Here is a 253,627-nt window from a genome sequence, read left to right on the forward strand (position 1 = left end):
AGGGTTTTTTTTTTTTCAGTTTTAGTTTTATAGTTTTATAATTTTTCATTTTATATTTGATCCATGGCATCATATCCAAATGAAAAGCATGGCATGCTTTTTGTATTTTTATAGTTTTGCTAGAACACATGAACCCGAGCCTCCTTGGACTCCTTGTCAGCTGTGCATGGCCGTGAGCTATCCTCCAGCATCACATCACTGATCTGCTTGTATTAGTAACAGCCAGGTAACAGCAGCGTTTACCTTAGCCTTGTCACTGTTGTGAAATTAAAACATTTTATATCAACACAGCCAGTCAAACATAAGTAAAAATAGACAGGCGTTAGGTTCTAAAAAAGCAAGCTACTCTGATTTAAAACATACAGTTGAAGCTCATCAGTGTCTTTGAATTACATGATCGTTCTACACAAATGTCAGAAACTCTCCTCAATCTATCCAGATACCACGGAGACATTTTCTGTACATAATATTGATTTGTCAACATTTTCATTCATTAAAGGCAAAGTCAGAAATGTTTTTAAATTAATATGAAGTCACAAGTACACACAGTGTTGAATGAAAACAAAGTCCACACATCCTTGTGATGTGGATGCAAATGAACCAAGTCGCAAGAAAGAGCTTTCTCTCTAAGTGGACAGTTGAAAAAAAAAAACCTCGCGGTTTGTGTGTGAGTCCATGAGAAATGTCATGAGTGGGTGACCTACTGACCTACGGCTGAGAAAGAACAACAGCGACTGTCTGTGATTATGTAGCCAGTTTGTGCGCGATATCCTGAGCAGCTCAAGTAATTTGTGTACTGCCTGCACACGTAGACAGTTTTAGACAACAGTTTTGTCTATTTAATAGAAAAAGAATGTTGTACTCATAAATATGTATTAATTAGTGTGAAATTACATGTTATGACAAACATGCACTTTCATAAACTTAATTGTGGAAGCCAACATATTGCCCGTGCATCCTGAGTACAGTGGGCAACACGGACATCGCTATTGTGCCTAATCCTGTTTTATGTATTTGACTAGACACCAGCCACATATGTAGTATGCCAAAGGCTCATAGGTGTTCATATAAACATGTTCAAATATACTGTGTACAAAAAGGTTTTTATACACAAACAGTAGAAAAACCATAACCATAAATTTTATGTCTATCATGAATGCCATTTCAGCCCAGACTCTTTGTTGTTAATACTGAATTATTAATACTGACTTTGATGAGGGAAGTGAGCTCTGACGTTCTTTAATTGTTGTTCTGGTTTCCTTTATGATTCGCTGGATGAGTCGTTGATGCACTCTTGGAGTGATTGTGGTCAGCCGGCCACTCCTGGTCCAGGTTTTCTCCATTTGTGTGTAATGGCACTCACAATAATTCACTGGAGTCCCAAAGCCTTAAAAATGACTGTAGACATCAATAAACAAGAGGAGCCTGTAGAGAATTAGCAGAGCTGATGTTGGAAAAGCTGTGTGTTTGGTACAACATCTTAATAGATGAAATCATCATTTAAAACGTGCATTTTGTGTGTACTTCTTATCTTTGTCTAATAATACAATTTGTTGGATGGTCTGAAACATTTGTGCAAAAAAACTAAGAAATCAAACACTTTTTCATCTCGCAGTAAGTAAATTGAAATAAAGATTTCCCTTCTGAGGCTGCTGTCATGTGCTCCATCTTTGAATACAGTCTATAGCTGTGAAAATGGGAGGTTAACTAACTGAAAGCAAGCTAACTATGTCTACATACTCTTTTTATCTGGTAGCATGAGACTAGGTTTTCATTATATCAGCTAGCTCTTCTTTTATCTTTTGCTCATCATTGGGCTTATGCCTAAATTTACACACTATTTTCTGCCTATTGAGGCTTAATTATGTCTCCAGATCACTGGAAAAAAGAAAATCTGCATACTATCATCTGGCAAAGCTTTTGTTATTGTAAATCGTCATTTAATTTAGAAAATCATTCCTCAGCTGTGTGAATTAACAACATGCTGGGCTAATTTGTTTGAAAGCTGTTGTTCGGTGGCAGTTGCTTTAAAACTAAGGGTGCCCGATATTTACTGTACTTGCTGCAGGATTGGTTGCAGTAATGTATAATTAAATGTGACTATTTTTGGATTGTCCTTTCAGTTGTCCTGTCGTTTACATAACTTGCACAGTCAGGGGCAGACTCTTCCTATGAATAAAACAGGATTTATGATGCGGAGAGAGACGGCATTCAAGCCAGTCAGACGAGTGATTGACAGATACAACAGCGTGACAACAGGAAAGGGGGGCGGGGGCCGATTCAAGATGGGAGTTGAGACTTGAATGTCATGCTGAGTGCAATCTATGACAGCAGCTTTTAAAAGACAACAAGTATGATTATTTTGTACAATTGCACAAATGTGATAATGGTTCCAGGGAAGATAATCCAAGATTTACATTTACAATCCCCAGAACAAACGCCTGAGATGGGTCGTCCAACTGATTTCAAAGTCCTGTCTTTCCTCTTTGTTGGCTACTAATAACATCTGAAGCAATCAAAGTGATCCCATTTAAAATGACATCCTGCTTGATGCATCGTCCTTGTTTCCAAATTGCTCATTGTGTGTGAACAGATGGAAGAACATGCAATCAAAGTTGATAAAGCATGACAATTTAATTCTGGAATAGAGCCTATTAAACAACTTGCTATCACCACATCAGTGTCTTAAAAGTGATTTGTCATTGAGTAAGCCCATCACTTGGTTTTCACTCAAATCACCGAGCATGACATTGATTAAGCCTCCAAAAGTAATTTTGTTTGAGAACAATGTAATATCCAATAGCGCACAGTGCTATCAAGTATCCCTGCTTTTCACTGCCCCTCCTTAAACATGAGCGCTCCTGTGTTGCTATCTAGTCCAAACAATCAAAGGTGCTTTCATCCTGTGAACATATAAGCTTGTTTGCCTGCAATTACTTTGGTGTGAACCAACTTAATTAACGTGGCTCAGTGGTTTCGCCTCTCTTTTCTTTCCGACAGATCTCTTGATCCATGGTGTGTGCATTAATTAACCATCAATGATTAGCTTCTCAACTGAAGTGGAGAACACCAGTTAGCTGGAAAGCTGCTGGACTAAATGTGCTTCAAGGACCTTTAAATGGATCTGCAATAAACCACTGACTCATAATCCAGCTCTTCTTAGATAAACTTGATGTCAGCTGTTCCACTGTAGTTAACTTTGCCCTTGTAAAATCAGATAGGTGGTAATAACACTAGAGAGGTGAGAGTTTGTAATGAATATCTTGATTGGTTGTTCCCAGCACAACATCTTTGGCCTTCTGGCTTTAGGCGTTTGTGTTGAACGGCATCAAACACAAACAGCCTCTTGTGAAGAGAGTGCAGAGCATGAAAATGAAGCACTCGATTTACCAGCCTGTCTGTGTTTACACCGTCACCTGTGGGCACGAGTTGTGTGTAATGACCTAAAGTAGAAGAATGCAAATTCAGGTGGAGGAAATGACATTCCTCTGAGTAGTGACTGTGCCCAGCATTGGTCACTTTGATTATGACTCTTGGCTGGCTTGGGAACTCCTTTGTGGCACCCTGGAAAAGTTGAAGGAGTAAATTTGGGCTCTTAATGATTTCCTTGGACTGTTTGTTTCCCAGGATGGAATGATTGTACTTCATATGTCTGTGTAGGTTCTCAGTCATCCATGTCATTCCAAGATCCTTAGATTGTACCGCATATATCTTTAATATCTTCAGAAAACAAGAAGTGGGAGCATACAGGTGAATTTATTTAGGATTTTCTGTAATCCACACAGGATTCAATGTGTACATATAATTATGTGGTTAGCAAGTTGCACGTCTGACAGACACTTTTGATCATTTACAGGCTCCTGGCATAATTTTGGATGTTTGACCACTCTTCTTGGTGGAATTAGCAGGATTTACTAATATTAGCTGGTTTCCTGGCAGGGACCTGGCTCTTAAACATAGTCCACAAATTTTCAATAGGGTTGAGGTCGGTGCTTTGGGAAGGCCATTCCAGAAACTTAATGGACCATTTCTAAACAACTGGAAATTCCAGAATTATCCATTTAAAAAAGTGAACATGAGGAAGATAATATTCAGATTATTTCACCAGTTTGCTGAGATCTGGAAGAAGACCCAAACTGCCCCCTCAGATGACAGATGACTGGTTAGGATGTTCAGGAACAACCCAGGAATCACTAAGGATTAAGCCTGCCATGAGCTGCAAACAGCTGGAACACCAGCGTCAAAAAGTTTCACTTGACCACAGACTGTGAGGGTGCCAACCAAGAAAGAAGCCCCTGCTCCAAAACGGACACCTTTAAGCTTGACTTAAAGTTGCAGCAGCTCACAGATAAGCCGAATGTGTTCTGGAGACAGGTTTCATGGTCAGACCAAATGAACATTTCTGATCGGTGGTTTGTAGCTGTTTTAGAAGGAAAAGATTAAGAATGTTTTTGTGCTTATGAGAACATCAAACAAGACAAAGTTATCTTGTTTAATGTGTATTCATTTGTTGAGGCCAATAGTTGTTTTCCACCCCAGCTCCCCATGTCACTCAGGCCGGGACTCTATCTGGCTGCTGTTGTGTAGCCTCGCGCTGAGGTCTTATTGACCTGTGAGGTAAGCAGCTTTAAAATATCAGAACAGTGTCATGTAAAGTTGGTAGACTGAGCAAAGCCCAAATAGGAAACATGATTTACTTGAGTTTTTGGGGTTTTTTTTAAAATACAAAATAATAAAATTTGATATTACTCTGCAAATCTGAGGGCAGATATAGAACAAATCCTTGTAGCCTCTAATTTAGCATGGATTGCATGTGTTACAGCCCCTCAATCCTCCATGTCTCCAGTGTTCAGAAGTAGACTGGAGTTCATGCATTTTTTAAAATCTCTGCACTCCTTTGCATTTGACACTTCACTGCCAGGTGGTCCTATTTTCTCCAAAGCCATACCAGTCAATAAATAATATTTTTCTATGACAATAACAAGATTCTGCAAAAAAGTCTTTGGTTTGAAAAGTGGCAGAGCAGAAAATCTACTCCTGTACAAATGATCTCCATTCTTATTAAACGGAATGACTATTATTCCTTGGTGCCAAAGGGAAAGGAACATCAACATATCATCACAGTGTAGAGGCTGGAAGCATCATTAGATTAACCTTCTGGGTGTCCTGTGGTGAAATATGATCACTGGGCCTCTAATGACGGTCGCAATGAATAGCAGATCTATTACTTCCCCAAGCATCAACCGATACTGAAGCGATTAGATGACAAATCCACTGACAGAATATCAATCAGGAAATATTTCATGACAGATTATGAACTGTCAGCGCGCTTCTAGCTTCTAATATTTTACTATTACACTATTCATACCATTACTATTCTGACGGGTTGTTTTTGTTTTTTAACGGTTACAAAAAGATAAGAGATGAAGTCTGTTTGTTCTTCTTTATTTTTATTTGACATGCACATTTTTATGCACTAAACGGTCAGTTAAAGAAAATAGGTGGTAGATCGAAATAATTTTATGAAGCCTCAAAATGTTCATTATGTCGATTTGTAAAATGATTTTGTCTCTTTAACTCCTTCATGGTGTCCCACGGGTCCACATATCAAGTCCTTTTTATCTTGGAGAAACTGGGCTTGACAAGCACAGCATGAGAAACACAACCTGCGCTGTCTCTTCTCCAGGTGTCTCCGTGTGAGCTGGGTTAATTCTCAGCGGACGCTGACGCGCACAAGGTCTCTCTCGCTCTCCCTCCCTCCCTCCCGCTCTCTCTCTTTCTCTCTCCCTCCCGAGGCTCCCTCCTCTATCCCGTTTCCCCTCCTCTGCACCTGCTCCTCCCCTCCTGCCTTATTATCCTCAGACTCGGAGCAGCGCTCCTTCGTCCTCGCCAAGTGATGCTCCTCGTCTGCCCGCATCACCTACATCACTTGTTTATCACAGCCCTGCTCCGGCTCGTTTTGTTTTTTCTTTTCTCTACTGAAAACAAGCACTGAAGAACGAGTGATGGGAATTTAACCAGGCTTCCGTGAGAGAGCAAGAGAGCTGGAGGAGGGTAGGAGGACGAAGAAGCACGCAAGTCCCATCAGAGAGAAGAGGAGGGGGAAGAGGAGGAGTAGTGGGGCACCGGAGAGACGGTCCCGCCGGGACAGGGGGGAGAGCGGCGGAGGATTGTGTGCTTTACATAGTTTGCAATGGACTCAGCACGCTGCTGTGTGCGGGCGGGTTGTTGGGAATCAGCTCAGTGGATGTAAGGGAAGAGCTTCTTGGAGTTGCGGTCGGCCGTTCTTCGCCTTTCCGTTTGCGATGGAGTGAGAAAGACCGCGCGCACGGCAACTTCATACCAGCCATGAAATCTGTGTTTTTCAGCCGTTTCTTCATCCTGCTGCCCTGGGTCCTCATCGTCATCATTATGATTGATATCGACAGTAAAAGAACGATCCGGGCTCCAGCAGCCGGTCGGACTGGCAAGACGCAGCGAGCCGTCCGAAACGGCGCACCGGGGATTGGTGGCTCTCAGAACCAGTCCGCCCTGCCGATTATCTACGCCATCACTCCCACTTACAACCGTCCTGTGCAGAAAGCGGAGCTCACCCGACTGTCCCACGCCTTCCGTCAGGTGCCCCGCTTCCACTGGATCGTAGTGGAGGACTCGACTGCGCGCACGGAGCTGGTTGCGCGGTTCTTGGCCCGGTGCGGGGTGCCGTATACCCACCTACATGTGTTCACTCCCCGGAGGTTCAAGCGCGCCGGGATGCCACGCGCCACCGAACAGAGGAATGCGGCTCTGACTTGGCTCCGGCAGCACCGGAGCAGGCGGGACTCCGGTGTGGTTTTCTTCGCGGATGATGACAACACGTACAGCCTGGAGCTGTTTGAGGAGGTAATGCCTTGCCTTTGTTGTCACTTTGCGTCATAGTTATCTTTCATCACAAGAGTATCGTGAGTGTGGAGTGGGTCTGCAGAAGTGTGGAGCAGCATCTCTGACTTTTCTCCACTAAAATCTGTCGTTTTACGTTTGCGCATGGCAACAACATCCACACAGGTCTATCTCCGTAATATAAACTTTTAAATACTACGTAACTACTGCGTTGCTTTGCCACCTGATATCTGTGTATTACCTAGGTTTGATGTGAGCTCCTTTACTCAGTACATCTTCACTCTGAGGGTAAAAATCCGACTGTCTTTGCGCCAAGCCCTGAAAGGTCACAGGAATTCCCCCTAGTGGTGTTACTGCAAAGAAATTCAATCCTTCACAAATAGAAGTCCCCCAGTTGTCTGTGTAGGTTCTCAGTCATCCTTGGAAAGAAAAGCAACTTCAGTGAAGAAGCTTCTCGGATGAGAGGTGAAACACCTTCAGGAAACTTAAAGAAGTCCAGTCGCTTTTCTTTCCAAGCTCTTTCAATCCTCCAGTTCTTCATGTTGACAGGATCCCACTGGTAAACACCCTGCCTGGGCTTCAGACCTCAGCCTTCCTCAGTCTTAGATAAAATGGTAAAACTGCTCTGGTTTTAAGCGATTGTGTCCAAAATGAGAGAGACTTTACCAAATGATGAAAATGAACAAAATGAAAAGAAAGGAGTTAAGACAAGGATGGGAAGACGGAGAGTTGAGAAGAATGAATGGAGACTGTGGTGCTGCAGTCTTCTGTCTGTTAGCCCTGAATTAATTTAGTTAGCACTGGATTTTCTGGAGCTCTTTCAGAGTTATTTTGAATTTCAGGAAGGTGTACTTTTATAATTACTTAGACGGATATCAACATTAAATATTTCATATAATCTCATGTAAAATGCTCTGAGGCAATATTTCCCCTAATAAGAGGCACTGAAAATCAAACTGCACTGACTAGATGTGGACTGCGAAGCAGACCTAATGATATGCCAGTATTGACCTTCTCGACTAGTAAAGTGACACCTCCATACAGAACAACATCTACATCCCAGAGTGTGCAGATGCATGACTGTTGTTTGTATCTTTGGGAGTTTCTTTTAACAGGCATGCTTAAAGTGAAGCCTGGGTGTATTCCTTTAGCAAAGTGCGTAGGTAATGAAGACAAAAACAACAGAAGCATAATAAGCAACAAAACAGTCCTCTCATAAATGAGAGTCTGGAAGAATGCCTCTAATTGCCCCTCTCGCTGATTACTGCCCATCACTGATAACTGACTGCAAATCTAAAATTACTTTAGTTTGTACCAGTAATGAAATTTTAGAAGGCAGAGCATTGTGAAGTAAATTCAGAATAGTGCAACTCTATATACACATATGTGTTTGTATATTGATTTTCTCTATCTGAACATTTCCTGGCACGCTGCAGAATTAAAAAAATAAATGTATGTTTACTTAGAAAGCCTTTTCCTGTATCCATCACTACCACTGCCCGTCACAATTTCCTAAAGCCCTTCATGTAGTTCTAAATTGCTTTTTTCTGTGGCAAACAGTCCAAGCTCCAAAAGCATACAATTTGCAATGATGTAAAATCTATTAAAAACAAACAAATATTCACATTTCAGATCCAAGCAACAGTTAATTTTTGCTCAATAAATTACTTAGTGAAGGTTAATAAATTAGTAAAAAATATTTGTAATTTTTTTTTGTACAGTAATTTTCTGTAATTTGTGCTCATTATTTACACCATACAGAATTTAAATAAAATAAATAAACAGAAAAAAAACCTAGAACTGCAAACACGTTGAGAAATATTCTCATTTCTAAACAATATATTGTTATAAGTGCAGAAGTCAGTCCTATTTAATTGAAATTTGAACCTGACCAATACCGATGCCAAAATATGGTGATTTAAAAATCCAATGTGCCATATATATATGTGTGTGTGTGTGTGTGTGTGTGTGTGTTCTTTCATAGACAGGAAACAAACAGATTATTTGTTATGTATACTTATTCACTTGCTCACTTGCTCTGCCCATCTCTCTTGGAACAACTGATTGTTGTCTGTGGGAATCCAACTGTGTTTTCCGAACAGGGACGTGGTAGAGTGTCCCCTAGTGGACAGAATATGCAATGTTTCTTCTTCATTATTAATTTTTTAATCTTTATTTATTGAAATCGTTCAAATGCCGATACAGTAGAGCAGCTGACATCTGTAAATCAGAAGTTACAGTTAAACTACTGATTCAAAGTGCACATATTTGCATACAGAGCAGCACTGAAAAAGCTGAAAGGCTAACATTGTAGATTAGAGGAACAAGGACAAGAGTGAGTGGTTGACTTATTGATCTAGTGGATCGTACCTGAAACACTTACAGTACCAACACAGTCTTCAAACTGATGGACCTAACCAGCAGGTATGCAAAGGTTCAGGTACAGACTTATTTCAGAAGAGCAGTGATGTGATTAGGCTTCCTTCTTTAGACGATTGTCCAAATAAGTTCACCATCCAAGACATAAACATAAAACACTAAACATAAACATTGTTTGAATGTTCAAAGGGCCAATAAATCCAATATAGCAGAAGTAATTATTTACATCACTTAAGAGCATAGAAATTCTAATATAACAACAATAACATGGTGACTTTAGAAAGCACTCCCCTCTGTTGCTGACTCAATGGTGCACTTGGGCAAAAATCCACACCATCCTGAGCCCAGAGTACCAAAGTACAGCCTCCTCTGAGTCTCAGTGCTGTATTTGCTGACTTTGGCAGAGTGTAAAGGCCGTCCATTTGATTTGTTGATAGCACATTGTCTTCTCTCTGTCCTCCTTCCTGTTTCATTTCCCAGTCCTCTGTGCAGTTAATGGCCTGTCATAGAGAGATAATAGGCTGTCATACAGCAGTAATAACCTGCAGAAACTGTCCGCAGCTTTAGACTGATGACAGTAACTTTGCTCAGTGGGTGGCAATTTCACATTAGGAAACCTTACATCATTTCAAGAACAAAAATGATTCATGAAACTAAAAAACATTATTTTACTATAAAACTTCAGAAAAATATATCCACTGTGAGATTTTAATATCATGGCAGGCATGCCTTTGTAAATCTAGGTATTAAAGGGTGAGTTTAGATGGTCTTAAGCCTTTCATTATACAAGACAACCTTATGGCTAGAAAGCAATGTCTTCGTAGTGTGACTACACAAAAGTTATAGTCTTCATCTTGTTTTATTTCCCCCACAGTTATGTATGCTAATACTAAAACTGGATCCTTGATCACTCATCATCATCAATAGTTAATTTCACACACCTGCCTCATAGGGATAGATAGAAAATGGGCAGTCAGGGTGTATCTTGTAGTGTTAGAGGTACAGCTGCTTGTCACTGGGCCCTAATGTACAGCTGCTGTATCCTTTGCAATTTTCTACAATTTAGAAAATGCTGTAAATAGTTTCTGATGTGTGCCATTCGTCAGAACGTAGGTGAACAACACAAAAACAAAAATGGTATGTTCTGACAGCAAAGTGTTAGGGGCATCAGCAATGATGACTAACACCTCACAAGGTTAAAAATGTGCTAAATTAGATACAGGGTGCCTATTGACGTATTGTATATCATTATTTATTCACACAGTTGGAAATGAACTGTTTCAAATCTCTATCTGTCCTCACTGGTAACAGAAGGAAAGGACAATTTAAACCCATCCTTTGCTGTGAGACATTGGGACTAACTTCTGTTTCCAACTTTCAAAAGGTTTTTTGGTAACAACTGGTCCTTTTTATTTTATCCCTACTTCCAAGCGTGTCTATGCTACATTTTTCATTGTTGTTGGTCAAATATTATCAAGACATACACATTGATTAGGACGTCACTTTATGTTATGTTTATCTTTCCTGGAGGACAAACTATGTAATGGGCACATGTCTGGAATAAGCTAATATTTGGCCTGACGAATATAGGCGATTTATTAGCTGAGCTACTTAACAGCAGTGGCTGAGTGATTACAGTGAGCAGTTACCTCTCATTATAGATAAGTAAATATTATAGATAAGCAATGGAATTAATGTACTATACTTAGAGTGAAGAAAATCCAAACTTAATGCATTTTTGAATGAACAAAACTAGACTGAAAAGTGAGAAAAAAAGTAAAAGTATTGCTGTTCTCGTGTCTTTCTTTAAGAATTCAAATTTAACAGCCTCTGCTAAAAATGACATTTTAAAAGCAAATAATGATTTTCATTGTATGACTTTGTGTATTAACCCACCCACTTATGCACCAGCTCCACAGAGTAGAGGTAATTTTAACATGGAGATGAAATCCTTCAAGCTGGTGTAAGCTGCAGTACAATTATGTAACTGATCATTTATATAATTTATGGTTACTGCTGGATATATTCAGGCTGAATATATAAACCTCATTCAGTATTTTGAGATTAGCCTCTAAACCTGACCATTTTGCATGTGGCTAAAACAAACCCCCCAAACCTCCTTAAACTTTCCATGCTAGCTCTTTAGAGCAGCGGCACATCGGCGTGCCATAAGGAAATGATCAGGTGTGCCATGGAGGATTATCTGGTTCCACCTGATTAGTACTCTAAGCACCTGGCGTGAGTAACGGGCAGAACAATTACATTCTCTTCCACTAGAGGGCAGTACAACTACTTGCTCTAATTAAATGGGTTGCCAACTGCCAGTAAAACAGAAGAAGAAGAAGAAAAAGCAGCGAGATAATAGTCACGATGAAGCGCCTAATAGCAATAGATAAATATCTGAAAAGAAAAAGTAGTCAGTCTGAAAAATCCAACCCAGATGAAGGCCCTAGCATGAGTAGTGCTCAAAAAATGTTTTGTTTGGTGGTGTGCCACGTGATTTTTCTAAAGTGAAGTATGTGCCGTGGCTCCAAAAGGTTGGGCAACACTGAAACAGACATACAAACACAAAATTAGATATTCACATAATCAAGGTTCAGGCCATTACGCACTGAATGTGTTGCGTAAAAACGCCATGAAATTCAGAATTTTCCAGATGTGAACATGCCAGGTAACCTACACTGAATAATTGCGAAAAATTTGTCCCTCAAAAACACACTGAACAAAATGGAGTCGATATCAAGCGATGGTGAGCTAGTCCTGATTTTACTAAACCAAAAACGGGAGAAACTGAGATTCTGGGTTCATCCCGTTCTGAATAGAAGACAGCTGCAGGGAGAATTTCATGGTTTAATCCAGGAGTTGAAGCTGTATCACGGCTGCTTTCGTACATATTTGAGAATGTCGGTACGGCAGTTTGAGTGCTTGTTGAAAGAGTTGGGACCACATCTGAGGAAGAGAGAAATCATTTCAGAGAGGCGATTGTGACACAACAAATGTTCTTCCATGCTGAACTCTGTGGTTATTTCACCACTAGACAGCGTTGTGGTTGAGGAGATGTGCTTATACACACCTGAAACATCTACAAAATCAACTTGATCAAAAAAAAAAAAAATGGCGCAAATTCTTCCTCCTTATTCTGCTTAATCCCCACAAAATATTTGCATGGATTTTATGCCTCTGGTCTATAAATGTGTAAATATGAATTAAGAGTTAGTGTTGGGGTTGTCACTGATGACAACTTGATTTAAGAGGCAAAAAGTACGGCATTTCCTGACCTACAGTTGTGCAGTGAACAACTGCTGGGGGGAAATCAGCCTCATTGGGTGCTGATTACATGAAAATAACGTCCAGGCTGTTATCCTAAAAAAAGCAGGCTACAAACTGTTGCAGAGTAATGAGCAAAATGTGTTACCCCAAACCTGTTCTCCTCCCCCCTTATGAAAAATACATTGGTACCAAGCAAATGTTTAACAGGCCTCCAAAGTGTTTCCCATCTTTCTCCGGCATCACAGTCAAAGCAACAAGTCAGGTGGAAAAGCATACCATTAAGTCAAGAGCTAAAGGGTGTATTCTTCATTTCTGCACATTAGTCAGGCCTCAGTTTGGCACGGTTTATTATTGCACATGACACGTTCCGGCTCAGTCGCCTCCCAGCACTCAATAGACTGGCAGAAAATGCAAGACTCTGCATTTAATGCCTCCCATACAATTATGGCTTGATTGGCCCTTAACACAGAAGCCTGTTGGTTTCTTCAGGTGATTTTGTATTTTTAGAAATCAGTGTGCTGTCGTCATGGGAACGTCCTCTTTCCAGACCATATTTCTTTAGTTTGAATCGCACCGATTTTTGTCTTTAAAAATATCAGAACTTTCAGGTAACTTCTCGTGAGGACAGACAAGCTTGTAAATTGCACATAAACTTCATTTATACCCACCGTAATGGAATTGTTACAGGGTCAGAAAATCTGTAAGGGGCAGTAAATGAGGATTTGTTGATGGTTTGGGAATTATTTTAGGAAACTAGTATGTCCAATTGCACAATGGTAGGATCTCTCTGGTTGAGGGAAAATCAAGAGGGGCCAAGGGGATTTTAATTTGGCTATCCATTAATGTACTGCACTCAACAAATTGATATGTGAGATCTGGGATGGCACTGACATTGCTAAAAGGATGTCCAATCATAGAATCAGCTTGGTTTTAAGTCCTACGTTGTTCTTTGGAAATCTCTTCTTGACTCATAAAGTAATCAGTTTAATGTTAAATGTTTCCACTGCGAAAGGCTTTCTGCGTTTTGCAGGATTTTTCTAGAGCTTTGGAAATAAAACTGGCAGAGGCACAGGCCAGAAATCAAGCTAATATGATCAAGTCTTGTTGATGATATAAACCCAAACCCTGTGTTTTAGTCGACAACAGAAAGAACTTTAGTTTTAAAAAGGTGTTGAGGTTGACCAAATCTGTATTATCCTTTAAAAGCATGCTCATAATATTAATATGTAAATTGTTTATTTAAACATACTCACTAATAAATCCAGTATTTCAAGCCTAACCCCTTCTTTCTCTGGGTGAGTTTCTTGGCGCACAGACCGTCAGCATTAGCTGCGTAACAAGCAATCAGGAAAATTAAGCTGTGCCATTTATTTTTTTCCCTCCACTCTCCATTCCTGAAAAGCTGACTCTGGGGATGGAGGCTTTTTCAGCTGACGGCAGTATGGCAGAGCTGTTTGATTCAGCTGCAGCAACCTGTCAGCCAAGCAAGACTTTCGTCAGACCTGTTTTGAATAATTGAACTCCCCCGGCCCCGAGAGCTCCATAGCATTCACAGCAACTATTTTCTGGAGCAGCTACTGTAGGAAACAGTGCTGAAGTGTGACTCAGGAACACCTTTCATGGATGGTTCCATACCCGGGTTTAGTAGTTCTGTGGATGGAAGATTTTTTGAATTTTGAATCAGATGGTTCATTCTCTAAATACTTTTAATTTATTTGAAAACTCATCTTTAAATGATTCCAGATTGTCTTTATACTTTAATGTGGTATTTGTTTTTCCTTCTCGCACACGTTTTACATCCCACTGGGGAGTCAGTTTGATGGTCAGTAATGATGTTTTCACTGGAAACATCCCAAAGACACACATATATAAACATCCAATCTGATCACACAGCAGACTCCAGCCTGAGAGCGGCAAGCTGATGAGGAGGCAGCACAAAGAGAAACTAGTGGGATAAAGGAACCAGAGGGAAATGGGAAATTCAATTTCCTCTAACCCATATGAGCAATTATCATAATTACATAGTGTAGTGGGAGAAGCGAGGGGTGGCAGGGTTGTAATGTCAGGGAAGTGAAGCAGAAAGGAGACAAACCCTGCAGAGAGAAATTGTCCGTGGTAGGGTCGGTGAGAGGATAAGGAGGGTGGAGGGAGGAAGGTGGTGGAAAAGCTGAAGGCTTTTAAGGGCCAATGTAAGTGTAAAAAAAGTGTTATGCACCAGCTCTCTGCTTATTTCCACTGCCTTTTTTATCTGAATTGTCAGTTTGACGAAACACCCTCCCCGTGCTCTCTACTCCCTCATCAAATCTCCTGCATTCTCTTATTCACCAGGGTGTGTAACAATGACTGGGATGCATCCACGCTGAACAGAAGCTGTTTTATTTGGAGATAAATATTTTTCTATGATTCATAGTTTCATCATAATTTAGAATATATCTACTGGTAATATTGTATAATGTCACAGAAATATTTAATTTTGGTTAGCAAAGACTGATGTGATTTTTTTTTAGCACCTGTATGTGAGGATGTTGGTGGGATGTTTGATGATGCGTTGCATTGTTGCAGTCATGGAGGTTCGTGGATAATTTTATCTGCTAATTCAACATATTGATCAGTGGCTGGTGTCCTTCCCTCAGGATGTGTTCAACATTAGAAGGAGCGTTGAAGGACATAGTCCAAGCTTTTGGAAAGTAGGCTTATTTGCATTCTTTCAGAGAAACATCCGTCTGATTTATTTGTGTTAACACCAGTGTTGGGACTAACGTGTTATTAAGTAACGCGTTACAGTAACTACGTTATTATTGTGGTAACGAGCACGGTAACTAGTTATTATGCCAAAATCAGGAACGCGTTAGTCGTTACTGGGATTTAGATAGGCTCGTTACTCGTTACTTCGTGTGGTGGCTATCGCGGAGCTTCCACAGATTCAGTAACATTAGCAAGTGGTGGAGGCAGCAGGTGGGGAGGGAAAGGGGAGTCAGGAGGAGGAGAGACCCGAGGCGGCTGCTGGTCCGAGTGTCAGGTGAACTGAACTTCAAGTACGAAGTTATGACCTGCAGTCTATCTGGGTCAGATATAAACCAAGTTTAGGTGGAGTTTATTTTCGTTATGCTGACTTTTTCCGTACTGCGTGCTAGCTAGCATGACGGAGTTTCTATACAGCTGGGTGGGTGCTATGATGTTACTGATGTTGAACTTTATTTTGTTCATAAGGTTAATTATTAGAGTTTCCAACCGTCCCGTAAAAAACGGAATCGTCTCGTATTCAGAGAAAACATTACGCGTTTCGTATTGAGGTGAAAAGGAACACAGTTTGTCCCGTACATTGTAACAGCAGTCTGGCGAGGAAGGAGCGGCTAGCAGGTCCAGCGGGCATGTGGTGTGGAGGTTAGCCGGATAACTCGAAGCCAGTCAGTTAAATTAAACAACAGACCTTTATTCATTATCAGCAACATAAGACCATACAAGCCAGGTCTCCACGGCTCTACTCTGTCCGTACATACATGTGCGGGGTTCGGTAGTCACCGGCGCCAGGCCGTTACAACAGTAAGGTATTTCCTCGGACATGAGCAGCATGGAATGGCTGCCACTAACAACACACACCCACTAGGAGACCCCTATAGCTACTACAATAGTTGGGCAACCCCCCCTAGTGGTGCTATAACCCAAAAGGGTTGTTACAACATCAGCTACAATGAAAAAGACACAAAGCTGGCGTTATTCTACGTCTTTACGCCGCAGCTGCCTCTTCTTCTTTCATTCTCCCCCTCCCTCTCCTGTTTCTACTTCAATCATGAAACTGATCAATGATCAGCTGATTGGCTTTTCTCTCTTGTTTATTTATCGCCCACTTTGCGCCAGAAAGAGGAAACCAGCCGATGTCGCGCTAAACAACAGCAGCACGTTTAAGCTTGATCAGCTGTTGTTAGAATTTATTTAATATTAATTTCTAGTATCAGCTGATGTTTGCTGGAGCCACAGCTGTAAAAGCTGCTGGTCATGATGTCGGTTTGGTTATCTGGTGAGAGGGAAACATGAAGATGAAACCAGGAGATGTCCTTACTGAATCATCAGAGCTGAGCAGGTGATGGAGAAACAGGTTTACCTTTTAGGTGACATAAATTAGTTGAAGGGAAGTTCTGAACTGTTTCTGAGAGACAAATAACACCAGGATCCTTTTCTAAGTAGCTGACAGCTGGTAATTGTGCAGGGGCGGGTCTAGGAAAGTTTTGCCAGGGGGGCCGATAGGGCATTAACAGGGAGAGGGGGGCACAAGGAAACACTTTTCTTTCTTATTCTCATTTAAAATGTCTGGCTTTTAAAAAATAATTATCTGAATCTTACAACAAACGATTGATAGATTGATACATATTTACCATCAAAACCGTGTACATCACTGTCACACCAGCGTTTGTTTTCATTCAAAGGCTTTATGATTTTTCCTATAATGGCGGGCCAGTCTCTAGAGTTCTGAGTACAATCAAAAGCACCACAATCTTTTACATCCAGTTTTTGTGTTGGATGTAAAAAGCGCACCTGACGCTGTGACGTCATGGCGCCGGTCAACGACTGTCCAGGCGTGGGATTTCTCTCGTGGAAATATGCACATTATTTTTTCCTTTCTATTGGTAGGTGGCACGGTGCACTTGTGGCAAGTAAGCAAGCTAGAAGACTGGCAATCTCACTGGGTATCCAGCTACGGAAGCAACACATTAACAAGAGAATTCTGAGTAAAGGATGAGCTTATTGACGCTGTTTGACGGCAGCTGGAGTTGTGTGTTCAACTTTGGTTTTCTATAGAGACGGAAAAAAGAGGGAAAGAATGCAAAATTGTAGGAATTCAAATGAAGTTGTGAAAATATATTCTTGTAACTTTGGTTACTTTTGTTTCCGTCTGTTGGTTGAACTGTTTGCTCTGAACAAGGGGCAAATATTTGTTGTTTCCAATGCAAGTAACAAGGTGAAACACACCATTAGTCACTAATTGTTGACTTAAGGCTTAACAAACGACTACGTATAAGGTGTTAGAGATTCCTGTTACCTCCTGTGTTACATGGTTAACTTATGTGAACACTGTCACAGAGATTGCCTTCCAGTAGGGCTGTTCGATATAACGATATATATCGGATGACGATATAAAAACATGTATTGTTTCATTTTACGCTATCATTTGTTTCGTGGTGTTGCAAAATAAACTGTTTACAGCAATTTTTTTTATGGTTTTGATGGACACTGTAGTGGCTAAATTAATTTCTTAAAGTTCTCTCTTTCTCTTATATTTAATATAACCACACTATGGACGGACAACTGCCTGTTTTTATGCGTTGTGGTTAGCAACAACGACGGTAACAGCATCGCGTGTCCGCTTGTTTATGTTCCACATAAACCTTTCACAATAAAGCTCAAGATCCTGTTGAGGCTTTTCAAAATAAACTGAATCACGTGAAAGAGCAGATTATTTACGGATGAGAAGTCAAAAAGAGCCGCCAGGTGCTAAAAAATAAACCTTAGAACAGGCTTTTCCCCGCAGCACGCCGTGTAATAAATACTCACAAAGAAAACGGCGGCCGTTACAACTTATGTCTAAAAATGTATAGTTTCATGCATCGGTTAAAGCACTCGACTCCAGCTACATGACGCGCAGCTGGAAACACTTCACGCAAGTCGAGCTGCCCGAGATTCACAGAATTTACAGAAAATGTTACATTTTTGTGATTTATATCATGATCTGGACGATAGAATTCTTATATCGGGATATGAGATTTTGGTCATATCGGTCATACCTTCCAGTGTTAACGACATGGTGTAATTTCACTAGTGTGTTTATCCATTAGCCAGGCAGCTCAAAATGCCTTTTGTAGAATGAGAAATGATGGCTTTGAGAGTCCCAAACAGGAGGTAACATATCTTTGTTTCTTACACTCTGACAAGTGAGAATATTTTCTGTCTTTCATTTTATTATAGAATAATATTAAAGGTAGAGTAAGTAAACTTTAGGTTATTTAATAGAAGAAATTACAATGATTAGTGTGTAATTCTGTTAATTCTGTTACCATCTTGGACATTGCTGTCCTACCTAATCATGTTTTACGTATGTGGCTAGAGACCGGCCACATACGTACTATACCTTATAAGTTACTTGTAATTTAAAGATCACAAATACCACTTCCAACTGTATATGACCGTTTAACATTTGTACATGTATATTTTCTTGATCATATTCTCATTATGGGTTTTTCCTCCACCACTGCTCTCTTTCCTCCCTAACGTCCACCTCATCCTCGTCCTCCTCACCTCAAGCCTCATCTCTCAAAATGAAGTCAGGTCTCTCACACTTGCAAACGTGCACAAACATGCTTATCCCCAATATTGTTGTAGGTACTTATCATCAGCAGATTAAACTGATAAAACATGCGACCCCTCTGGACAGCTGAGACAATGAGACAGCTAAACAACAACAACAGCTGGTTATAAGGTTACATTACACCAGATAATATTAGGCTCGGCTGTCTGAGTGTATGAGAGTTAATTTGCTAAGGATCCGAGTCCTGCAATGTTAGATCCGCTTCAAAAAAAAAAAGTTCTCATTCAGGGACAAAATGGTCTTAAAAACATAAATAGTTTTTGTTGTGTGGGCTGATAATTTTGTCTTTGTTTCTGGATGGATTTAACCAGGATGAACAATTTCATAAAAACAAATATTCCGTTCATTACAGATGTGACGGATTGTTAACTGAACATTAACTGGGAGGGACAGGATGATCCAGAAAGTCAATGAGATATAATGCAGATTAGGAAACAGGAAGCATTCAAGGACTTACTGGTATTCACAGTCAACTGAGGAGGAAGCTTTGTCCCACCTGTAGATTAATTATAAACAATTGCTAAGTTATATCAATATAAATTAAAACAAGTACACTCAAAGAGCTCAATACTTTACTACAACATGCTACGTCAGCCTGTTATAGCATCAGTGTAACATCGTAGGACATCATATAGAAAAAAGGGTCTTGTACCTCTGAGCTCTTTCGTATGATATATTGCTCGATATAGTTTCTTGGAATTTTTTTTCCTGTCAGCTTTGACCTTGGGTGCTAACAATGAAGGTCAAGGTCAGATACACACATATTTGGTGTGATCTGGACCAGAATTTCACCTAAATTAAATCAGCTCGAGCTGTTATTGGTATCTACTATCATACAAAATTTGAAAATGATATCTTGAATCCTGTGGATGCTAGACTGCTAACAGACAAACCAACAAGCAAACAGCATTGATGACATAGTTCCTCCCTTTGGGGGAGAATAAAACCACTGGATTTACCATATTTTCCTTGCACACAGAATTATGATTTGCATACAGTAAATATACACTTACACTGATGCATTCGCATTTGACAGCAGATGTAGAGAGGTGCGAATATTCTCCTTTACGCGCACGCACCTTCAGCTCATCAGTTTTTGCCACATAAACCCATAAAGCCTTGAACCTGCACACATATCATGCACCATTGCATCAGTTTCATAGCCCATACTCAGTCCCTCTAATTCGAGTCATTCATTTTCTCCTACCTCATTTCTCCCCCTCCCTTTTCTCCGGTTGCCTCTGCCGTGCATATTAATAACACACAGATAAAAATACGCTTGATTAAAATCGCAGCCGGCCCAGCCACCCCGGCACTCGTCGCTGCGCGTAAACAACACAATGATGGCTGGCTCCCTCCGGGCCAGGAGGCAGGAAACGAGAACATCCATAATGGATTTCATATACTTCATCATCCAGAGTCTCTTTGTGTGTACACACAATTCACTTCTCACCTATTTGTTTGCAGCAAGGGGAGTCAGAGTTGATTACCCAACCAAGCTCCGCTGCTCCCAGACAGAGTGTCCTGGCTGCAAGTCAAATGAAATGTGATTCTTCTCAGCACTGGATGTTTTACCCCCAGCTTTTCTTTTGTTTACTTGTAAATAGCATGCGTTTACTGACTGAGCTGGCGTCGCTGTAATTTGTCAGGACTTACAGGTTGTCGAGCGCTCGGCTGCATCTGAAATTATTTTTCATGTGATGAATTATTTGTTATCCCAGCGCGGCGTCTGCTCTCTGGTGAAGATATTCATGTTGATAATGAGATGGGAGCTTTCTTAACACATGACAGTGTCCGCCTGCGGGCTCCACTATACGGCCTGAACTGATGCAGGATATAGAACGAAGGCCTTCACAGATCTATCAGTGAAGCAAAGAGAGTGTGGAGAGTCAGAGCTTGTCACCAAGTGTTATCAGATGGAGGGGACGAAATGTCATTTTCCTTGAGTCATTTGCTTTTTTTCTCAATTCTACGCCCATATCTGTATTTGTACACCTAGATTTATTTTTCTCCATTAGAGCATTAGATTGCACACCTGCAGGCCTGAACTAAAAGTCAGGTGACAACCAACTCAATAATAATACCAGCCATTCATGGCTGGACCCACTTGACCCTTGATTTCCATGCGGGGCTGAGGTCTAGAATCCCAAACACAATGGTTATTTATCCTGAGGGCTTGTTGATTGTGGGGTAGTCTTATCACTTTGTTTCTGCTTAGAGTCAAAATTGGTCCAGAAAGACAACTGCACCTCAAAGAAAGTGTGTGTCAAGAAACTGGAAGTATTCCAGCAGTGGCTGCTTTCCACAGTCAGCTGAGGAAGAAACCCTTTGGTGCATTTAGCCAGACAATATTTCTCAAGAATCAACCAACCAAGGCAACCGACCTCTCTAGGATTAGATTTAGAACTTGGGTTATCTTACCCATCCATTTCTTATCCATTTGAGGTCCGAGTAATCATTGACCCAACCATAACCCCATAACCCAGATACTAGGCAGTCAGAATAAGTCAATTTTTAAAAACTAGATTTTTCCCCAAGTCATGAAAATCAGGGAACAAGGAAGAGAAGACCATTTACCTTTTATTCTAAAACCAAACTTTTGGTTGGTGTCTTTTTATTCTTTTTAATCTTCTTGGAACAGCAAATGGAAAAAAAAAAACCCTTTAAGAGAAAACTTATGATACTGAAAAGGACTTCATTTCAAAAGTGACTACCACACACATACTGAACATACTAAAACCAAGAAAGCATTCATCCATCCATCCATCCATCCATCCGTTCGTTCTCTTCTGCTTATCTAATTTAAGGTTGCTAAAAGCATCTGATCTAATGTTGCTTGCACTTTTTGTTTTACATCACCGGTAATAATGTATTTGAGATGAAGATGATTTCTGTAAATCCCCATGCACATTTAGGGAACCTCATGCATATATGTGTGCTGGTTCAGTGAAGAAGATGTCAAATGTGGAAAGCTGTTTAGCAGTAGAAAAAAATAGCTTAAAGATTACAGGATGCATGCGGGCTGCATTACATTATATTCCATTCAAAGTTTTAAATAACTTTTTGTTTAATTCTTGTGTGAAGATGTGCTGCACCTCTCAATTGTTTATAAAAAATATTTTGTGACTTTTATCCCCATATAATAGCTTGCAAGGCAGTGGCATACACTATTAAAGCAGAAAATATAGTTAGACAGACTTTATTTCACAGGACAAATCCATCTATCCAGCATTTCTTGTTTGTTTTTTATAAAGTGAGTTCCCCCTTCTCTTCTTAGTCCGTGCTCACCTGTCAGCTTTGACAGAAACATCTGTATTTGCAACCAGTTCTCATTTCCACAGGTCAAATGTTCCTGTTTTGTCAGAGCCACTGTCTCTCAGGGATACACACAACCTCCCCTTTAGGCTGCTGGAATAGCTCCAGTTTCCTGACCTGCTTTTGAACGTAGGTCGTGTCCAAATTCATGGGCTGCATCCTTCTGAGGCCGCATTTGTAGACCGATTACATCACAGCGACGCGCCGAAGGCTGTCCAAATTCGTAGACTCCTCCAAATGCAGCCGACAAATGCGTCCTCCTTTTCCCCGAATTTGAAGGATGGGTCGGGTGTGTCCTTCGTGGCCTACCATATCCCAGAATTCATAGCGCGGCCCAGCCAAACTCCAGTTTCCAATAATGGCGGACGCTACTAAGTTTTAAAATTACTCTTACTAATCTTTCTGGGTAACAAAATAAACTTTTAACATATTTTCAGGCGAGAAAGTAGCTGTGTAAACATCAAATATCTGCTCGGTTTATCAAGATATCGCATATTTGCAAAAGTGCTTCGACGTTTTCTTTTTTTTTTTTTTTTTTTGCCTGTCCCATTTGGTTCTTTAGCCGTCAGAATTGTTGTCTGAAGACCAACAAGGATACCCAATGGATTTATTTTGCCAAATGGATCATCATGGCATTGCCGTATTGGTCCATTTGATCGACCTTTGTTTTTATTATTTATTTTATTTTATTTTCAGTTGTTACAGACGGGACAGACATGAGTGAGGGATAGGAAAGGGAGAAAGAAAGAGGAAGGAAAAGAAAAACAGAAGGGGAGAGGGACAGTGAGAAAGGGGGGAAAAAAATATCTCCGGGATCGCCTGTTGAGAGAAAAAGAATAGAAAACAAGCAAAAAAAAAACAAAACAAAACAAAGCAACATACTATACACAACACCATCGCATTAATCTAGCTAAGTGTAAACAGCAGTAAATACTAAATATTGAATGTTGTTGTGCAGCACGCAGGACAGACAGCGCACAATGTGCTTTGAAGTAGCAGCCAAGAAAGGTGTGATTTAAGTCTACAAACAGTGAACACCTGTGTGCACACCTGTGTGGATCGGCGCGCTTGTATTCAAATGGTTTCCCCATGTAATGGTCTGCAAGAGGATGTAGAGAGCCATAGCCCTGTCCCCCAGGGCATGAAGCAGGCATGGAGGAGATCCAGGCCCCAGACATCCAGAGGTCCCAGAGTGCAAGAGCCCAAGGAGGACCACCGGAGGGGCATCCGTGCCACCTTCATGGGAAGGGCTGAGGATACCCAGGCGAGGGGTCACCCAGTAGCCACCGGGCAGAAACTAGAGGGGGCTGCACCGGCGTGCCTGCCGGCTCCGCCGGCAGCCAGCTGTGCCAGAGTGAACCGAGCCGCAGGCACAGAGGCCGGAGGCCCGAGGGCCCTCCGCGCCCCGGAAGAGGCCTGACTGAGCAGCAGGCGCCAGGCCCCGCCAAGTAGCCACCGGGAGTGAGCTGGCGCATGACCTGAGCGCCCAGCCCCGGACACCAAGAACCAACAATGCACCGACCCCTGAGGGCATCAGTCACCGGCAGGGAGTGTGGTGAGGGGTGATAGGCCTCCACACTTGGAGGGCCTGGGAGTTCCCAGAGAGGTGGAGTCTAAGACCCGACCTGACATATAGACACAGACAAACAGGCACACACAGACACAGACATGCATTCCCATCCTCATGCACACATATACAAACACTCAGCACTCACCCAACGTAGGAATAAACGTAAATGGACATGTACACACAATCACACTCCCCAAACATACTCTATACCCCGGGTCCAGGTATCCTCGCCCCCAGAGGGGGAAACGGCACCCAGACCCAAGAGATGTTACCCTTCCCTCCGGGGTGGAGGCTAGCAGACCGCCCCAGGCTCCGCAGCAGCAGGGAGGCCAATCGGACAGCCAGCATCTCTTCCCAGCCCCCCCGCCCCGATGGCTAGCAGAGAACGGGGGTGTGTTAAGACCCCATACCCTCCTCCTCCCGCTCAAGTGTAGTGTTGCTGCGTGTTGCTCTAAAGTGTTTTTAAAACAAGGGAGAGCATGGTGCTGCTGCCAGAGAGCAGCAGGTGTTAGCACGGCCCCTCCCGAGAACCCTCAATGTCTACATGGATTTAAAATTGAGAGGTGGGCACCGGCGCCAGAAGTAGGTCTGAATACACAGACCGTCTACTGGACGCCGTTAACGTGCCCACCCTCAAGGCCCTATATATATATATGTGTGTGTGTGTTATGAGAGTGTAAGTAATGTGGATGTCTAAGTTGTGAGATAAAATTGAGGCACAGGTGGCCAGAAGAGGACAGAGTGGGGGGGATGTCTCCCCTGCACCCTGGTGACACACCCGCACCCCAAAGCCCTACCTGTGTGGGTGGGTGTGGTGGAGCGGGAAGAGGGAGGCAGCCGGGGATGGGGAGGAAAAGAAGGGAGGGGAGGGTGTCCCTCCCTAGGGCCAGCTCCCCCGCTGACCCCAATAGGCACCCCCGTCCTCTGGTATCCACCAAGGCAAGGGAGCCCAGGCCCATCCAGACCGGGGCCTACGGCAGCAGCACCGCCAAGCCCCACAGGACCCGGGGCAGCCCACCCCACCCCACCGCAGAGGAAACTGTACCCACCCCAACATTCAATCATCTCCCAGACTACACAAGACACAGACACCCAGGTTAAGTTTATTCTCCACCTCTCCTATGTCTCTCCCCCACCTGCAGAGTGGACTCCTGCAAAGATGGAACAACCTCCCTGCCAGTTGAAGAGCCCCCCGGTTAGGCCGATGCACAAGAGGCCCCCTGCGCCAGGGCTGAGCCCCCGTGCACCCACCCGCCCACAACCTCGGCGACACACCGACGAGGACCGAAACCCCCAAGGCCCAGCCAGAGCCCCAGCACGGAGGCGAAGCGCCCCCGAACCCCAAACCCCCACGCCCGCCCCGGATCCACTCAGGGGCAGCCAGGCCACCAGGCCAGTAACCTACGTCCGCCAGCACAGACCATCCTCCAGCCCCGCTGCACGCGGCCACGAGGAGAACAACCTCTGAGAGCGACCAGAGCCACTAACCAGGTTATGAACACAACCCCCGGGTTAAGCCCTCCAGGGATAACGTCTCTAGGGGTCCTCCAGGTGCCCTAAGCCCATCCCAACCTCCACATCAACCACAATAGCCAAGGCGGGACCAAACCACGACCCCCCAACCCCGCTAGGTGATGGAGCCGATCAAAGGAGCCCAGAGGGATTGATCTAATGTGGTGGCAGAGGCTATATCGAGACTAATGTGATCTATTAGATAGTTTCTATATTGGCTAGAATTAAGATTATTTTTATTTTTCCAGTTCATGAGGACCGTTTTCTTGGCGATGCATAGGGCAGTAAAAACCATGTGGACTGTATTAGTTTCTGTAGTGACATCATCCAAATTTCCCAACAAGCATACTAAAGGGGAGGTTGGAATTTTACATTTCAGACACTTTGATAAATCTTCACATATCTCGTGCCAAAACTTCTGCACTGGTGGACAAAACCAAAGAGCGTGGATGTAATTGTCTGGTGTATTGCCTTGACAGTGTGAGCAGTTGTTGGCGGATGTAAAGCCCATCTTGAACATTCGATGACCTGTATAGTGCACTCTATACAGTATTTTGTATTGTATTAATTGCAGATTGGGATTTTTAATCAATTTAAAGGTTTTTAAGCACATCTGAGACCAGACGTTTTGGTCTAAGCTGACTGATAAATCTGCTTCCCACTTTGCAATAGGAAGGGATATTGATTCATCTATTTTAGAAAGTGTTCTGTATATTTTAGATAATAGTTTGGGGGATTTAAGAGTAAGAAATTGAACCACACTTGGTGGTGTTTGTAATTCAACTTGACTGAGGTTAAATTTCTTTTTTACTATGGATTTAATTTGTTGATATTCTAAAAATCTTTTCTTGTTGATCCCATATTGTGTAACTAGTCTGTCAAATGGAATAAATTCTGTTCCCTCTAATATATGTTCTAAGTATTTAATTCCTTTACAACTCCATTCTGGGAAATTAATCTTATTATTGTTTTGTAATATGTCAGGGTTATTCCAGATAGGTGTACATTTGCATGGGATTAATGAAGACTCCGTTATTTTTAGAAACTCCCACCATGCTGTCAGAGAAAAGCTGATGTTGATGCTTTTAAAGCATTCATGTCTTTTGATGTTTGAGCTAATAAATGGTAGGTCTGAAATCTCTAGATCATTGCATAGTGCCTGTTCAACATCTAGCCAGGGCTCATCTAAGAGGGTACATTTTAACCATTCTGAGATGAACTGAAGCCTGTTGGCTAAGAAGTATTGGTGAAAATTAGGCAGATCTAATCCTCCTCTATCCTTGGTTCTTTGTAGTGTTTTTAAGCTGATACGCGGGGGTTTATCTTTCCAAAGGAATTTAGAAATATGTGAATCCAGAGATCTGAACCAATCTTGTGATGGTTTGTTGGGGATCATTAAAAATAAGTAATTTATTTTTGGCAAGATCATCATTTTTATAGTGGCGACCCTTCCCATGAGTGATATGGGTAGAGATTTCCATCTAGTCAGATCGCCTTCTACTTTCTTTAGAAGTGGGATGTGGTTTAATTTAATTAAGTCTGAAAGCTTAGGAGAAACATTAATACCTAAATATTTAATATTTCCAGATTGTAGTGGGGCAGAAGATGAATTATGGAAGGAGCAGTTAATGGGAAGAACTGTAGATTTTGGCCAATTAATTGAATAATCTGAAACTCTTGAAAACCAGTTTATTAGAGTAATTACCTCAGAGAGGTTGATTTGTGAGTTTTGCAGAAAAAGCAACACATCATCCGCATAGAGACTGATTTTATGTTCTACGTTCTTACATTTTATGCCCTTAATTGTTGTAGCCTGTCTAAATGCTGCTGCTAGAGGTTCGATAAAAATTGCAAAAAGTGAAGGGGAGAGTGGGCATCCCTGTCTGGTGCCCCTCATGAGACAAAAGCTGGAGGATGTCTGGTCATTTGTTCTGATACGAGCTGTTGGGGAATTGTATAATATTCTTATCCAATTTATGAAAGAGTTTCCAAAACCAAATTTGTGTAAAGTTGCAAATAAAAATTTCCAGTTAACTCTGTCAAATGCTTTTTCTGCATCTAGAGATAATATTATGGTTTCAATGTTTTTATTGTATGAGTAGTCTATTAAATTAAGTAATCTACGAGTGTTTGTTGAGGAGTGCCGACCTTTTATGAAACCAGTTTGGTCAGGATGAATTAAGAGGGGGGTTATTTTCTCTAATCTCTTTGAGAGAGCTTTGCAGATTATTTTAAGGTCTACATTTATAAGGGATATTGGACGATAACTTGAGGGAAATAAAGGGTCTTTTCCTGGTTTTAGCAGGAGATTAATGTTGGCAGAATTCATATTTGGTGGTAGTCTGCCATTTTTCTTGATTTCCTGCAACAATCTATGGAATACTGGTGCCAAAATTGTCCAGAATTCTTTGTAGAATTCTGCAGGAAAGCCGTCTGGACCTGGAGCCTTGTTATTGGGCATACTTATCAGGGCTTCCTGGAGTTCACCTGGCGTCAGTGGCGAATCCAGTGCCATTGCTTGACTGTCTAGTAATTTTGGAAGAGTTACGTTGTCAAGAAACAAATCAATTTTATTTTTAGACGGGTTTATTTGTGGTGAATATAAAGTTTCATAGAAATCCCTAAAAATGTTGTTTATTCTTCCAGGGTCATATATTGTGTTCCCCGATAAATCTTTAGTAGCACATATAGTTGTTTTTTCTTTATTTATTTTTAACTGGTTTGCTAGAAATCGACCTGATTTGTTACTGTGTTCAAAATTCTGCAAGCGAAGTCTTTGTACAAGGAATTGTGTTTTTCTATTAATAATTTCATTTAATTCTAGTTTTGTTTTGCATATTTTGTTCATTATTTCTTGATCTTGGTGGAACGCGTAGGCTTCTTCTAAGGATTTGATGGTTTTTTCTAATTCCTGAATATTTTTGTTTTCTTCTTTCTTTTTGTGTGATGAGAAAGAAATTATTTTACCTCTCATCACAGCTTTTCCTGCTTCCCATAGAACAGAAGCAGATGTTCCGGGAGTGTCATTAAAGTCTAAATATGAAATCCATTCCTTTTTAAAATATTTAATAAAGTCTTCATCTTTAAGTAGTGATGTGTTAAATCTCCAGTTTTTACTTGGCGTAGTATTATTCTTGTGCATTAGTGTTAAAGATACAGGAGCATGATCGCTGACAGCTATAGGGTGAATCTCAGTGTCTGAAATGTCACTCAGCAGTGAGCTGCTGACCAAAAAATAATCCAGACGAGAGTAGGAGTGATGAACATGTGAGAAGAAAGTATATTCCTTACTGTTGGGGTGAAGGGAGCGCCATGCATTGCAAAGGCCATAGTCGCTCATATACTGTTTGATTATATTTGTGGATTGCCAATTGCGCTGAGTTCCTGTTGTGTTGAGCCTATCCATTTCTTCATTTAGTCCAAGGTTGAGGTCGCCTCCAAGAATGAGTGTGCAATCAAGGTGTTCAGAGAGTGCACTAAAAAATCCGTGGAAGAATGAGGGTTCATCAACATTTGGACCATATATACTTACAATACATAGTTTTTTGTTCAATATTGATAGTTTAATAATTAGAAATCTACCCTCTGGATCTATAACTGTATCGAGTACTGTAAAATTAACAGTTTTATGTATTAAAATTGCTACTCCTCTTTGTCTAGAATTATAACAAGCTGCAAACACATTAGGAAACTCAGGTGTTTTAAGTTCGTTTAAACCTGTAACAGGTCTGTGAGTTTCTTGTAATAAAACAACATCTGCCTGTAGTTTTTTAAGCTGGTTAAATATCTTTAACCTCTTTCCTCTGGTGCCAGCCCCATTTACATTCCATGTGACAAACCTCAGCATGCCCATAATTGTGTGTGTATGTCTAATGATGTAAGCTGGGTGTTTCGTTTAGATGGGTGGAGAGAATGTGGAAACATCAATTGTTTGTAAATAGAAAGAGAAAAAAGTGTGGTGATAGGCTCCATAAGTCTGACTATGTGTGTGACTATTCACTAATATGAACAAGCGTGGCTTGTGTATGTGTCCTGTAAGTCTGTGCTTGTTGTGAGGCTGTTGTAAATGTGCTGCCGTTGAGCGCATGTGTTTGCGTGATCGTGGTGTGAAAATATGGAGAAATAGAGGGTGTTGTTTGTAGGTGAGTGGGGAAGTAGGTGATCACAGCAGTGAAAGACAAGAGAAAGAAAGAAACCACATAAACTGTAAGCGACAACAAAAAAAAGAAAAGAAACGGAAACATTCCAATTAAAGTTGGGGTGGCTGTAGCTCAGGAGGTAGAGCAGGTCACCTACTGATCGGAAGGTTGGAGGTTCGATCCCAGGCTCCTCCAGTCTGCATGCCAAGTATCCTTGGGCAAGATACTAACCCCAAGTTGCTCTCCGATGCATCCATCGGAGTATGAATGTGTGTGAGTGTAGTTAGAAAGCACTCAGTATAGAGCTAGTGCTTGTGAGAATGGGTGTGACTGGGTGAATGTGGCATGTTGTATAGAGCGCTTTGAGTACTCCGGGAGAGTAGAAAAGCGCTATATAAGAATCAGTCCATTTACCATTTACCAGTCCAAAGTAAAGACGGAGGGTGACGGTGTTATATCTGCTATGACATCATACTGATATTACTAGGTTAAACCCATGTTAAAGGAGAAAGTGTGAATGAATAAGAAAAGAATGTAGCGGGTTCTTATCTGGAGTGCAGTCAATATAACCACGGTGTGGTGCCGGGGTCGCGGTAGAGCTGTCCGTCCACGTAGAGCCGGTCCACGGCGATGACAGCACGGGAGCCTTTCAGGATGAAGCTACGTCGGACTGGGAACAGGACCTTGCGTCGTTCCAGGATCTCTTTGGGGAACTGGTCGTTCACGCTGAAGTCCGTTCCTTTCAGTTCCCTGCCGCGACTCTTCACCTGTTCCTTCTGTTTGAAATGACCAAATTTGGCCACAATAGGACGTGGTCTCCAGGTCCGCGACCTCACGCCCCCCAAGCGATGCACTCTATCGAAGGCGATGTTCTTTACGGTGTCCTCCGGCAGCTTCAGGTGGATTTTAATGAAGCTTTTCACCGTTGCCTCCGCGTCCTCTCCGGTAGATTCTGGAATACCAGAAAAAACAAGATTATCTCTCATGCTACGGGCTTGTAGATCGATAACGGACTCTTTTATTTTTTTATTTTCAGTGTTTAGCTGGGTCACGTTATCAGCGAGAGATTTGACCGACTCCCGTAGCGTGGCATTTTCAGCGGCAAGCGTTTCCACCTGCTGCTGGCTGAATTCCAGGGATTCTCTCAGAGATTTAAATTCCCGGTGTAAAATCTCCACCAGGGACAGCCTCGCATCGAAACTGGACAATCGCTTGTCGATTGACTCCAGGATATCTGCGATGTCTTTGCCGGCAGGTGATGTTGTGCCGGGGGAGTCTGCCGGGCGACATCTCTTCGATGACGGCGTCTCGGTTTTGGCCGGGGAAGATGCACTCTGGGCCTTCTTCATTACTAAATCTTGGAAGCAGCGGTCGATGTATTCTTGGAGAGCGTCTAAACTCTCCCCGTTGTCCTCCAGGGTGTTAGAGATGATAAGACAGATGTTGTTAGTTATATGACAGTTGGTTAGTTTATTTGGCAGTACTGAAGCTTAAGGAAACTTTGTTAAACTCTACGCTACCATTCGCTTTTTTTTTTCCGCCAAATCTCCGGCGTCTGACGTCACCTACAACATGGGTCGCTTACCTTACCCGTCACTTCCGTCACTTACCTGCTTCGACGTTTTCAGAGACGTCTGCCACCCACCAGCTCGATAGCAAGCCGGGAGCTCAAGGGTTACTGATGCGGCCGAGAACGGCACAACTCCCGGCACATCATTTTCAGATCACCTTGGAGTTTCGCTACTCAGGTTAAACGTAATATATAAGTCACTTAGACAACCTAAAAATGTTATTGTTGGAATTTTTTCAGTGTTTTGTTTGTTCGTGAGTAAATCGGTTTTGCTGAGATTAAAGTTATTAGATTAGATTAGATAAACTAAAACTTTATTAATCCCGGGTTCCTCCGGGATTTTCACACAGCTGAATAAACGTCAAACAGAAAACTGATTAAACAGAAGTGTGAGACGGTCGAGAATTTACGCCAGTGTCCTGTTATATTTTAGATAGCAAGGAGCAGACGGCCGAGTTTATTAAACTTCACTGAGACAGCGGTGATGCTAATCAGAAGGCTAGACCGTCCAATTTCCCCAGCTGTTTACTTCGAGCCTACCCGACCTTCTGAGGACCCGGCCCACGTAGACCGCGAAGACTGGGTCCTCAGGAGGATGCAGCCCATGAATTTGGACACAACCTTTGTCTTCCTTAAGAAAAGCCTCTTTAAATATGCCACAGAAGCCAACAACACATAAAATATAAAAATGAAGAAAGAAAAAGCGTCTGTCCGAGAGCTGTGAGAAATCTGTTGCCTTATTCCTGCTTGTTATTTTCAAGTCAAGCCAAAGTGACCTTCATGTCACTGGGAAATGAACCACTGCTCACAGTGGGCAACTGTTAACATGTTACTGCCTCCTCCACTGGCAGTTACAGCGTCTCAATGTACATTTTCAGCTGTGAGCCTTCCTGTCAATCCGTGAGCCTTCCATGGTGCTGAAACCCAAACTGTGTTTTTCATTCCTCTGGGAACTTCCATTACAGATCCAGAAAAGTTGATGTCGTTATGAAACACCAACTCAAAATGATTTGTTTGTGTTTGTGAGGTGGAAGTGTTCAATGCCATCGTAGAGGTGAGAGAATTCCTGGCAAATAAAGGAGATTATTGTGGTTGAATGGATTTGAAATGGAGCCTCCTTTAGGGCTGGTGCAAAGCTGTTGAACAAGGATGATACATACAGCTGAATTCCCTCAGTAAGGTTCAAAAATTGTTCTGATAGGTTTTAGGAAAAACATGGATGTTTTTCAGTGTGTACTGTCTCAAGACCGGCTGAAACAATAACACAGGGAGGAGATTTGACTCCATCTAAGGTCACTCTGTTCACACAAACCAACACACGGCTAAATTTGTGTGTTATTTAGGATTGTCACAAAATGAGATTTTCACTGTGCAGTGTTTAAGGTGATCGTTGACTCGGTCTAAAGTTGACTAAAATGAAGACTGTAAAAGTTTGAGAGTTGCTTCACACGGTTTAGAATCAAAACACAAGAATCACAGCTTTTATGGCGTTTTCATGAGAAACAGGGAGCATGGGAGCATGTCTAACTAAGCTCGTCCCCCTTTCAGCACAACTTAAATAGTTCTGATTGGACCTCGTCTTCTCGGCCAGAAAGAAAAGTAATACAAAATCTGTACAATAAGTACAATGACATCTTTTTTTAGGATGTTAGATGTTTTGCTTTAAATACTTTAATTGTTAATTGTCATAGTTTTCTTCATTGGTAGGAGGCATTTAGGAACCTCCAAAAGACAAACTGTGTTTGCCATGTTGGACTAAGGTGAAATCACCCAGAATATAAATGCCACAAATTTGGAACCAGCGGTCAGTTGTACCTAATCTGAGCTCCCCACAGTGAGATTACCCCTCTTGACAGAGAATGAGTGAGACAGCAAAGGTATCAAATACAAACAATACAAACTGGCAAACAAGTGTTTGTGTTTTTGATTGAATTGCTCCTTGGCTCCACTTCTTTTTCAGCATTTCACTCATCTTTATTCTCACCCTCTCCTCCACCTTTCCTTCCATCATCCTTTGCCTCATACTAATGTAGAGAAGCAGAGAGACGCTGTTAGACACGACTGTTGAACGCGTGACTCGTCAGGGCCAAAGATGTTCCCAGAGCGTTCAAATGTAAAGCAAAGGAATCTTGACCAAGCACATCGATGTTTGGCGCTGGTGCAGAGATTGGCCTCACATTTCATTATTACAGAAGACAGCAAGGTGTCTATTATTCAGACTGGATGGTCCTGGGAGACACTTTTTTATTCATATACAAGCTTGTGATTTTTAAAAGGCTTTGATAATGTGTGCTGGCTTGGTGTACAAATATACAGTATCAACATCAATATTCAATATAGTGTGCTAAACTATACTGTACTATACTGGGATCCCCCATTATTTAAAATCTGTTCAGGTGAAAGAAAGTGATTTGCCCAGCATTGGAAAGAAAAACTCTTAGTCTGCTTTCTTTAAACAGTACAGTTGTTTCATCTACACAAGGAAGCTGAGTACAGGTGTGGACAGAGAGCATGTACAGTCCACACAGAGACGTTTCAGCTGAAGGTTTGCCGTTCTAATCTAGAAAAAAATTATTTTGTGTCCACAAGCTCCGCTGCATGCTCTTGTAGCAAACTTGTTTTCCTTTTCATTGTTTTCCTTCCCCTCTTCAGTCCCTGTGGGGGACGTGTGGAGCTTGTTCGAGATTTCAAACCTGATCATAAGGGTGAGGTCTGCGGTTTCTGGCTTTCTGACAGAGTTGTTTGTGTTCTCCAGTTCTCACAGGATAGCTCACTCTGGGAGTGACACAGTACAAGACTAAAACCAGCCTTTGTAATTCTTCTGTTTGTTGTCATCCTTTATCCAACATCATCATTTTGCTGTGGTCTGCTGTAATGAATAGACTTTATTGATTTTATAAAGCCGAATGCCAGAACGTGTGTATTCTTTCCTTCCTAGTGTACAAACTATTTGCACATTGCTTTGACAATATGGATTTACTCACCTTCCAGTGGAAAACACACATTAAAAAGCATGCGCACTCACTCATATACGCATTCTCTACATTCCCTAAAATAGAAGCCTTCTGTGCAGAGGATTACATTCAGTGTTTTATAGATATTTTTCTTTGAGTCAATGCTCTCAAAGGATTGCTGCACTGTTGGTGAGTCTTTAAGCCGTTGAGTGAAACAGGACTTCAGCACAAGAATTTTCCCAGATAAATATATGATATCTCTGAACAATAAGAGCTTGAAATAGGAACAAAGTGCTTTTGTTAGTATTAAAAATTAAGAGAGGACAGAAAACTGTTTCATAAAAGATGGAATGAGCTTTCTCTGGTTTACTCCTAAATTGGCAGTAAGCTTGATGCATTTAGGCAATAAAGGACTGAATGCAGAGCTGCAGTTAGAGCTGCCAAGTGAGACACCTAAGAAGTTCCTGTATGACAGTCTGTATATGAAGTCTAACAGTTGTTCATCGTTAATTTCAGAAGATGTGGTCAGATGTGTTGAAGGCACACTGGACTGCCCCATATCGAACCTGCTAACACTTTTTCTGTGCCCAAACGTCTGCTGCATCGGCTGCTGTGTATGTTTTTTGTTCACTGTGCTGCACTTTGGCCAGAGGGGCCGATGGCGCGATATGGCAGCCTCGCTTCTGTCAGTCTGCCCCAGGCCAGCTGTGGCTACAACTGTAGATGCCTCCACCAGTGTGTGAATGTGAGAGTGAATGAATAGTGGTATTGTAAAGCGCTTTGATGCAATCCATTATTATTATTATTATTACTGCTGTGTGTCTTGATGTTTCAGTACTCCACATCAGAGTTAAAAAAATACTCACTTTTCGTTCTTGTCATTTCGATTTTGTTATGGAAAATGACCACATAAGCATACAAGTGCTGACTGCAAATAAACTACTGGCTTGGTGTTTTGTCATAACAGATGCATAGTTGCGTGCAATTTTGTGTTTTTCCATCCATATGGCAGGATTTGTCTTTGCCAATGGGGCACTTGCAGGTGCTTTAGTTTACTGACTGACCATCAACAAGGTCCAGCTCGTTCTCCAGCCCGCTGTCTCCCTGGAGCGTCAATTAGCGCCGTCAAATCTGCTGCTGTGGCTCATTTACAGACACACTTTCCTTTGACATCTGGTTTCTGACGCACTGATTCTTAGCACTAGTGCTGTCCACGAAGGGTGGCTGGCCTCTCCCTTAGAGATAGGGTGAGAAGTTCGGCCATCCGGGAGGGGCTCAGAGTAGAGCCGCTGCTACTCCACATCGAAAGGAGCCAGCTGAGGTGGTTCGGACATCTGACAAGGATGCCTCCTGGGCGCCGCCTGGGTGAGGTGTTCCAGGCATGTCCCACCGGTAGGTGGCCCCGCGGCAGACCCAGGACACGCTGGAGAGATTATATCTCTCGGCTGGCCTGGGAACGCCTTGGTGTTCCCCCGGATAAGCTGGAGGAAGTGGCTGGGGAGAGGGAGGTCTGGGCCTCTCTGCTTAGGCTGCTGCCCCCGCGACCCGGCCTCGGATAAAGCGGATGAAGATGGATGGATGGATGCTGTCCACGAGCAGAGCAACTGCTGACAAGAAGCACATTAACCCAGAAAAACCACATCTTCATAAACCTAACCAAGTAGTTTTGAATCTAACCAAGAATGTTTCAGCAACTAAATCAAACTGAGTAGTGATTTAAATTGAAAGTAAAAAATACTGAGCTATCCCTCAGCCTCCTAGCACATACACGCATTTATCAAATCCTACTCTTATATCGGCAACTCACATTAAGAAAGAAATCAACCTGGAGCAAATAGTTGAAATATTCAATAATTGTCAATAATGTACTGTTCAGTGTATGATATCAGGATGGTCCTAAAAATAGTTTTAATATAGACTATTCTAAAAGTAAGATGGCCTTGCAGTCACATTGAGCCCAGTCTAATGGTCGAGGTTGAACAAGTACACAAGTACTGCTGATACTACTGCTGCTCAAAGAGTATTTGTAATGTTGCTAAAACTTTTAAAAGACCGCAGACTCACGGCATCAGTTTAGTTTGCTGACTGTTGCTAATGTAAGCACGGCCAGCACCAGCAGTCTGTTTCCCTGCAGATTATTGTGCACACCTGTGCACAATGTATTCATGCATTATGAAAATATGCATTTAACCAATATTTCTGATGCTAACCAGTGGGAGCAGCAGTGTTTACTCTTCTAGTACAGCGGTCCCCAACCTTTTTTGCGCCAAGGACCGGTTTATGCCCGACAATATTTTCACGGACCGGCCTTTAAGGTGTCGCGGATAAATACAACAAAATAAAACTAGTACCGATACCGAAAAAAGAAGATTTATTCATAACACACGTGAAAAGACCCAGGAAAACCGAGTTAACGATAAAAACGATAACAAAATAATGCTGAAAACCAATAAGAACCCGGAAAAACAATCAATTCACACCTGAGCCTCAACTCTCGCGGCCCGGTACCAAACGACTCACGGACCGGTACCGGTCCGAGGCCCGGGGGTTGGGGACCACTGCTCTAATAGACAGCAACAGAAAGGAGGAAGCAGTTTAGGTACACACTAATAATGATCTTCCTCTTGACTTACTGTAGATGTGAAGAGGTGATGGAAGTCAAAGAGATTAATTTGGTCAATCGTGATGATGTATTGTAACGGACCTGGATGGTTTTTGTTACAATAACTTACATGATCTATGCAAGACACCCTGACTTGTGTAGCACGCCAGGACCACTTCTCATAATTATTTGACCTAACTAATCTGATGAGTGCATCAAGTTCTTAAATAACTGGAATTTGCATCTTACACAATATAAGATATTAAATTTACATTTAGAGGGGTGATGTGCTTTATACCATGTGCTTCAGGCCATTAAATTACACTTATTAAATTACAAGTATCCTTTAATGCCATGCATCAAATTGTTTCCTTATGCTGTTCCAAAAATCCAGCAACGCAGATTATAGTAATTTGCATATTTGCACTGTGACAGGGTCACACACACACTAAAAAGTTTGCTTTTGCATTTGCGGTTAGAATTCAGCTTTTCTTTGAGATGTGAAAAGAGAATTATTTTTGGAGGTCACCATAGACATGCTGCTGCCTCTGCTTTTATTCTTTCCTTTCATTCTGCTTTTTGGTTCATTACCGGAGATGTAAGGCACCGTTTGTATCTGTCTGAAAAGGCCTTGTCGGGGAAATGTCATCTCTATTTTACATAGTGATGGAACTCTGGTGAACTTGATTGATGCTTTAGAAAAAACTGCTTTTAATTCACTCAATTTCAGTTTCAACTCAGTTTTATTTATTTACAGTAGCCTAAATTCACAACAACACAATCCTATCATATTATAGAGAAAAGCCCTACATTTAGATGATCCCCTATGAGCAGCACTTGGCGACAGTGGGAAGGAAGAACTCCCTTTTAAGAGGAAAAAGCCTCTGGCAGAAGCAGGCTCAGGCATATGCAGCCATCTGCTGAGACTAGTCAGGGGTACGCTGGGAAACAGAAAAGAAACTTCACTTTGCAAGTGGACGTGTGCAGTGACCTGAAAGTTCACGTTAAGCTCAAAACACCAGACTCGTGTTGTACCTGCCTTTTTCTAAGCCTCCCTTCTGTTTGCTATTCTGTTTGTGCCTGTTTTTGTCACATTATTTGATTCATCTGCCGAAAGGGCATCGGGGAATGACAGTGTGTCCTGTGCTCTCAGCCAGCCTTCTCTGTGTAAATAAAGGTTTAAGTTTGTGCTGCAAACTTTTTTCCATGGCAGCAGCAGTCTGCAGACGATGGCATGAAAACCCAGCATGCGCTAAAGCAGTTTCCACTGAGCAGAATAATGTACCATCTGTTGAAACACTGTCACCCCACAGCTTTGTTTGGCTCCCAGCAAACATTTTGACATTGAACTGTTGTTGATAGGAAGCACTGCGCCGTGTTAAAAATGAAAATTGAGACAGCATCTGTACTTGGCTGTTTCCTTCGCCAGAACCAAAATACTGCATTTCAGGGATCCAGAGCTGCTTTGATCTTTTTTATCACATATAATATTATGTAAAAACCTGATTTTGATTCCTGCTTGAGATCTTGAAGGTCACGTGTTTATTCATCAATATTGAATCAATTCAATTCAAAATCAATTCAATTTATTCATTGAATCAATTCATTATGCCCCTCTAGATCAACAGATTCCCTGTAACACGCAGGTCCACAGTCTGGACACGGTTCCACTTCGACCTGACGAATGAAAGCTATAAACCGACATCAAGAACATTTACTTCTGTATGCAGAGGTTCAACCAGCATTCATATTAGACAGATGTATTTTAACTAGGCTGTATAATAGATTATTGACTTCTTACTCAATTCAATTCAATTCAATTCAATTTTATTTATATAGCGCCAAATCACAACAAATGTCGCCTCAAGGCGCTTCATAGATACAGAGAAAAGCCCAACAATCATATGACCCCCTATGAGCAAGCACTTTGGCGACAGTGGGAAGGAAAAACTCCCTTTTAACAGGAAGAAACCTCCGGCAGAACCAGGCTCAGGGAGGGGCGGCCATCTGCTGCGACCGGTTGGGGTGAGAGAAGGAAGACAGGATAAAGACATGCTGTGGAAGAGAGACAGAGATTAATAACAGATACGATTCAATACAGAGAGGTCTGTTAATACATAGTGAGTGAGAAAGGTGACTGGAAAGGAAAAACTCAATGCATCATGGGAATCCCCCGGCAGCCTACATCTATTGCAGCATAACTAAGGGAGGATTCAGGGTCACCTGGTCCAGCCCTAACTATATGCTTTAGCAAAAAGGAAGGTTTTAAGCCTAATCTTAAAAGTAGAGATAGTGTCTGTCTCCTGAATCCAAACTGGAAGCTGGTTCCACAGAAGAGGGGCCTGAAAACTGAAGGCTCTCCCTCCCATTCTACTTTTAAATACTCTAGGAACAACAAGTAGGCCTGCAGAGCGAGAGCGAAGTGCTCTAATAGGGTGATATGGTACTACAAGGTCATTAAGATAAGATGGGGCCTGATTATTTAAGACCTTGTATGTGAGGAGCAGGATTTTGAATTCAATTCTGGATTTAACAGGAAGCCAATGAAGGGAAGCCAAAACAGGAGAAATATGCTCTCTCTTTCTAGTCCCTGTCAGTACTCTTGCTGCAGCATTTTGGATTAACTGAAGGCTTTTCAGTGAGTTTTTTGGACATCCTGATAATAATGAATTGCAGTAGTCTAGCCTGGAAGTAATAAATGCATGAACTAGTTTTTCAGCGTCACTCTGAGACAGGATATTTCTAATTTTAGAGATGTTGCGCAAATGGAAGAACGCAGTCTTACATATTTGTTTAATATGTGCGTTGAAGGACATATCCTGGTCAAAAATGACTCCAAGGTTCCTCACAGTGTTACTGGAGGCCAAGGTAATGCCATCCAGAGTAAGAATCTGGTTAGATACCATATTTCTAAGCTTTTCAGCGCCGAGTACAATGACCTCAGTTTTATCTGAGTTAAGAAGCAGAAAGTTAGTGGCCATCCAAGTCTTTATGTCTTTAAGACATTCCTGCAGTTTAACTAATTGGTGTGTGTTATCTGGCTTCATGGACAGATAGAGCTGGGTGTCATCTGCATAGCAGTGAAAATGTATGCTATGTCTTCTAATGATGCTGCCTAGGGGAAGCATGTATAATGTAAACAGAATTGGTCCTAGCACCGAACCCTGTGGAACTCCATAATTAACCTCAGTGTGTGAAGAGGACTCTCCATTTACATGCACAAATTGGAGTCTATTAGATAGATATGATACAAACCACTGCAGTGCAATACCTGTAATACCTACAGCATGTTCTAATCGCTCTAATAGAATATTATGGTCAACAGTATCGAATGCTGCACTAAGGTCAAGAAGGACAAGCACAGAGATGAGTCCACTGTCAGAGGCCATAAGAAGATCATTTGTAACCTTCAATAAAGCTGTTTCTGTGCTGTGATGAACTCTGAAACCTGACTGAAACTCTTCAAATAAACCATTCCTCTGCAGATGATCTGTTAGCTGTTTGACAACTACTCTTTCAAGGATTTTTGATATGAAAGGGAGGTTGGAGATTGGCCTATAATTAGCTAAGACTGCTGGGTCTAGAGATGGCTTTTTGAGTAAAGGTTTAACTGCAGCCACCTTGAAGGCCTGTGGTACATAGCCGATTATTAGAGATAGGTTGATCATATATAAGATCGAAGAATTAATCAATGGCAGGACTTCTTTGAGCAGTTTTGTAGGAATGGGGTCTAAAAGACACGTTGATGGTTTGGAGGAAGTAATTATTGAAGTTAACTCAGAAAGATCGATTGGAAAAAAAGAGTCTAACTTAACATCAATGGAACTAAGAGTAGCTGTAGATAATATTACATCTGTGGGATGATTATTGGTAATTTTTTCTCTAATGATAAAAATTTTATTTGTGAAGAAGTTCATGAAGTCATCACTAGTTAACGTTAAAGGGATGGTTGGCTCAAAAGAGCTCTGACTTTTTGTCAGCCTGGCTACAGTGCTGAAGAGAAACCTGGGGTTGTTCTTATTTTCTTCAATCAGTGATGAGTAGTAAGCTGTTCTGGCTTTGCGGAGGGCTTTCTTATAAAGCAACAAACTATTTCTCCAGGCTAAATGATGATCCTCTAAATTTGTGACACGCCATTTCCTCTCCAGATTACGAGTCATCTGCTTTAGGGTACGTGTTTGAGAATTATACCACGGGGTCAGGTACTTCTGATTAGAGACCTTAGTTTTCACTGGAGCTACAGTATCCAGAGTCGTACGTAGTGAGGAGGTGAAATTATTAACAAGATAATCGACCTCTGTTGGGGTAGCGTTCAGATAGCTGCTCTGCTCTGTGTTGGTACAGGGCATTGACGATGATAACAGTGGCTGGATTATATTCTTAAACTTAGTTACAGCGCTTTCAGAAAGACATCTACTTTGATAAAGTCCACTCTCCACTGCTGCGTAATCAATTATTGTAAAAGTAAATGTTATCAAGAAATGATCAGACAGGAGAGGGTTTTCAGGAAACACTGTTAAATGTTCAGTTTCTATGCCATATGTTAAAACAAGATCTAGAGTGTGATTAAAGTGGTGGGTGGGTTCTTTTACATTTTGAGAGAAACCAATTGAGTCTAACAACAGATTAAATGCCATGTTGAGGCTGTCATTTTTAGCATCTACATGGATGTTAAAATCACCCACAATAATTATTTTATCTGAGCTCAGAACTAAATTAGATATAAAGTCTGAGAAATCAGACAGAAACTCTGTGTAAGGCCCAGGTGGACGATAGATGATAACAAGTAAGACTGGTTTCTGAGTTTCACAGCTGGGGTGGACAATGTTAAGCATCAGGCTTTCAAATGAATTAAAAGTCTGTCTTGGTCTTTCATTAATTAATAGACTGGTGTGAAAAATTGCTGCCACACCGCCCCCTCGACCTGTGCTTCGAGATTTCTGGTAGTTAGAATGACTCGGGGGTGTTGATTCATTTAAACTAACATAATCATCCTGCTGCAACCAGGTTTCTGTAAGGCAGAGTAAATCAATTTGTTGATCAATTATTAAGTCATGTACTAACAGAGACTTGGAGGAGAGAGACCTAATATTTAATAATCCACATTTCACTGTTTTACTCTTTGGTTCAGATGTGGATACTGTATTGTTCTTTCTTTGTGATTGTTTAAGTTGTTTGTTGCTGGTTTTTAGTTTGTTTTTTGTCTTTTTGGAAGCAGACACAGTCTCTATGGAGATGGGTTTTTGGGGGGGTAGCAGGAGGAGAGAAGCTGCAGAGAGGCGTGTAAGACTGCAACTCTGCTTCCTGGTCCCAACTCTGGATAGTCATGTTTTGAGGGGTTTAATAAATTTGTCGATATTTCTAGAAATGAGAGCTGCTCCATCCAAAGTGGGATGGATGCCATCTCTCCTAACAAGACCAGGTTTCCTCCAGAAGGTTTGCCAATTATCTATGAAGCCCACATCGTTTCTGGGACACCACTCAGACAGCCAGCAATTTAAGGAGAACATGCGGCTAAACATGTCACTCCTGGTCTGATTGGGGAGGGGACCAGAGAAAACTACAGAGTCCGACATTGTTTTGGCAAAGTTGCACACCGATTCAATATTGATTTTAGTGACCTCCGATTGGCGTAACCGGGTGTCATTACTGCCGACGTGAATTATGATTTTATTGAATTTACGTTTACCCTTAGCCAGCAGTTTTAAATTTCCTTCAATGTCGCCTGCTCTGGCCCCTGGAAGACAATTGACTATGGTTGCCGGTGTCTCTAGCTTCACATGTCTGAGAACAGAATCACCAATTACCAGAGTTTGACCCCCGGCGGGTGTGTCACCGAGTGGGGAAAAACGGTTAGACACATGAACGGGTTGGTGGTGTACCTGGGGCTTCTGTTTAGGACTACGCTTCCTCCTCACCGTTACCCAGCCTTTCCCCAGCTGCTTGGGGTCTGCCGGGGAACAGCTAGCGGGGCCTACGCTATCTTCGGCTGCACCAGCTACAGGGGCCTGGCTAGCTAAGGGTGAGAGCAGGGTGCAAAGCCGAGTCTCCAATTCAGTAATCCTGGCCTCCAGAGCTGCAAATATGCTACATTTGTTACAGATATCATTACTGCTAAAGGAGGCCGAGGAGTAACTAAACATCTGACACAATGAGCAAGAAAGTGCAGAAGGGACAGGTGAAGTAGCCATGGTGCTAACGGGTCGGCTACGAGCTAAGCTAGCGAAACAGTACAGAGACAGTGAGTGAATACTATAAATTAGGTAGTGAGTACACAGAAAGTGTGCTTCGGATGAAGCACGTGAAGATTATACTGTGAAAAAAGAATGTATTTAAAAGTTGTTAATTAAACTGCTAAGCAAATAAGCTACTCAGAAACACCACTGTGTTTGAGCAGGAACAGGAAGCGATACTATACCACAGAGCGAGCGAGCGAACACCAAGTGACAGCGCCACCGACAGGAGACCGACAAAGGATGGTCTCCTGTTGGATACTCCTTTTTATCCAACATCAATATGAACTTGGTCATACTCATATTTCGCTCAGCTGTTGAATTTTTGACTAAACAACCAGCAGATGTGAAATGATTTCCTCTAAACCAACACAGACACTTTTAAATTAATTTTAGGCAAAATTGACAATTTAATAACAAAATTCTGCAGAACAGAGGTGTTAGGGTGAGTGCAAAGCATTTTTTTCCTGTTCCAATATGATGAGGAAACCCTGGCATCTGGGATCTACAAATATCGAGTACCGATCTGATGCTGGTGTTTGAATTTATGAAATTCTGCAATGTTCAGTAATGTTTTAACATGCTTAAAGATATAAATTTATACAGCCAAGTACATTTTTGGTATTAATTTAGAACAATTCCACCATGCACGTATAATAATAACATAAGTATGATGTAATGTGTATTTTGGTTTCAGCGATCCACTGAAGATTTGTTTGTTTGTGTTTCAAATCAAACGAGCCTTCTGCTCGACCATCTCTGATTTCCATAAAAATGATATGCTAGAAAATGTGAACATTTATAATGATTACTGTAAAATTTTAGCTTCATGTATCAAATACTTTTCAAGGCAGATTTTTTTGAAAAATGCCCAGCTGAGCCACCTTCAGGCCTTTTTGTTGCACGTTAAAATCTGAGGCAATGTTTTGATCTCAAAGTCTATTAAATATAAAAGCCTGAAATTTTCACTGATTTTTCTTATCAAAATAAATCAGACTCTGTCATTTGGGACAGATAAATAACATCAAAAAAATATCAGAGTATTGATGGATTAAAATGTGAAAGAAAAAACATCCAGCACTCCTGAAAAGCCTCATATGTGAGCACACATTCATTAAAAACATGCAGATTGTATTTTGTTGGCATATTTTTCATTTTGACACCACTACAAACTCAAATTCTAGAAGTTCAAGAAGTCCGCGCTGAAGTAGTCGACACTGGAGTTGGACTTCATCTGATCGCTAGACTAGTGATCTTCTACAGAAGCAGCTTGATGCTGTCAAAGAACATGAAAACAGTGACCTGATCAACTAGCCAATAGGGCAAAATGAGACTGTAAGTACCAGAGAAGTTGGTAGCAGCCTCTGAAGATTTGCATACTGATTCATTTTAAAAAAAAAGATGTAAAATATGCTTGAACAGCCATTATTCTGCACAGGCAGACTGCCCAAGTAAAGTCTGTGTGTGGGAGACAATGCCTTGGTCTGTGACTGGCTGAAAACACGTTCTGAGTGAACCCAGTAGGTGTGTGTTGTATCACATGTAGTGACTGAGAAACTCACTAATCAAACGATGGGTAAACACATTTATCGTGCAGAAATGCCGACTGATTGAATGTTTGACAATGAATTGTGCCAAGGACATAGACAGTCCATGGCAAAATTTACTGTAGGGCTGAAACTGGTTTGCTATCATATAAGGTTAGGTTTAATACAGTTTTCTACTATAGTGATTTCTAACCTTTCTATTTATATGGGCAATCGTGGCTCAAGAGTTGGGTGTTCGTCTTGTAATCGGAAGGTTGCCGGTTCCGGCTCGGACAGTCTCGGTCGTTGTGTCCTTGGGCAAGACACTTCACCTACCGCCTACTGGTGATGGCCAGAGGGGCCGATGGCACAATATGGCAGCCTCACTTCTGTCAGTCTGCCCCAGGGCAGCTGTGGCTACAACTGTAGCTTGCCTCCACCAGTGTATGAATGTGAGAGTGAATAAATAGTGGTATTGTAAAGCGCTTTGAGGGGTCCCGAAAAGCGCTATATAAATGCAATCTATTATTATTATTACTATTATTATTATTATTATTATTATTATTATTATTATTATTATTATTATTATTATTATTATTATTGTTATTATTATTATTATTATTATTATTTGTAGCTCTGTTCCAGCTGGTGTGATAAATATTCATTAGAAAGTTACAGTTTGGGGAAATTCTTCTGATATGGAGCATTGCATAGATTTTCTTTGGGAGCTGTTTCTCACGCAGAAATATTAATCTAGGAGACGTGACCTTTCTTGAGGACACAAATGAAGCGGTTTTGTGTTTTTCTCCACGACATTTGAATGATACTTACAAAAACAGCAAGAAGCTTGTAAAAAAAACAATCAGAATGCACTTTGAAAGTGTCTGAACATGACTGATTGTGACTTGTAAAGCCTGCTGTGAACAGTTAAAGACCTAAAAATAGAAAAGAGACTTGTGTGTTCGTGCAAGAAATAAGAAGTGTTCTTATCATTTTGTGGTGGAAATCTGGTTTGTGAAGGCAGGCTAAAGCTAAACGTGTGTTCTAAAAGAAAATCAAATGTTGGTCTTCAAAGTGTTATTGTTAGAAGAAAAAACACTGGGCTTGCTGTAAATCCAGCTGCAGATTCTAAATATGTTTGCATGAAGTTCAATCCAGCGCTCTCTAATAATGTGTCAAACTGTACTGAGCTTTGAAGTGCTGCATTCAAAACCAGGAGATCCTTAACAGTCAAACTGGGATTTAACTGCTAAGCCATATTAACGATCGTACTCCAGGAACTATCTGGGAACGACGAACACACCGAGCCTGCCTCGCTCTCTACCTCCTCTCCTTTTCTTTTCATCTGTGTTTTCACAAAGCAGAGGAGCTGAGTCTTTGAAAAATGACCTGAGAGAGAAAGGCAGACAGCAGCAAAAGAGGAACAAGGGGGAAGGGTTTTAGCGTCGCACACGCAAACTCAAGGGGCCACAGTATTAATGGGGAAAGGGCTTCAAAGCTGTTGGTGATGCACAGGGGCCCCAAGCAGGAGATGAGGTGTTAGGGTGCGGGGTGGAAAAAGATGGAAAGAAGAGAAATGAAAGGGAAGGAAGAGGAAGGGAAGCGAGAAGATGCTTTTCTCTTTTCTGTCAGAGTGAGGTCAGCCACTAACTAAATGTTCAGCTTATCATCTTCCTCTCATGCTGTGGAATCTTAGGTCTAGGCGTGCTTACTGGAAGAAGAATAAGGTACACTTATTATCTTTGACACTACTGTATAACTAAATGTCACATTCCATGTTTTCTGCTTCTGTTGCTATGCTGGAACACAACAAAGATTTCCAGCCCATTAAAACTTTTGTTCTTGCTGCTCTGAAATCTTTGAGTGGATCACTGGAAGTTTGCATTAGACAGCAGGTAACAGATGGACGTGGCTGCCCTGACTGAACAAGCTTATAATAGTCTTTTCACTCACTATGTGTCTACACAGCACTCTGCATTTAATCATTAGTTATTATTAATCTCTGGCTCTCTTCCACAGTGTTTCTTTTGTCCTGTCTTTCTCCCATCTTCCCCAACAAATTGTGACAGGCAGCTGCCCCTGCTTGAGCCTGGTTCTGGCCAAGGGAGTTTTTCCTTCCCACTGTGGCTGAGTGCTTGCCTGTAAGAGGTCATCTGGGGCTTTCTCTGTATTATTGTAGGGTCTCTACCTTACATCATAAAGCATCTTGAGGTGACTGTTGTTGTGATTTGGGCTATATAAATAAAATAAAATTGAATTAGTGTTTTAGGTGCTGTGTTGTTGTTGTTGTTTTGTTTTGTTTTTTTGGAGCAGAGGATAAAGTGCTAAGATACAGTCCCGATCAAAAGTTTAAGACCACTTGAAAAATGGCAAAAAATCATATTTTGCATGGTCACCATTTTTTTCCTCTTATTTCAAATTAAGAGGTGTTTCCAGTCCCTTTGCAAAAGGTGTATCAAATCAAGACCTAGTGATTCAGTCTGCTTTTACAAACATTTGGGAAAGGAAGGGTTGTTGTAAAGAGCTCACTGAATTCGAGTGTGGTGCTGTAATACGATGCCATCGATACAAGTCAGTTGAGGTTATATTATATATATACGTAGTGATATGTATGAAGTGATAAAGCTACATGAAAATGAATGCTGTCTTTGTTACTGTAGATGTCATGCCTTGTGTATACTCTTTGTTTGCTTGATTGAGATTTGTAATTTATTGAACTGCTCAGGTTGCTAGTTGTTTGAACTTGCAAATCCACTGAAACTTAATTAAAATGGGCTTTTAGTTTGAAGTGGTTAACTTATTTCATTAGTGAATTTAATACAAAGCTTCATCACCTTTTATTATTGTGCACACATGCAGCAGGACTTATCTTTCTATGTATTAAACACAAAAAACACATACAGAAACACACACACCTGTTTATTTTTGTTAAAGAAGAGTGCCTCAAACAGTGCATGCTGGGACGTCTGTTACTATGCTAGTTATGCAAGGTTAATTTAATGGGTTGAATGAACCCTGAGATCTGAGCAGAAATATCAGTTTTGTGATAAACTGACTTTAATATTACAACATTTACATGCATAACATTTGAGAACTGTGCTAAAATCTTATCTAACATTTTATGGTGTCATCAGTAGCAGCTTACAGTTTGTTCAGTTCATTCAATTTCAGAACTCCAGTCAGTGAGCTCAATATGTGTTTTGCCTGAGGAGGACATTCTTTAATTAGGCTGTCAGTAGCAGATTGACAGCCCCTCCACCCCTCAACTAAAACATCAATATTAACTGTTAACACAAATTTAATAGGCTGTCAGTTAGTTTTACTTGTGCTGATTCACCTCCATCCATCAGGTGAGTAGTGACCAGTATGGGCTTAGTACCAGGGACAGGTACAAAGAATTTTTCCTTCTGTGGAACTCCATGGAAAATCTCTAAGTGTGAAACCGTCACTGGTGATGACCCCACCAACCGTAACCCTAAATTTAAGCAAGTAGGAAATATAATTTAGTTTTTATGCAATTGTTCTCCCAACTCCTAGTAACTGGGGAACAAAGAAAATAATCATTTATAATAAGTAGGTTCCCCACTTCTCCAAATGTTAGGATTATGGTTACTACCTATGATGACCTCAGAAGGTTAAAACAAGGTAGAAATATTCACTTTATTCAGAATTATTCTATATGAAATACCTTAGTGAACATGAACTTTTCAGAGTATTTTTATTTGTCTACTGCCCATACGCTCTCAGCAATTCTTTGCACAGTGCCAAGTCTCCTCCTGCTTAGAAGTTTGCAAAGAGCTGTAAATCTTCTCTATATTGTGCTATATATACACTTGGCCTCCCGTGGCTTTAAAAGCTAGAACTCTGTGTGATGTCTGGCTGCAGTAATGCAGTGCTGCTTACTGATTTGGTTTTGTTCTGTTGCTTTCTCATGAGCGACTGGCTGGAGGCTGTTTGGGTGAGCGATGAGGAGCGCTGTCTCAATGAACGGCTTCAGGGTGGCCAGGGGTGGAAAATGGAATGTCACGCAGACACATATGCATCCATACACAAAGACAAGACACAGATGTTTCATACTTGAACACAAAAACTCAGTGGTCCTTGCACAGTCCAACCTCTCCCCCACCACACACACACACACACACACACACACACACATCGCCAGTCTTTTATCTCACTCTCTCTCCTCGTCTCATTTCGTGTTGCACTGCTTCGGGCTGTGTGCAAATTCATTCACTGTGAAAATGGAAGGCAGCTCTGCGCTGCACACTTTCATTTAGTCTCATTCAGTTAGCCACAGACTCTCTGCATGCTGCTCTCACCCACATTTCAGTTGAAATTAAAGATGTCTAATCGCTTACGCAAACTGACACAAAAGTAATTAATTTCAGAGTCAACACCACACGCCCAGTCTCTAATTTTCTGGGGCCTTTGACGTCTCCTCAGGGTGGATGTCACCTGTAGGCTCCGACATTGTGTCTGATTTCCTATTGCAGAACAAGTATTGTGATTAGCAAGGAAAGCGATTGTGCAGATAAAAAAATGTGGTCTTCTATGGGGTCAGAGTCGTTACAACTACATTAAATGGACTTTTAACATTGGAGCGTTGCTCCTGCTGTTTTTAAATAACTCTCAAATAGTTACATTTCACACATTCTGTGATAATGGTCGCATGCAGGAAGTCATCACTAATCCCATTCCCTTCTCTTTTTTTTGCAGATGCGTAGTACTCGAGGTGTATCCATTTGGCCTGTGGGATTTGTGGGTGGCAGAGCATATGAGCGCCCCCTGGTGACTGGGGGTAAAGTTGTGGGCTGGTACACTGGCTGGAGGCCAGACCGACCTTTTGCCACCGACATGGCAGGTAAGAGGCAATCTGTACATCAGCTAAAGTGCAAGGATTACTTGGTCGGACATAAATATAACAAGCTTCTACCATCCATGTCCCCATATCCAGAGAGATATATGGATCCGGATTAGTGTTTTATATTTTTTTTAAAGAAAAGTAGCTAAAGGTTTAGATCTATTTAATGCATGAATAAGTTGGTTTAAGATCAAATGATCCAAAGGGAGGACGCAGACAGCTCAAGTTCCAAAATCTAAAAGACGAATTGTTAAACTGAACGTGTCCTGTGTGGACAGTCAGCTGACATGGCAAAGAGTTCAAGTAGACATTTCACAATAAAAATCTAACACATTTTATTATATTAACCAAATGTCTGTGGCTCCCTTATTACTAGCAAAATGTCTGGCCATTAAAGTAAGATGCTGTACTTAAAACTATAGAAAGAAATCAAGGATCTCTTTTGAGCTACACAGATATGCAGACAGGTTCATATGTCTTCTCTGTCAGTGACTTCTTTATAGGGGGCAGGGGGGGGGGGCGGTTGAAAAGAAAGATTATAAGTTATATAATTAAAAAAATGTTATTCTTATGTTCAAACTTTAAAGTTGTTGGGATCAGTTTTTCCCAGATCTTTGGTGTTTAGATTTGCGTTTCTTATGGGCATTTTCTAGTTTTTGTGTTGCCGAGAACAGTATCAGCATTCTTGTTTATTAAACTCTTAGTAAAACCAGTGTTCCTGTGGCTGTGCGGTGTATGCCTGTGGCTGTGCGGTGTATGGGGCACATGGAAGGTCCTTGTCACTCAATAGAAAACATTCATACTGAGCATAATTATTCCAAAATTTATACAAAGCATCTAAACATTCATAGTGACATTTTGTGAGGTTGCTTAACATTTATAACATTTCTCCTTTGGTATATTACATTAAGTTCATGTGACTTAGCCTAAGCACCGTAGTGCAGATAACAGGTATAACCCACTTCTCTTGTGCTGACTTCACTTAATTTTCTTAAGGCAATAATGTTGCATACATATTACATATATGTGGTTTATTCAGTAAGGTTGCTTGTAGCTAGCCAGTATGTTTGTCATTAATTTATCCAGATTTATAAAATTTTATTACTGACTCACTATTACTCGAACCACAGATTTACTTGCTGCCAGCGAGTAGAACTTGCACGACTTTTTCCAAATGACCTGTCGCAACTAATCGGTGTATATGTCAGGCAATCAGTAACAAGAAATTGCAGTGTAGAAAAGCTCAATCATGTTTGCAGCCAGTCTGACTCAGCATTACTTTTACAGTGTGACCAATGGAGAGAAGTAGATTGTGCAAGTGATAGATGTCTCATTCTGTCTGTATCTCAGTCATAGTTTTAAAAGAGATCTGCACCGGGCGTGATCATCAAGCGCTTTAAAATCAGATCAGCTGGTTAAATGTATCATTAGTGTGTGAATGGGGGAGTGAATGAATAGTGGCATTGTAAAGCGCTTTGGGTGCCTTGAAAAGCGCTATATAAATCCAATCCATTATTACAGTTGATAGATACTGTATCAGTCACAGGCTTTAGAATTCAGGTCACGTGTCATCCATCTGTTGGTTTAATTCTGACCACTCGTTGCCAAATTGTGGATTACACAGCAGAGTTATTTGAATAGGAAATTGGCCATTACATGTGGGGCTATGAAATTGTAAAACAGGTTTGCAGAAATGCCACCGCACTCACTCTGAATCTGTGGGTGTGCTGAGTCAGGTAATAGAGGTGACTATGCAACTTTGGTTGCTTTTTTAACTTCTTTCTGGAAGCTTCAAAAGGTTTTATTGACGAGTTCATTGATTACAAAACAGTTAAAGCCAGTTGGAGTGTTTCGGCCTGCTGGCTTTCATCAAAGCAGGAAACCAAACAGAAAACATTACTCCGTGTTCCTTGTGTCCTGAACTTACCTGCTTAGATCAGACAGCTTTTTTGTTGAGCTTCTGTTTTTTCATGGATTAATTTGCCGTAAAATGAGATCCGATCCTTCCAATTTAATGTTCTGATTGTAAGACCTCCACATAGGACCTGCTGTGCTACTTTGGCTGATTGTTTGTTCCGGAGAAATCACCACATGGGATTTTAGAGCGCTGTAAAACAGTGCTGAACAGCAACAGACTGGGAGGAATTTGGATTTAAAGAAGCCAGAGGGGTGAAAAAAAAAAGTCGGAGGCATCAGGAAACTCGGCAGCTGATGTATTTTAAATTAAGCAGATTCTAGAAACACTCCTCAGATGACAGCTGCTGGTTACACCTACCTGTGCCGGCACACCTATCAGTCAAAGCAGCCGCTGCTGCCATCTACACATTACACCTACAGAATAGAAACCCATGCCCTGAAGCTCCCTGTGCACAGTTTTTGTGCTGATGTTAATGCCAGAGGAGGTTTGGAACTGCAGTTACTCAGTCAGCTGAGCACTGGTGACTTTTACACACTGTGCACCTCAATAGTTGGCATCCCCACTTTCCCCACTTCATGGCTGAATTTCTCTGGTTCCTGAGCACTTACAGCTGATCATGGAATATCTGGGAAGAAAGCAATTTCACAAGCTCACTTGTTGCAATCATGGCACACGACACTCGAATACAGTGAGCTCTTTACAACAACTCATCTTTTCCAAAATGTTTGTAAAAACAGACTGCATGAATAGGTGCTCGATTTTATGCACCTGTGGCATAAATAAAAAAGAATAAACCTGTGGAATTCAAAGATCAAGACGTGTGGCCCTTTTGGGACCCTTATTTTTGTCTATGTAGTGTATAAATAAATAGATGTCTGAATTCATTCATTGCACAAACCAGTTTAGTGATTGACTATGTTATGCAGGCCTACCTTACTATGACTTCTATTATATTTTTCCAAAGAATAAATAGCAGCCTGAGTGCCCAATCTAACTGCTGAGCTCATTTTGGAGGAATTCAACACTTACAAGGACAAAAGGTTAAATGTCTGTGAAGGTTCTCAGTCATCCAGGTCATTGTAGTCAAAGGAGCTTGCAAAGAAAAGCATCTGGACGCTTTTCTTTGCAAGCTCCTTTGACGACAAAAGGTTAAGAGTGTAATAATAATAATAATATTAATTATTATTATTATTATTAGTAGTAGTAGTAGTAGTAGTAGTAGTATTATACAGGATGTATAATATACAGGATGTTTTCTGGCATAAATACAGTATTTATGCCAGAATATGTTTTAATGGCAGACTGCACTAATATGTGCTTGAATTTATACACTGTGGCAATGGAACTGAAAACCCTTGAATCCAAAGGTTAAAAGGTGTTGCCCAGTGTGTCCCATGTACAGCCAGCATAAAAGTATCCAAATGTACATCTATTGTACATTTGGATATTTTAACATCTGTGGGGACTGACTTGCTATTGGCCTCAAATGACCATTGTAGAAAATGTGTTTTTGGCCCTTGCTTTGGTTTTATTGATTTAACACTTAAGGTGTCCGCTTTAAACAAAAACTAAAGCCACTGTGTCTGACCCCAAACTGGTCATTTTCATTTGATCTTAAGAGAATTATCAGACTTCTTGGCTTGTCTGCAGATTTTTTAGTGTCTTTTAGCTTGTTGAAGTCTACTTACTTAGTTCATTCTCATCATTCTGCTTGACTTGCAGCAGGCAGTTGCTGTCAGAGGTGAAAAAGTCCAATTAACAACTGCAACACCTGCCAGCAATAAACATCAAGTAAACATTTACATACTGAAACTAGTGGAGCATTTCTCTCATGAGTCTCTCGAAACCAAAGCAAAGCTAAAAGGAAGCTGATTTTTGGACCTATACAGTCAGGTGGACACATACATGACCCCATACAGCAGGGGTGTCGAACTCCAGGCCTCGAGGGCCGGTGTCCTGCAGGTTTTAGATCTCACTCTGGCTCAACACACCTGAATCAAGTGATCAGTTCATTACCAGCCTCTGGAGAACTTCAAGACATGTTGAGGAGGTAATTTAGCCATTTAAATCACCTGTGTTGGATCAAGGACACATCTAAAACCTGCAGGACACCGGCCCTCGAGGCCTGGAGTTCGACATCTGTGCCATACAGGATGTTTCAATAAGAAACTGTTTGCTAAAGTTTTCAGTTTGAATGTTTTGACTTGTTTACAATATTTACAGCCGGCTCCACTGCCCCCTAGTTGCAGCTCTAATGGAGGTTTGAACAAACAGTCTTATTTAAGGCGGAGTATGGAAAGCTCAATGTTCAAGTGTCACGTGATCATATTGTAATTGGATAGTTCAAAAAATGGGAAACAAAAAATAGAGAATGGGAATAAGGAGCTTTGGCATCTAATTGATTTAATGAGAATATTAGCTATACTAGCCTAACAAGCAGCACTGATGTTAGCTGTAGTAGTACACTTGGTTCAAAAGTAATGTTCTTCAAAGATAATGTTCACTCTGCAGTAATAATCCACAGCTGCATAGCTGCCAGATACTTTCTGGATTGGCTTTAATTCTCAGACAGGAAGCTACTTCCATGGTTTTCTATTATTAATATATGAAATCAGCGTTAAATCCTAAACTGTAGCAGGATTTTTGGTTTTAGGGATTTCAGATTGTCATAACTGGAGCAGACAGTTACTGGCAATGACAGGTGTCCTGTTTATGTCATCAGGTTTATTGGTTTCATTGATCACTTCATGCTGTTGATGCAACACACATTAACCTTGTTTTGTCAACTTTGTGTTGGCAACAGAAAGAAAGCCTCTAAGTCGTGACCAAACTTTAACACAGAGTGAACCGATGTTACTCCACAACTTTGACGGCATTAGTGAAAAAGCGTGTGCGAGGTGTGTGAGTTCTGAAGAGAGCACTTCATTCCAAATTGGTCCTTATATTTATAATCCACTTAATGGAGAGCAAAGCAGACATCCCCATCAATCTGTTTACATCTTCATATCTCCTGTGTAAAAATCCAATCAGACTAGTGATCAGCCTCCGAGCTCCATTTGACCCGAGAGCAAATAATTCATCACACTGACCAAATAATACCACCCTGCCAGTCCCCAGTTATTATCTCACTTCACCCGCGCATACACTGTATTTAGACCCTCTGTGGCAAGATGCTGTTTGTAAAATGTTTAGAGAAAGTAGCACAATAGCAGGCTATAGCGATTGCAGGCTTGTATCGTTCCAAACCCCAATGAGGACACACACAGCACACGTGCGCAGGTCGGCCCCTGGGATTGGTTTTAATTAAATCACGATAACAGGAGTGGGCCAAGATCTCATCCCACCATTCTCCCTCAAACCATCACCTAATCACACACAGCACATACACTGACACACACACACACACACACACTGTAATTATCAGCCCTACTTTTACACCACACTATATAATTACGCTGTCAATTTGCAACGCTAAGATTTACTGCCGAGCCCTGAACACAAAGCATTTTTTTTGCTTTAAATTCTGTAAGGACAACAATGGCTGAGCCGGGAGAGCGAACCAAACTTTGTTCACTCTTAAATTATTATTCATGGGATTTACAATAGGGTGTCTGCAGAGTGCTGAGTGAGTGCCGGTGCGTGTCCTAATAGTATTGTGTTATACAGTGCTGTATTGTTAGCAGACCACTAAAGCTTCCCATCTACTGCTCGGTCTCATTTAGCCAGACACAATGGATCCTGGACAATGATGGCGTGGAGTACTATTCACCTCAGCATGTGTGTGTGTGAATATGCACATGTGCACACAGACACACAGATACGATTACATCATGTGTCTATTGGGGAAAAAACACAGGCAAACACACACCTGCAGGCACTTGAATTGATACAAGTAGACAAGCGTTCATGTTCCATGGCACGCACATATTCATGCATGCAATTTTCCTAAAGTGCATCACAGCTGCGAAACAGAGCAAATGCGTTCATACGGGCTCACAGAGCAAATGCAGAAACACAAGCACGCACAGATATGGCAACACAAAGACAGTCTCTCGGTTGTTCAAGTGATGCTTACGCTTTGGGAGTGCTTCTTGAGAAATGAAAATGTTTAACCCCCTAATAACCCCAGTGCACCCGAGTAAGAAGCTGAACTCAACAGACAATAAAATTTGTGGCACACGAGGAAAATATAGTGTAACAGACGGAAAGTGCTTGGGGACACATATACATATCAATTTGGACAGGTTCAAATTTAATGTAAAAGTAAAATCCATTTTAATTTGGCAGTATGGCTCTGCTAATGTGGCGCTCGGGAGCAAGTCTGACAAGTAACACAATTTGTGTAATTTTGCCACTGTATACCACCATAGTGCATTTTAAATCCAATAGTCAGGACCGAAGTGCACACTTTCAGATTTAAATAGCCAGTGATAAAGGTGTCAGAACCAGAGAATCAGGCCATCCTAATCAATATACGATCGTGGCTCAAGCGTTGGAAGTTTGCCTTGTAATCGGAAGGTTGCCGGTTCGAGCCCTGGCTCGGACAGTCTCGGTCACTGTGTCCTTGGGCAAGACACTTCACCCGTTGCCTACTGGTGGTGGTCAGAGGGCCCGGTGGCGCCAGTGTCCGGCAGCCTCGCCTCTGTCAGTGCGCCCCAGGGTGGCTGTGGCTACAATGTAGCTGCCATCACCTGTGTGTGTGTGAATGGGTGGATGACTGAATGTGTAAAGCGCTATACAAATACAGGCCATTTACCATTTTACCACTGCTGATAACTTATTGCTTATTGCTTACGCTGTAATTCAGTTCAGCTCAAAAATGGAGAAGGAAATGAACAAATCCTCTGGCTCAGTTTGCTAATCTGTGGGGGGTTCGGTTTTTTTTGTTTTTTTTGTTTTTTTTAATTTTGTCCTGGAATCCAGATTTACTTGCTCCTAAATTATGCGTAAGTATAAACACAAGTAAAGGTAGTCTGAGTTTGTCTATTAAAAGTTCAGGAAAAAACACATGAGTACTTTTTGATAAAAAGAAAGAGAATTTCTATGTGAAAATTATTACCCAGCTTTCAGCTGCCTTTCAGCCAAGCAAACGCACATGAAAATAATCATACTTCAAAGCAAAGATGCAATAATTAGTCACACTTGCTGATGAGTAGGATGTAATGTGCTAAGGTTGTCTTGAGAAGTTTGGACTTACAGTACAGTACACAGTTTCTTGAACTCAACACCTGGCATTGGATTGCCTTTGTTTCTCACTTCTTTCTGTCTGATTTTGTCTGTTGCTCATTGTCAGGTGCTTGTAATCCCACTTGCCACTTGTGAGTCACATGGTGTGGTGGAATTTGACACCTTTCTCCTTGGATGTTCTGTTGTTCTTGTCATTATTCAAAATAATTTTTAAAAAAAACTTATCTCTCTGCTACACACACCACAAACTGTTTACTTGAGATCTGAAGCAGATCTAAGAGGAACACTGTTGTGGTATATGAAAGGGTGACAGAGGTTCCTGAAGGTCATTCGTTTTTAGCTTATGATTTCAGTGTCACAGTACTTTGTTCTTATGTCTGTTTTTACCCTGGATAAACTCTTTTGCACTTTCTGTCGACGTCTTAACTGGAACTAAATCAAAGAGCAATGGGCCGAAGAGATGAATAAAGTGAGAAATCAAAACTGAAAACTGTGTGCACACATTGCATGCTAACCTATAGCATAACAGTGTGCTCACACAGTTCCCTCAGGCTATCAAAGCCTCACATTACACCATGCTAATATTAATCAATAAAGTCCATAAGGCTGTGCCAGACATTGCTCTCGTTTTCATTTTACGTTCTATTCACATTTCAACTTGCTTTCTATTTCCTCATTTTACTTAGTTATGTGTGTGCTCTCTGCTGTAGCAGGCAATTGTACTGCACAGTGAAACAGAATGATAGCTAACTACAAAGATGAATTTACTTACTGGGTCACAATAACCTAGTAACCATAGTAAGCTAACAGCTAAATCCATGCCTGTAGGTGAGAAAAGTTAATTACATACCTAAAGACTCAGACTGGCAGCAAGCTATAAAGCTAAGGATACAAAAAGAAGGTTTAAACCACAGCTAAAATCACAGAAAGATGCTACACAGTTCAGACAGCTCGAAAGTCATAGTAAGACAGCTAAAATGAAGCCGTTTGGGGTTGTTGGTGTGTACAGATTTTAGTTTTAATTCTAAGAACCTTATCTTTTAAGATAAAAAGCAGGCTTTAAAAAAGATGCAGTCCCTATTTAATTCCCTGTGTTTGATAAGTACATATATAACCTCCACGTGATGCGCTCCTTTGTCCTCTTAATGTTTCTGCATCATGCTGTTAGCACAAAATCAGTGCTTCATTTCTCAAGAAGGATTTTATTGTGAAGCATATTTTGTAAAGGTGCTCTGGAAAACTCACATTGTGACAGTACACATGTCCTCCTATCATGTCTCAGTTGGGTCATCCATGGACAGAACGTGCGCTCATTTAACTGAAGACTCATTCTCCCCTCTCACCGTCAAAGACTGCAATCTGCTCCAGACATCAGAAGGATTTTAAATGTGTTTTGCCTCATCATGCAATATTTCTACTACTGTTATTATAAAGGTCAGCCCAGCTATAACCATAGCATGTACAGCTAAACTTATAGCTAGTGATGAAGAACAGCATATAATATAAAACTGTTAGTAAAGGAAACTGTCTAGCTTTGATACTAGATGGTGAGACTGACTAACATATCAAAAGGCACCCTGTCATGGTCCTGGGTTTTTGAACCCCTGAATTTAATGTTTTTAGACATTGAATTCTTGCTATTAATAATTTATATCAATAATTATTAATACTTTTTTGTGTGGTCGTGTTGTTTGGACTTGCCTCCTTTATTATTAAATGTTAAAACATTTGAGGTTACTAGGTCACTACTATACTACACTACTAATAATCTGTTGGTCGTTTAGTCAGAGGGACCTGTCCCAGACTCTGTGAAGTAAAATGGGCCTCATTCACTAATATTTGTGTAGAACAGGGTCTTAATTCGAGCAAAAGAGGAATCGACGTGGAGACTCAGAGTTCATGACACATGTGCACTGGCAAATTTTGTTTTTACCACTGTATGTTGGTAAATCTACACACAGCCACACCCTCATTTCTCCATGTAAGCCAACACATTTGCCTTTGTTTGCATTCAGTTCAACTCAGTTTTATTGATATAGCGCCAAATCACAACGACAGTCGCCTGAAGGCGCTTTATATTGTAAAGTAGACCCAACAATATTACATGCAGACAACAACCTAACAAGTATATGACCCCTATGAGAAAGCACTTCGGTGACAGTGGGAAGGAAAAACTCCCTTTTAACAGGAAGAAACCTCCAACAGAACCAGGCTCAGGGCAGGGGAGGGAAGACAGGACAAAAGACATGCTGTGGAAGAGAGACAGAGATTATTAACAAATATGATCCAATGCAGAGAGGTCTGTTAACACATAGTGAGTGAGAATGCATGGAGTAAGTGGTAAAGTTTGAGAGAGCTAAGGCAATAATAATTTTACTGCTGAAGAAATTCAAGCCATTTCCAAGGTGGAAGTTGGAGAAACACTTTTCAAAAGTGTTTCCTCAGGAGTAACAACAGTAGAGAAAAATGATGCGTAGGCTGCAATAAGCCATGTGGTTACTGTTGTATCCCCTGCAGCACTGACTGCAGGTAAAAAGGAAATGATTCGACAATAAAGTCGAGGCAATAAGAGAATAATGGACCGGAAGAAAAAGGAATCGAATGGAAGACATGGACCACTTTATCTGTCAGCCGAAGCTGTGAGACATGGCAATTATTTGGAAAACATCTCTAAGAGTGATATTACCCAAATATTCAATCACTACACATTTTATTCAAGAGAAAAAAAACATGCATTCCATTTATACAGCGCCAACAATGGTGATCTCAAGGCCTTTCAAAGTGGTCTGCATACCCACGTCCTGCATACCCGAATGGCCAGGTTATCCACAACCGGCTGGTTCAGCTGGATGCAGTGAATGACAGCAACAAGCATAAGACTTGGTAACATGAAGGACAAGCCACTTGTTGAGGAGTACTTGGTGAGGGCTAGTTCTTTTAGGTTCAGCAGCTAACAAGATGGTGTATCGGTCAGGATACAGGAAGGAGGACAACAGGCTTCCACTTTGCTGGATTATCACCGCCAGCTGTTTTATTGCCACCTAGATGCTCAGTGTTGCCAGCAGTCTGTAGTAACAAACAAGTTGCCATGAGTATATAAATATATACAGCAAAGCTTCACTAAGATAAACACAAAGAATTAAATGAAATAAACCAACACGTCCATCTGAATATACACATAACACAACATATATGATTTGAACTATGCCAATCTTACATCTCTTGCTCCAAACACAGAAAGGACACAATAAACACAGTGAGAATGTCATACATAGCCGAAACATCCACTCTAACTGTAAACAAAGGGACTTTGGCGCCATCGTGTGGCCGAATAAAATTACTACACAATGGCGGCGGCCAGCGGCACATGCCTTTAGTCGCGAGATGAAAAATGCGGTGCTACAACGCGGTAGAATGTAACTAAAGCCGCGGCCAACATCAGAATCGGAAAATAAACATATTTAAGGAAACTTACTTCCAGTCATGAACTTAACACTCGGAGCATCACCGTGAAGGATGGCAACCAGGAACACAGCTTACAAGGTAAACAGAACTAACACGGAAAACAATCTCTCCTTCCCGAGTAGCATCGCGTTACACCTACGTCATTTCCTACGACTCCACCCCACACAATATTGCAGAACATAGACATAAATCCCAGAGCCTTTTATACAGCCGCCCCCAAATGTGGTTACACATTTGCTCCCCAAAAAAAGGCTCCCTAATCAGTTCCAGGAGGCGACTTGCTATTCTTCTCAGTATCGCTGTCTTCCGATGGCACGGCAGGTAAAACTACCAACCGAGCAACTGGTCTGGTGTAAACACGTATTGGCCACAAGGCTCGAGGCAGCTGCGGATCTGCAACCATAACAACTGCCTTTTCCAGAAGTTCAGGAGGAGTTGACTGCCACTTCTGCCTCGCCTGTAAGCCAGGCAGGTATTCCTTGATGAATCTTGCCCAGAACTGATCAGCAAGAATCTGTGAATGCCTCCAACGTCGCCGACTGAGGTTCTCTGTCTCTGAGTAGACCACCTGGGGTAGTGATCCATCAGGCCGCCCCATGAGGAGACTATTGGGTGTCACAGGGTCCACATCGGCTACGTCAGTGGAAACGTAGCCTAAGGGCTTTGCGTTAAGGATCAATTCTACCTCCAGCAGAACTGTACGGAGTACCTCCTCGTGAAGAGGTTGGGAACCCACACAGGTGCGTAGAGCTGTCTTCACTGAACGGATTTCCCTCTCCCATACACCTCCAAAATGTGGGGCTGCCGGGGGGTTGAACTGGAATCTGATCATCTGACGGGCGAGCTTCCCCTGCAATGTCTCTGACATGTTGGCAAAGGCTTCTCTGAGTTCTCGTTCTCCCCCTTTGAAATTGGTCCCACAGTCAGACCATAACTCTGCCGGTGTCCCTCTTCTGGCTATGAATCGCCTCAGGGCCATTAGGAACGCATCCGCGTCTAAGCTACTTAGGAGATCCAGATGTACCGCCCTCGTCGTCATACACTTGAAAATGATTCCCCAGCGTTTCTCGTGACGTCTTCCTACCTTCACATAGGCCCAAAACAGTCAACACCAGTTGAGTAAAAGGCTGGTTTGTACAGTCTAAGCCGAGCAGCAGGAAGGTCAGCCATCTTGGGAACAGAGGGTTTTGCCCTCCAACGGTGACACTCAGGACAGGTTCGCTGGTGCTTGCGAATTGCCTCTCTTCCACGCAGTATCCAGTAAGACCTCCGCAGCTCCGCGAAGACCCGTTCGGGGCCTGGATGATGCAGATCAACATCATATTTCTGGATAAGCAGACGTGTGAAAGGGTGTGAAGGATCCAGGACAATCGGATGCAATATAGGTCCGCCAAGACCTTCTAGGCGTCGCAACCGACCCCCTACTCTGATGAGTCCCGCTGAGGTATCCAGTTCAGGTGCCAGGGTAAGCAAGCGGCTTCTGGATGAGACAGGTTTCCTTTCTGAAAGCAATCTGCACTCCTCGGGAAATGACTCCTGTTGAGCCTGCCGAAGGATGGCCTGTTCAGCATTCTGATAGTCCTCGGCACTAGATGGCGCAGTCGAGAGTCCCTGACCACAAAGCTCTTTGACAGTAACATCCAAGAGCTCCTGCCAAGTCTTGCACGCCATTCCATCCTGACAGGTAGGTGTGGAGGTGATAGAGGTTCCACAGAAGACTGTCTTCCGGAGCTCAAGGTCGTCATTACTGGGCTCGGAGCTCGGGTTCTCTGGCCATGTGTCAGGACTGTTGAGCAGAAAGGGGGGTCCATTCGACCACCGATTAGGCACTTTGAGCTCGGCCAGGGCCTTCCCTCTCGTCAGGTCATCCGCTGGATTACTCTCTGAGTCTATGTAGCGCCAGGTACAGTGTTCCGTCAACTCCTGTATCTCAGCTACCCTGGCTCCTACAAAAACCTTGTAGCGGCAGGACTGTGAGCTCAACCAGGTAAGAACAGTGGTCGAATCAGACCACAGGACTGTTCTTTCAATCACTGAGGTGAGTTCCCTTTTCAGGGAACTGGCCAGCTGCGCTGCCAGCAAAGCTCCACAGAGCTCGAGGCGGGGAATAGAGAGAGCTCGTTTGGGGGCTACCTGGGAGCGAGCTAGGATGAAGGTGAGGTGAACTTGCCCATCCTGTTCTACAGTCCTCATATAGGACACCACTCCATAAGCTTTCTCAGAAGCATCCCCAAAAATGTGCACCTCACGGATGGCCCCCTTTGAGTTAGCACTGGCAGGAACATAGGCACGTGGGAAGGTAAGGTGAGGTAAAAACTGAAGCTCCTCCTCCCAGTCAGACCAAGCTTGCAGGAGGGTGGAGGGGAGATTCGAGTCGTCCCAACCATGCTTCTTATCCCATAGCTGCCTGAGGAGGAGCTTGGCCCGAGTGGTGAAGGGTAACAGATAGCCCAAAGGGTCGTACTGTGAGGCTAGGACTCTATAGATGTTTCTGAGGGTTGGCATCTCATAGAACACGGGCCTGTGCTTATAACCCAAGGAGTCGGTATTCCAGTCCCAGCTGAGCCCGAGCGTGGTCTCTAGCGGGTTGGATTTGTCCTCGGCTAGCCACAGATCCAAACTCTGTGATCTAGCTTCTGGAGGCAAATGGCTCAGGACACTTTGATCATTACAAGCCCACTGACGTAGCTCGAAGCCAGCTGATTTCAGCAACTCTCTTAGCCGATCCACCAGATCTCTAGCTTCTTCTGGTGAGCCAACACTCTGTAGGCAGTTGTCTACGTAAAAACACCTCTCGATGGAGAATCTCAGGCTGTCGTCAGGCTGTGTGTGCTCCATCACATGACGCTGCAGGGCAGATGTGGCGCAGCAGGGGCTTGAAGTTGTCCCAAATGGCAGGACCTGCCACTCGAAGATTTTAGGAGGTTCATTCACCTTTAAGTCTCGCCAAAGGAACTTCAACAGAGGCCGGTCTTCAGGGAGGAGCAGTACCTGATGGAACATCCCTTTGATGTCTCCACTCACAGCTATGGGGTGTTCACGAAACCTGACCAGCACCCCCAGCAGGGAAGCTCCAAGAGTAGGGCCAGGCAACAGGAACTGGTTCAGGGACTGTCCAAGGTATTTATGGGAACAGTTAAACACCAGGCGATTCTTTCCGTTATGACTGACAAGATGATGCGGTATGTACCAGTTCTCCTTGGGCGAAGTCTCATGCGTAACTTCCTTCACGGCTCCTGATTGGATCAGCTTCTGCATTTCTGCCCTGTAGGCATCAGCCCAACTGAGATCCTTTAGCAGGCGCCTTTCTGTGCTTCGAAGCATGGGCATGACTGATTCCTTTGGTGCATTCAGTGGCGGCATCTGTGGGTGACGGAGTAGAGGTGTAGCATACCTGAAGACTCCATCGACCATCCTGCGAGTTGTTCTTGCCTCAAGCAGGGCCACAGCCTGCTGATCCTGTTTCGACCGAGTGACCTCTTTCTCGGATCGGTAAGGCACCACGTCCACCTGCCAGAGCCGCTCCACATGCTTGAGCAACTCGTCTGATTGGGCGGATGTATACAGGGATAGGACAGGCTGGGTCTGCCGCCCCATGAAAAGACTTGGCCCTTGAAGGGTCCAGCCAAGCCGGGTGTGGACTGCTGCTGGGCCTCCAGGTGGGCCGAGGCGGACTGGTTCTATGGGGGTGATCAGGTGTGGCTGGTCTGAACCAATGAGGAGCAGAGGCTTGGCTTCCTTCAGGGCAGGGACCGGGATCCCATGCAGGTATTTGTACTTCCTTCTCAGCTGGTCGATAGGATAGGTATGGTGAGCTAAGTTGAGACGATCAGCTGTAAACGCTCCATCAATCTTGTAGTAGGATCCAGGATTGGTAACAGCAGAGACGCTGAAGGATACGGTATGTCCATGAAGCATCTGAATATCTTGGCGGACGGTTTGTAATGGCAGGTCCTCCGGGATGCCTGCCAGACCAAGAGTCTTTGCAGCAGCAGGGAGCAGCATGGTCCTCTCTGAACCGTCATCAAGTATAGCAAAGGTGTCTAGAGTCCGCTCTCCATGGCTCAAAAGCACAGGTACAATCTTCAGCATGACACGATTGCCAGCCCCATGGCGATCAAGGTAGAGTGAGCCCGAAGCTGAACTGGTTAGGCAGCTTTCCTCCTTTGCAGCCATGTCAGCGTTGTTTCCTTCTGTCCTGGCATTTACCTCGTGAAGAGCCAGCAGATGTTTACCCTGGCAGTGGCTGCAGGGTTTCTTTAGCGTGCACTGAGCAGCTAAATGAGTTCGGACACAGCGCCAGCATCGTTTGTTGACCTGTATCCAGTCCTTTATTTCCTCTTTGGAGAGCTTGGCTACATCATCACATTGGCTAAAATAGTGTTCTGTGCTCTCACAGTAGGCACAGTAGGCTTTGCTCTTGACCTTCCCTCTAGCTCGACTCTCCTTCACTGGTGGAAACGTGTGTTCTGATGGCCCCTTTAGGTTATGTAGGACTGTCACGGTTTGTCGGCCTGGACGGGCCTCGGCCTTTACACTGGTCCTTTCTCTACTGCTTCTTACACCTGCTTGGCCGTCAAATCCTTGACACCAGGACTCCTGACGAAGCCATGCAGATAGGTCGTACAGAGTGTAGGTGCTCCCGGGCTGCTTAAACTGGTGTCGACGAAAATCAGCCCTCTGTTCAGCAGGAAGCTTACTTATTAGTCGGGCAACGTGGGACCCACAGTTCAACTCCACTTCTCCTTCCAGTCCTAATGTTTGTAACAGCCCAACTAGTGACTGCACCTGAAGGGAGAACCTTTGGAAGGCTACTGTGTCACCTCGCCTTATTTCAGGACCATCCAGGACACTTGCTATCTTTCTCAAGGCGAGCTGATGAGGTTGTCCAAATTTGTCGTGGAGGGCTGCCATGGTGTCAGTATAAGGCTTGGGTGAGTTCAGGTAAGCATCGGCGATAAGTCGAGCTTCATCTAGTTTGAGGTGGTCCACAAGTATCTGATACTTGAAGAGCTCAGTAGCATTAGGAGGGAGTAGGTTCTCTAAAGCCATGCGGAGCCTAGCAAACTCAGAGAGATCAGAATGAATGAACCTTGGAATGGTTGGTTTGGGCCCCCTGTACACTAGCTCAGCCGAAAGAGGAGCAGATGGGTTATTGCAGTGCCCACTGGTTACTCCAGTGACAAGAGAGGGGGAACTGGCTGGAACAGGCTTTGTTGGGAGATAACCTGTCTTACTTGGTTCCCAGCAGGGGGGTGGCACAGAGGGTTGTGGAGGCGCATGAAACGTGTTTCCATCTTTAACCACAGGGTCCTGATATGGGGTGCAGCGATGACTTGGCAGCGAAGGCTCACCAGCGAAATATGCTGTGCGGGGTAGAGGGTGGTACTGTACACCATTATCAGAGTATTGTTCATCAACCTTCATTTGGGAGAATCCTGTGTGCAACTCTTCCACCGGTTCAGGCCATGGTGGTGGGTCGGGCCACACCTCCTCATCCTCCTCCTGTGACATTGTCTCAGGGGTTGTGTATATCTCTCCTGAACTGCGCTTGGGGGGATGATTGGTGCTATGCTGTGAGGCAGTCAGCTGAGCCATATCCTTCCTCAGCAGGTGAGCCACTTCAATCAGCTCTCTGAGGTCACTCTTTGCTTCCTTCAGTTCTCTGAGGCCCTCCTGTAAAACTTGCTGTGATTGGAGTAGCTGCTCTCTTTCGGCCTGCAAGGCTCTGAATTCTGTATGAAATGTGTGTATTGAAGACCCTGGCCAATTGGAAGGTGCAAATTCAGGTGAGTGGCTTCTATTAAGGTCCACATCCTGTTCACTTCTTCCCAGTGGAGGGGGTGTGTTGTAATAGGCCCCATCCCTGTCGCTGTAGAGGGGTGGCGTATGACTATACTGAGGCTGAACTCTCCCGCTTCTTGTGTGAGGCTGTGGGGTATCCCACTGCAGCATTTCCCTAAAGGGGTGGCCTGTATAGTTAACATCAAAGTCCTCAAACCGGCTTGGTCGACGTGTATGGCGTTTAGGCCTTACATCAGGACATGTCGCTCCATCTGGCTCCATCTTGATAACTGTATCCGGCTCGAAGGACCAATGTTGAGGAGTACTTGGTGAGGGCTAGTTCTTTTAGGTTCAGCAGCTAACAAGATGGTGTATCGGTCAGGATACAGGAAGGAGGACAACAGGCTTCCACTTTGCTGGATTATCACCGCCAGCTGTTTTATTGCCACCTAGATGCTCAGTGTTGCCAGCAGTCTGTAGTAACAAACAAGTTGCCATGAGTATATAAATATATACAGCAAAGCTTCACTAAGATAAACACAAAGAATTAAATGAAATAAACCAACACGTCCATCTGAATATACACATAACACAACATATATGATTTGAACTATGCCAATCTTACATCTCTTGCTCCAAACACAGAAAGGACACAATAAACACAGTGAGAATGTCATACATAGCCGAAACATCCACTCTAACTGTAAACAAAGGGACTTTGGCGCCATCGTGTGGCCGAATAAAATTACTACACAATGGCGGCGGCCAGCGGCACATGCCTTTAGTCGCGAGATGAAAAATGCGGTGCTACAACGCGGTAGAATGTAACTAAAGCCGCGGCCAACATCAGAATCGGAAAATAAACATATTTAAGGAAACTTACTTCCAGTCATGAACTTAACACTCGGAGCATCACCGTGAAGGATGGCAACCAGGAACACAGCTTACGAGGTAAACAGAACTAACACGGAAAACAATCTCCCCTTCCCGAGTAGCATCGCGTTACACCTACGTCATTTCCTACGACTCCACCCCACACAATATTGCAGAACATAGACATAAATCCCAGAGCCTTTTATACACCACTATCATTACCAAAAGGAAAACAATAACAATAACTGGCCACAAAACAAAAGTCTAGGACAGGGTACCAGGTAGCTCCCACAAGCTTTGGGAGTCCGCTTGCCTAATTTCTGTCTATTTTAACATACTTATCTTCAGCATGTGGCTTTTATTCCTGCTGTGAAGCACTTTGTAACTCTGTGTTTTGAAAAGTGCTTTACAAATAAAGTTTTTATTCTTAGTATTCATTATATCTGTAGTCACCTAAAATGTTATGAAATATGTTACCACAAACAAAACCAAGTGTTTAGATCTAAGAACTTAAATATCCCAAAAGACTCAGCAACGAGCCATCTGCTTCTCACAGCTCCTGCCTCCAAACACTTTCCTACTGTGCTGTTAGTTAAAATGAACAAGCTGTGGGTTCCTCCTGTCCACAGCACTGAATATGTGGCAGTTGGAATGACAGATTATTTAAACGTTGGTGAAATGGAAATTTTTACACTTTATGCATTGAATGAAATCAGTAGATGGAGCTTTGAGTGCAGCGCGTTGCTCCATTAGTGTTTGGCAGTGTTTGTATTGCCAGCATTGCCTCTTTGTGGGACTCAGAAATAGATTGTCACAAGAGTATTAGCCTGATGATACTATTTAATACTTTGGGACTGGCACGGCTGAGAAACCTTGGCCTGACCTGCTGTTTCTCTCTGAAATGTCCCTGTAGTGAGGAAAGAGATGGTGGAGAAAACTTGAATCCATTGGATCCCCAAAAAATCCATTGGTGGATTTTTTTTTCCTTTTAAATGAAATCATTGCTGTGGTCATGCTCTAATGCTCCTTTTTGAACAAGAAGTCCCAAATACAAAGGTGCAAGTGAAGCTGAATTAGGAATTAATTATTTTTGCAATTTTCTATAAAAAGACAATTTTTAATAAAAGTTCAAACAAAGAGTGATTGTGTATCACACAAAGGAAACAATGGAAACATAAGAAACACCAGTCGCTGTGTTATTTTTTGTATGTAGTGTGGTCTGACTATGATGAATAGATGTAATAAATGAATGCACAGGAGACTCACAGACGTACCCTCCTTCACTGTCTCCAGAATAAGTTTGTATGTAACCACAATAAATCAAACAGCAAATGTTCTTTTTTCTTGTTTACTTTTTCTTGTTCATGAGCTTTCTTGGTAGCTCCCCTGTCTGCTGCGTGCTGATGCATTCTTTGTCTTCTGCTTTTTAGGCTCATCAGGTGGCTGAGTATGTAATTTTGTTGTTAAAGGTACCCTGTGGAGATTTATTGTAAAGAATGAATGCTTGTTTACTCACCAGGCTGCATTTTGTGCATCCTTAAAAGGTCGGGTGATCACCTGACAGAATCAGTGAGACCTTTTCTTCAACATGATTGGGAAACCCAGTTTTTACATTTTAAATTTTTTTGTTTACCCACTTGTGTTCTTCCTCATCACAAGATCAAGCAAAACATAACAAATGTTCAAATACAGCAGGGTACCTGAGACAAGTCAACATTATAAGGAATATCGATCCTAGTGGCTCCGAGTGCTACAGTGTGAGTGCAGTTGTACAAAGGTTTTGTGAAACTGTTTGACCAGCGAGTGATGTTCAGCACTGCTACTAGAATTCTGCCTCAAGAGCTCCTGAGAAGTCAGAAAGTACAACCCCAACAGGGGAGTTGGGCCGAAGGCCTAAATTTAGACTCTTGATCCTTCAGTAAAAACAAATATAATGTCTTTAAAAGCTTACGCTGAGCAAAAAAAAATGTCTATACATGCAAAAGAAAACAGTTCTAACTTGCTTTATATGCAGGGCCCAAATAATGATGAACTACAGTCAACATTTTTCTCTCTCCAAACACGCTTATATACCCTTTGCTGATGGGCTTTACTTGCAATAGATACACAGTCATATAGGTCAGCTGGAGTGGGTCAGGTATAAAGTGGGACAAAGTTAGCACAGAGTCTGGACAACCTCCTCTCGGGCAAAAATGGCTCAGATAAGCTGTGATGTCCAGTGGCTGGCAGCAGGTTTAGGAGATGCCTATCATGTAATAGCTCTAATAGCTTATCTACTCCACCATTTATCTCTGTGATTAGCCTGCAGTATTGCACATGGAGCAGTAATGAGCCTGACACCAACATAACCTAATAACTGTGGAGGCGTTGCAGCACTTTCCTGTGTGTGCCTTTGTGTAGCTAATTTGAAAAAGGGAATTTGCCTGTGGCTTTAGAGTGATAAGTCGTCTGAGTGTTAAAGATGAGTTTTGTTTTACTTCAGTCTTTTTTTTAATTAGAAAATGTTACATTTCAGTTTTTCTGCTAAAATCTTCTTTTTCATTTGTGTGTTCCACAGAGGCACCAACTTGATAAAAAGGGGTCGCCATTAAGTCGTTAACCCTAACCTCCGATGGTTTCTCAATTAACTAGTGGATGTCCAAAGGTTGAACATCATAAAAAGAAAAGACTGTCAAATAAAATGACTTTTATTGCTTTCAGCATTTCAATTCAGTTTTATTTATATAGCACCAAATCCCAATTACAGTCACCTCAAGGTGCTTTATATTGTAAGGTAAAGACCCTACAGTAATACAGAGAGAAACCCTTTGGGCAAGCATTTGGCGATAGTGGGAAGGGAAAACGCCTTTTTAACAGGAAGGAACCTCAAGCAGAGCCAGGCTGAGGGAGAGGCAGCTATCTGGGAGATGGATGTGGGTAAGGGAGGCATGAAAAAGGACTAATGAAAGCTAATGATTAAATGCAAAGTCGTGTGTAAACACATAGTTTAGAGGAGAGTGAAGACGAAACACTCATTGCATCATGGGAAGCCCCCAGCAGCCAAGACCCATTGCAGGATTCATGGTGACCTGATCTAGCCCAAACTATAAACATTGTCAAAAAGAAAAGTTTGAAGCCTAAACTTAAAAGTAGAGCGGGTGTCTGTCTCTCAATTTCAAACTCCCTGGTTCAACAGAAAGTTGAAGGTTCTGCCTTCCATTCTACTTTTATATATCCCAGCAAGCACAAGTAAATCAGCAGTCCGAGAGCAAAGTGCTCTATTGTGGTGATAAGGCACTATGAGGTTATTAAGATAAGATGGGGCCTTGATTATTGAAGACCTTGTATGTGAGAAGGATTTTAAACTTGATTCTGGATTTATCAGGGATCCAATAAAAATAAGCCAGTATGGGAGAAATATGCTCTCTTTATACTATATGCTATATAAGTCCTGTATCGATACATTTATCTAACTGTGTACATCCGTGTGGATGTGCTTTCACTTGGTCTAAAGTACACTAAACTTACAGAGAGATAATACATACCAAACTCATTTGCATGTCTGCTGTTTCTTTCTCTGTGTGACCCACTCTGACACTAACTTACCTCAGAGGACTGCTGTCTTGTCTGCTGGCCATGTATCACCGCGTCTGGATAACTGCAGCCTAGAATATTCTGTTCAGCTAGAGGTGGCGAATGTGAGGGGAAAATAGAGGCGAGGATGGTGAATTACCAGGGGCAAATTGCCACACTGATTGCAAAGGCGTGCCACCCACTGATGATTTCCATAAAATAAATATTCAGTAATTATGTTGAGACCTTGTGCACAGAAGAAGTTTCTGCAAATATCCTCCTGTCACACGTAGAACTAGAAGCCTCTGTGTGAGAAATGCTTAAAACATAACCCACACTCGAGCTCTTTCCTGTCCTGACAGGCATTTAAGGATGGCTATAAATTACTTTAAACTGTACCACAGTGTTTAGATTTTTTTTTCATTGTGTTTTCCTTCACTTTCTGAGTCTTTTTACTTCACACTACACCTGTAAAAAGTAAAGCCATAAAATATTTACAAGGCTTCTGGCTCACCTCAGGCGTCAGCGCGAAGATCTAACATCTGAAACCTGTGAACGTCTGTTTTCTTTTCCAGTAATAAAAAGAAATGCTATGTTTTGGTATTTTTCAAAGTCAGATGAATAATTTGCCAAATTCATGTTATTACTCGTGATTTACAGCAAACTGATGACACGCCAAAAAAGAGTGCTGGGAGTAAAATAAACCAGTAAAGATGTGGGCTGGAAAACAGGCTAAACAAGGATAGGTTTTAACATTGTGGCTGATGTTGGTGATCAGGTGTTTTCTTTCTTCAGTAAGGAAACGTGGCACACAGGAATGTGTACATACAGGTGCACAAAATATGGAGAACACCCTACCTAACTGCCCCACCCCAGTCACAGAGTCACTAAAAGCTTTATGGTGATAATGAATGGAAATTGAAGCAGCCAGAGCCTTTCGTATGTTTTTTATGAAGATAAAACAGACACCTGTTGTTCCCTGACGATCTCCTCCTCTCCTCCTGTCAGCGCCTCTCGTCAGCACCACTTCTCTCCCTCTAGCCGTTCAGTAACAGTTCCCAGATGAGTACTGAAGCAATAATTAATGCTCAGAGAACTCTTCTCACAATCACACACACATCGGGGAAAAGAATAAAGTTTTTTCTTTGATATAACAAAATAAATAAATAAAACAATGCAGACAAAGCGGCAATATTCTCTATGGAGAGTGAATGTGAGTTTCATATGAAATTTCATAGAGAATATTGCCACTTTGTCTGCATTGTTTTATTTATTTATTTTATTTTGTTATATATATATATATATATATATATATATATATATATATATATATATATATATATATATATATACTGTACATCAATCACTACAGCTGTCCTCCTCTGCTTGTCCAGCACAACTCTGTGCAATTGGTTATTGGTTATTAATATGGCAATCCCATTTCGACCTTGGAATTTCTAGACCATAATCAGCACGGATGTTCTGGCAGCCACTTGGTTATGGCATTCCATGTGTGCCCTGTCTACTAGCATCAGTCTGGCTTCTCTATTTAGCTCCAACAGATCTTCTGCTTGTTTATTTCATTTTGGAGATACTGCGTCTGTGATAAGTGAGTTTGGGAGAGAGTATTTGGCTCAGCAGTGAGGGGACATAGGGGCAGGTGAACTAATCTAAAGTTCAAGAGTATTCTGGAGCAAGTCAATGTAAACTTAATTCAGTTAAAAGCAAAAATAGAGTTGAGTTAATACTAAAACTGGGGCAGGAATGGTGCTCTGATCGCCATAGTTCTATAGATATAGAATAGGTAGGACATATTCATGTGGCTGAGGACACGTATAGTTAGATCTATACGTAAACACTGATAGAATCTTTGTAAATTTTACCTCTGTACATCACCACAGTGTATTTTAATTATACAGCCTTTCAGCATCAAATGAAGGGGTTTATGAAAATTACGATGAACTGTTTAGAAATTACAGACATTTCACCTATTTTTAGAGTTTCAAACTCTAACATGCTAAACATAATTTTTAAGACTTGGATGAAAATCCTTTGTGATCAATGACTGCATGAAGTCAGAACTGCTGAGTTTCCTCTGTTGAGATGCCCTGCCGGGCCTTTACTGCAGGCGCCTTCAGCTGCTGCATGTTTGTGGGTCTCTCTGCCTTCAGTTTTGCACCTTGCTGTAAACCCTTATTGCTAAAGGCATCTCTTGATTGTGGATGATGGCACACCTACCTCGTTGAGAGTATTCTTTACCTGGTTAGATGTTAAGCACTGAGGTACTATTGCTATCTTGCAGTTTGTTGTTTGTTTTATTCGCTCCAGTGTCCAGTTACGGTCGCAGCAGATGGCCCCGCCCCTCCCTGAGCCTGGTTCTGCGGGAGGTTTCTTCCTGTTAAAAGGAGTTTTTCCTTCCCACTGTCACCAAAGTGCTTGTTCATAGGGGGTCATATGATTGTTGGGTTTTTTTTCTCAATATATCAATGTATGTGTGTGAATGGGTGGATGACTGGATGTGTAAAGTGCTTTGGGGTCCTTAGGGACTAGTAAAGCGCTATACAAATACAGGCCATTTACCATTTATGTATTATTGTAGGGTCTACCTTACAATATAAAGCACCTTGAGGCAACTGAATTGAATTGAATTGAGCAAATGTCAGTGTGTTATACATCCTTAGTTCATCTTCATGGAGTAAATGAGTTAGGAAGTGGCAGTGGACGGGCAATCAAGCCATTAATGTCTCTTTAACTTGTATGTTCATAGTAAGTAATGAATTTTAAAACAGGCTCCTATTTTCATGTCCGCATGTGTAAGTAAACAACTTTAGCTTAGTCACTCAGTCTTCTATTGCTGTTTCTGTCTGCTACAACAGATAGAAAGAAAATGATTTTTTTAACCAGCACAGTAGAGGTAGCTTTAGGCTGCACGGTGGCATCGTAAAGGGAAATAACATCGAAGACAGGAAGTAGTAGAACGCATTCGTCTTCTGTGGAAAGTTAAGAAAGCATTTGCCAGAAGCAACACACAGCTTAGAAAATTAGATTGAAATTGAGACCATACTACTTGCATTATAGGATTTCATCTGGGAATTAATATTCAGTATTTACAGCACTCACAACAACAGAGTGGTGTGCATGTGTTATGTGTACAAACAGCTAATCCACTCCTTTGGACCAGACCCAATCACTGAATTAAACTGTAGCACAGAGGTCAGTTTTGGTCCTGTGTTTTTGTCCATTTAATACATAACCATAGATATTCCGAGCTTACTGACAGACTTATTAGGTCAAGATTAAATGAAGGTGTAAATATCTTATGTCATTGTCTAGTGACACACCTAGCCCTGAAGAGGAGGACAAACTCCTGCATTAAAATGAAATACTGAGCTGAGGGCCAAATACCAGCGTTCTGTAACTTTGGCGTAGATCTGTTTTACAGCAAATGCGTTTTTTCAAAATAAAAATCCACAGAGGCCACAGCCATGAATTCCAAGAGCATCAGTTATTAAAAACTCAACGGTACCTAATGTGGCAGTAACGAGAGCTGACAGACTAACTGCAGACGACACTTTCTTCTGACAGTGGAAGCTCAAAGCAGGCAAAAATTATGCAAAACAGACGTCACCTTCAGACCTGTGGCTACAGGGTCAACAACACATCCGATGTGTGAATGACGTGTTCTCCACACACATGCTGCACAAGGTTAACTGCAGCAGCTGCAGGGATTAGCTTTCCTGTTTAGTTTGTCACGTTTGATTTGAGTCTAAAATAAAAATTTTGTGGAGTTATGGAAAAGATTATATAAAACTTGTCTCACAATGTGAAATACTTCCCAACCTTCAAATGTATTTCTGGCTGTAGGGCAGCTAATACCGTTTTCCCCCCGCTGCTGTAATTACATGGAGTCACACAGCCGGTTTCTCCCCACAGTTACCAAGTTTTTCTAATCAGATTGATTAAATCTGGTTTCAAGCCAAGCATTAATCCCTGCTTCTGCTCCAGCACACTGGCATCCTGAGCATTCTTCCCTCTGACATTCACTTATTTTCCTTCTCATCTACAGTACAATTATCACCAGAGAATGCAGACCCCTGTGGTAAATGAATTTCATATCAGCCATATCACAGTCATTAGATGCACTAATCAACTTGGTCATTTTCTGCTGTGATTATAACAGCCTCGTAATGTCCCTTTTATCCATGCTGGCTAGCGTCTTCATCCCTTCATCTTTGTCTTCTCTTCTTCCTCCTGCTCCTCAGGTTTTGCAGTGAATCTCCAGGTGATCCTGGCGAACCCGCGGGCACAGTTCAAACGGCGAGGCTCCCAGCCGGGGATGCAGGAATCCGACTTCCTCAAGCAGATCACCAAGGTCACCGACTTGGAGCCCAAGGCGAACAACTGCACACGGGTCAGTAACCGGGCATGTCTGTGTCTGTTGCAACAAAATGAAAAGAATTTCATTAAGGCGAGATAATGTGACAGAATTTAACACCTTCTACTGGGACCTGAAACAGCCAGTAAAAACACGTTCAAATATGCTGAAGAGGACTTTCCTAGAAATGGAAAATTTCCTTTATACTCAAATTTAAAGCAAAGATGTTCTTTTTAAGACTAACGATTGTCCCATCAGACTTTTGACCAGAACTCAACAACTGTAGACATGTTGAAGTTGGCGACTGCAGTGAGCTTTATAATACACACACAGGTAGATGGTCTGAACTGTTTCACACAGAAACATTTTTATACATTTCCTTCACTGCTATTTTACATTTTCTTCTCGCAGAATGGAGACGTTCCTATGTCAGTCCAGCTGCCTGCTGCAGTACAGTTGCTCACGTTACTCACTCATTTTTACCCTTAAGGTGTATTTCTCTGGTTTTGCATAACGCCAGTGAAAGTGTATTGGGCTCCAAGCACTGCCAAGCCTGAGATGCCTCCTACTCCTGCTAATTTGCTGCCATATTGTATGTGTAGACACTTACATGTAACCTGATCAGACACATTTTAAATGAAATGCAGAAAATGCAGTTCAGATGAAATTTTAATTCCATATTCAGACATTTTTACAAAATTAGTTGTGCAGTGTAGGATGAAGCTTGGCTGATTATACATAGGTATTATGTTTAATCCTGAAACCTGGCCCCTTGTGCAATTTTAAGTTAATGAGCTGATGTTACGCACTGCCTTGAAAGAATGTGCAAAAATTGAAAATGATTCATCAAATGATTATGTATTAAAGAAACCTCTTTATACAACTTCCTGGTCTCCAAAAAAGTCCATTCAGTTAGATAAGGCAGTTCAACGTAGTTACCTAGTTACGCAGCTGTTTTCGACCAGTTCAAATCCTGCCATAACCATTAGCTCACATGCCCATCGTAAGTAAAATTATATCACTAAGAGAGGGAAACTGGATTTATCCACTTAAGGCTGCGAGTTTTGCTTATGTCAGTGAAGACCTCTCTTAGTTCTTCTAGTCAAGACATTAATCCTAATATTGACCCTTATTTTTTGGCCCGTCACCTTCAAGTTCAAATTGTTCCCTGAAATATGTCTCAAAAACCAGGTGTCTAGTCTTAATCTTTACTAAACTGCTAGAATGCTGATAGACTGGACCTGATCTACAACAATCTGCGTTGGACCTGATCTACAAAGTCCAAATGATAACAGTGCTATATATTTGATATAGCTGTGGTGTGTCAGTATCTGTATCTGTTTAATTTTATCATTTATTTAATGCAGATTTCAATTTAACAGAGCCAAATGATCATTGATTAGAAGTGTTTTTAACATCCTGTGAGAGGACATTGTACTTGTTAAAGGCTGGAGAGTTGCAGTTCTCACCAATGACACAAGAGGCTAAAGAAAAAATGAAGCATTTGGTGTTGCACAGTTGAATCTGTGTGTCTCTACACCTTGAAGAAGGTGGAATCACAATCACTTTTAGGGAGCCCACTGGCTGTTTTCTCTTTCCGTCCTAAGTAAAAAAAAAATTTTTAATGTTTTGCTTTTTTTTCTTAAATGCACACAGCCTCAAGGTCACTGAGCAAACTTGGATTTTAACTCACACAATGCATTACATTCTTCTCCACTAAAGATGGAAAGCAACTTTTATTTTTACTCCTATATAAATGTTTAAAGTCCAAACAGTAAGCAGCTGTGCACATTTTGTGAAACTGAAGGACAGGCCAACATGTCAGGAGCAAACAATGGTATATCTCAATATGCAGTTTGTAAATAGGCCACATTCAGCCAGAGTTATCAGACTGCAGTGACCTGCACACTGGAGGTGAATGACACAGACTAGTGCTTAATAAAAGCCCAATTTATTTATCCAATTTATCAGTTTTAATCTAGCATGTGCACGTTTGTGTGTCTGGGGCACAAATACAGCCATAATAATAGTGACCATCACAGCAGTAACCATGGGGTATCCCCCTCCCCCTCTGCTATTGACAGCATGAGTCATGCTTTAAGCTAGTGGCACAGGCTAAACTTAGACACACACAGCCTGAATTGAATAGAAAGTGCGTTATAGCGCTATCAATTCTAGTTGTGTGCTTAGACAGCTTAGATCGATGCAGCTCATCTCAAATCGCCACAGCCCCTGTTGGCACCCGGTTTTATGAAGCCACTCATCCTCTTGACAACCATCACAGAGGCGCCTTAAAGGACTTTTTGTGACAAATGGATCCTATTATGTTTTTACCTTTCAAGGAACACATGAGCTTGAGCTCAACGTGCGATGCCTACAACTGTTTCAAAAAGTACCAAGTCTGCAAGTGGCATTTACATGCTCTCTTTGTTTTGTTTTTTGGGTGCTTTTCTTATTAACGGCTTAGAGACAGTTTGACTTTTCAGCTCCAGACCAGTCAGCAGTGACCACTGGATATCCATCACACCAGTGTTTGTTGTTTTTTCAGTGGATGAATTTGAGGATCAGTGACAGAAATCCTCAGATTCAAGAGTTATTTATTTGCAATAACTTCTATAGCTCTATCAATTTTACTCAATTTTATTGATCATTTTTTCTGAGAAATACATCCTGATAATGCCCACTGGGACCTTTCATCAGTACCCAATACATCAACAGCTACTGGCTGTTCTGTAAAATTGGGTTGTGGTGTTTATGGTTTCCCAGAGAGAAGGTTTTAAAAGATTCTGGTGGCCCTGTGATCTTTGTCCTCCCGACACCTTCAGGTTTAAATTAATTTCTTAAATGTATCGAGTTGTCTATTCTTATTCTTTACTAAATTCCTAAAATGATTAATTAGACATTTGCTGAACTCCATCACATTTTCAGTGAGGTTTACCTTGTGAAGCTTCACTGTTTTAAAATGTTTCTTTTAGTAACATTTAGTAACATATAGTAACCACTGTCCTTAATGTAAATATGTAAGAAAAATTGTGTATGTTTCTGTTCCGTGTCCTGTGCACTGTTTGTTTGTATATGTGTCTTTTTGGCTGCTGTTACAACCAAATTTCCCCCTTGTGGGACAATTAAAGGATTATTCTATTCTATTCTATTCTATTCTATTTGCATCGTGAGGACATCATTGCCTTTGCCAGATTTTATTTTATTTTTTTGTCAACAGCGGAGCCTCAAAAGGATCCACAGTGTGGCCCAACAAACATAATTAGTTTCAAATTCTGCTGCTGTTGAAGCTGAAGACAGTGAGGCTGTTGCAGAAAATGAAAGAGGAGAGTAAAACTAAGCAATCTGATGGAAAACATGTTGTAATTATCACTGACTTAAAAAAGTTTTATAGAGAATGTAAAACTTTTTTAAGTAAGTAAGTAACACATTATTAAGTTCAATGACTATATTAGAGTTATTAACTTAATATTGATGTTGTACTACATAAGTGTTGCAATTACCTGAAAAATGCTGGATAAAAATAAACTAAACAAAGAAACAAAATTAAAAAACATCTCTAACATGTGTTTGTACAAGATCAACTTAGTTTATTCAGAAAATGGGACAAAAACCACAGAGGGGTGTGTAACTTTTGTGGGCGGGGATGAGGGGCGGAAAAACAATACCAATGTAGCAATCCTGCTGTGCGTTATCTTTTTCAGTTACACAGGTATCGCGCTGTATCGCTGATAGGGATGGGAATTGATAAGAATGTAGCGTTTCTGATTCCATTATTGATATCAGTTATTGATTCGATTCCTTGTTGATTCTCTTATCAGTTGTCATTGGGTTCTCATTGTAGAATTCAAAGCTGACAGCACAAGATGAAAAAAAAAGCGACAACCAGAGCGATTCTGCTTTATAAACGTGAACAGGTAGAAATAGAGGCTGCAGCCTCAGGGTCTGGCTGCTGGGGTCGGCATCCACAGCGCTCATCCTGGGGTCTTGGCTAGCTTAGCATTAGCCTGGTATCTCGACAGATGCTTGCAAAGAAGTGAAGTTGTGTTAGCAGCATAATCCGGTTGTTTCTGTCCTGGATGCAGTTTTCCACTTTACCATTTATCTCGTCCTTTTGTGCAATAAAAATAAATGCCCATATCCATCCTCAAGACCAGGGCTGGGGAACTCCAGGCCTCAAGATGTCGCACTGGGTCAACACACCTGAATCACACCTGAAACTTCAAGACATGTTGAGGAGGTAATTTAGCCATTTAAATCAGCTGTGTTGGATCAAGGACACATCTAAAACCTGCAGGACAGTGACACTCAAGGCCTGGAGTCCCCCACCCCTGCTCTAGACTGTAGCTATTTTCCTCCTCTGACACGCGTACTAAAATCAGCTGATTATAGTTTGAGTGCAGGATCGAAAGGCAGGCAGACTAACAATTCCAAGGAATTGACTACTGGGAACCAATCTACGAGAACCAGTTCTCAGTTCCCATCCCTAATCACTAATGATTGCCTTGCAGTGTATCAAGTATCTCATAATATCGACATCATTATTATTATTATTATTATTGTTATTAAAAAAACAACTTTGTTATTGTGGGCAACATATTGTGTTTCTATTGGATCCCAGGTTACTCGGGATATGAATAATCCCACTGCTAGAGGAAATATGCACACACTCAGGTTAAGATTTTTAACCTGCAGTTAAGCGTAAAAGCACATAATTTTGAGAAAAAAATTGTAAATTACTTTTTACAGGAAGTATTTATGTCAACTGTTGCATTACTTTTAAAAAGGACTAATGTGAATTTCACAGGGTAAAAATAAAGGCTTGGCGTAAGAAGACTGCTGGAGAGAGAAATACTGATGCACCGATGTGTGGACTGGCTATAATAAATAAATAATAAATAATCAGTCAATCGGATATTATGACAATAGGATAATGTAGTCAACTGATCTCTATTGTCACATTATCCGATCAGTTTAAATAACAGTTTTCTTTGTTAATTACGCCACACATTAGCACACAGGTGTTAGTGAGAGTACACAGAGGAATCACAGCACAGGGGTCTCAGCATTTTGGAATTTCACACCAGCAATAATAACATCTCTTCATGAATGCTGAAATAGTTTCTGATTTGATGACAAACTTTGGTCACAAGTGTTACACAACTAAAGCTCAGATGATGATGATGCCTCCCTGTTGGCTTTCCTCTCACCCACTCTCACTCTCATTATGTTTGGTGGAGCTCTTGTTGGTAAGCTTTTAGTGCACTTTACTCTATTAATATTATTTCACTTCTCCATTACAGCTTGTTACACACAACAGTGCCCAGATTTTCCTGCTACAAACCGATGATGGTACAACTCAAAGACTTGTTTACCAGTGGAGTACTTTAACTTCATTTTCTTTAAGGCTTGCATTCAAGTACTTTTTATTTTCAGAAAAAAAATACCAAAAGCTGCTGTTTTATCCGAAATAAGCAAATTCAGAATTTAATCATTGTGGTTCAGGATATGTGTGTGCAGGTCACAGTGTTGGGTCCAAGTCCCTGACGGGTTATGGGTAAATGTTTCCTGCAGGGAATAGGATAAAGATCCCCTGGAGCTGCTGGATCATCACTTACTGCTGACTGCGGCTGCTGCAGACAGCTCTGTGTTGAAACTATCATCATCATTATCAACCCCATTACACTAATGGAGGCGCCCTGCCGCTGATATTAATACAGGTTATTAGCAGCCTGTGACATCATCAGTCATCAGCCAGAGCAGCCCAGAAAGGACGATGTGGTATCAGCATTTATCACGTCAGCGTTACAATAGCAAAGGGATGTGACATCATCACTCATAAAGTCACTCATGCGAGGCTAAAACGCGAAACATCGCTCAGGCAGTGCAGAACGCAGCGCGTCTCACACACTGTCACATCTGTCATATAGACACATCAGTAAAAAACGACAAGGCAACAACAAAGACTGGAATCTAAATCATGTTTAGTTTAAGTATATAAATAATACCTAGTGCTAAAAATCAAAAAGTAAAAGGTAAAAACTTACTGGGTAATACAGTTTCTAATCAAAAGTATTTGTAAACATGCAGTTTGACTTTAAAAAAAAAAAAAAAAAAAAAACTAGACTGACATAAATCTTTGCATAAACTTTTTACACTGCTACCTCTTAAAAAGTTGAATATTAAGCACATAAGTATAAGTATGTGTAAGTAAGTATAAGTATTTATGAAGCGCCTTGAGGCAACTTTTGTTGTGATTTGGTGCTATATAAATAAAATTGAATTGAATTGAATTGAATTGAAGTATAATATAAAGAAAAAGTTGCCTTTTTTAGCTTGAGGTGAAACTGTGGAAACAGCAAATGTCGAAAGGTCTTATGGAATAAAATTCCAAGTCATAACAATCAGTTACACAGTAGCTACACTCCTCTTCACTGTTGAGCAGTGTAGCTTTCAATTTTGCTTCAGTTTTGGTCATGATTTCTATCAGGATCTGTCACTTTATCACACAAATTAAGTTCCTGTTCTGGTCCTTAGATTTCACTAAAGCAACTTTGCATGATTCTGAAAGGCCCGTCTCTCTCTAGGTTTCGTTTAATTGGCTACTTAAACAGCAGCTAGCTGTTTTTTTTCCTTTTAGAGTTACATGAGGAGTAAAAGGTACAAATATAGTAGGAATGACCTGTTGGCTTCGCACAAATACTGGAGACAATTAGTTTCGACAAATTTATCTACCTGCACATGAAATCTCACGGACACATAGAGCCACAGTGAGTGTCAACATTAAGTAGCAGAGGGGGCTGTTAATCAGTTTCAGCTGGTTTGGTGTCCCTGCGGGGTGACAAAACAGGAACGGTTTTACAGTTGGAAAAACACGTGTTTTTCTTATTGGGTTTGCACACGTCTCAGGAGAGACTTTGGCCACCTCTCCTTACAAAAAAATAAATCCTTTATGCTTCTTGGCTACTGTGTGGCAACTCGTAGCTTCAGCTTTTCCACAGATAAACTGTCAGTATCTTGATGTTTAAAAATTCAGTTTGGCTTTGTGAGGAAGTAATGCATCTGAGTGAGAAGCACACCCTGTTTTTAGTATGAACTGTAATCATTTTGGGTCTACACGTTGTTATTGGTTTTATTGGTTAAGACTGGTCTGAACTGGTTTATTATTATCCATATTACTGGAAGATATTAACACTTCTACCAGCAGACACACCCTAACTCCAGCTCTGGGCACTTTGAGGACGGTATCTGGGATCAGACCATAGAACCTGAACGTCGACCTTGACAATGTAGGCCAGAAACACTCATCTGACGGCTGGGTCAGTATCTGGAGACGACTGTCAGGAGCTGTAATGTAGTTAGATCGAGAGAGTAACGGCAACAGACAGCAGTGACAGGACAAGAAAGGAGGGGGGATGGCGGGAACAGATGGAGACAGATGATAGCACAGGAGGGAAACGAGCTCGAGGAGAGAGAAAGGATGAGGAGGGTAAAAGCCTATGCAGAGAAAAGAGGATACATAGATTGATTGAGGAAGATTTAAAAAAAGAAAGAAGACAGGATGACAGGCGACGCAGGGAGCTATGGGGTGAAAGACTGCACTGCTGTCTATTTCATTAGAAATGGCTCTCAGCTTTCTGCCAAACTTAATTTTAGTGGCATTAATGTGGCTAAACACATCTCTGACCACTTCTTGGTCTGGCTTTTGGTGACACAATCCTTAAAGCATCTTGAGTGCATTTACAAATTAGGAATGTATTTTTCCTTTCTGTCGAGTGAGAGATATTTCAGATTCAATTGAATGTAAGAACCGAGCCTGGAAAAGCTTATAGACACTGGAAGCAGCAAGTGAGGAAAGGTCTTAATAAATAAAATCCCAAGTCGTGACAATCAGGTAAATTCTCTCCAAAGATCTGGAATCACTGCTAAGCAGATTTGATTTCAGTTTAAATGAAGTTTAAACCATTAGATGAAACTGATGATGCTCATTTCCATCTTCACATATTTTAGTCTTAGACTTAAAATTGAACAGCTTTTTGTTTTGCATGATTCTTAAAAGCAGCTGAATCAAACCGTTTTGGCTGCTTTCCATCTCCCTTTTAGGCAGGGCTCTTCTTATTGGACGTTTAAACAGCAGGTACGTGGGGCTTTATGTGTGAGATGACCCCATTAGCGATATCCCCTGTCGTTGGCATCACACAGAGCTTAAAGTGCAAAAAACATGTCAGAAACTGAGCCTTTAGAGCAGCCTGAAGTGTGAGTTCTTCGCTCTGGGTCTGGATTTACAAAGGCTGACATGATTATTTGAAATTTCTTGGCCATTTTGGCCAGCAGTGTGCATATTACAGAGAAGAGAGAAATAAAACATAATTTCAGATTTATTTGAAGACACTCCATGTTGCTAAGTTGCAAATTGAGTTGCAAAACTGACATGCTTCTTTTTATTCATAGTGACTTTTATAAAAAGCTGCCTTACTTTAATCCATCTGCAGTATGGTGCTGAATCCAAAATGAGTTCTCACTTTTTCCTTGCAGTGCCGTGATTATCTTTTCAATCTGACTCTACTTCACTCTAGTGCTCCCTTCCTAGACTTTTGTCACAGGGAGTCTGAAGGAAATTTAAAATCATTGTTAGCAGAAGTGACTCAGTAAAAAATAATAATAATAACACATAAATTGGTCTGATCCATATCAGGTAAATCAAAGCTGTGTCCTTTCTGTACAGCAGGTTCTGAAATACTGTTTTGTTCAAAACCACTGACATCGCAGAGGTATTTAAAAGTGTCGTTGGTGGCTGGAACCCTTTTTCTTAAAAATTTGTGTCACTGTTGGATACGAAGAGCAAAAGCTCCTGTTTGAAGGAGCAATAATTAGCATATAAGACATCAGGAGAGATGGCACTTAAAGAAATGTGTGTTTATTTAACTGGATGTTGGATTTAGGGGCTTGGCCACTTTGATAGGAGTCTGAATAGAGGCAGCTCACATCCACTAAATAGTCATTGAACTGGACCTTTCCCCTGTGTTGGTGCCTTTTGTGGTATGAGCAATCCAAGAAGTTTGAAATTCCAGTGCATTATTAGTCCATTACTTAGCAATCTTCTATGGAGCAGTTCTTTTTAAGGACCAGAGTGTAGGGCCCAGTGCTGATTGGAAGACACACAAAGTGCTAACTCTTAATTCATGTAAATGGGAGGAACAGTAAGCCAGCCATCTGGCTCGCCATGCTGGCCCTCGCCTTGGGAGAAGGCGACGAGACTGCCGGTCGTTGTGTCCTTGGGCAAGACACTTCACCTGTTGCCTACTGGTGGTGGTCAGAGGGCCCGGTGGCGCCAGTGTCCGGCAGCCTCGCCTCTGTCAGTGCGCCCCAGGGCGGCTGTGGCTACAATGTAGCTTGCCATCACCAGTGTGTGAATGTGTGTGTGAATGGGTGGATGACTGGATGTGTAAAGTGCTTTGGGGTCCTTAGGAACTAGTAAAGCGCTATACAAATACAGGCCATTTACAGGCCATATTGTCACTCATCTACGTGGATATAGCTTCCTTTCTAACTTTCAGAACTTTATTACCTGGAAGATTGAGCATGCATCAAGACAAAAATTAGCAGGGAATTTAAAAGCCTGAAAATCACTTGGAATATGAAACTAAAACGTTGTAGGGGATACGCAGCACATGTGGATGATGAAACAGTGAATGAAGGAATGCCTATTTATACACAAACTGAAAGGGAATTGAATGCAGGGGGTAAATGAGATGTGCATGTACAGGACAGGACACAGAAATAAAAAAGAAGTGAGGTTAAAAATAAAACAAACACAGAATGAGATAGAGGAGGGACAATGACACCAATCTATAAATTCAAGAAACTGGGAAACACCAAAATATTGAATTTATTCCTTGAAAAGCACAAAGCAAACAGAAACCAGAGGCTCAATAAGGAAACAACACCAGAATAGAATAATGAGGAAATAAAAGGTGTAATTCAAAGTCTAAGTAAAAGAAAACAAAACCTAAGCAGAAACTTTGAAATGAAAACAAGACACGCTGAACTAAACATGAGCACAGGGAGAAAACACTAAGGCCAAAGCTAGAACCTAAATTTCACATCAGTTCAGTTTTATTTGTATTTTTATCAAATCACAACAACAGTCACCTTGACACCCTTTTTAGAGTGGAATAAGGTAAAGACCCTACAATAATACAGAGAAAACCCCACCAATCAGTCAACACACACGAGAAAGCACTTGGTGACAGTGGGAAGAAAAAAACCTCCTTTTAATAGGAAGAAACCTACAGCACAACCAGGCTCAGTGAGGGGCAGCCATATGAAGTAACCGGTTCAGGGCAAGAGGAGGAAGACAGGACAAAAGAGAGCCAGAGATGAATAATAAATAATGATTAAATGAAAAGTGGTGTATAAACACATACAGAGTGATAAGAAGTGAGTGAAGAAGAAGCACTCAATGCATCACGGGAAGCCTCCAGCAGCCCAGGCTATCTGCAAGGCTGACAACAAGAACCAAAAACTCTAAAATGGATACAAAGTAGAATCAAACCACAACCCAATACTAATAAAAAAACAAAGAGCTCAAGAAAAAAGACACAACAAATAAACCTGAATACAAAAACTTGAAGAGTAATCTAAAACACAACGTCAACGTACAAAAGTGAGATGAGCTAAATACAAATATCAAGCTCAATAAAACATAACTGAATAGATTTAAACTGAACTGAATAGATTTAAAATAGATTTAAAGAGTTAAAGGAAAATCCAGAAGGCTAAAGACAAGCAGGTTTGTGTGTCTGCATGATGCACCTGTGCACTTTATTTATGCAGCATACTACTTAAGTATGATAAGTTAGCATCCAACTTTTAATCAAACTCCATCTAACATGATGGCAGCCAAACACTACTGTTAAATCCAAAACCAATGGGTGACATCACAGCCTCCGCTTTGCTCCAATTGTGATCTGAAGAGCTCTGAAAGGAAAATGACATAAACATAATAGGTCCCCTTTAAGGTAAAAGTTCTGCTATATAAGTTCCTCTTGCTCATAGGTAGAAACAGGCCTTCCCCCACCATATGCTATTAAGGGAGAAAAAAGCAGAGAGCTCTCTAACCTGAAAAAGCTTTTTTTGTCTCCGAGTTGCCTGAGGGTGGAAACGAAAGCTAGAGCAGGAAATAGGACTGAGGTAAAACCAGCAGTAAGGCCATGGGAGAGAAAGTGGACTTGATGAATGAGGAAAACAGAGCGCAAACTGGGGGGAAGAGAAGAGTGTACGGGGAACAGGGAGCGCACTCTGGCTGCATAATTGGCACGCGCACGCACAGATACCATTTTCCCCACAGCTCTGGAGCGGCTGCTACATTAGCCTCGTTAGATATGCAAAGTGGGCCAATTAGCAGCTCAGTGTGCAGGAAGTGACACGTTCCACCTGAAGAAGCGCAAAAACAACGTCAGTGTCCACAGCCAGCAATAAATCATGCCTTTGTGAGTCACTGTGTTTGCAGTTTCGGACACACTTGAATTATGGGCTCATTAGTTATAAACTCGAACTTGAAACTATATGGAATGGAATTTGTTCTCCTCTCCAGGAAAATATCAATCTTTGCATCCATTGTACTGTTTTCTCACCAATATATTGCCGTGAAATTGACTGAAAACACAAGACAAACAGCTGCAGTGAGGTGTGTGCTGCTTTTGATTCAATCCATTTCGAGGTGTCAGACTGTTTCCTGCAAGTGGAATCCCTCCCCGCACACCAGCGCCATCAAATCCAACAGCAGGAGGATACAATGCTATCTCTGCTGCAGAGAACACAGACTTGTTTTTTACTCCATGGGGCATTTCATATGCAGATCATCGAGGACTGAAGGTTCAAAATGCATCTGCAATGAGTGGAAATACAACTGCACACTAGATTTAGACCAGTATATTGGTTTCATACTGACACTAAGAAGCCATTGAGTAGAAATCACCACTGATCTGTGTCAGTAAATATTGTACCTCAAATTTTTGTATTAAAATCCTAATAGTTTATACTTTCATAGAAGAATAAAAGGACAGTGATTTGTGCAGTTAAAAGGACACACCTTCCATCTCAGTAAAGATCAAAGCACCATGCTGCATGCATGTTAACTTAAACTCTGTTTTTTCCAACACCTAACGACCTTTTAGTTCCAGGGTATCACACAAGGCTTTCAATTTGTGCTAAATAAGTGATTAATAACAATTTCTGTCACTAAATCTAGATAATTCAATCAGATATGTTTCAAAAACCATCAACTGCACAAATACAGAGGAAACGAACACTCCGCCAACTCCAAGCTAGCACACAGCTACAACCCCCTGTGTGGACACACCTGTCAGTCAAAGCAGCCCCACCCCTAACTTTAAGTCTCATCAGTATCCAAAACACCAAACGGATTTGCGTGCAAGGCTGTAAACATGCTTTTTAAAATGGGAGCCCACAGGGATTGACTCACTTTTCGTTTCAGTCCCAAGTGGCCATTAGAGGAACTGCAAAGGCTACACCGTCTGCCACTGTCTCCTCATTTGCCGCTTAACGGCCTATTAAGTTTACAAATATATGTTTCGAATCAAGTCCAAGTCAGGTTCTGTGAAGGCTTTTTCTGGAAATATAAGAAAGCTTGTAAGAAAATGAACAGTGAGGCACATTATCAGACCACCATTGTGCAGCTATACAGGAGGAGAGAGGAGGGACAGAGCCCCCCGAGTAGAGTTGTTCCCACTGTCATACACTTATGACAGATTTAGCCCACTATTATTAGTTGACAATAGCGGACAGTTATCAAACAAAGAGTGAAACAGTATCAGTATCATCTGCTGGTTCTTTATTTTTTTTATATGTGTAATGGAAACTAATACGATACATTACATGTGTAGTTATTACGTTTGTTCTGATAGACTTGTTTTCCTGGTGATGTTGCATTTCTATATCTCAACAATAAAATGAGTTTAATGTACCCTGATATTTATTGTAAAACCAATCCCCCACCCTCATATTTTATATCTGTTTGATGGTTTGCTGTTGTATTCATTTTTTTTGTTATTGTTGTTGCATGAAACCATCAACGGGAGTGCGTTTCACACGACTGCCTTTCTTCTTCTTTTTTTTTAGTGCATTACGCTTTCTTTGCCAGCAGATTTTCTGATTCTTCCTCTTCTCTTTTTCAGGTGCTGGTTTGGCACACTCGCACAGAGAAACCACATCTCGCAAACGAGCCCAAACATCGAAAGGACACCGTCGCCATCGAGGTGTGATCGGGGCTGCCCGTCATCTCTTGGCTGAGACTTCCAGCAGCACTCTGCTTTCCTCTGCCTTTCGGGTTAATACAATCTGCTGGTGATGGACAGAGTCTCTGAGGAGCTGCATGATTCAAGACTCCTTGCTGTCTTTCAAACATGCTCTGTGAGAACTGGATAGCACCAAATACCTTTTACAAACTGGAATGACCTAGACTGTTCATTTCCTCGCATCCACAGCCTGCTGATGTAAAAAGTAAATGTTACTAGAAATGTAACATATCGTGTTGCTGAACTGAAAAGTGCCATGTGAGACGCATCGAATCATTGATATGTTTTTTTTAATTAACAATTCTGTGTCCTAATTAAAACCATGAAATTGTGATTTCATGGCAATTGCTAAAAGAAGAAAAGGCTTGTGTGCCGGATGTGAGGCATACTGCTAAGGTTTCCTAGTGTTAAAGGAATGTTTAACATTTTTGTAGGGATGCACTGATACCAACACCAGTATTGTTTACCTGTTTGATACTGTGTTCATGTAGCTACTCTGATAACAGCTGTCACACAATGCTAACCTCTCCTCTAGGAGTTGGCTCTCCCACTAGTTTGTGAAGTCCTGTTCCCAAAACTTTGAGTTCGGTGTTATGACTGTCATCAGCATTTTTGAAACCAGACATCACAAGCACAGCTGTGAAACTGAAGGACACTACATGTTTATAGGGTAGCTGCTTTTCAGTCCACAAGTAAGCCCACCCTAAAGCATATTCTACTTTATTGTTCTTGTGGACACTTATTGGGACTAAAATTTGCAAAATAAGAATTGTGTTGTGTTCATTAGGATTTAAAATGTGTGATTGAGATCATAAACTCATCAGGAACGTTGTTAGTGTGGATTAATGCCACAGGGCGAGAGGAAGAGGACACCCTTGGTAGTCTATTGAAGACTCAATTAGAAACAGCAACAAAGGCAGCAAGACAGCATACCCAGTCACTGCCCAAAGTCTGCAAATCCAAATGATATTAGATGGCCTTAAAAGGAACATCAGTTTGATGATACGGAGCCAACTGAGCATTCATGTTACAGGAAACATTTATTTGAATTCTGTAATTAAGCATCTCTGTTCTTAGTATTGGCAAGTACCCTAATGTAAGTTTGATTTAAAAAAAGAAAGAAAGAAGGTATTTCTGGATCCCTACAGTTTTGGAAACATGATTGTTTACTCAAAGGAGCTTGCAAAGAAAAGCGTCTGGACTTCTTTAGGTTACTTGAAGACGTTTCACCTCTCATCCGAGAGGCTTCTTCAGTTCTAAGGTCAAATGGTGGAGAGTCCCAGATATAACCCTGGTGGGAGTGTCCCCCACAGAGGGACAAAAGGACCCCCTGATGATCCTCTAATCGCCTGAGCCAAGGTGTGGAACTGGGTGTGGGTCCCAATCAGCCAGAGTTTCGTGTGAGTTCATTGTGAAACCTGGCCCCACCTTATCATGCGAATTCCTGAGGTCAGATGGCCCAGGGTGTGAGTGGGCCTTAAGGCGTCTGGGAAGGGATCTCAAAACTGGATTATAGATGGCAGAGAGTTGGTGTCGTAAACCACCGCCTCTGTTCAAAGATGGTCGCTCACAGTGGACATAGATGGCTTCTTTCACTCCTCTTTCAAACCATCTGTCCTCTCTGTCCAAAATGTGAACATTGGCATCCTCGAAAGAGTGTCCTTTATCCTTAAGATGCAGATGGACAGCTGAATCTTGTCAGGCTTGTCAGGCTCTTGGGAACAACTCTGGTTTGTCTGCATCTTAGGTTGAAACGGAGATGGTTCCTATAATCCGCTAGTTTCCTTGATTCCCTTTCATACTCCCGCACCAGTTGAAGGGTGTTCCTCCCAAAATGTACGGCAATATGTCTCCACAGGACAAGATTCAGCTGTCCATCTGCATCTTAAGGATAAAGGACACTCTTTCGAGGATGCCAATGTTCACATTTTGGACAGAGAGGACAGATGGTTTGAAAGAGGAGTGAAAGAAGCCATCTATGTCCACTGTGAGCGACCATCTTTGAACAGAGGCGGTGGTTTACGACACCAACTCTCTGCCATCTATAATCCAGTTTTGAGATCCCTTCCCAGATGCCTTAAGGCCCACTCACACCCTGGGCCATCTGACCTCAGGAATTCGCATGATAAGGTGGGGCCAGGTTTCACAATGAACTCACACGAAACTCTGGCTGATTGGGACCCACACCCAGTTCCACACCTTGGCTCAGGCGATTAGAGGATCATCAGGGGGTCCTTTTGTCCCTCTGTGGGGGACACTCCCACCAGGGTTATATCTGGGACTCTCCACCATTTGACCTTAGAACTGAAGAAGCCTCTCGGATGAGAGGTGAAACGTCTTCAAGTAACCTAAAGAAGTCCAGACGCTTTTCTTTGCAAGCTCCTTTGACTACGATGACCTGGATGACTGAGAACCTTCACAGACATGATTGTTTACTGGTACCAATTTCACACCCGTGCCAAAAACTGGTATCAGAAGGCTTTTAACATAAAATTAGCTTAGCAAGAAGACTGGAAGGTAAAATATAATTATTTAAAAAAAATAAACCCAGTAATGACTCCAAACACCTCCACACATCCTGTGTTGAATTTTTGCTCATTGTTAGCTAAACAGAGCAGAAACGGCTAATCTGATCCTTTAAGGAATCTGGCCTAATATCTTGCTAGCGTTCTAGCAAGATTACAGTCTTTGCTATAAAATGCAACATAACCCACTACAATTTAATTTAAAAAAAATTCTAGAGATAATGTAGTAACTAGCTTCAAATGTGTTTGTAGAGGCATTTTTGAACTTTAATTAGGGGCAGGCAATTAGCTTTCCTTCTCTGGTAGTTTTTATGCTAAGCTAGGCTCCAACTCTGTAATTAATAAAACATTTTTTCCAACCTCACTCTTGGAAACTGAAGAAAGTGTATTTCCTAAATTACTGGAACATTACTATTCTTCCCATAATTCCCCTGAAAACTTTGGGTTCGTTTAAAAAAAACGTTTGAATCCTTTTCATCAAAGTTTTAGCTCAGATTTCACAATAATGTCAGTTCGACTGCTGGCTGTGAAATGCCAATCAGATTCTGTCAGGAACAGCCGCCCCTGGTCTTTGTTTAAATTAAATCACATGAATGTCTCCAAGTTAATGCTGTTAAGGTTGATTGATACCTAAATACTATTTAATTATTAGAATGAGCTGATCATATAAACCTAATGAAGTGACAACATGCGTTTTCTCCTCCGTGTATATGAGGAATGTAATGAAGTTTGGAAGTGGCCCACATCAAGTTACAACACTCCTGACAAGCAGCCATCAATAATGTAGCATCTGTGAGCTGACAACAAAGGAAACCCATCTGTCAGCAGAGAAGGGAAAAGAAATGGAGAAGCTGGTATATAAGTGGTACAACACAGGCGGCCACTTTCACTGTTCTAATGTGCAAAGAGCTCTTTTCCTGACAGCAGTATTGTCCTGAGCACTGAAGTTTAAATGGGACTGTATGTACCGTTGTGTTTGATGTACACACAAGAAATAAAAACAAGCTTTATTATCCAGGATTCAACAGCTTTTATTTCAAATGACTCACTTGTAAAACAGGCATCAGAAAAAAAGGGAGAAAAGAAAGTAAAAGATCTCAAAAAGATAAAACCATATTTTTAGAGTCATTAAACAAAGATGATCACAGAAAATTTCCTGTATATTTACAGTTTTAATGCATAAAACACATCTTTTTCCCTGTACTAGGCACCAGAAAATGTAAACACACTGGAAATAAACCTGGATGACATTAAGTTATTAAGAATATGTTGTTATACACGTTCTCCCACAGAGTGCTACAGTTATTGCATGGCAGAGGGACCCTGTACAGACACGAATCTCTGCATCGGCGTTCGGCAGTGTGATCTGAAGAACTGAAGAGTAATGATGATGTAATGATGAACCCATCAAGGATTTTCATACAGGTCCACTTTAATCTTCCACTGTTCAGTCCCATTCCCGCTGCCAATCTAGCCCTCTGATTGGTCATCCAGGTTTATTTGCTGCAGACTAACTGTGCTTTTCTTGTACTACACACAACAAAACATCACACAGCGAATGGCGGAACGTACGGTTACAGCATCATACATGGAAGGACAAGTATTTTGGGTGTCACACAGGTCCAGAATTTCAAATAAAAAGACAGATTTCCAACTCAGTAGTTGGGACCAAACTGCCAGTTCTTCTATATTTACCACTCAACAAAAATCTGAGACGCAGAATCACAATCAACCACTGATACAGTACCTGCTCTGCTATTTAAAGTTTAGTTAAGACATACTGCTGTGATCCCAGGATTCCCGTGGTGATTTAATTTCCCTCAAGGCGCATGGGAGAGGGTGCACACTTCAACAACAAGTAATATTTTAACTGGGTTGGAGCCCAGTCTGCACTAAATCTAACTCGTTTGGTTTTAAAACACTTCAAAACATCACAGCGAGGCTACCAAAGGCACCCAGGGGACTGCGGGACCGCCCAGCAATTACTGAGACTTAAAGGGAATGTTTGACATTTGAAGGTTTGTGTTGTTTTTTTAATGCAGCCATCAATTTGAGTAACATGGACAAGTTTACTTTCGGTTGACAAAGTATACTGCATAATGAGATGTGTCTCTACACACGTATGTGTGTTTGTGTGTATAAATACATATAACGATGAAAGACATGTCAAACAAAGCATCGGCTTTGTTAAGCATTAGCTCTTTTAAATAACTACGCTAACTGTGCTAATGGCTTCTGTTTGTTAAAGAGGTGTATGCTCACGGTACTCAAGATGAAAGAGTGCAGTTATTGCAGTCTGTCCCTGTCATGTCGCTAGATAACTAAGCAGATGAGTCGGTGACCAGTTCCAGAAAATTCTTTTAGCTAGCACCAGTAGGTTAAGATTGCCCTAGCGCTATGTAGCAACTAGCTGAACGGAAAGATTTGAAACAGTTTTAAAAAGTCAAAAATAAAAATAAAAACTGAAAACTAATCTAATCAACACACATTGATGTTTGTCTGACATATAAGCGGATATGTAATAAGGATAAGCTAAGGGTCGAGTAACTCTGGCACCTTAATTGTGAATCAATTGCCGAGCAGCTAACAACAAACAATAACGCAAAGTCTAGAAATCAGGAAACCTGTGATAATATATTTACATTTACAGTGTGAACTGTTTGAATTGCGATACATTGGAGATTTTGCTTAACTTTAGAGAGACTTCAGTTGGTTTGTTTTGGTTGTTTTGGTTGTTTTTGAACAGTACCAGATTAGCATATCCGCATATCGTCTGCTAAATTAAGCTAATTGCATCTTAGCTTCAAGCTTTACAGCAAACATTAAGTTTTTTCTTCTTTTTTTTTTCAAGAAAATATGTACTTATATATTTAAACCTGTGTATGTGTGGGGGAAACAGTAGTTTTAGATTATATGTCAGCAAGCCCAAGCATAACATATTTTATTTCTCTAACTTTAAAATATTATTATATAATTATATAATACTTTATAAAAAAAAATGTATTACTATCAAAACAAAAACCATAAAATAGAAAACAAAATGGAACAATTTATGCTATTTAATTGTTTATTTTTAAAAAAAGTCTACCATAAACATAGAGATTTATTATGAACCTTGGGCAAGTGGTTTCCCAACTGAAAACCACTGGTGTAAGTCATCAGTACACTGTCTGCTGTGGGAATAAGCTGAACCCGCAGAGACTGTAACAAGACAGCTTGACTTCACAAGTTTCAAAGGGAAAATGGTTGAACTGTTTGATCATTAGTGCAAAAATAAAAGTAACACCTACTGTATTAGCAGGTCAGCGAGACCTCTTTTTTTTTTTTTTAGCAGAGGCTAAAAAAACCTTGAACCAAAGTTTTTCTGAGCTGAAGCATTGACCTCTCTCCCCTGAAAAAACCCAGGAGATTCACTTTTTTTTTCACATAAATACAGTACTGCTTGGATGATTATCTGCTACGAGGCTGTGCTTGCCCTAAAGGAGCCGGGGGGGGGGGGGGGGGGGGGGGGGGAGGAAGAGGGACCATTACAATATACAGTGCAGAAAGTAGGGAGGGGACAGGTAGCATAGACCAACCACAAGACAGCCATATCTACTGCAGATACTGAGAGACTACTCACTAACTATCCAGTTTGGTAATGATATCATCGTAGTATTACAGACACTTGGAGTTTTTGCTCCAGCAGCTTTGTTACATCTCTTTTGTTTTCTTTGTCTTTTTCCGACAACAACAAAAAGGAAATCAGAAAAGAAAAGGAAGTCAACTATAGACGCAACATAGCGGTTGCCGGGTTTTTTTTCGTTTTGTTTTTTACTGCTCCAATCCATTGTGATGTCATCTTGGCCCTCTAAAGGAACTGCGGTGAAGGTGTGTTGGGGCACACGGACTGTCCTTGCTGTATATAATCAGAGCTGTAGGGACATGGATTGGTTGGAAAATACGGGTGTTTTCTTGCCATGTCACTGCCCTCCACTCCCCACCCCACCACCTCATCCTCTGGACCCCATCCTCGTCACTTCCACAGCTGAGTGCTGAGGGTCTGGCCTGAAGGATGTTCTGATGGAGTTGCGGGCCAACCGGCCCCAGGGGTGCCTGATTGGCTGGAAGCAGCTGGCGCAGGCCCTCCACCACTCAGAGCCATGCCTGACATCTGCTGGGTCATCTGAGATAGAAAACAGAGGAGAAAAGTTACTGTTTGAGTTCATCAGAGCAAACACAGAGTTATTCTGTCATTTCAGAGCCTGGAGGTGGGTGTTGGGGTTTCTCCATCCTTTAACTCCACTTCCTGGCTTATTTCCAACCCTCTTTAACTTCCCCTCTGTTCCTAAATGCTCCCTGCCCTCTCTCCTCTCTTTTCACAATCCCTCACCCTCTTCCACATCCCTAACTCACTCCCCTTCACCCCCTTCTTCCCTCCATTCGGTCTTATCTATTATGAATGTGCTTTGGTGCAGTGCTGCTCACTTATCTGGTCATCAGAGAGCTGAGAGCGTGTGTGTAGGTACTGTGTGTGTGTGTAGTAATGCATGTGTGTCAGCTAACCAAGCACTCATCAGCTCACCGTTCCATCTTCTGCACAAAATGTGCGTGTGCACACACACACACACGCACACACACACACACACACACACACACTTTCATGCACTGTACAGCTGCGTTAGAGCGGACTACTGACTTCCATACACTGGGGTGAGGGCACTTTGGTCATCACATTTTAGACAGAACTTCAAAGGGAGGTTTCAGACTTTCAGTCAGCTTCATGTTTGGACTTTGTTACGGGTAGTAAGAAAGGAGTGAATGTAATAGGTTAATAAAAGACAACTATATAAAACCAACAAACCCAAAGCATCTCAGAGGCAATTTATGTTCGCTGAATAATCTCAGTTGTAAAATGTAACCTCATACGCCAGGGTTCAGAGAGCATAAGAAGATTCAGATATAACACTTTAACACCTCTTAATACCACTGGGGTTGGACACTATGGACAATGCTTTATTTTTCGTTTTTTATATATTATCATATGATCTCTAAGTTATTTTTCATCCTTACACATAACTTAGTTTATGGACATCTATGGTTTGATTTCTTTGCATGTGTGGATTGGATCGGTTGCTACAGACATCTGCTGAGAATTTCATGTCAATAATATATTTACTTAGAAAATTAGTGATGTGTTCAATACTTATTTTACCGCTGTATATATTCAGAAACACACTTCTAAATATATGAGTTATGACTTCTGCTGCAACACATCTGTTTTTACTACCAACCACTGCTGGCCGACCCCTTTAGGACCACAACTTACTGATGGATGATTGCTTTTCAATCAACAAACTCTCTGGATTCCTCCATCAGCTGATGTGATCCAAATGCACAGTGGCTGGATAAATGGCTAAATAATGGATCCTGACCACCCTCTGCACGTATTCAACACACTGCTTCAAATTCAAATGTAAGAAGGACTTCATTTCATATTTTTGGATTTAGAATGTGATTAATTGAATTCCTTTTTCTCTGTTTCTATTTTTTTTCTTTTTTTTTTTTTACATTTTTAAGCACATCTGTTGGGATTATTTTTGCATATTTTTACATATTTATTTTTGGCCTTCAGGCTTCTTCTGGGCATATACTCTACTAGATAAGCTACTGTGGTGCCCTGCACTCCCCGCTTTAAACCCTAAGACACTTTTTTAAAAGGGTGAATCTATTCATGAGGCCAAAAACAGGCTGTAAACATTTCCATTTCATGGCTCAGCTTAGGCATTTTAACATGCGACTCTATGGGAACTGACTCAGTTTGGAGCCTCGAGTGGCCATTACATGAACTGTAGTTTTTGGTACTTGCAAATTTTATTTTTTCATTTTATTTAATTTCAGTTGCACCACATGAACTTTGTCTTTTGTATTATTACAGTTTATATATTTTGAATTAAATGATAAGGACTGATAATGAGAACTTGTAATTATTAATGTTCTCCCATTTTTGTTAACCAATAAGTAGCTAGCAACAGTGGCATGGGGACAGACAAAGGCAAGAAGGGAACAGTTTGACATCAATAAAATGCTCAAAAACATGTTTAGAAAAACAGAGCGAAGCGATGAGAGGATTGCTGTGGGGGATGTGGCAGTCCTGAAGACATTAAGAGGGAGAACAGGTGTTGTTGCACCATCATGAAACATTTCTGTGCCAAAAACCCCCGAAAAAAAAGTCAAGGTAAATCCCTACATGCTGCCAACACATATGGAAAAGATATATATATATAAACCTTATAAAGTTTGTATCTGTCTTGTGTGAAACTTGTATGAAAAGCATACAAGAGTGAAAACAGATATAAAATCCCTTGAAAAATTATATAAATGAAACTTGTATGTTTTGGATACTTACTAAAACAGTATATGAAAGTAATGAGAAAGTGGCCACTTTCATGAGTAAATCATATAAGCCTTACATGATTCACTATATGAAGTAAGCCAAATCTTATGCAAGTCTTTTATAAGTTTTTACTATTTCTTTTCCATATGGGAATGCTGTGCAGAAAAACTGAAAAATCATGCAATGAGGATATAGTGAAGAAAATATTAACAGTGAACTGAGCTGATCTGAAATTCTATTTTTGTAACTTCTGTGTCATATTTAAAAATTCATTCAGATTTAGCCATTGTGATCTAGGCTGAATAAAACCAACCTGAATCGCTTCATGAATCATCTGTCAGGCCCTGAAAACTCATTCACATGAAAGCTGGTTCTCTTGAATCCTTTCTGGACGAGACAAAAGCATGAATGTCTTTGTGGACTGAGCTGTTCTTTTTAGGCGTCCACTGTATTTCATGACTGCCTGCTCTGAACATTGGATAGAAATATACATTGGGGACTTCACTGATACAATCTGAAGTACCAGTGAAGTAAAACATTATGCAACTGTAGTAAATACATCCTTTTAGGTTGTGACCACAGAAAGTATTCAATAGATGAACTTCAGGCTCCGTAAAGACGAGTCAATATGGGGCGTCTTTTCCTGGTAATGGTTCACGGGGGTATGATTTCTGTGTAAAATGTAATATTTCCTCTTTCGATTTAGAAAACCAGATTGCTCTAATAAATGACTAATATAAAGAAAGAAAGATGCATTTAAGAGACCATGGGAAGAAAAGATTAATGTAGACACAGTAATGCAGTTACAGCAAAAGCACAAGTGTATCTAAACACATAAAGGGGGATTGCTGCTGGTGTCTGTTTCACATCTTTCCCTGGACAGACAATTTTTCACGTCCAATTTAATTTTGTTCTATCAGATGAACCCTTACTGTGCTTCCACTTTATAGACTGCAATCACCTGCACCAGTTAAGTACGAGTTTAATAATCTAAGAGCGTTTCTGTCAGGGATGTGATTAGAAGTCACCGAAACTCTCTGAATGTTGGACTAATCTTGGAAGCACTCACTTCACCGAAAGGAAATCCTACAGCAGATGCTCCTTCAGTAACATTAGCTCTATGAATGGCCATGAAGTGGGTCACTACAACATTAATGAAGGATTCTACAATAATATACAGGCATGTGAAAAATACTGTTTTGAAACAATTTAGGCAAAACCACATCAACTGCCAAGGAAGGTGGTGCAGGGGTAATGATTTGAGCCACGGGACTTGGGAACCTCGCAGCGATTGAGTTGACCACAAACTCCTCTGTATACCAAAGTATTCTAGAGTCAAAATGTGAGGCCCAAATTGGGTCATGCAACAGGTGAAAGATCCCGAAACAGCAGAAAATCTACAACAGAATCACTGAAAAAGTATAGGTGTTGAAGGTGTTGCAGTGGCCCAGTCAAAGTCCAGACCTCCGCCTGATTAAAATGCTGTGGCTGGACATGTGAATTCATGTTATGAGATTCTTACAAAACAAACAGGATGAAAATGATAAAATGATGGTTCCAAATGAGATAATCACAGTTGTGGACAACATCAACAGAACAATGGGTTGCGCCCATACAGTTTATGCAACAAAGCTTTGTTAGCCTCACCCTCCTGAGACCCAGCACATTCATCATGTCCTCTGCAGTGGGAAAATCTGAAAGATACTTTTTTCCCTTGGGTCTCAGGAGGTTAGATAGTGAGTCTTAACTTTTCACCTTCTTGTCCAAATAAGGTTGATTGCAGCTCCAAGAAAGACACTATCACTGAGGCTTCAAATTGGGAAGCCAAGAAACCAGTGGATGGCATCATGGTGGCTATGACCATCTGTTATATACAGTCTATGGTATTATTATGTAATTTCATTCCAAATTGGCTGGAAAAAGGTAATAACCAATGATCAAGTCACACAAATCATCAAATTTCATTCTGCATTCTAAGTGGTATTAAAAGATCCTAAATCAAAGGTTATATACTAAGTAATGTACTGTTCTGGGCAGAATTAGGAACAAAGGAATAAAGTGACAGAATAAAAGAAAAAAAACCCTCATATTATTATACAGTAACCCTGGTTATAAAAAAGATTGAATAGCTGATTAAAGCTGCACCTCTTGGGCTTTTACTACATTGGTGAGGTTATTACTGCACCGAGCTCCACACAGAATTGGGGAACAGATCTAAGTGTGAATCTATATATTCACAGCAACTGGAGTGGGCAAAAAGCTAAATGTTAATCATCATTCTGACTGCACTTTAATACAGAGATTTATATTTCTTCCTGTTACCTGGCCCATATTCCACTGTCCTTGCTGCATGCTGTACATGTTCTGTCCTTGGTTGGCAGGCATCGCACCCTGCTGCATGCTCATGTAGCCCCCATTTGGCAGTGCCATGCCAGACACCCCAGCCCCCATCATGGTGGTGGTGGGTGGGATACTTCCAGCCACTGCTGTGGCGTAGCCCTGGGGAGTGAACTGCATCTGAGGCTGGCCCATGTACACACTGCCTGCAATACAAGACAACAGAATAGAATCAAGCGTACATTTAACTGAAAGTGCAAACTTTGCTTTCAAATTCAAATTTAAGAATCTTCAGGAAGTCAAACATCCCAAATTACAATCAATAAAACAAACAAATGTACTAGCACTCATCCTGTAAAGATGTTGAGAAACAGTAAAATCATAAAAACAAACGGGGAATGCACAAAGAACAGTGAGGTGAAGAGCTGCAGGTGATATCCTCTGACTGGGATTTCATTGAAGAGTGACATCTCTAACAGGTCACCAGTGCTGCATTCAGTGTGTGGCAAGAAGACGGATGATAATAGGGAAAGGCAGATTCTTGACATTTTTATTAAAAAATGATGACCTAAAGACCTTCTCAGAGCCAATGACCCACTAGCTGCTCTTGCATTGCCCAAATGCCATCAGCAATGCACTGGGTCACCATGAAAAAGTGACAAAAAGCTCAGGTGCAACTTGAGGCAGATGAGATGTGTAGTTTGAGGACCTTTGAATTTTGTCTGTTTTTTGAAGACAATGTTGTTAAATTGGCTTTGTGGGACAATGACCTTCAGTTGGTACTAAGGAGGTTTTCAGCAGTGGTTGAAATAGCTGTAATGTCAGCATTTCATATTCTAAAGATACAGTGTCTTTCCTAAAAACATTGCTTCCTGCAGGCTGGCACTAAGTTGCCAAGCTTTTACTGCAGCCACCTTCAGTGGTTTTTCTGTGGGTCTCTCTGCCTTCAGTAACTGAAAGTATGCTCTTATGGACTGACATCAGATGACTGCACTGTATTAATGAATATACACTTTCTTTCCTTGAAAAACTGAGTTGCTATAGCAATATGTTTTGGGTCATTTTCAGTGAAGTGGTTGACTTTGTCACCTCACTGCAAGGTACTTGCAGTATATAGAATAAAGTCCTGTATGCCTGTATGGTGGGAAATCACACAAACTGGTTACTGTGCAAGTACAAAAACAATTTCCATTTGTGCTATGAAGCTGTATCCAATCAGTTTTGAAGCATTTGGCTCAATCTGAGCTCATGAGTTCATCCTTCTACTTCTGTCGTTTACATCATTAATAAATAGAAACTTGGTTCTACCATGTTCGACAGATGAGTTTCCTCCCTACTGTGGCTGGACTCTTTCTCAGGGCTGGACTCTCTCTTTCTCAAAACTGGGGACCGAAAGTTATGTTCCAACTATAGGTTGATCACATTCATTATTCTCCCTGGGAAAGTCTGTGCCAGAGTACTGGAATGGAGAATCCTTCCATTACTTGAACTTCAGATCCAGGAGGAATAATGCGGTACTGGTCTACATGTGTTTTGTTTACTTCAAAGGCTTCAATTGGGGGGTTCTTTGGGAAAATGGGGTATTTGGTCCATTGTAAATGCCAATTTGGTACCTGTGCAACCACAGCAAGAGCCTAGTCTAAATTGCCAGCATTTAATGTGGCTCATTTACAGTAGGTGTTTGATTCTGCCAAGGCTGCCTTTAATCACCGATTCTGTTCATAGTTTTAATGAACAGAATATCTAGGTGTAGCCAGGTGTTGGAGCGTCTACACTTTGGTGGCTTCAACATTTCATCTTTGCTTTTAAAAGATGATGTTCTATTTTGTTGCCTTCATTAGGTTGTGTTGTAGGTTTGCAGCCAGGTGTGAAGAAACTGGAAAGAGAATCACCTTGATTCTCTGCCAGAAAACAGGGAAGTGCACACTACAGGTTTTGAGTTGCTGCCCCAATTGGAGTAGTTTAAGTATCTCAGGATCTTATACTTCCAAGTAGATCTTGTAGTTGGTCAGGGAAGAGTGGAGTGGGAGATTGACAGACAGATTGAACCAATGTCTGATGCATGATAAGGTGAGTAGCTTGGTCATTCAAAAGTAGAGCTGCTGGTGATCCACAGTGATTATGTCTCCTAGGTGAGATGTTTTGGGCATGTCCTACGAAGAGGAGACCCCCAGGCCTCACTTTAGGCTGAAACAATCCTTGGATACAGGATAAGACATCCACAGTTAGCTCATTTAAACCAGGTGATGAGGCTCAAGCTTCCTGTGTGACTTCCACTGGATGTTTTCCAGGAAAAGAGATCCTGACCTCTTACCAGTTACATAGTTCACCCGGTATGGGAACACTTCATAACCTCACAAGAAGAAACAGAACAGGTTGTTGGGGAGAAGGACATCTGCAGAGTTAGCCTGATACCACCAGGCAGGCAAAAACAAACTATTTTTGCCTGCCTCCCTGCTTTGCTCTGTGCATGTACAAAATGAGAGACTTTCCTCTCATATTATAATATATCCTCTTTAGCACAAGTCATAATGCCTCACAGGTTTTAGTCTTTAGCTGTTATAAAGCCAAAAGCATCAGTACAGATCCATGGACAAATAGCTAATCCACAGATCACTGACGAAGCAATGTTTTTTGGCCTTCTGTATATTCTGACATTCTGATCACCTCATTGTTGGCTGCACTTAGAGCCTTTCCATTGCAGCATGGATAAGTGCACACAGTCCCGTGCACACATACAGTGCATGCAGGATGAAAGTCTGATTTTTGAGCATTAGCCTGGCAAGGTTCTTTTGGCTTTGATCTCAATCTGCATTTATTTGGATTCAGAGAGGACAATACGCAGAAAGCCCTTCATTCCATTCCTAATCCCTGATACATCAGTGTAAACATGGAACACTATAATCAATGCATGTGCCTGCTGTAAAAATCTGCTGCCTGTTTTCTCCCACCAAGCAGAAAACATGCAGCACTAATGCTTTCCCACACAGGCTGATGGATGATGTATGTGTGAACGTCCGCCTACCTATACATCCTCACACAGGCGCTCATGCACACTCTCCTGACACTTCAGTCTTTACACATAATAACTGTGAGATGAAAGCGAACCTGCAGACACTTCGCTATTTTTACTGCTGCACTGGGACCCTAGTAAATGCAGTGTGAACTAGACGTTCCTGCTTTTCAGCACGCTGACCTTTCATCTTTACTCTCCTACGTTTTTATGATGCATCTTCCCTCTAACATGCATGTGTGTGTGTACAACATTGCCTAGGTGTGCATCTGTTTGTGTGTAAACACCTAGGTCTGAGTCTGCAGCCTTGTATTTATAACCTGCACGTCTTTGCCAGCTTACGAGACGCCGTGTATGTGTAATGTTTGTTTACGCGCTACATTCACAAGACATTTCTACTGCGAGGAACCTTTAAGTCCTTTTTGAACACATGTCCTTCAGCTTGCACATTAAAAAAATGAATTACATTAAGAGCATCTTTGAGTGCCGGTTTAAGTTACAGGTTGAGCAGGCAGCTGTATTCAGCCAGGCTGGACTTCTTTACGTTTCCTTGAACATGTTTCACCTCTCAATCGAGAAGCTTCTTTAAAAGTGCATATTACTCCCACATTAGGTTCATTGGCTTCACTAGCTAATTCTAGTCTTGGGGAAAAAGCATGGGGTTGTCTTCAAATACAAAGTTCTGAATCATTGCACCACTTGATATTTTAAAGATCTCATAGATCGTCCCACTTCAGCACGCCACTCTCAGACTGCAGCAGCACTTCAACTTCATAAAGTTCCTAAAAGTAAAATGGGAGGCAGCGTCTTCAGCTGTCAGGCTTGGAACAGCTCCCAGCTTGGGTTCAGAGTCAAACACCATCCATTTTTAAAATTATTAATCAATCTTTAAGATTAAGTTTGATTAATTAAAACCATGCCCTAGTTTTCTGCTTCAATCAAAGGCTGCTGTGGGACTTCCCTTGATCCCATGATCCACTGAGCGTTTTCTTCTCCCATTTCCTCTTTTACATGCCACTAGTACATGTCAGTGACTACTGTCTACTTTCTCCCACAATCTGCATCTAATCTTGTTTATTTTTTAAGCTCTTTGTTCGTCTGTTTCCCTCTTGTCTTCTAAATGTTCTGATGTTCGAGCCTCATTCAGGAGGTCTCTGTTTTAGCAATCAAATGAGAGAACTTCATTGATTGCTGAGTTCTCTCTCTGACACTGTGATGCCTTTACCATATAGTGTTTTGAGATGACTGCTGTTGTGAAATGGGACTATATAAATATAACTGAATTGAATGTAAATTGAATTTCAGTCCTCTGATCCACGAGTCCAGCAATGCATATAAATCGTAACTGCCGAGGTTCTTTGTGTGGGGCTATTACTGTAGCAGTAATATTTTCTGTTGAGTGTGTAACTGGATCTCAGTGTGTCTGTGTGTAATCAGATTGCTCAAAATGCATTTAAAGATTCCTTTACACATTTTCAGATCTGATTACATACAGACACATTAAGATACAGTTACACAACTCTCCAAATGCACTTGCCGGTACTTTTGCTACGATAACAGCTCCCACACCTCTTGCCTTAACAGTAACTATTTTCTGCAGTGGCAGCACGTAGTCATTAAAAATGTAGGCTCCGATTCTGGGGGTGATTCTCCAAAGAGGTCACAAGGTTCATGTGAGTGTCCAGAGATAAGAACAAAGCTAAGAACAGCATAATGTATAGCAAATTTTTGTGGAATGTGTATAGGTACCGTAAATTGTTTTGTAGCTTCCAAAAAAATACTTAAAACATCCAGGATTACGAAATCTTGCATCTTTTGTTTAACCTGATCAAATCATGATCTTAATTATTAAATTATTGTACTGATGAAGTCAGTGTCAGGAGCTAAAAAAAAAAGCAAAAAAAGATACTTTCTAGTTTCTGCAGAGTGAAGATACAAAAAAGCTGCCGTTTCATTAAGAGTTATAGAATGGTCCAAAAGGTTCTCAAGGTCCAAAAGTTCTTAATGCCATAAGTTTTCATTTTGTGTGCATCTGTAAAGGTGTCAGGCTATGAGCAAGTAAGAATTCTCTTGATTAATAGATCAGCTTTACCAGACAAACACACACATACACAATGTCAGCACAAAGTGAAGCTATGCAGGGTGTGAGTGAGCTCTCCACTTGTTTATGTTGTTTTCCACCAGTCTCCTTTTTCCATCTCTGAAATGTAGACCAAAAATAAACACAGCTTTTTGGCCAGGCTAAAATGTTCTCTTCGCACAAGCAGACACACTGCTGCCTTCATTTGCAGATTTCCAGCCACTTGCAGATCATTTTCCAAGCTATAAACGAATCATCAGCCTTTTAGTCCCCTTAAAACGTTGATATGATGAAGATGTTAGCAATAATTTGACACTTTATAGGTCAAACACAAAAGAAAAGTGCAATTTATTTCGAGTTTTGAGGCGCCACAGTGGTGAAGAGGTGCAAACTGTCACCTCATAACAAGAAGGGTCCTCGTTCAATCCTCCCGGTCTTCCTGGGGAGTAGGTTTCAGCTCATGGCCACAGAAACAATGGTGCAATGCATGCAATTAAATAAAGTTAAATAGCGAAAATAAAGTGAGGATTAGTTTTGTTCGGCGGCTCTTGAGAAGATTAAGAGCTTGAGAATCAATGCCAAGCTCACTGCTACACCATCTTTGTGGGTAACGTCCAACCCCATGTTTGAGTGCGGTGTGTTGCACAGTGTAGTTGTAAACAGTTTAGCCAAGACCACTGAAGTTACTGCTGTAATTTAGATTTGGAAGCAGGAAGACCCCCCCAGCACTGAACAGAACTGAAAGCCAGAACCTTTATTGAGCCTTGATTTGAGGTGGGTTGCCAAGTGGCTGGCACATGTGCAGCCCTAGTGGGAGAATATCAGCTGAGTATTGAAGATCAGCTTTTCTGCCAGGATTGAGCTTTGTCTCCTGTCTGAACTAACACCATGCTCGATCTTTCGTAGAATGGCTAATATGAAACCGATAATAAATGTGATTTTTTTAAACAAATTTTTAAGCTTTTGTGTCGACATAGTTCAGTTGAAAAAAGACACTCAAGCTCAGTAAACGAATGAGCCTGACCCAAAAGAGAAAAACGGGTCCATATAAGTGGCATGAAATCACAACTCCCTAGCAACAAACTGTCAATCTTTATTTTTTCCCTCTACCAGTCTTAGAAACACATCCTGCAAACTGTAAAAAGACCTACAAACTTGAGTGACTCTGCTTGAATTAAAAATGTGAGTTTGAGTCAATTGACCAAGCTGCTTTGACTTGATTAACAAAGGGTTAATAATAACTGCTGGCTGTTTGAGAGCATGTGTGTTACCTTGTCCTGGAGCAGGCTGTTGCTGGCTTTGTGGCTGACTGCCCACTGAGCTGCTTGCGTACAGGGACAGGATCGAGTCTTTAGATAAAAGCTTCTTCTCCTCTGCTTTCGCTGTGGTAGTGGTGGAGGTAGAGGAGGAAGAAGAGGAGGAGGTAGAGGGGTCCACCTGTGGAGTTGTTATACTGGAACCGGACTGTCAGACAGAAAGACACCGGGCAAGGAGAGAAACGTCATGAATATATAGACTTTCATCCAGACAGATTATTTCTCATACACTACAATCATGTAGTTGCTCTTGTCACCATACCCTAAAAATATACATGTAATGTAAATCTCAAAGTGTGACCGGAACCTTTATTCACCTAATCAGCAGAAAGAACCAGACCAGAGAAACAAAGCAGAAGAGCTTAGATTTGTTTTCTCACCTGTTTCTGTCTTAATTATTTTTATCTTTAACGTACATGAGAATAAACATGGTCATAGTTTCAGATGATAATGCCAACGTTTGTGTTAGACCCCAGTCACACTGGCAGAAACACAACACCACCAACACCAACCAACTTGCCATTTACTCTCTGAGCTGTAGGGGAAGTGTTACGAGTGTGACACAAAAACAGCAAAGGGAGAATATTTGCCTTCATATTAAGAGCTGCACCTGCAGGAAGGCACGACTTTTAATTTGAAGGAGAACGTTTTCAGTTTTCCATCGTGGTTACTGCCGCTTGTGTGTTGGCAAGTCTTTGCAGACAAGTCGACATCTTTCATGCAAACTACGGGCAGCTGGGCAATCTACCAGCATCCAAAACACTCACAATGAGTTTTTAAACCAGATTTTACCCAGTGATTGCTGGAAACCTTCAGCAACCATTTGCTAACCAGTCGGGGAATATGCATTTTTCTATGGTGACTAAGTTTTCTGGGAGTTACCAGCTAGTCTTTATTCCTTGTGTGAGTGGAGCTTTATTTTTTTTCACAGTGACTCCCACTTCCAGTCACTAAGTGATCCCTCTGAGCCAAAAACTCAGGATTCGATATTTTCTACTCTTGGCCGTGAGCAGAGAAGCCTTTCCCAACTATTGTGTAAAATCCTCTGCTAATGAGGGGCAGCCAATCAGAAGAAACTTGGCTTAAAGGAAGGGAAAAAGGGCCAAGGCCAAAGCAAAGAGGAATAAGATTTTATATTATGTCAAAGTACTTAAGTCCTCAGTCCAGTGTCGCCTCCTTTGCTGCTCTTTTCACTGTTGCTAAACTGCTTTGCAGAAATGCCAATTACTCACATTTCACACATTAATTGCCAACAAAATAGGAAATTGTTAGAAAGACATAACCTGAAGGAAGTGAAGATAAGAGAGCAAGTTCTCAAATAAACATGAGCAGCCATAAAATGGCTTTTACTGAATAAACAAAACAAAAAACAAATTAAAAATCAGAATATAACATTTTCTGCCCGTCAAACTGTGTGTTTGGCAGATTTGGACATATTCTCCTGCTTGCACTCATAATTATAAAATAAATCCAACAGGTTTGTGTCACTGAATACACAGCAGACTTGGAAATATATTTAGTCATACCTTTGGCTACTCAATGTGCCACAGAGAGAAAAGATGGCCAAGACAGGAAAAAGACTGATGTGAAGATGGAAGAAAAAAAAGGGTCTAAACAAAGGGCCGAAAAGCAAGAGTTAAATAAAGGACAAGAAAGGGGAGAAAAGAACGGAGGAGACAACATAGGAGAGAGAAGAGAGGAGCATTGTCAGTGTAAGTGAGACGGATGACATTAATTAGGCCGCTGCAAAGAGAGGAAGACGTGAACTGTTGGAGACAGGACACACGCACGCTGTTCCGCTCACATACACCTTTTCATTATAAAGAAAAAAACAAAACAAAAACAGCTTTCATGCACACACCCATTATGTTTAATGGATGGAGCTGACAAAAAAACAACACCTGCTTAAAAGCTCTGCTCAGGTGTGTGTGGGAATGTGTGTGTGTGTGTGTGTGTGTGTGTGTGTGTGTGTGTGTGTGTGTGTGTGTGTGTGTGTGTGTGTGTGTGTGTGTGTGTGTGTACACGTGTGAAGAGATGGGACAAAGACTGAAAATAGAAAGGGGGAAGGCGACAGACAGCATGAAGAAGATAAGGAGAGACAGTGTGATAAACAGCAGCTCCTGCAAGCCGCTCTGCAGTGAATAAGCACGCTGCAGTCAGTGTCACAAGCACACATCATATATTACACAAAGTTGCACACCACCCACACACAACACATAAAACACACACAGAAATGCAGGCACATGTGTTGTCCTCTGCTGCTTAGCAGGCAGCACTGCGCTCCTCCGTCTCTCCCTGCAGACTTCATCCGACCAGAGGAGGGAAGGCGGAGATGAGGTGGAGGGGGGAATGGAGAAGAAAATGTGGGGCAGGGGGAGCAAGATAGGAAAAAGGAAGGGGAAAAGCAAAAAGAGTGAAGGTGAAAGTAAAGGTAGGGGTGGAAAGAGGAGAGAAAAACAAAGTGAACACGGGTGAGCTGAAATGAGAAGCGGCAGGTGAGGATGGAGGAATAACAAGAGCAGAGGAGGTAAGATGGATGGCTAGTCATACCGAGAGACATAAACACACACACACACACACACACACACACACACACACACACACACACACACACACACACACACACACACACACACAGTTAAGGTGAGTCAGGTATTGAAGGGGGCAGGAGGAGCTTCCTATTAATAGTCATAGAACATTAGCATGAAGGAAGGTGAGAACACCTGATCTGCTTCATGTCAGCGAGCTATATAACATAACTCAGTCACGGAAGCTAAGTCTGTTTCCTGCTAAGCGTTTTGGGGTTTCTTTGCAAAGTTAAAAAGAATACATTTAATAGACTTCAAAATCTCCAGGCTGCAGTAATCGTCAGCCATTCAGCTCCCTTCTTTGGGAAAGTGCTATGGAAGCGGCGGCATGACTCAGACAGAGTCTGCAGGCTCTGAACCGCTGAGATAAGACCATCATCCAGGATGATTTGGGAAGGGAGCTGTAACATGTGGAGCATGTGGGACGTGAGCCAATTAAAGCAGCTGGCAGGTGGGGTGAGCTTTACCAAGCTGGCACTAACATTGGGTAACTAGCTTCTGATGTCTACTTGTTGATGCAGAGCTATAATAACGCCTTCTGACGATTTGTCTATTTGTTTTAGGAGTCACAACGACAGTAGACTGAGCACCATAAAGTTTTCAAATGCATCAATTAAAAAAAAAGTTTTTAGCATAATCAAGGCAAAATTAAAACTCACAAGCAATTTAAATACTGGTACGGGGTGTGCTTCCTGTAATCATTCCTACTGACAATAACAAATAAGGAGTCCTTTTCTAATGTACTTTTAAGGTCAGGGTCCTGTGCAAATTGTGGATGCACATATTAAACATGGCCACAGTTTCAGAGGATGAGATTAGCGTATGCACGAGTAACCAAGAGCTCCGGCTTCACACGCTTATGTGAGTAAAACAGAACAATAATATGATCACATCTCTTTTGCTGCGAGCCTCCCAATCTCCTGTTTTTGGGAAGCAGACGATCAGAGGAAAGTTGCCTGAAGGCAGAGGGGCTAAAACTGCCTGCTTAACACAAAGGACGACGTGAGGAGCTGCACCAAGACAAACAGGGTTACTCTAGTAGCCCGATTTCCAAGAATAAACACATGGAGCTGGAAATGAGAATGTGTCCTCTTTAGAGTATTTTATTTGGAAGGGATTTCTCTCTTCATAGCTTCAGTGACCATCACTTCCAGAGGGTACTAGAACCACAAAGACAAATGACATTACTAATGGCTGTATTGCAATAATAATAAGAGCTTGTTAATGGACAGAATGTCTGGGTTGGTTTGAGAGCTCTGTTTGGAATATGCACTGCTGTCCCACGTTCCTGTCGTGTTCGGGTCAAATCTGACCAATTTACAAATTTAAAAACTCATAAATATTGTGTTTTACATCCGGTTTACCTCAAGGCCTTATGACTCCTCCACACGCTGCACTTGAACATATAAAAGTGATGAGCACCTCTTTCGTTGAATTTTGAGTGTTTTAATCAACTTTGTTACATCTGTGGTGTTCTCGCCATAGAAAATGAATGGGAATCCACCCCCCCCCATCCCACCCCACTTTGACCTCTGACCCCCTGAATGACCACTGAACTGAATTTGGTGGTGAAAAATATTTCTAATGTTAATTTAAGAGTTGTTAAAAGAGATAGGTCACTTGTGACCGGAACACTAAAGTAAGGGGGTGGGGGTGCACACAACTGGAGGGTTAATCTGTTATACAATATTACATATCTTTTAGAATAAAAAAACCCAAAAACAAAACAAAAGAAATGAAAACTCATAATGAGGATCAGGAAAGGGAGTGTGCATCGGGATCTAGCAATTATATCTGGCCAACAGGCATGTAAACATGCCAGGCTGCTCAGTCTGCATGTGTAACTGCACACACCATCAAATAGAAGCCAGTGATGAATCAGTACAGTACAAATAACACTGCACTTTCAAAAAATCCTATCCTATCACCTAGACCACTTGCCAGATCACAGTTTAACACAGTTTGAAACAGTGGAGGAGAACAGGCGTGTGCCACAGAGGCACAAGTACAGAATTCCACGTAGTGATCAAAAATAGCAGCCACTATGCAGACGTGCAGGGGAAGATGGCCTTAAATGATGAAGTAAAGATGGTTGATATTTACAGACCCACTCCCTTAAATGTATTAGAGTCCCAGGCAGGCTGATAGGTTGCAGTCTTTCAAAACATCATCTTACTGTCAAGAGATGCGTTTGGGATGAGGTGATGCAAATAAGAGTGAGCATCCTTTAACTCAAAGATGTTTCTTTAAATTGCTGCCTCTTTTAGCTTAGAACAAAACAGCTTCCACTGGCCTTTCACTCGTTCCACCATCTGTGACTGCCAGACACTCCAGGAGAATTTGCTCTATTTGCACTGAAAGAACAGCAAAGCAGTCCAGAAGGCTTTTTTTGCCAGAGCTAGACAGGTGGCACACAATGTAAGAGATGCACCATTCTTGCTCTCTTTAAATGCAAAAGAAATTCATGCAGGAAATGTCACATGTGTATCGTCGTTCACAGTGGCAGTTCTAAATACACACACACACCATGCTCATAGTGTGTGAGGTGCTGCAGGGCTCCTAGCAGCATATTGTGTAATAGAAAGCCTCTTCAACAAGGCTCCTTTCTTTCTTTCTTTTTTTTTTTTTGCAATGTTGGTGTTGATGAGGGCAGCCAGAGCTCTGAATTACTGCTCTGACAGCCTTTTCCTCACTGTCACTATTCATAGACCTCTACAGCCAAACACACACACACACACACACTCGTGCTCACTACGGTTTTCCATCACTGCTTGAAATACTCATACACTCCCCTCTGATAGACCATCTGTGGCTTTAAAACCGTAATAGGCTGTGTGTGTGTGTGTGTGTGTGTGTGTGTGTGTGTGTGTGTGTGTGTGTGTGTGTGTGTGTGTTAATTTACTAAAAACAAAAGCTTGCCTTGGAGAAATTAGCCTACGAGTGTGCCAGAAAGGAAAAGAAAAACAAGCAGAGAAAGAAACAAAGGCAAAAATCGAGATCGCTGGTCACTGCTTCATTACCTCACTGCTCTCTGACTTCTCACCCTCTTTGTTGTACTCTCAACAAAATGCAGTTTGTCCGTTTGCCTGTCTAGCACTTCATCCCTTCCTCAGCAATCAACTACATTGCCTTCTGTTATTTACTTCAGACCCAGACCTCCATTCCTTCCTTGGATGTAATCATGAAACCCATGCATTTTACAAAGTTACCATTAAAGCCACAATGTTGAGGTGTCACAAAAATATTCAGGCGACGCATACTTTGATGCACATTTAGCATTAATGGGCTGTATGAATAGCTTTAAGTGAGTCATGGCAATCATTTCCTCATACAAAGAAAACAGAGGAGAACGTGATGTTTTTGCAGTGAATTATGGGAATTTAATGCATGAAAATGCCTTTTATTGTTACCTTTGAAGAGCAACGACACATATTCCTAATAAAGCTCTGTCACCTCGTTCCAATTCAGTAGCCTTGGTCTTAACTGAATGCCCATGTTTTCCTGGAGAGCGCATCCATGTTTGACCTCCTGACTTACACTGCAGTAATTCTGCAGTTTAAAGGCAGCAGAGGTTACTAGCCAAGAATCTCATTAATTCAAAGCTTTACAAGAGTAGCTGATTGGCTTTATTTTGAACACTAAGCTAAAATTATCTAAGCTGGAGGGTGAATGCTAACCTTTTTCCACTTGATAAGCGTTAACGTTGGGTTCCTAATTGCATGGCAGGATGCTGTAAACGGACCAAACTTCAGTCAGGAGAACAGCTGAGATAATTCATCCATAATACAAGGTTAGCCATTAATATACTGCTGCATGGGCTGGGCTGTAGATACATCATAAGGTTTTAAAAACTGAGCTTTAAAATGTGCTGCAGATGAATAGTGGTAATAAAACCCAGAGAGGCCGACAGTGATCACTGACCTTTTTTTAGGGGCTTGTTCAAGATAAACAGAACAAGATACAAAGCATTAAAATATGTTATATATAAAACAGCCTTAATAAATCCAGAGTAGTTTGGAAGCAGGGTTCATACGTCATCACTTAAAGACGGACAGCTTTAAGTAAAACAACTACTATATAATAACGAATAAAGACAAGATTCTAATTTAGAGGAATTTTGAGAATAACATAAATTTTCTGTTTGTGGTCCCTATTTTTGTTAAAAAAAAGAACACATTATGACATTTTTGCACCTACTTTGCCCACCTCGTCAGTGCTTTATGAGCAGACATGTTTCTCACATTCTCTCAGCTCAGTGCTTCAAATTTTTTCTATACCTCATGAAGGTTTTTATGGAGGTCATAGTAAAGTGACTATGAAAAGATGGTAGAAGATTATAATAAATATTATTTTTTGACTCTTTAAGTCTCTGTATCAGTATTCTTGTATTCCCCTGCTTTCACCTCCTGTTTCGTTTCGGTATTTGCTTTTCTTACGTGTCATCTGTTGCTTTACTTACTGTCTTTGTCTACCAGGACAGACTGGTAGACAAAGTCCACTACTGAAAAACACAATTTGGGGCTGAGTGAGGTCAATCTATGTTTAACCCTTCGTTTTCAGTATTATGAAGGTGGTTCACATCTTTTTGGGGGTACATCACCGTGATAACTCATGCTGTAGCTCTGGAGCTGGTTATTTTAAAGATTAGAGATCAGCAGGTTTGAGATCACAGCTAATCAATCAATTCTCTGGAAAATACTCACACTATTCCTAGAAGACACTAATTGTTTTTTAAGGGGGTCTAAAATATTTGTTGTAGTTCTAGATAATCTATAACTTGCCTTATAGTACAGGTGTTAAAGTGGACATGAAACACTGAATGTATCTTCCTGTTAAAAGGGAGTTTTTCCTTCCCACTGTTGCCAAAGCACTCGCTCATAGGGGGCCATATAAGTGTTGGGGTTTTCTCTGCTTCCCTCGTCTTACAACATAGAGCGCCTTGAGATAACTGTTGTTGTTATTTGGCGCTACATAAATACAATTGAATTGAAATTGAATCCAAACAACCTGCCTGCTTCATCAACATCAGCAACTTTATTTAACAGGCTCTTCTCTTGTTTCCTCCTGTTTGTTATTGATTCCTGCTGTCCACTTTTTATATTTTATTCCTGTACAGTTGGTGTGCAGCACCCACGATTTCCGTTGAACATGCACAATGACTATAAAGGGCTAAATATGTGGATTTTCTTAAACCTGGACATAAACTGTGCTTTTAAAGGCTGAAGATCAGATTTACTAAAACTATTTGATAAACAAATGTTTTGCTGTCATTTTTACTGCTTTTCAGCTTCAACTTGGGTGCCTTCCACATCTGTTTTATTAAGAAAGCAGCTCATTATGCAGTCAGATCATGGACAGAGCTTAACGCATCACTCCGCCAGAGCTCAGCTGCCATAGTTCAGAGGTGGAATTTCTATGAGATGCTATACTCAGAAAATCAAAGATAACGAAGCAAACGTGGTTTGATTTCGCCTGAGAAAACTGTTTAGTCCAAGAATTACAAGAGACTATAATACATTTGAGCTTTTAGGTACTTTCATGTTATTACTATTATGAGGGGAAAACAGTTTTAATGGGAAACAAAAATAACTCAGAGAAATCTTTTTCTCTCCTTGCTCTATCCCCCTTTCACTCCCCACCACATTACTTTGAGTTTTCCAAGTAAAAAATATCTCAAAACTGCATTTTTCAGACTCAGGCAGAGGTGAACGAGAGACAGAGGACAGGACGAGGAGAGAAAGTGTGTTTGTGTGAAAGGGAGAGCGAGCGCAAGAAGCTGCGGATAACACAAATCCTCCCCCTCCTACAAGGCTGTAATCGCATTTTTATAATTGACATATGCACAGATAGGCGAGCGCGCCCCGATGCCGGTTAATAGCTGCCAAAATCAGCGGGCTGCCGGCTTGCTCTTTCTTCATGGGCCTGACTAATCACAGCTGTAAAGCAATATCCGCCTGCCGAATCCAAAATTCATTCCTCAGTATGTCTGTGTGCATGTGTGAAAATCAGGGGATGTGTACTGACTGTGAAAACGGTGTTATTGTGTGTATGGCTCATATGTATAGGAGAGGAACGGAAATGAGCCGACGTGTGAGAGGTGGCGCTGCATATTGGTTTGTGTGTTTTCTCTCGGGAGTCTGAACCTGTTTATAGAAGACTGATGTGAGTGAGGAAGCATATGATAATATATATACTCATTATAGATCTAGAAGTGTGCAATAACAGGTAATGTCACAAGGTCATCTAAATCACATGTGTTTCTGTTTGAGGCTGGAACTTTCGTAGGACATTAGTTTTGCAGATTTGTTGCTGACAAAGAAACAAACGCCGTGACTCAATCATCACCAGGCCCTTCAACTAACCCATTAGAGCAGGGCGATATGACCAAAAATATTTATCACGATATACATTTGAAAATTTGCGATAACGATATGACTGACGATATTAATTGACACTAGACAAAATACTTTTCAACTCCACAACTTTATTAGTGCCAAAAGAAACCCCAAAACATCTATGTATTTCAACCTAAACAAGCAGCTGTTTTTTATGTGCATTAAAAATTTAACAGTGCAAAATTTCTTGCTGACAGTTTAACAAAAAGGCATTTCCAGTGGAAATTGGCCGACATATCCTCAGCATAACCATGTATAATATTCACAAAACTTAAAAGAGGTTATACACACACAATACGGTAATATTATGTTGAAGCACAGTACATATCACTCCGCGAGGCTCCGCCTACGATAGCCGTAATGCTCCGACAATCCATCAAGTGGTGCGGCTTCGTAGCTTAGCAAAGTCGTACTAAAACATTTGACAGATTTTCGAGCGCCGTGTACGACATAAAATCGTTTCGAGGTCAGTAAACACAACCAGAATTCATACATAAGGCACACGGGATTATAAGGGGCACTCTCGATTTTCAGAAAAATCAAAGGATTGATTTTAAGTGTGCTGAATTTTCCACAAAACACGGTAATAACAACGGCCCGCTAGCATGCTCTGCTAAAAATAGTGCTTTGTTGTGTATCTGACGGTTGAAAGCTAAACCAGTTCCACACTGAAGTTGCAGCATTTTTACAAACCAATTCTGCTTCATCCGTTTCATTCAACGATCCACTTTCACCCTCCTCATTCTCCGTTGCCGCCGGAACGCTTTTTCCGCCATGCGTGTATGAAAGCAAAGGCACAGCACATGCGCGTTTTACCCAAATTCTATCGCAATATTTCATTTTCCTATCGTTGCCCAACATTATACTAGTATTACAGTGAACGGTATGATATGGCCCAGCCCTATAACCCATGTTTCCATTTTTCAAGCGTCAGTGTTAGTTTGAGTGTTTGAGTTTTATTTACAAGCATTTTATGGCTACATTAAACCATTTTTTAAATATTATATTATAGAAATAAACAATGTTGTATTCATAACCGTACATAATTGTCTTCCAACAAATCGATACATTATCATAAACTTAAAATTAATCTATTAAAAACACAAAACTGCCACAGTGATCAAAATAGACACAATAGACTCTTTGCCTAATCATTTTATATACGTGGCTACAGACTGGCGCCACATACACTATGCTTCATAGGTTAGTTTAAATTTAAAGATCACAAATAGTTCCAACTATATTTAACATATTTCATCATCTCTTTCTCATCAAGTCTTTCACCTACACCACCACTGCTCTCTCTCCTCCCTTATTTGCAGCTCATCTTCCTCCTCAACTCAAACATATTCTCCTGATCTGCAGCCCTCACTTCTGTTCAGGGCTTCAGTTCAAGCTTATTTATTCCTGATATTGTTGCAATTACATATCGTCAGCAGACAGATGAACCTGCTGTCTCTGGACAGCTGACAACAAGACAGTGAAGCAATAACAGCTGGTTACAAGCTAATATTATGTTAGCTAGCTAATTTTAGGCTTGAGAGTCCTAAGAATCGCGCTTTCCCTCAGATGAATTCGTCCAACAATGTTAGATTCACTTCAGGGAAAACAGCAGCTAATAGAGGCTAGAAGCGGCTAGGGTGGGGATGAAGCAGAGCTAACTAAAAGAAAAGTTCAGGATACTCTTAACAAGTCAGCTCAGCATGGCTGTGATCAGATAGAAGTGAGTTTTCATCAAATCATATCTCATTTCACAGTTTAACAACTTCTTTCAAGATGCCTAAACAGACGCGGACACATACTGACACATCTTCATTTCGTAGTCAGGATTATGCACTTTAATTGGGCGGGCAAAGAAAACAGAATTCAGTTAATGCCAATCTGCAATCTACTGACATAAAGCGGTGAGATTTTACACATTGTATCTTGAAGTTCTACTTTCACTGGCATGATTCGCTGATCGGTTAGGTCAACGTGCTCTAACTCCAGGATGTCAAAACTGGTGTTCTCTTGATCTCCAAATGACGCACATGTCCTTTGGCATCTGTCTTAAAGCATTGGCAGCAGCAACACGTAATGAAAAAGTTACAATGTCCCCATTAAGAGGTTGAACTTCTATAAAACGCAAACACACAAATTTGAAACCTTCTGTCAGCACAAGCTAGAAATGCACAACCCTGACTCAATGGGTCTGTGCAGAGCTAATCTCTGTGCAGGCAGGTAGTTGCTCGCTGTCTTCGTTGTTAGATGCTTCATGACCATCTTTACTGGGACTACAACGCAATAAACTTCATAAAGAAGTCATCACACCCTGCGCACTCTCTCTTTGAATATCTGCCCTCTGGCAGACGATACAGGACATTACAAAACACACCGCTAGACTTTTGAACAGTTTTCACACAAAGACCATCACCACTTTAAAGGCTGCTGTGAGCTCACCTAAACAATGACTTAAGAATTACATTCACTTTATGTTCACAGCACATGTTAGCACACTGAAATTACTGACTGTGAGAAAAGTTTATTTTGTTCCATTTTTTTCTTTTCTCGTTTATTCTGTTATTACTTTTACTCTTTTATACTTTTCAAGGAGAACCATTTTTTAAGAGGTTGTGCAAGAAGCTTCACGTCTGTTGTACTGTGACAAATAAAGTAACCTTGAACTGTGAACAAAGGAAAGAGTGAAACACAATATAAATAATATCAAATCGAGTGGGAATCTTTGGACGTGTGTTACAGTGAGTCGGTGCCTTTAGTGAAACGTCAACAGTAACTCAAAGGTCAAACAGAGAAAAACAAAAACAGTGTCAGTTTTGATACTGTACTAAGGGAGACCATTAGTTTCAGCTATTACCATCAAAACGAGCTGCGCTTTGAGCTATAAAAGCAGCAAATACACATCAACTTTAACTGCCATTTCTAACATTACCAACTGGTCTTCTATTGGTTATAATAGGAATATAATTACTTTTTAGGCCTTTGCATATTATGGGGAAATTGTATTGGGAAAAATATTCAATGTTATTCACTGTTCTGTTGATTTGCCTAAATATTTGCAGATACATAGAGTGGTGCTGGCGGAAGGTTGACACATCCAGCTTAAGCAATTTTATTTTTGCTTCTTGAATTTGCTTGTTTCACTCACAGATGACCTACTTTCTTCCATCCGTCCATCTTTCTGCTACATTAGAGTCACGGCTGGGCCGGAACCAATCAAAGCTGTCAAAGGACAAGAGAAGGGACCGGACAATTCACCAGTCTATCTCAGGACTAACCGAGAGACACACAGACATGGAGAACATACGGACTGTATCTGATGTCCTGGCAAGGCCTGAGAGCAGACTATTTAACTTAAGGCATTAAAACTAACTTGGTTAAGGTAAGGTCATGCAGTACTTAGGGTATAGTTATAAATAACTATAGGTGATAATACCCTGCTCGTGCAGATGACCTACTGCCTTGTTTTCTGGGAGAAAAAAAAGTCTCCAATTACAAGCAAACCTTCACTCCAAAAGCAGACTCAATTATTGCCCACATACTGTGAGGTAACGGCATTTTTCTTTAAATGTTGCAGACAACATCAGTGAACATGTCTGACACAAACAGAACATTTCTTGGTAGAAAAAAACCCAAGTTTTAATTAAATCTGAAGAGAGAACAATGAAAAACATGATAATATACAGAACGTTAAAAAAAGATCCATTTTCTGAACAGAAAACTGTTACAGCAACAAAACACAACTGTTGAAATAATAGTCAAAAAAGAGAGTCTAGTGCCGTAGGCAGAGGGCCATGGGACAGCAGCCTGTTTGGTTCAAACAGCCAGTATCCAACACTCACTTGTAGTCTATGAAGTATTCAAAGCCCTTGAAAGATATCGCAGCTGATTCTTATCATTATTTAATCTTCCAAAAAGCATTAAAAAGTACAACAGATAAAGTCAATGCTACAGTACAAAAGCAACCTTATTGAAATCAGTACATTTTTTGAGACAAAATGAGTTTGTCCAACACATCTGTGACGTGACGTATGTGGGTGTATGTGCCAGCTAAACTCAGAGATGCCAATGTATAACAAGCGAGACCGATTAAGTGTCATATAAATCTAATATTAACACTAATAATAAAACAAAAACATCAACATTAATAGTAGTACACCAGTAAGTAAGAATTTACTTCTATGGTGCTTTTCAAGACAAGACAGCAGTTACAATGTGCTTTAGAGGCATAAATAAAAAAAACTTCTTTTTTTTTGCAGGTTTAAGTAGTTTCTTAAAGGATGAAACAGAGTCCAGAGTCAAGGGAGCAAAGAGCCTTGAAGTTTGAACTGCACAATTCTCCTTGTTATCAGATGGTTGCATGGGATAACAAGAACACCTCTATCTATCGACCTAAGGATCCGACTTGGTGAATAGGGGTGGAGTAGATTAACAAAATAAGTGGGGGCTTCACCTCATAGGGAATAAAGGTAAAAACCAAGGTTTTAAACTGACCCTAACTTTGACCTGGGAAGCTAGTGCAGACGATTAGTAGATGCCCCACTCGACCTCCTGAGCTACAGCCACCCCTATTATGAATGAGAGTTAAAAGCCTTAAAGACAAATAGAGGAGATTAACAGACATTTTAGACAGACAAGAAAATAGACTATTACAAAAATCCAAGCAGAATGAGATAAAGGCAAGACTGAGCACCTGCAGTTCATGTTTTGAGACAACAGTAAAAAATAAATAAATAAATAAATCAAAGATTCTATACATTAGCTTTCACAGTAAATGTGAAAGACCCCAGACATTGTCTAATTTAGGGAATAATGGTGTGTGAAGTGAGAGATTTTGTGTTGTCTGTGTTAAGCTGGGAAAGGTTATTTGCAATCCAACCATTGACTGCATTAAATCAATCAATTCATTGTTAATAATTTATCCAATTTGTAAGGATTCAAATGAGAGGTACAGTTAAATGTTGTCAGTGCACAAATGATAAGAAATGGTTTTAAAACTACTAATGAAATTAAAATAACAAGAAAGTTCAACCAGATCCTGGAACGCAACACGATGCAGCCACATCTGACCAAAGATTGACCACTGAGACTAAAAGTGTTCTATCAGCAAGCAATGAAGTGAACCACTCCAAGAGATGGACCTACGTACTACGTGGTGTTAAGATTTATTGATCCACAATGCTTGATAATTAGATCATTAATACTTATACATCGACAATTTTTAAAACTAAATTATACAGTCTAAAGTCTATATGAGTAGCACTCAGTGGCTGTTCAGTTATATATGGTATTGTAGCGTTCGACCCGATAAACATACGCTGGGGCGATTGTTTTGACAGCAAGGCTTTTTATTTAGAGATGTGGGTTTATTCACAGCCACTCCCGCTCTCTGCAACTGTCACGTCTGCTCCCTCTCCAACTGTCACTGTCAACATAAAAAGACACACAATCAGTGTCGGAACCCAGCACACCTGTCGACCCCGCCCCTGCACCGCCCCGGGAGCTCACTGTGTCACCCCTCCTCTGCAGCTGGCCAGAGACCACACCCACGCCACAGGTATATATATATATATATATATATATATGTATATATGGTATGTATGCAGACTGAAAGAAAAACCTACAGATACAACTCAGCGTAGCACTGAATGCATTATTTTAGCGAAAAAGAAAGTAAAAACATGAGATAAAAATGCCAAACAAAACTGAGTCCTGTTTACTTTCAATATGTTGCATCAAGGTAACAAAATACACTGTAAGCAGTATAGTGATGTACCGGGAAGAAAAGGAGCGTAAACCACAGCAGGAAAGAGACCTTTGAAGGATGAAAAGGAAGGATAAATAGAAACAGTGCTGTGTGTGCAGATTCAAGGAAAATATATTCTTGTGAGTGAATGAATGGTGAGCACCTGCGGAAAGAGAAGAAAATGGAAGTACAGCGGTGATGGGAGACATACGGAGGGGATAATAGAGCATAAAATCAGTTGGGGGAAAAAGGTCTAAGGTGTAAGCAAACAGAGGGCAAACTGTGGTTGGTGCGGAAGCGGGAACACAGTGTAGAGAAGAAACTAAAATAAGACTGCACCACTTGTATAACACTTATTGACTTATATCTTATGTAAATCTCACACACTGAGTCAATGACTGTTTCAGTTACAGATAAATACGACAGCTACAGTGTGTCAAATAACTGATTCGTGTAGCTTTCACTGCTCTGTTAATGGCTTTCATTAATTGCATTTGTACAGAAAATAAATTCTTAAGTTTACAGAGTAGCATTACACAGTGCCACCAGTCTCCAGGAATGTCACTGGGACATTGTTTTCTGGAATAATGAATATGTTGTTCATGTCTTCTCTATTAACTCTTTAATTAGAGATGGTAAATGGTAAATGGACTGGTTCTTATATAGCGCTTTTCTACTCTGTCCGAGCACTCAAAGCGCTTTATACAGCTAATTCATTCACCCAATCACACCCATTCACACAAGCACTTCTAAGTTTAAGTGCTGAGTATCTAACATTTGTACACATTCGCACTCCGATGGATGCATCGGAGAGCAACATGGGGTTAGTATCTTGCCCAAGGATATTTGGCATGCAGACTGGAGCAGCCGGGGATCAAACCACCGACCTTCTGGTTAGTGGCTGATGCGCTCTGCCACCTCTGCCACCTGAGCTACAGCCACCCCAAATGCTATTCAAGAAAAAAACTGAGACTATTAAGGAAACTAGAAAACCATCAATCCTGTTGGTCCTGGCTGATGAACAAAGGCAGACATCTTTTAACTTTGTCTGACTGTCAGCTTTAAATTAACAGTTGCAATCAGATGTGGGGTTGGGTGTAGCTGTATGGATAACCTGAACAGCTACTCGAGGCTTTTGAGAAAATAATCAGCTCAAGTAATTTGGGTCAACTGGCCCTGGGAGGGGCCTTGAGGCTTCCTAATACATCAGATATGTTGGGGCAGAGTGAGAGCATAAGGTTCAAGGTGAAGACTGCGATCCTTATTGGGTAGAGAGTGTCATGGTCCTGGGCCATGTTGGCCCAGCATTCTTAGTTTTCTTGTATTTTTGTATTTTGTTCCTTATGCCGTGGTTCCTAGGTTCTGTTAAAGATGTTCCTTATTTGATTACCCCCTGTGTGCCCCTCTGTGTATCTGTGAGCCCTCGTTTCCCCTCCTTGTGTTTCATTTAATGTTTTCCCCAGCCCGTTCTGTGCTCTCTCTCCTCCTGTCTGAACCTCTGTGTACTTCCTGTTTTACTTTGACAGTCTCTCGTCAATATGCGTCATGTTGTGTTCACTCCTGCCCTGTCTCGTTACGATTATCTGTGTCAGCTGTGTTCCCCGTGTGCTCTCACTTCCCTCGTTAACCCTCTGTGTATTTATGTCCACGTCTCCCTCAGTTCAGTGTCGCGTCGTCAATGTCTCCTCCCCGAACCTGTGTGCCTTTCTGTGTTCCCTCGGTCTTCTTCAGCATTCCCAGTTTAGTTCTGTTTCTTTGTGAAGCCTGCAATAAAGCAGTGATTTTGAGTTCAGTTCCTGTCTCCGTGAGTTTTGCGTTTGGGTCCTCATCTGCCTCCACACAGCCAGTTCATGACAGAGAGATAACATGGAGGTCACCCTGTTTGCATGTTCCCTTATAAATGAGAGAAAGTCTGAAAAGGAAAAAGCAGCACTGACTTTGGCGATGTCATCCTAAATAACATCAAAGTATTTTTCTCCAAATACCAACGCAAAGCAATGTTATTAACACCACACTAAACTACATGTAACATACAAAACATCCAGTTTTTCACAATACATGTGTATGCCTCGAAAAAATACTCAATATTCAAAAGTAATTTCAAAGCCATTTCTTGGCCGTGGAGTAAATGCCTGATTAATAGGCAGAAAGCCAACATCATTAGCTTACATTAGACTGGATAAACACACTGTTTATCATTGTTGCTCTTACATTTTTGGTTCTGTAAAACACTAAATAAAGACACATCCCTCCAAACTACACAAGCACCAACTACAAATCCACCACCTGCCTTCTTAGTTTTGCTAAGCTACGACTGGGAAGTAAAGACACAGATGGCATTTAACCATTAAACTCCAGCAATCTTGACTTCTGTGTATGCTATTTTATGCATACACAGAAGACACGACGAATCCATGCAGAGCAGAATCCGGCGAATACTCAGTGAGCATATCTAAAATGCAGTTTTAGAAAGATAAAACTGAATTGTCATTATTTAAGCCAGACTTACCAATAATTACATTTTTCTTATCACAATTACATTACTTGACAGAAATAAATTTTTATTTCCAAAGCAATGTGTGAACAGATATCTACAGTGTACATTTGAAGTAGCAAGGATGAAATTGAATTTTAGATGACTGATTTTTATAATAGTGGCTGTAAAGTTGTCAATTATTATTAATTCAAACTCCAACTAGTCAAAACCAAATAATAGACATAAGGATTTGAGGAAGAAGGTTGTAAAGAGTTCAGGAAGAAGTTGAGACAAGCTTCAGGCCGTAGGGAAGAGTTGCTAGTTGTCTGGGAAAGTACAACTAAAACGATAAGGGAAAATACAGGGAAGGTATGTTGTGCATCCTCTGGACAGAGGAAAGAAGACAAGGACACTAAATGGAGGAATGAGGAAGAGAAAAAATTTAAGGAAAATGAAAAAGTGCGATTGTCATGGAGAAGAAGAAATTAGGAGTACCAGGATGCTAGGCGTAGGGCAAAGAGGGACCCTCAATGAGTTGTATGTGAGGCTTGACACTAAGGAACGAGAAAAAGACATTTACTGAACATTTACTAAACAGAGAGATCGAATTGGAAAGGATGCGCAGCATCAGGACAATTAAGGACAGAGACAGAAAGGTACTAAATAATCTATAAGAAGATTACTAAGGAGGAAGTGAGGGCAGTCTATGAAGAGGATGAAGAGTGGAAAAGCAGGTGGTGCAGATGTAAGACAAGGAGATGTCTAGGAGAAACAGCAGTGGACCTTTTACCCAGATTGTTAATACAACCCTGGAGAGCGAGAGGACGCCTGAGGAATTGAGAAGAAGTGTACTGGTAGTGATGAAGGGTGATGTGCAGAGAGGTAAAGTTGATATGGGAGAGAGGTGACGATCAGTGAGCAGCAGTATGGCTTCATGCTGAGAAAGAGCTCTACAGATGTGATGTTTGCTGAGAGAGTGTTGATGGAGAAGTGCAGAGAAGGTCTGGCGTGTCTCTATAGACACATTTGAGAGAAAGCAACGAGAGGAACTGTGGTACTGCATGAGGAAGTCAGGAGCGGCAGAAAAGTATGTGACGTGTATGATGAGAGTGAGATAGTGGTGAAATGTGTGGTAGGAGTGACAGATGGGTTTAAGGTGGGGTGGGGTTACATCAGAGACGAGCTCTGAGCCCCTTTATGTTTGCAGTAATAACAGACACAGGGCTCGCAAAATCGCTAGCCCGACGTCCCTAGCGATTTTTCCAGTTGGGCTACCAAAATCTAACTCTGCCCTGCCCGTCGGGCTATCATAGGAAGGAAAAATATATGTCAATGCTTTTGCATTCTTTCGGAAATGTAGCTGGGTAATTATGTCATTGGCATCGATGAGCCACTGTCAATATGTGACATATTGAAATCGCGTTTGAATTTGTGCTTGTTTTTTGCTTTCACTTTGCAATCGCGCGAACTGTGTATAGAGAGCGACAGCACTGATTGGTGAGTGACGATAATTTGCGCACCAATTCCTCTGACATCGTCTTATCAATCGTTAGCTTACTATGCAAACATGACGAGTGAAATCTCCCGCAGCAAGCTTAAACATGTGAGAGTGACAGCTGTTACTGAAGCATTCGATGTCTTCTAAACACAATTGTGAAAAAAAATAATAAAGAAAATATTTTACAATATCTGCCAACTCAAGCACTTTCCAGAGTCTAGATATTTTCTGCATCAGGAATAGAAAGCAGAGACAGATTCAGGCTCAGCAACGACAAAATGGGAACCAAGGAAGAAAAGCCTGCTCCTCTGTTTAAAGAAGCAAGGCAAACAAAAGTAAACACAATATGTGGTGACTGTTTGACAGCGGGGTTAAGGCAGGAATTCACTTCTTCCTAAAACACTTGATGAAATTTAAAAACTTCTGTAGCTCTCTAACTTCTACATTACTGCTAATATCATTATTTTTGTGAGCCCCCTACATATATATGGAACGCCAGGACTGCCATAATGAATTAATTAAATACACCATTAAATAATTAATTAAATGTGGCAATAATTAATTAAAATGGGAAATAATTAATTAAATAAATAGTTATGACACATGTAATTAATTAATTATTGACACATTTAATTAATTATTGAATGATATATTTATTTATTTCATTTTGGCAGTCCTGGCGCCTGGCTCTCACCATGAAATAATTTTATCTGTCAACCTCACCCATCAAACTCAGGGGGCGGGGTTAACGCTGATCGACTCAAAACCATTGCTTTGGCCTGGTGGCCATTGTTTTTAGCACACAACAACCAGCATGTGGAAACTAACAGAACTGAACTGTTAGTTTCAGTTGTTAGTTGTTAGTTCTGAAACTAACTGAACTGTTAGTTTCAGAACTGAACTGTTGGTGACACACACAAACCCTGTTTGTGTGTGTCACCAAATACAGTTTTAATATTTTTTTAGCCGAGAATGTAGTGGTTTAATCTTCATGTGTCTGGTCGGTTTCTCAAGATACAGCCTCTTTGCAAAAGTGCTTCAATGATTTCGGAGATGTCTGCCCAGTCTCACGGCAAAGCGGGGGATAGACCCGCTCGCCTCGCAAGCAATCGAGCTGTTATTACCGCCGACAAAGCGCAGGCCCTGGTACACCTGTAATAATCCCCGCTGACACGGACTTCTTTTACTGAGGTTATATTTATTGGGGTTTTATTTCCTGATGTTCTTATGTGTCCTACGTGTTTCACTCGCCAATTCTGAATTATAACTAACATTAAAAACATGTTTAAGGAGGAGAGAGAGCAAATAAATTCGATTAACAGCTGATCTTTGGGTTTTTGGTCAGTAATCAGCGTGACCTGCGTATAAACGCATAAAAGAGATAACGTTGGTGTTTCCGTCATGTAGTAACTGCTGGCTTTAACTGTACAGAGGTTGTTCGACACTATGACACACATACAGACTTCATGATGTTCGGCTAATATTTTTATTGTGAATATTAATCATGAGGGTAAACGGCCCTGTACACCACGGAGCGAGGTCAGCATATCTACGATATCTTCAGCTCTCTGAGTTAACCCAGAGTTTCCCAGCTGACTAATCTAACTGTCATCTACGAATAATTCACGGGTCATATCAATATGATTTTACAGAAAAGCATCCTTAATACTGCCAACAATTCCAGAGACGTGGAAATCTACAGCATAAAGAACACAAAAATATAGCAGTCTAACGCAACACTGTAACAGAGATGAACCGTCAGTTTGTCGCAGATCAAAGTGGAATGAAAGCGATTGGTTGAACAGGTGTTCGTGATCTGTGTTTTCTGCATTTTCATCAGCGTAAGAGACGTAAGAGAGCAGATTAGAATAACAGTTATACATTTAATAAATTACCAAATGAACGCAAGAAACGAGCAAACCTGTTCCGACAATTTGAGTTTGTGTTCCAGCTGCAGACTCGCTGCTGTTTAAATGTTTGAGAGGAAGATTAGATATAAAGCAAACGTCAAACATAGATTCAGTCTGCGTTCACATTTGATATGAGGCCAGGACGGATAATGGCTGTGTCCTGTTTTAAGATCATACATGTAAAATTGTTGTCTGACCTCCGTCGATCCAGCCGCTCAGAGTTAACTGAAGTTAACTTGGATAAATTATAGTTAAGGAGTATCACAGATAACACCCACGTGAGCTGTGTGACTGTTCACCACTACACTGAAATCAGTAGGCTATTACTGAAATACACGTGCTATTTCATAAACTATGATATAAATAGGGAGGTCCTACTAACATGTTTAGTTTTAAAGGACACCTTCCTGCCTTTAGTCTCATTCATGAGCAGTATTAGTTTACTTCTAACATCCAGAAGTCTGCATGATGTGTTTCATAGTTTGTAACAAACCTTTGACAGTTAAACATAACATGACCGAAAAAGCAAAAAAATAAATAAATGAATAAAAAGAGAGAGAGAAAAAAAATAATCACACAAATTATATGTTAACCTCATTTATTTTTAGTTAAGTAAACTCTAAAAATTCTAACAGATCGCTGGTGCTTAGAATACCTATTAAAAAACAGATGATATAATATTTCTGTCCAGGTTGCAGTCTGCATTATGAACATGTAGTTGGAAACTCTGCTCCTCTCGGTGGAAATGCGCCTTCTCTTTCCTCTTTGTATAAAAACATTTTAAAAGTCAGTTTAATCTCAAAATTCACTGTTAAATCCAAAACACACCAGATAAAGAAAAGCGAAAAGTCTGACACATGTGCCAGTGAACCATTAAACGTCTGTAAAACTGTGCAGTTATGAAACGTAACTTTAACCACAGCCAAACCGAATTTGCTCAGTTGTAAATAAAACAGCGAAGTAAACGTGACCCGACAGACAAAACCTGAGTGAATTAAGTCCAGCGTTTAACACTGAGAGCTAAAACTCAGGTGAGGTTTCAAAGCTGTGTGCCGGTGATTGGACATCAGCCGCTGATAAAGTGGGTTCGCCTATAAAGTGCTCTGTTGGGAAACAAGCTCCAGCAGCTCTGCGCTCGGGAAAAACTATATTTACTTATCTTGTGCAGAAAAATGTGCTGACGTTGAGTAATATCGAGCACCGGCTGCCCAGTTAAACTGTGACTATCACCAGGTAACGTGGGCGTGTTTCTTGAATTAGCAGCAGGTGTTAAACAGCTGACAGGTGAGGAGGAGGAGGATGCATGCAGGTAAACTGAGGGCCTGTTGAGCTGATCGCTGGTTTCGTGAGAAAAATGTCAGCTCGTTCTTTATGTTACAGAAGCACAGAGACACAAGACCAGGTGGAAAGAGAAGATCGTTCGGTGAAAATGAGAATCTGCTAATGCAACATGTGGAACACGGAGAGTGGAATATGTAAAAAAAAACGGTTAACGTAACCCCCTCGGTGCACTCTGCATGCTGACTGTTAGCAGAGCTACTGAAATCTCTGAAAACATCTGAGCACTTTTGCAAACATGTTCTATGTTGACAACCTGACCAGACATGTGAAGATTACAGCGCGACATTCGCAGCTAAAACACTGTTAAAAGTGTAGTTGGTGACAGAAAAACGGGGTATTTTAAAACTACACCACCACCATTACTGCCTGTGATTTGAAATGCATTCTGGGATACCTGGCTGCCCCAAGTCTACACAAGCAATCGATTTTCTAGGATCGACCTGTTTTGACTTACTTTGCACGACAACCAATCAAATGTTAGAGAAGCTGCATGGGCAGCGTTAACCCCGCCCCCTGCGTTTGATGGGTGAGGTTGACAGATAAAATTAATTCAAGATGAGAGCCAGGCGCCAGGACTGCCAAAATGAAATAAATAAATATATCATTCAATAATTAATTAAATGTGTCAATAATTAATTAAAATGTGAAATACATAAATAATTAATTAAATGTGTCAATAATTAATTAATTACATGTGTCATAACTATTTATTTAATTAATTAATTCCACTTTTAATTAATTATTGCCACATTTAATTAATTATTTAATGGTGTATTTAATTAATTCATTATGGCAGTCCTGGCGTTCCATACATATATGGACAGATTATATTTTATATAAACTAGATATTAATCTATAAACTACTGTTATAGCTTTGGCAATATTGTTTATGGAAACTTTGATGCCTATAAAGTATAAAGGCCCACTGAGCTGAAGCTGTTCTCCCAAGTGAGAAACACTGCCAGAAATTACCTTTAACAAATTTGCAGAAGCTTGATGCCAAACTGGGAAATGCAAAAGAAACATGCAAAAGAAAAGAATAAGACAGGACTTCTTCAAGGTTTTTTTTTTCTGCACAGACATTTCACCTCTTATCATCTTGAAAATAACCTTAAAGAAGTCAAGTAGCCTTCTATTCAGGCTCCTGAGACTACCACCACCTGGATGCCTGAGGACCTACACAAACACTAATGCTATGTAGACCTGGGCGATAGAACGATAACGATATGTATTGCAAAATAACTTTTTCTCGATAGAAAAGTTAAACTATTGCGATAGGCCTCATCTCTCTTGTCCTCTAAAAAAAAAGAAAGAAGAAAAAAAAAGAACAGCCAATCCAAATTAAGTAGCGCAGAGCCGAACCAATCACAGCTGCAGCGTCACGTCACGTGACTTGTTACGTACAGCACAAGTGCCAAGCCGCACATGTGTATTTGTTTGGGAAGCAGCCAGCTGCCGTGCCGCCCAGGTAATGGAGGAAATGAGTGTGCCGACTAGAGAAAAATCAACCGAGAGCGTGACCGAAGGTTACCGAAGAGAAAACCGATGATGGTTCCAATGCCGGAGAGATTGTCGAACGGAAGAGCCATAGAAGTTCCGTAGTGTGAAGGTATTTCAAGTCTGACAAAAAACAGAGTAGCGCGCACTGTAAATTGTGCCGAAAGCAAGTCTGGAAATACAATAAACCGGTGCATGCTCAATCTCTGACTGGAAGCGCTAATTCGTCATTCGGCTTTTGTCAGACTAAAGTAACTGTTAAAACTGTTTGAAAATCTAAGCTATACAACAAGGAGAGATTGAGAATTTCCTTTTAGTTCTCAGTTTATTTGATATTGACAAAAGTTAGTCAATTCTGTCTGTTCTTCTGTAAAACAAACTAAGATTTATTTTTAGAATTAATATTTTCTTTCTAAGTGGATTTGACAATTTAGTAGCCTGTTTTGTTTGTTCTATTTTGAAACTTAAACGCTTTAGTGGCTGCCTTTTGTGTAGTTTGCAATATTTGCCTTTATTTATCTGAAAAAGTCTCATGTTCCTTAAGTACATCTACCCTGTTGAACTTATTATGGGAAATAAATATTTAAATCAAAACAAGCTGCTGATTATTTCACATTTTACTTGTGAGCAACGGCACATTTAAATCTTACAAATATAGTTATTTGGCTTATATCGTGATATATATTGTTATCGCCTGAAATGAAAAAAACATATCGTGATATGAAAAAATCTCATATCGCCCAGCTCTAATGCTATGTTTACTTTACATCAGCTCATTAGTGGTCTTCATGTCCTCTCTGACACCTTTCTTCCTGTTTGACCTGAAGGAGAGCTGCATCCAGTGTTAAACTGCTTTACATGCAACCACACCAGAGCTTCACTGACAGAGCAAAAAAAAACCAAAAAACCAAACTGTGATTCATGAATATATGGAAATAAGCCAACGTGTGAGGCAGAAGCACCAGTGCAGTAGATGGAGTCACAGAGGAGGTGAGCGTGGAGGGGAGATTATAGGGCAAGTGGGAGGCTGGTAGTGGCAAAGGGAGAGCTTGCAGTTACAGAAGCCCATAATTGTTCTTCATGCCTGGGTTTCCTGTGAGCCACTGCCTGGTCTTGCCCCAGGAGGCACGGTGGTGTGCGTGTGTGTGACAGAGTGAGGTGTACAATTTGAATCCTAAGAACAGGTCAGAGAGTGAAATCCACCCTGACCGTGATTGACTATGATGGTTCAATGTATGTGTGTGTTCCAAGGTTACAGTTCATGACATACCTGTGCGTTTACCGTATATTTGACATGTAGCACTGTGCTGCTGCAAGTATGCGTGAATCAGACACTGTCCATTTATATAAATAGACATTATGTGGTTCTGCCTGACAGTGTGAGTTCTCATTTCCATGTGAATCAAAGGTCAAAGGTCACACTTGAAAGACGCCTACCGCATTTTAAACTGAACAGTTCCTTGAAAATGTTTAATTCAACACAACTTCCCCATCCTCATGAGAGCAGTCGACAAAGTAGCAGAGGAAAGGAGGAGAAATGAAGTCAAGCATCAACCTCTTTTCCAATTTTCTTTTGTTCTCATTCTGATGAACATCCTGTTTGTTTACCCAGAAAATGAAAATCCCAATATGGCTGCAGACACCCACTGGACAACAGCTTCATCTCTGCTCTTCATCCTTCATTTACTTTATTTTTTTTGCCCTATCCTTGTCCTTAATCATCTTCCCAAGTTTCAATTATTTTGCAGAAATATGTAAAAATGCTCTTAATGATTTGAGAAAAACAGCTCATAAATATTTCATTTCAACATCTCTAACCAATATTGTCATCGTGATTGAAAAGGTAATTATTTTCTTTAAACCCCGGGGAGTATTCATGGAGCATATTTCAGGCTTTTCACAGGCTCAGATGTTTGGGGTTGACTGTGCATGGTGGTACACATGATTTCTTGGTAATGAAAATGTAATGAGACTATTAACTTATTTGAGTTATTATAGTTTTGTTTTGTTTTTGTATTAGATTTTATTTTTATTTTGTTTGAACTTTTTGTTTTTAATTCAGTTTAGTTTCAGTTAGTTTGTGCAGGTTTGTTTTATAACCCTAACCCAACATCACCATCCTCCTCAGTTTGTGATAACAAATCTGACCTAATTAATACAAACTAAAAGAAAACAGCATTTCTTCTATAATTTAATTTAATTTTTGGTTGTTTTCCAAGTTCACAAAATCTTTTCGGCTAGGTACATTTTTTTAAAGGTCTAGTTTTGATCGTTTTATTACCTAAAATGTTTTTTCATATCTAGTTTTAGTTATTAGTTTGGTTAACTAAAGTAAATTTATGTTTACTACAACCTATAAAGATTTTGAAAAACAGCAAACAACCAAAAAGAGTTAAAAGAAAAGAGGCTCCACGAATCTTTCCATTCAGCGTCTCTTTCTGCAATAGGTGATACTTTGATGTTTGAGCCAAAGCCTGCAAGGTACAAAGGTCCTGAGGATGCAAAACAAGCGTGCACCACAGAGTTGACAGTTGATCTGAGGTGTTTGTGCAGACATGCTGTGTTTGGTGGGGCTCTGCATTATGACCAAACACCTCCGTTCTGATCTCGCCTGTCTAAAAGAAATTGCTCTAGAAAGCTTGTGGTTTGTTCAGATGCAACTCAGCAGACCTAAGCTGTGCTGGCCTGCTCATTTTAGAGTGAGGAGGCTCTCTCCTGGCAACCCTTCCCAACAAGCCATATTCATTAAGTCTTTTTCTAATTTTACTGTCATAGACTTTAACATTTAACATGCTAACCGAGCCATGGAGAGTCAGAGGTGTCGCTCTTGGGTTTTTTGCAATTTGAGCATAACAGGATTTGACCTTGAGGTGAATTTGCTGGGATGTTTGGCACATGCCACAAACCATCAAACTGTCACAACTATATATGTTATAGATGTTTTCACACTTACAAATAATCAAGACTATTTGATACGTAACACATGGCTTCTACTTCAGGGCTCGCAAAATCACTAGCCTGACGTCCCGGGGCTAGCGATTTTTCCAGTTGGGCTACCAAAATCTAACTCAGCCCTGCCCGTCGGGCTATCATGGGAAGGAAAATATATGTAAATGCTTTTGCATTCTTTCGCAAATGTAGCTGAGTAATTATGCCTTTGGCATCGATGAGCCAATATGTGACATATTGAAATCGCGTTTGAATTTGCGCTTGTTTTTGCTTTCACTTTGCAATCGTGCAAACTGTGTACAGTGGCAGAGGGTGACAGATTAATTGCGCACCAATTCCTCTGACATCGTCTCATCACTCATTAGCTTACTATTCAAACGTGACAAGTGAAATCTCTGGCAACAAGCTTAAACATGTGATAGAGGTTGATTGCGCAGAGAACTGCTGACCGTTATGTGTGCGTGTGTAAAGAGATTAATTTACACAGGTATTTTAGTCCTGCAGAGCGAAGTAATAAAGGTCAGGGTGAGAAGGGACAGCCAAAGAAAAGCCTACCACAAAATGGAAAAGTTATGACAAATCAGACTATGAGGCAAAAAGAAAGCAAAGCTTTTTTTGGTTTCATGGACAAACGAATTTGTGTGGCTGGAATATGACGAGCTGTGTTGTGAGTTTCCCTCGATATCTGAGTCGACAAGCGCCTTTGTTACTGGGACCAGCATTTTTAAGAAAGACCCCATCAGAACCCATGACAAATGCAAGAAATGCATTATTGCTCAGTCTGCAGTATCTTTCCCAGAACAAACACCAACTGCAAAAAACATACTAAAAATAAACCAAGCACAACAAGAACTCCTGAAAAAGCTGTTTAGAACAGCGTACTGTTGCAAAGAGTGAACTACCACTGGCAAAATTTAGCAGTCTTTGCAAACTTCAAAAAGCAAATGGTCTAGATCTTGGTTCCACTTGCCTCTTACCCGTGACTTCAGTGAAAATTTCAGATTCAGGATCTGACACAGACTGATTCATGTTCTACACAGTTCTTACAAGTTCATAGAAATTTCTGTTCAATTTGAACCAAGTATTTGAGTTGATGGTTGTAATTTTTATACAATTGTTGTAATTTGTGTTTTAACAATTTTATGATTGTTTTGTTTCCTTTACAATATTATACTTTAATGTATAATATTGTAAAGGAAACAAAACATCAATCAAAAAATTGTTCTCTTTTTTTACTCAGGCTACTTAAATTTACTTTGGGCTACCAAAAACCGAAGAGTGCCTGCCCGAAGGGCTACCAGGGATTTTGATATTTTGCGAGCCCTGTACTTACCTTCTTAATTCCTACGGACACACCAAAAGTGTACTTTTTCACTAGTTTTTCACATTGCTGTAAAAACTCTTTTTCACAACTGTACTGCTCATTTTTTGCTAAATGTCTATTATTTATAATAGCTGAATGTGAAGTCAACTTTCCAAACACTCATAACAATTACATGTGTTTACCAAACATTAAAAGGCTAGAGTGATGAACACACAGCTCACATGAACAGTTCAGACTCTAGCTCACATAAACATGTAGCACCTGGTGACAGATCCAGGCTGTGAAACTGACGTTTTCAACCTCAAACAGTATTTGTCAGTATTCTGAATTATGACAGGTATCATTAAAATCTGAAAAATGGTCTTTTAAAATGCCAGTTTTTGAGAGACCGGACTAAATCTAAGTACTTTTAATCTTTATTATTCCCTATCAGGCATATCTTTGACCAATATGGTTGTGGTCAGTCACAGATTCAAACAACAGGTAAAAAGTAGTGTTATACATTTTCGTGTCATTCTACATTTGAATTATTTAGTGTCTTTCATCGCCATTAATTAGATAGCATCTTAAAAAAGAAAACAACAAATTCAGTGATGGCATTCGCTTGCGTTCCATCACTCCCAGCTGTTGTCTTCACTGTAGCAGCTCGCTGTTATTGCTCCCTGTCAGACAAACACACACTCTCCTTTGAAGGACACTGGTCAAATTAATTCAATAAAAGAGAGTCTACGGGGTTTGCTTTGATATGATCCTCCGAGAGTGTGTGTCGCCACGTACAAGGCGGATGGTGTGTTTGCTGTGTGTGTTTTCTCTGCAGACTCTGTGTGTTGCAGCCTGCCTGCAGTGATAAGCAGCTGATGAAAGACAGAGAGAGAGTGCATTACCTGAGCCTGCTGTGTGTTGTTGGATGAGGGGAGTGGGTTGGAGACCATTGGTCCAAAGATATCCAGTTCATCACCAATTGGTGCAGCACCCCCTGAGCCCTTCCCACCCCCCTCTGGAGCATCTAAAAGAGAAACAGAGATAGAAATAGATGTGCAGTATCTCCCAAAAATATTTGACAGAAGCAAACAGATCGAGAATAAAAGCAACTCTAACAACTTCTAAAAACTAATAAAACTTCGGGCTGGATGTCTAAGTGAGGTATATACACAACAATAATGCATATGCTTGTTTTTTGTTTTAAAAATCCTCACATAAATTGGCATTTATAAAGAAAGAATGTGCGGCAACAATCTACATATGCACAGGCTATTTTTAGAGTATGCTGACATTAAATGAACTGTATTAAATAACAAAATGCCAAAACAAAATGGCATATTTTTTAAATGAGGACACCACAAGCACACTCAAGTAAAAATTTCTCTAAATAGTTTGATATGTGGCACATAATTAACACAAACACACAAAGATATATATATTTGTCTCTAATAGGACAGAAAGCTGCATCCAAGGACAGTTTTCAGTCTGAAACGATTGTGTTTTACTGTTTAGTCTCATGTCCTTTAGCATCTTTGCTTTGAATTAACTGCCTTCTGTAAAAGCATCTTTTGGCTAACATGGTTGACATCATTATCCGGCTGAGACATCCACCTTGCTGCTTGAACTAGGAGTTGCTTGCATTCACACTCTGCAGGTTTTGATGCCATCATTAAATACACATTCACCTTAACCAGTAATCTCTGGGTCTGAAAATGAAGCTAATAAGACACAGTTAAAAACTGCAACATGATTTTTATTAACATAACACAACAACAACAAAAAAAACCCAGAGCCTAGCAAGCTGCCACAAGCCAGATGGATGACAGCTATGGTTTCGGAAAGTTTCGGAAAGCCAAGAAGACAATGTAATCACCACTAAATATGAATCCTCCCATTATCGTGACAGGTTGATCCACTGAAAATACATCACTCACCATTTCTTCAGTCAGAGACTGAAAACTGGTAGCCTAATTGGATTCAAGTCAAACACAACTTTCCAGACATAAAGAACATTGAGTATGACTGTTCTGAACCTGGTATCAAACATTTGACAAATTTATCAAAAATTCAGGATCTGAAAACAAACTATCACGATGAGCACACAGTAAACAAACTTTTATTTTTGGTTCCTCCGTTTGTCACAGGTCTGCTGCATTCATACAAAATGCAGGTTTCCCGAATGCATTCACACTTGTTACAGGACAGCCAAAAATAAGCAAGCACAGATCCTCGATTATCCACCTTCAAAGCTGAACCGCCACAGAACTTCAAGCCTTTGATGCATTTAGATTATATTCTAGCGCAGCGGTCCCCGGGCCTCGGACCGGTACCGGTCTGTGAGTCATTTGGTACCGGGCCGCGAGAGTTGAGGCTCAGGTGTGAAATGTATAGTTTTCAGGGTTTTTATCGGTTTTCAGCATTAGTTTGTTATCGTTTTTATCGTTAACTCGGTTTTCCTGGGTCTTTTCACGTGTGTTATGGATAAATTTTATTTTTTTCGGTACCGGTACTAGTTTTATTTTGTTGTATTTATCCGCGACACCTTAAAGGCCAGTCCGTGAAAATATTGTCGGGCATAAACCGGTCCGTGGCGCAAAAAAGGTTGGGGACCGCTGTTCTAGTTTATCTTGGAGTTTTGTTGAAGACAGTATTATTGCAGAAAAACCATCCAGAATGAGCAGTTCCCATGGTGCTGAAGGGAGAAAAAAAGTACACTATGTACTGCTGTCATTTAACAGACAAGAGGGAGAGAGAGGGAGAGAAAGAGGGAGAGAGAGCATGATAAATAGAAAAGAGGGAGTCAACTGGCTGTGTGTGTGCGTGTGCGTGTGTGTGTGTGTGTGTGTAAGAGAGAGAGCTCGCAGCAGAGGTCATTTATATAACCACAGTGATGAGACATCTATAATTTAGCCCTTTTAAAGTGTGAACAAGTCTGAGCTCTTTTAGCCAGACAGCACAGTACAAGGAAAAGCATTTACTGCAAGAAGGCCAGAAAGACGTGTTCAACATCCTTTTGAAGCCACTTATTAAACCTCATTTTCAAATTAATGCTTTGTGACGTCCCAATATTTAAGCTAGCGATTTTGCCCTTTATGCGTTTTACGATCCTTGCGTGTCATTCATGAGCCTGGCTTTGGCTTTCACTGTTAAATCACTTTCAACTTGCTTTAAAAAAAGAAAAAAGAAAGATGAATTTGCATAAAGAATAACATCGATCATAATTATGATAACTGCTTTATGGTCTGATGAGAGTGACAGATACAAGTCAGACACTGAGGCAGAAGGGAGAAAAATAAAGATGTGACCCTCCTACCAGTCTGAGCCCACTCCTCCATTACCAAAATTTCATTCAGCCATTGCCATGGAAATGAGCTGCAGGGAGAATAGGGCTCATCATCACTGCCATGTCAGGCACTGCGCCCGCCATCCCTTATTATGGGATGGAGCCGCTTCTTGAGAGCACTCTCAACTTCACCATAGAAACAGACCAATAGTTTAGGCAGGGGGTGTGTTTCATAATCACTCGGGACCCCTTTGCTCTCACACACAGTCTCATTCAGCACGGGAGAGCTGTCACATTAAGGTCAGCACCACATGTGGTAAAATATCTGACTTGATTAAGCTTTGAATTTATTTTTAATGAGACATATTTATGACAAAACGCTCTGATGGTTTTACCCCATTAGTCAAAAGACCAGATGACTTTACTTCTTTGCAATTGTTAGTTATTCACCAACATCTTAATGCAGCCATGAAGGCAGAGATATGCAAATTCAACCCACTTTCTTCCTCAAAACACAAGTCCCAACTAGGGCATGAAATTAAGTTTTCCCCACTTCCTTTAAGTGACTCTGGGAGTCCAGAAAAGAGAGCAGGAGCCCGGCTGGTGACCACAGCCATTAGCTGCTGTTAGGAAGAGTCATTACAGAGAGGCAAGAGTGGAAAACGGACATGAAAGGAGCGGCTGCAGTTGTAATGTGTTTGTTAGAAGATAAAGGAAGAGCGAGAAACCACCTCCTCCCATGTCTCCACTGATGTCAAAGGGTGAGGAGAAAATATTTATTACCTGCTGATGCTGGTGTTGTAAAGCAACTTCTCCAAAGAATATTTATCAATGTGCAAAGTGAGGATGTGCTGCAGTCAAAGGACTCAGAGTAACCAGTGCACCACTATCTCTGGGTTCCTATTTTCCCCCAGTCACATTTATGTAATGTGCAAAAGTCTTGAGCCACACCTCAATTTTTTCCATGTTTTCATCCTTGTCGTTTTTAGAAATGCTCTTGAGAAGTAAGCATTCAATAGTCTAAGTTTAAGGTTTTCACCCATTTTCAGTGCAGTGCTTGCACCTATTGATTTTCAGTTGATTGTTGTTTGTTAAGCGATTACAGGCCAACAGTAAATATAATGTGGCAACTGCTCATATTAAACATACAAGCAATCCATGTGAGCTTAAGCACTTCAGACGGCTCTAAACGTTCATTTTATTTTCTACTGTGCCAAAAGTAGGGGATGTCATTAAATAGACCCACATTTCCAACTACATATTTAACATCTTGGACGGCTACTACTATAATATAAACAAGCCACAACTATGAGCCTAGAGCGCTCCCATCTTACTGACTCCATACAGAGCCGAGAATAGTAAAAAAATAAATAAATAAAAATTGGATGAAATGAAAATGAATTTAATAATTCCACTATTGTGTGAAAAAAAGAAAAGAAAAAAGCCCCAAGTTGGTTGGTTTGGGGTTGCATGGCTTACACACCACTGCAATAAATCCTGGTTCCACAAATTTTTACTTTTGTTTTTTGACTGTCAAAAAGATGATCGTGCTGCTTTCTTATTGAGCACACACACACACACACTGTAAGGGTAAAAATAATAGCATATCGGAATAATTAGTAATGTTTTAAATAGCACCATGGACAATAACCACAGTCTGAGGTTGGGGGAATGGACAAATTTATCTAGCATAAGCATGTGCTATAACACCATCATGGTATTATATAATATTACTCATACTATCTTACTCAACCAAGCTACCCCAAGCATAAAACAGATTTAGCTTCACTAAAGTAACATAAAGACACTTGTAATGTTGCAAAGCACCAAACAAATGAGAGAAGCCCTTTAACCACAGGTCCTCAGAGACTGACTGGATGGGTGACTGTATAACAACCACACTCATTTATAGAAATTCTCACTCAGCAATTGTTTCAAGAGTACCAGCTTCTACATTTATGCATTGCATTCATTTACAGCATGAATGCAGATTTTCAACATTAAAGTGGCATCAATGTTTCAATCCTTCACAAAAACAAACCCCTCACTCATCAGACCGTCATCTCAAATCCAGTCTTCATCCTGTTATCTTCTCTCCTTTAAGTACCACTCTTTTGCTTCGCTTGCTAAACATAATGTAAAATGCCTGCACTCTCAAACTCACCAAAAAACTAACTGCTGCACTGTTAGCATCAACACGTATGCAGGCACTTTGCACACATGACAGGGAGGTCAAGTTAGCAAGGCCAGGAAGTGCAAATTTCCCAGAATGCACCTAAAGTTTTTAAGGCAAAAGTGTTGAAGGCTCTTTTAGTCAGTTAAATTTAAAATCACAAAGAAAATATCTGCCGAGCTGAACTTCATCTAAGAAAATGTATATAGAATCACGAATTAAATACACAGTGGAACTTTTACACCTTGTCCACTTCATGCTGTGAACATGAGCACCCATTACATGAGGAGGTTTGACAGTGATTTTGACTGGCCCCTCCTTCTTGCAGGGTCCTGTGGTGTTGCCCCAGCAGCCCAGTCAGACTTTTGAGCTGATGGCGTGTAATGTAATTCTACATACTAATCTGTCAAACAACCTCGGCCCTTGGTTTTATCAATTTCGTTAAATGTCGGAAGCTTTCCATTGAGAGTCTCTTCCATGATCACAAAGCTCTGAATGTCATGCTCTACCCCACAGGTTCAGTGTCACAGTACAATATCATGTTATACTGCCAATGGAAGACAACATACCGTAGGCATAAAAAGATACAATACTCAGAGCGATCATCTCGCCAAACCACAATGACTGGGATTAAGGAAAGATGAAAGAAACATTCCTCACACCACTAAATGACCCCCTCCAGACCAGAGCGTTGATGCACGGCAGGCTAGTCGATGCATTCATGCTGCTGATTGCACACGCAGAGTCTACCATCTGCAACCTCAGCGAAAATGGAAATTCATCAGACCAGACTATATTTTTCCAGTTACCCTAAACCCATCACAGCCTCAGATATATTTTCATGGTTCACAGGAGTGGAACCCATTGTGGTCTTCTGCTGGTGCAACCGATCCACCTTAAGGCTGAATATATTTTTGAGTGTTAGAAGGTTTTTCTGCTGAGCACGGTAGAAAAGGGTAGATATCTAAGTTTGAATAATCTGTCTGTCAACTCCAACCAATCTGGACATTGTGCTCTGATCTTTCACTCTGATCTATCCACTCCTAGTACTGTGATAGTAAAAAGGCCAGAAGAGCAGCATCTTCATGAATCCCCCCAATAAACAAAACAAAAAACAAACGGTAACACAATTGGCTGATGGGTTTCAAAGTGTTTCCACAAATGAAAGCGATGAACAAAAAATTGCAGTCATTATTCAGCTGCTCAACAATAAGACAAAACAAGATATGTATGTCAGATATAGATGGTTACAGCTGGGTAATTGCCAACATGTTAGCTATCACTATGCAATGCAAAGGTTAGTTATACTTCTTTGTTTAGTGCCCTTACAGTGCTAATGGAGATTTGCTGCGTTAATGCGGTTATGGCATTAACGTCATTTTAACGAGATTAACATTGACAGCACTAGTAATTTTGCATTATGCATACTATACTTATATCAAGGATCACTTGGATGATTAAGTGATAACGTTAGCAAACAAGACAACGTTAGTCAGCTGGGTGTAGCTTAGCTACCAGCGACAAATTGTCCTGTTAGCTGATAAAGTAATGGTCAGCTCAGTTACCAGCCTCAGGAGTTTGGATAAAATAGCTAACATTAGATATTAAGTGTTGTTGTCCATTTCCAGGCAAAGGTCCTGTTTGGCCAGATGGATTTACTTAGGTATAACATATAGATATTATTAGATATTAAAAAATAATTATTACTAACTTGCTTGACACCTGTTGCACAATCCTGCTACCTGTGGGTTCAATCAGCACAAAGGTGAATAATCTGCTAGCAGTTTTTAATTTGCCCGTATGATGCACATACACACACAGAACCGAAAACAAAAAGCTGTGCACTTTGCCAAAGACTACCCAGCAAGGCAAAAAGCATCCAAACACTGAAAGCTTCGTATCAGCTCCACATGGCACTGCTGTCTGAGCTACTCTGTCTCCCCATTCCTCCTTCAGCTGAGTTCAGAGTACACTCCAATATTACTGAATATGTAAAAACCACTAAAGCCATTCACTAACAAATTTTATCTCATGTCATATTTGTTTGTTTCGTTGCTTTTACGTGGAGTTTTGTTGTCCTTTGTTGATGTTAGTGATTAGTGGACTCCATTTCTAAGGCAGTGTTCGCCAGCGCTGCTCATTTTTGATGCTGGAAGTAGAAAAGAGGCACTGAGGCGAGACGCACTTGAGCGTGAGGATCACGTCCTTTGAAGTTTTGCAGAAAATATGCCATGACTTTTTTTCACTCCACTAGCTGTTAGACACTTGAGAAGGTCAGGGAATGCCTCATTTTTAAGTTGCCTTACAATGTCTTCGGACAGTAGTTGATAAAATGAATTAGGTAACATTTTCTTAATGTATACAACACACACTAAATAAAAATAAAGAAGAAAAAGGACACTCATCTGATCTCTAACACAGTTTATATACCAAACAGAATCAAACTGAACTGACAAAAACAGACACATAAACCAAAGGAGGTTCTTTGAAGGTTGCAGAGTAATGTAACCAGAGACATAGAGGGACGGATAAACACAAGAGGCGGGGGGATGCTGAAGGCACACAGCCACATGTTTGACTTATTGATTATGTGTGAAATCTCATCCACTCTACATGGCTGTAAGGTGTGCAGCATTAGTTATTTATAGCAGGGTGACTACTCTCACGTTTCCACACTGCCGTCGGGAAATTTTCTGATCAATGCCATTTTCACCGACTCTCTTTCTGGCAGTGCAGCTTACCCTCACCTCGGTTCGACATAATATGGTCCGAGATCGGGGAAACACAGGGTGATTGCACATTACAAATTTATGGGGAAAACCCTAAAGCGACCTGGGCTGCCTCTTCTGCCTTGTTGCTGTTTAGGATTAAGGTCAACAAGCATGGAGCAAAAAGTCTGGCGGTTAATGGGCCAAGATGCACACTGTCTACCCAAAATGTCACAGGTTTGAATCCAGCTTGTGACCTTTTTTGAATGTCATATCCTCGATGCATTCAATCTTTCTGGCCATTGTGCTGTTGTGTTTGTCAGCATAGCACACATGTCATTAAAATGCTTTCATGCTGGATATACACAATACCTCTCAACCACCTTGAAGCTGCAAGTCTGAGTATTTCCAGAGAGAATGTGGTGCATTTGAGCACATGATCTGGTAGCAAATTATATCAGATATAAGTTCTGATATAGGTCAGGAGATTTGGAGGCGTTTTATATTAGTTCCTGGGTGATTTGCCGAGTGGAAGCTGGACGGGGCAACTGGAGTGAATTAAAGGGCACCAAATCCCATGTTCTAATATATAGCCGTAATAGATGTGGAATCTGTAAAGGCAGAAACAAGTCAGTTGTCTGGATTTTGCCTGGCAGTTTTACCCACAGGCTTTGGCATAGAGCATTTGGGTCAAGAAATAGTATCAATCAAAAAAACTGCAGGACCCAACACAGTAAAGCAGATAGCAGTAAAGGTGGGTAAACGGACTCAATTAAATAAGTAAAATGTGAGTTTTTGAGAAGGGAACATTGGACTTTTTATAATAGCTATAGCTCATACTTGCTTTAAAAGTAGACTTTGAACAATATTTTAGGTTTATATATTTAATGTAATTTTATTTATAGTGCACCAAAATACAACAGCCAGGAGCCTCAAGGCGCTTTTTATTGTAAAGTAAAGAACCTACAATAATACAGAGAAAAAAACAATCAAAACTGCCTCTAGGAGCAAGCACTTCTGCAACAGTGGGAAGGAAAAATGCCCTTTCAACAGGAAGAAACCTCCAGCAGAACCAGGGTCTGAGAGTGACATAGTCTGGAAGACAGGCAGAATACTAACTAATGATTAAGTGTTGTGTAAGCACAGAGTGAAAAGAGGTGAGTGAAGAAGAAGCACTGAGTACATGATGGGAAGCCCCCAGCAGTCTTGGCTTATTGCAGCATAACTAAGAGAGGACTGAAGGTCACCTGATCCAGACCTAACTATAAGCTTTATAAAAAAAGAAAGAAATATATGAGGATTACTTGCACATATGCTGATCTTGTTATCAAAACTGCTCAGAAAGTAAGTAAAGTAAGGAAAAGCAGAAAAGTCTTCCTTCCTAAGTCTAAGGTGAGCCCAAAAAAGCAAAGTAAGATTTTTCCCCAGAATTATCTTGTAATCCTCCAGAAACTGGTCCAAAAACCCATGCAGTGAACTACTGAACCTGACAACTATACTTCAGTTTTTTGAGAATACCACAGTTTATGAAATGTTATCCCCACATCCATTCATCCATCCACCCATTTTTTGACACTTATCTGGATTTGGGTCACGGAGACAACAGTCCAAGCTAAGAAACCCAGACTTTCTTTACCTCAGTCACCTCCTGCAGCTCATCCGGGAGGACACAGAAACGTTCCCAAGCCAGCTGACAGATATAATCTCTCTATTGAGTCCTGGGTCAGCCCTAGGGCATCCTCCCAGTAGGACATGCTAGGAATACCTAGGAGACATCAAGGAGGCATCCTAGTCAAGTGCCTGAACCACCTCAACTGGCTCCTTTCGATGTGGAGGACCTGCGGCTCTACTCCGAGCCCCTCTCAAATGACCGAGCTCCTCACCCCATCTATAAACTCATTTCAACCGCTTGTCTCTGCGACCTCATTCTGTCTGTCACTACCCAGAGTTTCTGACCACCCAATCCATCACTCGATCTCATCGTCCACTCTCCCCTCACTTGTGAACAAGACCCAGAGATACTCAAACTCCTCCACTTGGGGCAGCAACTCATCCCTCACCCAGAGTGGGCCCTCCAGCCTTTTCACCACCACAGTGGAGTCATATCAGCCCTTGAACGTCTGACATGAGTGCTGACTTTCAAGGGCTTTAATGAAAGCATTAGGAATTACATCCACTGTTATACATACTTCCCCATTTTCAGAGGCTAAACCATAAATGGACCGAATAATATAATTTTAAATATAAAGACTCTTTGTAATATACGGATGAAGATCTTTTGTAGTCAATGACTGCCTAAAGTCTAGAACCCAAGGACATCACCACCAAACCACCAGCAGAGACACAAAGCAAAGCAATGAAACACAAGCAGACAGTTGCTGAACTAAAAACACAACCACAATTTCTCTGAGACAGATCTCAAAGCGAAGGATCTGTAAAGATTATATCACAAAATACCAACAACACAGAAGTTTTACTTGCAATGAATTACTTCCACTGTACTGATACCACTATACTAACCAGGCTAACAGCATATTATAAGTCGTAAACACTTATGTACACACTACATCATATTTTTTTCTTTGTTTTAACAAATTTGTAAGAATTTCATGCAAACACTTCTGAACTTTTTCACTATTGGGTATTGTGAAAAAGAAATATAATCCATTTTGGAAGACGTCTGTGGAACAACTGGAGCGCTGTGAATACTTTTTGGATACGCTGTGAGTCCACTTGTACATTTCAGTGCATCTCGGATGTTCACTTCTAGTCTGGAAAGTGGTTATTTGCTTCCATTAGGAGCTCCTGAGTGTTCTTCTTGTAGTTTACTTTTTTCAGCCAGGACTTCACATCCTTATTCTTCTGTGACTGTGAAACCTTTAAAGCCCTTGAACATTTTTTAATGTTATGGCCTAAAATGTAACAGTCCAAAAATGTGTCTATATTATCCCCCTTCTAAATTCAAACTATAGCTTTGTGGCTTTTACATGTTGTTGTTGAGTGCTTTATATAAAACCTTCCCAGTTGCTAAACATTACTGGAATATCACAACTTCCCTGGTCTTTAAAACATGTGTAAATATAGTAGCTATATAGTATCTAATATTTTTAACATTTACTTGTTTTACTTGTTAAATCATAACTGGCTTTTTTTGTTAACACTTGTATCATTTGTGAATTTATTATTTTCTCTGTTGGTTTTATACTACATCACATGTGTTAGTAGATAGCATTAAAGTCAGACCGATTGTTTGTCAGACTCCGAGCGCTTTAGAGTCGATACGTGTTTGTTGTTTGCCAATATCAGGGCTTAAAGCAAGGACAAATTCTGTGCCCCAAATATATTTTGGACATGAATTGAAACTGCTTGTGATTAGACAACAAACAAAACACCAATGGAAGAGACATGTAGAGGAGTTCCAGAATCAGTTTTCTGTCTGTTGCTAAATGTTTATGCTTCAATTTGTATGTTTTCTGCATCAGCAGATAGTGGAAATGTCTCTATTTACATAAAAGAAAGAGAAAGTGAAGCAGAATGCAGGAAGGATGAGACAAATATTTATTTTTCTGTAGGACACATTTTCTCATGATACAATCTCAGCTGAGCCAACACATCGCTTATTTGAACAAGTTTAATCATGCGCGTGTGGCCTTTATGTCATAGTAAATTGATTTTTTTTCAATAATTTATCCACTTCTGGACTTCAGCGAGATTTCTGTTCATGTCCAAAACTTTAGACATCTCTGTGTTTGCCATAATTTTGAAGAGTCTTCATTGCGTGACTAAGAATGAGAGAAATCTTGAAGGACATGCGAGGGACTTAAGATTAGTTAGACACCAAGCAACAAAACTTATGTGGGACTCAGACATCAAATATTGTAATGTTGTATCTGCTGATCCTTCTGCCATCTCTCTCTTCCATGGTTATGAATCTGCATGTAAAAGGGGAAGGGATGCTGCACCACTCAGGGCAACATGTCCCCACATCTTCGATGTATTTCTGTATAAGATGCTAAACTGGTAACACAAGCACAATGAATCATGGCCATCCCAGAAACACAATGTGATCGTTGCCAAATGTAAATCCTCGCATTTACATTACATGAAAGGACCGTCCACAGAAAATGCATCACTCGCTGGTTCCTCAGTCTGATACAATTAGGCTGCCGGATTTCAAGTCAAACACAACTTTCAAAGCTTCAAAGAAGCTTTACTCTTTGATGCTTGTCTTTGACGCGTGTGGTTTCTTAACAGCAATATGCAATGTAATGAGTCTACTGATGTGAAACAATCGACTAAGTAGCCCATTAGATCACGATGATGATGTGAAAACAAAGAGAAGATCCCTGTTTCAGTGCATTTTTTTCAAATTACTGCAAACTTTTTTACACCACAACATACAGTTTTTTTCAAAAATCTTTTTTTTTTTTTTCAAATGAAATGTGGTTCCAGGCTAGATTCACACATATACGAGCAGATGTTTTCTATGGGAGAGTTAAAAAAAGAGAAGCAAGAATATTTACCACAGGCATAATTATACATAGTCATATATTGTCCTATAATGATCTAAAACACCAGAACTCTCGAGAATTTTAACCCCTGTATTCAGCTGAGGATATCTATTTCCTGTGGTTACCACTCACATCACAAAATATCCAGTAAAACCTGCTTCATTTTACTTTGTCTTACATGCTTGATATCTGCATCGGGTACATCAGTGTGTAGACTGTTCGATGGTTTTACCTGTAGGCTTACGTGGCTGAAGTCACTGATAGTATACCATCTGGCTGTTAATGCACTAAGTCATCAAAATGTAATGAAAGCCCTCTCTGCATGATCCAAATAAAGCCTGACGGCATGAAACCTCCCTCTGATAACGTCAGACATTACTTAACCTCCAATCATTGCTATATCAATCAAAAAATATTATAACATCTTCCAACTTAAGTGGTTTAACAAACATGTCAGAGGCATTAGGCAGACATTTAAATACAGTTTGACAAGTCAGCATATAGCCTAAGGTTTATTATCCTGTAAGCTTACCCAGACCCAGCAGGTCCACGGCTGGCTCTGTGCCTTTCTTAGGACTGCCTCTGTACTCTGCCTGTTGAGGAGAACAAAGAGAAAAGAGAAATATATATATAATAATGATATAAAATATAATATTTGATTTGTTCAAGCAGGGTATTTGATCAAAATTATAACATTACTAGACTGTAGATGGTAATTACAATAGAGACTAGACCTTTTACCATTCTGTATAACAATCCAATATTGATCCTTATTAAAAATACTAGATTGGATCATCAATGAGAGCAACTGGCCCTAAGATGAGTAATCTCCTTTTAATGCAGCTATAGTCTGCAAACCTTTTCTACTGCAAATTTGTCAGGATGAATTTTAGTTAATCATATCCTCATTATATGGGCCATCGAGTACATTCTGTGACTTCCACAGCAGAACCAAGAAGTTGGCATTTTGACTCACCCTACTAACATACCCATACCTAATTCTATTACATTTGATTTCAGTGGAGAGTTGATTTAATCTATGGATCCTGAGGCAATTTTGACTGCTACGATACTACATGAAGTGTTTGATGCTTTAATGCCTTACTAGCCTGCATATATGCACGGGGTGATGTGATGTACGTTCCTGCTGGCAGGATCAGTTGCTAAATGTGTTTCACAAAGTGAAGCAGTGAATCAGCAAAAGAAAGGAATTAATCCCAACTTTAGAGAATAAGGTTTGTGGTGCAGCTCAATATGTATTATATTGAGATATGTTTTAGGAATTTATCCTACAATCACTGAACTTAATTGGAGAGAAACTGTCATGGTCCGGGTGAGTGCGGGGTTTTTCCACTCTGGAGTCTCTGCCTGAAGGTGGAGCACAGCAATCAGCTTTCACACCTGATTCCAATCAAGTCACCAGTATATAAGGCCAGCGCTCACAACAGACCTCTGCCAGATCTACTGCTAACTCACGTTAGTGCTAGGCCGCCAAGCCCTTGTGAGAGCCTCTTAACAATTGCATTTCTCCTCACCGTGTTTTCTTTGTCATAGGACCCACCTGGCCGTCACGCTTCACAAGCTGAACTACACACATCTCCGCCTGGACGCTGGTTCTCTGTCATCTGGTTGCTTCCTTATCATCATAAGACTCCACCTGCCTGCCTCCCTGCCAGGTCCCTTGCTCCAAGTATATTCTGGACCCTCTCTGGACACTCCTCACCCGGACCCCCTTGGACACCCCCTCCTCGCATGACACTTTCACCTGCAACACGTAAGCCCAAACCACCACAGTCTAATCCTTCGGCTACGATTCACTAGTCTGCCACAGACTGCCTGTCTCTTCTCATTATAGTGACGGTGTACCTCCACCCAAGCCGCTGCCCCTTTTTCCATTCCCAGGATCCGTCTTGCACCTTGTCATAGCACTCAGTCAGAGTTTCATGTTCATAGTTTGGCCTCATAGTTCTCAGTTCATAGCTCCCACAGTTCATAGCATTCATAGTTTCCTGCTTTGTAATTTAACTAGGCACTGTAAATAAAGCACTGTGTTCACGCCCGTTTTGCCTCCCTCTGTGTCTGCATTTGAGTCCACACCCACAGCCTGGCCCTCTCGGCCATAACAGAAACAACTGTCAGAACGCATTTTCCTACAGAATTACTTGGTATCTGTGGCAGCAGAGTCAGGTTTTGGTTTAGACAGATGTTAAATATTCAGAAACTAGAGGATGTTACCTTTCAAACAATGTCCTAAAAATTTCCTTTAAAAGCCTTCAATTCATCCAAAATGCTCTAGAGTGTACTGACAGATACTAGAAAGAAATTACATATTTCCCCGATATTGGCTTCTCTTCATCGGCTCCCTGTGAAATCCAGAATCAAATTTAAAATCATTCTCCTCATATATAAGGTCTTAAATAATTAGCCCCCATCTTATCTTACATACCATTGTACTGTATCACCCCAATAGAGCACTTTGCTCTCAGTCTGCTGGCTTACTTGTAGGGGTACTTAAAAGTAGAATGGCAGGCAGCGTAAGTAAGTATTCTAGTGTCATGCGAGGCCATCTTTCCGACTTCTAAAGCCTGGCCAAAGTTGGGTCATTGTAAACAGGACAAAGATCCCAGGCATGATTGGGGTGATACAGTACAATGGTATGTCAGTCATCCAAGTAAGGAAATTCCAATATGGAGACTGAGGGAGTGACTTGAATGAGAGACAAAAATGTTTCTCCCACTAAAGAATCAACATTCTGGAATACAAAGGAAGATTCTTGGCACCAAGGCTCAGGAAATACAGGTTATACACTATCTGAAAGGCTCTTGGTCCAATCCCTGGCTGCTCCAGTGTGTATGCCAAAGTGCCCTTGGGTAACATACTGAACCCCAAGTTGCTCTCTGATGCGCACATCAGAGTATGAGTGGGTGAATGTTAGATAGACAGCAATTGGACGTAGAAGAAAGTGCTGGTATGAATAGGCGTCAATGGGTGAATGAGGGATGCTGTATAAAGCACTTTGAGTAGTCGAGTAGAATAGAAAAGCACTGTGTAAGAACCAGACCAATTACAATTATCTCCCACAGCAGCAATTCTACAACAAAAGAATCAAGGTGTTGGAAAGTCTAAGCCAGGGGTCTTAAACTCCAGTCCTCGAGGCCCGGTATCCTGAAACCTTTCCATGTGTCCCTGTTGCAACACCTGAATAAAATTAGTAGGTCCTTAGCAAAAGTATAGAACTTGACTGCATGCTAAAGTGGCAACCCCTAACCCTACTCAAGTAAATTTAAGTAAATGTAAGTGTTTGGAAAAATGTACTTCTTAAAGTACTTTTATTACACCATGTTCATTCACTCATGAGCTGCTGTAACATGAATCAAATGGCTAAACTGCCACTTCAGCACGCAGTCAAGTTCTATCTAAGCTATATAATTATGGGCTGTTATTAGATTTTCATGCTCGTTTCTGCATTCTGGCTTAGTTTTTGTTAAATCAATAACAACAGCGTAACATGTTATATGTTGTTCATTTCAGGTTTTATTCGCTTAATTTTAAGAGCTTGTAAAAAACGAGATATTTGTTATGTCCTGACATATAAACCCTAGAACAGAGAAGACAAATTTTAACACAAGTTCTATTGGCCGTGATGGTGGCCATGTCCACAAGATGTACAGCATCATTTTTGGCATAATTTTTCTCGCATCATCATTCCTTAAACTCTTTCATGGCCTCTATTCAATCAGACTGTCATATTTTAGAAGTTTATCAGGGGTATACTACCTTGGTGATATTGGTTACTGATATGTAATCGTGCTAATTTAGCTTTAAACCTGATAAGTTGAGCAGAATCAAAAAGTAGTGCAGGTAGGAGAAGAAGACAAGGAAAGCAGCTAATGAAAGAACAACAGCAAGGAAGAGAAAGATGGGGGTTAAAGTTCAGGGAAGACACAAGAGTGAAGAGGTGTGGGGACAGACAGTGGAACATCGGAGAAAAAGAAGTGGTGAGAGAGAGAGAGTCTAAAAGGGTAAGACATGGGCCAAGAGAGATCTACAACACTGGTAACAAACCCATTTGGCCCCCCAACAAAAGATCGATGGAGCACATTCGATTCTATGTTGTTCCAATCCAAGGCAATGAAAACAATTACCGTGTCCATGCCTAATCAGGAATGCATTGGCTGTAAATTGATGTGTGTTGGGACTGCAGCAAAGTGTGAACAGCAGCGCATGAACTGCAGAAGGAAGGAGCATCTCTGTACAGCAGCCAGAGGTTGGACTGTGCAATGCATTCTTATTGGGAAACAGTAAAGCACCATTCTAGGGAATTTTTAAGGAAAAGCAATAATGAAACTAAGGTTGAGGAATACTTATTAGTAAGATTCACTTAAGTTAGTAGCCAATAACTGCATGATAAATTTCTGTACAGTTAGAAAATTCTATTTAAAAAATCCCCTCCAGTTTATCTTATGAGATAAATCTTAAATCAATATAAAAGAATAAAGAGGGGATTGGGGAGGTGGGAGACAGCAAAGGGTGACAGAGTAAACAGAGAAAACACTGTAAATAATGGATTGAAAAAAGAAAAAACAATTCAAACCAAAAACCAAAATCTACAGTGGCCCTGAGAGGTCAAGGGCACTGCAGCTTAAGAAAACACCTGCAAAAGCTAACAAAACAGAAATAAAGCACAACAGGAGTGTTTCTGGGGCAACGTTAATGTGACAGAAACTACAACATGAGAAGGATTCACTGAAACGATCCATTGGTGTTGTGACAGAAGAAGATGCAGGTAATGTATGTTTTAATTGCATGAGTCACACAGTACTGTAGCTACATGTTTGCTATTAGCCGTTTACTGCTAGCTTGTCACTTTCGCAGCTGTTTTGGACCCAAAACATTCAGTCTATTTGGTGCAGTTTTTTATAATTTCCAATACTTTTTATTCACCTTCTGTTGTGTTTCGAGTGCTTTTGCAGAGCTTTTCTTTCTTCTCATGTGGCATTTTCTTAAATTGCAGTTTGGCCTCTCAAGGCCACCATTAATTAAATTCTCATCACTTTTGCAAATTTGTTAATTGGTTTATTTATTTATTTATTTTAATCCACTAGAACTTAATATAAAGAAGACCCTTATGTCAAGGCAAATGGTGAGGCAACTGGGATTCAGCATTTTTTAACAAAGTGTACCATACTTGATTAAAAGCTTATTCAATTTAGTTTGAAAATGCAACTGGAAGGTTCTCAGGATTTTTCTTGTGTTGATAAAATGCTTGTTTTGTGTGGCTTTTAGGATTGCTAACGATGAACCCTCTAGTTGTTAAAGAGTATTATTTTCCCGTATTAACCGCACTATGTATATTAAAGCAATGTGGGAAAAAGAAGGTAATTTGTCAATTACAGAGGAGTGTTGGGGCCACGCATGCAAGATACAGTGGGCTACCACTGGGTCTAATGTTTGGTGTGAATTTTACTGGAAAAGCATCATGAGATTTTTCATCACACCTGCTCAACTAAGATATCGGGGAACTGGTGACAAATGTTGGAGATGTGGGGGAGATGGTTTCCATATCTTTTGGGATTGCAAAGTTATTCGCCAGTATTGGTCTCTAATCCATAAACATCTACAAAATGGTTTTTCATTTGTTTTACCTTTAACCTTTGAGACCATATTTTTGTGTAATGTACCAGTGGATAAACTGAAGTCCAATGATAGAAGACTCTTGTACCTGTATATCCTACTGGCTGCAAGTAAGAAGCCTCTTACGAGGAGGGGGCTTAAGCCTGAACCACCAACGATGGAAGATTGGATACATTCTGTACAAGAGATCTATACGAGTGAAAAATTGTCATTTTCTCTTAAACTTCAGAGGGATACCTTTTGCAGAATATGGTCTAAATGGACATGTTAAGCCTGTGAGGTGTGATTTTTTTAAGAACCACGCTTTTTTTTTTTTTTTTACGTTAAAGCCCTGAGTATTATGCGAACTTACCTGCCCTGCTACCTCCTAACACAAGTCTTTTTTTTCTTTTCTGTTTTCTTTTCTCTCATCTTTTTTCTCTCTTTTTTCTCTTTTTTCTTTTCAATTATAAGTTAAAAAATGTGAAAGCAAAGAGTGTAAAAAGCCATACTACTGTTATGTTCAATTGCTTTCTCAATAAAAGAGATAATGATAAAATAAAAAAAAAATTAAAAAAAACGCTCACACCTCACAGACGGCAGCTTACAGTCCTGCGTAAAGATGAAAGTGACTTCGTACAGCCCCGGTCTGCAGAAGCTGTGCGCAGAGGTTAGGAGCAGACGTCCCACACATTAACCAGGTAAAATAAATATTTATGCAGATATTTTGCAAATATTTATTATTCACTTTTTTCCCATTATTTTTAAAATTCAGGTCAAGGCTCTACATGCTCCGAAAGCCCAAAGGGGATATAAGGATCAGTTTTCGTTTGCTACATGGATAATTTAAGTTCAGCTTTGTAATTCATTTAAGAGAGACCTTCAACTGGATGTTTTTATTTTTTGTTATAATTTTTTAAGAGTTCAAAATGTGTTCATTACATAAATAAAATTTCATTTACTTTGTAGCCTTTCATGGATTTCATAAGCAACACACTATAGTTGTTTATACAAAGCATAAAGGTAAAAAACAATGTGTGTAGTGTTATCTTCATTTTAGATGTCAAAAAGGATTTGCGGCTCCCAGTGTTTTCTTTTTCGTGCAAACCGGGTCCAAATGGCTCTTTGGGTCTTAAAGGTTGCTGACCCCTGGCTTAACAGCATCAGTATGTTGTAGATTCAGTCAAGATCTAATATGATCTAAAATATTTGTCATCAAAGCTGTATATTATCAAATTTACACAGAAAAACAGATCAAACTTTAGTCTTAAATTCTCTTAAGTCCATCACGGGCCTTTGCAAGAAGAGAGCAACAAGTGAGCTTGTTACTGTATGCCTGTCCATTTGATTTCAGAGCATGCAGAGTGTTACAAAATTGAGACTACATAGCCTTTCAATGCTACATCCCACACAGCAGCTGTGAAACACAGGAGAAATAAATAAGGAAATCCTAAATATCACTGTGGGTGAAAAGCTTAAATTTTCTTCTGTATATTCGGAAGGATTTGGAAAGACATGCTGCCAAAATTTGTGGCCTAACGCTTGACAGTCACGCAGAGCATTCCTGCCCACAATCTGGTTATGGAGAAACGAGTATCCCTTGTAATTAGTTATCTGAGGTGACACAAAGTGATGCAGCTGACAGACGGCCAGCGACAGACTGTGACTGGCTGTCAGGGTCAGCTGCGTTTGAAGAGAGGATGTGGAATTGGAAGGGAGACGCCAATCGATAACCAGCCCCCCAAACAGGTGAATAGAGTCTTTACTTGATGGCGATGGCAGTTTGAATGAAATGCACCAAGCAAACTAAACTCTCTTATGGCTGCTGTCAAATCAGATCACCTGTCAAATACACACCAGTCAAAGCCACCATCTGACGGCTGTCACACGGAATGTCTGCGCTGGGGCGCAGCCTGCTGTAAGTTCCTCCCTGATGTACTCAACAGACAAGCCAAGTGACAGTGAAGCACTGCCTGCTGAGTCTAATCTACCTCCCTTTAACAAGAAGTTGCTGAATAAAAACAGACACAACATGTCAACGCAAGGTCCAGTTTAGCGGCTTTCTTGCAACTTTCGATCAAGCTGAGCGATGTTAAACAGCCAAAATGAAGCCACACACAACAAAAGAGTGCTGTTATTCTCCTAGAAGAGGTCCTTTGTCCTGTGAGCATTGTGTACTGTAGCGCTGTCCTGTTGAAAAACCCAGTTGTTGCCACACAGACGAGGACCCTCAGTCATAAGGGACACTCTCTGCAACATCTGGACATAGCCTGCAGCTGTTTAACGACGCTCCATTGTTCCACTGAAGGAAAAAGCACCCCAAATCATTATGGCGCCCCCTCCACTGTGGCGCGTAGAGAACGTCTCAGGTGGGATCTGCTTGTCATGCAGTAACGTTGGGAAGCATCAGGACCATTAAGGTTAAGTTTTTTCTCATCAGAGAAGAAAACTTTCTTCCACCTTTCAATGCCCCATGTTTGGTGCTCAAAGTCCAAACGGTCAGTTCTGTGGCATTCAAGGAGACGAGGCCTTTGAAGACGTTTTTGTTTTTGAAGCCCTTGAGTGTCAGATGCCGTCTGATGGTTGTGGGGCTGCAGTCGGCACCAGTAACGGCCTTAATTTGGGTCAAGGATCGTCCAGTGTCTTGATGGACAGCCATTTGGTTGAATTGTTTTGGGTCTTCCACTTGACTTTTTGTTCCATAACCCTCAGGATCATTTAAAATATTCCAAATGACTGTCTTACTGCACCTCAGCAGTGATGTCGCGCTGTGAGAGACCCTGCTTATCCAGTTCAACAACCTGACCACGTTCAAAAAAGGAAATGTTTTTTTGCCTTTGCCATCAGATTGTCATGACAGTGTGACCTCCTGACAGATAATGACAATGAATCCACATTTTTGCACAGATTTGACCTTTCAAAGGCATGAGGTCCTAAACTTTTGATCAACTGTTTCAGTTTAAGCGTTGTTTTCAATACATTGCACGCTCCAAAAAATGTTTTGTCTCACTCCCATTTCTTCTTGTTGCATGTTGAAGGTCTACTTGGAACATTGTTAAGATCCAACCATGCAAAATATGATATTTTTGCCATTTTTTAAATGATCTTAAACTTTCATCGGGACTGTATTATGTATCCAAACAACCAGAATTTCTTGTAATTTAATTTAAGTGGTTTTGAACAATTATTAAAGACCAAAAAAGTTATTTTCAAATTTTCAGTCCAATCCATTTGAGAGGAATTATTATTATTATTATTAATTTATTTACTGTGAGCTACTCAACACGTAGCCGAGAACCCACTTTGAACTGTATCTTTAGGCACTCTGTTACTAGCAGCTGTTGCCAAAAACACATAATTTTTTCCTATTTCTTCAGTTAAAGCTACAAAAAAGTATGTAGGTATGCCACATTACACAAGAACTGGACTGAAGCTCAGTGGTAACAGGTTATGAATGAATCCAAAATGTAAAATTTTTCACACAAATCTTTAAATATGTATGAAGGTGGTCAGGAGAGAGGTACAACAGTAAGAGTCTTCACACCCGTCTGTGAAAGCATGCTGGAGGCTCTGTCATGGTTTGGGGAGACAGTCAGTGGTAGGGGAACCTGCTCAAAACTGATGTAATTATGAACGCAGAACAGTGCCACCAGATTTTGAGCTACCGTGCAATACGATTTGGAAAGCATCTGATTGGCAAAAGCTTGATTTTTCATTTTGACGACAACAGAACAAAAGGCAGAAACATCCAAAGAAGAGTCGGAGAATCATTCCAGAACTATATCGAACAAAATATAAAGAAATGAAGGTTGGCTCACTACTTCACTGTAACATATATCTTATTTAATATATAGTGCATATGTATATAATTTCAAATATAAAATATAGATATATTATACTTTATAATATTTTTATAATACTTATATTATATAAACACCAATGACAGCAAGTGTGAAAGGAGACAAAATGGGATGTATAAGGCAAAGACCTGGACATGATCTGGGAATGAGCTGCCAGAGACTGTGTATGAATATTCAATAACTCGTTGCCTGAAACTGGAGTTAACATTCTCCAGGTACATGCTGCGTTCAAATTACATCAAAGCGTGAAATAATGCTGTTATAGAAAGTGCTTGATGAGGCGATAAGCAGGAGTTGGAAAGGATACCTGGCATTTCCGCTTCTACGCTGAGCTTATATTAAGTCGACAGCACAGGCTGACATCTCAAAGGGAAAACAGCAGATTGTACATGCACACAGAGGCATGACCTTTAGTATTTATGGATGTCGACCATCTTCAGCACAACAGGTCAAACAACGTGCAAGACAGAAAAAAAAGGGCGCTGCTGTCGGGGCCGCTGAATAACAATGCAATAATGTGCGAATAATGTGGTGTTCGCAATTATATTAAAAGGGCACACGATATAGTTTAGTTTAGTTTGAAATTAAAATGCTATAGAGATTACTATCCCACTGAACAATGCCTTAAACAGAAAGTTAAATCATCAAGTTTCACAAGCACTGAAAATATCTGACAGAACTTCTACATATTTTGGAACAGATTAAATGAATATTGGGAAATAAGTCCAGACAATTAAATATGCAAAACACACCCTTTGCCTACACTGGTTTAACTGCTCGAGGAGCACGGCTCAAAACTCTACTACTCATGTGGAGGGTGTTTGGCTCCAAGCAGCATTTTAAACCTACTGAACCCATCTGTGTAAGAGCACAAACACAGGTCAGCTGTAAATGTTTACTAGTGTGCATGTAAGTGAGCATATGTTTGCTGTCAGTGGCTTTTTAGGAGCAAATCTTTTCTTCCTTTATTTATTTTACTTTAAAAAAATGAGTGGACTCATTCTTGTGTAGCACTCGTCTACTCTACTTGAGCCCCCATTCATACAAGCACTTTCTTTTCCTACATCAAAAGTGTTTTCTATCAAATATTCATACTCAGATGAACACATCCGAGAGCAACTTGGGGCTAATATCTTGCCCGAGGAGACTTTAACATGACAGGAGCAGCCAGAGATCAAACCGACGACCTTCAGGTTGGTAGATGACCTGCTACCCTCATGAGCAACAGCCACTCCTTGAAACAGTGCGTCCCCATGTCTGCCCATGGATTGTGGTCCTAAATATCTAACACAAACTATTCTTTACATACAGTGCAACGAAAAAGTATTTGCCTGATTTCTTTTGCATATTTGTCACACTACACGTCATCTTTCTCGACTCATGTTCAAAACTAGGCTTCTGACCTTGACCTTGAGGTCAAAGTAAATGATATTAAAAGATGTCTGAGATTTTTAAAAGATGCACATGTGGTATCAATTTGAAACCCCTCGGTGACATCTTTCTCAAATTTTCATATTCACAAAGTGAACCAACATTTCAGGCTGAAGGGTAAAAAAACACTAATTCAGTTGCTGTAACTTCCGAATAAACTCATCGTATATAAACGTGAATTTGAGACTCCACACAGGCCGATGACCCGCTGAGAGTGCATTCAGCCACTTAACAGCAAACAGTCGACTGTCCTCTTTCACACATAGTAGAAGCAGATGAAACAAATGTCTTATCCTGAGAGAAGAGGCAGAGTGAGGTGATGGAGCAAACAAAGAACAAAACAGCACTAAAGAGAGCGAGAGGAAAAGCAAATAGTGTGGAAGGAGACGAGTGGGACGAGATGAAGGCGGGAAATCGGTTGGTGGGGAAAGCGGGAGCGGAAGCGAGCAAGTGAAGGAGAAATAAAGAAGACAAATCCAAGGGATGAGAAACAGAGGACGAATAACAGAACGAGGAAGAATAAACACGAGGACGACAAAGGGAGGCGTACGACACGGCAGTATGCAGCGTAGCCGGCAAGAAGCAGTGAAAGCAAAGATGCTACTACACAGGATGCAGGCCCTGAATTTTGAAAGAATTTTATTTACAAATTTAACCCAATCATTATTCTATAGTGCTTGGGATGAAGTCACCAGCAGCAAGGTCAAGAACGACTTTCTATGTGCAAATGAACGATTCAAGGGGACAAAAAAGAAAAAGAAAACCCAGAGTAGTGAGTATTGTACTGCATCATAATGTTGGAAAGTACTAATTTGAATCGTGGCTTTTATTGTATTAGTGGTGGAAACTGCCATGTCCCCATCAGGAGCAGCAGAGAACATTAGTAGCTGTAGTTATGCTGCTGAGAGTGGATTGTCTTCTTGTGGCTGACAGCTGCCTTATTAACGCTATGAAAGAGAATAATAAAGCTGCCATGACGGGATGAACAAGTGACGCCCAAGACAGACAGCTGCATTAAAGAGAGGAGGAAAGACAGGGGGGAAAAGGAGAGCCAGAGATGACAGAGGAGGGAAAGAAAGGGAGGACAGAGAGGTCGATTGGGTTAGAGCGGAGCAGGAAAAAACAGGGAGGCATGCAGGCAGAATGGAGCAAGGGCCAATTAGTGGGAGAAAGGTGAGTACTGGATGTGAAGGGTGGGGAAGGATAAAGAGGATGAGAAGTTGGAGGGGAAAAAAGATATAAAGGGAAGATAAATGATAGGAAGAGAGGATGACAAAGGAAGGATGGGGATGGAGGAGAAAGATGACATGAAGACTGATGACGAGTAAAGTAATGGAAGAAACAAAGGATGGACAGTCGGGGATGATGCGAGGAGGAAGAGGAGATGTAGAGAGGTGGAGGAGGAGGGCCAGATGTGTGCATGAATTATGTGCTCAGAAGTGGAGTGAGGAGAAGTGTGTTGAAAATGCATTATCAACACAGACGGAGGCATCCATATCATAAAGTCAGCAGTCTGCTATCTCTACCCGGAGACACATAACAAAGTCCGTGTGTGTGTGTGTGTGTGTGTGTGTGTGTGTGTGTGTGTGTGTGAGTGTGAGAGAGAGAGAGATAGAGAGAGAGAGACTGTGTCTGAGTGGCACCGCAGTAAGTCAGTGGCTGTGAAGTGTGCTCGGCTGCTGCAGTTCCGCACCATTCAACACGATCTGTCACTCAGCTGGTGGCACACACACGCACGAAGGCGCACACTCACACTCTCTCTCTCTCTCACACACACACACACACACACACACACACACACTAAAAGGTTTTGTCACAGAGTGAAGATCTTAAGCTGCCACACACGCACCTCTTCCACCCAGTTACATTTATCTGACAGTCATGGAGATACCATTGCATTTTAACACACACTCTTATAGATAAAGGCAAAAACAAACAAATTCAAGTAATGCATGCTGATGTGCAAGCACGCAAAACTCACACAAACCAAGCCCAGGGCGCACACACACTCAAAATATATGCATCCACAGAGACACAAACAAAACAACACACACTGGAGCGCTTGAGGAAGGTCACGGTGTGGTCTGACGGTTGATGCATGACGGCGCTGTTCAGGGAAAGAATACCTAATCAAATCACAACCCTGGCAACAAACACACAGACACACAAACACAGAGAAAGTCCAATTTAAACAAGGTATCTTCAGGTATTTGGAGAAGTGAATCTGATTTGTCACTAAACAGGAGAGCTTCCAGAGCATCGAGAATCTTGTTAGGCTGTGGTTTTGAGAAAGTGACAGCCAGCATCAAGTTAGATTCTGTTAGATTTAGGGAACACACACACACATTCAACAGCTGGGCACACAGTCCCAGTGCCCAGCTGTTTTTTTAAGTGCAAACTTGATGGGTTGGATTTCTGTTTGCACACACAAACGCAATCTCTCACACAGAAGGATTTGTGGAAGCACGGAGAGGCAGGATTTGGATTAGCAAGCTGCCGTTCATGTGGAACACTGCTCCAGACATCTACTGCCCCCATTTTTGTCCAGTGTTTTTAACCACAGACATCAAGGTTGAGTGAAAGTATCTGTCTGTCTGTTAGGGTTTTTCAGTCATTCTCCTGCCTCTTCCCTCTAATATCTGACTCCCACAGTGAAAAAGCAACGCTGCACTCGCCTCATTTGCAGTAAATAATTGGATTTACAGCAAGTAAAATAACTATTGAACACATCACCGATTTCATGAGTAAAAGTAAATATATTTCTAAAGGTGCTATTGACATGCAATTCTCACCAGACGTCGGTAGCAACCCATCCAGTCTACACACGCAAAGACATCAAATCATAGATGTCCATAAGTTATGTGTCATAATGAGAAATGACACAGGGGAAAAGTATTGAACACTCTTAATGAAATGTATTTCTTTGTTGGTGATGACAGCTTCAAGATGCCTCCTAGTCACAGGACTAGAACTAGTCACATGGCATGCTTTTGGTCCCATCTTCCTCCCCTCACCCCAACTGGTTGTGAAAGGGAAGACAAAACGAGTGGCAGGACCCCCCCCCCCTCCCTCCCATTCCCACAAGCCTGGTTCTGCTGGAGGTTTCTTCCTGTTAAAAGGGAGTTTTTCCTTCCCACTGTCGCCAAAGTGCTTGCTCATCAAAGGTTATATGATTGTTGAGTTTTTCTCTGTGTGTATTATTAGGGTCTACATTACAATATAAAGAGCCTTGAGGCGACTGTTGTTGTGATTTGGTGCTATATAAATAAAATTGAACTGAACTGAATGCATACCTCAGGTGTGATTTTGGCCCATTCTTCCACACAGTCTTCAAGTCCTTAAGGTCACACGGGTCCCTTCTATGAACTTTGATTTTTTGTTTCTTCCATAGATTTTTAGTTGGATTCAGGTGATGTGATTGGCTGGGCCTTTCTAGCAGCTTTATTCTCTTTCTCTGAAACTATCTCAGCGTTTCCCTGACTGTGTGTTTGGGGTAATTATTTTACTCAAAGGTCCACCCTCATTTCGTCTTCATTATCCATGGCAGCAGATTTTCCATTTATCTCTCCTTCGGTTATATGAAGTGTGTCAGTGTCATATGCTGAAAAACCTTCCCACACCATGGAGCTTCAACATGCTTTCTCTTCAGCACTGGAGTCTTGCCTGGTGAGCGTGCATACTGGCCATGGTGGTTAGTATTTTCTTTGAAACAACTGTACTTGCTGATTCCAGGTCTTTCTGTAGCTCTCAACAAGTGATCCTTGGCTCTCAGAACTCTTCTAATAATTCTTTCCACTTCCCCAACAGTGCTCGCCGGAACCTTTAGTGGTTTAGAAATGGTTCTGTAACCAACGCCTGGGACTGAAACAGCTGATATTAATGTGCACTAAGTGGCAAGACTGCTTTCCAATTACTGACAGATTTCAGCTGGTGTCACTACTTTCCATGACTTTTTGCACCTCCCTTTCTTCATGTGTTCAATACTTAATTTCTCATTATTAATTAATTTATGGACATCTATGTTTTGATTTTTTTTAATTTTTTTTTTGCATGTGTGGATTGGATGGGTTGGTATTGACATCTGGTGAGAATTTCATGTCAGCGGCATCTTTAGAATTATATTTACTTTGGTGACACGTTCACTACATATTTTACCGTACTGTGTTTTTCGAACGCTGTCCTTGGTGACTTCATCAATCAGCACACAAACACAATTCTTGTCTGTTTAATGAAGCAGGTTGACAAATTAAAGCTAAAAACACACTGTCTGCATTTGCTACTATTATGTTAGAGAATACATTTCTTTGTGACAAAACTGACGTTTTAAACACCCTTTGTCTCCGACTGTCAGATTTGTGAATTCATTATAAACGGCACTGTTATTGTGTGCATCTGCATGAATGACGCGGTTGAAATACTGATGAAGTTTATTTGTCATGTGAATGTCGTATAAACCCAGAGTCTCTATGTTTTGTGATTATTATTGAGATTGTACTGAATGAAAAAAATTATAATTGTCACCCAACTACGAGTTTTCAAAAGCTCGTCTGTTGAATCTATCGCATATCTCCACTGATGAAACACTTAAATACCATCCGACATGTTTCCATAAATATGAGTAAAGTGCTCTTTGTACAATAAAGTCTGAGGCTACCGAGCACATCCTCAGATCCCCTGAAAAACAGTCCTGATGTATCTGTGTACACTATTCCTTAAAATATGTCTGCCTTCTGTAAGTGTGTGCATATTTTCCTCCTGATGCACACTTGCAGAAACATTCGCCTTAATATTCAGAAGCGTTTTCAAATACCTGAATAATGCAAAACCGTGGTTGAACTTCAATCATCCAGGAAAAGTCATACTTCCTGCACATGAATAAAACTGAACATTTACAGGTAGAGCTATTCATAGAGAATAAAGTATAGAAGGTAACTTACAACATTTTCACTTATATGTCTGTACCACATATGGAGAGCAATTAGGACACTGCTTCAGAGCATTTAGACAGATCTAGCTTTCTAAATGTTAGACTATATTCTGCCAGCAGCAGATAGTAAGAGGCTTCACATGGCTTCATATGTAATCACCTGCCTGTACCTCATCCAAAACAGACTCCAATCTCAAAGAATAAACTTTATGACTGAGCAATATAAACAACATAATACAAAATACTATTTTATTTTCCTAATACTATTAGAGGAACAACTCTTAATTCAAGATATTCAACCCAACTGAATTTGATTATTGTGCTGCTAATAACAAGAAAAATGATACGACTCATATTTAAAGGCAGCCACATGCAAACTTCTCAGTCACTTATTCCTCTAATGTTTTTTCTTTTTTCTGTCAAAATGAAGAGGTTATGTGCAATCTCCATCGCACACGTCCACAAATCTCTGGCTGAAAATAAATCTGGTGTATGATATATCTGACAAAGCCGTAGGCTCTGTAAATGCCAACCAGCTCAGCGGACATGGCTCTCTCTGTTTACAGGTAGACTGCGTTACAACGGTCTCAGTGGTGCATAAGCTGTGCGGCACCACACCAGGGGAGATGCGTTAGCGTGTGCGGCCGTACATGTGAGGAATTGGAGGAGAAGCTCGTTGGTGTATCGGTGCATCTATGCATTTATTGTGGGGGAGGGAGAATGTGCGCTTATAACTGCATCTGTCCCATGTGCGTGAGTAATCTTGGGAAAACAGACTTGATTCTCTTCCTCCAGCAGCGCAAATCCGGCCTATTGATTAGCCTCCTTGCGGCTACGCTATCGATCCTTTGACTTCAGAGAGAATGCGTTCTATGTGTGTGGTGCACGGTTTGTGTGTGTGTGTGTGTGAGAGAGAGTGTGTCATGTTATTAGTCACAGAAGGCTGCTTCTTTGGCTGCCCTTCACACCATCCGCTCAAACTAACTCCAATCGACCACAGATATGCTTTAGCTGCTGCAATTGCTGCTGACTCTGTGTGTGTGTGTGTGTGTGTGTGTGTGTGTGTGTGTGTGTGTGTGTGTGTGTGTGTGTGTGTGTGTGTGTGTGTGTGTCACATTCAATCTCAGGAACCTTTGAGAGTCCAACTCAGTCCAGATGTACTGAGCACCTAGTGATAACACACTCCCCAAATCCCTCCACTGAATGAACAAAGATACACACACATACATCAACACACACACACACGCAAAGGCAAGCGCCAGTGTTTTCCATGAAGGAAAGCAGCCCCTTGTTCTCCTTGATAATTTATTCATGGGCTGAAAGAAAGAGACAACATACACCAGCAGTCCAACGGGACGACAGTGATGTAGTGTTTGTAGAGAGCAGAGAGAGAGAGAGAGAGAGAGAGAGAGAGAGAGAGAGAGAGAGAGAGAGAGAGAGAGAGAGAAAGAGAAAGAGAAAGAGAAAGAGAGAGAGAGAGAGAGAGAGAGAGAGAGAGAGGGGAAAGACAAAGAGGGACAAATGAAGGAGAGATGGAGATGAATGGGGGGGGAGGAGTGTGTGAAAACAACCGAGGAGGTAATGGAGTCACTCCTTGCTTAAAAACCACTTTGTGTTTAGGAGACTGTGCAAGTGGCACACACTACGTCCTTTCTCTTTAGTGCCTGACAGAGCCTGTCCTCCCTGCAAGGGCATCAAATATTGTTTTTCTCAAAGATGCTGGCTGTCTCAGAGATGCACACAAGGTGTCCTTTGGCATTTAACACAACACCGAAAGACACCAAAGACCAGCCTCACTCTCATCTTGCACATCCAGTTAGATCCATAATGTTGACTCTGAACACCACCACAGTGGATTTTAGATCAAACAATCAAGATGTGACTGAAGTGTCGACGTTCAGCTTCAATTAAAGTTGTTTAACAAAACTATTGCATTAACTGTGTAGGAAGTTTTTTTCTTTTTTTACAGCCATTTTTATACATAGTCCCCGATTTTCAAATGTCCAACTAATTGGACAAACTAAGATAACGTTAAATGGAAGCATTGTTTTCAAGAAAATCCTTTTCAGTCAAAGACCGTCTGAAGTTCACAACCAAATGTTGCGTTTGCTCCTTTGAGATGCTCTGCCAGGCCTTTACTGCAGCTGCTTTGAGTTGCTGTTTGTTTGTGTGTTACTTTGTATTCAGTTTTATCTTCAGTAACTGAAAAGCATGTTCTAGTGGGTTGAGATCAGGTCACTGACTACGCCATTGAACATGCTCCTTTTCTTTGTCCTGAGAAGCTCTTGGGTTGCTTTTGCAATAATATAGAAAGTTTTCAGCAAGATCCAAACTACTGGTAATGCTCAAGAACAACGAGGCCAGAGAATAGTCTTAAAGAACCTGCCCAGTTCTGGGAAAAAAAAACTTTTTCCAGATGAAACCCAGAATAACTTCAAACAGGTTGATGGGAACAAATGGCTCATGATCAGAAGCAAACCACATCATCTCATACACGATGAACAGCTCATTAACAGCCACGCATGCCGATAACACTGCCTCCTTCGCCGTCCGGTTATTTATGAACAAAACTGTTCAGGCAACGTGTTAGGACCTCTTGGTGTCAGACTGGGTGAGTTGAGCTCTGTATTGTGTCTTGTTTCTAACATGAAATCAGCGCTGTGGCCTAAACGAGTTACTTAACAGCTGTGGTTAACAAAAGAGTATTTGCAGTGCTTTTATCTTTGCTGGATGTGTACCAAGGATTCATGACACTGATGTGGTTTACAGTTGAAATAGTGAGACTTCATGCTTTTGAATAAATCATAATGTGTCAAACAACAGCATCACAGTAAGCGCGATAGAAACTTTACTTTATAAATCCAATTTCAAATAAGCTTTAAGCCTGCAAGTTTCAAGCAAAGCTTCACAGACTCTCTATCCAAGCATGTTCTGATTGCATGTTGATTTAAAGTGTTGTTATTTCAGTGTGGAAAGCTACAAAGATATTTTTAGGCTGATATATACGCAGCACAGTTACATGTAGGAAAAAGGCACAGAAAATAGACACATCTAAAGCAAACAGATGAGCTTTTAATAATCTGTAAACAAAAATTCTGAAATTAACCTAAATGTTATTCTTTAAGCCAGTGTTTCCCAACCTTTGATTGTAATTGTTCTGCCCGTTACTCACCCTCATCGCTTAGAGCAGTGTTTTCCAACTACTGTACTGGACACAGGTGTGCCATGAGAAATGATCAGGTGTGCCGTGGAAGATTATCTGTTTCCACCTGACTAGTACTGTAAGCGATCCGCATGAGTAACAGGCAGAACAATTACATTCTCTTCCAATAGAGGGCAGTACAACTACCTAATGTGAAATATGGTTGGGAAACACTGGCTTCGAGTACCAATCAGGTGAAACCAGATAATCTTCCACGGCACACCTGATCATTTCTCATGGCACACCTATGTCCTGCGGCACAGTGGTTGGGAAACACTGCTTTAAGGTATCATCCCAGCTGAAAGCACTTGGCTCATCTCAACATCATAGTGGTAGCAGACACTAACGTTTCTCCCTGTATCATTGTAAATGATAAAGGCTGATTTTACCATATTTTATATTACCAACCAAGGTTGCTTTTTTAGAAAGCAACACCAACTGGATGAGTCTACTATATAAGCAGGACTTTATTAATTTTAAAAAAGAAGAGTACATAAGCGTAAAGTGAAAGGTGACTAATAGTTTGCATTCAATTACAATTGGACAGATAAATGTCCGACCCGCCCCCCTGAGAGGTTTTGCAGAACACAATGTCAGTTATTTGACTGTGATTAGCTGAAACAATCAACTAATCCTAGTTTCAAAGACATCAGTGATGTGACAGTCCACTGATAAACCATTGAGCCATAAAAAAAACATGAAACCAGTCTTCAGACCTATCTTTTGCCCTTATCACCACCTATACATTATTCTAATTCTCATCAGCCAGGAATCATATTTTTACTGTGTTTCTTCAACCTTCGATCTGTGTGACGACAAGTGGATAACATGCTGAGACCAGCTTCCAATCAGTGCTGAAGTTTAATTAGCGCCTACAGGCAGGATAGAAAGTACAGACTGAGTTGGGCTTTGACAACCCCAATCAAGCTGTATAAAAATGGGTCGTATAAATTCAGACAAACGTATAAATTCAGTCAATATTTTAACAAAAGACTCTTTAAAATTCTAGTATGTGAAACAAAATGCACGAATGCATGACTGTCTATATTTACATTAACACACTATGGTTTCTTCCATGTTATCTGCAAGACTGTCCGAAATACATGTCGCCGAATATTCAATCTGAAACCAGATCATCGCTTGTCTAAAAGCAGCAGGTGATTATGTTATCACCATTTAATTTAAAATGGCTGGGCAGAGAAGTCAACGAGTGTAGTTAATTTTTCATTTAAAATGCTCAACATGCCAGAATTCCTCCTGTCAATTAAACGATACATCAGCCACCTACCCTTCAGCTGCAAACACAGAAGAATTAATTTAGTCTGAGGAGAAAATTTGAGTGGGTTTGGAAGGTCAAGATAGTGTTCAAGACGCTTAGCTGATGAGCAAAAACAACAAACCAGAACAAGGTCATGAGAAAAAACAATAAGGACTGAGTTTATATATGACTAATGATTACTAACAGTTCTTTAAACATGAAAAAGGTTTTAATGAATATTACCTCAAACTTGCAGTTTATTTTATGTTTTGTTTTGTTTTTTATTTAAATCATATAATTCTGATTGGTTATTGGTCACATGACTCCCAAAGAGAAGTCTGAAGCTCGGCCACTATTGGTGGCATTTTTGAAGATTTAGTCTTTAAGAATTAGAATTACTAGAATTACTGAGCCTTTTTTCCCTGGTGCAAGTCCCTACTACTAGATTTACTAGCCTGCGCAGATTTGCGTAAATTCCCCCCGACCCTAACACCTCTTGGCACCCCGCTGAGATTTTCACAGGTCTTCAGCTCCATTGTTCTCCTGCTTTTGTTGTGCAAAGACACCCTCCCCCAACCCCCAACCATGAGAGATTCAGGTCTTTCCTTCCTTACCTGCAGCGTACAATACACCATGGTAGTTCTTGTCAATCCTTGTCACTACATTGCATGCCTGCCCATAAACACATATACACAGAGTTGTACATATATTTATATAGCCACACCTTACATAATATGCATAAAGTCTAGTTATACACACACACATTTATATCTATATCTATCTATATAGATAGATAGGTGTGTGTGTGTGTGTGTGTGTGTGTGTATACACACACCAATATTTTTGAATACACGTGTCCATATTTATGTTTCCAGATTGTTTGTATAGTGCACTTTCTATACCGTGCTCTTTGTACAGTTTTTATTTAGCTGCTTTTGTCTTGCACTGTCCACTTTTTTGCAATGACAATGCAGATTTTCCACTTGTGGGACAAATAAATGCAGGTGTGTGTGTGTGTGTGTGTGTGTGTGTGTGTGTGTGTGTGTGTGTGTGTGTGTGTGTGTGTAGGTGTGTGTGTGTGTGTGTTTGTTTGTGCAACATTGGCATTTGTTTACTCAGATCCAAGGCAGGCCAAACCTCTGTGTTACAACCTACATACAAAAGACACACATTCACAATATATGGGTACACAAGTCTGTTTTATTTCAAAGTGTTTCAAACTTTCCAGCGTTTGCAGACCCAGTGTCCATCATCCCTGCATTTGGCACAGGTGAATTTCTGACATGTTGCACAGGTAAACCTGCTGCGATTCCTGTTGCAGCTCTCTTGCACCTGGCACTGCATTGTCTTTACAGTCCCTGGCACAGCAGCTGCAGCAGCTTCAGCAGCCTGCCTCCGTGCTAATATTTCCTTGAGCTGCATGAATCGGCAACGAAGTTGCTGAGCTAGAAGACTCAGAAACAATTTTCTTTTGCCTGTCCACCCTGTACATGCCTGGCATGGCATTCACCGCCGCCAGGTCCAGCATATTGTAGAAAACCGCTACTGGCCACCTGCATGTTGCTGCTCTTACGGAATACATCCGCACCATTTGGTCCAACACGTCTACACCACACTGTAAAAGCAGAGAGAGAGAGTCATGAGTATATGTTTTTTTTCTATAGGCCTGTATAGCACACATCAGAAAACATCGTATCACTGGTGTAAAATTGTACACACATTCACATACCTTCATGTGGTTATAGTCTGTTATCGCGTTGGGTTTCCTCTTTCTGTCGTCACCGATCATCACATCTTGGTGCATGGAACTTGGAACACACACAGTCTTGTTTTTTTTAGGTGCATAAATTGTCAAGGAGACACCGCCACTTCTAAGCACTGAAGTGGAGAATACCTCTCGCTTTGCAGTATCTTTTGCAAGTTGAGGAAGTTCACGCCGGACTTTCTTCACCGTGCCCAGTAACGTTGTTTTGCGCTGCAGCAGTCTGTGCGACAGTGACAGTGAAGTAAATAAATTGTCCGTTGTGACGTTTCTCCCATCATCCAAAAACGGCTCCATCAGTTTCATGACCATGTTCTCTGCCAGCCTCTCTCCCTTCTGATGACTGGGGTCCTTTCCCAAGTAAGGAGATGCACTGCAGACATATTTGGTGTCCAAATCCGTGGCCATCCATATACTGTGTGAATGGACAACGAACCTTGGTAGGGAACAGCTGTTCATCTATGGTCATGTGTTCTCCTGGAGTGAAACTCTTAGCACAGTTCTCGTTGAAGCATGTCCAGATGTCGGAGATCGCCGCATATTTGTCTGTTTTCACCCGTTCTGCCCGCGTGTCCCTGTCATCAAATCGAAGGTGTTGCATAATTGAAATGAATCTATCTCGGGGCATTGTCTCTTTGATTACTGGCACCAGAAATCCTTCTGACCAGCAATCCACAATGGCACCAACAGGACACATGATTGCTCTTACAAACAGGATTGAAATGAATGCCATCAGTTCATGAACTGACAAATTCCGGCTCTGTTCTGCGGGCTTGATGTACCGTGCACTCTCTGATGGTCTGCAGCATTCCCATGTCTAACAGGCAAAGGAAGCTTTGGAGCACACTTGTAATCTTACGTTGTCAGAAGATAAACAAATAGAGAATGGTAAATTTACATGAACCTCACTCTAAATGGGTTTATATAAATATCATATGTAATATGGCAATGAGGTGTGAATGTGTGTCTTTTATATTTGCAGGTCAGTCAATGTGTGGGATATTTTGTATAGATACGGCAGGCATTTCTGAAAGTTGTAACACAGAAGTTTGGCCTGACTTGGAGTGAGCAAATGCAAATGTGCCAGGCCTCAAGGATAATTATTATTATAATAATTGTTATTATTATTTTTCTATTAACCTCCTAGGACCTGGCGTCCACATATGTGGACATTACATTTTGGGTTATTTAGACCAAAATACTCAATTGTGCTCTACAAGGGCCTGATATCCACTTACAAGGACATTATAGGACATTATACTGCTACTGTTCTATCAAAACTTTAAACAAATATCCTCATATTTTGCTCTTATTTTTCTTAAAAACAAAAATAAGGTAAAAAACAAACAAACAAACAAACTGGTAATTCTTTGTTTTTACATTTATCGGGCCCCAATGTGACCAAATATCAAAGAGAAATTAAAAATGCTGCCGTGGAAGAGTTCGGGTCTTAGGAGGTTAATAGTTTTTATCTTTTCAGCAGTTTGGCAAAAACTGGGCCAGAAAGCGTTTGACCTACTGCTCAGTGGACAAGAAAATGTTAGACTGTTGAATAGAAAATAAAAATAAAGCTATAACATGCAGGAGCTCTCCTCCATGAACAATGAGTAAAGCATTTACTGTATTCCTGCATTTGCACTGGATGCTGACAGTGAATATCAATCAGCAGGTGCATAAATGGAATATGCAACTCCTGAGACAGAAGCCCTTTTTTAAACGTTTATATTTCACATGTGAGACACCATCTCATCCAAATGTAAACATTTAGGCATTTAGGTCATACCCTGCCTCAACATCCTCACATGTTTGTCTTACAGTGCGACTGGTGAGCTACTACTGTCTAGAAAGATAGATCCAACAGTGAGCTGCTGAGGTAAAGTACAGCATGAGACAGTCACATTGGAGTGACGTGCAGTGAAGGCGCAAACATCTGTCTGAACACCTGTGTTCTGGCACACCAGGGGAGATATCCACACTTTAGTGTGCTTGATTAAAGTAGTAAAGAAGATGGCATCAATTATAAAATCAACATGTTTCAGCAAATATTCTTCAGAGTAATGTGCAATCTAACTGGCGAACATATTGATAATTATACCCATGTTACACTCATATATCCACAAACATGCCTTCATGTTTGTTTGTTTTTAAAAAGGATGGGAAAAGAAGGAAAAAGGTTTTAATGTTTACGTTTAAATGCTACTGACCCTGACTGAAAGGTGATATCAACAAAGTCGCCAAGAATTTCACACAAAAATGCTGTGAAATTCCTACCATGTACTGTGGGTCCATTTGTGTTTGATTTTGAAGCCATTTGATAAACTCCTAAACCTGTAGCAATAATTTTAGTAAAATTCTGGTGTTATATATAAAATCAAAGATGTATTTATTCAAAAGATTAATCGTTAAGGACAACATGCCTGGTATAATCTGACTGTATCCCAATCAAGTAAATTTCATTTGACCAGATTCTATTAAATTTAACATTTTAAAATGCACTTCTGTAGCAAAGTTACATGGAAAATTAACATGTAATCAAAATACTTAAAGTAAGCATTTTGGGCATACAGTGGTCCCTCGCTTATCGCAGGAGTTACGTTCGAAAAATAACCCGCGATAGGTGAAATCCGCAAAGTAGCCAACTTTATTTTTTTACAATTATTGTAGATGTTTTAAGGCTGTAAAACCCGTCACTACACACTTTATACACTTTTCTCAGACAGGCATGAACATTTTCACACTTTTCTCTTAGACACCCTCAAAGTTCAAACCTTCGTAGAAAAATAAATCCAGTATTATAGAACGAAACCAAAGGCACCCGCGGTTGCCTTTGACGGTGAAAAATGTTTCGTCGGTGTCGTTGTGTTTTTTGGGGAGAAAACGTACAAACATACAGTACAGCACTTCAGAGTCACACTGTTAGTGATCAAAAATATATGTAAATTTGACAAGCTGAACGCATTCTGTACTGTACAGGAGACAGGGCACGGAGGAGATTGACTGACAATGGTCTACAGCCAATCAGGACGCAGAACAGAATGCTCTGTAAAAAAAAAAAAAAAAAAAAAATCAGCAAAACAGCGAGGTCGCGAAAGGTGAACTGCGTTATAGTGAGGGACCACTGTAAACAGTTTTTTTGAGTATAGGCACAAAATCATTGGCTGATAAAACTCTAGAACCTATGTTGTAATTTAGTGCCCAGCTATCTTTCTGAACTACTCCACTCATACAATCCCAACAGAGCACTTAGATCATCCAATCACAGGCTCCTAGCACAACCTAGGACTCGAATGAAGTCAAGAGGTGACCGGGCCTTTGCATCCGTGGCACCTAGACTCTGGAATAACCTCCGTGTTCATATTCGTACTGCCGAGTCGATCCAGTCTTTTAAATCACGTCTTAAAACTTATTTTTTTACTTTGGCTTTTGATTCTATCTAGTTGGCTGGTCCAGCTTGTTGTGTTGTTACCTATTGTTTGTTTTAACTGTCTCATGCTTTTACTGACTGTGAAGCACTATGGTCAACACTGTTGTTTTAATATGTGCTATATAAATCAATTTTGATTTGATTTGATTTGATTTGTTCGACTGAAGTTTTTGAAAGCAGTTAAATTAACGTGTGTCATTCAAGTCAAAGTCTATCAGTCAAACTCAGTTACATTAAATCTTCTAACAATAGCAAAGCAATTACTAGAGCTTAAGAGGGGCATAACTGCAGTGATGGAGACCAAAGACAGTATAACAGGCTGAGTTTATGGGCTCAGTCACGTGTTTTGGTTAATACTGGAAAAAATACTGCATCTATTTTGTAAACCTTGGTCTTCCTATTTTCAAAATGGAGTATTATGTGTGGTATGAAACTTCTGTCTTTGGCTAATGACTTTTCAATCACAAGACCCACCCTTCTCGTAACATAATGTTTTTGCAACCAAGATGGCGATGATTGAACCTTCAACATGTGGGTTTTTGAAGTCCATATTTTACATTATCTATGGAGACAGAGTAGACTACAGTATAAGTGGCTGAGAAGAATTTCCTTATTACAAACTAAGAAAGCAACCAATGATGAGGAAAGCCTGGATCTTCATTGGTGTTGCTTTTCCTCTTGATAAGCACACATCAAAAGTGCTGCCTAATTACGCTCACTGCTTACGCTCTTTCTGAGAGACAGAAAAGCTCTGGACTGCAGGTTTGATAGCTATGGTAGCAAAATTACAGCTATTAAAATATATGACCCTGTTCAAAAACCATAGCAACACCATTCTGGTAATAGCTCATAAAGAAAGCCCAGAGTAAAGTATGCAATCAAGTTTAATTCCTCTGCAGCAAAGTTAAGTTCCCTTCACAGAAGCTTTAATACATTTTTATCCACAGCATGTAAAATAGTCCGCCCAGCTTGAAATATGCTGGAAATGTCTCTGACAGCCCGTGTGCAGGTCACTGATTGTTCAGACAATTAACCAGACCTCGCTCAAACTGCAAGCAACCCATCAGCAGAATTTAATTAGTTAGAGACGACTGGCTGAAAAATATGCAGATATAGCGTGTACATTTGACCCGTCCCCACCATACACATCTTTGAACTCACTTTCTGCTAAAGTTAATTAGAGCCCATTAGCATGTGCCAATAAGGAAAGTCTCAGTAGCTCAGATATTTTTGGTAAATAAACATGAGGAATGGGAAGGAAATATTAGAAGGTAATGTGAGAGGTTTAAGGAAACAATAAATCACCCACATTCTACTCTGTAATCAAGAAGGGATATTTTTCATATTTTGAAATGACGCTTTACTCTCCAGAATAAAGAATACGGTTAGAATATGTATATATATATCAACATCCAACTGGGGACATCAAAAGAGTCAAAATCTAAAAGCAGCATCTCATTTTTCTTCACTTGCTTTTGAACAAGAGATACTATAAAGAGAAAAGTTGATAAATCTTTAAGAAAAGAGTTTAACCGTTTAAATGTAAGTCACCTTCTCTGGATGACCGATGTCATCTACAATAAACAGCCAACAACCACCAGCAACCCACTGGAAAATATTCATTTTTCCCCAGTCACTGGCTATTGCAAGGAGGTTGCCAACTGCCCTCTAGGCCTGGGTGACTGAGGCCTTGAAGCACTGGACCCAATTTCCATTTTTTGAAGGAGTGTCATACAAATCTTCTTGACAGTTGTTGTAGTTTTTGACATTGCATATTTATTCTGTTTGTAAAGCAGAATCTAATCTCATTTTTCCACGGATGCTCGAGCGGTTTAGATACTAACCTGCTAGTTAGTATCATGTTCTTTTTCTTCAGCTTCTTGGTGCATTACCACCTCAACCAGGCAGTGGTAAATTCTGTATAAGTATTTTCTTTAAAAAAAAGTATTTTACCTGTGGATTCTTCTTTTTAGTATTTATATAATCATATGTAATTAGTACATATGAGTGAGTGTGAGTGTGTGTGTGTGTGTGTGTGTGTGTGTGTGTGTGTGTGTGTGTGTGTGTGTGTGTGTGTGTGTGTGTGTGTGTGTGTGTGTGTGTCATGGCCAAATGTGATCAAACTGTAGCGATAAAACCTCACAAAGTCCTCGGGCACTGTGTCTGTCTGACAGTTTTTGTCATCATGATGGTGTAACAACCCTGCAACATGTATGAATGTCCTCCACAAACGTGTACAGCATATCAGCAAAGATGCTAAAGAAAGTCATGCTGTGCCACGGTAAAAGGTGCACAGCAGGCTAAAGGGTGAGAGCGTTCAGTGAAGAAGAGACACAGAGAATGGGAGAGTGCAAGAGAAGCCAAAGTGTGGAAGACGGGGATGCTGTGGGGGGGGGGGGGGGGGGGGGGCTAACAAGTCTCTCACTCTGTGTCCCTGCAAACACACACACACACACAAAGCATTCAGTTATCTCCCTGACACTGGGCTTCAGAGACAACTGAAGTACAGCTGAGACGGAGGAAAAGGACAAAAAGGAGATGGACAACGTCACATATCTCTGCAAGTATACACACACACGTGCACAAAGACAGCCATTCTTGCAAACAGACAACATCTGTTGCACAATTTATGCAAACGGATGAGTTTTGATATCTAAGTCCATGTTGGCTAAGTTCTGTGACTACCAGAACTTATTGTTCACTTTATAATCCAAACGTATTTAAATGCTCTAAACTCAATGAAAGTAGATTCTCACACGTTTAAGAAATTTGAACTTTTATCTGTGTAAACATGTTCATTCATTTCAACAATTTTATTTGTATAGTGTCAAATCCCAACAACAACTTTATACTATAAGGTAAAGACTCTTAAACAAGGTAACAAAAACAAAACCCCAACAACCAAACAACCCCTATGAGCAAGCACCTGGCAAGAGCGGAAAGGAAAAACTGCTTTTAACAGGAAGAAACTTCCAGCAGAACCAGGCCTTAGAGGGGCAGCGATCTGCTGTGATGGGAAGAAGACAGGACAAAAGACACTATGGAAGAACTAATGATTAAATGTAGAGTGGTTTTTAAACACACTCAGTGCATCATGGGAAGCAGCCTAAGCCTATTAGAGCCCATTTCATATCTGCAAAAGTGTATATGGACCATAAGATGAATTATGAAAGATGCTATTAGCATAGATTCTATAGCATTCTTTAGGTTTCAAGGATAAGTGATTTACTACCTCACTCTCAGGAGGTAGCACTACAAAAAAATATATTTTTTAAAAGAAGAATGCACGCGTTTCTTGGAACTTATGTTATTACCAGTTAATAATCAACTGCGATCTGATTATTATTTTCAACTGATTGTCTTAACAAATCAGCCAGTTCTGCTAGCACTGTCATGTGAAGGCTGTGTGCAGGCAGGAGAGGTGGTAAGGAGGACCCAATGTGCAGACACTCGGAGGCAGAAAGTAGACTCAAACTCAGATTTATTGCTAGATGGCAAACAGAGAACTAGCAAAACTGGGAATACAAATACTAAACTGAAAACAACAATAACCTGAACTGGCAAACGGACAGAACACACAGCAAGATGAGGGTAGATCGCGACACTGACACAGAGAAACACATGGTTTAAATACACAGAGGGATCAATCAGGGAATGGGTAACAGGAGGGAAACACAGCTGGGGCAAATCAGGCCTAACGAGACAAAGGAAGCAAAACCAGACGCATTTACATGAGACACAGACTTTCAAAGTAAAACAGGAAACATAACACAGAGACGCGAACTTGACAAGGGGATACAGCTGACAGGGGAGACAGCAACTAGAGAACACAGAGACATAAACCATAAGACAGAACTCTAACAAAGAAACCAAAGACTAGAAATGATAAATAATATAAGAAACTCAAAACCCTGGGTCAACGACCCAGGCATCCTAACAAGCACAGCTGAAAATTTGAGTTAAGAAATTAGCAAAAAATTAAACCAGAAGAGTGTCTAAAAAAACAACAACAAAACAATAAACAGCTCAGTGAGCTGAGCTGATGACCCAGTAAGTTTACAGAAGAGGCCTAGATCTGAGAGAAAATCAGACCATGTCATAACTGCTTTAAGTCACACAGAATAGATGTCAGAAGCTTAAAGAGGCTGACTTCTGCTAAATGGGTCAAACTGGGCAGAAAGTCTACAAACACATATCATCCTTATAGAATATGATGTAACACTATAGATCAACTTACCTCAGAATATATAAAGCATATAAACAATTACAGCGATATGATGCAACAAACACAGCAGTGCTACTAATCCAAAATACTCAAAGCTTCGCAGAACTGAAACAAACATTTATTTTTAGCTCCATTCTGCTGCTGATACATACTTTAGGTTTCTGAATATTAAACTTGCTGCTGCCTTTCATAGTGTGTAACTTGAAGGCCCTGAATACTTTCTCCCACACTGAAAACACTGGATGATAGAATTATTTGAACATCACCTAATAAGACTGATTCAGGACAGACAATTAGTTATGTTAAACTTTTCTAGCAGTCCTTCACAAACAGGGAACAGTCTGTCTATTCTCTCCATCTGTCAGCTGCTGCTGGCTCTTCCTCCTCCTCTTCCTCACACACTGCTGAGTTTGTCCTGGTGGATCATTGGGGGTGCAAAGCCTCACAGATGATGTGCAGCAGTGGGTCCCTCAGTCTGTCCTCACTCTGGACACTTGCAGTCGTCACACATGGAAATCAAATGTGTGATAAGCTGCAGGATTCAAACACAAGTGTAACTTATAAACACATGTTCATACTTTTATTCCACAATCAGAGAGAAAGAAACAGAGAGAGAGTGCAGGACAGACAGACAGGTGACAGTCTCAGGTGTACACACTGCTACAAAACAGCACAAAAGAAGGAGGACTGTGTTATTACGAAACAAGAAGAGTTCCCAGATGGTACAGTGGACACATGTGTGACTCCTGTGATTAAAGCATCTTTCTTTCAGCTTAACGAGTGAACCGTCAGCTCGTTCAAACACACGTTAAAGTCCGTTTGGCTCGACACCACCGAGCAGAGGCAGCAATATAACATAGCTAACATTAACAGTGCAGTGAATCCTGCTTGTGCCGTGATATTCAGGACTGCAAACCGAGCAGCATCACTGACTTTCAGCTTGTTGTGTTTGTGGATATATGACTGACTTTAATTATCCATAAAATCATCAGATTCTCTGTAAGATTAAGGTCGACTATCGAACAGCGTATATTTTAAAGTAAAGGCTTTAAAACAAAGTAAACGCTGAAAGTACAAACATCGCTAATGTCACATAACTTTGCCGACATGTGGCCAACAGTCATGTTTTAATGTTGTTCATTATTAAACATTTGCACATAAATAAGTTACATATTATTCAGTACTTACTTTTAAAAGTTTACTCTTCGGCCGCTCCGCTTCCACCGTTTTTTTGGGCAAAATTATCCACACCCACTGCCGTGCTATGAAGTCTGGGATATGTCGGGCCACGAAGTCTACATCGCCACATCCTTAAAATTCAGGGAAATGAAGGACGCATTTGAGGGCTGCATTTCGAGCAGCCTTCAAATTGGGACAGCCTTCGTCGCATGGCGGTGACATAATTGGCCTTAAAATGCGGCCTTTAAGGCTGCAGACCCTGAATTGCGATACAGCCAGAGAGCCTTGTTGGGTTGCAGATAGTGAGCTGTGTGCATATGGTGGTTGATAGCTCCTGCTCTGTGAGGAGTGTGTTTAGGTGACTCTTTTTAGCTTACTTTTCAGTTTATTTACCAACACCTAGGTTTTGTTTTTTCCTTCTTTAAAAGGTGATAGCAGCGTGTCCGTCTCGTTTAGTTTAGTTCAAAATAGAAACAATAAACAAACAATAAAACTCTATTTTGCCTCCCTGTCTCATTTTTTTCAACCTGGACACCTTTTGTTACTTTCCCTCATCCTCTGGACCATTTTAGGGGAACGTAACAATAATAATAATTTTGAACTTTTACAAAGTAAGAAATGAAATGATTTGCAGAGTGAACATAAAATATTCACTCTGCACGCCGCTGGATGGACTAAAGTACTGAGTTTTACGGATTAGTTTCCTTCAGCATCAACTTATCGGCTAATTGGTGTCTAAATTACAGTTATTACTATAGTTAGCAGAATCAGTTAAAACCACTTAATCTAACATGCATGTTTTCATGTTATGTTTTGTTTGTGTGTTTGTTTGTTTGGGGGGAGCAAAGTTATTTCAACATTCTTAATAAGACACAAATCATAGTGCAAACTCTGCAGAAATCCTCTGCACACCTTCTGTGGCCAGCTGACTTAAAACGCTGTTGTGTGCATTTTACAAGTACACACACACACACACACCGCACAGTTACTAGTAGCTCTGAAAGCAGTGGGAAGCAGTGGGAACTACACACAAAGCCTGGAGGCAATTTAATCTTCATCAATAGGGCTTAATCATATGCCGATTGCTTTTGATGCCATTAAAATAGAATACAAGCTCTCTTTTCAACACTGCTTTTCTTCTTCATTCACAGCAACGCTGCGCTCTTAGACCAGCTTTGGATACATTTACACAGGAATAACCTGAGACAAAGAAAGGTTAAAAGAATTACAGTACAAACTGTAAAAGCACCACAATTTGTATATATCATCAGAAGTCCAACCAAAAATGAATGCAAGCGTTGTTTGAATGGACATGGCAGCATCTCTCCCTTCAGTCCATCAGAGATCCTATTTATTAGAATTATTCATTCATGTTTTACTCATTTAGCTTTTTTCTTCCCATTTAATGGGACTGAGTTCAGTCAAATGCTTTTACACACACACACACACACACACACACACACACACACACACACACACACACACACACAGTAAGCCCCCAGCCAGTCAGTACTGTATGTACAAACTACAAGCATATGACCATAACAGCCTTGTCACTAGTTTTGTTTTATTCTCTGTGCTTCTCTGGTGTTTTCTCTCCTTACAGCTTCCCACCATTAAGTTCACATAGCCTCTGTGTGTGAAGTGGCATCCTGGGCATTTTTCTTCCGCAGGCATGGAGGTTAACTGGAGTGGAAACTATAAACTGCATTTAGTCAGAGCGGACAGGATAGAGAAAACCCTCTATTAAGGTGGATGTAGTTTCCCAACATGATATTAATGTATTAGAGATGAAAACATTTCTTATCAATGTCAAAAACAGGAGACGAAGGGCAGAGCAGTTCATCCAGACCCGCTTTTATGGCCTGGGAGGCCCAGATGAGCTGTCGACAAGCCTCCGTCTCTGCAAGTTGCCGTCTGAGAACAGCCTCCAAGACCGCGAGAAGGGCATCTCAATGAATGCTCAGCTCCAAGAATCCAGTTCAAACCGGGGATATCAACAGCATTTACCATCATTACCAAGAACAATGCAGCAGTCACTGGATTTTATTTGGGACATGTTCATAATGGCAAAAATAAAATTCTACAGCCTTGCAATCAAGAGGAGAGATTGCAGGATTGCATCAGTTGTGTTATGAATTGAGAAATCTTTGGAAGACTAAAACACAAACAAGCAAATTCAGTGTGACCTGTTACATCACATTTCAATATATTCACTGTTTTCACAGGGTTGCCTTACACACACATGTTGTAAAGCATGGTCATGTTCATAGAAAAAAAATAGTTTTCAGTAGTTATTTGGATGTAAATAAAATGAGTGAGTAAATATGTCAGGGCAGAAATATTGATAGAAAATAAAATGGGACACAATAAAGAGAAAAACTAGATTAATCTTGAATATGCGAATGTATCAGAGGAAAACACCAGAGAGGACAGGGCTCAGTCTTAGTTGGTACAGTTCCCCATAGCCTACATTTTTGTTCTCTGCAGAACACACACACACACACACACACACACACACACACACAAACACACAAACACACACACACACAAACACACAGGCTGCTGAGAGCTATGTTATTCCCTCACTGCTTCACAGGCCATGGAAACTCTGTGAATTCACTAACCATGACCCAGAAACACACGCACTCACCCCTTTCGCTCCTCTCTCGTGCTCTCTCAAGCAAACATAAGTGCGTGCGCACACTATAGATATGCATGAAAGCAGCTCTAGCGCACATACACGTGGGTAACAGCAAAGGCCAACTCGCATTATGCCTGCATCACACACACGTTCGCTGACCCTCACCTCCACAAATCAGTTATTTGCAGCTCATCGCGAGGCCTGATCTGGAATTACATTCTAGTCAGACTCGCATCATTCTTTGCGGTCAAAATCACTTATCTCGACTGACAGCAGCAACTTACCAGATTTTATTTTAAAAACGCAACATTATGCAAGTTGTCTTTCGGGATGGGAGAGGATCTTTATTTCTGGTGCACTCTACTGCATTAACAGTCTATCGACATTTTTTAAAAAGCTACTTTTGCCACATTTTCTTTACTTCCTCTGAATGACAGAAGGCTTCTTCTGGACAGATATTACACCATTATATTAGGAACCTGTTTAATCCAGCCGAGGTTCCACTTATATATTATTCATTGCACACACTGATGATATTATCGTCCTTCCAGATACAGTTCCCCTCTATATGCCCCTGTGTGTGAATAAGAAATAATCCACACCGATGGACGTAGCAATATTAAAGCATGTGTGAACAACATGAATGTTTATGAGGGGTTTCCCCTCGAGGATGGGCTCAGGATTCAGGTGGAGGGCTTCACAGGCTCTTGGCTTTCACTGTTGTCGCACATTGTGCATTCAATAAGTCGCACGGGCACACGCAAAGAAAAGCTGCACTTCACCTTGTCATAACTCAGGCTTTCACAGTGCTGCTACAGCCTTGTACATAAAACATGATCACTGCTACTGGCCTGAGTTCTCCTTCTTGTTACTGTAGGTTCACTTTGAGGGTTTTATGGGTTGTTTTCTTATAATGTTCCTTGTATTTCTCTTCAGCACATCAGCTTTTAAAATTCTTGCTTATATACTAATCAGCCACAGCGACCATGTTATGTTGGCCCTCCAAGTTCCACCGCAACAGCTGTGGCACACAGGAACTCTGGTGGCGTGCTCTGGCATCTGGCACCAAGATTGAAACAACAGATTGTCCTAAGGGTTGGGGGTACGGCCTCCTTGGATCAGACTTGTTCCAGCACAGATGCTTGATTGGATTGGGTAGCTTAGTTTGGAGGCTGAGTTACCGGCTTAGGATGTTTGTCATGTTTCTTTAGCTGTTCCAGAGCATTTTTTTGGACTGTAGTGAGATGTTTGGGGGTGGGCACTAATGTCTGTGGTTGCTATTGCCAACCATAATGACAGCACATGCCAGGAATCAATGTTTCCCAGAAGAATACTGCATTGAAACGCAATAATCAATGTTTTACATTTAGGCTGTCAGTGGTTTGACTCCGTTGTTGCAAAGACTGTATATAAAATAAAGATTTAGTCACTAATCCTGACAAAATATCAAGTTTACACACACACACACACACACACACACGCGCACACAATTTCAAAGTTATTTTTTGACAGAAGCTACAACTGTTAAGCTAGATTAATTACCTTTTTGTTTGTTTAAGTATAACTCACACATATAAAAACTGCCTAAAAAATTAGAAGAAAAATAATAATACAAATGTGACCTACTGAGGTTGGATCTGCCTGACGAACACTGCCCACCATACAACAGCAAACAGTACTGTACACTACACATGGTTACTTAAACCAGTTTGAATGTGCCAAGAAACAAAGCCCTGCAGGCTCTAATCAAAATGCAGTTTTATATTTGCATATGCAACAGAAGCCTTTAGGGGTTCATGTCCAGCCTGAGTTGGACCAGTTCCTAATTATACTAGCTATAGTTCAGCCCGATTAACTGTAGTTTGACAGCTTTGAGCCTGAGATCTGTGTGCCAAATTCTTTTACTTCTTGTTGTTCCAAATATATCCAACTATACTATCCACGATCATGTGAGCTATACGAGCAATGTAGAAGCTAAAGGTGAACCACGCTGGGTGGTGATAGGCTGTGTCTGAGAGTGTGGATTAGGAAGGTTCTGGTGACAGAGCCAGAATAAAGTGTATGTACAGTAGCAGTAAATAATAAGACTGAGCTGCACACTGACAGCAGATACATGCTGCAAGACTCCAGCCAAGATCTTGGATTCTGCTTGCCAAGTGCTGAGTAGGGCAGCACAGTGGATTAACCCCACTGCAATAAATTCATCCCAAGAGCAGCAGGTTTTTTCCCCCTAAGCTGATGTCATCATAAAGATAGCAACAGAAAAGCTTCTATGAAAAAAAAATATGAGTTTTAAATTGTCATTGGTTGCTTCCATTATTTCTCTTTTAAAAAAAAAAAATATTCAAACTGCAAGACAGAAAAGATATCATATGTTTAAAGTTTACTGAATTTAATGGATCCAAAAGGTCTCAAAAAGGCTGACACGAAGTAGGCGTGAAAAAAACAACAAAATAGCTTGAGGAAATTGTTCTGTGCAAAGTGGAAAACTGTTCTGTGCTCAGTCAAACTGAAATATAAACTGAATTGGAAAATACGGAGACCACATTCAGCTAGAACCTTCAGCAGCTAGAACCCTATATCAGACAAAAATGGAACATTCCTCTGCTAAATGTCCAGCAGCTGATCTGATCAGTTCACAAATGTCTTGACTGTTGTAAAATAAGAGGGGATGCCAAAAATGGTAAACAGCTTCCTGAGATGTTTTGCGATGTTTTGAACTCACACATGCACAACACAGTTGCATCCTCGATCCCAATGACTTCCCTCTATGAACAGACGACACAACTACCACTGTGCAATACTTAATTTTACGTGCAATAACCCACACTGTAAATACATAACACTATTTATTTTTTACATTCTATATTTTTTATGAACACTGTTCATATATATATGAAAAATAGTGCTGGAGATATTGTGCACCTCCCCCCTTTTCTTTTCCCACATGTTTGCACTGAGTAGGAGATGCTCTGTATCTCATTGCATATCTATACAGTGACAATAAAGGCATTCTATTCTATTTTACTGCCATCAAATTGAAAATGACTTTATTAACTCTTTAAATTGTACATTTTCTCACTTTAAACATTCGATTTGCGCAGATATCCTACTGTGAATAAAAACAGGGTTCTATGTTTGTAAACCATTGCATTATGTTGTTATATAGATTTTACACAGCACCCCAACTTTTTGGGAGATATAGTTATAGGTTTTCTTGCAGGTCTTAACTAGCGAGTTAGCTGGATTCTTGAGCTACTTGAGCTCAGATTTAAGACAACTCCCAATTGGTCAGATTAATCTGCATCATTTATGGGTTACTAGAGCCGAATATTTAGGTCTCTCAAAAACTGGAGAGTGCTTCATCAGTGAAAGACGAGTTTCAATAACTGTAACTGATTCTGGTGGTAGTGGTTCATTGATCTAATTTGTTGAAGAGACAGACAGATGTTCATTCAACGTGTTTTTTTAAGTGCCTGCACCAATCAACAAAGTTTCAAGGGATAACTTTCCAGATGGTCCCATGTAAAATAAACACCCCAGAATGCTCCACTCCTGTTCAGCTGCCAACTTACAGTGTTTGTTAAGTACCGAGTAGACTGTAAAGATTGTTTTTTTACTAAAACTGCTGCTTGCTGTGGTTCTGATTTTCTGGCTTTTCTAAAGCTTGAAAATCAAAACTGCAAATATACCACAGCACTCCATTAACTTAGCTGACAGTACAGTGCAGTCATGGTTAAAACCTAAGTTTACTTGTGTTTTATCGTAGGCTCAACTCAATAACTGAATCCAGAACCATATGAACCTAAATCACATGTCTCGTTTTTCAGACTACACCTGTAATCCATGATTTATGAGCGGTGTTTCTACCTTTGAGTTGTTGTGTCTCTCTACTTTGTCACTATCCTTCTCTTTCTTCTTCTCACGCTCCTTCTGTAAACAAAATGAAAAGATAGTGTGAGACAGTGACGTATAGTTGGTGCCACCAACACACATATCCATTTAACTCATATACACACACATTTATGGGGACCTGTTGTGCTCATTTTCAGCTCCACATTTTTATTCTTTGACTCTACTAGACTAGCTTTGCACGATTCCTAGTTTAAATTGTTCTTATGTAAAGATGCTGGACCCTGCAGCCCATCAGTTCATCCTCTATCTGAAACCAGTTGTTATAGCTCCTCTCTTTTAAAGCCAACTTAATTCTGATTGGCTGTCACATGCAAATAGAAGGTAAACTACAGGTGGGCGGGGTTCTGTGTCTGAGTGGAGCGCATTTATCGAAAGACTAGAAAAACTATCAGTAGCCTGAGTTTGGCCCACAGGGATTACACAGTAACCTCATTATATGAAACTCTGGCCAAGTGTAATGTCCACCACTGTCACAATATGACAGAAAATAAGGAAAAGCATAAGAATTTTCCATTTTTTTCCATCCATTTTAAGCCTGGGTCAGTGTGGTTTTTTGACTGGAATTCTGGTTATACAAGTCCCTTCTTCTTCTTCTTCACATTGATATTTACATGGATGCTGGCAACTGGAGCTCATTTTGGCTCAAATAGATATGAAACTGATGAAAGCCACAGTACAAAATGACAAGCTACCAATGGAATCTGAAAAACTTAATTTTGGAAACTGCAATTTCTTAAAATGAATTGGTAACTTTATATTACGGCCCATGACTAAGGGTGCAAGTCCCCTGTAGTAGAATAAATTTCAGTGTGTATCAAGAAGAATCACAGTGCTTTAATTACAGATCACCGGTACCATCAAAACACGTGCTGCTAGACTCGACCCCAGACATGCTGGCAACCACTGTAAGTTGTGTTTGTGAAACTACATTCAGTAATGTATTTTAAAATTCACCTCAAACTTCAATCAGATGACTTAGACCAGTGTTTCCCCAACTTTTGGCACATATTTAACATTAGAAAAATCACACAGCACACCACCATAAAAAATGTCAGAAAAAGCATATTGATCATTTTTCCCCATGCAGATGGTATAGCAGAATTGGCTCGGTTTGTCCCCAGTACACCTTTTTTGCTTTCATCTGGGACCGATCAGATTGACTGCTTTTTCTTTTCAAATATTTATCCATTGCTATTACGGCACGATGTGCCAGGAAAGCAGTGTTCCTCCCAGCTGTAGTAGGTCTCGACCTCCCGTTAGCTTCGAGATGGTGGGTGTCAGATCTCCGAAAACATCAGAGCACTTTTGCAAATATGTGATGTCTTGTAAACCGAGCAGATATCTGACGTTTACACAACTACATTCACGCCTCAAAATATCTTAAAGGTTTATTTTGTGACCCAGAAAGAGTAATATTACAACTAAGTAGCTGCCGAGATCTCGCAAAAGTTTTGCGAGATCCCGAGTTAGTTTTGCGAGATCTTGCAAAAATTCATTGTAATTTTTTTTTCTCCCATGTCCCTTGCGGGGCTCCGTAGGAAACACTGATTTAGATACACCCTGTATTTTATTTGAAATTTAAGCGAAATTACATTTACCTATAATATTTAAAGTTCACCACATAAGGATGTAACGAGGCTGATTTACATAAAAAATAAAATAAAATTATTTACAGTGTAATTTGTGTCTCTTTTCCTGTAAAATACCCAGAATTTTGGCACTACCTTAAATTTCTTATGCACTACTTACATTTACTTATAAGGTAAATTCTTGTTTCCTGTAAATGCTCTACTTAAAATTATTTACACAGTAAGTATTAAATAATTAATTTAATTATGTCTTTGTTTTCTGTAACGACCTGATGTCTTACTTCCTTATTCTAGTGTGCCTGCCTTTAAGTATTTGGAGGTAAATATAATTACACTGTAATTTCAAATACCTTGAAATTCAATTTAATTACAGGGGAATTATGCCCCTATTTGCAGGTGAGATTATTAAGTGTTACTAATTAATTAATTAGATGAATTTGGCAGAACTGAGCAGCTTAAGAGCACCAAAGTTCATTCCTACCTCTGACCCTATTCTCCTCCATGGCATCAGGCTGAAGCTCATCAGCACAGAATTACATCAAAAAAAAAAGTTGAAATTGGTAAAAACCATAAACCATCGTGACATTATCTTGTCGTGAGTTGCGCGTTTCTATGCTAAGTGGGATATTGCTGATAGCAATAACTAACATGGCAATAATAAATAATTCAATTAAACCTCCTTAATTTTCTCTGCTTAGCTCAGGACAATATTTACATCAGCAGAAGTTAAAAACTCCAGGTAACATTAACTATAATAATGCATGTTTACACACAGCGGGCTTGACCATACATGCATAAAATTTGTTGCAGTTATTAACAGATTTACAATTCTACACTCAACAATTTAGGTGCAACAGAGCAAATCAAACTGATAATTACAATATTTTCCTGATACACTGAACTGACACTTTGCTGTCCTGTGATACTATAATTAACACGTAACACTGCTCAGGAATCGAGAAACGAGCCACTTTTCTTCACCTGATAGTGTTCTATATGAGAATGCATACATTGAACTGGTAAAATTTGCTGTACCTCATAGCAGGTCGGAAACAATTACATCCCATTCCTTAATGCGATTATAATGCGCCCACAATGCAGACTTAATGTGCAGACATTATTAGCGCGCAGAGTCGCTGTAATGTTTTCAGGTTAATGCTGCTGTCTTGCTTTGTTATATGTAAATGAGTCAGCACTGATGCCAACAGGCTTTAGCTAATGACTGTCAGGACGCCAAAGAGGAAAGCTTTAGTTTAGCAAGTAAAGCCTACAATCTAGCCATCATGACAACAATAACCGCCTCATTCTCTCCCTCGTCGGCTCTACTCTCACTGCAATTACTTGAACATCAGAAACAATAGCTTCGTGATCATCAGTATTTACAATGGTGGAAATCAGAACGAGCACTGAGGGCATCTGCTGTTATTATGGATATTGTATCTTTTGTGAGCATATGAAGTCAGCGGTTCTTCTTTGTTTGATTGCTTTGTTTTTTAAACTTTAGAATAGTGGTATGAAATATTAAAAAGCAAATATATTATAAAAAGAAATGTCCGATGTCAAGTACTGTCACAGGGGGAAAATTTGCTCTTGAAATTTAATTCCAAATCCTTTGTGTCTCTCAGGGGAAGCGACAATAGCTGCTGTTTATACACGAGCAGCATAACAGATACTGGTCTCAGTTCTGCTTCAACTGCTTCTTGGCTGTTCATTTACAAGAAATTGGCTGCATCTTCCCTTATTGTTTTCATATCAATCACCAAGTTAGAGTATATTATCATGAGGCTCTGGCAGGCAGCAAACTTCTAACTCTATCATCTATGAGCTAATGAGACTAGCATTGCTTCAGAGGCATTAACAGGGTATTATAGTCCCATCTGATCATCACTAATAAAACACAATAAATTGCGGCTGGGATCCTTTGCCTGCTATTATGCTGGCTATGCTTCTAACTTGATTTTTTGTTTTGTTTGCTTTCCCACTGGTTGACCAGGGTAAGCCAAAATAATACAGATTCTCACTGGGTTCTCATTGGCTCCAGTCAGTCCAGCTCAAGTCATATGCTGCTTGGCGAGTCACCACCATCGCCAGGCAGCATATCAAAGACATTTGTGCAAATTACTTGCTGTGTGGTCAAATGTTTGTGCATGTTGGAGCCATCAGTGTTGTCTTTACTAGACTGCTTGTTACATTACCTTTGCATTTTCCCATAAAAAGACCCGAAACACACCATCTCAGAATTACCACTTAACAATATTACCTATAGGCTACAGACCCACACACCAACACAAATCTCTATTCTAATGAGGACACACATAAGATCTTTCTCTTCGTACGTTATGAACACAAAGCAAATATGAAGTAATGTCAGAAGTAAGTGTTGCTCACTGGCTAACAGTGTTAGGATTAATGTGTGACAAGCAGAATATTCAGATTACCGTTTTTGTTGTAATAAATAACCAAACAAACTTTTGCAAATAGGCAACCTAATACCATACCACGAAGCTCCTGGCACACAGTTTTTGTGCTGATGTTAATGCCAGAGGAAGTTTGGAACTCTGCAGTTACTGAGTCAGCACAGCACTGGTGATTTTGACACCCACTCTGTAACTTTACATGGTCTCCCACTGCATGGCTGAGCTGCTGTGGTCCCTCCACTTTGCAGTAATACAACTTACAGTGGATTGTGAAAAGGGGGGAAAAGTTTCAGGGCTCAATGCAGCAGTGGCATCCTATTATGATACCACACTCCAATTCAGTGAGCCCCTTAGAATTACCAAATTTGTTTCAAAATGTTTATAACATGTATGTAAGTATTCAAAACCTTTTCAGGTGCATCCTGTTCCCACTGATCATCTGTGACAATGGACTCCAGCTGTGGTAAATTCAGTTGATTGGACATAATTTGAAAATGTCGATAATAGGAGACTGTGACAAAGGTTCATCTTCCAATAGGACAATGACACTAAGCACACAAGACAAGATAACAAAGGAGTGGCTTGCGGCCGAGCCAGAGCCCAGATCTGAACCCAAGTAAACATCTCTGCAAAGATCTGAAAATGGCCAGGCACCAATGCTCCCCATCCAATCAGATGGAGCTTAGAGGTTCTGCACAGAAGAATGGGAAACTGCCCAAAAATATGTGTGCCAAGCTTACAGCATCGTACTCAAAAAGACTCCAAGGCTCCAAATGTTGCCAAAGATGCTTCAATTAAGTGCTGAGCAAAGGCTGTGACTATATATGTACATGTTATATTTGTGGGGAGGGGTGTTATTTTTAATAAATTTGCAAATATTCCAAACAAATGTCGTCAATTTGTCATTGTGTTTGTATTGTGTGTAGAATTTTTACTTTTTTTCCTTTAAATTCCTTTTAGAATTTAAAAGGAATTTAATCCATTTTAGGATAAGGCTGTAAAATGACATAATCAACAACATACTTTCCAGATGCAACTGGATGAAGAAGCACCTAGTGTGATCGAGGACTCTCCCATACTGCAAAAAAACAAAACACATCTGAAATCTTTCTAAGGCTGAATCTTCTGAGGGCAGGATGGAAAGATCCAGGATTGGACCCAGCTGGTTGGCCAATTATCAGAAAGAGAATTAAAGAAGCTTGTCTCACTTGTCTCAACATGACACTAACACGGGAATCTAGAAGACTACACAGCACCAGAACACAAGCACAGCAAGGCACCACCACACCAAAGGGTGAAAGAGGAGATGTGCACCTCCTGTCTGCTCTTGTCAGTCTGCGAGGACGGCGAAGTGGTGGGAGGAGTCGCTTCAGACGACTTCAGCTGAAAGACAGAGAATTTCAGACAGAGGGTTAGACATGAAGACGAGGAGAAGGGGGAACAGAAAAAAAATCAAGAGCGACGAGAAGAACAAGGAGGGCACAGTATGGAGCGAGAGCGAGACGGAGGGGGAGGAGAGTGAAGCAGAGACAGGAGTGACTTAATTAGAGGGAACGAAGGATTTTCTCCACTACAGCAGAGTAGTCTTTGCTTCAGGAGATGCAGCAAACCAAGGTTATATTCAGCCCCGCAGCTGCACAGGATGAATAGTCTCTAAATAGAGACTCACATCGCACACAAACCCACAGTTACTGAGTGTAGGGACGACCTCTATTAACCTGCCGTTGACCTTCGAGACAGACCGACAGCTGGGTTTGCATTGAACTCTGCAGCCAACCAGCTCCAGTAAATAGTTGTTTTTCTGTCCATCACAGTGTTTCATAGAATAGGAATCAGCTATCAGGCACCACGACAGTAGCCACATCCTCCTCCGACATTACAATTGTGGAGAAGTTGAAAGGTTGTTTGTATTGTCTAGTAGCAGACATCCCCCAAGGACTGCCACAGATACCAGACTTTTTCAGGAGCAATAAATTCATGAAATAGTCTCATTCTTCAGCCCTTGGCAGGAAATGAAAACCCATTTTCTCTGTATGCTTTTTGCTCAAAGAGATGAGTGAAATATTGGGTGATTTCACCTGACATAGATCAGTGCTTTCTACTCACTGATTTAAAATATCGATTAAATCATTTCCAAATAAATTACTTTAGATCTGACTAATTATTATTTAGTCGCGGTAATTTAACAAGCACAGATTTAGACGGAGTTTGAACTGCATTAAGTTTTCTTCTTATTTACAGCGATCGGGCATAACATGATGACCATGTGCCCAATACTGTGTTGATCCGACTTCTGCTGACATACAGTATATGAGCTGTAAGGCTGCACGATCAATCAAATAACAGATAGCTGTTAGCAGGGAAATTTGAAAAGGATATGGTCCACAAAGGTTCATTTCCATCGCTGCAAACATCTGCATGCATGATATATTACAGATTTCGTGTTTTTGGCACAGAATTCAAACCTTATATTTTGATGATTTTACACGTTTGCATTCTGCAAAGAAAATCCATCGCGAAAGGCAGCCCAACACCAAGGAATGAAAACACAATTTCTACAGTAATTGCTGCCATTTTCAGTCCGTCTTCAAAATTCATACCAATCCCATCAGCCACTTCATCACATAACAGTCTAAAACTTTCCTGGCTGTAATGAGACATGTCAGTTAGCAGATTTAACTAAACAGTTGTGATGCTACCTTGCCTTTGTCTTTATCTGTTCCTTGTTTATTCTTTGCCATCTGGCTATTTGCTGCCTTTCTACATGCGCCACGGCTCCAGCTACCTCCCTCAAGATTTGCACATCGTCTCCACTTACTGCCTCTCCACACAACAGCTGAACAGAGTAATTATTCCTAAAAGCAGCAAAAGTAATGAGGTCATAAAAGCACTAAAAATATATACATTTCTTTTGCAGTCTGTTACATGGGTGAAAATGACACAGTGCACCGCCTGAGCCGCATGGAGCAACGGGGAAATGTTTAACAAGATTTTGCCCAGGACCAGTATAAATGAAAACCATAAAAAGTGAGAAATGTTAGAGTCTGAAATTGCTTTAATCATGCTCTCGTGATAAAACTACAATCCACACATACTGGAGAAAAATCAGAGAACTCCTGGGTCTAAAGTTTAACTCCTTGATGTTAGCAAGATACAACCCCCGCAACATTACTGAAGCATTGTAATATCATCTTGATGCAGAACAAAAAGCAGCATCCAAAAAAAGCTTTGGATGCTCTTCATAAAGCCTGGAGAGCTATTCCTGAAGTTGCCTCACAGAGTTCAGGCTGTGCTGAAGAATAAAAGGAAGCCATACAAAATATTGACTTTCAAAATCGTTAGAACTGAACTTCTAAACTGCATTTCCATGGATGTTTGTAGTCTAAGGAGCTTGGGGGGGAAAAGCGTCTGGACTTCTTTAGGTTTCTTGAAGACGTTTCACTTCTCACCCGAAAAGCTTCTTCAGTTTTAAGAGCAACTGGTGGAGAGTCCCAGATTTTAAGCCCTAAGGGAGTGTCCCCAAAGAGGGTCATGGACCCTGTATTGATCCTCTACCTAATCACCTAGCCTCACCCTATCATGTGATTTCCTAAGGTCATATGGCCCAGGACGTGAGTGGGCATTAAGGTGTCTGGGAAGGGATCTCAAAACTGGATTATAGATGGCAGAGGGTGTCGTAAGCCACCGCCTCTGTTCAAAGATGGTTGTTCACAGTGGACATAGATGGCTTCTTTCACTCCTCTTTCAAACCATCTGTCTTCTCTGTCCAAACCCGTTTTCACACCTTGGCTCGTGTGATTAGGTAGAGGATCAATAGGGGGTTCATGACTCTCTTGGGGGACTCTCCACCAGTTGCTCTTAGAACTAAAGAAGCTTCTCAGGTGAGAGGTGAAATGTCTTCAAGAAACTTAACGAAGTCCAGACTCTTTTCTTTCCTTAGACTCCGATGACCTGGATTAGGGCTGTGCGATATGACCAAAATCTCATATCCCGATATAAGAATTCTATCGTCCCGATAACGATATAAATCACAAAAATGTAACATTTTCTGTAAATTCTGTGAATCTCAGGCAGCTCGACTTGCGGGAAGTGTTTCCAGCTGCGCGTCATGTAGCTGGAGTCGAGTGTTTTAACCGATGTATGAAACTACACATTTTTAGACATAAGTTGTAAAGGCCGTCGTTTTCTTTGTGAGTATTTATTACACGGCGTGCTGCGGGGGAAAGCCTGTTCTAAGGTTTATTTTTTAGCACCTGCCGGCTCTTTTTTACTTCTCATCCATAAATTACTGGTGTCTGGTTGATCATCATTTAATGATGCATTAATTGATTAGGACTGTAGCACAGTCACATTGACAGACATCGAGATACTGTCAGAATTTTATTCCTGTTGTTACGAGGACAGCTTGAAACTTGTCTCACTGTGAGATGAAGCACCAAAGATACGAAGGAAGAAAAAAAAGAGATAATGTCGCAACTCTGTTTTATATTTTATTCTTTTGTCTTGGAGAATCCAAAATAGCAAAGTGTGTACCTGAGTTCATACAGAAAGAAGAGTTTGTATGTGTCAGTGGAGTCCAGAGTAGAGCAGCTGTTTCTTTGCATCAAAAGGAGACAGTTAAGGTGGTTTGGGCATGTGATTGCATGCAAGCTCGAGGCCTTCCTTTGGAAATTTTCTAGGCACATCCAGCAGGGAGAAGGCACAGAATAAGATCCAGAACTTGTGGGATTATGTCTCACAATGCCTGGGAGTGTACTGGATCACAGGTGGAACTATAAAATGATGGTTGGCTGAATGTATATTTATAATTGTCCATTTTTGTTAATTAAGCGAGTGAATTGACTCACGCTACCAGGAACAGCTGAACAGTGAATCCAATTCTTGGTCCAAGCTCAAGTGATCCTACCTTGATGATCAGACAAACCTTCCCTGGTTCAATTGTAGTAGCAAGTTTTAAATAAACAGAAAGAAAAGAAAGCTGTGGGTGTCAGTCCTGTTGTCTCAAACCAAGCTACAAAGTTCCAGTAGCACACTGTTGTTAAGCTCCTGCACACAACACTGTTTGTTTTGTTGGAAGCTAAAATGAGGCTAAAGTGATGCACGCCTAAACACTCTTTAGTATTTAACTCCCTGGGAAAAATACATTCCAAGAAAAGATGTTACACTGCATCACTAACATCAACCCACCTTCCTTCCTTTCTCAGTGCCATCCTCCCCTCCTCCGCTCCCTAAACCACCTCAGGGAGGAAAGTAACGCTGACTACAGTATGTCTTTCTGAGGCCAGAACAGAGAACTGTTTTCTCTATTTTTCATCTTTCTACATTTCTCTTCTCCTCCCTCCCCCTTCTCCTGCTCTTGTTGCCTGTGGTGGTGAAAGCAGCGCAGCTGAGATGTGAATTCAGAGCATTTTCTACCCCCCTAACTCATTCTGTTGATGTCTTTTAAGGCTGTTTTTTATACATTTCTCTCAAAACTTCCTCATCTTCTGACTTTGATGCTGCTGGAGATGTCAATACTAAACAGGCACAGATGGGCTGATGATGAATATAAAGAGAAAGGAGGCTGGAGAGTAAGAGGGTGAGGCTAAAGGGATGCAGAGGGAGGGGAGGGCGAGGGGGGATATAAAAAGGATAGATAACAAGACTAGTACGCACTGGGTGAAAGAGGATGAACAGAGGTTGAATAGATATTAGGACTTAGAGATGGAAGTGTCTGGCTCTCTAGTGTGGTGAGTGCTGATAGTGAGAGAGAAAAATGCTTAACATCTTTACTGAAATTTGTCTGCTGGCCAGACCTTTAACAGCTTCTTTTGTACTCTTACAGAGAACACTTACCGCGGAGAAGTGGAACAGTTACACAGAGACTAATAAAACAAGAATTATGGAGGCCGAGGGATAGTGTTAGGTGTTTGAGCTCTAATCCACTTCCACAGTGTTCTCACAAAGCAGTCTGTTAAGTGACCTTGAGCTATGTGTTGTGGTTAGAGATGCACTGATTGATGGGCCAGGCCCCCTCTTGGCCCTGACAAGTGAACGGGCAGCGAGTCTCACATATGTCCAGTAATGAGCCGGTCCGTTTCACGCATGAGCAACACACACAATTATTCAGGAAAACAGTTACGTGCACACTCACAAGTGTCACTAACGTAGAAACCTCTCACTGCAGTCCAGGTTCATCAAAGTAAACTAAAAGGGGGTTAGTACCAACAAACATAAGAAACTTAATCACGCAGATGAATATGGAAATTTTAAACACAGTAACAAAGACAAAGTGGATAACCAGCAGCCTCAGTATGAGCAAAGGATCAAAGAAGAACGAGGAAAACAGTAACACTCCTTCTGACCTTCTCCATCTCTCAAAGCAAACATCACCTGTAGTAATCTTCCCTGCATGACGCCATACTGCTGCTCACTGATGGTCACCTCTCTTCTTCACTAGCTTCAACAGCTCTTTCCCATATCCTCATGGTTTGGCTCATGGGATAACTTTATCCCACTACAGCTCTGTGCATCACACTGGCTTTAAAAATGAGGTATAGGGATGTGTTTTTTCCGCATTTTTGTCAATATTCTGAAACTAACCTGAAAGAAACTTCTGAGCTTGGCTCTGCAGGGAGTTTTTTCTCCCCCCACTCACCAAATACTTGCTCAGAGTTCAGCATGAACTCAGTTGGGATTTTCTTTCTCTCATTTTAGACACTTTGCCTTATAATAACCAGTGCACTGAGAATAAACAGGTGTTCTAGCTCAAAGAGATAACAGCTTTCAGACTAGACAAAAGTTGTGGACATCAAATCACATGAACGAGAGTGTTACCTAACTGTTCACTTTTGAAGTGCTCGGCAAATCTTTGCAACGGTCGATATTCGAGCACCGCCTAACGTGTCATTTTTTTATACTGAGCTATTTAGTGGCTTGAGTGTACATGCTGTTTTTTTTAAGTGCTGCAATTATCTGTCACACACATTCAAGAAGCATCACACGAGACTCAACTCACCATTAGGGTCCTCAAATGTTTTTAAAGTGTTGCATTGAATTGTGTTTTCTCTCAGCAAAAAGAGCTGAAGTAATGCAAGTGACAAGCTTCAGTATTTAACTGGTCTGAGAACGGTGTCTTGAACCAGACCGTGGGTTTAAAAGGTTGAGATGATAAATGTCTTGAAACTACAGTGCAGTGTGTGCATAGATTCACAGACGATCTTGAACCTGGCTAACGTCAAGCAGGCAAATATCAGGATGATTATTTATAACCATGAACTGAATCATGCTTTCATGAGCAGAGACATTGCAGGTTCTTGGAGCAGGAAGGATCATTAAATCATGTGACCAAACACATGAAGAAAAAATAAATAAATGAATAAATAAATAAATAAAACAGCAGATACCCAGCTTTCAAGGCTAACACTGCTAGCTTGGTACTGCTGATGATAAGAGCTGATGTGGGTTTTTTCTTTTTTTAAATGTCCATGATTTGAATAAATAGACACAGTAATTTATTTGGGTCATGGCTTGGAGAATGCAACCATCATTGCATCCCTATATCATATTGAAGCCTGATGTAATACTGAATAAAGTTACACAGGTTCACCATCCTGTTAATTTTGCTAATTAGTATTTAAAGAACCAAGCACCTAGAAGTAAGATCTGAATACCAACTAGAAAACTATTTTTGGTTACTGAGGTTTGACAACGGAGAAAAAGCTAGAAAGCTGTAAGGGAGTGACCTGTTTTTAAGTAATTTAATTAGTGGATGTAATCACTAATATATTAAAATATTATACTCAATTTTGACCACGACACTCCCCTAAATTCTATACAGTAGACCTATAAACCAATTGTTTTTTGTAGAAAATAAATAGCGGAAATACTACCAAAAACTGAACAATTCAGGTGAAGTTCAAGAACACAGAGCACACAGTCAAAAATGAACTCAAGTCTTTACAGTGAGAAAACTCCCACTTTGGAACTAAAAGAACTAAATTACAGAATGTTGATTTTATTCATCTGTATGTAGCATTTTCAGTGTGAGAATTAAAAGTCTGACAGTCGACAATTAATCCAGTAGCAAAAATAGTTCCTGAGTGTGGTGCATTTTTTTTTGTTCAATTTTTGTTCAATTAAATCATGTTCAATTCAATTCAATTCAATTTTATTTATATAGTGCCAAATCACAACAAAAGTCGCCTCAAGGCGCTTCATAGATACAGAGAAAAACCCAACAATCATATGACCCCCTATGAGCAAGCACTTTGGCGACAGTGGGAAGGAAAAACTCCCTTTTAACAGGAAGAAACCTCCAGCAGAACCAGGCTCAGGGAGGGGCGGCCATCTGCCGCGACCGGTTGGGGTGAGAGGGATGTTAACATGAAATAAACAGAAAAGAGTTGTGACAACAAAATCTGAGGAAACTGAGTTTATGCAGTATCGTATGGAGCTCAGAGCTACCTGCAGTCCAATACTGTTGGCTGATATTAGCCATTTCTCAATATATAACTGTCTTAATTTAGAAATACTGTTAAATAAAAATGTAAAAAGTAAAGAAGAAACATGAGAAACATCCTTCAGCCATGTTATGAGTGTTGATGTTGCATAGTCTGTCCACCAGGTCCCTTTGCAACTTCCCTGCTGGCAACGCACATGCTTGGAATGTCACAAAACACAACAACCAGTTGATCCAAGTGTACTGGACCAATATACTGGAATATTAGATTTTAAAGCCAGGTTTGTGGCGTCTCCCTTAGGGTAGACCCAACGCAGGACCCAACTGCTTAGGCTGCTGCCCCTGCAACCTGGCCCCAGATAAGTGGAAGATACATGGATTGATGGATGGACAGACATATTTGGTTTTAAATCACCAAATAAAAAGTATCTATAGTTTTGTGAAAAAGTCTTTGTCCCCTTCCTGATTTCAATTAAATGCTTCTGACACAAAATGCAGTTTCTAAATTATAGTGTTTATCACTAAGAGGGGGAAAAAAATCGAAATCTACACGGTCCTGTGTGAAAAAGTGATTATGCCCTAAAACTAATAACTGGTTCGGTCGCACTTTGCAGCAACAACTGCAACCAAGCATTTGTGATAAATGGCAATGAATCTTTCACAGTGCTGTGGAGGAACTTTGGCCCCTCATCTTTGCAGAATTGTTACAATTCAGCCACATTGGAGGGTTTGAGCATGAACCACCGTTTTAAGATCATGCCACAACATCTCAATCGGATTCAGGTCACGACTCTGAGGTGGCCACTTCAAAGTCTTCATTTTGTTTTTCTTAATCCAATCAGAGGTGACTTGCTGGTGTCTTTTGGACCATTGTCCTGCTGCAGAATCCAAGTGTGTTTGAGCTCAAACAGATGTTCGGACATTCTCCCTTCAGGATGTTTTGATAGACAGCAGAAATTATGGCTCCATTCACCACAACAGGTCTCCCAGGTGCTAAGGCAGCAAAACAGCCCCAGACCATCACACTACCATAACCATAACATTCATTCATTTAGAAACTGCATTTTGTGTTTACATGTGTTATCTTTGTCTAATATTTACAACTCCTTGATCATCTGAAACAATTAAGTGTGACAAACATAAACAGGAAAAAAAAACCTGTCTTTTAAAAAAAAAAAAATTCCCATATTAGTTCTACTCTCGTGTCATAGTCGATTCTGGGGCCGCACGCTACCGGACACAGACTCCTGATGTCATGCTGGAGCCACTCTTCCTGTTTGGGGGTTGCGGTTCCTACTGCTGCTATGACCACTGGGACCCTTGGGACTACTTTGAATGTCACCTTCTATATATTTCCGATGTTACTAACAGCCACATCTATAGCATTAGATTGGTTAGTAAAAAGCTGTTTGTCTGCCTGGAACAAAGTCCCCCAGGATGTTAGCTCTGTTGTTAAGGATCATTTTCAGAGAAGAACAAACCCTTGATCTCTGCTTCAGGTGGATTTAATGTCTACTGTATGCTGGCTAAATGAAAAGGTAAAAGTGACTCATTTAAATTGCACAACAAGTAGCTGCAATGTAAGCCGCAATCTAATGTAATTGTCAACCCATCCTTTTCACGAAATCTGTGTTGTTCTCCTGAACCAAAAAAAACAAACAAACTTAAAGCGACCTCTGTCTAACTTTCCCCGTAGCTCATCTGCTATCCACTGACGTCAGAAAATAACATGTCAGAGCATGACAGAAGTTAACTAGGTTGCCACAGCTGGCTGCTAGAACATGCACAACATTGGTAAGTACTGTGGACACTGCAGGGAGGACACTCATGACTAACACAGGCAAATAAGGTTAAAAATCAGCAGCCTTCCTCCAAGGCGACCGTGCTGCTCTCTTGTGACATTTTTAGGCCAATCACTGGGCTCATCACCGAGGGTTTGCAAGATGCACTTTGATGGATTGTTGATTCCAGTAACACTGAAATTATTTGTGGTTTATACACAAACACAATCCAACTAATTTACTCACAGCAGAACAATGAGTGCATGCTACTCAGGCAGGGGAAAAGCATGCATACATTCAGACATGACAAAAGACCACTGCACTCTATCAAGTTCTCTTTTTACTGGCTTTCTAAAGAAGTTAAAAAAAAAAAAAAACAGAACTTCAAGCAGTAGGATTTGTAAGCATCAACAAGGCTGTTTGACGTTACACAATCTCTTTTTCCCCCTCTCAGACTTTCAGAAATGGTAAGAAGCTGTTGTATCACATCTCTTGCTAACAGAAGATCTGGCTTCAAATATGGAAACGCAGTTGTTCAAACAGGAGACTTTAATAATGAACTCAAGGACAAAGGTTTTTGTTCTTTTTAAGTCAAACATGTTTGTAAAGTTCTGATATAAGTCAAGTCCCTTACTATCACTTACTATTCCTTTAGCCTCCTGGAAGAACAGACCACCTTCCAAGTTCACAAGTCAGAATTTTCTCCACTTGAGATGCTACAGATAGATAACTATTAAGCATTAAGCTACAACTGCACTGCTCACAACTTAATGTGAAGGACAGAGCCACAGCACGCTGCTAACAGGAAGGTTAGAGCTAAAGCTGTGGATAGGGTCAGCAAAAACACACACCAGACAGCCCTTTATGAAAACTACTGAAGTCACTTTCTTGGTCTCAAAGCCACCAGATTCCACTGAGTAAACAGTTAAAACACACAAACGTGAAGACTGGGCCAAGAAATATTTGAAGACAGATTTTTCAAAGGTTTTATAGACCGGTGAGATGAGAGTGACTCTTGATGGACCAGATGGATGGGCCTGTGGCTGGATCAATAATGGACACAGAGCTCCACTTCGACTCGGACACCAGCAAGGTGCAGGTGGGGTACTGGTATGGGCTGGTATTATTAAAGATGAGCTGGTTGGACCTTTTCGGGTTGAAGATGGCTCGAAAATCAACTCCAAAACCTACTGCCAGTTTTTAGAAGACACTTTCTACAAGCAATGGTATAGGAAAAAGTCTGCATCTTTTAAGAAGACCATGATTTTTATGCAGTACAATGCTCCATCGCATGCATCGAAGTACTCCAGTACATGGGTAGCCAGTAAACGCCTTAAGGATGAAAAGATAATGACATGGCCTAGGTCAGGAAGGAGGCCTAAACCCGTGAGAACCTGTGGGCCTTGCTTAAACGGTTTACAGTGTAGGGAAACAGTACACCTCTCTGAAGTGTCTGGGAGGCTGTGGCTTCTGCTGCACAAAAAGTTGATCATCATCAGCTCAAGAAACTGACTCCATGAATGGAAGGCTTGTGACACTTATTGAAAAGAAGGGTGGCGATATTGGTCACTGATTCTTTTATTTTATTTTTTTATTTTGACATGTCAGAAATGCTTATATGTATATATAATAGTTGTAGTTGTTATAGTTGTTTTATTATTCTCACTTTAACATTTGCAAACAAACTAGAGATGGGAAAATGTTCATTTTTAAAATTAATTGCATAATTCACTTTTACATTCTTAAACATTTAGGTTAATTAACATTTTGGACTGACTGTCCTTGATCCATAATGAAATTAATGCTCAAAAATACAACTTTAATAATTGTGCACTCAGTGTATGTGTGTGCAGTATAAGCCAATATAAGTATAAAAGTATAAGCGAACTGCAGCTAACATGAATAGATGATCAGGAACAAGTGTGACCACCTCAATAAAAGCAGAAAATCTGGCACTTTGCTGGTCTGCAATATCCAGGTATGTGTCAACACAATGCCACAATCTTCCCAGACAATTCACCCCACGGTCAGATCATACATTCTCAGACAAATTGCAAAAAACTCGAGAGCCACATCTCTGATTCAGTCAGCATGTTAAATGTTAAAAGTTCATGACAGTACAATCAGGAACGGCTTGTTTGGAAGGGCTGCCTGGGGAAAGCCTCCTCCTTCTGCAGCAGCATAGCTTATATGCTTACATATCTGCAAACAGTACAGTAACCTCGTTTAATATACAAATAAATAAATAAAAATCATGGCTGGCTTGTTCTGTATTGAGCCTGAGTTTGTCCCTTGCCTGATAGAAGGCACATAAACAAGTGGAACAGCATCAGCTGCTGTCGTCATCCTCATGTCTGCGAACATGAGGCTTACATTTGTCAGAGAAAAGCAACCTTCGTCTTCACAGCGTGTTTATCTGTAAATACAAAGCCCTCGAGTCAACACTGTGATGTAATAATAACATTACAGAAATGACACAAAGCAATTTCAATCGTTACAAAAATGCTCTTCACTCAAACTAGCGAGGCTTCAATCTGACAGCAGGCAGACAAAATGAACAACAAAAAGTTTCAGCACAAAGGAAACACTGAAATATAAAAACCAAGCAGTGTTTTAATTCACACTGGCTTGTTCACAGCAGGCTTCCTCTGGTGCATATTTATTCCATTGCAATGTCTAAGTTTCCCTCATTCGCTTCTGTTTCTCAGTTTATGCATTTTTCCCCCCTTTGTCCCACTCGCCTCTTGCCTCTCTCTCACACACTCTGTGTTGTCTCTGGCTTTCTCTGAAGCATTGCCAGCAGCCAGACTGTGATCTAGGATCTGTTTCTGCCACCCACGCAGACAGCTTGGCTTTTATATGCAAATTAATTATTAAAAACAACTCATTATCACTTTAAGCAGTTTCGCGCAGATGGAGAACGAAGAGGAGAGGGCGGGCTACAGTAACCCTGAGCTACAGTTGGCGTATGCACATGTGTGCTCGTGTATTGGAATGACTCTAAGGCATCCACTGGTTTGATTTATGGATTGGACAAACAGCACCCAGAAACATTTTGTGTCATTCTGTCACTGCAGTTGCATCATCACACTGTATTATTATTATTGATTTTATTTATCTATGTATTTTAAACAGCATGCTGGGTGGTGTTGGCAGCTGAAATCTGCAGGTGATGGATGTGATGCTGTTGCAGCAAAGATTGCATCCTTCTGAATTCCACACAGTCCACCACAATTGTCGCATCAGATTCTCTGTTTTTATCTATTTTGTTTCAGACAGGGCTCAATTTGAAATAAAGAGGTGAGCATATCTACAAGTACTGCCTGTGAGGCAAAGCTCAGAGTTAAGATCGATTAGATCAGTCTGATCTAATCGAATATGTTTCCAAACCAACTTCAACTTCTAAGCCAAAGACTAGAAAATATGATGAAGCAAATCTTCCCTTTTGCTTCACCTGCACAAATGCCGAGGTAGGTCTCCCCTGCAGAATTGGTTTTCCCTTTGTTGGGAGCAGCGCTGGGCTGTTTAAATCACGGACAAACAGTATCCCACATTCTTGATTTTTAGTTCACAAACACTTCTTGTAATGACTATTAATAACTATTCCTGACATTTTGGAGATATACATACTATACTATACTTTATGCAGTAAAGTTACAGCGGGATACAAATAATATCAGGCTGATCCTGCCACGATTTGTTCCCTCGGTTCAAATTACGGACAAACAGTATCCTACAGCTGTTTATGTTTTTAAACCTATTTTGCACAGTGAGGCATTTTTTGAAAAATGTATTGATAGCAATGTTGAATATTATTACACAGGGAAAAAACAACTACACCTAAAATAATCACACCGTGACGCCTCTGCCTTTGTAAATGGAGGGACAGTAACTGTGTGCTTATATGTAAGCGTGTAAAACCTGCAGATAGTCAGATTAACAGTATTTTGTCTCTATCTGCCATTCTGCAATTCATCTTATGTAAACAATAACATGGCACACAGCGTGACATGAAAAAAGGCTCTGTACTCTGTATTCCTCGTCCACACGTAAACGCAAAAAAGGATTTAAAAAATCTCAGTTTTCGGTGATTCGAGCGCCGTTTACGTGTGGACGAAACAGCTGCGTTTTCAAAAATACCCGTGTAGGTGCGGACGTAGCGTAAAAGAGTTAGTAGTTTATTTTATTACTACCTGTAATTTATTGCAGATTACTTGTATTTGCTTAATTGTTTACTAAATGTTTGAGGTGTGAAATAAACCGCAATGGAGCCAAATATGGGTGTGTGTGGTTGGAGGATGTGTTTGCGCGTTTGCGCGTGTGCGCGTGCACGCGGGGGGCGCGAACATTTTTCTTGTAAAACAAAGGGGGGCCCAGCAAAAAAAGTTTGGGAACCACTGCATTAGTCTAATATTCCATCTTTCATTGTTTTACACCTCTCACCTATTGGCTTAAAAATGTAACAAAAAAGCTCATGCAGTAATAGTTCAGCGGCCTAAGCTTTCATCACATAGGCTCAGCACGCCTGAATTTTTCTAGACATTCCCTGACAGCGCTGCATGTGAACCAGCAAATGTCAGATTTAATCTGATCTAAAGTTTTAAAGTCGTTCATTGGATCAGGTAGTTTAACCTTCTGAACTCTCTACTACAAAGTGCACATAATGTCTGTGCCAGTGTGAGAATAGTGCAGGAAACCTTCAGAAGTGAAACAACACTTGGACCAAATTCTTTCAACACTCTTCCCACACAACTCCAAGCCAAACCTATAAAAAAAACATATATACTCATTTGGTTTGTTTACAACCCCATAAACCTCATTATTGGACAGACGAGACTAAAGTGTAGATATTTGGCCATAATGCAAAGCAACACCGCTGAACACAACCAAACACAGAATATCGACACAAACACCTCATACATAGCACGCTGGTGGAAGTTGCTGAAGTTTGAAAAGTATCTAATGTCTTTGCGTTACCCAAATGAGCATCAGTATTGAATATAGATTATATACAGTATTCAGTTGTGGTCCAAAGTTTACATGCATACACTTACCAGCACAAATTGTCATGGAGCTGTTGATGATTTCTTTTTCGGTGCAGATTGATTGTACAGTTTGAACTGGATTTTCTCTAATCCACACAAGATCAAATAAAACCATATACTGACTTAGATCGTTGAATAAGTGGTGCTGAAGGTTCTACAATGTCTTTAACTTGACCAGGAAACGGATTATTAGCTTCTTGTTAGTAATTATAACTGACAACAAACGGGCATTTCTCTTTGCCGACATAGACAGGATTTTTTTGACAGCACTTATTTAACTGACCAATACTCAGAACAATGGTAAAGTCCAAGGAACTCAGTGAGAATCTAAGAAGGAGAATTGTAGATTTACACAAGTTGGGAGGGTCTCTTTGAGCAACTGCAGATTCCAAAATCATCAGTTCAAACAAACATACAACTCATTGTGTGTTTTCAAACCTAAGAACACTATATCCACTGTCAAGCATGGTAGTGGTAGCATCATGCTCTAGGGCTGTTTTGAATAGCCAGTGAAATTAAAGTTATTTGAGATTATACTTACTTCAGTACCAAAATACATCAGGAGGAGGATAGCCTTTGAAAAGGCAGATCGATGAAAGTTACCCAGTGTGTTAAATACAGTATATCAAAGGTAATACATTATGACACCACCATTTGAAACTTTTAAATAAACTCTAGCACACTTTGACATTTTGACATTATATCTGCTTAAAATCCAACTTTGGTCAGACTCTAACATAAAACATGAGCCTATGAAAAGCATTGATGTTAAGAAAAGTCCAATTTTAGTGTTTCACTAAACCATGACATGTAAGCTAGCGTTAACTAGCTAATTCAAATCTGTCCAAAAACTATGAGATTATTTCTGTTGCTAAATTGCTAAAGATGGCTAGTTACAAGTTAGCCTAACAGTTCGTATGTCCAATACTGGAGTTTTATTTGTAGAAGTGAATGTAACTTGTGTTGTTGTTGTTTATGGATAATAACAGCGGAAAGTTGTCTCCTTTTTTTGTCCTTTTTTGGGAGTATACAAGGTGATACATATGTGAACACAGACACACAGTCTGACTGCACCACACCAATTTCTGTGGACTTTCACACCGCCCTTCACGGAGTAACTCACAGTACAGAAACAGCCCACTCACTGAAACATGCAGAGATGCACACACCTCTGATATCTCTGTGGAAACAAGACAAGGATATGTGCACTCATCCGCCCACAAACACACCTACACCATCATGTCCTTTTTCTCCCTTCACCCACACAGAGCTTCAGTCGTGACACTGACACACACACACACATAAAGACAGATATCTACTTACTGATAAAGACCTGTATGAGAAGATAACAATGTTTTTGAAAGGTTATTCTCCAACTGTGTTCAGCAACTCTTTGTATTGGATCCAGCAAGACTATTGTTTGGGTTGAAAAAGATTTTTTTTATCCTTTTTACAACAGATTAAAGTGCACAAAAGGTCAGTGGCAGTTAAAAAAAACAAAAACCAAAAAAACAACAACTAATTTTTCAGGCTGAGTGAAAGAGTGCACTGAAAGAAACTGAGGTTCTGGCATGAAAAGTTCCTACTGGAAGGCATTCACAAGTCTTGTGCAAGGAAAAGATGCCAAACATAATGACTAACACATTTTAACTTTAAACACGGCAGCTGCCAAACACTATTTGTTGCAGGTTTTAGCCTTTCAGGAAAAGGCAAGGGATTCATGATTAAAGAAAACTTTGGCATGCAGTGTTTGCTACTGTTAAAGCTTTTTTTTTTTTTTTCTTTTTTAAAGAGGGGAAAAAGGGAGGTTTCCCAATAAAAAAAGCAAAGCTCAAGAGACAGAAAAGGCGTCATTTTACATTTATGTTGCTTTCTGTCTTAAGCACATCCTGACAATCAAAGAGCCACCAAGCAACCACTCACACTGAGGTTACATGAAATCGCCTCCAACCGTGGCAGCGCTGCATGGAACCACAACAATAACATACACTCACAAACTTTAAAACACAAACAGTGTTGTTGATACTCACTTGAGCTGTGGCCAAAGCCTCTTTGTTGTAGTACTTTTTCCTCTCATACTTGTCCCGGATAAAGACTTCCACTGCTCTGAAGGTCGGGGTTAAGGACTGAAGCCGCGCACAAAGGTATCCAAGTGGACAATACGTACACACGCCACATGAGATGCATCATAGAGAAACAGCATGGACCGAATGTACACGGGAATTCTGCACAGCAAAGGTGGGAGTAGTAGTAAAACTTGCAGGGGAAGAAAAAGTCATTTCAATCCTTGTTTTTGTTTTTTTAAATCGCATGCATACACGTTTTATGTTCCAGCAACTACGGAAACTGAGATTTTGTTAAATAATATTATATAATAATCCCCCAAAATAAGGATCCAAAGATATTTCAAGATAGTTGGTTAAACTTTCACAACATGCACTCATAAGCTTTATGATATGTATTCTGTGGAATAGTCGTCAACTTGAATACACTGAGATTAGAGATGTAGATAATGTGTGGTGACGAACGTGCCCATCTGTTCAAAAGCTTTGTTTATCTTTAATTGACAATGACCTCAAGAGGCTGCTAGAATTACAGCATGTGTGTCAGGATCAAAAGCAGACGCTGATGTAGAGCCTTGAAACAAGGTTAAGTGGATGATTGCAGGAGTGAGCAATTAAAAAAACTCTTAACATAGACTAGCATCAGTAATGATGCCAGTGCCAATGCATGCTACAGACAATTGTGTCTATATTTGTCAGAAGCACAAGATTCAACATTTCAGTGATGGAGGAAACGTTTAGATTTTCTACATTCTGATCATCCCAATGTGCTAAAAGAAAAACAGAATAACTGTTAGATAAATTAAAATGAAATATTTGACAGAATTTATGTACTGGGAAAATGTCAACCACAGTGATGAGCAATCAATAATAAGATGTAATCATGTCTGCTGTTTTCAATTAGTGGGATGATGATCGGCTGTACTTTACTTGTTGAACAGCAATCTCTTAAATCTGGTCTTCACAACATATATTTCAGAAAGACTCTTTGCCTGAAGAAACGAGGCTACATTGGCTTCAGAAAAAGAGCTGATGTTGCTCATGATGCTACAAAAACATTTCTACAACAATCTGAAGGTTAAGCAACAACTGACCTGGACACACTGGGTATACAGGAACACAGAACCATCTTTATAGGTTCAGGAATCATCTAAAGTGTACAAAACTAAGCTACAAGCAAGACCTGCTCCCTCCAAGAGCAAGTAAAAGTCAAGCTGTACAATGCTCATGGGACCACCATTGGGATAACACGAAACAACAAGACAGTGAAAATCACAAGGAGGCTGTTAGAAGGTCTTTTGACCAAAACAGAACTTTTTGATTCATACGACAAACGTTAGTTCATTGCAGCATAAGAACCTTATCTATGTTATAAAACTCAGAGGCGACAGAAGTATAACAGATTCAACCTGTGTGCTGTATTTGTGCAGGGACAGCCAGTCATCAGGGAAGGAATAGTTAATTTCTTAACTATATCAGCAAGTTCTAATGAAAAACAGCGAGACACATATCTGTGAGGTGAATCTTAAGAGAAAGTGAGTCATGCAAAAAAGGTAAAAAAGGACTAAAGTTAATGTTCTGGAAGATTCCACTCAAAATCATCACCTCAAGAAAAGAGTTCAAGGTGTTATTTACAGAGGATTTTATTACCAGGAACCTTAGCTGCAGTTTTTGCTACAACTTACATTGAAACCAAAGGTTTGTACACTTTTGCCCCTTAGAAATATGTGAGATGAGAGGCCAAGTAACAGAAGCGTCACATCTCAGAATAATAATACTGATCACTTTTATTCTTTTATATTGACCATTATCCCTAAATCTGACATCACATTGGGAGATTAGCACCAGTAACTATGTTGAACACTTTGTGTAAAGGTAAAAACAATTATGCAATTGCTTGACTCGCTGCAGGAAGGAGCGCTTTCGCAGATCATTCATCCCAACAGCAGTTAGACTCTATAACTCCTCAATCACGATGTCATAAGTCACTGGACACTGTGAACATCCACGGTCACCACTTCATGCATAATGGACCTTCCATGACCTTCCAAGCTATATAGTTTGTGTCTTCCATATTTCCAACTATATCCATAATCACATACTGTGTATGCTACCATTGTATCTAGTGTATTATCTTACTTTTTTTTCCATTGATTGTACTTATTTGTATTTTTTATATTTCCTTCTGATATCTGTACCTGAGCTGAGGTGACGCAAAAATTTCCCCGTTGTGGGATCAATAAAGTCTTATCTTATCTTAATCAATCTATCAGAGGATTGTTGATGTAAATCAAAGGATTTCATATTTACTGCACTGCGTTCGCTAAAGTCTGCAGCAGAATTTTGCTCAGCAAGTAACCCGACGAGAAATTACAGTATCACAACTAAGTGAAAGTGTCAGAAAGAGTGAAGAGGGGCTTTGTCAGCTTTAAATCCTGATTAGACTGAGTGTTTGTAAAAGGGCCCAGCAGAAACTGGATCAATTGTATCCTAAATACGATGAGGCAGATCTAAAGTGAGCGCACTATTAGAAGATCGATACCTGAACATTTGTTGACTGAGAGCTGAAGGGAAGCAAATTCATCAAAAACGTGTTTTCTAAATAAAGAACATAAGACTCCAAATCAGTAAAAGTTACGTCGAGAAGGCTTTCTAGTAGTGGCCTCAGATGACAAGTCTTTAACCACTTCTGGGGCAGGAACACAAGGTTTGGGCTAAGACATTTGAAAAGTCCCCTTTGCTGACAATCGGCAGTTAAACGTTTGGGCCATGAACAGAAGGCTGTATGTCAAGAGAATAATAGACAGCGTAATACTGCAGAGGATTTCAGTTAATTGGAGTTGGACACCTGAATGAATCAGACAGCTGTTGCTCTCTCTCCTGATCTCCTCTGTCTAAATGTTGTCTTTAACAGTTTTCATAAAATCAGCCAAAGAAATGGGAACAAATTTTGCATTTTGGTGACAGACATGTAAAATCGCTTCTCTGCCAGGTTGTCTGTTCTGTGTAGATACAACAGTGGTTCATCCTGGGTCCAGTTTTATGCTCGAATGATTAACAGGTCACTTTTAAATGGCTTAACAAACAAACTAACAAAAAAACATTTATTTGAACATGGTCAGGTACACGGACTGGACTGAAAATGAGTGGGAAAATTAAAACAGCCTGAAAAAGATGCCTCAACACCACCTTAAAAAGTCAGCTCATTAGAAGCAAACTATAAAAAGAATTAAGGGTCGACTCGAGACTTTTGCACAGTACTGAATATTATGTTTGAAACAGATACAGTATTTAAATGTATATACAATTTAGCCATCCATCCATTTTCTTCCGCTTTTCCAATTTGCTAGAATGTATCACTTTTGGGCGTAGTTATAATGTTACTCTTTTAAAAAGGGCAAAAAAATGATGTAAAAGAAAACAAAAACGAACTATTAACATGTCTGATTTCCATGTGTGCGATGCTCGTCTCTCCATTTCATAATCACCGGGAAGTTTAATAAAAGACGCTCGGTCTAGACATGGATTTTGATTCTTTGCCACACGCTGCGAGTGACGTGACTTATAATGTTCACTCCATTTGATGGATCAGCAAACTTTTCCCAGATAAAAAGAGGGACACATGAACAACTGAGGTAATAGGAGAGCACATTTACACTAAGAATCCCAACAATGTCAAAGGAAAAACACGCACACGACAGTGAGATAAGTGAGGATACACAAACAATCAACCGCACTCTCTCACTCTATCTTTCCCTAAACACACAAACCAACACAACTGCGTGCTGCTGTGCCGCAAATCCTGACGTTCTTATCTGCCTATTTCAGCAGTGTCGCTTCTGTCGAATCAAGTAAAAGACTTTAGAAGATTGAAAAATGATGACCACCCGCACGAGTGGAGCTGCTAGATAGGCTGGAAGAGGAGGCCTGCTGTGGCTGCATCTCAAACACACTGCTTATTACTGTTGACTAGAAACAGCAGAGCAGAACTGGGATGCTGCACTGAGATAGCAACCATGGCACTCACGGCTGTAGTGGATAAATGTGTGGCCTGATGACACGGTGGTTAGGCACACGTGACCACAAATCTCATGAAAGACCGATAAAACACACCAAAGGGGGGCAGGGATTCTGACATATGGGCGACTGCTGTTCTTTGACATAAAATCAAAGTCTGGGTCACAATTAAACTCATTTCATATTTATAACACTGTAATACTGGGGAATATTTTACCAAGTATCAACAGAAAGACCTCATCTGCGCCACCCACATGCTGTTTCAATTTCTATTTTCAATTTCAAAACCTAATACTACAAAAATCACTACAAATTACACATTTGATGCTCCTGTTAGTTTCATATAATTCAGGTTTTTTTCCACATTGATAACTAACAAAAAAGCTGGTCTAAAATTAAAACATTTAAAGTAAAAGCACATATTCAAATGTGACTAATGTGATAAAATACTGCTGCATTACTGGTATTTTTATTTAAAACAGTATTTAAAACATTTTCTAAGACAACATTAATCTCAAATCCCATTTTAGTCCATACTTGTGTAAAACACGCCTGCATCTATGAATATTAATGCATTCAAACTCACACACACACAAAATACAGAGACGGGACTCAAAGTCCATTTTGTCATTTACATACATAAGCACAGTAAACAGCAGGGCTGAGAAGCTGCGTGAGTATAAACAGAGGAGTACACACAGAAACACCCACATTCAGGCGCGAGCTCCTCTAATCCTGGGTCTGTTATCTGCTGCTTTCAGCCAGCGGCGATGCTGTCAGAACAACTAATGGACTTCAAAAGAGTGAAGAATGATGACCACCCGCACAAATGGGCCTGCCAGATACAAGATAGGGTATTAGAGGAGCATTTCAAACAGGGAGATTATTTATTTTGGTCTGCTGGTGGAAATATGAACATATGCTGGTGTGTTAACCACACAGCTGTCTTGTCTTGTATCTTGGAAAAGGGCAAGCTGGAAAGCGCTGTTACAGCTCTGCGTATAAACACAAACTGCTCGATATGTCCCGGTTAAATGTGCGGAAAGATGCAGAAGTGGCAAGCCTCTGTGTGGAAATGATGTGTGGCGATGTGTGTGCAGCTGAAGCTCAAGCCTGAAAACCACAATGAGTTCGATTTGAGATTGTAACGTCATAATGAAAAAGGACTCTGCATCTTTATCTTGTTGCTGTAAAGCTTTCTGACTTTTGATTATTTATCAGTAATCTCCAGCAGAAACGCAAAAAAATAAAATCACTGACAATATATTTAAACATTTTAGGGATTTGTAGTAAAAATAAATTGAACAGGTAACTGGCAGTCATTTACTTACTAATTATAAAACCACTTTTTTTTTTTACATTTTTCCTTATTGGGACATAAAGAATTTACTGTACAGTAAAAAAAAACCCTGCAAATTAAAATGTGCTGTAAATTCTGCATTTTCAATTCAAATCCAGTTATTTTTTTCTGCATCTCACATACATCAAAAAATGAGTATCGGCTGGTTAAAATATGAAAAAGCTGAGTCCAGCTCCAAATTTTAAACAAACCAATACTCAAACATTTTTTTTTTGCATTTGTTCCAAATTACAGATTCTGATTCTGACGATAAGAAAGGCCAGGGAAAAATTTCATGTGTAAACACCGTCATAGATTTTAACCTGCGGGAAAAAAAGGCTCAAAGTGGTTTGATGGACCACCTTTCAAAAAAATATTTCTTTAAAACGATTTGATATATGAAGCTGAAATTTCCCGGCAACCATTATATATTCAAACGTTATACCATAAAAGTTTTATGCATATTGGAGGGCAGAAGACTTGTGTTGATTTGAGACTTAATGGCCCAGTGTCTCCACTGTGCAGCCTGAACACAGCCCCACAGGTTCTTTAAAGGCCCATTTGATAAAGAAGCTGAGTGATGGAGTGTTGCATCAGATTACTGGCCCCATCACCTCAAATCCAAGTGATGTGGTTTGTGATGAGTGGAAGCGCAGAGTGAAGGAAAAGCAGCCAACAAGTGCTCGGCATATATGGGAACTCCTTTGAGACTGCTGGAAGAGCTCCAGGTGATGACTTCATGAAGCTGGCTGATGAATGGAGAGTTTACAAAGCAGTTATGAAACCAAAGACTGAAATATTTAAAGTTTTGTGCTTAATATAATGCGATATGTCCAAACCTTTGACCTGTATGGTGGTATAATGCATAAACTACTTATTTATGGTGACATTTAGAGTTGATATGTAGCTATATGATGACAGGAGCTTTTATATTTGCATGTAGATATCCCGACATGTGGCAAATCAGAGGCTTTTATATCTGTGTGTACTGAAGTTGGCAGTTTTAATGCATATGTAATATGAAAGCAGTGATTAAAGTGTTCAGTGAGAGCGATGCTTTATTCCAGTGCATCTGTTTTTACAACAATAGAGGCTGAGACTAATAAATAAAGAGTGAGGGAGACAGCAGGAGGAGGATACTGATCCGTCTGTGGTCGCCTGAAGTTCTCCGGTAGGTGGGCTTCATACAGCTGTCTGGCCCTGGTGTTGCCCATGTCCACCATACTCTACGAGGAGGGGAGGAAGGAAAAAGAGCAGAGAGAGAAAAGACGGAAGAACTGTGTCATTAATACAGAAAAGGCAGTCGGTAAAACACATTTAAGACCTTGTCAGACACACACAGCGAGTTCTTTCATACTTCACATTTGCATTCAACTCAATTTGCTGCAGATTCCTTCCCACTCGCACACAAACACGCACATGCCAAGTGAAAGACACACTGGCCGTATGTGTCAGGGCTAAATTAAGAGGAGGGTGATGAATGGGGTGATGATAGGAGAAGTGGAGGAGACGGAGTCGGAATAATCAGCCATCCAGAATTAATTAGTCATTGAAAACAGTGATTAACATTCAGACTGAGCCCCGTTCCACTCGCACTCAGCTGATGGATCGGCACAGCACGGGAGAAACGCACAGGCGCACACCTTTCCCCTGCTACACACCGAGCGATTACTGCTGTGTGAGCTTCACAGATGTACACAGACACATGCAAACACAGAGCTCTCCGAACCCAGTGTGTGAAATAAAATCAATGTGACATGCTAGTTATCCACAAAACACAGCTCCGCACTTACAAATTAGCATTAGGCTCTCTGTATTCCCTCTGCATGTGCATTTGCACACGTGCTGCTGTGCATGTACTGCACATGGCTGCGTGTGTGTGTGTGTGTGTAAAAACACTGAATGCATACTAAAGAGTGGATTTCTGAGGCTGTGTCAGTGCATACAGAGTGACCTTGCAGTATATGCATAACTTCACCTATCAAGGTAACCCTTAAAATGCACTTTTTTGGGGGGTACCATCTGGGTTTTTTTGCATTTGCTCATGCCAACATGTCTTAGAGCCGTTTATTTATTCTTTTTTTGCCTCAGCCAGCTCTAAATACAACAACAGTATAATACATCTTTTTCTTTTTGCTGCTCTCTTCAGGGGTCGCCACAGCAGATTATCTGCCTCTGAGCATCCTCCACTCTCACACTAACCTCCTCCTTCACTACCTTCTCTGCAGTCTCCATTCCTCCTTTCCTGCCATCTTTAATGTCCTTTGCCCAGAAGGATAATAGTTGTTTATGAAAATGGATTATACACAATAAAATATAAAAAACAAAACAATTAAAGGTTTTTAAACACACAGCAAATGTGTGTACAGAAAGAAATGAGAATGTCAGTGAGCTAGGACTCTATATGAGGACTCTAGAATCCACTATGAAAACATAACGCTTCATTAGGCCTTAGTGATGCATGTTGGCAAGACATTATTCATTTTAAATGTTATTATCAATTTTTCTGATAGAGCCCATACTTTGTTGCGTCTTTTCTTGATTTTTGACAAACTTTAAAAGACAGCTGTTATATTGTCTCTGAAATGCTCGGAGGCAACTCAGGTGTGTTTAGCAACCTTAAGTATAAAAAAAGAAACACGCCAGTACATATAAAAGGAAAAGACTGAGGGTGTATTATTGCCAACTAGTTCTCTATTCCCATCCCTATTAAGCACCAGCAGCTCCTGTTTATGTTTGAAACATAAATGAACCAGATTACTGTTTGATAACTGTAATTAAAAAAATCATAAGGATCATGTTTTGTATAATTTGGAGGTGGGTTTCTTGCCTTTGCCTGAATGAAAAATGAGAAGAAAGAAAAAAAAGACTCAAAGACCTAAATAATAAATCTTTCCTCCTGTTGTTTTTACTATTTTGACCATTTGCCTTGTTCCAAATGCTCTAATTTCAAATGTAAATCATCCTTGAAAGCAGAACAGGTGATTCTAGATACACATGCAGGCGCTGCACACAAGCAACAAGTGAAAACAATGAGTCTTATGGTTTTTGCTATTATTTGTGATCTTTACTATATAGATTTAAAACCTACATAAAGAAATACAGTGAGCTTTTGTTTGTAAGTGGCAGAGATCATTAAAAGAATTAAACAATAACAGATTACTGGGTTCAAATTATATCAATGCATTAAGAAGCCTTAAGAGCAGAACTAGTATGGGGAGTATCATTTGCATACCTGGATCTGCTCAGGTGTCCACTGATCCAAATTGACAGATTTGACTCTGGAGATGTGGACACCCAGGTTGCGGTGGATGCCGGCACAGCGGATACACATGAACACCCCGAGGTTCCATGACGCCCACCGAGGCCCTGAAACAGAAAAGAAGAAAAGAGGATATTTCCACTATGAATTACTCCGGTTGCAGTTTTATTGTAAAACTCCTGCTGTGTTGTTAGTTTAAGTGAGTTGCTGCTGCATGTGAGGTGATCCCAATCATTTTCAACAATTTAGACTGCAAAGGAATTCAAAAACCCAAATAAACTCAAAACTGTGGAAGTGAAAGAACAGCAGGAAGTAAAGAATCAATGAAATACAACTGTGAAATGAAAAAGCAAGCCAGGAGTACTCTTCTCTTTGAAACCATCCTACAAAACTATGCTTTCAAGTATGAAAAGGTACCTGTACCTGGCACTTGATGCTACATACTGTGAAATTATTTATTTTTTAGATTTTCTAGGCTTCAGCGTAGCCCTTAAATCACTGCTATCCACTGGTTTGATCAGTTTTTAAGCGACTGATCTCCTGGAATTTTCAGTTAAGGATAATCACTCTGAAATGAATGTCAGAAAAAGCTACCAATTTTAGGCTCAGAATATAGCAACAATGGACAATGTGTGGTCTTAACCAGCCTTATATCAAGTGAGTTGCTAGTTGTGTCATTGTGTGGGAATTGTCTTGGTAGCCACTTAAAGCAATCAGTCATGATTTAATTGGCACCACCTCCGAGTCTATTTACTAACTGTGTGCATATTTTTATTGCCAGATTTGAACCTTTTATAAGGTCTACATGATAATACACAATGTCACAAAGCATAAGGTCTGCCCAATTGCTTTAATAAACACAGGTTCAGTGGACTCAATTCAATTTCTTTATTGTCCCACAAGGGGAAATTAGTTTAGCAGCAGGATAAAAATAAACAGAACAATACTATAAAATAATAATAACAATAATAATGATAGAAAGTTCAAGGACAATTATTTGCCATTAAGGAGACAAGACGCAGTAGGGATAAAAGAGACCTGGAGTCTTTTAGTCCTCCTCAGAGGTACTCTAAAACGGCGGCCGGAAGGCAACAACTCAAACTCACTGTGAAGTGGATGGTTCACACAATTAATAATAGAATGAGCCTTTCTAAGCACATTTCTATTGTAAATGGCCAAAAGTCCATTTTGCCAGCGCCCTGAAATTTTGCTAGCAGTTTTTACCAGAAGTCCCAACCGATTCTTATTCTTCACCGTCAGGTTACCAAACCACGCAGCAATACAAAAAGACATCACAGATTCGATAAAACGTCTATAAAACAAAGACAACATCTCAGATGAGACATTAAAAGATCTCATTTTCCTTAAAAAGAACAGTCTTTGTTGAACTTTTTTAGTAGTGGCATCAGCATGAGATTCAAAACACAGTTTATGGTCAAGTACCACACCTAGATATTTATAACTCTCAACGATCCCAATATCAGCAGTTTTAATGATAGTAGGTGATGAGCTATAAGAGGACTTCCTAAAATCAATAATCATGGACTTTAGCATCCTCCCTAGTAGCGCCAGATCTGGATCAAGTTGAACACTTTTAAGATGTGACAGAACAAGAGATGTGAAGGATGGGAAGGAGGAGCTTGGTGCTGTATCGCACCATTGGAGTAACAAGAGTGTCGAGCCCAAAGGTAAAGCTTTCATTTACCAGTCAATCAACGTTCTAAAAAACACCAAAAGCCATGAGGTTTGTTCATTGGAAGAATAACCTTGAGGATAAATGAGGTACCTCTCTTCAGCCCTAGAGATAGGGTGGGAGGCAACTTCAAGCTGTGGATACAAGATAACTGGCCCTCCCTTAGCCCAGTTCTGCTGGAGGTTTCTTCCTGTTAAAAAGGAGTTTTTCCTTTCCTCTGTTGCCAAATGCTTGGTAGGGTTGTCTGTTTGATGAGGTTTTCTCTGAATTACTGTATTTACTTTACTATATAAAGTGCCTTCAAAATGTTGTTGTGATTTGAAGCTATATAAAAAAAATATTCAACTGAATTAAAATTCTGTTTTTTGTAGTGGTTAGTTACACTACTTTAACAAAAGTATTTGTCTACTTTCACAAGAATATGAACTTTATTTGTTTCCCTGATCAATAGGAGTTAATATGGTATCAACTCACTGTTTGTATCTATATATACACATCTTCCCAAAGTTGGGAGCATAGAATTTTCCAAAATATCTTGGTAAGCTGAAGCATTAACATTTCACTTGAACACAAATGTTTGTGGAAGCATTCTGCATATCTAGGTTCTTGGTTTTACAGACCTGTAGCCATGGAAGTGAATGGTACACCATAATTCAATGATTTGGATTGTTGAGTGAATATTTCTGCCAGTATAGTTTATGTGATTATTGGCGTGCTTTGGAAGAAGTTTGCTAGTGGACAAAGAACAGCAGGTTATGAACAGCTTTAACAAAGTCAAATCAACACAAATTCAAACTCACAAGAAACAATTTGAACAAACTCTTTGACAAAGTGCTGTAGTTGTGCAAAGTACACCATCAGGTTTCAGCAGAAATTAAAAAAACATAAAAACAAAATCCAAGCACCAATGCTCGGCACACAAATTTGAAGAGTCTGTTAACACTGAAAAGAATTACAGCAGTGTTTTTTTAAGCTCTGCCTTACTTTCACACCAATTTTCTTCTCAGGAAAATTAAGAAAAATCAGACAAAAGGTTCATATACAGTAGTCCGTAGAACATCAAGCCCTCTGAAACCCCAAATACGAATATAATTGTGCATACTAGTCAGTTCTCTAAAATATCTTTTTTTGAGTAAACTCAGGGTAAGAGCTTCCCACAGAAATCTGTGCAAATGCATCATCCATCATGGCACAAAGCAACCCAAGCTCAGCCAAATCTCCATGGAGATGAATAGGAGATGGCATGGAAATGACAGTCAAATCATTTTAATGGGCTAGTGGCTACAGTCCCGCAGCGTCATCTTTGGCTCCATCCTTCTCCAGACCATGAAGCTTACTATCTGTCAATCCAAGGACTGAAAATGGCATTGAACACAGCACGCACAAAGGTGCGACTTCTTTGGGTCTAGGCTACATTATGGTGGTGCAGCAGCGCTGGTTGGATGGCGGCAGCAGCACACAGTGCAGTAGGATTGACTGTCTCGGCTAAGAGCATCAGTGTGTTAATGCAGTGGCACTAATGCACTAGACGGCCTAAAGGAGCATTAAAGCAGGGATGACTGAGTGTTAAGCCCAAATCAAGCAGCTCAGCTATTGTAAGCTGGGCTCTATCTGCTAGATATCTATCAGTATCTATTGGACTTCACTCTGGTCTGCTCTCAGATAACCTCTCTCAAAAATATTCCAGTACAAAATGTGCGACAGCCTCACCTGAGGTCTAATTACACACATGTGCTTGAAGAGGCTGGAAATGAATTTTCAGTGCAGTGCAAAGCATCCAGATACACTCACGCTTTCTTCACAGAAGGAATTCGGAGTGAAGAGGAAGGACTTCTAAATTGAAAAGTGAGAATTTCTAAATTGAAAATCCACAGAGCTTTAGAGTCTGGTTGTGCTTAGTCAAAAAGTAAAACTCATACAAATTATACCCCGAATGCTTAACTGTGTTGCACTACTTCTAGAAGCCAATAACATTCATCCATGCAATGACGAGTGGCTTGCACTGATGTTTCTTGATGCTCTGACTTGTGAGCGTCTCTGAGACTTCTCACTCTTTCACATCTTCACCCCTTCGACTTTCATGTCACACAACTGACTGTCTGATTGTTTGTCTGAAGTCACGTCCATATATGAAGTGTTTCACTCATTATTCATCACTTTGTAGACGACAGCTGTTTATTAGTGGACAGCTGCGGTTACCTAGGTAACTCTGCATTTATCACCTTGTCATTTGTCAAACTGTATCCTCTGCTCCTATTAGTGGCAACTTCAATTGCCCAAATTTCAATTAACTCTGGACAACCCACACTTTTTTCCTCCCAGTACTACATGAACTCGTGTCTCTTTCAGTGTTTACAGTGCTAAATATAACCTCAACCTTGACAGGAGATATGACTAAGGGATAATTCACAGATTATCAGTGTTTATAATGTTTGCCTTATTAAGTATAACACCAAATTGACTTTCTCATCTGTATAGCAAGTCTTTTTTCAGGATTCATGCACAAAACTTGGGATGTTACCATGCTATTTTCCTCTTTTATAATTTGCCCTGTCTTTCTTTAACAGAAAGACCAGAGCAGCAGCAAAATCTGACTGCTGACCAACTTTATTTAAATTGGGGTTTTGCCTATTTGTGCATATCTTATCAGGTTTACTGCTTTATCTAAATGTATCCTAGAAATTCAGTCTTTTGTGCGAGCTGAAAAAGGACCCACATGGAGTTTGTCTTAACCTAGTTAAAATGTACAATACAAGGTTGTTGGTGTCAAACATACTGCCCGAGTCCTACAACAGGTGTGCCCAGCTGAAAAGCAAGGTTAACTCAGTTTAAATCTGAACTATAATTGGCTACAGCATTTTTACAAACAGATCTTAAACACAAAAAGGGAAAACGCAGCCCACAAACTGATTAAATCTGGACCAGCAGTAAACAAATATGAGCCTCTAAGCTGAAACTGTCATTCATCAACGAGGCATTCTGACATCTGAAGCTAACAGGAGACACGGCTCATGTTTAAAGCGCTGAATCTGCTCATTTACCCCTTCAAAAGCTACCACTATTAACTTAGCTAATGAATCTCATTAAGCTTCTATAATCATCCTGTTGTCCAATAATGGCAAACAAGTTTTAAAAACAAGCAAGTTACAACTTTATACTGCTTTAGCAATTTTTTATGATACCGGTCCACTAAATTATAGGAGGCAGTGTGTAGCAAGTAAGTTGGTGGTGGAGAAGAAAATAAGCTCCCTTCTGTGCGTCACTCTTGTCAGCAACTGTATGATAGCTTGGTAATATTTGAGTGCAAAATGAATTTGCTGCACTCCTGTGCTGGTTGAAGCCAGTGTGGCTAAGAAGGTTTCTGTTGGAAATCCTGTGTCAGTTTTATCTCCAAAAGCTCCTCCTCCTCTGCCCCCTAGTGGGCAAAAACATAAATTATGCAGGTTTAACTGCAAAAAAGGGAAAGCTCCATCTCACAGGTACTATGCTTCAAAAAAGGGGGAAAAAGGAAGAAGAAAAATGCTTTGGTGTAATGTAAAACTGGCTGGTTTAGCAATCTAAAAGTAGAGCTTTGGCCCTGCAGACTAAAGGCCACTCTGATATATGAGCTCCGACCTTCTACACTGGTCAGTGTCCATTAACCTACTGACCACTAATGTGCTGTCCTGTTTTTAATTGCAATCTTTACCTCTGCTGATGGATATAATGTCTGGGAAGTGATCAGTACATGAATGAGCCACAGCATTAGTATCTGTTCCCCTGTCTCGTGCAGACTCATCTTGACAAACTTTGTATTTGCACTGAAGTTTGGACAAAAATAGACAGCTAAAAGGAGTTTCCTGCACCCCCTCCCCCAAACAAGCGCACACAATTTGTAGACTGCTGACCTGAATAGACACAAAAACACGCCTGCACAAAAGACACACACAGCTGCACATGCATAAAAGCTAAGTGATGCACCTACACACAAGCAATCACAGACAGCCACTCCAGCAAGTACGCACACTAATATGTACAGATTAACACATTAATCAGCATGTGTAGACAGAAAGATGCAGAGGCAAATATTCCACTGTGACACACACACGCACACACAACGCAGAGGAGCCCTGATGAGTGACAGAGGAACTTCCCAACTGCAAGGGGAGGTGGGCAGTCAGCCGAGCATGAAATTAAAGCCCCAACTGTCAACCTGAGGACAGTCAGGACGACGAGTGACAAGTGTGCGTAAGCGCTGTGTGTGACAGGCAGGATGGCCACAGGTGTATTCCGTGGAGATCAATCCAGTGCTCCTTTTCCTTTAGGGAAGCACTGGAAATTGTAAAGTTTAAAGCTTTAGTGGCTGCAAAGAGGCAGCCTCTGTGGACCTGACCTGCAGAAACCTTCCTGCTCACAGTCACAACCACCCTTGTATCTCCTTCTTATTTGAATTACCTTTTCATTTATCTTTCACTCTGCTTTCCTTTGTCTTAATGCCCTATTAACACCTCGAAAGCTCAAATCGTTACAGAATATTCATGCCTCCTTTAATTATGTATGGCTGCATGGATCTACTTCTGCTCTCTTTTCTTTTCTAGGAACCAAAAACAAATGCTAATGTTAGTGCACAGAGGCTGAATGGCGCCCGAGGCGAGAAAACGCACCATCCTTGTGCTGAAATTCAGCAGTCGTCTCATTTAAAGAAGGTTAACAACCCCCATTTTCTAATTAATAAAATGCCCTCTTAGTGAATCATTGAAAGACTGCCAGAATCTTCAGTACAGTATTGGAGTGGAGAATAAGAGACTGGAGGCTGAGGGGGAAAATAAAGAAGCGCTGTGCTGCTCCCTGCTGGCCCATTAGTGCGACTCTGTGTCAGCAGTGAAGAGGAAGAAGGAAGGAGTGCATCCTCAAGGAGAACCGAGCTCCCCTCCAACAGTATTTCCTCTTCATAACAACAAGAGCAAAATCTAATAAAAAGCCATCATCTGCTCTTATTCCCTGTCCTCAAACTAATGGCGGAACATTAGAGTGCAGACAGTCCATAAATCAGGACAGATAGATAAACCATAAAAAGCATCATCGCCGGTTATAAAGAGTGAGACAGACAGAGGCGTACACACAGGGGACACAAACACAATAACAGGTCCACAAGTCTGGCATGTGGACGGTCTCATTATGTTTTCAACATGAAATGGATAAATGAGAGCAATGACAGTCCTGAGCAATATATGACTATTTATTTTATACACTTAATGAATAAAAGCGTAAAGTGAAGACAGGATTCCATCTGCTGGTGAACGAAGGTAGTGCAGGAGACTACAGCAGAGCCCATTTCCTATTGTTGTCATTAGAGAGAGTACAGGCCAGGTCTGTGTGCGACGTTACAGCAGAGCTCCGTGTTGGGACAGTCACACATACATCTGCTGTTAATGTGCAATACAGAGCACCAAATCTGAAGATGCAGGATTATGTGCAAAGCCGCACGTTCGCACCTCCCACTGCTGCTCCTGTACCTCAGTCACCCAGGAGCACAGGTGACCCACAGAGGCCTACAGGAAAAATGTCTTTTTCTCATTCATTTATGGAAGTCACCACATTGATATCTTTAAAACTAAATAGCAATCCATTTGTCAAATTCAGAGGCATACATCCACTCACACTCACAATCAAACCTATGGTCACTGTGGGTCCACCTATTAACCCAACATGCATGCGTTTAGACTGGGGAAGGAAGCAAACTCCACACAGTTAGGCCAGGACGCTCCTGCTGTGAGGCAATAGTGTCAATCACTGGTAGCTACATGTGTTATATTTCTCTTACATTACATCAAAATTCTCATTTTTGGCTAAAACTCTAGTTACAGCTCAGCTTCAGATACAGGTTAATTGGATCCCTAGCTCTGACTCTGTACAAAAATGGCACACACATTTTTACACATTTACATTTCAAGACAGCAAACTTTAGAAATCACACTGACAGGAGGATCTTCAACCTACTGGCTCATGCCATCAGTGCTGCAAATCCTCACAAATAGAAAGATTTGCCGGGGCCTCCCCGACTCTCCGTCTGCAGTTTAAGCTGACAAAGTTCTGCTTCAGGGAAAGTGAAGCACGACTCTGATTCACCAACTCTAATTGGAAGTTGACGGTATGCATTACCTTTGTTGATTTTACACACTTTAAAACCACCTCACAGATTTTGGCCTGCAAATACCTGGAGTTGCTGGTTGTGTGAACTAATCTATTAAAATACACAAAAACGCAATGCACCACAAAGTAACTCACATAACTAATCTAGAGAAGCACCAGCAAATTCTGGGTTTTGCAAAATAAAATTAGTGTTTTAGTCAAAAGACTTTGCTGGCTTGTAAGAAAGAGCAGTTAGACAAACCCGATTTAGTTTTTAGGAACAGGTTTATAAGCAGCATCTGCAGATTCCTAAACAGCAGTAACACTGTGTCCCCCTTTCTCACTTTGAAGCTGTTCACACAGACACAGAAATAACACCAAACTTGCACTTTTCTTCCTCACGTGTCTAAGATTAAATTTACATTTGCTTTGTGATGCTGTACCACCTCGCTGCAGCCTACCAAAGGCTGTCTCCTTGACAGGACACTACAAAATTAATCTGCCCTTCACACCTTTAAAATGTGTACAAGTACAGGTGTGTGGGCACCGGATTCTGAGCCCAGCTGAGTGAGTGCGTGTATGTGCCACAGCATTTTATGTGCATGACAGGCGAGCAGTACCAAGGACAGGTCGTCAAAGTGCTGAGTACCCCACGGGCGCTTGCCAAGATCCGCTGCGCCAGCACAAGAGAGCATGTGCCAGCTCAGAGCACTGCCTGCCACAAATCATAATACTGATGCGTAGTCAGGCAGTGTGTGTGTGTGTGTGTGTGTGTGTGTGTGTGTGTGTGTGTGTGTGTGTGTGTGTGTGTGTGTGTGTGTGTGTAGATTCTGCTTATACTGATGAAAGGATTGTGTTAAAACAGAAAATTTAAATTATAGTCCATAATCCACTAAGCAGTAGATAGACTGACATGCCAGGCCAAACAGGCAAATGAAATACAATCAATAAGGTGTGCACCACTGTCTCAACACACACACACACACACACACACACACACACACACACACACACGTAGGGCAGCGTGCGTAGACAGCGGGCAGGTCTGAGGGTGGAATTACAGCTGAGAGGCTAAGGTGAGTCACCGCTCTGCAGTGGTCACAGAATGGCTGCCACACCCAACATACGCTGACTGCAGCAGGCAGCACGGAGGATGGATGGCACCTGATCACACCAAAGCCTTAAAACAAACTGATGAATGAAACCGGAGCTCTGCGTTCCGAGTGGTCAATCAGCTACAGAGTGAAAGCTTGTTTTCCACATCAATAAACTCTAATACACTGCCTCTGCTCTTGGTGCGGAGCAGAGCCCGACTAATGGAAGATTTTAAGGACAGATATCAATATTTGGTGAATTAAAAATCTGACATTCCAAAATGTCAGTCGCTATCTTTTTTCCTCTGAGAAACACACAACATAAACAGATTTCCCTAACATTTGTTATTTGGAGTTACTGCACTCGTTTTTGTAGCACTCCAAACAGGAAAGTTGCAAAGTGCCATCTGCTGGACAAACTGTGCAACAACACCACTCATAACATGGTTGAAGGGTGTTTCTCCCTTGTCCTCTATTTGTTTTTCATTTATCAACTGTTACAAATTCTGATACCAGTAGATAAGCAAATTGCTAATATCTGCCCAGTGATAAATGGGTGGAGCTCTGTTGCAGTGCAATGCATTAAACATTAAAGCTCAAAAAACATTTTATAATTTCATCTTCAGATCCACCACTAAATGATTGATTACATCCTTCAATAATGCAGTGAAACCAATTTTTCATATTTTAAACAGTAACTATATGCAAGTCATATTTGCACAAACAAATGTGCCGCCAGGAGTAGCAAGGGTGCTAGAAAAGTGCGATCCTTTTCCATCAAATAATCATATGTCAGCATTTCCAGATGTCACATTTCCTATTCAACAATTAGCAGCCAAAAATCAATCAACTTTTATATCCGGCAAAGAGCAAAAACTCCTCACAAACAAAAAAATATTAGGAATTTCTGTCTGACCAGAGACAAAAATGTAATTTTTTTTCTTTTCTTTTTTTAGATCTAGCCCAAAGTTCAAATTAAAGGTTAAATATAAATAATTCTCATGTCAGTTTCTACTAGAAATGGTTTTCCCCAGTCCTACTTAATATAGAGACAGGATACATGGATAACAATGACCACAGACGGGCAGCACTTTTGATGATTTCATCTTTAATTTTTCAACATCAAGTTGGGTTGGTCATTTTCCCATGGTTTAAATGCTATAATGAGTCAGCTACTACAGATAGTTGCTATAGAAACAAGTTGGCCACACGTACAAATCAGATTGGTAGCAAAATCAAAACACTTTGCTGTCACAGTTGGGAACAACACATGGTCCCATATGTGCTGAACTGACACCTCCTTTTGTTCCTGCTGTTGTTACATAAACTGAAAGTGAAGGTAATGATAGGAAAGATTAGCATCCGAGTCTTTTTGTTCTGCTCATTTTCACTGATTACTGGAGATCCCAGTGGTCTTAATCAAGAAACACAAACAAGACAAAAACAGAGGGGGAAAACAGTTTTTCAAAGAAAATCACAGCACAAAAGTGCTTCAGAGGGATCCATAAATAAAAGATTATTAAGTTAAATGTGTTAAAATCTGATTCAGAGGACTGTCTTTGCCCCAAAGTAAAGGTTATTCTTCTGCTATGAACACTTTGCCTGTCAATTACCAGGAAGTTAACCCTGTTCCAGGAAGGAGAGCAACCTAGTGTGTTTTCTGGTGGTGTGAGAAAACAGAGCACAAGAAGAACATATAAACATAACACATAATAAAAAAGGTATTGATCCACCACAGTCGTTTACCTTCAACTTGAACGGTTACCGCCTGGTTCAAAAACACTTTTATCTATACTCTTCCCATCTGTAACAACTGCATAAGAGGTGAGTTTTTTATAACTCCCCTGTTTGGATTTTATTGAGGTTGAAAAGTTAGAAACATGGCTGCTTTTACTGACAGGTGTACACAGCTCCTGTCTGTTAGGACCCTTCTCTGCTAATCAGAGGCACTGGAGTTTTCTGACAAATATTGTGGCTTGGTGTGTCGTAAAAATATCCAAGAAGTCTGATGAGTATTTATACAAGTTGAATATTTCACTATCCTGTTACTGCTAACTGGTAACTCAGTCTGTGCATGCATGCAGTTTGTGAATGCAGCTTACCAAGTGAGCTTGCCTTGGTCCAAGAATCCAGTTACCAACCACCTGACAACTACTGAGTGCTACAGAAAAATGTGTGTTTCCTAAACTGTTGTGAGTGGTTGCAATGTTGCTGGAGGAAGCTGGTTGTAAAGATGTTTACGGTTCAAGGAAAAGCTCCTTGTAGTGTCTTTGGTTGTTAGCATATAGCCATAGTTGTCCATAGTTTGCATGGAAGGTGCTAACTTGTCTGCACATCCTCTCCAACTACTTACTAAGAGGTAGTAAAACTGTCAAAAGCATGACATGAAATGGAGAACATTTACTTCATTGTAAAAGCTGTGCTTTCTTAATAAGAGGTGCAACTTTTACTCTGAAGGTGGCCTTCGTTTCTGCATTACACTGAAGTTTCACTACTGCTCAGAATATCCATTTTTCCTAGCGACCAGCAGTTGCCACAGGGTAACAGATGAGCTGTGTAACTAGGCACTTCAGCCTCACATCCGAATGTGTTAGCATCTGGCTCCAAAATATAACAGCAGCAGCCAAAATGCTAACACTGAGACTTGTGGGGTCCAAAAACCATTGGCTACATCCATCTTTCGTCTACAGTCTGCTGGCTGATTTTGCACTTGGTAACTGATAGTGTGAGATCGAAGTATAATTTAAAAACAGTTTGGAATCTTGAGTCATTCAAGTGTCTAAATGTTCAGCTTTCTAAAGCTTTTTATCCACAGTGTGTTTGGATAAAAATAGCTGTGACAGTATGACTCACAGGGTCCGACTGGATGCTGCCGCTTTCTAATTAACCTACATAAAACATGCCACAGGCTGCAGAGGAAACCACAAATCAATAGATCAGGTTTTGGGGCCACTGGGATCATTTCTAGTCTGAATATGAACCAGTAGTGGAACTGAGTCACAGTAAGGCTGGAAATAAATAAGAGCTTTTTGTTGTGAATAGTATCAGTCAAGGTCGCTTTAAAAATCAACTTCCGTGCTTTTCAGACCTCAATTAGTCCTGTACGGACAAAAAGCTCACTGTGGATTATCAAAAGATTTTAAAGTATTATTTTACTGTGGAGCGTACTGAGATGAGACCTGCATAAATGGTACACTCTTCCTATTGATGGATCGGAAGTTTTTCGGTTTTAAATCTCCAGCCAAGTCTCAGGCAGCTCCTCCACACTCAGCCACAGGGAACCAGGTGGGACGAGGATAGTGTGTTAGCTCACCTGGCTCCTCATCAGCTGAGCCCAAATGTGTTTTTACTCATCAAAGAATCATCTGTGCCACAAAGTTTAGAAGACTAAATGGAAGCTCTCCCAAAGTCACACTTCACAGATTTAATACTAATGAACCATATGCTGACTTGGATTAAAAAAAAAAGAGAGAGAGAGAGAGAGAGAGAGAGAGAGAGAGAGAGAGAGAGAGAGAGAGAGAGAGAGAGAGCGAGAGAGAGAGAGAGAGAGAGAGAGACTGTGTACCAGACATTTAATTTTTAACAAGAACTACATTTTTCTCAGTTTTGATTGCGTTATTTTATTTTTCATCTAATGACAACCTCAAATGTTGTAAAATACACTATATACTACTGAGAGAAGGAGCCAGTTTAAACCTGACAAATCTGACATAAGTAAGATCAATAATGTCATATAGCATAAATCGTTAAAAAGAAAAAACATTTTTACATTATACTGCATAGTACTGCAAATTACTAGCAAACAACATTGAAATGATGCTTTATATTCAAAAGCAAGCCACAGCTCTCTCTGCTCAAAATGCAACAACAACGCCTCAGTTACTGGCATGACTCTATGTGAAGTATTGCAAACAAATTGGGGTTTTGGACTGTTGGTTGACCGAAAGCAGTATTTTAAAGACATCCAGTCAAAAGACATTATTTACTGCCCAGGAGTTTATACCTGTGGCCTCACATGACCCTCCACATCCAGGACTTTGCTGTTACCTCGATGATGTATCTCAATAACCGACTACAGGAACCTAACAAACACTGCTTATCGCTGTAAGGTCCACTCTGTGTTAGGATGACTCATTTCCTTTCTCTGTAATACATGTTGAGCTGCATGCATGTCCCTGCAGGGCCGCTGCTCATACATAATGAAGCTTAATGAACACTTAAGGGCAGTCAGAGGCTTTATGAGAAAAGCGGAGTGAAACAACCAGAGACAGACCCCAGGATTTTTGTGTACCACATTTATTTTGTATGCGGGAAACCTACAAATAAACTACATTTGGTTTTTATCTACATGATGAGTCTGTGTGGGTTTTGTTCATTATAATAAGGAATGTGTGTTGACTTATAGTTTATGTGCCATTTAAAGTTTCAACACTTACTGTTACTACTAACCATTATAGTAAACATAGCGACCTGAAAGACTTATCAGAACTAGGAACCAGTCAAATGTTATGACTTTATATAGTTTTATAGTCAGGTGCCAGTTCTGTGCTGTAGTGACTAGGGATGGGTACCGGTATCTGACATAAACGGTAGTAACCAGACCGAAAAGCAGCGCACATTTCGGTGCTTTATTTCGGTGCTTTTTCTTTCCTGAGCTGTGATACACTTTCTTCTTCCTTACATTTGTATTGGCGGTAGGCAAACAACTGAAAGGTGCATTACCGCCACCAACTGGTATGGAATGATACACTTTAGATTCTAGCCAATCATTTTACGTTTCCGAGGATAGTAGGCGGGTCCAGGTACGTACGTTCTTTTAGAGCAGAGCTACAGATTAAAAATGCCCAAGGCGAAGCGGTCAAAAGTCTGGCTGTACTTCACAGCAAAATATGCAAACTCAGCAGCCTGCAACAAGTGCTTTAAGCTGATACTGTGATACTCTCAAAGGAGGTAACACCTCAAATCCGATGAAACACCTGGCCACGCATAGTGTTTTTTTTAAAGCCGAGAAATGCGCCGTATTTGATAGCTTGCTGTGAGACCTCACACCGAGCACGTCTACTGCGGGTGTGGTGCCTGTTATCGGACTGGAGTTAGCAACATCCCCCAAAAACCTGAAGAGTACAGTCCTGGCCCCTAGCCCTGCCAGTGTAGCAGAAATGATGATGGATGATGAAGCTGCAGCAGCCGTTCTTCTCTGCGTGAGTAGCTTAATGTTGTTCGTGTGTAATTTACGTTGAGTAGGCTAACCACGTTATTACATTGATGCACGTAAGGTGAACTAGCAAAGACTGTCGTAGTTACATGCAGCTGTCTTCTTGTTTGATGGCAGATACTCCCTTCACCCTGGCCAAAAAGGCTAAAATGACCAAAGAAAAAGTGGAAAACATGAGAGGTTTTTGGACAAAGTTTGTGTTTTTTCCATTGATTAAGCACTGCTTCCAGCCAAGAGCGATACCATATATGCCCTATAGCTGCAGAAAAGGCTAACATTGTTATCTTTTTACAAAAAAACAGCTGAACATGAGAGGTTTTTGGACCAATTTTGTGTTCTCCATTCTTTAAGCACCGGTTTGAGCACCGTTTAAGCACCGGCACCGTTTCAAAAGTACCGGTTTGGCACCGGTATCGGATAAAACCTAAACGATACCCATCCCTAGTAGTGACTGCAGGCTGAATCAGTTACTGTTGAAAGTGGACAGCTTTCTAAGTAGTGTTGCCTACTGTGTCTTCATGTGTGACGTGAGAAACTTTCTATTACCATTCACTCATTTATACATCCTTCCATCTATATTCTTATCCAAGTCTGGGTCACAGGGGAAGTAGACCAAGTCGAAAGGCAGCTGGGCGACACACTATACTGCCAAAATTATTTGCTCATCTGTCTTCATACACATATGAATTTGAGTGACATCCCATTCTTAATCCATATGGTTTAATATGATGTCAGCCCACCCTTTGCAGCTATAATAGCTTCAACGCCTCTTGGAAGAATTTCCACAAGCTTTAGGAGTGTGTTTATGGGAAGTTTTTACCATTCCACTGACATTGGATGAAAAGTCCTGGCTTGCAGTTTCTACTCAAATTCATCCCTAAGGTGTTCTGTCAGGTTGAGATCAGGAGTCTGTGCAGGCCAGTCAAATTCTTCTACACCAGACTGGCTCATCCATGTCTTTATGGACCTGGCTTTGTGCACTGGTGCACAGCCATGCTGGAACAGGAAGGAGCCTTCCCAACACTGTTCCCACAAAGTTGGTAGCATGAAGTTGTCCAAAATGTCTTGGTGTGCTGAAACATTAAGAGATCCTCACACTGGAACTAAGAGACTAAGCACAACAACCATAAGTACCGCTCTCCTGGACACCACCAAACCCAGACATGTCCATCAGATTGCTGGTTGGTAAAGTATAATTGGTCACTTTGGCAGCGTGCTTTACACCACTGCATTCGATCCTTTGTGCTTGGTGACGTAAGGTTTGGACGCAGCTGCTCAGCCATGGAAACCCATTCCATGAAGCTCACTACACACTGTTCTTGAGCTAATCTGAAGGCCACATGAAGTCTGGAGGTCTGCAGCGATTGACTCTGCAGAAAGTTGGAGACCTCTGTGCAACATGTGCCTCAGCATCAGCTAACCCACTCTGTGGTTTAAGGTGGTCTAGCACTTCATGGTTGAGTTGCTGTCATTCACAATCACTTGATTTTATACACCTGTGTCCATGGAAGTGTTTGGAACATCTGAATTCAATGATTTAGATGAGCGAGTGAATACTTTTGGGAATACAGTGTAGTTGTATCCAGCGTGTCCTCCTGATAGACCACGTCCAGTACACCTCACCAACGTGGCATCCTGCTCAGATGCCCCAACCACCTCAACTGATTTAATTTCTGATATTTCTATTTTTTTTTTGGACTCAGTAGTGACCCACTGGAACACTGTGGTCTACTTGTCATGTTCTGATTAATTCTGCCAGTTAAACATGCAAAAATAAAACAGGTACTTTAATATAAAAACAAAGCCTTCACCCCATCCTCTTAGCACACTGTATACAGAATTGCTGCATTTCAAAACAAAGACCTGGTTTTATAAGCACTTTGCATTTAAGAAACCTAAGGATAGGGATTTGTAGGACTGACACAGACAAAAACAAACAAAAAAAGTTAGAGTACACCCACACTATAAATAATGAATGCCTGCTGAATTCATTAATCTGCATTCAGCAGCCCAGTCTCCCTCTCTCTCTCTCACACACACACACACACACACACAAACGCTTAAGCTGGATTTACAAGAACAACGAAATAAGTCAACTCACATGGGAAACACACATTAACACCAAAAATCCTGTGCAAAACAAACTAGCTGACATTAAACAACGCAGAACAGCAAACAAGGCCATTCTCCATTGCCTCCAGGTACCACAGCAGCTTTATTTGTATTGGCTTTCACTGTCCAATCACTGTCACGGTAGTCCTTATTTTGTTCTGCAGCAGCTAGAGGACTGTTTCGTATGCTGCTATACCAGGTTCACAGAGGCTGCACAGCAGAACGCAGGCTAAGCAGCTGCAAAAATGGTAATCCATCTGGAGAGCTCACAGCTGACTTCGACACCCTGCTATTTACTTGTCAGGTGCATTCAGGCACATCCCTTTCCCTTGCTAAAAATATCCTACAAAGAGGAAAAATTTATAGTTGGAAGAACCATAAATGGACAAATCCTGCTTTGACACCATTTCTCCATTACTCACAGGGTTTATTTGGTTCTGCAATTTAGAAAAAAGAAAGAAACAAAATCATATGGCCATATATCAAACAGCAAACAGCCGATAAACATATCTGTAATAGACCAGAATCTGTGGAGGACTGAAACTGCTCAAATCATCAATAAATACATAAATAAATAACAGACTCATTTGTTTTGTCTTAGTTCTTAGTCAGTTATTTATTTAATTATTATTTTGTTTTTGCCAGGTGCAGTAAAATCAGGTCCGCCACGTGACCAAAGATGCAAAAACATAAATCGGTGAGATACTGTGTGAAGTTTGTTTTTCCCCCTTAAATACATTTTACATATTTTTGAGTCACATTTTCAATTGTTTATTAATTTTGGATATTGGTCCCTCCATAAGCAGGGGTTAAAATGAGATTCAGCAGGTGGAATGAAGGGGAATAAGTGCATTAGAAACAAGTAAGATAAGCACTTCTGTTGTAAATTCCAGTACATTGGTTTGCTTCATGAACTGGGAGACCAGTACTGACTGAAGTTTTCTGACCTCACATTCTATAATATATAGGCCCACGTTACAAGAAACATTATGGCTGCTTTCCAACCTCTAGCCCAGTATAAAGGTCAAATTTGGCAAGAGTTACGAAAAAGAATCATGACCGGATCCCTGTGGCCCACTTTAATAAACACCAGCATTTACACAGTTTGTTTCCAGTCTGATGTGAGATGCCTCGGTCAGAGGTTTCCCAGAATAAAACCTTTCCAAAACTTATTGCACAGAGGAAGGCTAATCACAGAAAATAATAATACTGCATACTAGTCCACTTACACAAACAGAGGTAATTAAGGTTAAGGTACATTTCCCTTCCATAGTGCACCTGATGGCAACTACTGAGATCACCATTGAAGAATCATGAAATAGATTTAGCTCAACATGAAGGATGAGGCGGATATGACAAAACAAAGGAGCAGCAACAGGATCAGTGAGACTGACTCACTGAGGTCTGCTATTATGGATTACAAATGTCAGATGGTAGAAGAACCATGATGACGCAAAAGGCATCTAATCTCAGTCATAGGTAGCCCCAAAAAGAGCCGTTCAATCACCACTGAAAAGGCTGGAAATTTCATGCTTGGACATTTACTGACTGGCAAATATGGGCTGGACTTTCTCTTAGGGTGTTTAGGTAACAGTGAAAGTCTACGGGAAATGCTGTCCTGTGAGAATTATACGTTTTTTAGTTAATAATATATACTAAATGCATGCAATTTTGACATCATATATTACAGTTGTTGTTTATGCCGAATTAAAGAGCGACTCTTAAGGTTTAATGAAACCTCTTCCATCACACTCTACTTTACACTCGACTCCAGGGAATTTAAGCTTTCAATTTTCTGAATGGAGTTTGGAGAGGTGGCTTCCCTCGTAGGAAGGCATGCCTAGCCAGAAGCAAGGTGTGCGCTGCAGCAGTATCTGAGCTCATGTGCTTTTCTCCTCGGCATTCAGCGAGCAAACGACACCTCTACGTCAGTGGAGTCTACACGGGAGACACGCGTTTTCCGCTCATAAATAAACCAGTCAAGGACGTGACATCGATACCTGCGGGCGAAAACCGCCTCAAGTTAGCCACACTTACACAACACAAGACCGGAACTATTTACCACTCAACGTCAAAATAAAAGCCCAAGCGTGGATTTCTAAACTTCAAAAACTGAAATACAAATTGAAAAGGGAAAATAGAGACAATTATTAGCGATGCTCCTTTTGTGAAACTGCAAAATCACAACTTGGCTTGTAGCTGAATCTCAATACAAACATATAAATATATATATTCTCACTACAAATCAGCTGAATTGCATGTATTTGTATTAGAGTATTGTTATTGTATAACCAACTTTTTGGCAAGCTTCTCTGTATTTTTATTTTATTTTCTCATTTTATCTTAGGATTATTATTATTATTATTATTATTATTATTATGGAAAGAAACAAATAATAAAAGCGCTGGATAACGACTTTACTTTAAAAGAAAAAATCAAAGCGGAAGTTGTGTGTTGTTCAGTTATTTTGAATTAACTGTCGCTCAATAATATTTATACTTGGCTTAAATGTAATTAAGAAACCAGTAGCGTAGCATGACTCATTGTTCATAACATGGATATGAACGGGGAGGACACGTCAGGTTTACACAGTTCATATGAAGCATCAAACCTAAAGGTCGGATGCAAGCATTGCTGCACACAAGTGACTCCCATCAGAATAACCTTACAATATGATGCTAGCTGTATGACATTTATGATGCTAGCTGTGCCTTTTAACGGACAGGTGCCCTCCTCGTTACATCTTGTCATGCCGCAGAGGCTGCCGGGCTTACCTTTAGCTTCACAGTCAGCACAGTACTTGTTATCCTCTTCTCTCAGCAGTTTGGACAGAATGGCCTGATGCTGCTCATTCAGTTTCTGGGCTTTTTCTCTCTCCGACCGCGTCGTCATGTCGCCAAAGTTCGGAAGTTAGACCTGCCTGTGAAGAGTCGATGAAAACCACGGAGTGCTCAGCCTGTGTTAAAAAGGGTGGGACATCACCTTCTGCTCGCACTTTGCTGCCTCTATTCAGTTAGCTTACAACCTGCTAGCGAGGTAATACGGATCTGTGGCAGCATCATCTCTGCTGCTTTCAGGACTGTGGGAATTTTTGCAGCGGCGCGTGAATCAGAATCACACAAGTGGTATGGGACACACAAGGAATTTCGCGTTATTGGTAACGGCTTCATTTGTCAGCTTGACAGTAATCCTGAACACACAGCAATGCAGTAGATTGAAAACACATACCCACTATCATTCATCGACTGTCCTTCCCCACACCCCGGGCCTCAACGTTATTAAAGCTGCGTGGGATCATCTTGCGAGAGAAACAACAGAGAACAAAAGACAGCTGACACTGAAAGAAGAGCTTTAAATGTTCTTGAAGAGGAATCCTGGAGAACTAATTCAAAAAATTAGAAGAAACCAGCTTTAGTATTTTAATGAAGTTAAAACATAGTTTGAGCTACTTGTATGAAATCAAGACATCTGCTCGAAACTGTTCGTGTTTGATAAGGACCCTGAATGCATCTTGATGGCAATATGTATTAATCATTATCAGTCAGTATTAATCATTCGTAGCACCACCTAGCAGCAACAGAAAATTGTGTTTTACTCTTTGGGACACCGATTCCAACTGGTTGACTGGTGTGATCTAAAATCTGTTCAGGAAAGACTTCGTTGGTGTCCTCCCAAAAACTCTGAGTTTTTGTCAGCATGGCGAATTTCAATGTTTTACCATTAAATTTATTCAAATACTGTACACAAAAGGGGGAGTAAGTTTGGACATTTTTAGCTATTTTCAAGCCTTGATGATTTAATCGGACCAACATGATATTTGGTTAGTTCAATCTAAAGACCTTGTTGATGTCATAGGGTGTGCCCATAACAAGGACTTTTTCTACATCTCAGAACCTTCTATCTAATATACATTCACACATATTCACACTCGGATGGATGCATCAGAGAGCAACTTGGGGTTAGTATCTTGCCCAAGAATATCTGATATGTAGGCTGGAACAACCAGGGACCACAAACCTTCTGATTAGTAGTAGTCAGGTCCTTATCTTTGCTGCTTGTACTTTAAATAATAATAATAATATTTTTATTATCATTATTATTTTCGTTTAAAACACAAACCCATTTTGGGGTCGCATCAACAGATCATCCTGCATAAAACACCAACAAACATGCAGAGCCACCCGCTGTGGCGACCCCTTGTGGCAAGTTTTTTTTATGTGCCCTTACTTCACAGCTTTTCAATACACCATAACCCACAAAATGCTTAATTAAAATTAAACAAATAAAAATGTTAGCACAGGTGTTCCATTTAGTGCTTAATGTTTCATATCTGTGTGAGTATCTGTATGGGTGTACTAGTTCTGCTAATTTGTTTCATGAGTGGGGTTCCTCTATACTTCACACCTGGAAGCTGTTGGAAATTAGCTCCTGTGTGCTGCAGGGCGTGGCCTTCCTCCTACTAAGCTCCCTCAGTTGTTTGCACTGTAGTGCCGATGTTTGTGGTTTATGCTGTTATTGTTTGTGCATGTGCCTCCAGTCCTGAGAGACAATTCTGTAACAATCTCTAAAGTTTCTCCTTGTGCAGTCAAACCTGCTGAAATCCTGCATGCCCCCTCTACCCTCAACTCTGAAATAACTGCCTTGCATAACTCTCTGTTGCCCTTCAAGCCTGCAATAAACTTGTCAAACTTTTAGCGTTGCGTCTTTAAGAGATTTTAGCCTCATCTTCACTCAAATATCATATATCACCTGCCGTGACAGACATTTTTCCATCAGTTTAACTCAAGTTGCCACAAAACAACGTTTTGAACATTACTAATTAGAAGATTTTATTCAGCACTGGTATGAAATTACTGCTGAATGCATTCATATAAAGGAGTCTCTTGATTTGAAAGGGATTCATTATGTTGAAGTTTATTGATTTTTGTATGTTTATGTGGCAACTGCATGTATAGCTAGAGAGTCCCTTCATGTCTGCTCCAACAGAAAAGCAAACGGCGTGAGAAAGTATACAGCTGTGGACGGTGGAAAGTGGGTTTATTTTCCCCATTTGTGAGATCTACAAACAGTATTTTGGTGTGTATGCTTTTGTTTTTGTTTCTTTAACAACTTGGGACAACTAACACTGCACAATAGTAAAACATTTAGCATGTAAAATTCTGTGCCCTTTGTTAACCCTTACCCTAAAATTCCCGCCTGTTGAGATGGAGTCTTGGTTATTTCACATGAGTCCTGTTTGTTTAGTGACACCACTTTATCTTTCTATTCATTTCTTTTTGTACTAGTTTTCAGTTAAGATCTCTGAGGATCCCCTGATTTGGATCACAAGTGTTAATCTGGATTTTCTGAAGTTTTTTGAATATTGAAACTGATGCTGAACCAAATGCTATACTGCCATAATCAAATACTGACCTTATTAAACCTGTGCATACTGACTTTAGTGCTTTCTGCTCAGCTCCCCACTCACTCCCAACCAGACAGCTCATAACATTTTAAACTCTTTTACGTTTATCTATTATTTCCTGACTTCGTACTTTCCACGTTTTCCATCCAACTGTATACCGAAAAACTTCAGTTGTTTTACCTTTTCTAAGTCATGACTGTAAATTTGCAGCTTTAGATTTCTCTACTCTTCCTTGTGAGAGTTCTTGCCTGGATTCTGTTGTTTCTTTTGGATTAATTGGTTTCTGGACTTTCTACCAAAGGTGTGTCTTTTGTTTAAGAAGTCTCCACTTGGGTCTAACTTGTACAACACATTACAAATATACTCAGCTAAAGGTAGATCCGTCCAAACTGTATGCTGTACCTTACTATCCAAGTAAGTAAACTTGTGTCTTGTATCTGGGTTTTGTTGGGTTGTGACAAAAGAACTGCTGTTTTACTTTTGTATCTTGAAGATAAGTTTTTTAATTGCTAGTGTCTGTAATACAGACCTTTTGTGCATTACAACGAAGCACCAATTAATTATTCAAATACTTGGAGGTGGACTGAAAGGATGTTTCTGGTGGAGCTTTACCCAGCTTACATTTTCACATACAACTACAAGACGTGGAGAGAACAAAGGCAGGTTTGAATCAAGTAAAAGTGAAAAACTATAGTCAAAAAAAGTCAGAAAGCATAAAGTAGGACAATTCTACCATCTGTTTTTGTGCACAGGTAACTAAACCGTCTCCTATATTAATGTAATACAAAAATTTTAGTACACGAGAATACAAATGTTATTTAAATCTAAATTCTAATTCTAATGAATGTACTCAGCTTGATATTGTTACTGTTTAGTAGGGGTGGGGGAAAAAATCGATACTGTGTAGTATCGTGATATTTTGTTTGCTAATAATGTATCGATACAAGGACAGCAGAAATCGATATTTTGTTACAAAAAAGGTTTTTGTGCTCTGACTTCAGAGCATGTTGATCCTTTTTCAGAGCAAGAATCCTGACATTCCCTCACTGTCCAAATGTGTTTAACTTTTTTTTGGCAGCAATAAACATGACAGTTTACTTATTTTAATTTAAGACATGTTTTATTTTAATTAAGTTTAAAACTTTTTTATTTAATGTAAAATTATATTTTGTTTTAATTTACTTTCAAATTCTTCAGTTGCTGAAGGGGCTGCATAGTTTTCATAAATTGCATAGTTCAGAATAGCTATAATTGTACCAGATGGTTGCATTCAGTTAAGTTGGACTAGACTGTAATACAAACCGTTCAGTTTGTCAACAATAAAACTGAAATGAGAGAAAGACTGAGTGTGAGACTTTGATATTAGATAATAGATAGATAGATGAATATTGATAAAGTTTACCTTTATGTACAGAATTTGAATATCGCAAAATATTTTAAAAAATTGCAATAATGTCGTATCGTGCGTTAACTATTGTGATAATATCGTATCGTGAGTTGTATGGTGATTCCCACCTCTACTGTTTAGGACATAAGCAATAAAAGAGAAAAAAACAGAGGGGGACTTTGCCTCCACACCTAAACAGAGATTCCGGTGGAGGAACACTAAGATCTGTTGTAGTGGCTCGGCATGGGGAAAATACTAAAAGCTCACAATAATTTCTAATATAAGCTTGTAATCAGCTGACCTGCTGCTCTTTGTGGAAGTGCACAACTGAATTCAACAGGATGTAAGCAGATGTTTCACAGCAATCTCGGCTGTGTCCCATTACCTACACTAACTGTAGACTGTATATTGTCTTTACACTGACAATATAAAGTTGATATAATTATTGAATTCAGTCAGTGGATCTAAGCATCATTACCTGTAAAATAATCTATAATAATAATAAACTACAGCCACTGTGTGTATCAGTCCAACGCATGAATTCACCACATTACTGCAAGCTAACCTGTTTATCCTGCTGTTCATGCAACATTTGTTTGCATTTATGTTCACACATCATATACAGATCCAATATGTGATTCAAAATGATGACATTTCATGTAATCTTTAAATCTGCAGTATACTAAGTGTCACTGAGCAGTTATTACATCTTTCTCCATCTCTGAGTGAATCTAGCTCTTTGACCTAATTTCTTGGCTCCTAATATTCACCCTTAAAATCTAGAAGTGGTGCAAAAATGAGCACTTTACTCTTTGGATATGTACTGCCTCCCAGAATATTTTTTTCCATCCAGTTGGATGCTTCAGATATTAAATCTACTTATTATCTATGGCTTGATTATAATATTTCACCTTTCACTATATTAAACAGCAAATTTAAAAAACAAGAAAAATGTCTACAAAAAGAACTTTGCACCGCAAACAAAGCAAATTGACGTTGTTCGAGCTGTGAGAGTGTAACACAGAAATAACTGCCCCTTTTGGGTGGCTTAGATTGACACAACCAGGAATCAAAACAGATCATTTGGGTTGCATGACAAAAAAAAAACTTTAATAACTTTTAATGTTGACAGACAGCAAAAATAACAGGAAAGTGACAGCTGTACAGACGGCACAGAAATGTAGCAGCTATTCCTAAAAGAAAAGAGGAGGAGGTCATCAGAAACACTTGCAGGTGAAGTTTAGTTTCAAAAGTGTACAATAAGGACAAAGATATTTGAAACTGTTAAAAGGATAACACACAAATAATACAAAAAAGTCAAACTAATTACAATAAATTAAAATATATATCACACATGTACCACATCATGTGTAATTACATGTGATTGTACAAGATACAGTTTACTAAGCTTTAAGTTAAGAGAGAAATTGTTAGCTTATAAAAATCAGGTGTGAAATTTGTACCATTGAGTAATAAGTCCTGAAACAAACTAGTTTACATCCTCTTTAAAGGAGACAACTAAAGTAGCACCACCACATCATAACGAGCCTCTCACAAGTAAGGGGACAGCGACATGAATGACTTCATTTCACACATGAAAAAACAAAACAAAAAAGAATCCCTCACTTCTGAGTATTCTTCATTTGAAAATACAGAATCATGTCACAAGAGCAAAGCAGTGTCATCACCAGCTGTTAAATGACAGATCAAATAAATAGCAGATATCACCACTGTCATGCAGTTTCAGACAGATGCAGAAAGAGATGCAAGCAGCTTAGTACTTTCACATAACTGCCAGCAGAGGGCAGCAAAGACTCATCCTGCTGCTCAACCAGCAGAGATTTGGCAGTCACGCAAAACCATAAATCAGCAGGACATCAGATATACAGATAAGTATTGAGGGGCACCATCTAGACTCATATCAGTCAGTGAGCTCATTTGTGAATATAAAATTATGTAGTAAGCGAAAAGAGTAGGATTCAGATGCTCTGACACAGTTTAGGATGCACCTCTTAAAAACAATAAAGTATAAATATTAATAAACATCATATAATTTCCACTCTGGTGTCATAATGGCATGGCGCAAGACTCGGACATCACTGAGAAAAATCACCCCGATAATCAAAGGATGGATTTGCAACAAAATAACGTGCAGCGTGATATAAACTGCAATTTGGTCCAGTATTTGAGTGTAAACATTTGATGAGGATTTAGATTTTTGAATGAATGACTTATGAATTTGCTGTGATTTCTCAGACACACCACTGTCAACTACTGACCTTACTGACAACTTCAAGTTTCACATGTGATCTTCAATAAAAGCAGACCTGGAGTGTCAAAGAAGTGTGGTTACAGTACTCACAAACAAATTAACTGTTAGTATTAACAGTATCAACGGCTTGTATTAGTCCTTCAAATACACACTCTGGCAGCTGTGTGTGAAGTATTCAACTTTTTAAACCATTTTTTAATATATTTTCCCCATTTTCTGTTGAACGTTCATATCAAACATAGCTAAAGTTTGCCACATTTACATTTAGCATATGTAAATGTAATCACTGTGAGCCAAAAGCTCAAACAGCTTCTGACTGCCCAGAATACCAAGTCTCCAAACGTTTTCGACTTTCATAAAGTAAAGGCCATATAGCTTACAAGAACAGGGTGCTTCTCCTCTGCTGGCTTCCAGAATGTAGCCAATCAGAACAAAGGGGGCTTTAAGAATGGGGCTCTTAAAGACACAATAAAATGGCTTATTTCAGACAAAGTTTAAACTGAGGTGCTGCAGAATGGGCTAGCATAGGGCTAACATAAGTGAGACATTTATGGACAGTAAATCATCCAAACCTGTTTTTGACTCCCAGAATAAGAATAGCAAGCTAGAAAATAAACATCCTTCAATAATTTCATATCTATATCATTATTATATTTGTCTAGTTAGCAACAGTTGTTATTACCTAAGTGTCAAATGAGCTTCCCTGGACTTAGTCTAAACACCTGACGTGATACTTAGCTAAGAAAAGAAGTAAAGTGGTAAGTTAAAAAATTATAGCATAGCTTACTGTTAGCATAGTGTTAACACAGCTTTAGCTGGTTAGCAAACAAAAAAGAAAAACTAGCTATGTTTCAGACTCCTTGGTAGCATAGCAATAATGCTCTTAGCTATATTTTCTTTTTAATAAAATAGCTAAAATCAGTGTAGCTAAACATCAAACAAGTATGCTGTCACAAAAAGCTAAGAAATATGCCAGTATGTACAACCTTAACCTAACTTAAAAAGGCTGATGTACATTGAACTTTAAAGAGCAAAAACGACTTTTAAGCTGCTCTCATTACAAAATTGTTGGCATCTGCTTGTAAAATGCCGATGTCAGCTTTTTCCCTGTAGTAATATTGATGTGAAGAATGGTTGTTTTCTCAGAGATAAATAGGGTCTTGTTTTATTTAGAGAGTAGACCATACAATTGACCTTTCCCCCATGAGAACATAAGGCAATGCATTCTAAAGAGCTTGGAAAGAAAGCAACTTGACTCCTTTGGGTTTCTTGAAGATGTTTTACAGCTGTGAAGCTTCTTCAGTTCTAAAACCTCTTAACAACCCTTGTAAACTTTTCTCTGGATTATGAAAAATATTACTCTCAAACTGAGGCCCAAACAGTTACCACTTCAACCTAACCTGACACTACAAAATGTGTTGTTTTCATCCAGCTATTCAAGTAAAGACATCAAATTGTAGTAAAGCGCATACCCAGACTTCGACCAGTACTTAAACAATGACAGACATCGTCAAGATTGGTTAAACACTCTTACTTGTCAGCATCTGTTGAGTCGTTAATCCTCTATAGTTTAAGCATGTCATGGTATTTGCAGTCTGAAGATAAAAAGAAATAAATGCACTTCATCATGTCCTGTTATACAAAGATGCAGATGAGCAGTGACTGGAGTAAGATGAACATAACTGTCACATTTATGGGAATGTTTTAGACTTGGTATGTTTCTGTCACTGTTCATGTCAAAATGCTTTAATAAATAAAATGTAAAATACAAAAACTATTGACTTAAGTGACTGGGCAAATCATTTCAGTGTAAATTATTCTAAAATTTCATATATATTCAATTTAGCATTAAGATGCCAGAATGGAAACCCAATTTTAAAAATAACAGTGACACTATGTGGACTTTCCATGCTCTAGCAGGCATTTTTTTGGCCTTACACTGAATCAGAATGCTTCCACAAAAGCAGCATGTCAGAGATGTCAAAGGTAAAAGGTCAAGAAAGGAAAAAGTCTTGCTGGGATCACAGCACTGACTCAATGGCTTCCGGCATAGCTTCTAAGGCTTTGGCTTGATGCGTGACTAATGGAGACGTCTCCTCCTCTGCCTGGACGTTGGCCACCGCCTCCACTCGGACTTCCGACAGCTCCCCCTCCTCTTGATGCTTCTTCATCTCCAGCTGGTTTATGTGGTGAAGGATTCCTGCGCCAAGAGCGTCACCCTCCACGTTCACTACAGTGGTGGTACGATCTCTGTTCACAAAGAGAACATTTGTGACAAATTTTGTGATGATGATGGCATCAAGGCAGATGGAAGGTTGTACTAACAAAAGGCCTTTGCTTTTCAAAAGAAGAATTGAACTTAGTATCATAAAGAAGAACCTGTATTTTAAATATGACCTATTTCCATTTGTTTGTTTAACCTATGTGTGTGTTTGCTCTAGGAAAATACTGCAGGGGGTTTCTGTTGGTCCTACAGTTGGGAAACGCTGATCTAGTTGGCTTGCTATACGCTAGGTGAGGTGTAGGTGTATGTGATCATCTGTAGTCTCCTATGTTTTCTAATATGACACTCACACAATCCAGTCAACAGCTAGCATGAGGGACAGGTCGTTGGTCGGCAGGCCGATGGCCTCCAGGATGATGGCAATGGTGATGATGCCACCGGCTGGGATGCCTGCTGCACCAACACTGGAGGCTGTGGCCGTCACCCTGGAAGTGTGATTCACAATGAAACACAATAAATTTCCACCTGTTTATGCCAGTAGGAAATGTTGGTGGTATTATTGCTTAATAAAAGTTTTTTCTCATTCCCTTAACTTACAGGATTGTGAAGATCTGCCCAGCGTTCAGCTCGGTATTGTTGAGCTGAGCAATGAAGACGGCAGCGATGCACTGGAAGATGGCAGCGCCATCCATGTTAACCGTGGCCCCAATGGGCAGAATGAAGCGGCTGATGCGTTTGTCCACACCATTATTCTCCTCCACACACTTTATCATAGAGGGTAGAGTTGCTGAACTAATTAAAGAGAAGAAAAATACAAATGAAAAAATCTTTCTTTTTTTTGGTATCTGTCACACTGAGTTTTGGAAGGTTTGTGTCCTATTACATCTGGCCTAAAACGAACATACCAGCAGAACGCCGTACCAATAGTCAAACATGGTCGTGGTGGTTTGATGATTAGGGGCTGCTTTGCTGCATCAAGATCTGAAACTTGCCATAATTCACTGAAGCATTAACTCTGCTGTCTACCTGAAGCTCAAATTAATTATGCAGAAGGACAATAATCCAAACCACACCATCAAGTCCACCTCTGAAAGTTTTTGGAGTTGCCCATTAAAAGTCTAGATTTAAATCTGACTCTGACACTTTGGCCGTTCATGCTCAAAAACTCTCCAATTTGGCTAAATAAAAATAATTCTACAAAGAAGAGTGGAAGAAAATTCCTCCACAGTGATGATGTTCATAATAAATATGCAAATATGCAAAAAATAAGAAATCAGGAAGGGCCAAATACTGAATAAGTGTAAGACTTCACTAATATTACATGTCAAATTTTTATTTACATACATTTATATTCATTGATTTGCAGGTTTCCTGTAACAGTTCATCAGTGATTCTGCAATGTACCAGTATACCTGGAGCAGGTTGCGAAGGCAGTGGTGAAGGGTGTTATTAGGCCAGACAGGAAACTGAAGGGGTTCTTGCGCGTTAAACCAAAGTAGATGAGGGGTAGGACGATGCCTCCGTGGATAACGTGGCCCAAAATCGAAGCAAAGATATATTTTCCCAGGCTGGTGACCAGAAGAACCACATCTTCCATCTCCACAATTTTACTGCCCACTAGGAACATGATGCCAAAGGGGATATACCTAAAGAGACACAGGAGAAAGGAAGAGTCAAATACAACAATAAATAGTGCAGCACAGACAGTCAATGTCTATCCTTCTTTAACTGACTAATAAATGTCATAAAATATCCCCACATTTCAATAAACTTCATCCAAGAGCACTTACCACATGATCCAGGACACCAGCACCATGGTGGCTTCGTTGAAAGCATTGAAGAAACGGATGAGTTCCTCTCCCTCGTCACCCAGTTTCCTCAGCGCCACACCGAACACCATGGCAAACAGCACCAGACCCAGAATGTTCATGCCATCTGTTTCTGTACCATAAGGGACCTAAGGCACCAAGCAGAGTCACACTGTAAGAGCCTGAGCATACTGACAAGACTGTGTTAAGAAGAGCTGTCAAAAACCTAGTTGGTTTAAGTGAAAAGGGAGCAAAACACAGAAGAGGAAAGGGTCTCCAGTCATGCAGAAGGTTTGACAAATGTATCTTGGCAAGAGCATCTGTTTTACTAAGACTTAGTGTCACTGAAAGTACATTAAAGAGCTTGAGTGGAAGAATCTTTTCTTGGAAAGTGAAGAGCTACAGCATTACCTAGGCAGTGGTTCACCGTGCAACTTTACCAAATCCCTTTCTTTTTTCATTCTGTCCATGTAAAAGCAAAGTTGAATCACACAGTTTCAGCTGCCCACAAATAGCAACAATACGCTTCTTCTCCTGAGTTGCTTCAGAAGAATTTACAGTTTGAGAGAATAACAACTAACAAATTTTCACGACACAGAATTAAGGTTTTTTGGCTCTCGCTCGCCTCATATTTACGTCAGCTCATATCTTAACACTAGCCACTCACTACTGTGAGGTTGTACTGTGAATGCTTGAGATTAATCCTCTGAGAACTATGACTCTCTGTAGAAAAGTTTGATCAGACTGGACCAAAGTGGTGGTCCACTGACCCATAATTCAAACTGCCTGCAAGGCTAAAATTGCCTGTTGATCCAACTTGAGCCAACTTAGCTAAGAAAACAAGTTGAAACACTTCACACAATAGGAGTTCCACACTGATAATCACACATTGAACTCTTGGATGGAACCTTATGTGTATCCTTTCATTGTGGAAAGATAAACTTGTCAAATAATAGAGCTTGTGTAGACTGCAGTAGTATATACGACACCTTTTGCGTGCTGCAGAGTGTGTATGTGCGAATGCAAAAGTCTGGAGGCAGTAGAAGTATTCAGTGAACTGGATGACAAATAGGGACAAGGACAAATCCTGTGCTCAATCCCTTTCCATTGTGCTGAGCTCTCCCACAGCTACACCAGCTTCATCCCCTGGCACTGGGGTGGGTGGGTAGGGGGCGACAGTCCACCAAGACCCACGGCACACAAATACCATGGACCAATGCCAAAATCAGATTGCCCCCACTGTTCCCCCATACTGGGTCAATGGGGACAAGCCACAGCCTCTAGGGTGAAGCATTAGGATTTAAAGATTATCCTCAAAATTTAACAAGTTATATAATCAAATAGAGTAACTTATAAAACTTCTCTTTGCTCTTTAACGATCCTCGAGTACAAACAAGCTACTTGAGTGCAGTGCTACTAAAAGCCTTTAAAAGTGCTTCCTTGTATTAACTAACAGGATGCTGCTGTGGTACAAGCCTAAAAAGGCTTTTGTACTATTCCCTAAATGCTTTTGTTTAGCAGTCTGTGTACCATTATGCATCTGTTAGCCGGCTTCCGATCGTCTGTCTCTCCTGCTGACAAATAAGCAAAGCCATCATACACTTGTCTATGATGCAACATCCACTACAAGTAGCAGGCAAGTGGCAATCAAGAAATCTGGTGCTGGTCCTCTGTCAGGATTTTGTTTTTCCTTCCTAGTAAAGACCAGCACATCACGTTGCCTCACATCAGGCATGCAGGTCATCTTGCTGGGTCAAGATGACCTGCATGGTGACCAACACCTGCATGTAATCGTAAGGGCCTGGTTGCTACAACAGTTACTGTGTGAAACTCCACTTTTGTCTTTCACCTTTTTGTCCTGCCTCCCCTCACGCTGCAGATGTCCGCCCCTCCCTGAGCCTGGTTCTGCTGGAGGTTTCTTCTTGTAAAAGGGAGTTTTCCCTTCCCACTGTTGCTGAAATGCTTGCTTATAGGGGGAGTCATCTGATTATTGGGGTTTTCTCCCTCTTATTGTATATATAATATATAAAGCACCTCGAGACAGCTATTGTTGTGATTTGGCACTATAGCTTATGAAGCCATTGTAGTAATATAGTTTTGTTGCCTGGCAATCAAAAAGAAAAAAAAAAGCACTCAGGACAAAGATGCCTTTAGCTAACTCAGACTGCTGAAGCTTCATATAAGCTTATATTAAAAAGTATTCAGTATTTACTAGATTTATTTAGCCTGCGGTTCTTTTCTAGTGTTGTCACAGTATAATCACAGTATGGAATAATAACTTGTGTGGAAAAGTGGAAAACATGTGAGCAATAGATAAAGATAACTGCACTATATGAGTCCAGCATGCTTTTTAGTAGCAGAAGAAAATGCATGGATGGATGGTAAATGCAAAAAACCTGCAATCTGCAGATCATATAAGATCTCTTCTGCTGGTATTTGCAATTCCCATGTTTACGCTTGTGCACACTTTTAAGAGCAGAGAGATAAAGCCTTGTTTTTTTTTCCTTCATATTAACCCTGAAACACTAACGTCTGCTGACTTTCATCCACATGCTGAATAATATATAGAAAAATTCTAGATAGATAGATTAAAAACTCATAAATAAAAATGACTGGCCTTTAGCCTTATTTGTAGTGATTGTACTGTTCACATGGCTATCAGCATTTCACCATCAGCCTTGACCCCCTTTCCCAAAACCAGCTCTTTCATTAGACGTGCACATATTGCTTATTCAGTGGTTTTGCACCCACGGGTGACTGACATACAAACAAGGTGCTCAGAGCAAACATGTACCTCAAGGATGGACGATGGCTTAACCTCCTGTTGACAGAGGTAACTGTTTGATGAGAGCACTTTCATGCATGCAAAACTTCACGCAACAGACGTTCCCAGCTTTTACCTTTTGGTAGAGGGTCGTCCCATTGGTATCATTCCCCACAGCAACCATCTTGTAGTCTGTTGCGTACTGTAACATAAAGAAAGAAACATGCGCTTGTTTATTTTGTGGTATTGCTGAAATAAATTAATGTTTTTAGAAATTGAATTCTAATATAATATGACATCTGTAGAGTTGCTTTTTGAACAATCAGGTGCAGCTGTTTTAAATAATGCATTTTACAGACATTGCTGAGGAACAGGGCATCTATCTGAGCAGAGATGTCACAAAAGGGAACCCACAAGCTGCCACTGACCCCCTTTTTAAAATATGATAGATGTTTCCTATACCAATCTTCCTCGGGGGGTTTATTTTCTGATTTCCCATGGGCCTCTTCTTGGTTGCGCAGGTTTAAAAATCCTGGACATTTTCAGGCTATGAGTAGTTCACTGTGTCAGTACTTTTTGTAGTAGACTTGGGACCCCGTTGGACACGGTCCACTGATGTTCAGTCTTTTCAGTAAACAGAACTGCAACAATGCCCCCTTTCCCTCAAAGCATTTCTTTAGACACCCCTATAGGGTAGAGGTTTCCAACATCTCCTAAAGATCTATATGAGCTTAAAAAAAGTCTTGGTTCTTGAAAGTTCTTGGGCATGTAGGCACATAGAGTCGATGGGTATAGTCTCAACTGAAAAAGCCAGCTATCCAATAATCCAAATCTCACACATCATTTGTTTAAACGTCTGTTTAAACATCGAGCTGCCTGTCATTTTGTGTAAATCCCCCCTCTCCTCTGCTTTCTTGGTCTAATCCACTGTTGGAGCCGTTCCCACGGGGGGCTCTACCACAGCATATACTGAGTGTGTGGGGGTACACTGAACTCTCTAACCTGGCTTCACTTTAAACACTTTTTCACTCTTTCTGTGAGAAATAACTGACTTATTTGTGTGTGTGTTTGTTTGTGTGTGTGTGTAATTTACAGGTGTGGTTTAGGAGAAGTTTAAGGTTTGATGAAGTGTGTCTGTGCGTGATTAAAAGAGTGTGAACATGCTTTCCTTTCTCCCTGTGTGTGAATGTGTGTATAGTTAATTTCTATCACTTCATCTCCAAATATTGAATTTTCCAGGTCCTTGTTTTAGCTGTAACAGCCAGGATGTTGTGCGATGGAGCGGCCCGTGTTGAGGAGTACCGAGGCGAGGTGGGTTGCTAGGCTAGCTTTAATGGAATGGTTTTGCCATGGTAACGGCTGGTGAGGGACAAGAAAAAGAGGTGTTCGGGTGAACAGGGGTGCGCTGCGGACTCTATTCTGGATGTCTCCTCATTAAGAGGCTCTTGGTGCTCTAACCAGGATTTATGGCAACTCTAAATGGATTTGTAGGAGCATCCGTGTGGTTGGGAAAATAAATTTGAATGAACAATCTGCACGAGACACAGGTGATACAGGAAAGAGGACAGAAAGAGGAGGATAAAAGGTGTGTGTGTCTGTGTGTGGGGGTGGGCAGGAAGTAAGGAGCTGGCACTCACAGAACGAAAGGCAGCAGCCACCAAGTTTGCTGGAAACAAATTCCTGAGAACAGAAGCAAAAACAAGTTAGTGCCACGGAAAATTACAGTCATCTCAGTCCTGTTCTGCTGTGTGAGACACTTTATCTGAACAAATGGTAAAAGGCCAACATCTACAACAAGATTGGACAAGTATTTCAGAATCATGTGGCTATCCCACCTGAACAGTAAATTCCCAACAGGATTGGTTTATCATCGTCATATCTTGGCCTTTTTCCCAGGATCCTCCCTAAAGTTTTCATTCCAAACTCCCTGATAAAGCAGCTGTTCAGACACGAACCTGCTGTCTGTTTCAGCTTTTCGTAAAACAAATTAGCGAGGTCTTACCTAGGGTTAGTTATCTTTCCCTGGAGGTTTCACTGTTCTCCAGTCAACTAAAGGTAAAGCAAAGTCAGGCAGATGTGGAAAATAAAATTAGACTAAATTTAATCGCTTTATACTTTTCAAACTCTAACTCAAGCACTGCAAGTCTCACATACTACTCAGTTTCTGGTACAAAACTGATACACAGTGCAGTGGAGATTCATATTTTCTTAAGTTTTCTTTTAATTAATTTCCTTTCTACTCTTTCTTCATCATTATTTGGCTGCTGTTCTTTTGTCAACTGCTCGACAAACTTTACTTGAGGTCTGCATTACCATAGCAAAAGGCTACAAAATTTCTTGGCAACACGTTCCAATAGTGACTGAGATATTTTGCCAACATGAAGCACTACTAACAGTGTCACTACTACTAACAGTGTCAGTACAATCTTGTGTCTAACATGGTCACAAGAAGCACTCACAGGAGAACACTGATTGCAACTGAGATTATCTTAGATGTTACTTTAACATGTCTCGATGCATTCTCAATGATCCAGGTAAGGAAATCCCTAAAAGTTGATTCTGTTCATCAGTCGAGACTGAAGAAGTCACTTGTCACTGTCTCTCACTGAAAATGCTACGTCCAGATGCTACGTCCAGAACTTTTTGGGAATTACTTTGTCAAGTAACATCCACCTAAATGCTGCTGCAGGCCAAGCACACCTTCTGAATGCCAGAAAGTCCCCGATGGCAACATCTTGCAACTTATCAAAGAGTGCATGGCATTCATCCCACACCTGAATTTGCCAGATTGCCAGAATCTGAATATCACAGAGTATAAGTGACGTTGCTGGTTAGCGATCAGGTACACCTGTATGTAGTCCATAGTACTGGATTTTGGATCAGCAATAGACACACAGTATTGCTGTTTTGTTTTTTCCATAATTTGAATCATGACAGTAATAACAGCATGGGAAATGTGACATAATCACAATAGTCAGTTACTAAAAGACAGTGAGGAACAATAGGAGTAATTTGGCACTGAGATGATTTTTTGTCTTTGATATTTATGGCAACCTCAGTAATGCAGAGGATAATAACCAGATTTACAGGGAGTTTATTATTCATCCAAAGTGAACAGCCCACTTTGGTTCATTATCCCTTTTGTCGTTATAAATCCCTCATTCAAACATTTTCTTGACAGATTGTCACAGACAGAGTGTCAAGGAGTTTATTTTCACTACTGTAAGATAATCATGCAGGGATTACTAGAAGCCTGCAGGCCCTTTCTACGTACTGCTGTGTGTTTGTTGTAACGTTATCCTCTGGGGTCACACTGTATTGTGCAAAGAAATACAGGCTTTGCTCACATCTATTCCCATGGCCAGACCAGAGCCAAGCAATTCAGCTCATAACACCATGACCCCGTCAACTCTGCCTTGAGTTCAGGGACAAATGCTGCTTCAGCTGTTGAATATCTCAGCTCCCCAGGACACGCTGGCAGGTAGCCACAATATCTTCACTTAGTCTTTTCTTTCCTGATGTTTCAAACAAGTGATATGTTTTGGTTAAATTCTTGTTGCAACCCAAGATTCCCTAAATTCTTTTCCTTTATATGAAGGCAGTCAGGTTTCATCCTAGCACATGACCACAGCGAGAATCTGGATTAAGCCTGGGAACCCAGAAGTGAGCTGGCATGATTTTCCCAGAGTCTCCCTAGAGGCCCACTGTCTCTCTGTGGACTGATGTTACATAATAGCTTGACTTTCTAATTAATCGAAGCCAAGTATCATGAATGATCATTTCAAGGCCTAATTCAAATCCAATGATGTGATCTGAAATGACCCGTCTGTCTGTTGCTGGTTCTTCTGGTTTTTAGATGGCACTTAATGCAACAGTTTACAGGTTTTTCTACTGGATGGACACATCCAGCCAGTAGATTTAGTGGTATAAATTTGTGCTTCAGCTTTGATGGGAACATTTTAGAATTTTTATTAATGTATAACTCAGTATTAAATAGCTGATGTGTGTGGCTGTGAATTGTCCTCCTACAGTTTATGAATGCAGGTTACATCCCAAACTTGCTAGCTTTAGCCTCTCGTTAAGATATGTTCACTTTTGGCAGTAAACACCAATATAGTCCTAGCTAAAATGCTAAAATGCTAACAGTAAATCTTCAAAATGCAAAGTGCAGAAACCTCAGCCTTATTAAGAAGATGAAAATAAAATGCTTATTAGCTTCTTAGATTAGCGAGCATTAGCTTTCCATGCCTTAAATAGTTGCTATCAAGCAGAATTGGTAAGCATGTTTCAGAAACAAGTTAAAACAATCCAAAATATACGTTTAGTCCTAAAAGCTAGCAAAGAAAAGCTAAAATATAGAGAGGTTATTTAAAAAATGTGCAGGCTACCAAGCCACAAAGCTAACACCAGCGTTTTGATACTTTGACAGAAATAAAACTGACTGGCTGAACCTTCAGGTTTTTAGTCAAACACCACGTGCCTGGTAGTGCACTGAATAAACAGACTATCTGGAGTGTGTGTGTGTGTGTGGGGGGGGATAATGTAATACCCTGTGATATGACACATGTTTATGGAACATAGACAGCAGAAAGCATGGACAAAGCTTTTGGGTGGGAAAAATGGAACGATTGCTGAAGTGTCTTAAAAAGCATTCAGTCCACCAGGTGTTGATACAGTATCTGTGGAAGTTTATGGGAAAATAACATTGTGAGTAAATGTTTCCAATGAAGTCTGTTGTGTAAATTGTGGCTGTACTATGTTTTGAAAAGAAGGAATATCCACGCTATGCTCATTGGCTAAAGGCTTGTGATTTAGAAGTTGTTAGGCAATGTGTGAGTGGTTTCACAGTCAGACCTGCCCCACCTCATCCCATATTTGAAGCCGAGATGAAGTCGAGACAGCAGAAACTAATCTTGAGGCTTGACAGACTTCAGAAAGCAACAGGGGTAACGTCACAACAGCCACCGTCTTTCACACTGTCTATATCAAGAAAATGCACAGTGATTTATCTGGTACTAAGACTAGCTAAAGCTTAGCTTAACTAGCTAAAGTTAAATGTTAGCTTTTTCAATAGTACCTGAATCAGAAACTTGCTAAAATTAATATTCCCAAAATATTCTTACTTTCTGAATCAAATGAACCTTAGTCTATATGTATAAACACAGAATGAGAAGCAGAAAAAAACCACTCTCTTCACTGGACTTAGCTTTTGCGTTCTGTCCTGTTCTGATGTAACCCACTGTGAAATTTACACCATCTGAATACCTGCAAAAGCATAAAGTTTGAGAAATAACAGCAGCATGTCCACCTGCTATCATGATAAGGGAGGTGTGCTAGCTGTTTGCACTACAGTCTGCTACAGGCTCTGCACCTCTTTGCCTTCCCCAAAATACATCCTACTATTTCAACAGCTGTCAGCTTTCCCTCACCCTGTTGGAACTTATTATTAACCACTGAAGGTTGCTGAAGAACACTGATATTTATAGCCTAACAGCACTGCTTCCATGAACAACTGCCATGTTGGAAAAAATAATTACCAACTTTACAAGGAGTTGAGTTGAAAATTGTACCACAGAACCTCTACCTGTATAATGAAGAGTTTGCCCCAAAGACACTGACTGTGTCTCTTCATAATCAGTGAAAAGCCATCAGTAGATTTTTTATTTGTGCTTATTTGTCCCCTGGAAGCCATCAGACTGCAATCTGGGCTCTATAAAGTATTCCTTATCGGGCACAGTTGTGTGTAACAGCGGTGGGGTGGCTGTAGCTCAGGTGGCAGAGCGGATCAGCCACTAACCAGAAGGTCGGTGGTTCAATCCCAGGCTGCTCCAGTCTACATGCCAAATATCCTTGGGCAAGATACTAACCCCATGTTGCTCTCCGATGCATCCATTGGAGTGTGAATGTGTATGAATGTTAGATGTTAATGTTACTTAGCACTTAAGCTTAGAAGTGATTGGGTGAATGAATTAGCTGTATAAAGCGCTTTGAGTGCTCGGACAGAGTAGAAAAGCGCTATATAAGAACCAGTCCATTTACCATTCAAGATACACTCTTAACAGTGGCAGCTAATTTAGGTTAAAAATAATCCGTAATTACAGGTACTTATGTTATGGCATGGTGTCGATCAGATGTGACATGACTTTGCAAAGGTCTGCTGTGCAACCCTCCTTTCCCTGCTGTAAGTGGCACTTACAGCTCCTCTAATTACATCAGAGGTTAGACAAGCATTTGTAGCAGCATGGCATTGTAAAGCACCAATCAACTATTTAAAACCAAGAAGGGCTTTAAATACTTTAAGTAAAAGTACTCATTGATACATTAATCGGCTTGCAGTGAAGGTGGAGCAGATTTTTAGTAAAACTGACATCTGCTTTCTGATACAGCTCTGAAAAGAAGTGCAGAGGGTTACAGGTGATGCAAGTAAAACTAACTATTAGGCTACACTGAAATGTAAAGTTCTTTAAGACGAGTGCAGTGTGCCCACTCTCAATCTGAGTGGGAACACTTTTAACTGTTAGGCAAAGCTCTCCATCCACATCAGAGCAGCAGACTGAACTGTCAGTGGAAGATTTGACCTGAACAAATGAAGCACTGTTTACAGATACCGAGTGACCTGCTCCACGGGGTCACTCGGATGGTTTACTGGCTCAAGCACTGTTTACAGATACACTGCAGGATACACGGACCTGCTCCACGGGGTCACTCGGTTTGTGACATTGATCTTAAACACTTCCAAACAGGACCACCGTTGAAATCTTACTATAGCTGTAATCACACTCATTTAGATAGTACACAGATAAAGTCTGCTACAGTGGCAGAGAGGACTTGGTTGTTTCAGTGGCGCACATGTGAGGCTTACTACAGCAGCCGTAGCCTTACTGAGCGTGTGCGCACGCATGCCTAGGATGACTGCGAGCGTGGAGTGTGTGTAACTAACCAGCATTCCCAAACCGCCCCAAGGCACGCTGTGCCACAGTTCCCGTCAGATTCACTACAGAACAGCACACAAATCCCCTTCTTGCCCCACTACCCTCTAACATGCTACCGTGTGCGCTGTTTAAGGCGATTAAAGGGGGCTCTTTACCTGGCCAGATCTAAGAAGGAGTCGGTGGTCTCCTTGTTGTTGCTGACGCTCTCCAGTCCCAGGTTGTTGGTGTTCAGGGCTCCCGCGCCCACTCCGGGTTTGATGATGAAAGCCAGGGCTACCCCGATCCCTGAGGCGATCAGCGTGGTCACCAGAAAGTAGGCGACTGCGATGCCCCCCAGCTTGCCCAGGGAGCGAGTGTCCAGGCTGGCGGCCCCCGATACGAGACTGCAGACGACGAGGGGCAAAATGATCATCTTCAGCATCCGGAGGAGCATCTCACCGGGGAAGGCGAAGTAGGTCATCTGCGCTTTGGTCAGGTTCATGCTGCGGACCATCATCCCGAGCCCGACGCCCACCAGCACGCCCGACACCGTCAAGATCACCAGCAGGTTCTTTCTCAGAAACTCCATCAGCTTTTCTCCGAGGCTCTTCTGCGAGCCCTTCTCCAGGATCTGGTCTGTGGATGCTGAGCCGGGCATGGCGTGTCCGTTTATCTCGCTCTTTTTCTCCATTTTTATTTTTTTCTATTATCTCCGATGCGGCGTGGAAAGCCCAGTCCGGTTTCAGACAGCGTGGGTAGGACACACGTTTCTGTGAAGGCTGGTCCGGCGTTCAACTCCGAGCGCAGAAGCGGCAGGGCGAGCCAATGGAGAGTGAGCGACGACACAAAAAGCCAAGTGGAACATGCGCACAAAAGGGGGTGCTTTATACCAAAAGCAAATGATGCAAGAGCGTGGGATATTGCCAGGGTCCAGTACTGAATAAATAACTGAGGGTTTTATGATTGAAACAGCAGACAAAAAGCCATTCCACCGGAGTGCGCGCTCTGCTGCTTTTCTTGTCTTCTTCCTAATAATGCAAACACATGAAAGCACCCTTTCACATCACTCATTTTCTGCACTCTTTGGAAAGCCCACCCGAATCTTGGGCTTAAGACGAGAGCATCCTATTTCATGTCTACTTTTGGTTATTCACTATAAATATTTACGCCCATAGGTATTTTAGTGAAATAGCTGTCTTCTCTTCATTTTCACACGGATCACACCAACATTTGTTTCTCTAACGGGCAGAAATAGTCAGTGCAGTGGGCCGTGTCTGTCTCAGCCTTTTTGGTATGGTAATGACATTAATCGTGATCTGTCACAAACCCGTGCTGCTGCATGCTGATAATAAAATAACAGTTACTGTTTGCAATATTATGGATATTTTAGGAGCTTTATTAAAAAAAAAATCTGTTAAAGTATCGTTTTTACTCATAAATCCTTTCTGCATGCAATTTAATATTTTATTGTAATCTTTTACTATAATTATTTTTAGTTTTATTTACAAGCCTTTAATAGTCAGTGGAATACAAGATCTGCTCTTGAAGCAAGCGACCAATCAGGGTG

General features: G+C 40.6%; 3 protein-coding genes and 1 long non-coding RNA gene across 8 annotated transcripts; 1 reads left to right on the forward strand and 3 right to left on the reverse strand.

Annotated features, from left to right (window-relative positions):
• Nucleotides 1-5,725: 5,725 nt before the first annotated feature.
• Nucleotides 5,726-91,192, forward strand: b3gat2 (beta-1,3-glucuronyltransferase 2 (glucuronosyltransferase S)). Of its 2 annotated transcripts, none has more exons than XR_014877600.1 (4): nucleotides 5,726-6,882; nucleotides 49,030-49,174; nucleotides 74,216-80,542; nucleotides 80,651-84,291. XR_014877600.1 is itself a non-coding variant. In XM_085182908.1 (4 exons), exons 1-4 carry the CDS (start codon nucleotides 6,349-6,351, stop codon nucleotides 87,612-87,614), a joined length of 915 nt encoding a protein of 304 aa, XP_085039034.1. In that variant the 5' UTR covers nucleotides 5,731-6,348; the 3' UTR covers nucleotides 87,615-91,192. The 2 variants fall into 2 exon arrangements, 1 of the variants encoding a protein (XP_085039034.1); XM_085182908.1 differs by lacking the exon at nucleotides 80,651-84,291 and adding an exon at nucleotides 87,528-91,192 and having other exon boundaries at nucleotides 5,731-6,882; nucleotides 74,216-74,364.
• LOC146504938 (stromal membrane-associated protein 1-like) lies at nucleotides 91,179-232,533 on the reverse strand. 4 transcript variants are annotated; one of them, XM_085182893.1, is made up of 11 exons: nucleotides 232,065-232,529; nucleotides 213,039-213,172; nucleotides 210,944-211,029; nucleotides 204,415-204,490; nucleotides 188,433-188,501; nucleotides 183,068-183,130; nucleotides 146,205-146,265; nucleotides 133,900-134,021; nucleotides 105,250-105,442; nucleotides 98,871-99,091; nucleotides 91,179-94,337 (listed from the first exon to the last, which is right to left on the reverse strand). In XM_085182893.1, exons 1-11 carry the CDS (start codon nucleotides 232,180-232,182, stop codon nucleotides 94,188-94,190), a joined length of 1,293 nt encoding a protein of 430 aa, XP_085039019.1. In that variant the 5' UTR covers nucleotides 232,183-232,529; the 3' UTR covers nucleotides 91,179-94,187. The 4 variants fall into 4 exon arrangements, with proteins under 4 accessions (XP_085039019.1, XP_085039021.1, XP_085039020.1 ...); XM_085182895.1 differs by lacking the exon at nucleotides 188,433-188,501 and having other exon boundaries at nucleotides 232,065-232,533; XM_085182894.1 differs by lacking the exon at nucleotides 183,068-183,130 and having other exon boundaries at nucleotides 232,065-232,533.
• LOC146504939 (uncharacterized) lies at nucleotides 150,951-168,980 on the reverse strand. Its single transcript, XR_014877605.1, has 2 exons — nucleotides 167,693-168,980; nucleotides 150,951-167,578 (listed from the first exon to the last, which is right to left on the reverse strand). It is a non-coding gene; the product is annotated as an uncharacterized LOC146504939 (long non-coding RNA).
• A 4,630-nt stretch (nucleotides 232,534-237,163) lies between the features above and the next one.
• Nucleotides 237,164-252,933, reverse strand: slc1a4 (solute carrier family 1 member 4). Its single transcript, XM_085182890.1, has 8 exons — nucleotides 252,237-252,933; nucleotides 246,787-246,829; nucleotides 245,286-245,351; nucleotides 242,368-242,534; nucleotides 241,990-242,223; nucleotides 241,175-241,369; nucleotides 240,928-241,062; nucleotides 237,164-240,603 (listed from the first exon to the last, which is right to left on the reverse strand). Exons 1-8 carry the CDS (start codon nucleotides 252,749-252,751, stop codon nucleotides 240,375-240,377), a joined length of 1,584 nt encoding a protein of 527 aa, XP_085039016.1. The 5' UTR covers nucleotides 252,752-252,933; the 3' UTR covers nucleotides 237,164-240,374.
• Between the last annotated feature and the right edge of the window lie 694 nt (nucleotides 252,934-253,627).

Source organism: Neolamprologus multifasciatus, chromosome 13 (assembly GCF_963576455.1).
Source record: "Neolamprologus multifasciatus chromosome 13, fNeoMul1.2, whole genome shotgun sequence".
Classification (NCBI taxonomy): Eukaryota; Metazoa; Chordata; class Actinopteri; order Cichliformes; family Cichlidae; genus Neolamprologus; species Neolamprologus multifasciatus.

Excerpts from the sequence above, each read along its gene's own strand:
- b3gat2 (XM_085182908.1), top strand. The coding sequence starts at position 6,349 with ATGAAATCTGTGTTTTTCAGCCGTTTCTTCATCCTGCTGCCCTGGGTC. Across the intron at positions 6,883-49,029 it reads GCCTGGAGCTGTTTGAGGAG|ATGCGTAGTACTCGAGGTGT; the intron begins GTAATGCCTTGC and ends TTTTTTTTGCAG. Across the intron at positions 49,175-74,215 it reads TTTTGCCACCGACATGGCAG|GTTTTGCAGTGAATCTCCAG; the intron begins GTAAGAGGCAAT and ends CCTGCTCCTCAG.
- LOC146504938 (XM_085182893.1), bottom strand. The coding sequence starts at position 232,182 with ATGACGACGCGGTCGGAGAGAGAAAAAGCCCAGAAACTGAATGAGCAG. Across the intron at positions 213,173-232,064 it reads TGCTGACTGTGAAGCTAAAG|GGCCTCGGTGGGCGTCATGG; the intron begins GTAAGCCCGGCA and ends TTTCTGTTTCAG. Across the intron at positions 134,022-146,204 it reads CGTGGACCTGCTGGGTCTGG|ATGCTCCAGAGGGGGGTGGG; the intron begins GTAAGCTTACAG and ends TTTCTCTTTTAG.
- slc1a4 (XM_085182890.1), bottom strand. The coding sequence starts at position 252,751 with ATGGAGAAAAAGAGCGAGATAAACGGACACGCCATGCCCGGCTCAGCA. Across the intron at positions 245,352-246,786 it reads TGGCTGCTGCCTTTCGTTCT|TACGCAACAGACTACAAGAT; the intron begins GTGAGTGCCAGC and ends TTTATGTTACAG. Across the intron at positions 241,063-241,174 it reads GGGCAGATCTTCACAATCCT|GGTGACGGCCACAGCCTCCA; the intron begins GTAAGTTAAGGG and ends TCACACTTCCAG.